This window comes from Ranitomeya imitator, chromosome 3, assembly GCF_032444005.1.
Source record: "Ranitomeya imitator isolate aRanImi1 chromosome 3, aRanImi1.pri, whole genome shotgun sequence".
In the NCBI taxonomy this organism is placed as follows: domain Eukaryota; kingdom Metazoa; phylum Chordata; class Amphibia; order Anura; family Dendrobatidae; genus Ranitomeya; species Ranitomeya imitator.
The window spans coordinates 787,613,732-787,902,089 of NC_091284.1; the positions used below are offsets into that span (position 1 = coordinate 787,613,732).

The following is a 288,358-nucleotide window of genomic DNA, read 5'->3' on the forward strand; positions in this document are numbered from 1 at the left end:
ATATCAAGGGGAGCGCTGCTTCAGACATTTTGAAAGGACCAATAATCTCATCACTAAGGATGCAGATGACTAAAATATCACATTGATTTACAAAAAAGTGAAAGCCATAAAGTAAAAAAAAAATAGAAACCTTTTTTACTCTTTGTAGGCTTCTCTTATTAAAAAGTAAAGACACACAAAAAAAGGCACACAGAACATGCTTAAAAAGTTGTGCTGGCATTATCTGAGCCAAATGTATCATCAAGCTGCTACACTTCATAAATGTGGAGTGGCGGAGTCGAAGTGAGTACAATAAACACTTGTCGAAAATTTTTCATAAATTTGGGCTCAAGTTCTTTGAATTGTAGTTGAGTTTAAGCCGTCAGTTCTTCTTTTCTAGGACCGTGCTCAGTGTGAGGATTAGTACCCACTGCTGCCACTAGGTGGCACACAAGAGACATGGCAGAGCTCGCCCATCTCTCCATGCAGGTACAAGTAAGGCCTGATTCTCATTTTCTGTTGCACCATGTGATACCATATACACTGATCAAGACAAATAAAGGGAACACTAAAATCCCACATCCTAGATATCACTGAATGAAATAATCCAGTTAACAGTCTTTATTCACTACTGTACATGCATGGAATGCATTGCTAGTGTGACGCCCAAGAGACCGGGATCCCCAGCACCGGACCAATGAGGTCTGTCTCTAAAGGGGGATGTCACGGGTGGCTTGACCCGGTGCTGTGGCCTCAGGCAATGCACAGTGTAAGGGGTATCGTGAGGGGACAGGCACTTACTTGATCAGCAGCAGTTTCTCCCAGCGGTGACGATCCCGATCCTGGATAGATGGCTATTGTCCAAATGAAAGACTGAGGCACTGAAATGTTTAACCAGTTTACTTCAACATAAAGGGATTTACAACCAGTCCTGTCACCGGAGTCTGTATGGGAACTCTGAGTTACTTTGACCCTGCCGGGGTCTTCGCCTCTTATTGTACGCAATATCTGTGTGGCCCTGCTGCTGTATGTGAACTGGCTGCCGGCCCAATCTGTCCCCTCCGGGTCCTGGTTCGGCGGGCAACCCGAGTCCTTTTATCGGCTTACCCCCTCCAGGAGTACCGCTGAACTCTGTGTCTGTTGCTGCGTCCGACCCTAGTGAAGCTGATATCACCTCACGTTTTTCCGGTTGCTGTATTATATATAATGAATACAGCCACGGATCCGGTATCCGTCTTTGCGCCTGTTCTGGGTAGTGATTAATGCTACCCGGTTCTCACAATGTCCTTTTTCTCTGTCCCTCTTCTCCTCAGGCCGGTGATTTAGGCCTGGTAACAGTCACAGGGCTGTTAGATATTCAACTGTATGACCTCTCACTTTCAGCTCCTTAGCCTAACTGCCATTTCTTCTCTCAGACCAGAATGGATCAAGGGGAGTCTCTGGAGCTCCCCCTTCTGGCCGGAGGTGGTAGTGCAGTCTTGCTATTTTAGTATTTGTATTTACTGTCAGTAACTATTTTTGTGGCAAATACCCCTAGGGGTGCCACATTCCCCCTTAGTTAAGAACAGTACTCCGGGACTGTGGGACGATAACATTTTGAAATAACAATTAATAGGTACAGAGTCTTAAAAATGAAAAGTTACAAAAACCACTCAAGGAAACAAAAATAGAGTTCTGTAAAAAGTCACTTCAAATAGCGTCCATTAATACAGTTCTATCCTTGAAGGTATTAGGAAAGGCACTGTACTTAGTGTCCAGGAATTTAGTTCCATTTTTCCAACGGAGTTATCAATATAAAGTCTAAAGAAAGTTCAAAAAGAGCAAAAAGCAAAGTTCAAAAAGCAGTCTTTCCGGAGCTTTGATTTAGTGCCTCCGGGCTGATAAAAAGTTCAAGAATATGCAAGAAGCTCATACAGACAAGTCTCTGTAGGCACTGGGCTTAAACGTTGCAGACTGATAACAATGACTATACTACATTTTCTGTTTAACTATATACGGCATAACATATATACAATTCACATTATGAGCTTTATAGTTGGTAATCTGCATACCTGGCCGGTAATTGACCCTGGGTACTACGCTGTGATCTACGTAATAGCGGTGTCTCTTCATGTGGTGTACTACTGTCTACTGCGGATGTAGTATCTGCCCGCTCTGCTAAAGATAATTCCACGACTATGGAGTTGGCAAGTCCACCGTGAATGGGATTACTCTGATCAGGAATCTGTTCTTCCTGGCCTGGAATCTCCTGTAGTACGGGGTCAGCCTCTTCCTGTCTCGGGACTTCTGGTATTGGGTTCGGTGTTGGGTAAAAGGCCACCATGGGAACCACTACTGCACCATGGTATGTTAGTAGGGTTTTGGGAAAGTCTCCTATACAGGTGTGATACACTTCCTCTTCTTTTTCCTTTACTGGTTGAACCTGTATGGGTTGAATAACTTCTGGTTCTGGCTGGACAACGTCTGGCTCTTTCAATGCTTCCGGACATAATTTAAGATTGTCTCTTGACACTAGTACAGATGTTAAGCCTCCGTTTTTGCTAATGAGACACATTTTAGGATTATCCACTCTTGTTGGTAAAACTGTGTAGGGTACGGCTTCCCGCTGATTGTCCAGTTTATTGGTTCGACGATTTCTCTTGAGCACTTGGTCACCCGGTCTTAATGGGGTCGCTAGAGCATTCTGGTTGAAAGTTCGCTCTTGTCTTTCTCTAGTTTGCTGAAGGCTTCTTTCCACACTCTCTTGCACTTGGCGATACTGCTTTTGCCGTATGATATCCCAATTGGAGTCTTAAACTTCTGCGTCTGGTTTCAGAATTCCCATTTCTAGATCGATTGGTAATTGGCCGGGTCTTGCACGCATAAGGTAAGCTGGGGTGCAGTTGGGGGAGCTCACCGGGACATGATTATACAGATCCACCAAGTCAGGCAATTTCTCTGGCCATTGATTCCTTTCTGTCTCAGGTAAAGTCTTTAGTAGTTCTATTACAATATGGTTCATCTTCTCGCATAAGCCGTTTGTTTGTGGATGATAGGCCGTCGTCCGGATCTTTTTGCAACCATACATATTACAGAATTCTCTGAAGATCTCTGATTCAAAGGCTGTACCTTGGTCGGTGAGAACCTGTTCCGGATATCCATGGGGTCTACAAAAGTACGTTTGGAACGCTTTGGCTGCTGTTTTTGCTGTCAGATCTTTTACGGGTACTACTACCAAGAAGCGTGAATAATGGTCCACGATGGTCAAGGCATAGACATAGCCGGACCGGCTTGGTATTAACTTCACGTGGTCTATGGCTACAAGTTCAAGTGGTTGTTTGGTGATTATGGGCTGCAGTGGTGCTCTTTGGTTCTTTTGATCGTTTCTTCTGAGGTTGCACGGGCCACAATTTCTGCACCACTGTTCGATTGATTTTCTCATCCCGACCCAATAAAATCTTTCTCTTAGAAGTACTTCTAACTTTTTCCAACCAAAGTGACCAGCACCATTATGGTAAGCTTCGAGGACCATCTTGACATCTTGTTTAGGCACGATAAGACATCTTGTTTAGGCACGATAATCTGCCAAACCAATTCATGTGTTTTCGGATTGGTGTACCTTCTACAGAGCTTCTCTTGATACAGGAACATTTTGCCTCTCTCTTTCCATAGTTGATGCGTCTCTTCTGGGGCATCCTCATCGGGATATGCACTTTGGTCAGTTAACAGTTCCTTCACCAACTTCACAGCCGGATTGCTGTCTTGGGTGTCAGCCCATCTATGGTGTGCTAACAGATTAAAATTCACCTCTTGTTGTTTCTGATAGGTACTTGACTGATGATGTTTTGCCTTGGGATGATGGAAGGCTGGTTGTTCAATTTCTTCAAGCTCCTCCGTTTCTTCTTCTACATCTCTCAAGTGTGGCATCCGGGATAGGGCATCAGCATTTCCATTCTTGCGACCTGCTCGATACTTGATCTTGAAGTTGTAATTAGATAACCGGGCTATCCATCGCTGTTCTAACGCACCTAATTTGGCTGTGTCCAGGTGGGTCAACGGATTGTTGTCAGTATAGACAATAAATTCTGCAGCAGCCAGATAGTGTTTGAAACGTTCAGTCACAGCCCAAACTACTGCCAGTAGTTCCAATTTGAAGGAGCTATAATTTTCTGGATTTCTTTCAGTAGGCCGGAGCTTTCTACTTGCAAAGGCGATGACTTTCTCCTGACCTTCTTGCTTTTGTGACAGCACCGCTTCTAGTCCCACATTACTGGCATCGGTGTAGAGGATGAAAGGTTGATGGTAATCTGGGTATGCCAGAACCTCTTCTCCGGTTAGTGCCTTCTTTAGTTGTTCAAAGGAGTCTTCCCTTTCGTCGTTCCACTGGAAAGGAGGGTTTCGGTTTGAAGGTTTCTTCGTCTGCCCTACCAAGGCGTCTTGCAAGGGTGCTGCCAACTTGGTAAATCCTTTTATAAATCTGCGATAGTAACCCACCAATCCCAGGAATTGCCTCACTTCTTTTGCGCTGGTAGGTCTTGGCCAATCCCTTATGGCGCTTATTTTCTCGGGATCCGGTGCTACTCCCTCCGAACTCACGATGTGTCCCAGGTACTGTACCTTTGGCTTGAGAAGGTGACATTTGGATGGCTTGACTTTCATGCCATACCTGGATAAGGCTTCGAACACTTCTGCCAGGTCTATTAAGTGTTGTTCGTAAGTCTTTGAGTAGACAATCACATCATCTAGGTACAGGAGGACGGTCTCGAAGTTCTTGTGTCCGAGGCAGCATTCCATCAGCCGCTGGAAGGTACCGGATGCATTGCAGAGTCCGAACGGCATGCGATTAAATTCACTTAGACCCATTGGTGTGGTGAATGCCGTCTTTTCCTTATCTCTCTCAGCCACAGGGACTTGCCAATACCCGCTTGTTAAGTCTAAGGTGGAAAAATAATTAGCAGATTTCAAAGCAGTCAAGGACTCTTCTATCCTAGGCAAGGGGTAGGCGTCTTTATGGGTGATGTTATTAATCTGCCGGTAGTCTACGCACATTCTCATGGTTCCGTCTTTTTTTTTGACAATCACTAGAGGGGCCGCCCAGGGGCTACAGCTGTCTCTTATTACCCCGGCCTGTTTCATCTCCCTCAGCATATCTTTTGCACATTGATAGTGAGCGGGCGGTATGGGTCTATATCTTTCTTTTATTGGGGGATGGTCACCGGTGGGGATTGTGTGTTCTACCCCTTCTATCCGTCCGAAGTCCAATGGGTGTTTACTGAAGACTTGTTCATATTCCATCACTAGCCTATACACCCCTTGTTTTTGATGGGTAGGTGTTGAATTTATGCCCACGTGTAGCTGTTGGCACCAATCCTCCATTTCTCCATCTGAGCCATTGCCTTCCACCTGACAGGTTGGTTCTAAGGGCTCAATGGTTGTGATGGCATTGTCGTCAACAGTATATAGCTTTGCCATTGTAGCATACCTTGGCAAAGTGACCTCTTCCTCTCCACAGTTCAAAAGTCGTACCGGCACTCGTCCCCGGTGTACCTCGACTATCCCTCGTGCTGTGAGTATAGTGGGCCTGCTGTCGGTGTACACTGGTTCTATTAAGGCTTGATAATCTCGTCCCTTAGTACCAATGGCTGCTCTACACCATACCAGCATTTCTGTTTTTGGTGGGATTACAATAGACGTTGGATCACTTACCCTCACACTGCCGATTTCTCCACCTGCAACTTCTACCTGTTGCCTTAACATCAATAAATTTATTTCCCTCCGGAGAACTCTCTGCTGGCAGGATTGGGCAGTTTCAGCAATTTGCTGTAAGACAGAAATGACTTCGGAAAAGCAGTTCTCTAACACATTCATTCCTATCAATACAGTTGGTTCACAGTTCCGCCGGTCAACATCAACAACAATTATACCCTGTTTCTTCAATTCTACTTTACCAATCTTTATGGTCATCTCCCTGAATCCTAGTTTCGGTACCAACTTACCATTACTGGCCCATATATCTAGTTCAACATCAGAGGGCCCTTTATCAATATCTGCATCAGCCCAGTACCTCTTATAAAGGATATACGGTATAGATGAAATCTGGGAACCTGTGTCCAGCAAAGCGTTGAGGGGCATTCCGTCCAGCACGATAGGGATAATGGGTCGTCCTCCAATGTACCTGTCGTGCCAGGGTGTTGGGCCTTGAAAGTTCATTCCTGCGAAGCGGCCCGCATTCCCAGGGGATTCCCGTTTAAATCACAATCTCGTGCAAAGTGGCCTGGCTGCTGGCAACGGCGGCAAATGGGCTGTCCATCCGGTTGGTAGCGGTCGCGGGGTCGTCCTCTCCATGTCGGATATCTCCGGGGTCTCATCCATGGAACACCTTCTCTACGGTTTGACAACTCCATCTTGGGTCCTCTCATCTCCTGCATGGTTTTAGCCATTGAAGCAACAACATCAGTTAAAGAGTCAAGCTTTTGTTGAAGAGCCTCATTAGTACTGGGCCCCAGGGGCTTAGCAATGGCCCCGGACATAGCTGATGTCACTGGTACTCCATGTTGTTGAGGAGCCTCTGCCATGAGTTGCGCAGGCTCCTGATCCCGAGGTGCCTCTGCCAGCTGGAGACGTATAGCGCTCTCCTTTAATTGGGCAAATGTCAATTCAGGGTTCTTAAAAACAAGCATGCTCACATGCCCCCGGTGAGAAGGGGTGTAGAGTCCCTCAATAAATTGATCTCTTAGCAGTTTATCCGCTCCGGTGTTAAAAATGGGTTCAGCCAGTGTAAGTGATTTAAGGGCTTCCTGCAGGTTTAAGGCAAAGTCTCTCACGCCCTCATTAACTTTTTGTTTGCAATTAAAGAATCGTACTTTAGCTTTGCTGCTGGCCGTGGTTTCAAATGTAGCTTTTAATCCAGCAAATATGCGTTCAACAGTGCCTTTTAGATCAGCTGCCCATGCTGTGACTTCTCGCTTAGCATGGCCACTTAACTGCATCATCAGGAGACTAACACGCTGAACTTCACTCACGGGGAACATGTCAAAATGGGCCAGCATCTTTTCTCTGAAATCGTCAAGGGTATTAGGCTCACCTTCATACATTGGAAGCCATGGGCCACCCGGGGTATATGGCATCAGCACCGACATGATGGGCGCCACTCCTTGCACCGCTGCGCTACCGGACTCTCTATCGACACTCTGTCTTTCAGCTGCATTAGCGTCGCCGGGTGCTGCGGCGTCTCCGTGCTGCGACATACTGTGCCCCCTTAGTTAATCCGGACCCTTCCGGTCCTCCGCTTCCGTCGGGATAGTGTAGATTCGTTCCGCTGTGCAGCAGGATTGGTTTCCCCTTGCTCTGACGTCAGAGCGCTCAGCTTGGTGCCACCCACAATGACACGCCCCCTGCTGCTCCCGCCCGCCGCGCGCTCCGTAATGGCGGATTCTGAAGTTTTTCAGTCAGACTGGGGCTCAGGTAATGGCGTAGCTCAATTAACAGTCTCGTGCCTAACGGTTATGAGGTGATGGCGGCCATCTTTACTCCATTATAACCAATGGGGAAAAGTCACTTTCAATAGTTTTTAATGGGAAATGGAATTTTCTTTAATAAAGTCAATTGTCAAGATTTTTCATCCAAGTTTTCACAATTTTGGACTCCAATCATGGCACACAATACCCGGTATACGGGCTGGCTGAATCCTGTTCGTGACGCCAATTGTGACGCCCAAGAGACCGGGATACCCAGCACCGGACCAATGAGGTCTGTCTCTAAAGGGGGATGTCACGGGTGGCTTGACCCGGTGCTGTGGCCTCAGGCAATGCACAGTGTAAGGGGTATCGTGAGGGGACAGGCACTTACTTGATCAGCATCAGGTTCTCCCAGCGGTGACGATCCCGATCCTGGATAGATGGCTATTGTCCAAATGAAAGACTGAGGCACTGAAATGTTTAACCAGTTTACTTCAACATAAAGGGATTTACAACCAGTCCTGTCACCGGAGTCTGTATGGGAACTCTGAGTTACTTTGACCCTGCCGGGGTCTTCGCCTCTTATTGTACGCAATTTCTGTGTGGCCCTGCTGCTGTATGTGAACTGGCTGCCGGCCCAATCTGTCCCCTCCGGGTCCTGGTTCGACGGGCAACCCGAGTCCTTTTATCGGCTTACCCCCTCCAGGAGTACCGCTGAACTCTGTGTCTGTTGGTGCGTCCGACCCTAGTGAAGCTGATATCACCTCACGTTTTTCCGGTTGCTGTATTATATATAATGAATACAGCCACGGATCCGGTATCCGTCTTTGCGCCTGTTCTGGGTAGTGATTAATGCTACCCGGTTCTCACAATGTCCTTTTTCTCTATCCCTCTTCTCCTCAGGCCGGTGATTTAGGCCTGGTAACAGTCACAGGGCTGTTAGATATTCAACTGTATGACCTCTCACTTTCAGCTCCTTAGCCCAACTGCCATTTCTTCTCTCAGACCAGAATGGATCAAGGGGAGTCTCTGGAGCTCCCCCTTCTGGCCGGAGGTGGTAGTGCAGTCTTGCTATTTTAGTATTTGTATTTACTGTCAGTAACTATTTTTGTGGCAAATACCCCTAGGGGTGCCACATTAGCAATAAGACATAAAAAGGATAAATGTAAATCAAAATCAATATCTCATGGAGGTCTGCATTTGGAATGATGCTCAAAATCAAAGTGCAAAATCAAATTACAGGTTAATCCAACTTGAGTGGAAATGCATCAAGACAAGGAAATGATGCTCAGTAGTGTGAGTGGCCTCCACGTGCCTTTATGACCTCCTTACAATGCCTGGGCATGCTCCTGATGAGGCTACAGACTTTTTTTCTGAGGGATCTTCTCCCAGACCTAGATTAACGCATCAGTCAACTCCTGGGCAGTATGTGGTGCTCTTGCCACAACTCTGTTGTCGGGTGTCCCAAGACCAGAGTCACCTTCCCTGTCCCTAATGCTAGGGGCACCCTAGCTCACCCTGTTTCCCGGATTACTTCTGATTGTGAAGATGCCGGGCCACATACCTTGCCATAGCTCCTGAATCCACCTTCAGTCTACCCTCCCCTCACCCAGAGAAGTGAGGAGCACTAGTATATACACCAACCAGACTAACAAGGTAATACAAACAGTGATAAAGGAAAATACCAGTCATACAAATATACTCAAACAACAGAGGTATGCAACTGGGAGTGGAGAATGGGGTTAAACCAAAGTATGAGACGGAGAGGTATTAGCACACACTCAAAACCTAGCAACAGTCTCCGATAAATCCACCAAACGCCTTCTCAAACAACCACCATCTATTAACCATGCTGCAGATCAGCTGCTCTGACAATGAGTGCTTGACAGGGCCCTGATTATATGGGACTGGCTAACAGTGAACAGCTGGGCCTTAATGCAGGAAAGCTTCCAGGAGCTTTCAACTGAGCAGATTAACCCATGCACTGCTAAAAGAAACCTGCAACATTTAGTATGAAGGTGAAGTGCTTCTAAACAGTGCAGGAGTAGGAGGAATGAGACATTGCAGTCTTCTGGCTCTGCTCTGTAGTAAACCCATGACGGTAACGTGGTATTGGTGGATGGAACAAGACATGATGTCCCAGATGTGCTCTATTGGATTCTGGTCTCAGGACTGGGCAAGCCAGTCCATAGCATCAATGCTTTCATCATGCAGGAACCGCCGACACACTTCAGCCACATGATGCCTAGCATTGTCATGCATCAGAAAGCACCCAGGGATCGGTGCACCTGCATATGGTCTGAGGACCTTATCTCGGTACATAATGGCAGTCAGGGTACCTCTGGCTAGCACATGGAGGGCTGTGTGACCCTCCAAATAAATGCCTCCCCACACAATTACTGACCCACTGCCAAACCAGTCATGCTGGAGGATGTTGCAGGCAGCAGAACGTTCTCCCTGGCATCTCCAGACTCTCACGTCTCGTGCTTGGTGTGAACTTGCTCTCATCCGTGAAGAGAACAGGGTGTCAATTTCGAATTTGCCAATCTTGATGTTCTCTGGCAAATGTCAATCACCCTGCATGGTGTTTGGCAGTAAGCGCAACAACCACTTGTGGACGTCAGCCCCTCATATCACCGTCATGGAGTCTGTTTCTGACAATTTGAGCAAACACATGGATGTTAGTGGCCTGCTGGAGGTCATTTTGCAGGGCTCTGGCACTGCTCCACCTGTTCTTCCTTGCACAAAGGAGGAGGTATCTGTCCTGCTGCTGAGTTGTTGCCTCCTGCGGCCCTCTCCAAATCTGGTGTACTGGCCTGTCTCCTAGTATCTGCTCCATGCTCTGGACACTTCGCTGACAGACACTGCTACCCTTCTTGCCACAGCTCACATTGATGTGCCATCCTGGATGATCTGCACTATCTGAGCAACGTCTGTGGGTTGTAGACACCGCCTCATGCTACTGTGCAGTACCTCTAGGGGTGAGAGTAATGACAAAATGCAAAAGTTACCAAAATAACAGCCAAAAAGGATGAGAACAGAAAAATGGTCTGTGGTCACCCCCTGCAGAATCACTCCTTTATAGTGGTTTGTCTTGCTAATTGCCGATCATTTCTACCTGTTGTCTGTTCCAATTGAAAAACAGCAGGAGAAATTGATTTACAATCAGTGTTTCTTCATAAATTGTCAGGTTAACTTCACAAATGTGTGATTATCTTGGAGTTACATTGTGTTGTTTAAGTGTGCCTTTTTTTTTTTGAGCAGTGTATATAATATATACTCTGAAAACTGCTAACATCAGGCAGTTCACTGCACCTCAGCCCCTTTAAATAGAACTTTTCACTGGATTTTTTTTAAAGTACCTCCTCCAATTGCTGTGGCTCCACTGATTCTGGAAGTTTTTCTTTTTCTTCTGTGCCCCTCCGTTCCAAAATTGTGCCCCCTTGTTAAGTAAGGTTCAAATTTATTTATTCAACCATATAGACGTGTACCATAAAACTCCTTGACTGTTTGCTGTTTGTTTTCTAACCCTGACCAATCAAAATATGGCCACACCCACAGAGAAGTTCTGTGGTACATGCCCAGTTGGTTGCGCTATTGTTTCCGAGGGGCATAACTTTGGAACAGAGATGCACAGACGAAAAATAAAAACTGTTACAGAAACACCTATTGTATGAGCTACTCTGCCTACATTTAAAAAAATCCAGTGAAAAGTCCTCTTTAAAGGGAATGTTTTAAATTTGGAACTCATACCCTATCCATTGGATACGGGATAACTTCCTTATCACTAGGGGTTCCGACTGATCCCAAGAAATGGTATTCTGAGGAGCAGTATGTGAATAAAGCGATGGTCGATCATGCGCACTGGCGCTCCGTTCATTGTTAATGGGAGTGCTGAAGGCCTGACGATCACAGCACCCCGCTATCATTCGGATCGGTTCTCAGGATGCCAGCAGTTAGACCCCCAGTGATCAGGAAGTTATATCACAGTTAGGGGATAACTTCCAAACTTGAGACACCCCTTATAAAGTAAGGCCAATACTACATAACATGAAGCTGGGAGTGCTCTGTACTGACTCCTGGTGGGCACAAGCAGTGTTGCATCCAATACAAATCATTTGCATCTTTTCATTAAAAGACAAATCACTATGCTGTATATAATCAGGTCACCTCACCATATACTGCACATTGGTGGTCAGTCACCATAATAGGATTAACCGCCTAGCTCTAAAAATGAGTTAATTTGTTCAATAACGCAAATTATATTTCAGAGCCAAAGGTTGTAGCCCTGGCTCTAATCCTGTAATAAGCCTGATTTTCTTGCCTTGGGATAAGTCTACTTAAAGCTGAAGAAAAAAAAACAAGACCTATAGGTTTAGCGCTTCAAGCAGCCAAAGGTGAATCACGTTTGGTCCAAGTAATCCTCTTACAGTATTGTGGTAGCGACTGGCTGTATGAAAGCTCCAGTGTTACACGACATGGCAGCGCACATAACCCATCTCCACTAAGAGGGAGGTTGGGGCCAAGTATGAACGTGATTTATCTGGTTAGTAGAGACTATTTTTTTCCTAATGCATGTAGTACCAGATCTACAGTGCCTTGCGAAAGTATTTGGCCTCCTGGAACTTTTCAACCTTTTCCCACATATCATGCTTCAAACATAAAGATACCAAATGTAAATTTTTGGTGAAGAATCAACAACAAGTGGAACGCAATTGTGAAGTTGAATGCAGTTTATTGGTTATTTTAAATTTTTGTTGAAATTCAAAAACTGAAAAGTGGGGCGTGCAATATTATTCGGCCCCTTTACTTTCAGTGCAGCAAATTCACTCCAGAAGTTGATTTCAGATCTCTGAATGATCCAATGTTGTCCTAAATGCCTAATGAAGATAAATATAATCCACCTGTGTGTAATCAAGTCTCTGTATAAATGCACCTGCTCTATGATAGTCTCAGGGTTCTGTTTGAAGCACAGAGAGCATCATGAAGACCAAGGAACACAACAGGCAGGTCCGTGATACTGTTGTGGAGACGTTTAAAGCCGGATATGGATACAACATGATTTCCAAAACTTTAAACATACCAAGAAGCATTGTGCAAGCGATCATATTCAAATGGAAGGAGCATCATACCACTGCAAATCTACCAAAATCCAGCCGTCCCTCTAAACTTTCATCTCAAACAAGGAGAAGACTGATGAGAGATACAGCCAAGAGGCCCATGATCACTCTGGATGAACTGCAGAGATCTACAGCTGAGGTGCGACAGTCTGTCCATAGGACAACAATCAGTCGTACACTGCACAAATCTGGCCTTTATGGAAGAGTGGCAAGAAGAAAGCCATTTCTCAAAAATATCCATTAAAAGTGTAGTTTAAAGTTTGCAACAAGCCACCTGGTAAACACCAAACATGTGGAAGAAGGTGCTCTGGTCAGAGGAAACCAAAATCGAGCTTTTTGTTAACAATGCCAAACGATATGTTTGGTGTAAAGGCAACACAGCTCATCACCCTGAGCACACCATCCCCACTGTCAAACATGGTGGCGGCAGCATCATGGTTTGGGCCTGCTTTTCTTCAGCAGGGAAAGGGAAGATGGTTAAAATTGATGGGAAGATGGATGAAGACAAATACAGGAACATTCTTGAAGAAAACCTGTTGGAGTCGGCAAAAGACCTGAGACTGGGACGGAGATTTGTCTTCCAACAAGACAATGATCCCAAACATAAAGCAAAATTTACAATGGAATGGTTCACAAATAAACGTATCCAGTTGTTAGAATGGCCAAGTCAGAGTCCAGACCTCAATCCAATCGAGAATCTGTGGAAAGAGCTGAAATCTGCTGTTCACAAACAATCTCCATCAAACCTCACTGAGCTCGAGCTGTTGCCAAGGCAGAATGGGCAAGAATTTCAGTCTCTCGATGTACAAAACTGATAGAGACATACCCCAAGCGACTTGCAGCTGTAATCTCACAAAAGGTGCAACAAAGTATTAACTTAAAGGGGCCGAATAATATTGCACGCCTCACTTTTCAGTTTTTGAATTTCCACAAAAATTTAAAATAACAAATTTCGTTCAACTTCACAATTGTGTTCCACTTGTTGATTCTTCACCAAAAATTTACATTTGGTATCTTTATGTTTGAAGCATGATATGTGGGAAAAGGTTGAAAAGTTCTAGGGGGCCGAATACTTTCGCAAGGCACTGTACAAATAAGGAACCTATGGGCAAAGAGTGCCACACACTTTCATTAATGCTGAGAACAGCGGCGAGCCTGCGAAAATTACGGTAGGTAACCTGTTGTGAATTCTGTGGCAGAGTTCACTCCTGTGGTCACAAGTGGTACTTCGGCTGATTCTCTCTGGGATCTTCCGTTTGTGGAGGAAAGTGGTACTGCAGCTTCTGAGTTTCCTCCCTCAGGTGATCTGGTGAGCTCGTTAGCTTCTTCTCTACTTAACTGCACCTGATGCTTTGATCCATGCTTCCTGTCAATGTTCCAGTGTAGGACTTGTTTTTTCCCTGGATCATTCCTGTGGCCTGCTGCTCTGCAAAGCTAAGTTTTGCTTATGTTATTTTGTTGCTATTTTTCAGTCCAGCTTGCTTTATTGGTTTTTCTCGCCTGCTGGAAGCTCTGAGACGCAGAGGGACCACCTCCGTACCGTTAGTCGGTGCGGAGGGTCTTTTTGTCCCCTCTGCGTGGTTATTTATAGGTTTTTGTGCTGACCGCAAAGTTATCTTCCCTATCCTCGTTCTGTTCAGCTAGTCGGGCCTCACTTTGCTAAATCTGTTTCATCTCTATGTTTGTGTTTTCATCTTACTCACAGTCATTATATGTGGGGGGCTGCCTTTTCCTTTGGGGAATTTCTCTGAGGCAAGGTAGGCTTAATTTTCTATCTTCAGGACTAGCTAGTTTCTCAGGCTGTGACGAGGCGCCTAGGTTCTGGTCAGGAGCGCTCCACGGCTACCTTTAGTGTGGTTTGATAGGATTAGGGTTTGCGGTCTGCAGAGTTCCCACGTCTCAGAGCTCGTTCTATTATTTTGGGTTATTGTCAGATCACTGTATGTGCTCTGACCTCCATGTCCATTGTGATTCTGAATTGCCTTTCATAACAGTAACCCCAAAAATAATCACAGCTTTGTCCCTCTGTGACCCAATTTTAGCTGTCTGGTTTTGCCTGATTTTGTTATACTCTTCCCTGTTAGTGTCCGTTCTACTTAACTTTGCATTGACTTCCCCAGTACTTACAGCAATGACTGCCTCAGTACTTACAGCAGTAACTGCCCCAGTACTTACAGCAGTTACTGCCCCAGTACTTACAGCATTGACAGTCTCAGTACTTACAGCAGTAACTGCCCCAGTAAAAATAAGAAAAAAAAGAAAACCCGTCGAAGCACACACTGTGCGAAACGGCCGTCGTCCACACTCCATTTCCGCACCCTCCTGCAGTCCTGATGTCCAAATGGATGTATTAACATTTTTTGTCCAATAAAGAGCACAGCTATGATAAGGGTGAGTGCCGCATTTATGCTTTTTCTTCTGCTTCGTTGAGTAACTCCCCCAGTACTTACAGCATTGACTGCCTTAGTACTTACAGCAATGACTGCCCCAGTACTTACAGCAATGACTGCCCCAGTACTTACAGCAATGACTGCCCCAGTACTTACAGCATTGACTGCCTCAGTACTTACAGCAATGACTGCCCCAGTACTTACAGCAATGACTGCCCCAGTACTTACAGCAATGACTGCCATAGTACTTACAGCAGTAACTGCCCCAGTATTCACTGCAGTAACTGCATCGGCACTTACAATATTGATTGCCCCAGTAGACACAGTTGTGATTGCCACAATGTTCGTAGCAGTGACTGCCCCAGTAGTTGCAGCTATAATTGCACCTTTATTCACAGCAGTGACTGCCCCAATAATTGCAGCAGTGACTGCCCCATTGTTCGCAGCACTGATTGCACCTTTATTCACAGCAGTGACTGCCCCAGTGATCACAGCAGTGACTTCTCTTTATTCACTTCAGGTGTGCGCCTCAGTAGTTATCGCAGTGACTGCCCTAGTAAATATATTGGTGACTGCCTCAGTAGTCACAGCAGAGCCTTTCCTCTGTAATGACGAGAATACTTTCCTCACCCAGAAATATCTAAGATAGAAGAAACAAAATGAACATCTACCCTGCTGGAAGTAAATAGGAATAGTAATAGTGCATATAAATAATATAGGGGACTAGTAAACACTGTTTTTGGTGGAAAAAAAAAAGCATAAAAGCCATCCCACCGCGACAAGGTGCACCCCAATCAGGACGGCCCCATCCTCTAGTATTAAAATCTCACATTGTGTCAGACGACCTCAATGTAGATGGGGCAGAGCAGGACTGGGGTCCGACTGCAGTCAGCTGTCCAGGGGAAGAGATATAGATAAAAAGCCTAGGTAAAAAGGACGCCACTCCCATGTTTGTACAAAGCACAAAAAACTGCAGCAAAACCAAAGAAATGAGCTGTAGAGGAGCAATCCTGCAGACACTTGTCTTCACGCCCGGCTGGTTTGAAGCTGTGATGCCTCTGATACACGGCAGCATTTCAGAGTAAAACTTTATGTTCTGAGGAAGTCTGGCGGTATTTGTTAGCGCTTGTAATTAGGGCAGCATGAATCAGGTCCCCTTGAACATAATACCATGCCTCTTCCTCTGTCTGACACCCTTTGAAGTCCCGTCAACCTCTGTCCATTTTTGTACCTTTAATTTATGAATTTCTTCCTTGAGCTTAAGACTATACCGATCTGAGACAGACTGGTTGCTAGGGACCTACTGCTTGACAACCACAATAAAACCGCAGTGGTAGTTTAGCAGTGTATCCCAAGCGACCACTGGTAAGCGGCTGCATTATTAACCCCTAAATATTCTTTAACATTTAGTCTGGGATTCTCTTTAATCTGTAGCTCCACTAGAAAAGACATGTCAGACACACGTTAGATCTCCGTTCTAGTTCATCCCAAAGGTTGATGGTTGGATTTGAGGTGCGGGCTCTGTGCGGCCGGTCCTGTACTAAACCCCATCCTCCTCGACCATGTCTGTATGGACCTTGTGCACTGGGTACAATCATGGGGAACAGAAAAGGACCTTCCCAAACTGTTCCCACAAAGTGGGAAGCAAATAATTATCCAAAATGTTCTATCCTGAAGCATTAAGATTTCTGTTCACTGTAACTAAGGGACCAAGACCGAATCCTGAAAAACAAGCCCATCACTATCCCTCATCCACCGAACTGTACAGCGGGCACAATGCAGTCAGGCGGGTAACGTTCTGGAGTCACCAAACGCAGACTCATCCATCAGACCCCAGATAGAGACATGTGATCCGTCACTGCACAGACCACGTGTCCTCCAGAGTCCACTGGTACACCACTCCATCTGACGCTCGGCATTGTGCTTGGTAGTGTACGGCGGAATGCAGCTGCTCGGCCATGAAGCGCCCGGCAGTGTTTGTGCAGATGTTAATACCAGGGAAGGTCTGGACTCTGCAGTTATGGAGTCAGGAGAGCGTTGATGACTTTTCTGCCCTCTGCTCCTCAGCACTCAGTGACCCCGATCTGTAACGTTACGGGGTCTCCACTTCTGGCTGAGTTGCTGCGGTTCCTTCCACTTCTTAATAATATCACTCACAGATGATGGGGAAGATCCAGGAGGAAGAAATATCATGACCTGACTTGTTACACTGGAGGCTCCTATACAGGACCGTTCTGGTATCAGTGAGCTCTTTACCAACTTGATAGTAATGGCAGACGGCATGGCGAAGGGGGCCGGAGGTTATACACGAGGGGTAGAGGGGCCGGATGTTATACACCAGGGGTACAGGGGCCGGATGTTATATACTGGGGCAATGGGGCAGGATGTTATACACGGGGGTTGAGGGGCCAGATGTTATATACTGGGGGCAATGGGGCAGGATATTATACACCGGGGGTTGAGGCGCCAGATGTTATATACTAGGGGCAAAGGGGCAGGATATTATACACCAGGGGTTGAGAGGCCAGATGTTATATACTAGGGGCAAAGGGGCAGGATATTATACACTGGGGGTTGAGAGGCCAGATGTTATATACTGGGCGTAATGGGGCAGGATATTATACACTGGGGGCAATGGTGCAGGATGTTATACACTGAGGGTTGAGGGGCCAGATGTTATATACTGGGGACAGTGGGGCAGTACGTCATACACCGGGGGTTGAGGGGCCAGATGTTATATACTGGGAGCAATGGAAAATGATGTTATACACCGGGGGCTGAGGGACCAGATGTTATATACTGGGGGCAATGGGGCAGGATATTATACACCGGGGGTTGAGGGGCCAGATGTTATATACTGGGGGCAATGGTGCAGGATTTTATACACTGGGCCAATGGGGCAGAATGTTATACACCGGGCCAATGGGGCAGAATGTTATACACCGGGGGTTGAGGGGCTAGATGTTATATACTGGGGGCAATGGGGCAGGTTGTTATACACCGGGGGTTGAGGGCCAGATGTAATATACTGGGGGCAAAGGGGCAGGATGTTATACACTGGGGGTAGAGGGGTCGGATGTTATATACTGGGGCCAAATGGAACCAAATTAATACACTGGGGCAACAGGGTCAGATCTTAAACACTTGGGGATACAGGGCCGGATCTTATACACTTGGGGCAACAGGGCCGGTTCTTATACTCTTGGGGCAACAGGTCCGGATCTTTTACACTGGAGGCAAAGGGGCCAGATCATATCCACTGGGGGCAATGGGGCCTGATATTATACACTGGGGCAATGGGATCGGATGTTATACACCAGTGATTAGGGACTGCATGTTATACACCAAGGGCAATGGGGACGGATGTTATACACTGGGAGAAAATGGAACCAGATCTTATACACTGGGGGCAATGGGCCTGGATATTATACACTGTGGGCAACGGGACCCGATCTTATATAGCGGTGATTAGGGACTGGATGATATGCACTGGGGAAATGGGTCTGGATGAATTCAGTGATTAAGGCCGGCTTCACACTCAGCGTATGAAAATACGGTCCGTATATCACGGCCGTAATACGCAAAATATTTTAACCCCTTCAGATGGATTTACATCATTGGACTTTACAGATCTGCGGAAGGTAAGGATATTGTTGGTTTATTATGGGTTTTTTTTACAGAACGAGGGTCTTCAGTGATTGGATTGGGCATTCAATAAAATATTAAAACAACCTTTGTTTTTATTTCATTAAAATAATTTTTAATAATGTGTATGTGTATTTTTTTAACCCTTTACTAGTATTGAATTAATAATGGATAGGTGTCATAATTGACGCCTCTCCATTATTAATTTGGCTTAATGTCACCTTACAATAGCAAGGTGGCATTAACCCTTCATTACCCCATATCCCACCGCTACACGGGAATGGGAAGAGAGTGGCCAAGTGCCAGAATAGGCGCATCTTCCAGATGTGCCTTTTCTGGGGTGGCTGGGGGCAGATGTTTTTAGCCAGGGGGGGGGCAATAACCATGGACCCTCTCCAGGCTATTAATATCTGCCCTCAGTCACTGGCTTTACTACTCTGGCGGAGAAAATTGTGCGGGAGCCCACGCCAATTTTTTCCGCCATTTAACCCCTTAATTTACTAGCTAGAACGGCCAAATTTTGCATAGACACACTACTGACATTAGTAGTGTGGAATATGCAAAAAAAATGGTGACATGAGATGGTTTACTGTATGTAAACCATGTCTCAAATCATGTCGGGTTTAGGAAGGAGAAAGCAAAAGCCGGCAATTGAATTACCGGCTTTAAAGCTGTCTAGCGCTGGAAGAAATATTAATATATATATATATGTGTCTCACTGACATATATATATATATATATATATACCTATACTATGTGTAGACATTTATTCTACCTATTCTATTGTAAGCTGTCAGTGTGATTTTACTGTACACCGCACTGAATTGCCGGCTTTTCTCTCTAACACCGCTGCGTATTTCTCGCAAGTCACACTGCTGGTCCGTGTGTAATCCGTATTTTTGGGGCTTCCATAGACTTTCATTGACGTTTTATTTGCGCAATACGGTGACAAACGCAGCATGCTGCGATTTTCTACGGCCGTAGAAAGCCGTATAATACTGATCAGTTTATTACGGCAGATAGGAGCAGGGGCATAGAGAATAATTGTGCCGTATGTTTTGCGAGTTTTACGGACGTAGTTTCTGCGCTCTTACGTCCGTAAAACTCGCAAGTGTGAAGCCGGCCTAAGACGCGTGCCCCAATGTTTGTGTCTGTGTAGTGTGTATATAACGTGTATAAAATAATTCAGTATAACATTGATAAACTGCCGTACTGTGCATAGGACTGTAAGCCTGGCACAGGAGAGGCTGAGGTATGTCTGGCAGCCGGGTAGCTGATGGCATGTCACAGCACGGTCGCCTCTTTTGAAATTTAAAGCAATCAGCGATTTCCAGGCCTTGTGTAGTGAAAACTAAGCAAGTCTGGGCAATGGCTGCATATTTCCCAAAGAGAGAGATCATTCACACTGCGCTCAGACAGCCCTGCACACTACACCAGCCTTCTGCTCAGCATCCACGTTTTTCCAGACGACAACTAATAAGGTAAAACAAAAACTTTAATACTACGTGAATTTTACTCCAGGGCAGTGACTGCTCATTACCGGTGTCTATGGCTGCAAAGTTTATTGGTTTCTGCTTATTCTCTGCGCAAACTGAAAACTTTACAGGCTTTAAACTTTATGTAATGCTCAGCACACATCAATGTTCTAGAATTAGGATTGTTAAATAAGCCTCATTAATGTAACCTTCATTGCATTTATATCGATTTAAATCTACCAATAGTCAAAACATTAAAACTAATAGCTGCAAAGCTCCATACATATCAAGTAGCTATGCTCTGTGTGTGCTGACACCTTGCTATCATAGCTGTAATGCTCTGTGTGTCCTGACACCTCGCTATCATAGTTGCGATGCTCTGTGTATCCAGATACTTTGCTATTATAGCTGTAAAGCTCTGTGTGTCCTGATGCCTTGCTATCTTAGCTGTAATGCTCTGTGTGTCCTGATGCCTTGCTATCTTAGCTTTAATGCTCTGTGTGTCCTGATGCCTTGCTATCTTAGCTGTTATGCTCTGTGTGTTCTGACACCTTGCTATCTTAGCTGTGATATTCTGTATCTCATGGCATCATCATAGTTGCGATGTTCTGTGTGTCCTGATACTTTGCTATCATACCTGTAATACTCTGTGTATCCTGATACTTTGCTATCATAGCTGCAATGTTCTGTGTGTCCTAACACTTTGCTATCATAGCTGCGATGTTCTGTGTGTTCTGACACCTTGCTATCATAGCTGTGATGTTCTGTGTGTTCTGACACCTTGCTATCTTAGCTGTAATGCTCTGTGTGTCCTCACACCTCACAATCATAGTTGTGATGCTCTGTGTGTCCAGATACTTTGCTATCATAGCTGTAATGCTCTGTGTGTCCTGATGTCTTGCTATCTTAGCTGTGATACTCTGTGTATCCTAACACTTTGCTATCATAGCTGCGATGTTCTGTGTGTTCTGACATCTTGCTATCTTAGCTGTAATGCTCTGTGTGTCCTAACACTTTGCTATCATAGCTGTGATGTTCTGTGTGTCCTGACACCTCACAATCATAGTTGTGATGCTCTGTGTGTCCAGATACTTTGCTATCATAGCTGTAATGCTCTGTGTGTCCTGATGTCTTGCTATCTTAGCTGCGATGTTCTGTGTGTTCTGACACCTTGCTATCATAGCTGTGATGTTCTGTGTGTTCTGACACCTTGCTATCTTAGCTGTAATGCTCTGTGTGTTCTGACACCTTGCTATCATAGCTGTAATGCTCTGTGTGTCCTGACACCTCACAATCATAGTTGTGATGCTCTGTGTGTCCAGATACTTTGCTATCATAGCTGTAATGCTCTGTGTGTCCTGATGTCTTGCTATCTTAGCTGTGATACTCTGTGTATCCTAACACTTTGCTATCATAGCTGCGATGTTCTGTGTGTTCTGACATCTTGCTATCTTAGCTGTAATGCTCTGTGTGTCCTAACACTTTGCTATCATAGCTGTGATGTTCTGTGTGTCCTAACACTTTGCTATCATATTTGCAATGTTCTGTGTGTCCTGACACCTTGCTATCTTAGCTGTAATGCTCTGTGTATTCTGACGCCTTGCTATCATACCTGTGATACTCTGTGTCCGAACACCTAAAGAAAAACCCAAATAATGGTTCAAGTGCAAGTTGACCCTAAACCATCCGCATGTGCTATGATACGTATAAGTAACACCTAGTGCTAGTGTGTGTCCCCGTGCCCCGAAGCTTCGTCAGGGGTTGAAGCTGGATGAACCGCACATTGGGCACAGAGAACCACTATATTATGCAAGTAGTTACCAATTTAGTCGTAACGTTAACTCTTTAAGTACTTTCCCTTTTCAGTACTTCATAGTGATAAGTGAACGTGCTGGGATAAGGTGTTATCCGCCATGCTCGGGTGCTAACCGGGTGTCTTCGGCGTGCTCGAAAAATATGTTTGCGTCCCCGTGGCTGAATGTCTCGCGGCTGTTTGACAGCACCACACATGGAGGGATTTCCTATTTGTTAGACAATCTTTTTAATTATTATTATTTATTATTATAGCGCCATTTATTCCATGGCGCTTTACATGTGAGGAGGGGTATACATAATAAAACAGGTACAATAATCTTGAACAATACAAGTCACAACTGGTACAGGAGGAGAGAGGACCCTGCCCGCGAGGGCTCACAATCTACAATCTCTGCATGTGTAGCGGCTGTCGAACAGCGGTGAGAGATTCAGCCACGGGGATTGGAACATATTATTCGAGCACGCCAAAGACACCCGGTTAGCACCTGAGCATGGCGGATAACACCTTATCTGAGCATGCTCGCTTATCACTAGTACTTAACCCTTTAGCTACATTTGCCCACATGGACAAATGCTTAGAGATTGCAGTCCACGTTAGTATGTGTTACTGACTTCTGCACATAGAGATGGTTTATGGTCATTGGACAGGGTCCTTTTGATAGGAGTTGCGGACAGCTCACCATGCTGACTCGCCCACCTTGCTTTGGCCAACACAGATTTAAGCCATTTTTAATAGTTTAGGAGGCAGGTTGATGAGAAGAAGTGGCTATTAAGTGGGAAAAGAAACACATTTATCAGATAGGACATGTGACATTTCTTATATTCACTTGGGCTACTGATTTGTGCAAAGTTTGTAGAAACGACAGGGACCATTAAAGTAAAAAGTCTGGTGGACCCGAGCTCTGATATAGGACCGCGCACCAATGGCCCAGCAGAAGACAACCCCGTTTGGAGGTGAAACAATCACAACGATTACACTGCTTTTCTCGTACCTCATTACAAAACTTTGAGCCTGAAGGACAGAATTCTTTCCTGTGTTCAGTGACTCATTATAGAGAAACTGGTCTGACAAAGCCGTAAATCAGAACAGATTTCCCATATACACAACATAACAGCATTAAAAACATTCTGTGACCAGAGTGACTATATATATATTTATTACGGAATGCCTGTATTTGGAGCAAAAAATTATTTTTGCAATTGGGTTTCATTAATTATGCAGAATATGGCACGTTCAACTTTGATGTGTTCTGTGGTTATAAATCTGCAGAAAACCGGTCAGAAAAAAGACAAGGGAAAAAACTTACTAACTCTTCCATCAGAATGGGCTCACTGAAGGATTCCAAGTTAACTCATTCTGCAGCAAACATTGGGCAGTGTAACACGAAGAATATAGAAGGCAAATAGTGAAAACTATTTAGTGAAAACAGCTGCAAAAATGATTTTTAGCCGAAGACACGTGTATGCACAACAGAGCGCACTGTGACTCCACCTGCATCATTATAGACAATTGCCCTGTCAGCACTTATGAACAGAATTCTACTTTCCTAGGATTTGGACGTAAGCCCGATGGAACCACTGAGCGTTGTGGCAAGCGCTATGTGAATTCAGCCATGCACTTTTCAGATAAGGATCCTTTGGTGGGAGGCGCAGCACAGCTGAGTTTAGCTGTGTCACATTACAAACCCTTATAGAGATTGGGCATTGGTGGGTGGGAAACTTGGCAATTGACCTAAGCCAAAGTTCTAGGTTGTCCTCAAAGATGTAACGCCAAGCCGCTACCGGACAGTGGAGAGGAAAAATATTCTTCTTACTGCTCCAGATAGCCAAAAGTTTAACCAGAAATATTGTCATTCATCCAAGAGAACTGAAGATTTAAACACTAATCCCCTACTTTGGATCCTAGTAGAACGTTAGGGGATTTTAACCATTTCTTTGCCCTATACCATGAGAAGTGTAAACATTAGCTCTCCACCACCCAGAGGAATAGATATGTAACCATTACTTTTCTTCACTGCTATAGAAAACAGGGATGTCTCTATTAACCAATTCACTGCTCCAGGTCTCCCGTGATCTGTGTGGGATCTGTGTGATGTTCATACCCAGTATTACATTGCAATGGATGGTGGAATTACTTGGACATTAAATGACATCATTGTTTGTGCACATTCTGGCACTGTTATTGTTGGCACTGTACCTGGGTATTATATGGTACTACATTGTATTATGTATTAGATGAACAGTATTTGGTAATATTATTTAAGCATTTAAAGCGGCATATCTCTTGGACACTGAATTACATGACTACAGACCAATAGGTTGGGTGCTGCTTCTCTGTTGTAGGATTTATTATTCCTGTTATCCGTGTATGAGTGAGTTACATGCATAACATAGGTATGGAATAGATGAAATATAAAAGATAGGTGCAGCACTAGCAAAGACAAAAATGCAAAGTTGGGTGCAAAAAGCCTCAGGCGAAATCAAACAAAAGAATATCCAAAAAAGATAATGCCTTGCCACAATGGGTCAATAAACTATTGAAAATTGGATTATGGAGTGCTGCCTTCATCTTTTTTGGATAGATAGATAGATAGATAGATAGATAGATAGATAGATAGATAGATAGATAGATAGATAGATAGATAGATATGAGATAGATAGATAGATAGATAGATAGATAGATAGATAGATAGATAGATAGATAGATAGATAGATAGATAGATAGATAGATAGTGACTTGGATATAAGAAATGTGTTTCTATAGAATAATTCCCTTTTTCCCATTCCCCCATTATTGTGTGCTGCATCCCTATTGATCGGGTGCATTTTCATTTATTAGGTCCTCACCTTGCGTCAGGCATTAAACTAAAATATTAGGTAATTTAAGAACAATAAATATTTTACGGCAGTAGTCACACTCTATATAACACGCTCACTCCCATGCGGTTGGCAAAGGTTATTCTTTATCGCTTGGTGAATGTGGCCCATAATTCACATTGTTTTATAGTAATTGCAGCTTCTGTGAGAAGAGATCCCACATAGGAATGATTTACTCTGCACTTTAAAGTGTTGTTTTTTTGTAATTTGTGTAATTGCTGTGTGAGGGGCCCTACATATGTCTGAGGGATCCTACATATGTCTGAGGAGCCCTACATATGTATGAGGGGCCCTACATATGTCTGAGGAACCCTACGTATGTCTGAGGAGCCCTACATATGTCTGAGGGGCCCTACATATGACTGAGGAGCCCTACATATGTCTGAGGGGCCCTACATATGTCTGAGGGACCCTACATATGTCTGTGGGGCCCTACATATGCCTGAGGGACCCTACATATGTCTGAGGAGCCCTACATATGTCTGAGGGGCCCTACATATGTCTGAGGGGCCCTACATATGTCTGATGGATCCTACATATGTCTGAGGTACCCTACATATGTCTGAGGTACTCTACGTATGTCTGAGGAGCCCTACGTATGTCTGAGGGACCCTACATATGACTGAGGAGCCCTAAATATGTCTATGGGGCCCTACATATGTCTGAGGAGCCCTACATATGTCTGAGGAGCCCTACATATGTCTGAGGAGCCCTACATATGTCGGAGGGGCCCTACATATGTCTGAGGGACCCTACATATTTCTGAGGGACCCTATATATGTCTGAGGAGCCCTACATATGTCTGAGGGGCCCTACATATGTCTGAGGGGCCCTACATATGTCTGAAGGGCCCTACATATGTCTGAGGAGCCCTACATATGTCTGAGGGGCCCTACATATGTCTGAGGGACCCTACATATGTCTGAGGGATCCTACATATGTCTGAGGGATCCTACATATGTCTGAGGGACCCTACATATGTCTGAGGGGCCCTACATATGTCTGAGGGGCCCTACATATGCCTGAGGGATCCTACATATGTCTGAGGGACCCTACATATGTCTGAGGGGCCCTACATATGTCCGAGGGATCCTACATATGTCTGAGGTACTCTACGTATATCTGAGAGACCCTACATATGACTGAGGAGCCCTAAATATGTCTGAGGGGCCCTACATATGTCTGAGGAGCCCTACATGTCTGAGGAGCCCTACATATGTCTGAGGGACCCTACATATGTCTGAGGAGCCCTACATATGTCTGTGTAATTGCTGTGTGAGGGGCCCTACATATGTCTGAGGGATCCTACATATGTCTGAGGGACCCTACATATGTCTGAGGAGCCCTACATATGTCTGAGGGGCCCTACATATGTCTGAGGGGCCCTACATATATCTGAGGGATCCTACATATGTCTGAGGTACCCTACATATGTCTGAGGTACTCTACGTATGTCTGAGGAGCCCTACGTATGTCTGAGGGACCCTACATATGACTGAGGAGCCCTAAATATGTCTGAGGGGCCCTACATATGTCTGAGGAGCCCTACATATATCTGAGGGGCCCTACATATGTCTGAGGAGCCCTACATATGTCTGAGGGGCCCTACATATGTCTGAGGGACCCTACATATGTCTGAGGGACCCTACATATTTCTGAGGGACCCTATATATGTCTGAGGAGCCCTACATATGTCTGAGAGGCCCTACATATGTCTGAGGGGCCCTACATATGTCTGAAGGGCCCTACATATGTCTGAGGAGCCCTACATATGTCTGAGGGGCCCTACATATGTCTGAGGGACCCTACATATGTCTGAGGGATCCTACATATGTCTGAGGGACCCTACATATGTCTGAGGGACCCTACATATGTCTGAGGGGCCCTACATATGTCTGAGGGATCCTACATATGTCTGAGGGACCCTACATATGTCTGAGGGGCCCTACATATGTCTGAGGGATCCTACATATGTCTGAGGGACCCTACATATTTCAGTCGGCACTGGGAAATGAAGAATCGGGAATGGGCCACAATGTGGATCTAAACTGGGTTGGATCGTTCCATTAATTATCACTTATTTGGGGAAATACTTTTGTTTTATATTTTTAGTACAGTGTTTAGGACTGAACTCCTGTTTTCCCACCGCCCCACCTACATTTCTTTTTTTTCTCTTTTTGATAAATGTAATAACTCAGTGTCACAACTTGAAATTTCTGGACCACAATGGAAAAATATGCAATAGGCACTAATGTATCACACGTTATCATAGCTGCCAACCAAATTCAGCAATTTCCTGGATCGAATAGGGGCAAGTTTATGAAATCCCTGCCCAAAAGTGTCCTCCAAGGTGGAACTAATGGCTTTAAAAATCCCAATATGATTAGTTTGCTCAGTTGAATCATTTCTTCTCTTAAAGTCCTGCATGAATCCATGTTATTTTCTTTGTGAAGCTAGATACTTTTAATAAAAATTACATTTAAGAAAAAAAAATTATATGTTGATAATTTTCGGTGTTATTGATACTATTGGTATCATTCTTGACCACTCTCCTGAAAAGTCCAAAGAGTTGGAAGAGTTGGCAAATCTTCCAGTTCTGGCTGCAACTTCCTAGAAACAAGCAATTCTGCAAGGATTCCTCATTCAGGGAAGCAAGGAACTGGGTGAGATGGGTCAGGAAATGGACGCAGAGGGGCATGGCCTAAGGTTTGGCGTGGCTTCAGTTAAAAATTTTCACCACAAATGTTTAGGCTCCTAAATAAGAATCTCAAAATGTTGCCAGAGTCTGCGTGTGACCACATCCTCTGAGCTCCATGTGAATTTTGGCATTGACCTTGGACTATGTTTTTTTTGCTTCATCTCAGCCTGTCTATATAACTTAGGCCACCACCACAGAGAGTTTCCACAAGTTTCGGGTTCTAGGATTTGGCATAGGAGTAACAAAATCAGGCGAATAAGTCATTACAGTTTCAAGCAAGTAGTTGACCTCCGTGATCTTAAGGATGATGATTGTTTTAATGCTCAAGGCAAAGGTTAAGAAGAAGTTATAATGTGGGCCTGGGTCAAGCGGAAACTCATTAATCAGGTGTAAGTAATGACTTGCTCACTTCTTGTACTACGTTCTCTGTACACATTCCTGTAGATTAACATTTTCTATGCTGCATCTACCATCCCAAAAATGCCAATCCCAATGGCTCGGGTGCAAAATAGGTTGCCATGTATGATAATATGTGCCTTCATGATCAGATGTTTTAGGTTCCGTCAGGCATTAGGGCCCAAGTGTGACTGTTGTCTCTATACTTTCTATAACTACACCCTTGTTTCTAAATCTTCTCACAAAAAGGACTCCAAAATGCTACAAATAATTATCACCCAAGTCTACTGGAGCTTAGGAAAATGTACAGAAGTAAAGCAGGCCCTGTACTGAAAAAAGGTTCTGTGCTTTGGACAACTCCTGCTTGTAAGAAGCAGATTACCATGGGTAGTCGTGCTGATCAGCTGTGGAGAAAACTGTCAGTAAGAGTTCAATTTTTCTGCAGTGCCACTCCAGGAAAAATGAAGTATTACACATTCTCCATTGACATCAGTGGGTTATGTGTGCAAATCAGAACATGACAGGTCCTCCAGAGCAGAAGGTGTTTTTGTAATTGATCCTACCCTGGCCAAGAGATTGAGAATCCGGAACCGAGGACCCCCTTTCTATTAACTCTTGATTCCCAAATAAGTGCATGAATATGGATTTTATAAACTGGACGACAACACCTTTAATATATAGTAGTGCATCTGAAGTGTTTACATAGGCCTATTTGGAAGAATACATTCTTAACTGTTAATTATAGAAGATAGACCAATTCACTCTGAAAATTCAGTTACATGGACCTTATAATCTGCTCACCCAATACTTAAAGACTAAAGTGCCCCATCAGCTTTGCCAAATCAAAGAGAAGGTAAATTGTTTGGGTTGCAGACTTCTCTTCTTATAACTATAGTATAAACTCAAGAGTCCAAAGAGCATGAGAGATGACAAATGGAAAGCAGAAATTACAACCATGAATCCAACTCTAGAAGGCCAAGATCAGGACCAGATATCAACATTATGGAGAGGACGCACAAAGAAGCTGAAACCAAGAGTGTCTCAGCTAAGAAAGATTAGATGAGGGTGTTTGAATCATAGAGAAGGATTGTGATGCTGCTGTGTGGCCTTTGGTTAGAGACAGACCAGCTTAGGTTGATGAAGACCTATATTCATACAGAATCCATACAGCCCAACCCAAGGCTCATGGAAAGTTGAAGACAAGAAAGCAGGGTGATGGTCTCTAAATGGACTGTGATGGTTGTCACCCAGCATATATTATCTGTGCAGAAGACAAAGATAAACCTAACACCCAAGGTCACACCTTATTCAGGTGGGGAGGCTTTTTGAAATTAATGTGTTGTAGACTATCGCTAATCCTGTTTTCCAGATGTTTCCTATGTCACCTTATTCACCCATACACTTCTGACAGTCTCACATTACACAAGCGGTAATGGTGGACGCCCTCAATTAGCGCCTGGGCACAGGAAGAGACATGTTCACGTCCTAAGCTTTTGGTGCTGTTAAGTATAGTCAGATAAACATCAAGAGTGGAACGCGTGGCTCTGTGTAACGTTTTCCATAAAGCATTCCAGTCTCCGTAATGTAAATCCTGGCTCTGTGCAAAACTGAAATTGTGCAAACATAGCTTCATGCCAAAATACATCTTACAATGATTTGTGGGACAGCAAAGACTAGATTCTGGTATTTCATTACCTAGAAAATCTTATATTCCAGAGTGTCCAAATCTTGACATTTCAAGTCAAAACCAACAGGGTTTTTACACTCATTGGTGAAAATTCAAGTTTCTGGGCCCCAATGCAAAATCTTCATCAGGGCCCTCAACTATCACGGTTCTTTAAAATTATTGGTCTGCTGATGTGGGTCAAAGGGACATTTTGTGCCCTGTTAAGCTCCAGTACATGTGTGTGACTGCAACCCCTGTACGCATCCCTGTTCCCTCTGTACCGAATACTAGAATATGGTATCACTGTCGGATTATATGGGTCCAAGCACTGGTGTCCTTACTAATCCCTACAACCAATGTAGATGCAATACTTGTCAGCATGAATATACATACAGTGCCTTGAAAAAATATTCATGCCCCATGAAGTTTTTCAAATTTTTTCACGTTACACCCACAAACTTAAATGTATTTTATTGGGATTTTGTAACACCCAGTATTACAACACAAGTATTTGTAAAGTTTAAAGGAAATTATATATGGTTTTCTAAATATTTGAAAAATATATATCTGAAAATTGGGATGTGCATTTGTTTTCAGCTCCCAGTAGTCTTATACCCTTAAATAAAATCCTTAGTGACCAATTGCCTCCAGAAGTCACATAATTAGTACATTTGCAGTGATGGGGTCCTGGGTTCAAATTCCACCAAAGACAAGATCTATAAGAATCTTGTATGTTCTCCCCGTGTTTGTGTGGGTTTCCTCTGGGTGTTCTAGTTTCCTTCCACACTCCAAAGTGATACTGTTAGGGAATTTAGGTTGTGAGCACCAATAGGGACAGTGATGATGATGTATGTGAAGTGCTGTGCAATATGATGGTGCTATGTCAGCAAATCATAATAAATAAATAATATATAAATTGAGTCCACCTGTGAATAATTTCTTCTCGTTCTCGGTATAACTACAGTTGTACTGTTACAGCCTCAGAGGTTTGATTCAGAACATTAGGGATTAAACAGCATCATGAAAACCAAGGAACACACCAAACAGGTCAGGGATAAAGTTGTGGAGAAGAGTAAAGCATGGTTAGGCTATAAAAAAAATAGCCCACGCTCTGAACATCTCACGGAGCACTGATCAATCAATAATCCAAAAATGGAAGGAGAATGGCACAACTGGAAACCTACCAAGACATGGCCGTCCACCTAAACTGACATCCCAAGCAAGGAAGGCACAATTTGGAGAAGCAGCCAAGAGGGCCATGGACACTCCGGAGGAGCTGAAGATCCACAGCTCAGTTGGAAGAATCTGCTCAGAGTGTAACGGTTAGGGCGCCTACTCACTTGCGCGAGACTCGGATGAGTCTCGCACGGCAATACCCGGCACTGCACCCCGCACTCAGGAGTAGAGCATGCGGCTGCATGTATTCCTATGCGGCCGCACGCTCCGATCTGAGTGCCAGTAGCAGCGCCGGGTATTAACATGCGAGACTCATCCAAGTCTCGCGCAAGTGAGTATGAGCCCTTAGTGATATACTCCACAAATCAGGTTTTTTTTTAAGAATGGCAAGAAGAAAACAAGCCATAAGATGTTCATTTTGAAAAAAGCCATGTAGGGGACACAGCTAGCACGTGGAAGAAGGTCCTCTGGTCAGATGAGACCAAAGTATTACTTTTTTGGCTAAATGCAAAACGTTCTGTGTGGCAGAAAACTAACACTGCACATCACCCTGAAACTCCATCCCAGCTGTCAAACATGGTGGTGATGTCATCATGCTTTGGGGATGCCTTTCTTCAGCAGGGATATGGAAGCTGGTCAGCGTTGATGGGAAGATGGATGGAGCTAAATACATGGCAATCCTGACGGAAAACCTGTTAGAGGCTGCAAAAGACTTGAGACTCGGGTGTAGGTTCAACTTCGAGTAGGACAACGACTCTAAACATACTGCCAGAGCTACAAAGGAATGGTTAAGAGCAAAGCATGATCATGTGTGTGAATGGTCCAGTCACAGGCCAGACCTAAATCCCATTGAGAATCTGTGGCAAGACTTGAAAATTGCTGTTCACGGACGCCTCCATCCAATGTCACTGAGCGAGAGGGTGTGTGCAAAGAAGAAAGGACAAAAATTTCACCTCTAGATTTACAAAGATGGTAGAGACAGACCCCAAAAGACTTGTAGCAGTAATTGCAATGAAAGGTGGTCCTACACAGTATTGACTCAGGGGACTGAACACAAATACACATTACAATTTTCAGAATTATATTTTTAAGATAATTATAAAACCATATATCCTTTCTTTTACACTTCACAAATACTTACTACTTTGTGTTGGTATATCACATAAAATCCAAATAAAATACATGTAAGTTTGTGGTTGTAACCTGAACAAATGTGGGATAGTTCATGGGGTCTGAAAACTTTTTGAAGTCAGTGTAGTTGATGGGGCTTAGAGAATGGGGGTTCCCTTTGGTTCTACACTCGGTGACCAATAAATGATGGCAAATTCGAGACCTATGCTATGGCTGCATTAAGTTCGTAAAAACCCCTTTAAACTTGAGAGACAACCATGTGAATACTGACTCCTGGGACATAAAAACATAGCGGCCTGTCCCCACTTGGTCTCACAAAGGAGCTCTGCTCTGTAAAAATGGCTCCCATTCTGAGGTCCTTGAGTAGTCCTTGTACTACAAGGATGGCCATTCATCTGAATGGCCGCCATGCAATACTACATCTCCTGCAGGTAGAAATGCCTGTGTGGCTACTGTTTTACGCCGCAAAATTAGTTGTCCCAGATTGGGATGTGACAATTAGTTGAGATAACCCCTTTATTCCTGATGTATTGATGTAACGGAGTCGTAGCTTCACACAACCTGTGTCCGCATTATTAACGATGTGATCATACAGTATATGGAAGGTTTACAGCCATACGGTGCTCATAACTAACGTTACTATACATTAGACATAAATAATGCTGCCATACTATAGAAATAAAATAATGCCGCAACAACAATACAAAAAATATACAACTATTTCGGCACATGCAGAATAGGCAGCCTCTTTTTTGGATGCAGGTTTTCTATCTGCACAATTTTTTTTAGACTAATGAATGCTTTTCAGTCGGTGTTTGCATTAAGGATTGGAATGTGGCATGAAAGCATCACATTGTGTGCACAAAGCACAGAGACACGCGTTTTTGCTCCCTTTGTTTATCTGGCCCTGCCTAGCCAGCATTCAGAGCTAAGCTTACAGGGAGACATGCCCCTGCCTGTGCCCGGGTGCTAATGGAGGGTGTGCACGGTTTCCTGTTGTGCAATTTCATACTTTGAGAAGAATTCACAAGGATCGGGGGCTATACCTGTAGTGGATGAGTCTAACGTGTAACGTGCAGTGAAGTAAACCACTCTACCTTACGGTGTTCATTTTAGGACATGGTCACAAATCAAAGTCAAACATCAGAAATACTCTGATACCTCATTCTGATACTTGACTCTTAGGCCGGCGTCACACACAGCGTAAAACAATAGTCCCCAAAAAAATGGTCCGTTGCTCCTCCGTAGGCAGGCTGTGTCAGCGTTTTTTGCGCATGGCATCCTCCGTATGTAATCCGTATGGCATCCGTACTGCGTGGTTTTCTCGCAGACTTGCAAAACCAACATACCGCTATAGAAGTGATCCATGTGTCCCAAAAAGAAAAGAATATATATATATATATATATGTCAGTAGACACATATATGTATATATATTAATACTTATTCCAGCGCTATACAGCTTGAAAGCCGGTAATTCAATTACCGGCTTTTTCTTTCTCCTTCCTAAAACCCGACATGATTTGAGACATGGTTTACATACAGTAAACCATGTCTTCTCTCCATTTTTTTTGCAGATTCCACACTACTAATGTCAGTAGTGTGTATCTGCAAAATTTGGCCGTTCTAGCTCTTAAAATAAAGGGTTAACTGGCGGAAAAAATTGGCGTGGGCTCCCGCGCAATTTTCTCCGCCAGAGTAGTAAAGCCAGTGACTGAGGGCAGATATTAATAGCCTGGAGAGGGTCCACGGTTATTGGCCCCCCCCTGGCTAAAAATATCTGCCCCCAGCCACCCTAGAAAGCTCCCTGGCTCCCTGGCTTTCTAGGTAATTTCCCACGATCTATGAACAGCCAGCAGAGGGCGCCTCACCGCAAATGTAGCTAAATATAGATCATTGATCTATTTTTAGCCTCATTCCCTGGGGTTTTGCAGCAAGGAGCAGCCTGCATTAGCACAGCTCCTTGCTGCAAAATGTTTTAACCCCTTCAGAAGGATTTACATCGTTGGACGTTACAGATCTGCGGAGGGTAAGTATATTGTTGGTTTATTATGTTTCTTTACTCACAGAACGAGGGTCTTCAGTGACTGGATTGGGCGTTGAATAAAATACTACAACAACCATTGTTTTTATTTCATTAAAATAATTTTAAAGAATGTGTTTGTGTTTTATTTAACCCTTCACTACAATTGGATTAATAATGGATAGGTGTCATAATTGACGCCTCTCCATTATTAATTAGGCTTAATGTCACCTTACAATAGCAAGGTGGCATTAACCCTTCATTACCCCATATCCCACCGCTACACGGGAATGGGAAGAGAGTGGCCAAGTGCCAGAATAGGCGCATCTTCCAGATGTGCCTTTTCTGGGGTGGCTGGGGGCAGATATTTTTAGCCAGGGGGGGGCCAATAACCGTGGACCCTCTCCAGGCTATTAATATCTGCCCTCAGTCACTGGCTTTACTACTCTGGCGGAGAAAATTGCGCCGGAGCCCACGCCAATTTTTTCCGCCAGTTAACCCTTTATTTTAAGAGCTAGAACGGCCAAATTTTGCAGATACACACTACTGACATTAGTAGTGTGGAATCTGCAAAAAAAAATGGAGAGAAGACATGGTTTACTGTATGTAAACCATGTCTCAAATCATGTCGGGTTTTATGAAGGAGAAGGAAAAAGCCGGTAATTGAATTACCGGCTTTCAAGCTGTATAGCGCTGGAACAGGGCCGGCGTCAGCACCCGGCGCACCTGGGCAAATGCCGGGGCCCTGGGGAGAGAGGGGGGCCCACTCACTGTCAAAGATACAGCTGGGAGAGCAGAGCAGGAGATAACATGCTCTCTCCGCCCACAAAGTCACTGCTGGATGCGTTCTCTTAACCCCTATGTGCCAGCTCTGACACAAGCATCTTCTCACTCAGTCAGTGCAACCAGGCAGGCACACATAGGGGTTAAGAGAAGGCAGCCAGTGTGACATTGTTTGTGGGCGGAGAGAGCACGTTCTCTGCTCTGATCTCCTCCGCCCCTGGCTGGCTGCTGTGCTGCTGAAGTTATGAGGCAGGTTCCAGAGGAGCTCCTAGTCCTACCAGTGCCTGAGTGAGTGGCGCTGCTATATACTACGTGGGCTGCGCTGCTATAAACTACGTGGGCTGCGCTGCTATATACTACGTAGGCTGCGCTGCTATATACTATGTGGGCTGCGCTGCTATATACTACGTGGGCTGCGCTGCTATATACTACATGGGCAGTGTTATATACTACATGGCTGTGTTTATGTGCGATCATGAATCGGGGTATGTGTTAAAGGGGGGGCCCACTGAGACTTTCGCCCGGGGCCCTCAAAAACCTGGAGCCGGCCCTGCGCTGGAATAAATATTAATATATATACATATATGTGTCTCACTGACATATATATATATATATACCTATTCTATGTGTACACATTTATTATATCTATTGGACTGTAAGCTGTCAGTGTGATTTTACTGTACACCGCACTGAATTGCCGGCTTTTCTCTCTAACAGCGCTGCGTATTTCTCGCAAGTCACACTGCTTGTCCGTGTGTAATCCGTATTTTTCACGCTTCCATAGACTTTCATTGGCGTATTTCTTGCGCAGTACGGTGACAAACGCAGCATGCTGCGATTTTGTACGGCCGTAGAAAGCCGTATAATACTGATCAGTAAAATACGGCAAATAGGAGCAGGGGCATAGAGAATAATTGTGCCGTATTTTTTGCGAGTTTTACGGACGTAGATTCTGCGCTCTTACGTCCGTAAAACTCGCATGTGTGACGGCGGCCTTATACCTGACTTTCACACATGGTCACAAATCAAAGTCAAACATCAGAAATAACATCAGAAATGTTCTGTCTGATACCTCATTCTGATACTTGACTCTTATACCTGACTTTCACATATCAAAGTCACAAATCAAAGTCAAACATCAGAAATACTCTGTCTGATACCTCATTCTGATACCTGACTCTGATACTTGACTCTGATACTTGACTTTGATACCTGACTCTGATACTTGACTCTGATACTTGACTCTGATACTTGACTCTGATACTTGACTCTGATACTTGACTCTCATACTTGACTCCGATACCTGAGTCTGATACTTGATTCTGATACATGAAATTAGTAAAATTAGCTAAAATTAGTACCTGGGATCACTTGAGCTTGTGGTGCAATGGTAATGCCGACGGCTGTAGCCTCTAGACGCAGGATCCGTTTTTTTTCCGACGATCCTTTTTTTTCCCGCCGGATCGGTTTTATTTTTCTGCCAGATCCGTTTTTGTCGGCCGGATCCGTTTTTTTTTCCGGATCCGTTTTTGTCCGCCGGATCTGTTTTTGTCTGCCGACTCCGTTTTTTTTCTGCCTGATCCTTTTTTTACGCCGAATCCTTTTTTTTTTTTACGCCGGATCCGTTTTTTTTTACACTGGATCTGTTTTTTTTACACCGGATCTGTTTTTTTTCGCCAGATCCGTTTTTTTTTTCTGCCAGATCCGTTTTTTTTTTTGCCGGATCCGTTTTTTTTTTTACGCCATATCCGTTTTTTTTCTGCCGGATCCGTTTTTTTTGCCGGATCCATTTTTTTTTACGCCGGATCCGTTTTTTTTTACGGATCTGGTTTTTTACGCCGGATCCGTTTTTCTTCCGCCGGATCCGTTTTTTTCGCCGGATCCGTTTTTTTACGCCGAATCCAGGTTTTTTTGCCGGCTCCGGTTTTTTCTGCCGGCTCTGTTTTTTTTAACGCCATATCCATTTTTTTACGCCGGATCCGTTTTTTTTAACGCCGGATCCGTTTTTTTTACACCGGATCCGTTTTTTTTCGCCAGATCCGTTTTTTTTGCCGGATCCGTTTTTTCGCTGGATCCATTTTTTTTACGCCAAATCCTTTTTTTTTCGCTGGATCCGTTTTTTTACGCCGAATCCATTTTTTTCGCCGGATCCATTTTTTTCTTCCGGATCCGTTTTTTTTTTACGCCTGATCCGTTTGTTTTTACGCCGGATCCATTTTTTTACGCCGGATCCTTTTTTTTTACGCAGGATCCGTTTTTTTTACACTGGATCTGTTTTTTTTACACCGGATCCGTTTTTTTTCGCCAGATCCGTTTTTTTTTCTGCCAGATCCGTTTTGTTTTTTTTGCCGGATCCGTTTTTTTTCACCGGCTCCATTTTTTTTATGCCGGATCCGTTTTTTTTGACGGATCCGTTTTTTTTTTACGCCTGATCCGTTTGTTTTTACGCCGGATCCGTTTTTTTACGCCGGATCCTCTTTTTTTACGCCGGATCCGTTTTTTTTACGCCAAATCTGTTTTTTTTTCGCTGGATCCGTTTTTTTTACGCCGAATCCGTTTTTTTCGCCGGATCCATTTTTTTCTTCCGGATCCGTTTTTTTTTTACGCCTGATCCGTTTGTTTTTACGCCGGATCCGTTTTTTTACGCCGGAAATTTTTTTTTTACGCCGCATCCGTTTTTTTTTACACTGGATCTGTTTTTTTACACCGGATCTGTTTTTTTTTTGCCAGATCCGTTTTTTTTTGCCGGATCCGTTTTTTTACGCCGGATCCATTTTTTTTACGCCGGATCTGTTTTTTTTTACGGATCCGTTTTTTTACGCCAGATCCGTTTTTCTTCCGCCGGATCCGTTTTTTTACGCCGAATCCAGTTTTTTTTGCCGGATCCGTTTTTTTCCGCCGGCTGTTTTTTTTTAACGCCATATCCATTTTTTTTACGCCGGATCCGTTTTTTTTCGCCAGATCCGGGTTTTTTTGCCGGATCCGTTTTTTTCCGCCGGCTGTTTTTTTTTAACGCCATATCCATTTTTTTTATGCCAAATCCGTTTTTTTTCGCTGGATCCGTTTTTTTTTTACGCCGAATCCGTTTGTTTTTATGCCGGATCCGTTTTTTTACGCCGGATCCGTTTTTTTCCTCCGGATCTGTTTTTCTTCTGCCGGCGGAAAAAACGGATCCAGCGTAAAAAAAACATTTTTTACGCCGGATCCGTTTTTTTCCGTCGGCAGAAAAAAAACGGATCCGGCGTAAAAAAAAACGGATACGGCGCAAAAATAAACTGATCAGGCGTAAAAAAAAAACGGATTCGGCGTAAAAAAAAATGGATCAGGCAAAAAAAACGGATCCGGCGAAAAAAAAAAACCGGTGTAAAAAAAACGGATCCAGCGTAAAAAAAACCCGGATCCGGCGTAAAAAATGGATATGGCGTAAAAAAACAGATCCGGCAGAAAAAAAACGATCAGGCGAAAAAAACGGATCCAGCGAAAAAAAAAATCCGGTGTAAAAAAAATGGATCCGGCGTAAAAAAAAACGGATCCGGCGTAAAAAATGGATATGGCGTAAAAAAAATGCGGCGAAAAAAAACGGATCCGGCGAAAAAAAAAATCCGGTGTAAAAAAAACGGATCCGGCGTAAAAAAAAAAACAAATCCGGCGTAAAAAAATGGATATGGCGTAAAAAAACAGATTCGGCAGAAAAAAAACGGATCCGGCGGAAAAAAACGGATTCGGCGTTAAAAAAACGGATCCGGCGAAGAAAACGGATCCGGCGGAAGAAAAACAGATCAGGCGGAAAAAAAACGGATCAGGCTAAAAAAAACGGATCCGGCGTAAAAAAACGGGTCCGGCGAAAAAAAAACGGATCCGGAGTAAAAAAAACGGATCCAGTGTAAAAAAAACAGATCCGGCGTAAAAAAAAAAATGGATCCGGCGTAAAAAAACGGATCAGGCAGAAAAAAAACGGAGTCGGCAGACAAAAACGGATCCGGCAGACAAAAACGGATCCAGAAAAAAAAACGGATCCTGAGAAAAAAAAAAGGATCTGGCGGAAAAAAAACGGATCCGGCCGACAAAAACGGATCCGGCAGAAAAATAAAACCGATCCGGCGGAAAAAAAACGGATCCTGCGTCTAGACACTACAGCCGTCGACCTTACCATTGCACCACAAGCTCAAGTGATCCCAGGTACTAATTTTAGCTAATTTTACTAATTTCATGTATCAGAGTCAAGTATCAGAGTCAAGTTATCAGAGTCAAGTATCAGAGTCAGGTATCAGAGTCAGGTATCAGAGTCAGGTATCAGAGTCAGGTATCAGAGTCAGGTATCAGAGTCAAGTATCAGACTCAGGTATCAGACTCAGGTATCAGACTCATGTATCAGACTCAAGTATCAGAATGAGGTATCAGACAGAGTATTTCTGATGTTTGACTTTGATTTGTGACCATGTCCTAAAATGAACACCGTACTACCTTAACTACTACACTAACAGAAATCTCTTATTTAAAGGCTGTGTCCCATAAACTACATACATCACGGGGTCCTGATTTGTGGAACCCACCCAAACGAATGTGTGTCCCGTTGTCCCCTTTGTAAATGGAGTGGTAGAGCGCATGTGCGACCACCCCTCTATTCACTTCCTACAGGGGTAGTGGTCGCACATGCTCACTAGTACTACTGCTCCATTTGCACAGGAGCTTTGAGCCTGTTTTGGGGATCTATAGGGGTCTCGGCAATCTAGAACCTCAGCAATCGTGCATTTATCATCTACAGTGGCACCCCTGATCAAAATTACTGTTATTGTGAACAGTTAAGAAAGTTGGAGATGAAATGATCTCTAAAAGGCCTAAAGTGAAAGATGACACATTCATTACCTTTGTATTTTAGGCACAAAAATAAAAAATTGTCATATTTTTGTTACCAATTCCTAAGCACACGTCAAAATCCACAATATACTACCTCAAAAGGTGCAAGCTGAAGGTTTTATAATGGCCCTCACATGTTATGTAGGCAATCCAGTGACACAGTGTGCCAGCAATCAGAGCACATACAGTGATCTGACAATAACCCAAAAACAATAGAACGAGCTCTGAGACGTGGAATCTCTGTAGACCGCAATACCTGAACCTAACCTAAACACAACTAAAGGCAGCTGTGCATTGCGCCTGACACTACCTATGCAACTCGGCACAGCCTGAGGAGCTGACTAGCCTGAAGATAGAAAAACAAGCCTGACTTGCCTCAGAGAAATACCCCAAAGGAAAAGGCAGCCCCCCACATATAATGACTGTTAGCAAGATGAAAAGACAAAACGTAGGGATGAAATGGATTCAGCAAAGTGAGGCCCGATATTCTAGATAGAGCGAGGATAGCAAAGAGAACTTTGCAGTCTACAAAAAACCCTAAAGCAAAAAAACACGCAAAGGGGGCAAAAAGACCCACCATGCCGAACTAACGGCACGGCGGTACACCCTTTGCGTCTCAGAGCTTCCAGCAAAACGAAATGACAAGCTGGACAGAAAAAGTAGCAACAAAAGCAAAGAAGCACTTATCTAAGCAGAGCAGCAGGCCACAGGAAAGATCCAGAAGCTCAGATCCAACACTGGAACATTGACAAGGAGCAAGGAAGACAGAATCAGGTGGAGTTAAATAACAAAGCAGCCAACGAGCTCACCAGAACACCTGAGGGAGGAAGCTCAGAAGCTGCAGTACCACTTGTGACCACAGGAGTGAATTCAGCCACAGAATTCACAACAGTACCCCCCCCTTGAGGAGGGGTCACCGAACCCTCACCAGAGCCCCCAGGCCGACCAGGATGAGCCACATGAAAGGCACGAACAAGATCTGGAGCATGGACATCAGAGGCAAAAACCCAGGAATTATCTTCCTGAGCATAACCCTTCCATTTAACCAGATACTGGAGTTTCCGTCTAGAAACACGAGAATCCAAAATTTTCTCCACAATATACTCCAATTCCCCCTCCACCAAAACCGGGGCAGGAGGCTCAACAGATGGAACCATAGGTGCCACATATCTCCGCAACAACGACCTATGGAATACATTATGTATGGAAAAGGAGTCTGGGAGGGTCAGACGAAAAGACACAGGATTGAGAATCTCAGATATCCTATACGGACCAATAAAACGAGGTTTAAATTTAGGAGAGGAAACCTTCATAGGAATATGACGAGAAGATAACCAAACCAGATCCCCAACACGAAGTCAGGGACCCACACGGCATCTGCGATTAGCGAAAAGTTGAGCCTTCTCCTGGGACAAGGTCAAATTGTCCACTACCTGAGTCCAGATCTGCTGCAACCTGTCCACCACAGAATCCACACCAGGACAGTCCGAAGACTCAACCTGTCCTGAAGAGAAACGAGGATGGAACCCAGAATTGCAGAAAAATGGAGAGACCAAGGTAGCCGAGCTGGCCCGATTATTAAGGGCGAACTCAGCCAACAGCAAAAAGGACACCCAATCATCCTGGTCTGCAGAAACAAAACATCTCAGATATGTTTCCAAGGTCTGATTGGTTCGTTCGGTCTGGCCATTAGTCTGAGGATGGAAAGCCGAGGAAAAAGATAGGTCAATGCCCATCCTACCACAAAAGGCTCGCCAAAACCTTGAAACAAACTGGGAACCTCTGTCAGAAACAATATTCTCAGGAATGCCATGCAAACGAACCACATGCTGGAAGAACAAAGGCACCAAATCAGAGGAGGAAGGCAATTTAACCAGGGGCACCAGATGGACCATTTTAGAAAAGCGATCACAGACCACCCAAATGACTGACATCTTTTGAGAAACGGGAAGGTCAGAAATGAAATCCATCGAAATATGTGTCCAAGGCCTCTTTGGGACCGGCAAGGGCAAAAGCAACCCACTGGCACGAGAACAGCAGGGCTTAGCCCTAGCACAAATCCCACAGGACTGCACAAAAGTACGTACATCCCGTGACAGAGATGGCCACCAGAAGGATCTAGCCACTAACTCTCTGGTACCAAAGATTCCAGGATGACCAGCCAACACCGAACAATGAAGTTCAGAGATAACTTTACTAGTCCACCTATCAGGGACGAACAGTTTCTCCGCCGGACAATGATCAGGTTTATTCGCCTGAAATTTTTCCAACACTCGCCGCAAATCAGGGGAGATGGCAGACACAATGACTCCTTCCTTGAGGATACTCGCCGGCTCAGATGAACCCGGAGAGTCGGGCACAAAACTCCTAGACAGAGCATCCGCCTTCACATTTTTAGAGCCCGGAAGGTACGAAATCACAAAATCGAAGCGGGCAAAAAATAACGACCAACGGGCCTGTCTAGGATTCAAGCGCTTGGCAGACTCAAGATAAGTAAGGTTCTTATGATCAGTCAATACCACCACGCGATGCTTAGCTCCTTCAAGCCAATGACGCCATTCCTCGAATGCCCACTTCATGGCCAGCAACTCTCGGTTGCCCACATCATAATTACGCTCAGCAGCCGAAAACTTCCTGGAAAAGAAAGCACATGGTTTCAACACTGAGCAACCAGAACCTCTCTGTGACAAAACCGCCCCTGCTCCAATCTCAGAAGCATCAACCTCGACCTGGAACGGAAGAGAAACATCTGGTTGACACAACACAGGGGCAGAACAAAAACGATGCTTCAACTCCTGAAAAGCTTCCACAGCAGCAGAAGACCAATTAACCAAATCAGCATCCTTCTTGGTCAAATCGGTCAATGGTTTGGCAATGCTAGAAAAATTACAGATGAAGCGACGATAAAAATTAGCAAAGCCCAGGAATTTTTGCAGACTTTTCAGAGATGTCGGCTGAGTCCAATCCTGGATGGCTTGGACCTTAACCGGATCCATCTCGATAGTAGAAGGGGAAAAGATGAACCCCAAAAATTAAACTTTCTGCACACCGAAGAGACACTTTGATCCCTTCACAAACAAAGAATTAGCATGCAGGACCTGGAAAACCATTCTGACCTGCTTCACATGAGAGTCCCAATCATCTGAGAAGATCAAAATGTCATCCAAGTATACAATCAGGAATTTATCCAGATACTCACGGAAGATGTCATGCATAAAAGACTGAAACACAGATGGAGCATTGGCAAGTCCGAACGCCATCACTAGATACTCAAAATGACCCTCGGGCGTATTAAATGCAGTTTTCCATTCATCTCCTTGCCTGGTTCTCACCAGATTATACGCACCACGAAGATCTATCTTAGTGAACCAACTAGCCCCCTTAATCCGAGCAAACAAGTCAGATAACAATGGCAAGGGATACTGAAATTTAACAGTGATCTTATTAAGAAGGCGGTAATCAATACACGGTCTCAGCGAACCATCCTTCTTGGCTACAAAAAAGAACCCTGCTCCCAGTGGTGATGACGATGGGCGAATATGCCCCTTCTCCAGGGATTCCTTCACATAACTGCGCATAGCGGCGTGTTCAGGCACGGATAAATTAAATAATCGACCTTTAGGGAATTTACTACCAGGAATCAAATTGATAGCACAATCACAATCCCTATGCGGAGGTAGAGCATCGGACTTGGGCTCTTCAAATACATCCTGATAATCAGACAAGAACTCTGGGACCTCAGAAGGAGTGGATGACGAAATAGACAAAAATGGAACATCACCATGTACCCCCTGACAACCCCAGCTGGATACCGACATGGAATTCCAATCCAATACTGGATTATGGGTTTGCAGCCATGGCAACCCCAACACGACCACATCATGCAGATTATGTAGCACCAGAAAGCGAATAACTTCCTGATGTGCAGGAGCCATGCACATGGTCAGCTGGGTCCAGTACTAAGGTTTATTCTTTGCCAAAGGTGTAGCATCAATTCCTCTCAACGGAATAGGACACCGCAAAGGCTCCAAGAAAAACCCACAACGTTTAGCATAATCCAAATCCATCAGATTCAGGGCAGCGCCTGAATCCACAAACGCCATGACAGAATACGATGGCAAAGAGCATATCAAGGTAATGGACAGAAGGAATTTGGATTGTACAGTACCAATGACGGCAGACCTATCGAACCGCTTAGTGCGCTTAGGACAATCAGAAATAGCATGAGTGGAATCACCACAGTAGAAACACAGACCATTCAGACGTCTGTGTTCTTGCCGTTCAACTCTGGTCATAGTCCTATCGCACTGCATAGGCTCAGGTTTAATCTTAGACAATACCGCCAAATGGTGCACAGATTTACGCTCGCGCAAGCGTCGACCAATCTGAATGGCCAAAGACATAGACTCATTCAAACCAGCAGGCATAGGAAAACCCACCATGACATCCTTAAGAGCCTCAGCGCAGATTCATTCCACAGAGTGAGTACTGACCACTTCCTAAATTTCTGACAATATACTTCTATATCATCCTGACCCTGGCAGAAAGCCAGCAAATTTTTCTCAGCCTGATCCACTGAATTAGGCTCATCGTAAAGTAATCCGAGCGCCAGGAAAAACGCATTGACATTACTCAATGCAGGGTCTCCTGGCGCAAGAGAAAATGCCCAGTCCTGAGGGTCGCCGCGCAAAAAAGAAATAATAATCAAAACCTGTTGAATAGGATTACCAGAAGAATGAGGTTTCAAGGCCAGAAATAGCTTACAATTATTTTTGAAATTAAGAAACTTAGTTCTATCACCAAAAAACAAATCAGGAATAGGAATTCTTGGTTCTAACATAGATTTCTGATCAATAGTATCTTGAATCCTTTGTACATGTGTAACGAGATTATCCATTGAAGAGCACAGACCCTGAATATCCATGTCCACACCTGTGTCCTGAAACACCCAAATGTCTAGGGGAAAAAAAAGACTGAACACAGAGCTGAGAAAAAAAAATTATGTCAGAACTTCTTTTTTCCCTCTATTGAGAATCATTAGGTTGGCTCCTTGTACTGTTATGTAGGCAATCCAGTGACACAGTGTGCCAGCAATCAGAGCACATACAGTGATCTGACAATAACCCAAAAACAATAGAACGAGCTCTGAGACGTGGAATCTCTGTAGACCGCAATACCTGAACCTAACCTAAACACAACTAAAGGCAGCTGTGGATTGCGCCTGACACTACCTATGCAACTCGGCACAGCCTGAGGAGCTGACTAGCCTGAAGATAGAAAAACAAGCCTGACTTGCCTCAGAGAAATACCCCAAAGGAAAAGGCAGCCCCCCACATATAATGACTGTTAGCAAGATGAAAAGACAAAACGTAGGGATGAAATAGATTCAGCAAAGTGAGGCCCGATATTCTAGATAGAGCGAGGATAGCAAAGAGAACTTTGCAGTCTACAAAAAACCCTAAAGCAAAAAACCACGCAAAGGGGGCAAAAAGACCCACCGTGCCGAACTAACGGCACGGCGGTACACCCTTTGCGTCTCAGAGCTTCCAGCAAAACGAAATGACAAGCTGGACAGAAAAAGTAGCAACAAAAGCAAAGAAGCACTTATCTAAGCAGAGCAGCAGGCCACAGGAAAGATCCAGAAGCTCAGATCCAACACTGGAACATTGACAAGGAGCAAGGAAGACAGAATCAGGTGGAGTTAAATAACAAAGCAGCCAACGAGCTCACCAGAACACCTGAGGGAGGAAGCTCAGAAGCTGCAGTACCACTTGTGACCACAGGAGTGAATTCAGCCACAGAATTCACAACACTCACAGTCCTATGATCGGAACATTATTGAAAATCTGCGGTTAGACCTCAAAATAGCAGTGCATGCAAGACGACCCAGGAATCTCACAGAACTGGAAGAATTTTCCAAGGAAGAATGGATGAAAATCCTTCAAACAAGAATTGAAAGACTCTTGTCGGGCTACAAAAAGCGTGCTACTAGGGGGTGCTACTAGGTACTAACAATGCAGGGTGCCCAAACTTTTTCATCGGCCCATTTTCCTTTTTGCAATTTTTAAAATGTAAAAGATTTAAAAAAATGTTTTACCTAAAATACAAAAGAAATGTGTAATCTTTAACTTCAGGCCTTTTAGGAATAATTTCATCTTCAACTTGCTTAACCCCATTTCTGACATCAGGCGTACTATCCCGTCGAGGTGGTATGACCACCGACGGGATAGTACGTCTGACGCGATTAGACGCGCTCACGGGGGGAGTGCGGCCGATCGATCCCGGGTGTCAGCTGACATCCGGCACTATGTGCCAGGAGCCGTCACGGACCACTCCTGGCACATTAACCCCCGGAACACTGCGATCAAAGATGATCACAGCGTTCCGGCGGCATGGGAAAGCATGGCGCAGGGAGTTGGCTCCCTGCGTGCTTCCCTGAGATCCTACCTCCTCTTCCCTGCAGGCCCGGATCCAAAATTGCTGCGGGAGGCATTCCGGGTCCAGTGCCTGTCAGGTCAGATCAGATCAGCGGTCTGTCACTATAATGCGATGTCCCCCCCCGGGGCAATTAAAAAAAGTTAAAAAAAATAATGTTTACATGTGTAAAAAAAATGTATATATTGTTCCAATAAATACATTTCTTTATCTAAAGAAAAAACAAAAGTACACATATTTAGTATCGCCGCGTCCATAATGACCCGACCTATAAAACTGTCCCACTAGTTAACCCCTTCAGTGAACACCGTAAAAAAAACGCACAAAGCAAAAAACGATGCTTTATTATCATATCGCCAAACAAAAAGTGGAATAACATGCGATCAAAAGACGGATATAAATAAACATGGTTACGCTGAAAATGTCATCTTGTACTGCAAAAAATGAGCCGCCATGCAGGATCATCAGCGAAAAAATAAAAAAGTTATAGTCATCAGAATAAAGCGATGCAAAAATAATTATTTTTTATATAAAATAGTTTTTATCATATAAAAGCGCCAAAGCATAAAAAAATTATATAAATGAGGTGACGCTGTAATTGTACTGACCCGAAGAATAAAACTGCTTTATCAATTTTACCAAACGTGGAACAGTATAAGCATCCCCCAAAATAAATTCATGAATAGCTGGTTTTTGTTCATTCTACCTCACAAAAATCGTACTAAAAAGCGATAAAAAAAGTCACGTGCCCGAAAATGGTACCAATGAAAACGTCAACTCGTCCTGCAAAAAACAAGACCTCACATGACTCTGTGGACCAGAATATGGAAAAATTATAGCTCTCAAAATGTGGAGACGCAAAAACTATTTTTTGCAATAAAAAGCGTCTTTTAGTGTGTGACGGCTGCCAATCATAAAAATCAGCCAAAAAAAAACACTATAAAACAATGACAATTTCTCCTGTTACCCTTGGGAAAATACAAAACTGGGGGCTAAAAAATAATTTCAGGACAAATTGGACAACAACTTTTGGGGTCCAATTTCTCCTGTTACCTTTGGGAAAATGCAAAACCGGGGGCTAAAATATAATTTTTGTGGAAAAAAAAAGATTTTTTTATTTTCACGGCTCTGCGTTACAAACTGTAGTGAAACACATGGGGGTGCAAAGTTCTCACAACACATCTAGATAAGTTCCTTGGGGGGTCTAGTTTCCAATATGGGGTCACTTTTGGGTGGTTTCTACTGTTTAGGTACATCAGGGGCTCTGCAAATGCAACATGATGCCTGCAGACCAATCCATCTAAGTCTGCATTCCAAATGGCGCTCCTTCCCTTCCGAGCCCTCCCATGCGCCCAAACGGTGGCTCCCCCCACATATGGGGCATCAGCGTACTCAGGACAAATTGGACAACAATTTGTGGGGTCCAATTCCTCCTGTTACCCTTGTGAAAATACAAAACTGGGGGTTAAAAAATAATTTTTGTGTAAAAAAAAAAATTATTTTCATGGCTCTGCGTTAGAACCTCCAAGTGTTTCACTACAGTTTATAAGTTCTCACAACACATCTAGATAAGTTCCTTAGGGGGTCTTCTTTCCAAAATGGTGTCACTTGTGGCGGTTTCAATGTTTAGGCACATCAGGGGCTCTCCAAACGCGACATGGCGTCGCATCTCAATTCCAGACAATTTTGCATTGAAAAGTCAAATGGCGCTCCTTCCCTTCCAAGCTCTGCCGTGCGCCCAAACAGTGGTTTACCCCCCACATATGGGGTATCAGTATACTCAGGACAAATTTCATAACAACTTTTGGGGTCCAATGTCTCCTGTTACCCTTGGTAAAATAAAACAAATTGGAGCTGAAGTAAATTTTTTGTGAAAAAAAAGTTAAATGTTCATTTTTTTATTAAACATTCCAAAAATTCCTGTGAAACAAAATGTTGTTTTGAGAACCTTGAGGGGTGCAGTTTTTAGAATGGTGTCACACTTGGGTATTTTCTATCATATAGACCCCCTCAAAGTGACTTCAAATGTGATGTGGTCCCTAAAAAAAATGGTGTTGTAAAAATGAGAAATTGCTGGTCAACTTTTAACCCTTATAACTGGTTCCAAAATTGTGCTGATGTAAAGTAGACATATGGAAAATGTTACTTATTAAGTATTTTTTGTGATATATCTCTCTGATTTAAGGGCATAAAAATTCAAAGTTGGAAAATTGCGAAATTTTCAAAATTTTCTCCAAATTCTCGTTTTTTCACATATAAACACAGGTAATATCAAATAAATTTTACCACTATCATGAAGTACAATATGTCACGAGAAAACAGGGTCAGAAACATCAGGATCCGTTGAAGCATTCTAGAGTTATAACCTCATAAAGGGACAGTGGTCAGAATTGTAAAAACTGGCCCGGTCATTAACGTGCAAACCACCCTTGGGGGTAAATGGGTAAATTTTTCACAATAACAGTATTTTTGACCAGGGGTGCCCAAACTTTTACATGCTTTCCCTGTATATTGTGAAGGTATATTTTAATTATGAAACAACCCATTTCAGGTTATTGTTGGGAACAATGGGGTCACTGGGAGAAACTATAGAAGTTCACCTGAATCTTAGGGGAGATCCCCCTTCAAGTCGCGGCCCTTTTTCATTTTTGCGTTTTCGTTTTTCGCTCCCCTCCTTCCCTGAGCCATAACTTTTTTATTTTTCCGTCAATATGGTCATGTGAGGGCTTATTTTTTGCGGGACAAGTTGTACTTTTGAAAGACACCATTGGTTTTACCATGTCTTTTACTAGAAAACAGGAAAAAAATTCCAAGTGCGGTGAAATTGCAAAAAAAGTGCAATCCCACACTTGTTTTTTGTTTGGCTTTTTTGCTAGGTTCACTAAATGCTAAAACTAACCTGCCATTATGATTATCTAGGTCATTACGAGTTCATAGACACCTAACATGTCTAGGTTATTTTTTATCTAAGTGGTGAAAAAAAATTCCAAACTTTGCTAAAAAAAAAAGAAAAAAAAAAAAAAGCCATTTTCCGATACCCGTAGCGTCTCCATTTTTCGTAATCTGGGGTCGGGTGAGAGCTTATTTTTTGCGTGCCGAGCTGATGTTTTTAATGATACCATTTTTGCACAGATACGTTCTTTTGCTCGCCCGTTATTGCATTTTAATGCAATGTCGCGGCGACCAAAAAACGTAATTCTGGCGTTTCGGATTTTTTTCTCGCTACGCCGTTTAGCGATCAGGTTAATGCTTTTTTTTAATTGATAGATCGGGCGATTCTGAACACGGCGATACCAAATACGTGTAGGTTTTTTTTTTTTTTTAATTGTTTTGTTTAGGATGGGGCGAAAGGGGGGTGATTTAAACTTTTATATTTTTTATATTTTTTTCATATTTTTAAAAACATTTTTTTTTTACTTGTGCCATGCTTCAATAGCCTCCATGGGAGGCTAGAAGCTGGCATAGCCTGATCGGCTCTGCTACATAGCAGCGATCATCAGATCGCTGCTATGTAGCAGAAATGCAGGTGTGCTGTGAGCGCCGACCACAGGGGGGCGCTCACAGCAGACCTGCATCAGTAACCATAGAGGTCTCAAGGACCTCTATGGTTACCTTCCTGATGCATCGCCGACCCCCGATCATGTGACGGGGGTCGGTGATGACGTCATATCCGGCCGCCCGGCCGGATGCGGTAGTTAAATGCCGCTGTCTGTGTTTGACAGCGGCATTTAACAGGTTAATAGCGGCGGGTGAATAGCGATTTCACCCGCCGCTATTGCGCGCACATGTCAGCTGTACAAAACAGCTGACATGTCGCGACTTTGATGTGGGCTCACCGCTGGAGCCCACATCAAAGGGGGAGACACGATATGAGCAGTACATGTACTGCTCATGTCATGAAGGGGTTAATGTACATGATGTATGATAGTTAAAAGACTTTTTAGAAGCTGAACCTTGGTCCTGGACCCTAATGCAAAATCTAAAGCAGACCACTTGGAGGCTCAGGGACTTGGATGAGACTGCTATTGCTTTTCTCCCAAATCTTTGTAGATTTTACACTGGAGCCCAAGGACATTATATTACATCTCTGACTGGGCTGCCAACAGGAATTTTAGGGCCCCATACTGGCAAAGCTTTCAGGCACCCTTGAGACTCTACCCAGGCTCCACCACCAGCCCTGCCTCCATCTCTTGAACCTTCCACAGTCCCACTGCCCACTCTTGGAAAAACTCCACTTCTGCACCACGTCCTCACCAATCACACATTAACAGTTCCCATCACCAGATCACAAATTTAGCCAGCAGCCTTTGTTTTGTAAAAAAATATTTTTTTTAAGCCGCCACAAGTGGACTCTTTTAGCCGGGCCCTACTCTACTGTAACTTATTAAACATTTGTTAAAATCTCCAATACTCTTTAGGTATAGTTTTATTTATTTTTCAATTTTTAAAATTACCAATAATATCACATACAAGGAACATATACCACAACAACATGAGCATGCTACATATTACCTCCACATAGTGACCAAATAATAGCATATACAAGTTACACATACCGCCACACCATGACCAGACCACATATTACCACCACAGTGATGGAATAATACCACATACAAGGAACAAATACCACCACACCATGACCAGACCACATATTACCACCATGTAGTGACCGAATACTACAATACTGATCATTAATTAAAAAAAACAAAATACTAATATTACCGTGGAGAAACAGTTCCACTTTCGAAGGTTTCAGAGGCATCTCCGCCTTGAGGTTATCTTCTGGGAAGTTTGACGGCTGCTGGAGTTTTTTGCTGCCTTGAGACCTCCTGGCTGCATTTCTTCCTCCACTTGTGTTCCATTCTGCCCCACTGCGGAGGACGAAGCCATAGAAGCCATAGAACCGGCCATCATATTTGATTGGGAAGCCACACTTCATTGCACCCTTACCATGGCCAAACAATTCAGTGCACCTTCTCACCTACTTGTTTTGCATCTATCTCTGCCAGCGAATGTAGGAAATAGATAGAAAACTAATCATTGGGACATGAGCAAAAGTCAATAAAATATGAATGACAAGGCAGCTACATACCATAGGAAGATCATTAAATGGCTGAGAGATCCATGATAAGAAGGTTGGGACATTTCCTTTTTACGTATGGGCTGTATCAATCCTAAGACACAGGTGGGTGTCTTACTAAGCCTTAAATAGGTCTAGGGCAGTGTTTCTCAATGCAAGTCCTCAAGACCCCACAACAGGTCACGTTTTCAGGATTTCCTTAGTATTGCACAGGTGATAATTTCATCACCTGCTCAAGCATTAATTCCATCGCCTATGCAATGCTAAGGAAAACCTGAAAACATGACCTGTTGTGGGGTCTTGAGGACTGGAGTTGAGAAACACTGGTCTAGGGAGATGAGGTCATTGAGCCACATCAGACCACTTACAAATCACAGAGTGGAGAACAACAGAGGGACCTAGAAAAAGAGGAAGGAAGTGGAACCCGGGATACCTTAGGACAAGTGTGTAACACAGTCTTTTTTTCCAGAAATTGATTGAAAAGTTATGTGAAAGACTGAGATCATGCTCTCCACCTGAGTGTGCTAAAAATGTGACTAATGGCGCCACTAAAAAGTATACTAGGATTGGGCCTCTTGTAGCCCTGTCAAGCAGGAGAAAGGCCCCCAATAACCATTTCCTATCCCTCTGAGCCAGAACACCACAGCGAGGGTCAAGGGCAAATAGCTTCCACTAGCCGAAGCCAGGGTAGATCAAATTTTGCTCCTAGCATCTGTCTGGGCTGCCACACATGCAAGAACTAGGATCCGCCAGGGAAGGGAGGTCGAAGGAGGGGCGGGATAGAACCTGCTGGCTACACACTTCCCCACTAGAACAATCAGGAGGGAACCAGTAAGGGAACTGCACCCTCAAAAGGTCTAGTGACTGACACACCACAGTGACAGGGTGACACACAAGTGAAAACAATCAAAATAAATAGTGAAGGTTGCCCGGTGTAATACCGGTGTAACAGGCCATATTAACCTCCCCACCCAGAATTTACCCGGGGTTAAAGTGGCCACATTATACCCCGGGTATATTCTGGCCTAGGCCAAACTATACCCCAGGGTATAAATTGGACTAGGTCAGTTTATACCCCTCTGGGCCAGAATATACCCCAGCTGCTGTAGATCAGATTTTTCAGGCTTTTGAGAACCATTGAGTGATATACTTAATAACGGGGCCCCAGTCAGTGCACAGGGGCCCCAGGCAGCACACAGGACTGAGTGATACTCAAGAACGGGGCCCCAGGCAGCGTACAGGGGGAGCAGAGATAGTGAACGAACGGGGTCCCAGGCAGCACACTGGCCCCAGACAGCACACGGGGCAGAGACACCGAACGGGGTCCCAGGCAGCACACGGGGCCCCAGGCAGCACACGGGGGGCAGAGACAGCAAACACGGTCTCAGGCAGAATACAGAGGCCCTTGGCAGTGCACGGGGCCCCAGGCAGCACACGGGGTCCCAGGCAGCACACAGGGGCCCCAGGCAACACACTGGAGACAGAGAGTGAACTGGGCCCCAAGCAGCGCACGGGGCCCCAGACATCACACAGGGGCCCCAGACATCACACAGGGGCCCCAGACATCGCACAGGATTGAGTGATATACTTAAGAACTGGGCCCCAGACATCGCACAGGATTGAGTGATATACTTAAGAACTGGGCCCCAGACATCGCACAGGGGGTCCCACACAGCTTACAGGGGGTCCTATACAGCACACGGGGGGTCCCAGACAGCGCACAGGGGCCCTGCGTGCTGTCTCTTCCCCCCTTGAATGCTGTCTCTCCCCCCCTTCTGCGCTCTCTCTGCCCCCCTGTGCGCTGTCTGAGGTTCCATGCGCTGTCTCTGCCCCTCTGTGCACTGCCTGGGGCCCCTGTATGCTGTCTGGAGCCCATGTGTGCTTCCTGGGGCCCTGTGCACTGCCTGGGGTCCCGGTGTGCTGCCTCGGGCCCCATGTGCTCCGAGGGGCCCATGTATGCTGTCTCTGGCCCCTGTGCACTGCCTGAGGCCCCTGTGTACTGCCTGGGGTCCTGTGCACTGCTTGGAGCCCCCGTGCGCTGCCTGGGGCCCCTGTGTACTGCCTGGGGTCCCAGTGCACTGCCTGGAGCCCACTGTGTGCTGCCTGGGGCCCTGTGCGCTGCCTGGAGTGCCGTGTGCTGTCTGGGGCCCCCGTGCACTGCCAGGGGCCACTGTATGCTGCCTGGGACCACTGTGCACTGCCTGTCACCCTGTGCGCTGCCTGGGGCCCTGTGTGCTGCCTGGAACCCCCGTGAGCTGCCTGGAGCCCCCGTGTGCTGCCTGGGACTCCGTTCACTGTCTCCCCCCCATGTGCTGCCTGGGCCAACTGTGTGCTGCCTGAGGTCAGGTGCACTGCCTGGGGCCCCCTTATGCTGCCTCGAGCTCCATGGGCTGCCTGGGGCCCCGTATGCTGCCTGGGACCTCGTTCCCTGTCTCTGCCCCCGCATGCGCTACCTAGGGCCCCATGTTCTGCCTGGGACCCCGTGTGCTGCCTGGGGCCCCGTTATTGAGTATATCACTCAATGGTTCTCAAAAGCCTGAAAAATCTGATCTACAGCAGCTGGGGTATATTCTGACCTGGAGGGGTATAATCTGGCCAAATTCAATTTATTCCCCGGGTATATTCTGGGCTGGGGGTTAATCTGGCCTGTTACACCAGTCAGACCTTTAATCGGGAATTAGAAAATTTCCCATCCTAGCTAAAAGGGTGTGTTCCTAAATAATTATGAAAATGTAAAGTAATAGTGCAAAAATTGCTGAAATAAATGCCGTGACATCTGAAATATACAGTACAGACCAAAAGTTTGGACACACCTTCTCATTTAAATATTTTTCTGTATTTTCATGACTATGAAAATTGTACATTCACACTGAAGGCATCAAAACTATGAATCAACACATGTGGAATTATATACTTAACAAAAAAGTGGGAAACAACTGAAATTATGTCTTATATTCTAGGTTCTTCAAAGTAGCCACCTTTTGCTTTGATGACTACTTTTCACACTCTTGGCATTCTCTTGATGAGCTTCAAGAGGTAGTCACCAGGAATGGTTTTCACTTCACAGGTGTGCCCTGTCAGATTTAATAAGTGGGATTTCTTGCCTTATACAGTAAATGGGGTTGGGACCATCAGTTGTGTTGTGCAGAAGTCTGGTGGATACACAGCTGATAGTCCTACTGAATACACTGTTAGAATTTGTATTATGGCAAGAATAACGCAGTTAAGGCTACTTTCACACTAGCGTCGGAATTCGGCCTGTCGCATTGCGTCGGGCCGAGATTCCGACGCTAGCAGGGTGCAGCGGATGCATTCTCCGGCCCATCCGCTGCCCCATTGTGAGGTGCGGGGAGGTGGGGACGGAGTTCCGGCCGCGCATGCGCGGTCGGAAAAAGCGGTCCGTCAGGAGCAAAAAACGTTACATTTAACGTTTTTTGCTCCCGGCGGTCCGCCACAACACGGCGCAACCGTCGCACAACGGTTGCGACGTGTGGCAAAGCGTCGCAATGCGTCGCTAATGTTAATCTATGGGGCAAAAACGCATCCTGCAAACAACTTTGCAGGATGCGTTTTTTGCCATAAACGACGCATTGTGACGTCTGGCAAAAAACGCCAGTGTGAAAGTAGCCTAAGTAAAGAAAAACGAGTGGCTATCATTACTTTAAGAAATGAAGGACAGCCAGTCTGAAAACTTGGGAAAGCTTTGAAAGTTTCCCCAAGTGCAGTTGCAAAAACCATCAAGTGCTACAAAGAAACTGGCTCACATGAGGACCGCCCCAGGAAAGGAAGACCAAGAGTCACCTCTGCTTCTGAGGATAAGTTTATCCGAGTCACCAGCCTCAGAAATCGCAGGTTAACAGCAGCTCAGATTAGAGACCAGGTCAATGCCATGCAGAGTTCTAGCAGCAGACACATCTCTACAACAACTGTTAAGAGGAGACTTTGTGCAGCAGGCCTTCATGTTAAAATAGCTGCTAGGAAACCACTGCAAAGGACAGGCAACAAGCAGAAGAGACTTGTTTGGGCTAAAGAACACAAGGAATGGACATTAGACCAGTGAAAATCTGTGATTTGGTCTGATGAGTCCAAATTTGAGATCTTTGGTTCCAACCACCGTGTCTTTGTGAAACGCAGAAAAGGTGAACGGATGGACTCTACATGCCTGGTTCCCACCGTGAAGCATGGAGGAGGAGGTGTGATGGTGTGGGGGGGCTTTGCTGGTGACACTGTTGGGGATTTATTCAAAATTGAAGGCATACTGAACCAGCATGGCTTCCACAGCATCTTGCAGCGGCATGCTATTCCATCCGGTTTGCGTTTAGTTGGACCATCATTTATTTTTCAACAGGACAATGACCCCAAACACACCTCCAGGCTGTGTAAGGGCTATTTGACCAAGAAGGAGAGTGATGGGGTGCTACGCCAGATGACCTGACCTCCACAGTCACCAGACCTGAACCCAATCGAGATGGTTTAGGGTGAGCTGGGCCACAGAGTGAAGGCAAAAGGGCCAACAAGTGCTAAGCATGTCTGGGAACTCCTTCAAGATTGTTAGAAAAACATTCCCGGTGACTACCTCTTGAAGCTCATCAAGAGAATGCCAAGAGTGTGCAAAGCAGTCATCAAAGCAAAAGGTGGCTACTTTGAAGAACCTGGAATATAAGACATATTTTCCATTGTTTTACACTTTTTTGCTCAGTATATAATTCCACATGTGTTAATTCATAGTTTTGATGCCTTCAGTGTGAATGTACAATTTTCATAGTCATGAAAATACTGAAAAATCTTTAAATGAGAAGGTGTGTCCAAGCTTTTGGTCTGTACTGTATATAACTTATTATTATTATTACGGTATTTATTATTATAGCGCCATTTATTCCATGGCGCTTTGCATGTGAGGAGGGGTATACATAATAAAAACAAGTACAATAATCTTAAACGATACAAGTCACAACTGGGACAGGAGGAGAGAGGACCCTGCCCGCGAGGGCTCACAATCTACAAGGGATGGGTGAGGATACAGTAGGCGAGGTTAGAGCGGGTCGTGCAGTGGTTTGGTCGAGCGGTGGTTACTGCAGGTTGTCGGCTTGTCGGAAGAGGTGGGTCTTCAGGCTCTTTTTGAAGCTTTCGATGGTAGGCGAGAGTCTGATATGTTGTGGTAGAGAGTTCCAGAGTAGGGGTGATACGTGAGAGAAATCTTGTATACGATTGTGGGAAGAGGAGATAAGAGGGGAGTAGAGAAGGAGATCTTGTGAGGATCGGGGGTTGCGTGCAGGAAAGTACCGGGAGACGAGGTCACAGATGTATGGAGGAGACAGGTTGTGGATGGCTTTGTACGTCATGGTTAGGCTGCCGTCACACTAACTGTATTTGGTCTGTATTTCACCTCAGTATTTGTAAACCAAAACCAGAAGTGGAACAAAATAGAGGAAAAGTATAATAGAAACACGTCACCACTTCTGTATTTATCACCCATTCCTGGTTTTGCTTACAAATACTGATGTAAAATACTGACCGAATACTGATAGTGTGACGGCAGCCTAAGGGTTTTGTACTGGAGTCTCCGGGTAATGGGGAGCCAGTGAAGGGATTGACAGAGGGGAGAGGCCGGGGAATAGCGGGGGGACAGGTGGATTAGTCGGGCAGCTGAGTTTCACATAACTCTTGCCATTGGGCAAATTATATGGAGGAACTCAAATAAATAAACTTTTACAAATTTATTTCAAAATTGCAAAGTAAGATAAGAAAAATGCATAACAATGTAATTTTAATTGTTTGCAAAAAGTAAGGGTTATGCATTCTAGGGTTATGTGGGATTGAAAAGTGATGGGGGAGATAAAGAAACATCGGTGTCTTCTCTATCAGCATAGACAGGATGATGGCATGAAGCACCAGGATCAGGAGGGGTTTTTTGACTGTAGACACCTATCCTCTATGTATGGCTAGGCTCGTTTTTTATTTATTTATTTATTTTACATTTCCACCTTTTTTTGTTTTATTTTCCACACCAATTGTACATTTTATTAAAAAAATGCAAAATATAATTTAAAAAGAACTGACATCGTCTCACGATTTTAGGTGACAAAATCATATGATATGTCTTAGGAATATGATCATTTTATTACAGCAGGAGACAAAGACCTGGAGGTAAAGGGACCAATCAAATATTAACATGGGCACCACCACCATAGTTGTAAGCCCCTCTCATTATCACTGTAATACATCTCCGCTCATATTCCACAATGTTCCTGGGCTCTGTTCTAGAAATGAAAGGAGCCCTTTGTTAGGGCGGACATGACCTCCGACTGGTTGACTTTTTGACCTCTCTTAAGGAGGTCACACACTCAAGTGGCTTCCTGAGCAATTAGAGGCAGGTAATTAAGCTATGGAGGTTGACCTGGACAAAGCAGAACATCCTCCTAGCACCCGACATACAAAAATATACCTTTTTTTGCAGACGCAATTGAGGAATGGATTGTGCATTGTTTAATTTGTGGTTACTCGCCATGATTAGTATCAGGAGGGGGCAGGGAGCTGTGGTTTCCAGTTGGTATTAGGCTATGGCTGCTGATGTGGCCTCAAAAGGACAATGGAGCATTATATTGTTGGAACCCGTATAGTTTTGTATATTTACAAACAGCAGTAATGCAATCAGAAGTATTGCCAGACGGGTTTTGGACGCCTGTTGGCACAAGGATCTGGGTATGAGTGTTGCCTGTACACATGCTTACCCTATACTTACAGCTGAAGAAGTAATAAACCCAATTTGTTACTCCTTGATAGTTCCTCCTCTATTAATGCCATACATTATAATAAGACACCATCAGTCTTTTTGAGATAACTCCTTTAAAAGTGGGTTTCTGCTTTAGACTTGTTAGAAGGATTTCTTGTCTGGCAATAAATTGATCACAAACTGTTCTAGTGCTGGGACCCTCCAGCGATCAGCTGTGATTGGTAGGGAATACGGAGAATGTGTTCAAAATTCCCTGCAGCGCCTCGACAGGGCAAATAAAGCCTTACAGGAGTGACCATACAAGCCAATGGGTTGTCTGTGTAATGTAGGAGAGGTCAGGTCCTCCAGAGCAAGAGCTAAGTCTGGCCAAGAGATGGGGATTATTAATTCTGAATTAGTTTATGGGGTATATAGAAAAAGAAAGGACAACTACTTTAAAAGGAATGAGTCTTCACATAAAAAAAACACTGTTTAAAGCTAATTTTATGCTAAATGCATTTAAAAAAATAGTAATGATTTTTTTTTTTTTTTCACATAACAATCTGTATTACAATAAAAGTTTTAGAAGTCTTGCAATTTCCACACTTCCATAGGGCTATCCTGGTCTCCTACTTCCTATTCTTTCAGCAAATCCATGTGATCTCGAGCAACCATATTGTGACTCTGACCCTGTGTTGTGTATTGAAGTGAGCGAAGGAAGGGGGAGGAGGGGAGCTGTGACATCACCTATTGTGATTGGTGGATATTGTGATACCAGCTGAATACTGAGGTTTAAGCTGTCATTGTAATCCGGCTTCTGATGATAATGAGGTTTCTGAAAAGTCTTCTGTAAATATCAAGAAGCATGAGGTTAAAATAACACCAGTGATTAGTGTAAAAATTGCAAGATTTAATCTTTTTAATGCAGATTGAAAAACACAAAAGGTGATAAATAAAAAAAAAAAAAACATCTAATACAAAAACTTAATTTATGCAATAAGTCTTTTTGTGATGACACAAGTATATAATCCAGCTAATCTAAGGTTTGTCATTCACATTGCACCTATTTCCAATGTTATTGCACTGCTTATTAATACTTGAAGGGGGTCGTAACATTATTTTAGGGAATTAAAGGGTTTGTACCAAGATTGGGGGGGCGATTGCCGAAACCCCCAAAGATCCAGAGATCGGGAATAGAGTAGATCCCGAGTATGCGCACCTCCGCTGCATTCATTCCCAATGGGAGTTCCATAAACAAGATTGTCTGTCTCTGCCAGTCCCATTGAGAATCGATGCCTCTGCTCCATGGAGGTTTGAAAGCCCTCTTCTCAGGATCTGTGAGGGTCCCAGTGGTTGGACTTCTAACAATCGGTCCATACCATTTAATATTTAAGCATTGTCCGTAAATATTAAAGAGTATTAGACATTCAATACATTATCCTGAATTTCTAGCAAAGCCCTTTAGAGATTGCAATTCACTTAAAACCAACTGGGTGGCCGCACGTAGACATATATAATATAAACATCACCCAACAGAGTATCATAAAAAAAATTAAAGCTGGTCATCATATGCCACTCATCTCGGGATATGTCAAGCCAAGAATAAAGGCAAGGAAGGAGATTAGTAATGGTATAATATGTTCTCCAAAATAAATTAAGCTGCATTTTAGAAACCAAGGGTGGTTAGACCATTCTGAAAATTCTGCCTAGAGTACTAGGAGAGCTTGTACCACGTCTGGTTGTCATTATAAGTTTGTGCTGGCCTTTACCTAACTATAGAGGACACTTAGATTGCAAGACAGCAGATATGATGCAACTGAAATTCTTGGTGCCCAATGAGTTAATGTAATATCTTTGATTTCCTTAGGTGCCATCACACCAACTGATTTTTTGTGGGACCATGGATGAGAGATGGCTGCAGGATGACATGGGCAGAATACAGCCCATTGTTCATCGCATGGGATCAAGACGAGGTATGGATTTAGTTGAGATATTATACCGAAGTGCAAATAATTTTTAAAGACGTAAAAGAAAGCCTTGTCATATCCATCATAGGTACATTCTAGAAGATCATTACAATGTGTTTGATGGTCACTCCAGAGACCTCAAACTTCGGTAAATACTGAATGTGAGAAATAACCATTAATTCTTAACGTAGATTTTAACTTTAAGTGTCTTGTAGCCCATGACCACCAAGAACGTTCTGCTGGGCCAGTCTAACTTTAGTCCAAGTAATTATCTTTCTCTCCCTGAATGCTGTAACTAAAAGAGCATTTGGCACATACTTAACACCATCAGACTGAAATGATCTAATGTTGGTTTCATTGAATTTTAAAGATCTGTTGGAATCTCCATAAGAGTGTGAGACTTTGGTGAAGTATCTACAAGAGTGTAAAAATCTGATGGTGTTTCCACAACAGTGTAAATATACCGTAGCTTGTTGTCTCCGAGAATACAAAAAATTGGTGGCTCTATGAGAGTGTAAAGATCTGATGGTACCTTCACAACGTCATGAAGATCTGGGGATACCTCAGTAAGAGTGTCAAGATCTAAAGGTGTTTATAAAAGATTGTGAAGATTTGGTTGAGTTTCTATAGGAGTGTGATCTAGTGGTGTTCCTCTATGATTGGGAAAATCTGGTAGTGATTCAATAAGAAGTGTGAAGATCTGGTGGTGTCTTAACAAGTGGGTAAAGATCTGATGGCATCTCTACAAGAGTGTGAATATCTGGTGATGTTAGCCCATGAATGTAAAGATCTCATGATGTCTCCACAATGCTATGAATATCTGGTGATGCCTCAATAAGAGAGTCAAGATCAGAAGAGTGTCAAGATCTGGTGTGGGTCTCCATAAAAGGGTAATCTGATGGTGTGTCCATAAGAATGAGAACATGTTATGGTGGCTCCATGACAGTGTAAACATCCGTTAGTATCTCCAAAAGAGTATGATGATCTGGTGATGCATCCATAATAGTGTAACAATCTGATGGTGTTATCATAAAAGTATAAATATAGATTGTTGTTTCCAAGAATGGTGCCTCCAGGAAGATGTGAAGATCTGGAGGTGTTTGCACAACAGGTTAAAGTTCTGATGGTGTCTATATATGACCATGCAGATCTGGTGTTTTCTGCACAAGAGCATAAAGATCGGTTGGTGTCTGCACAAGAGGGTCAAAATCTGAAAGTGTCTTCTCTGAAGGTGTGAAGATTTTGTGAGGATTCTAGAGTCTAAATATCTGGTAGGGTTTTCATAAGAGCGTTATTTGGTGGTGTCTATTCAATGAAGTGAAAATCTGGTGGTGGTTCCATAGAAATGGGAAGATCTGGTGGTGTCGCCATGAAAGTGTAAGGATGTTCTGGTTTCTCTATGAGAGTGCAAAGATCTGTTGAGGTCTTTAAGGCCTGCTCCAGACAGCTGTAATGAGGCCTGAAACCAGTCAAATGTATATAATTTGCTTTATTTCCTTAGATGAAGAACATTTTTTTGGAATTGTTCTATTGCATGGCTAGACTGCCGATACAGGATGCTTCAAACTTCCCTATCTAATAAGCTGTAATAAACCTGAAATGGTTGTGGTGTGTTTGACTTTGCTGGAGGGTGTGAGCTATAAGTCTGAGGTTTCTATTCACAAACTGTAGCTAGACATAGCCTCTGGGCTTCCCTCCGGTGCTTCCTTTCACATCAATCACTGCTAATATAAACTGAGGTAATGCCAACTTCCCATACTTACTACAACAAGAAAAATTAAGAAGACATAAATAGAGCTTATATATTGCAATACTATCACCAATATGCTGGGTTATCTGTACAACAGAAAATATAGTAGAAAGTGTGCACTTTGCATAGTCACTGTGCATTGAATTACCTTATCTGCTTCTGATTCAATCAAAGCTGTGATGAATTGTAAGGTAAAAGGAGGAAGGTGGAGGTGGAAGCCTGACAGCTCTTAATAAGGCTTCCATGATCAGCTTGGCTGAAGAGACTCTGCTTAGCAGGTCCCAGAGGAACCCTGGCCTTCACCCTTTAACCTTTATGTAGAGATCTGGACTTATGCAGGGCCCCCTGGGTTACAGCCACAGAGTGGCTGCTGGCCGGTGGAGTGAACTGGCAGATGATATTTGATATGTCGGGTCAGAACCAGAGGGGGCTAAGTCAGCACAAAATCTGAAGTCAGGAATATGGTCAAGAAGAAGCTGAGATACATGCCAAGAAGACCGGGTCAGAGTCAGACTCATAAGGCAGACAGGACATCTAACCAGTCCAAAGTTAGTAACCAGAAGCAACGGTAGACCGAAACAGCAGACCACGGTCAGAATAGTCTTATCCCTGGCAGCTAGCAGCATACTCCATAGGGTTTAGACAGGATGTGGACCACACTTGTGTCGAACAGTTTATCAGCAGTCCAAGTGTGGCGTCGTCCACTGAGAAAGGCCGAGGCAGAGTTCAGACCCGGATGTAACAAAAATATACAAAGGAGTCTTCTCTATTTGTGCCATGATATCAGTAACATCCCCTCTCCTCGTTCTTTCGCACCTCGCTGTGGCTGTAAGGCAACTGGCCATAGCAGGAGTCCTCTCCACCGCTCTCCATGCAATAAGAGATACGAGATAATGGCTGCATACTAAGTTAAAGTGTATCAGTCATGAGCTAGAGCTTTAAGATCCCCCACTAAAATTGGGCTGGGGAGTGCTATGCACCTGCTAAAGAGACACCTGGCCTTTAAAAGCAAAATCAGTGTGGTAGAATAGACAGTATTTTTATCTTTTCATGCCTCTCAGCTTTTGTCTGTAAGTGATACTGGGGACTCTGGGTGCCTTTCATTGGGTATAGCAGCAATTACTACATTTTCTTATTTTCATTACCCTGCGTTAATATAACATTGTCGCAGGTCCACACATTTAAATACATGTAATTCTACTTTTCTCCTATAGTGGCCACTGTAGGGTAAATTAGTAAAATTAGTTGTTTGCAGGAGTATAAGAGGGTCTTGCTATTTAGGACCCCAATCTATTAGCCACAGTGGAGGACCCTTGTGATAGAGCAAGTATCACTGTGGCAGATCCAGGCTGTCCGCGTATTGCATAGCCAGATATTTGTTTTAATAGCTAGCTTGTAATGCTTAATTTGCCCTCTAGTGGCCACTGCTTAGAGAAACAACCCTTATCAGCTCATTTTTTTTTCTGCAGTGGCCACTACAGGTGAAATGTAGAATTACATGTACTTGTTTATAAAAATGAACTGACTTGATATGCCACAGGAGGACTAGAAGAAAGGAACCTCAACTTATGGCCTATATCTTAGAGGTATAAGTTGGTTGTCTCAAATTTTTTTTTTTTTACCACCACCAACTATTGTGCCCCAATTGAAATAAACAGTATTTGCAACATCTGGCAACATCCACCTCCAACCACCCATGATATGTGGGCAGAAGTTAGGTACACACAACTGTTCAAACAGAAATTCTCAGTCACAGGACGATGAGTTCACACCCTGATGCCTCAGGCAAAGGAAAAACGAAATAATCTTTTCACACTTGAAGAAAGTTTAAACTAGAAAATAGTGGCTGTGAATACAAAATCCCTGATGGCTCTGTGCAACGTCTTGTATGATTCACAGAGCTATTTCGAAAGACCAAAGAAATCTAAACCACCGTGCACCATATCCGTACATATAATGGGGTCTTCTCAAATTCAAGCCTTCCACGCTATGGCGACTGGTTACCCCTTAATGATACCAGCTGATCACTGGGGATCGCTGGTCATCTCTGTGACAGATCATGCACTTTTTCTGCAGTGGCCACTAGAGCATAAATGAAGTATTACATAGCCAGCTATTAAAATAAATACTTGGTCATGCAATACACGGACATCCCCGATCTTCCGGTGATTCATGCCCCTTTCATACTCAACAGAATGACCCAGAATACTAATTGGCAATTCAAAACATGTTAATCGACATATGGGAAACTCAGTGCGAATTAACCCCTGAGCCCCCTGGGTATCATAAAATATCTTAGTTTATTACCAAAAATTAAAAAAAGAACAGGTATGGTACATACAATACAAAGAATACCCAGGGGAACATGAATATATGCCACAAAACACAGCAGAAGAGGAGAGTCTATTGCTTATTAGGGTTAGCAAATGCTAAGAGCCACTCAAACACTACCAGATCTGCCAAATACATGAGGTAAGAATTGATCATTCATCAGTGCCCTGACTGGGCATAAATCGTAAATCATACTCATATGCAGGCACAGATCCTAGAGCGTATATTACCTCGCAGCTGTAACACGTGGATTTGTTAGGGCAGTAAATCAGATGGTATCGGGTGATTCTGTGCTCCCCTGTCGCCCCGACGCGCGTTTCGCCCTTGGCTTCTTCCAGGGACATGCCCAAGGGATGAAAGATGCGGTCTTTTAAATGCGAGGACAGGGAAGGCCTGTATCATAGATTGTTTCCTATTGGACGTGCTGTGCCCTAGTTACCAGTGGGGGGAAATGACGTCAATGACCAGCAAATGAAGCGCACGCTTTCTACACCCACCGTACTTAGACTGCGCATAAAGGGCTTGTCTGTGTCGGCATACCACGAGCAGAGTCTACGGTGCATGCGGTCATCGTCATCATCCATTAAAAAGCTTTTCCAGACCAGCGCTCCCTGGACCGCGCACAATAGTGTGCGCAGGCCCAGTATGGAGCTCCTTAGGAAATGCATAGTGACCCGATAATCTGCGCATGCGCTCTTTCTCTCGGGTGCCTGATAGAGACGAGTGCTGGGAGGGAGTTACTGGAATACTGAAAAGTGAAAAAGCAAAATATCTTTAACTGTGAGAGATATTGCAGTGAAAAATGCAAAATATTAGGTGCGAACGGAGGAGAGCGTACAGGACAAGAGAAAGTGCTCTGGTATAAATACAATGATTTCTTAATTAATTAAATAATAATAAAAGTGTGCACTTAATAAAATTACAATATTACTTCTGGGATATACTAATCCCCTATAGAGCCTAGGCCAGAGGTGTCAAACTGCATTCCTCGAGGGCCACAAACAGGTCATGTTTTCAGGATTTCCTTGTATTGCACAGGTGATAATTTAATCACCTGCACAGAATGATTCCAGCACCTTGTGCAATACAAGGAAATCCTGAAAACATGACCTGATTGCGGCCCTCGAGGAATGCAGTTTGACACCTCTGGCCTAGGCTGAGTGAAATAAGTGATATCCTAAAAAGGGGAGTGCATCCTGAATATATATATTATCTAGAGCAGTGGTCCCCAACTCCAGACCTCGAGGGCCGCCAACAGTGCAGGTTTTCAAGATTTCCTTAGCATTGCACAGGGGTTGGAATCATCACCTGTGCAGATGATCACATTACCACCGATGCAATACTAAAGAAATCCTGAAAACCTGCACTGTTGGCGGCCCTCGAGGCCTGGAGTTGGGGACCCCTGATCTAGAGAAACAATAATCTAGACAATAGAAGTGAGCGATATGCAAAACCGCATGATAAAAACATGTATTAAATATAATAAATACAGTTCAACATATATTAAAATGACAATTGTGTCTGAAATTTGTAAAAAGAAAAATTTACCTGTGTCGCCATTTTCTGAGACCTGTGATTGTTTTTATTTTTTTCTGTCAATTGAGCTCTGTGAGGGCTTGAATTTTGCGCGGCACGTTGATGTTTTTATTGGTACCATTTTACGGCACATAGCATGTTCTAATCGCTATTTTTTTCCAGCGACTTTTCCATTTTTTTTTTCACTTTACGGCTTGCACTCTACTGGATGAATAATCTAATATATAAAGCTGAATGTATGTGTATGTGTGTATGTGTGTATGTCCGGGATTGGCATCTGCACCGTCGCAGCTACAGCCACAAAATTTTGCACAGTCACACGTCTGGACCCCGAGAGCATCATAGGCTATGTTGTGAGGTGAAATTTTAACCCTGCGCTTTCCAATTCACCAAACAATTTTGCCCCTATCTACATAATGGGGAAAAAAGTGAAAGGAAAAGTGTTGGAGGCAAATTGACAGCGGCCAGATGTGAACAAGGGGGACTTAAAGAGTGAGATCGATGGCGCCAAAGAGTATATACCGTACAGTTGCTAAGGTGGGGCCCCGACATGTGATACTCACCACACACGGGGATATGAACACACACAAAATGCGCCACACACTACCACGTGCTTGAACACATATCACCCTCAGCACACATTTCACCACACATACACCAACCTCGCCACATAAAAGTCAAAACACAAAAGTCGCCGCTCAAAACTCACCACATGCAAAACTAGGCTCACGCAAAATTCGCCACACGTGCAAAACTCACCTCATAGGAAAACTCGCCACACGCAAAACTTGCACTCGCGGAAAAATTGCCACATGCACAAAAGTTGCAACACATGCAAAAGTTGCCTCACACAAAACTTGCACATACTCAAAAGGCACCACACATAAAACTCGCCACGCGCAAAACTCGCCATGCGCAAAACTTGCTGCACACAACTTGCTACACTAACCTGTGACATGCAACTCGACACACAAAAAGTTGCTACACGCATGTCGCCACACAAAACTCATCTCACAAAACTCGCTACATGCATGTCGCCACACGCAACTCAACACACACAACTTGACACACGAAACTCGCCCTATAACACACACAAGTCTGGTATTATCCTTCAAAAATAAAAATCTGATTAATAAGCAGACAAACTACAACAAATGTACCATATAGGAAATCCGGCAGCTGTCAGTCACATGACCTGTCTATTATGTGTATGTGTGAGCTAATATATGCTGCCAAGGGGGAGGGCTTCCTGTTGGCTGGGGATTTATCAGGCTGCCAATTTAGCTTACAAATACTGAGGTAAAAATACTGACCAAATAACGTGTGAACGAGGTCTAATACAGGAGGAAATGACATACAGATCTATACTATGTACAGGGGAGATAACACACGGGTATATACTATATACAGGAGAGATGACACAGGTATATACTATATAGAGGAGGAGATGACATACAGGAACATACTATATACAGGAGGAGATGACATACAGGTATATACTATATACAGGAGGAGATGACCTACAGGTATATACTATATACAGGAGGAGATGACATACAGGTATATGCTATATATAGGAGGAGATGACATACAGGTATATACTATATACAGGGGAGATGACATACAGGTATATACTATATGCAGGAGATGACATACAGGTGTATACTATATATAAGGGTGATGACAAACAGGTGTATACTATATATAAGGGTGATGACAAACATGTATATACTGAGGTGAAAATGAGAGGTGTGAGGTGAAAATGAAAAGGTGTGAGTGCAAAATGAGAGGAGTGAGGGAAAATAGTGGAGTGATCGGAAAATAACAGATGTGAGGTCGAAATTACAAGTGTTAGGGGGGAATGAGAGGAGTGAGAAAATGAAAGATGTGATGGGGAAAATGAGAGGCGTGATGGGAAAATAAGAGAAGTGAGGTGCTATAACTAACCACAGATATTTACTATGCCCAGGCAACGCTGGGCTCTTCAGCTAGTTTTCTATAAAATAGATTGGACTTTTGTGATTTTTTTAAAATGTCTTCGTTTTTTAAAGGAACGAGAGGTTGGGGTTGATTTGAATTTTAATGTTTTATTATTATTTATTTTTAATGTTTTGGAAAATTGTTCTTTATAACTTTTCACTACTGTTTTTAGTCTCTGTAGGGTCTTTTAAATACTTGTTCTTTATACTGAAATACCACAGTATTTCAGAAAATTACAAATTCCTAATACTATAAAGGAAAAATTATAGTCTCCATTGTAGTCTAGCATATGCACCCCATGGCAACGTGATTGAGTGGTTCGATGGGTGCTCGAATGGATGTCTGTGCAGGACCGCATGCCTTTAAGGGTTTATCCAGGACTTTTTTTCCCTATGGGCCTAAAAACTAACAGGCAAGTAGTTGCTAACACCATGCATGCTCTATCTGAGCGATCACTGACCACTCGTGCAGGCGATTCAGCTGCTCAACGTCAACAGAGAAGCTTTTCGTCTTTAAGGCTACTCTATTGACGGGTGTGTCTAGCGACGTCATGCTGATTGGCAGCCATCTTCCTGCAGCTAGGTGACAGGGAGCCGGCTATCAATCAACATGACAGTCACGTCCCTTCAATGGAGCAGAGCGGAAGAGAAGCAGGTCCTCTGTCAACGTGACATCAGCGAAAGCCGTTGTATTGCCAGCAAGAGCTGTCTGTGCTGGCAGACATTGTAAATCAGCATGACATCAGGAGTCAAGCCACATTAACCCAACGGAAGAGAAGCCCCTCTATCACCAGCAGGAGCGGTCTGTGCCGTTTGAGATCGGCGGTGGTCACAACAGGTGGGTAGGTAGCAAATACCTGCATGTTGGTTATAGGTCCATAGTAAAAAAAAATAGTTCTGAATTAACCACTGAAATATCACTATCAGTGATTAACAGCAGCATGGAGCTAACACTAATATTTGCTGTTAGAAGTAGTTGCCGGCTGTATGACGCAGCTGCCACCTGCCATATTGGGGAGAGGAGTCAGCTCCTGAGCCCGCACAATATGCCTACACCTTACATGATGTCCTGCTTAAACTTGAAAGGGTTAATGCTGGTCCAGCTCCACAGAGACTGCCCTTCACTTACCCAACTTCAATGCAATGTCAGACCCGACACACACCCACGGAAGAATTTACTGCAGTTTTTTGGACTTCTTCATTAATCCACTTTCATAGGTCGATTTTTTTTATCTATACAGTGAAGGAAATAAGTATTTGATCCCTTGCTGATTTTGTAAGTTTACCCACTGACAAAGACATGAACAATCTATACAGTAATTTTAAGAGCAGGTTAATTTTAACATTGAGAGATAGAATATCAAAAATAAAATCCAGAAAAATCTCATTGTATAAATTATATACATTTATTTGCATTTTGCAGTGAGAAATAAGTATTTGATCCACTACTAACCCAGTAAGAGTTCTGGCTCCTACAGACCAGTTAGACGCTCCTAATCAACTGGTTACCTGCATTAAAGACAGCCATCTATATATATAATTGTCTAAGGGTTTTTCCGTCTGTCTGTCTGTCTGTCTGTCCTGGAAATCCCGGCTCTCTGATTGGTCGAGGCCGCCAGGCCTCGACCAATCAGAGACCGGCACAGCATCGACGTAGAAATCCCGCGTCTCTGATTGGTCGAGGCCGCCAGGCCTCGACCAATCAGCAACGGGCACAGCGACGATGATGTCATAAAGGACGTAGACATCCCGCGTCTCTGATTGGTCGAGGCCGCCAGGCCTCGACCAATCAGCGACGGGCACAGTATCGACGTAGATGTCATAATGGTTGCCATGGCGACGATGATGGCATAAAGGTTGCCTCGACCAATCAGCGACGGGCACAGTCTGCCGCGAATTCTGGAATCATCATTGTCCATATACTACGGGGACATGCATATTCTAGAATACCCGATGCGTTAGAATCGGGCCACAATCTAGTCTTACATAGTCACCTTTATAAAAGACTCCTGTCCACAGACTCAATTAATCAGTCAGACTGTAACCTCTACAACATGGGCAAGACCAAAGAGCTTTATAAGGATGTCAGGGACAAGATCATAGACCTGCACAAAGCTGGAATGGACTAGAAAACCATAAGTAAGACGCTGAGTGAGAAAGAGACAACTGTTGGTGCAATAGTAAGACAATGTAAGAAATACAAAATGACTGTCAATCGACATCGATTTGGGGCACCATGCAAAATCTCACCTTGGGAGGTATCCTTGATCATGAGGAAGGTGAGAGATCAGCCTAAAACTACACAGGGAGACCTTGTTAATGATCTCAAGGCAGCTGGGGCCACAGTCACCAAGAAAACCATTGGTAACACATTACGCCGAAAAGGTTTAAAATCCTGCAGTGCCCGCAAGGTCCCTCTGCCCAAGAAGGCACATGTGCAGGCCAGTCTGAAGTTTGCAATGAACACCTGGATGATTCTGTGAGTGATTGGGAGAAGGTGCTGTGGTCAGATGACACAAAAATTGAGGTCTTTGGCATTAACTCAACTCACCGTGTTTGAAGGAAGAGAAATGCTGCCTATGACCCAAAGAACACTGTCCCCACTGTCAAGCATGGAGGTGGAAACATTATGTTTTGGGGGTGTTTCTCTGCTAAGGGCACAGGACTACTTCACCGCATCAATGGGAGAATGGATGGTGCCATGTATCGTAAAATCTTGAGTGACAACCTCCTTCCCTCCGACAGGATATTAAAAATGGGTCATGGCTGGGTCTTCTAGCAAGGCAATGACCGAAAACATGCAGCCAAAGCAACAAAGGAGTGGCTCAAAAAGAAACACATTAAGGTCATGGAGTGGCCTAGCCAGTCTCCAAACCTTAATCCCATAGAAAACATATGGAGGGAGTTGAAGCTCCAAGTTGCCAAGCGACAGACTCAAAATCTTAATGATTTAGAGATGATCTGCAAAGAGGAGTGGACCAAAATTCCTCCTGACATGTGCGCAAACCTCATCATCAACTACAAAATACATCAGACTGCCGTGCTTGCCTACAAGGGTTTTGCCACCAAGTGTTAAGTCTTGTTTGCCAGAGGGATCAAATACTTATTTCTCACTGCAAAATGCAAATCAATTTATATAATTTAGACAATGTGATTTTCTGGATTTTATTTTTGATATTCTTGATATTTTTGATATTCTATCTCTCAATAATAAAATTAACCTACCCTTAAAATTACAGACTGTTCATGTCTTTGTCAGTGGGCAAACTTACAAAATCAGCAAGGGATCAAATACTTATTTCCTTCACTGTAGATATCAGACCGTATGAAGACTAAACAAAGTATTTTTCTGGCGACATTTCTTTCATGTTTTAATAATTTAGAATGATAAAAGAAAGAATGTGGAGATATTGCTGGATTTATCAGCCGTGGCTGTTGCTTAGCAACTAGTGGGAAAAGTAAAAAAAATGGTGCAAACATGTCTAACATTCATCTTTCCTTACTGACATGTGTGGGCAGACGGTTGCAAACTTAAAGGGATAAGTCATGAACCGGATTTTTTTGGAGATATTGAATATAAAATATTACATTGGTGATGTATTATAGTTTTCTTTGCCTTATCCTAAAGGGGTTGTCCTAAAACTATCAAGTATTACTGATAAATAGACGATTGCTGGGGGGCTGACTTTTGGGTCCTACACCCTGCACGTAAACAATGGGACCCCCAAAGCAGCCCCAGATCAAGGTTTATGACACAGTGCCAATGGGTCCTTCTTCATTTTTTATTTTCCCTCCTCGCACAAACTATGATTCTGTCATGTCAATTATTTTCAACGTTTTATTTTATTAGCTTGGCCAGTTACACAAGCGATGACAGTTTTTTTGTTTTTTTTTACGTTTTTTTTTATTTTAATTATTTATGTGAAGGCAAAAGGGGATATGAACTTTTATATATATTTTTTAATATTTAATTTTTATTCATTTTTTATTGGTCTCCCTAGGAGACTTGAACATGTGATCATTTGTATAAAACACTGCATTAGGCCGAGGTCAGACATAATGTATAAAAATATGGTACGTTTTTCACGGCCGAGATTGCAGAAAAGTTCCTGAACAGTGATCCGTATTCAATGCGAGGATGCGATTTTTTTCTAAAAAAATATCTGTGTGTCATCCGTATGGCATCCGTACGGCGAGATTTTCTCACCAGCTTGCAAAATAGACATAGAATGGATCCATGGGCTTAAATATTCTTGAAACCATATATACAGTCTATATATATATAGAATGTGCCATATTTTGTTGTGCCACATTTTGCTGCAATTACAGCTGCAAGTTGCTTGGGGTATGTCTCTATCAGTTTTGTACATGGAGAGACTGAATTTCTTTCCCGTTCTTCCTTGGCAAACAGCTTGAGCTCAGTGAGGTTTGATGGAGATCGTTTGTGAACAGCAGTTTTCAGCTCTTTCCACAGCTTCTCGATTGGATTGAGGTCTGGGCTTTGACTTGGCCATTCTAACACCTGGATACGTTTATTTGTGAACCATTCCATTGTAGATTTTGGTTTATGTTTGGGGTCATTATCTTGTTGGAAGACAAATCTCCGTCCCAGTCTCAGGTCTTTTGCCGACTCCAACAGGTTTTCTTCAAGAATGCTCCTGTATTTGGCTCCATCCATCTTCCCATCAATTTTAACCATCCTTCCTGTCCCTGCTGAAGAAAAGCAGGCCCAAACCATGATGCTGCCACCACCATGTTTGACAGTGGGGATGGTGTGTTCAGGGTGATGAGCTGTGTTGCCTTTACCCCAAACATATCGTTTGGCACTGTTGCCAAAAAGTTCGGTTTTGGTTTCATCTGACCAGAGCACCTTCTTCCACATGTTTGGTGTGTCTCCCAGGTGGTTTGTTGCAAACTTTAAATTACACTTTTTATGGATATCTTTTGGAAATGGCTTTCTTCTTGCCACTCTTCCATAAAGGCTAGATTTGTGCAGTGTACGACTGATTGTGGTCCTATGGACAGACTGTCCCACCTCAGCTGTAGATCTCTGCAGTTCATCCAGAGTGACCATGGGCCTCTTGGTTACATCTCTGATCAGTCTTCTCCTTGTTTGAGATGAAAGTTTAGAGGGACGGCCGGGTCTTGGTAGATTTGCAGTGGTATTATACTCCTTCCATTTCAATATGATGGCTTGCACAGTTCTCCTTGGGATGTTTAAACTTTTGGAAATAATTTTGTATCCAAATCCGGCTTTAAACTTCTCCACAACAGTATTACAGACCTGCCTGTTGAGTTCCTTGGTCTTCATGATGCTCTCTGTGCTTCAAAAAGAACCCTGAGACTATCATAGAGCAGGTGCAATTATACCGAGACTTGATTACACACAGGTGGATTATATTTATCATCATTACTCATTTAGGACAACATTGGATCATTCAGAGATCCACAATGAACTTCTGGAGTGAGTTTGCTGCACTGAAAGTAAAGGGGCCGAATAATATTGCACGCCCCACTTTCCAGTTTTTGAATTTCCACAAAAATTTAAAATAACCAGTAAATTTATTTCAACTTCATAATTGTGTTCCACTTGTTGATTCTTCACCAAAAATTTACATTTGGTATCTTTATGTTTGAAGCATGATACGTGGGAAAAGGTTGAAAAGTTCAAGGGAGCCGAATACTTTCGCAAGGCACTGTATATATATGTCAGTGAGACACATATATATATATATATATATATATATATATATATATTTATATTTCATACAGAGCTAGATAGCATAAAAGCCAGTAATTCAATTGCCGGCTTTTGCTAATTCCTTATCAAAGCCGACAGGATATGAGACATGGTTTACATAATAATGTTAGTAGTTTGTGTGTGCAAAATTTTGGAGCTCTAGGTGTTAAAATAAAGGGTTAAATCACAGAAAAAACTGGCATGGGCTCCCGCGCAATTTTCTCCGCCAGAGTGGGAAGGCCAGTGACTGAGGGCAGATATTAATAGCCTAGAGAGGGACCATGGTTATTCCCCTCCGGCTAAAATCACCTGACAACAGCCACCCCAGAAAAGGCGCATCTGTAAGATGCGCCTATTCTGGCACTTAGCCTCTCTCTTCCCATTACATGGGGTAATAAGGGGTTAATGTCACCTTGCTATTGTAAGGTGAAATTGAGCCTGGTTAATAATGGAGAGATGTCAATAAGACACGTATCCATTACTAATCCAATATTAGAAAAGGGTTAATAATACACACACATTAAGAATGAAGTATTTTAAAGAAATAAATAAACACATTGGGTTTTATTATCTTTATTGTATGCTCAATCCAACTGATGACCCTCGTTCTCCTGTAAAAAAAAGGAAAATAAAAAAGCATCAATATCCCATACCTGTCCGCCGTACAGTCATGTCCCACGCTGTAAATCCATCTGAAGGGGTTAAATACATTTACAACCAGAAGCGGTGCTAATGCGACCGCTCCTGGCTGTAAAAGACTGGGGAATGAATGAAATGATGGTAACGTAGCTCCAGGGACGTGCGGTGCCGTCATCAGTAATGTCTCTACGATAGGCAGTTTGAGCCTGTTTATAGGATCTCTTAGATGACCTGGCTCTTAAGGTCACTGCTTCACCTCAGACTTGTTACAGGCAATTGACATGTAGTACTATGCCCTCCGGTTCTGTCACGCGTCCTGGAGAACAACACGACCTCAGGCTCCCGGTACCTGGCTTCTGTGCTCTGGTTCTGAGGGTGTCCTTCCGCTGTTCCACTCCTGAGCCCTTTCCTCCACTGTGCTTCTTCCCTCTCAGCTCCTTCACAATTCAACTCTCCTTCTAATTCTTGCTCTTTCCAGGGGTAGCAGCTCCCTCATGGCTGCTTGGCCCCTATATCTGCTCCAGACGTTCTTCTACTCTCTTCTCTCAGTCTGACTAGCTCCTCCTCCAGACCAGGATAAAGTGTAAGGAAGCTCCCCTGAATCTGGGTCCTGAGCTCCCCCTCCTGGCCTAGATTCAGATGTGTTGAATGCGAGTGCCTTAAATGATAGAGAGAATCTCCCTTGCCTCCTAGCGTGATATCACCCTCCCGGAAAGGAAGGCAACATCACTGCAACAGCCGGTTACCTAGGGTGTTGCCCTAACATACTTGCACAAGGGTTTTCAAGGGTATTCTAACCATCCATTAGCCTTCTTCCACGGTTAGCAAACGCAAAGTACCATAAGAACACTGGAGTGATGGTTGTTGGAAATGGGCCTCTATACACCTATGAAGATATTGCATTACAAACCAGACGTTTGCAGCTAGAATAGTCATTTACCACATTAACAATGTATAGAGTGTATTTCTGAATCATTTAATGTTAGCTTTAAAACTGTGCTTTTCTTTCAAAAATAAGGAAATTTCTAAGTGACCCTAAACTTTTGAAAGGTAGTGTATATATATATATATATATATATATATATACCATCAAAATTGGAACAGCACAATGCTCACCGGTGGGTGCCTGGCCTCCTGGGCAGAATGGTCCACTCATCTGCCCACATATATACAAAAATCAGCAAACGAAGGCAGCACTCCAAGTCCTTTTGAAGGTGAAAAAATTTGACTTTTATTGAACCCACATCTCTGTGCGACGTTTCGGCTCACACTGAGCCTTTTTTCAAGCTTGAAAAAGGCTCAGTGTGAGCCGAAACATTGCACAGAGATGTGGGTTCAATAAAAGTCACAATTTATATTGTACATATATACAGTACAGACCAAAAGTTTGGACACACCTTAAAGATTTTTCTGTATTTTCATGACTATGAAAATTGTAAATTCACACTGAAGGCATCAAAACTATGAATTAACACATGTGGAATTATATACTTAACAAAAAAGTGTGAAACAACTGAAAATCTGTCTTAGGCTATGTGCACACGTTGCGGATTAGGCTTAGGAATTTCTGGTGCGGATTCTGCCTCTCCTGGCAGAAAACGCACCTGCTGATTTGTCGCGTTTTTTTGTGCGGTTCCGCAGAATTTTGTGTGCGTTTTTGCTGCAGTTTTCCTGCGGATTTGCTGCGATTTTTACCCCTGCGGTTTTCTATAATGGAATGGGTACAAAAACGCTGCAGATTCACAAAAAAAAAGTGACATGCTACTTTTTTTAAACCGCAGCGTTTCTGCAGAGTGTGCACAGCATTTTTTTTCTCATTGATTTACATTGTACTGTAAATCAATTGCGGATCTGCAGCGTTTCTGCACCTCAAAAAACGCTGCGGATCCGCAGAGAATCCGCAACGTGTGCACATACCCTTATATTCTAGGTTCTTCAAAGTAGCCACCTTTTGCTTTGATGACTGCTTTGCACACTCTTGGCATTCTCTTGATGAGCTTCAAGAGGTAGTCACCAGGAATGGTCTTCCAACAGCACTTAGCACTTGTTGGCCCTTTTGCCTTCACTCTGCGGTCCAGCTCAACCCAAACCATATCGATTGGGTTCAGGTCTGGTGACTGTGGAGGCCATGTCATCTGGCGTAGCCCCCCATCACTCTCCTTCTTGGTCAAATAGCCCTTACACAGCCTGGAGGTGTGTTTGGGGTTATTGTCCTGTTGAAAATAAATGATGGTTCAACTAAACGCAAACCGGATGGAATAGCATGCCGCTGCAAGATGTGTTGTGAATTTGCTTTTTGGCTCCCTCTAGTGGTTACTAGTTTTTTGACTCTGGTTTTTCTGTCTTTCCTTTTATCCGCACCTGGGTCGTTAGTTAGGGGCGTTGCTTTATAAGCTCCCTGGACACTCAGTTCTATGCCTGGCAACGTAGTTATCAGAGCTAATCTGCTGTGCTTTTGTCTACTGATCCTGGTCCGGTTATTCAGCTAAGTCATTTACTTTGCTTTTTGCTATTTGTTTTTGGTTTTGTATTTTTGTCCAGCTTGTTCCTAATCTGTATCCTGACTTTTGCTGGAAGCTCTAGGGCGCTGGTGTTCTCCCCCCGGACCGTTAGACGGTTCGGGGGTTCTTGAATTTCCAGTGTGGATTTTTGATAGGGATTTTTGTATCTTGCAGACTTCCACGTTCCTCTGAGACCCTCGCCATTGGGGTCATAACAGTTTGCCAGGCCAATATTAAATGTTTAATGCATTGCAAAAGAGGGATTATAAGAAAGAAGATTCTGAGTTTTTTTTTCTCCTCTCTCATTTTTTTTTTTTTTTTTTTTTTTTTCTTCATCCCCTTTACCTCAGAGTGGCTTATGCTTGCTGCAGACATGAATGTCCAGACCTTGATTACAAGTGTGGACCAGCTGGCTACTCGTGTGCAGGGCATACAAGATTATGTTATCAGAAGTCCTGGGTCAGAACCTAAGATACCGATTCCTGAACTGTTTTCCGGAGACAGGTTTAAGTTTAGGAATTTCAAGAATAATTGTAAATTGTTTTTGTCCCTGAGACCCTGTTCATCTGGAGACTCCGCTCAGCAAGTAAAAATTGTTATTTCGTTCTTACGGGGTGACCCTCAAGATTGGGCTTTTTCGCTGGCGCCAGGAGATCCGGCATTGGCTGATATTGATGCGTTTTTTCTGGCGCTCGGTTTACTTTATGAGGAACCCAATCTTGAGATTCAGGCAGAAAAGGCCCTGCTGGCTATGTCTCAGGGGCAGGACGAGGCTGAAGTGTATTGCCAAAAATTTCGGAAATGGTCCGTGCTGACACATTGGAACGAGTGTGCACTGGCCGCTAATTTTAGAAATGGTCTTTCTGATGCCATTAAAGATGTTATGGTGGGTTTTCCCATTCCCACAGGTCTGAATGATGCTATGGCACTGGCTATTCAAATTGACCGGCGATTGCGGGAGCGCAAGACCGCAAATTCCCTCATGGTGTTGTCTGAACAAACACCTGATTTAATGCAATGTGATAGAATCCTGACCAGAAATGAGCGGAAAATTCATAGACGCCGGAATGGCTTGTGCTACTACTGTGGTGATTCTTCACATGTTATCTCAGCATGCTCTAAACGTATAGCTAAGGTTGTTGGTCCGGTCACCGCTGGAAATTTGCAACCTAAATTTATTCTGTCTGTAACTTTGATTTGCTCACTGTCGTCTTATCCTGTCATGGCGTTTGTAGATTCAGGTGCTGCCCTGAGTCTTATGGATCTGTCATTTGCTAAGCGCTGTGGTTTTACTCTTGAACCATTAGAAAATCCTATTCCTCTTAGGGGTATTGATGCTACGCCATTGGCAGCAAATAAACCGCAGTATTGGACACAGGTTACCATGTGCATGACTCCTGAACACCGCGAGGTGATACGTTTTCTTGTTTTACATAAAATGCATGATTTGGTTGTTTTAGGGCTGCCATGGTTACAGACCCATAATCCCGTCCTGGACTGGAAGGCTATGTCAGTTTCTAGTTGGGGCTGTCGTGGTATTCATGGGGATATCCTGCCTGTGTCTATTGCTTCTTCTACGCCTTCGGAAGTTCCGGAGTATTTGTCTGATTATCAGGATGTCTTTAGCGAGTCCAGGTCCAGTGCATTGCCTCCTCATAGGGACTGTGACTGTGCTATAGATTTGATTCCAGGCAGTAAATTTCCTAAGGGAAGACTCTTTAATCTGTCGGTACCTGAACATACCGCTATGCGTTCGTATATCAAGGAGTCTTTGGAGAAAGGACATATTCGTCCGTCTTCTTCCCCTCTTGGTGCAGGATTCTTTTTTGTGGCTAAAAAGGACGGATCTTTGAGGCCTTGTATTGATTATCGGCTTTTAAATAAGATCACTGTCAAATTTCAGTATCCTCTGCCGCTGTTGTCTGACTTGTTTGCCCGAATTAAAGGTGCCAAGTGGTTCACCAAGATAGACCTTCGTGGTGCGTACAACCTTGTGCGCATTAAGCAAGGTGATGAATGGAAAACCGCATTCAATACGCCCGAAGGTCATTTTGAGTACTTGGTGATGCCTTTTGGGCTCTCCAATGCGCCTTCAGTTTTTCAGTCCTTTATGCATGACATTTTCCGGAAGTATCTGGATAAATTTTTGATCGTTTATCTGGATGATATTTTGGTTTTTTCTGATGATTGGGACTCGCATGTGGAGCAGGTCAGGTTGGTCTTTAAAATTTTGCGTGAAAATTCTTTGTTTGTCAAAGGCTCAAAGTGTCTCTTTGGTGTACAGAAGGTTCCCTTTTTGGGGTTTATTTTTTCCCCTTCTGCTGTGGAGATGGACCCGGTCAAGGTCCGAGCTATTCTTGATTGGACTCAGCCCTCGTCAGTTAAGAGTCTTCAGAAGTTCTTGGGTTTCGCTAACTTCTACCGTCGTTTTATCGCTAATTTTTCTAGCGTTGTGAAACCTTTGACGGATATGACCAAGAAGGGCTCCGATGTAGCTAACTGGGCTCCTGCTGCCGTGGAGGCTTTCCAGGAGTTGAAACGCCGGTTTACTTCGGCGCCTGTTTTGTGCCAGCCCGATGTCTCACTTCCCTTTCAGGTTGAGGTGGATGCTTCGGAGATTGGAGCAGGGGCCGTTTTGTCGCAGAGAGGTCCTGGTTGCTCTGTTATGAAACCTTGTGCCTTTTTCTCTAGGAAGTTTTCGCCTGCCGAGCGAAATTATGATGTGGGCAATCGGGAGTTGTTGGCCATGAAGTGGGCATTTGAGGAGTGGCGTCATTGGCTCGAGGGTGCTAAGCATCGTGTGGTGGTCTTGACTGATCACAAAAATCTGATGTATCTCGAGTCTGCTAAACGCCTTAATCCGAGACAGGCCCGCTGGTCATTGTTTTTCTCCCGCTTTGATTTTGTTGTCTCGTATTTACCAGGTTCAAAGAATGTGAAGGCCGATGCTCTTTCTAGGAGCTTTGTGCCTGATGCTCCTGGAGTCGCTGATCCTGTTGGTATTCTTAAGGATGGAGTTATCTTATCAGCTATTTCTCCGGATCTGCGACGTGTGTTGCAGAGATTTCAAGCTGATAGGCCTGAGTCTTGTCCACCTGACAGACTGTTTGTTCCGGATAAGTGGACCAGCAGAGTCATTTCCGAGGTTCATTCCTCGGTGTTGGCAGGTCACCCGGGAATTTTTGGCACCAGAGATCTGGTGGCCAGGTCCTTTTGGTGGCCTTCTTTGTCAAGGGATGTGCGGTCATTTGTGCAGTCCTGTGGGACTTGTGCTAGAGCTAAGCCTTGCTGTTCTCGTGCCAGCGGGTTGCTCTTGCCCTTGCCTGTCCCGAAGAGACCTTGGACACATATCTCCATGGATTTCATTTCTGATCTTCCGCTATCTCAGGGCATGTCTGTTATCTGGGTGATATGTGATCGCTTCTCCAAGATGGTCCATTTGGTTCCTTTGCCTAAGCTGCCTTCCTCTTCCGATCTGGTTCCTGTGTTTTTCCAGAACGTGGTTCGTTTGCACGGCATCCCTGAGAATATTGTGTCAGATAGAGGATCCCAGTTCGTTTCCAGGTTCTGGCGATCCTTTTGTAGTAGGATGGGCATTGATTTGTCGTTTTCCTCTGCTTTCCATCCTCAGACTAATGGACAGACGGAGCGAACCAATCAGACTTTGGAGGCTTATTTGAGGTGTTTTGTCTCTGCTGATCAGGACGATTGGGTGACATTCTTGCCGTTGGCTGAGTTTGCCCTTAATAATCGGGCTAGTTCCGCCACCTTGGTTTCGCCTTTTTTCTGCAACTCTGGTTTCCATCCTCGCTTTTCTTCAGGTCATGTGGAGTCTTCTGACTGTCCTGGGGTGGATTCTGTGGTGGATAGGTTGCAGCGGATCTGGAATCATGTGGTGGACAACTTGAAGTTGTCACAGGAGAGGGCTCAGCGCTTTGCCAACCGCCGCCGCGGTGTGGGTCCCCGACTACGCGTTGGGGATTTGGTATGGCTTTCTTCCCGCTTTGTTCCTATGAAGGTCTCCTCTCCCAAATTTAAACCTCGTTTTATTGGTCCTTACAAGATATTGGAAATCCTTAATCCTGTATCTTTTCGTCTGGATCTTCCTGTGTCGTTTGCTATTCACAATGTATTTCATAGGTCCTTGTTGCGGCGGTACGTTGTGCCTGTAGTTCCTTCTGCTGAGCCTCCTGCTCCGGTGTTGGTTGAGGGCGAGTTGGAGTACGTGGTGGAGAAGATCTTGGATTCTCGCCTCTCCAGGCGAAGACTTCAGTACCTGGTCAAGTGGAAGGGCTATGGTCAGGAGGATAATTCCTGGGTGGTCGCCTCTGATGTTCATGCGGCCGATTTAGTTCGTGCCTTTCATGCCGCTCATCCTGATCGCCCTGGTGGTCGTGGTGAGGGTTCGGTGACCCCTCACTAAGGGGGGGGTACTGTTGTGAATTTGCTTTTTGGCTCCCTCTAGTGGTTACTAGTTTTTTGACTCTGGTTTTTCTGTCTTTCCTTTTATCCGCACCTGGGTCGTTAGTTAGGGGCGTTGCTTTATAAGCTCCCTGGACACTCAGTTCTATGCCTGGCAACGTAGTTATCAGAGCTAATCTGCTGTGCTTTTGTCTACTGATCCTGGTCCGGTTATTCAGCTAAGTCATTTACTTTGCTTTTTGCTATTTGTTTTTGGTTTTGTATTTTTGTCCAGCTTGTTCCTAATCTGTATCCTGACTTTTGCTGGAAGCTCTAGGGCGCTGGTGTTCTCCCCCCGGACCGTTAGACGGTTCGGGGGTTCTTGAATTTCCAGTGTGGATTTTTGATAGGGATTTTTGTATCTTGCAGACTTCCACGTTCCTCTGAGACCCTCGCCATTGGGGTCATAACAAAGATGCTGTGGTAGCCATGCTGGTTCAGTATGCCTTTAATTTTGAATAAATCCCCATCACTGTCACCAGCAAAGCACCCCCACACCATCACACCTCCTCCTCCATGCTTCACGGTGGGAACCAGGCATGTAGAGTCCATCCGTTCACCTTTTCTGCGTCGAACAAAGACACGGTGGTTGGAACCAAAGATCTCAAATTTGGACTCATCAGACCAAAGCACAGATTTCCACTGGTCTAATGTCCATTCCTTGTGTTCTTTAGCCCAAACAAGTCTCTTCTGCTTGTTGCCTGTCCTTAGCAGTGGTTTCCTAGCAGCTATTTTACCATGAAGGCCTGCTGCGCAAAGTCTCCTCTTAACAGTTGTTGTAGGGATTTGTCTGCTGCTAGAACTCTGTGTGGCATTGACCTGGTCTCTAATCTGAGCTGCTGTTAACCTGCGATTTCTGAGGATGGTGACTCGGATAAACTTATCCTCAGAAGCAGAGGTGACTCTTGGTCTTCCTTTCCTGGGGCGGTCCTCATGTGAGCCAGTTTCTTTGTAGCGCTTGATGGTTTTTGCAACTGTACTTGGGGACACGTTCAAAGTTTTCCCAATTTTTCGGACTGACTGACTGATCTTCATTTCTTAAAGTAATGATGGCCACTCGTTTTTCTTTACTTAGCTGCTTTTTTCTTGCCATAATACAAATTCTAACAGTCTATTCAGTAGGACTATCAGCTGTGTATCCACCAGACTTCTGATCAACACAACTGATGGTCCAAACCCCATTTATATGGCAAGAAATCCCACTTATTAAACCTGACAGGGCACACCTGTGAAGTGAAAACCATTCCCGGTGACTACCCCTTGAAGCTCATCAAGAGAATGCCAAGAGTGTGCAAAGCAGTCATCAAAGCAAAAGGTGGCTACTTTGAAGAACCTAGAATATAAGATATATTTTCAGTTGTTTCACACCTTTTTGTTAAGTATATAATTCCACATGTGTTAATTCATAGTTTTGATGCCTTCAGTGTGAATTTACAATTTTCATAGTCATGAAAATACAGAAAAATCTTTAAATGAGGTGTGTCCAAACTTTTCGCCTGTACTGTATGCAGTATATATACCTATTCTATGTGTACACATTTATTCTACCTATTCTTTTCTAACCTTTCAGTGTGATTTTACTGTACACCGCACTGAATTGCCGGCTTTTCTATAGAACACCGCTGCGTATTTCTCGCAAGTCACACATGTGGCCCGTGTGTAATCTGTATTTTTCTCGCCCCCATAGACTTGCATTGATGTATTTTTCTCAGAATACGCTCACAATCGTAGCATGCTGCGTTTTTCTCAGCCCGTAAAATACGGCCGAGAAATATACAGCTGATGGAAGCTGCCCCATAGAGAAACATTGGTCCTTGTGCAATGCGTTGTTTTTGCGCCTCTCCCTTGTCCGTATTTCTCTCTAGTGTGACGCCGGCCTAACCGTCATATTAACATGTATTGTAAAACTCCCCACAGGTTAGGCTTCACAGGTACACAAAGGTCTTAAGTGGGGCCCGCTGTTGCAATTACAGTTCTATTGGCACCCCACAATCATGTTGTGGAAGGGTTGTGTGGCGGCAGAGGAGCCTTTCCCTCATTTTCAAAATTCCTCAAAAGCACTGCGATTGAGCTCTAATTTAGCCGGACCCCTGCAATCATACATTTATTATCTATCCTCTGGATGTTATAGTTATGGAGCAAGTCCTTCAAGGTGGAAATACATAAGAAAATATAATGTCTCATTTCTCAGGTACGGTCTTGATTTTAGGACATGGATACTAAGGGGATAAGATCTCATCTAAATGTGTGCAAAATTGGCCCAACCTGTATGAGGCTCAAATTCATACAAATTGTTTACATTTTAAAGGGAACCTGTCAGCAGGATTGTGCACAGTGACCTACAGACAGGGTCAGGTCGGTGCCGTTATACTGATTACAGTGATACCTGGTGATGAAATCCGTCTTGTGGTTGTTGTTTAATCTTTATTTGTAGTTTTCAGTTAATGTTATGCCCGCGCTGCCACTTTTTCCTTCCATCTTCTCTCTATACCACTACTTATCCAAGCTCTGTATTTTATCATTTATATTCCTTTTTCATTGTTTTTTTTAGGAAGTAGCAATTCCAACACATTGGCCCCTGAGTACTGGTCAGATCAGCCAGGTAAGGCGATTTTATATTTTTTTTGAATTACTCGTCCCTTTGGACTAGTATCATATTCTCCAATCATACAGATTATCTTCAAATATACCCTGTTTGGTATCCTATAGTATCAACATGGCCATAAATTAATGGGTGTTAGTAAATGACAAAAATGTCTATGGAAGAAAGTCATGACTCCATTCATTTCAGTGGGGAAAAAATTATTGAAATCATATCCTCATTCTTCCTAAAGGAGATTGCGATAACTCTTCAACTCTTACATATCACTGGGATTGTTGGGAGCCCAACTGCTGGTTCCTACGATGAAGTGGCCATTTCTTCTTTGACTTTTGATCTGCTCAACACCGCCAGTAAAAAAAAGGGAATTTCTTATGAATCGTTGACCATGATCCTAATAATTTACCATGATGGTAAAACCCCTCTATTGCTTTTTCAGATGTCTAAGAGCATTCTGCCCCCTAAACTACAAGATGGGTCCATCAGAATTCCCAGCACTGGTGGATTGCAGGTGTCCTCCGAATATATGTTTATTTTGATGCAAACTTGACTTATTAATAACCCGTTAGCACTAGTGGATGAGACAAGGACTGCTCCTATAAATTTCCTTTTAGGTAGAGGTGTAGGGGTACTGCTACTCCTTGGGGAGACTCCGAGCTGGCATAGAAAGACTTCTAGATCACAGTACGGCAATTAGCTCACCTCAAAGATAGAAGAAAGCCGGCTCTCTAGTGTCACCTATTGGAGGTAGCTACCCTACGAGTCAATGTCTGAACCTTTAACGAGCCTTGCCATATGTCTAAAAGCCCCTTTACACATTAGACAATGGTCATTAAAACCCACAGGTTTTGGTGGGATCAGCCGACCAACTAATGTGAATGGAGACCTCCTGACTCTTCCCCGACAGATTTTGTCGAGGAACATAAGGATCGACAATTTGGAATTTAGTCGCCTGATCCTGTTGTGCGGCACAGAAATATGATTTTGGAAGCAGCTGTGTCATAGAGAACACAGGAATGCTCAGCTGAGCTTTTGTGGGAGATGGTAGAGCCAAGTGTCGAATGGACTATAGATCAGCAATCTCATATGGATTGTCTGTTTTCAGAGAACCCCTGTCCACCTGTGCTTTAGTCACCAGCCCCGGGTACAATACTGAGTCTCCCCTGCTGCTCCCAGTGTCTGCAGCCAATCATTCAGTTCTGCAGTTTTGATCGGCTTGTGCCATCATCTTAGGCAAAGCCGTTGAGCTAAGTGTTTGGCTGCAGTGCTATAGACGATAGGAAGAAAGAAGACCCCTTTAAGGACATTTAACTAAACTACCCTCAGTTCCAAAGACAATAGATGGAGCATTTCCAGTCAGTCTCTTCAAGGAGAAACAGTACCCCCATAGACCTCAGTAAAAAAACAAAAGCCTCTCAGCAGCACTGTAATGATGAGGGGTAAAAGCCCTGGAACAGCTGTCTGTAGATGAGTTTCTTTGACCTTTTGGAGACGAATCATACTGCAAGACTCATTAGTGTGGATGACACTACAGATCCAGCTTTCTTCCACCTGGAGAGGAGCTCATTTGCATACAATTAGACATAACGATCTTTCAGTATCTTTTGCTTTTTATTTTAGTACTGTCACACTGCGCTGATCATACTCCATACTTGTTAGTGAAGCTCCTGACAGCGCCAAGTCTGTCTCTTAAGTCGTTTCTGACCTTGAAAACCAAAATATAATTTGCAGAAAGCCCTTCATCCCGGCGGCCTCCATCATCCCGTGTAGAAACCATGAAAGTTTTAATCCATTTTGTAGCAGACCTGTCACCCCTTTGAACAATCATTCTTTCCCTTAATAATAATTTGCAGGCATTTTTGTTACAGATTGTGTCTGGAGCTTTGTATTCTCGACCTGCAGCATAATTCCTAATGCATTGTGTGTTCCCTCTTGACTGTTCATATATAAAGTATAATGTGACTTAAGGTACCTTCACACTGAACGATATCGCTAGCGATCCGTGACGTTGCAGCGTCCTGGATAGCGATATCGTTGTGTTTGACACGCAGCAGCGATCAGGATCCTGCTGTGACATCGTTGGTCGGAGCAGAAAGGCCAGAACTTTATTTCGTTGCTGGACCTCCCGCAGACATCGCTGAATGTGTGACGCCGATTCAGCAATGTCTTCACTGGTAACCAGGGTAAACATCGGGTTACTAAGCGCAGGGCTTAGTAACCCGATGTTTACCCTGGTTACCAGTGTAAATGTAAAAAAAAACCAAACACTACATACTTTACATTCCGGTGTCTGTCGCGTCCCTGCACTGACTGTGAGCGCCGGCTGGCCGTAAAGCAGAGCACAGCGGTGACGTCACTGCTCTGCTTTACGGCTGGCGCTTACACAGTGCAGGGAAGCAGAACGCCGGGGGACGCGACAGACACCGGAATGTAAGTATGTAGAGTTTTTTTTACATTTACACTGGTAACCAGGGTAAACATCGGGTTACTAAACACGGCCCTGCGCTTAGTAACCCGATGTTTACCCTGGTTACCCGGGGACTTCGGCATCGTTGGTCGCTGGAGAGCTGTCTGTGTGACAGCTCTCCAGCGACCACACAGCGACGCTGCAGCAATCGGCATCGTTGTCTAGATCGCTGCAGCGTCGCTAAATGTGACGGTACCTTTAGGAACATTGAAAGATTGATTTAAGGGAACCCTACAGGGAAAACTGATGCGCTGTGTCATGCCAAGTGCAGGCTCTGCAGAGGTGGAGCATGGCCTCATGGATCATCCTTGAGGCCCCCATACAAATTAGACCATGGTCTTCCTAACCTCCCAATATCGACAGAATTGGCAGACTGTCTAATGCATATGGGACCTCCTGACTATCCCCTGACAAATGATTTGGGGGAAGATAAAGGATCCATCCTGTTCAATTTCATTTATCAATCCTCTTGTTCTTCTTGGAGATAAGCCGCTGCTAGAGAGTCTGGCTTTCTGGAAAAGAACACAAGAGCGTTCATCTGAGCTGAGTATTCCCGTGTATCGACAATCATTCCGTCGACAGCTAACAAATGTGAATGGAAGTCTTTTAGTCTTTGAAGAAAACCCTTCATCTCATCATATCATATAATATTGAAACCACTTGCCTAACCATCAAAACAACTCTGAAGGTGTCCAATGATATCTGGCACCAAGATATTAGCAATGGATCCTGTCATTTGTGGTGTTCTGCCTTCATAGATTGGATTAACGTTTCCAGCACATCCCACAGATGATCGATCAGATTTAGCTCTGGGGAAATAAAGGGGTGTTCTCAAATTCTTAAATTGCTTTAATTAGTTAGACAACATGAACATATGCAAGTTTGCAGTTAACTTTTTTTTACCTGTTTTTTACTATTGCCTGAGGAGGTGGTGATGGCGAACTCATGTCTTTTTTCGGCCTTACTATGTTACTATGTTACCTGCTGTCATTCTCCTGCATTGACAGCTTTTATCTTTTATAGTGTACAGCTCGTTTCCATGGAGCCTGGCCCTAGAGCCTGGCTGAGTGTGCCTGGAGAGAGGGTTAACTCCTAACATACCAGCCACCTCTCTCCATCCCATTGATTATTATGCAGCAGCTATCTTCTCACCTCTCTCACCATCCCTCTCCCTTTCTTGCAACATCACCAGCCCCACAGCTTTCTGAGCAGGGTCCTAATCTTGGCTTTCTGCTCTCCCTGTCCGGAATCGTGAACTTGTTGAAATGTCCCCGTGGTGGACACAGACAGAAGAGGGACCCTGTTCAACAACAGCATAGGGCTGTTCACAGTCCAATAGCTCAGCATAATGCAAAATTGCACCTGCTTTGGATGTGTAAATAGGACCCCTTCTCTTTTGGGCCCCTGTGGAACTGCACAGGTTGCACTCATGATATGTCCGCCCTTAAAATGCCCTGTTGCCATCTCTATGTGAAACCATAGTGATGGCAATGTAGACTCACAACAAACCACTGATTGTTGAATGTGTTCTAGCAGAACTTGTGCTGAACTTTATAGTTTTACCAATACTACAGTTCTATTCACCAGAGCTGTCCCTAAAGGAAGAGGAGGAGAGTTCGTCCTGCTAGAAACCAGGAAGTGAGGAGACTGCAAAGTGCTGAGCTGCTCAAGGGACAACTTGAGAATATTCCTTTAAAGATAATTCATCACCTTGAACTCTTTGCCATGTTCTTCAAACCATTCTACATAATCCTGCTGAAATAGGCACTGACATTAGGGAATACCACTGCCAGAGATGGGAGGTACGTTTCATCTACAATTTTAGGTAGGTGTCACGTGTCACATCAACATGATGCCAGGACTCAAGGTTTCCCTGCAGAATATTGCCACATCATTCTGCCTTCGACAGCTTGTACTCTTCTTATAGGTATCCTTCCCCAAGGATGCATTCAGAGCCATTGGTGCCATCTCTTCCCCAATGATGCGTTCGGTGCCATCGGTGCCATCTCTTCTCCAAAGGATCCATTTGACTCATCATAACAGGCCATCTTCTTCCATTGTTCCATAGTCCAGTTCTAAAGCTCGCGTGCCCATTGAGGGAAATTTTAGGGAACACAGAGGGGCACTCTGATTGCAGGAGGTAAAAAAAATACAATTTTAATGGACTGGATGTCACCTTTCAAACCAATTAATATATGGAAAAGCCGAGCAGAACATTACAGTTGGTGCAAGTCGATTCGCAGGACCATCAGCAACGTTGGTAATCTGTGGCTGCTGGATGAGGGCAATGAGAACCACCTCTTAGGTGATGGAATCCATGACTCACCTTTTGATTATCCGGCCTGGTTTGTGCATTATGCCGGAACGATGACATGACACCAGACCGGCTAATCAAAAGAAGAGCCACGGATACTGTCGGGTAAGGGGGTCTCATTCAGCGGCCACAGATTACTGACGTGGCCAATGTACCGGGTATGGCCAATCTATTTGCACCAACTCTACTGAACACATACTACCATAAATCCTTACCTTACTGCCGCCTATGGGTAAGATTATTGACCTAAAGAAGGAGTGTAATTTAACTACAAAGTAGAATAATGGTCCATGTCCATCTTGGACACGAAGAGGTCGCTCCTTATGTCCAGTTCACATGAGTTTGAGCATAACGGGGCAGCGAGAAGATCAATCCCGGATTACCAGGGCTCTTTAAGTATTTTACCTCTAATGCTTATTTGCTCTCCATCTGCCAAGCTGGGCTTTAAGACGATCTAATCCAGCAAGTGACATAAAACGCGGTTGGATCCGCCACGCTCTCCGTGGTAATACACGGACAGCTGTTTTTCTCTCTTGTAAACTAATCTTTAGCTGGAAAAGCACCAGAGAGCCAATAATTGTACAGTATACAGTCATCGCTCTATGGAGAACAGAGCGCTCACATTATTACAAGACAACCAACTTTCTGGAAGCCAGATATCAAAAACAGATGTGTTAAGACGACGCCGAGACTTTTTTTTCCACATACTGTCTTTTTTTCTTTTTTACTTTACTCACTGGCAGAGGTATTTATACACTTGTCTCTATGGAAAACTGTGAACTGGATGCATACTTCATAGCTATAAAATCCTGGACTTCTCCAGTGACGGGAAATCTCATCTGATTCATAGATGAACTACTAGTATTGGGCCGAGTCCCACAATACATAGAAAATGGGAAATGCTTAGAATTCAACAGTTGCCGGATCCTCACCCCTGCTGGAAGGATGGCTATGTGTCAGATACTTTGGGCTAGTTTTATTGGATATTTTGGGGAAGAACTATAGGAATGGACACCTTAAAAGCCTAACAATTTTCCTTATATATTAGGAACTGGGATATCGCATAACGGCACTTCAAGTTCTAATCATGAATAAAGATGTGAGTAGATAAAAAATGTAAAAAAAATTTTTTCTACTTTTACATCCAAAGCTAAATTCAGAAGTCTTCTGGTTGACAGTTTATATGAGAACACTGCATCGCGGCGGCGGTTCAAAGAGCAGCTTTTTCTTTTTTTTTTAGGAAACAGCGCTACCTCTGTCACATGGTTTGTAGCTGATTTTGCAGCTCATCCAAGTTCTATTGAGTAGGGATGCAAAACTGAAATAACTAGAGACGAGCAAATCGATTCTCAGGATCCTGATCCAGAAGCCACGTCAATATTTCGTGGCTGTTGAACTAGAGCCTCATGAACCACCTCCTACCTGCTCTTCTTTTTTGCACGATATCGTATGTGCATTACGCTGCAACGATGGCGTCATGCCAGGCTGGTCAAAAGAGGAGCAGCGGATGCGTACAGGAAGGGTCTCTAGGGCCCCCATTCAGCCACAGGACACTGACCAGGCAGGTTTTTGGAAAGAGTAGATTAGTGATGAGCGAGCGTGCTGGGTAAGGTGTTGTCCGCCATGCTCGGGTGCTAACCAAGTGTCTTCAGCGTGCTCGAAAAATATATTCGAGTCTCCGCGGCTACATGTCTCGCGGCTGTTCGACAGCTACAACGCATGCAGGGATTGTATGTTTGATAGGCAATCTCTGCATGTGTTCTAGCTGTCGAACAGCTGCGAGACATGTAGCCGCGAGGACTCAGACATATTTTTCGATTACGCCGAAATCACTCCGCCAACACACAACCATGCCCGGATAACGCCTTATCTGAGCACGTTCACTAGAACAGATTTCCTTTTCTAATCTTAGGAACCACTTTTAACTGTAAAAGTGGAGATAAATGCAGTCTGTCTACAGCAGAATTGTGAATACAGCTCTGGATGAATGTAATGATTTGTATATATTCAGACCCCAAACCTCAATGTGATGTCTGAACTAATGATAAGAAAACTAATAATTATAGACAGCTGTTGATTGATGGTGATCTGGACCCCGTGCATTGGAGATCATAGGACCCAAAATAACCACTAAATTATACACTTAGGATCATGAAATGCATAATAGGAGCAATTATAACTTGTACTTAATATAGGGCGTTCTGCCTTACCAAAGGACCGTGGCTCCCTCTGGCCATGGGCCCCCAGGTTTTGCCCAATACCCAAATGGCCAGTCCAAATTCGTGAGTATGTATACAAACCTAGGCCCTCTCCATCCTCTGAGACAAAGGATAGCAGCACACGAGATGCTGGCTCATCCCGAGGAACAGTCCTTGGTTGATACGACATCTGTCTCCATTTTCTCGCCTGTGCAGAACTTGCTGAGAGCGACATATAGTCCCGGCATAATGAGGACATTTACAGGCTCAGCATAATCGCAATGTGACCTCGTATGAAGATGAGAACATTTCAGGCAGCGACTCTAAAAAGAAAAAGTGATTTCTGTGCGCGTATGGTGCTGCCGAATGTACTGAGCCAAACATATAGCGATTTGTCCTTAGCTTTGGGTCTTTTTAAGTTACTTATCTTTTTTGTCTTTTCTTGTTCGTTGGTGTTTTTTGAGCCAAATTCTTCAACATTGCGCACACGGTTCATGAATCTGCTCATAATTTTTTTAATTTCTTGAGACATTACTTTCTTGCGCAAAAAAAAAATTCACGGGTTCTGCTAAAATATTGCAAAAATTGTAGACGCAAATGAAATCACTTTGTGGGTGGGTGCACAAAAAAAATTGCGACATTTTAAAAAGTTGCAATTGATAAATCAGCTGAAAAAGTCTTAAAACCCCATACATTTCCCACAGTGACGAACAAACCGGCGAATGCATAGAAAATAGACTGTAAAAAATGGAGCAAATTAAAAGAAGAATACGGCTCGAATGAGAAACACCAAAAACTGGACAAAACAAGCGCAAATGCAAAAAATGAGTTGGGCCCACGGTGTATATTATGAGCCTGCAACTAAAGGCTTGTGACCACCAGGAATTTAAAGTACGGTAGTTGTGTTATCTGGATATTGTATAATAGTATTATGCCCTTAGTACTTTCTTACTTTGTGCATGGAGCTGTTTGGTCACTGTAGGTAGCTAGAGGTCTATGGACTTCTCACATTTCCAGCACCATCCCCATCTACTCCCAACATGCTCAAACTCCTCATCCTGCTGATGTAAGGGTCAGGGCTGGCTTTAGGGGCTGGCAGACCAGGCAGCTGCCTCCAGGGGTCCCCAGCCAGTGTCGTGCTGCTAATAGTGGCACACCACACGGCCGCTATGGGGCCTGTGAGTAAAAGGGGACCGGCGCTGCCCCCTCCCCCATTCAACTTATCGGCATCATAGATCAAACCAGGGATTCAAGCTTGAGGAGGCTAATTTGCATATTCCAGGTGCCTTCTGGGAAAAGCGAAGAGTCTCCCTAAGCTAGAAGATCGTTGGGTACAGCCGGGACCAGCTGCTTGGAAAGCATCACCAAACCAGGGATTCAAGCTTGAGGAGGCTAATTTGCATATTTCAGGTGCCTTCTGGGAAAAGCGAAGAGTCTCCCTAAGCTAGAAGATCGTTGGGTACAGCCGGGACCAGCTGCTTGGAAAGCATCACCAAACCGCGCGCCTTACGGCGCGCAAATTTTTGCCTGTAGGACATTATTGCAAGAGAGCTTGGCTGAGTAGATTACACAAGAAGGAAAACACACAGCAAGTCAGCAGGATCTAGGAGCAACATGGCAGATGTGACAACCTACATGGTGAGCTGCAGCATGTGCTACATGTTCACAGATCAACCAGAAGAAGAATCAAATTTCACCTGTCAGAAGTGTAGACTAGTGGCCCTTTTAGAAGAAAAGGTACGGGGTCTGGAAGAAAGAATAGCAACTTTGAAACTCATCAAAGAGAATGAAGACTTTCTAGACAGAACAGAAGAATCTCTACTGGTCACAGAAGGTGAAAAAAGTGTCAGAGAACCTCCAAAAGCAGATGAGTGGAAGCATGTGACCAAAAGAAGCAAGAAGACCATGGAGAAATCACCATCAACCACACAACTGAAGAACCGATATCAAATCTTTGTAGAGGATGAAGATGGCACACCTAAGGATGAAGCAATACCAGCAAGCAAAAAAGAAAAGGGCACACAGCAACAAGTGACAGCAAAAAGTACAGCCAAGAAGCAACGAAGAGTGGTGGTGGTGGGAGACTCACTACTGAGAGGCACAGAAGCAGCCATCTGCAGACCGGACATAACTGCAAGAGAAGTATGCTGCCTTCCAGGTGCGATGATCAAGGATATGACCGATAGGATACCAAAGCTCTTCAGCTCCAAGGACGTCCACCCATTTCTTCTGATACATGTTGGCACCAATGACACGGCAAGGAAGGACCTACCGACAATCTGCAAAGACTTTGAAGAGTTGGGGAAGAAAGTAAAGGAACTGGATGCACAGGTAGTTTTTTCTTCTATCCTTCCAGTAGACGGGCATGGCACCAGGAGATGGAACAGGATCCTTGATGCAAACAACTGGCTAAGACGATGGTGCAGACAACAAGGATTCGGATTCCTGGACCACGGTGTGAATTACTTGTACGATGGACTCCTCGCCAGAGACGGACTACACCTCAACAAACCTGGGAAACACACATTCGCCAGAAGACTCGCTACACTCATCAGGAGGGCGTTAAACTAGAAGAAGAGGGGACGGGAAGAAAAACATTAGACTTGAACAAAGAAGATCCAGGAAAACATACTCAGAAGGGAGGTAAGAACATTTCTAAAACAATCCACAGCGAGGAGATTGGAACAAAACAAAATCCTCTAAACTGCATGCTCGCAAACGCCAGAAGCCTGACAAACAAGATGGAAGAACTAGAAGCAGAAATATCTACAGGTAACTTTGACATAGTGGGAATAACCGAGACATGGTTAGATGAAAGCTATGACTGGGCAGTTAACTTACAGGGTTACAGTCTGTTTAGAAAGGATCGTAAAAATCGGAGAGGAGGAGGGGTTTGTCTCTATGTAAAGTCTTGTCTAAAGTCCACTTTAAGGGAGGATATTAGCGAAGGGAATGAGGATGTCGAGTCCATATGGGTCAAAATTCATGGAGGGAAAAATGGTAACAAAATTCTCATTGGGGTCTGTTACAAACCCCCAAATATAACAGAAACCATGGAAAGTCTACTTCTAAAGCAGATAGATGAAGCTGCAACCCATAATGAGGTCCTGGTTTTGGGGGACTTTAACTACCCGGATATTAACTGGGAAACAGAAACCTGTGAAACCCATAAAGGCAACAGGTTTCTGCTAATAACCAAGAAAAATTATCTTTCACAATTGGTGCAGAATCCAACCAGAGGAGCAGCACTTTTAGACTTAATACTATCTAATAGACCTGACAGAATAACAAATCTGCAGGTGGTCGGGCATCTAGGAAATAGCGACCACAATATTGTACAGTTTCACCTGTCTTTCACTAGGGGGACTTGTCAGGGAGTCACAAAAACACTGAACTTTAGGAAGGCAAAGTTTGACCAGCTTAGAGATGCCCTCAATCTGGTAGACTGGGACAATATCCTCAGAAATAAGAATACAGATAATAAATGGGAAATGTTTAAGAACATCCTAAATAGGCAGTGTAAGCAGTTTATACCTTGTGGGAATAAAAGGACTAGAAATAGGAAAAACCCAATGTGGCTAAACAAAGAAGTAAGACAGGCAATTAACAGTAAAAAGAAAGCATTTGCACTACTAAAGCAGGATGGCACCATTGAAGCTCTAAAAAACTATAGGGAGAAAAATACTTTATCTAAAAAGCTAATTAAAGCTGCCAAAAAGGAAACAGAGAAGCACATTGCTAAGGAGAGTAAAACTAATCCCAAACTGTTCTTCAACTATATCAATAGTAAAAGAATAAAAACTGAAAATGTAGGCCCCTTAAAAAATAGTGAGGAAAGAATGGTTGTAGATGACGAGGAAAAAGCTAACATATTAAACACCTTCTTCTCCACGGTATTCACGGTGGAAAATGAAATGCTAGGTGAAATCCCAAGAAACAATGAAAACCCTATATTAAGGGTCACCAATCTAACCCAAGAAGAGGTGCGAAACCGGCTAAATAAGATTAAAATAGATAAATCTCCGGGTCCGGATGGCATACACCCACGAGTACTAAGAGAACTAAGTAATGTAATAGATAAACCATTATTTCTTATTTTTAGGGACTCTATAGCGACAGGGTCTGTTCCGCAGGACTGGCGCATAGCAAATGTGGTGCCAATATTCAAAAAGGGCTCTAAAAGTGAACCTGGAAATTATAGGCCAGTAAGTCTAACCTCTATTGTTGGTAAAATATTTGAAGGGTTTCTGAGGGATGTTATTCTGGATTTATCTCAATGAGAATAACTGTTTAACTCCATATCAGCATGGGTTTATGAGAAATCGCTCCTGTCAAACCAATCTAATCAGTTTTTATGAAGAGGTAAGCTATAGGCTGGACCACGGTGAGTCATTGGACGTGGTATATCTCGATTTTTCCAAAGCGTTTGATACCGTGCCGCACAAGAGGTTGGTACACAAAATGAGAATGCTTGGTCTGGGGGAAAATGTGTGTAAATGGGTTAGTAACTGGCTTAGTGATAGAAAGCAGAGGGTGGTTATAAATGGTATAGTCTCTAACTGGGTCGCTGTGACCAGTGGGGTACCGCAGGGGTCAGTATTGGGACCTGTTCTCTTCAACATATTCATTAATGATCTGGTAGAAGGTTTACACAGTAAAATATCGATATTTGCAGATGATACAAAACTATGTAAAGCAGTTAATACAAGAGAAGATAGTATTCTGCTACAGATGGATCTGGATAAGTTGGAAACTTGGGCTGAAAGGTGGCAGATGAGGTTTAACAATGATAAATGTAAGGTTATACACATGGGAAGAAGGAATCAATATCACCATTACACACTGAATGGGAAACCACTGGGTAAATCTGACAGGGAGAAGGACTTGGGGATCCTAGTTAATGATAAACTTACCTGGAGCAGCCAGTGCCAGGCAGCAGCTGCCAAGGCAAACAGGATCATGGGGTGCATTAAAAGAGGTCTGGATACATATGATGAGAGCATTATACTGCCTCTGTACAAATCCCTAGTTAGACCGCACATGGAGTACTGTGTCCAGTTTTGGGCACCTGTGCTCAGGAAGGATATAATGGAACTAGAGAGAGTACAAAGGAGGGCAACAAAATTAATAAAGGGGATGGGAGAACTACAATACCCAGATAGATTAGCGAAATTAGGATTATTTAGTCTAGAAAAAAGACGACTGAGGGGCGATCTAATAACCATGTATAAGTATATAAGGGGACAATACAAATATCTCGCTGAGGATCTGTTTATACAAAGGAAGGTGACGGGCACAAGGGGGCATTCTTTGCGTCTGGAGGAGAGAAGGTTTTTCCACCAACATAGAAGAGGATTCTTTACTGTTAGGGCAGTGAGAATCTGGAATTGCTTGCCTGAGGAGGTGGTGATAACGAACTCAGTCGAGGGGTTCAAGAGAGGCCTGGATGTCTTCCTGGAGCAGAACAATATTGTATCATACAATTAGGTTCTGTAGAAGGACGTAGATCTGGGGATTTATTATGATGGAATATAGGCTGAACTGGATGGACAAATGTCTTTTTTCGGCCTTACTAACTATCTTATGTTAGATCATACATCATAGATCATAGATGCCAATACAGTTGAAAGCAGTGATGGAGGTGATGTGTCACATGACACTCCTTCTCCCATCATTCCCCCTCTGCCTGTGACTCAGCGTGTGCCAGCAGGGGAGCGGAGACACTCTGCAGAGGGCAGAAGCAAGAGCAGTGGGGAACGAGGAGAGGTAAGCATTTTGTTTGTGTTTTTGCTGCACTATACTGTGTGTGTGTTTGAATGCATTCTAGTGTGTGTATATGCATTATAGTGTGTGTGTCTGCTGCACTATGCTGTGTGTGTGTGGGAGGACTGCATTATACTGTGTATGTGTTTGCTGCACTATACTGTGCGTGTGTGAATGCATTCTAATGTGTGTATATGCATTATAGTGTGTGTGTGTCTGCTGCACTATACTGTGTTTGGGAGGACTGCATTATACTGTGTGTGTATTTGTAAGGGGGTTGAATTATACTGTGGGGGCTGCATTATACTGTATGTTTGTGGTGGGCTGCATTATACTGTGTGTGGGGCTGCATTATACTTTGAGGGGGCTTCATTATACTCTGAGGGGGCTGCATTATACTGTGTGTGTGGGGCTACATTATACTATGTGTGTGTGGGGTCCAATATACTCTGAGGGGGCTGCACTACACTGTGTGTGTGGGGGGTGCATTATACTCTGAGGGGGCTGCATTATACTCTGAGGGGGCTGTATTATACTCTGAGGGGGCTGAATTATACTGTGTGTGGGGGGCTGCACTATACTCTGAGCGGGATGCATTATACTGTGTGTGGGGGCTGAATTATACTCTGAGGGGGCTGCATTATACTCTATGATGGGATTACATTATACTCTATGAAGTGACTACACTATACTCTCAGGAGGCTGCAATATACGTTGAGGGGGGCTGCATTATGCTCTGAGGGGACTACATTATACTCTGAGGTGGCTGCATTATGCTATGCGAGGGGGGCTGCGTTATAGTCTAGGAGGGGTGCTGCATTATACTATATGTACTACCGTATATGGGACCTGCATTATACTGTATCAAGGACTATCTGTCCCCATTATTCTTCCTCAGCTGGTGTAAAGATGCTGGGAAACAAGCGTCGAACGACTTCAATATTGTCGGTCTTGCTCGTTTAGCGGCCTGAACTCTGCGCATGTAAATACAACGGAAATGTTTCTGTGTGATGGTGTGATATGTGAGCATTTGGGGCCCCACTTTAAACTTTTGCCCAAGGCCACACTTTGTCTAAAACTGGCCCTGGTAAGGATGGTGGACTGTGCTGCCCCTGCAGACACCAATCGGGTTATGTGTATTATGTCATGCATCTTTGCATATATTGTGTCATGTGAATTGCATTGCATTGTGGTGTTTGCCTGTGTAATGTATAGAATGAGATAAGTATTGTTGTATACATTATATGCATAGTATGTGGCAGTGTTATAGGGAATGTAGAGTATAAAATAAGTAATGTAATGCATAGTGTGTAGTTTAAGGAAGTTCTGCCCAGCAATAGACAGCAGGGTCAGAAGTAGATAAGTGTTGGGACTAGCCCACAGGTTGAGGGCTTAGTGATAGGGACAGGACTGTGCGTCCTGGATAGAGTGAGATAGTAACAAGTCTGCAGTGCTGTGAAGGGGTGATCCACAGCTATAAGAGACTGAAGAGAGGAATAGCAAGATTCTAAAGAGAGTTACTGACGAGACTGAGAAACCTTCCAGAAGGCATTATCGGATAAGGCGCCGAGTTACGATAAACCTGAGAGATAGCTAGTGATGAAGGTAATGGACATAAAGAGGACTGAGAGCGTGGGACTGGTGGTTGGTCCCAAGCAGTAGATCCAGGGTGTCCATAGTGATAGGACGGGGAGCCGCTGAGCGAGTAGAGAGAAACTCGGTGATCAGGACTGTGGCCTAGAAGCTAGGTTGTGGTAATGTAGAGATGTAGCAGCTAAGCTGCAGAGCCCTGGTGGAGTAGCGTACAGAGGAAGGATACAGTGGGAATGAAAAAGCTTCTTACTGTGAAAGAAACATGCTTAACACTGCGTACCCACTAACCCTTGTACATAACCCTCATCAAGTTCAGTAAAGTCCCCATGTTTGAACGGAAGTCTTAATTTGTATAATGGCCCCCACATTAGCTCCCACACTGTATAATGGCCTCCACACTTTATGGAAGCCGCACACTCTATAAGGGCTCCCCACAGTAGTCCCTGCAATGTATGAGGGGCACCCTCATATTAGCCCCCACACTGTGTGAGGGTCCCCCATACGTCATGTTGCCCCCACAATCACAGGATTCTGATGAGTCCACCGACAAAGTACAGGTGAATCAACGTGCTGTGATTGCACCGGTTCACGCACAGGACGTCAGATTCCTGGCGCAGCGCAATGATCTTACCTCGACTGGAATCCGACATCCTATATGTTGGCCCAGTCCTTGGCCAATGCATCATCCTGCAGTTCTGTAGACCGAAGGCTTAAAGCAACCTGCAGTCTACATGTCTCCCTGCTCTACCGCAGAGCTTATCGATATCCGCAAACGCAGCCGCCTTCCCGATAGCTACGATACTGCTCCTCTCACAACCACCAGCTTGTTCTTTGGACGCCTGGACCATTGTGGCTCTGTTAACATCTGTAAAGTTATATGTCCCTTATCCCTCAATAAATAAAATAACACAAATATGTATTTATAGACCACACAGTAATAGAGTCAGCAAATAATACCGCTATACAAGTAATTACCACCATACTGTTACTTAACAAAACCCATGTGAAAGAAAGAAGGAAGTGTAACCTTGTGTGATGTTAGCAGCGTGTGACTCCAAAGGCCGAACGCTTGTAATTAATTTAGAAAATCACAGAGGAGCAGCCAGATATCCTCTCTCTCTCTCTGTGAAGAAACACAGAATTTGGTAAATGTGCGGCTGTGATCTATTAATTATGAAAATTACTTTAACGACTGTCTGTGAAATCTACTACATAGGGAAGAAGAGAAAAAATAAGAAAAGATAGATGATACAAATAAATGAGATGCAGAGGCAGACATACAATTGATGGAACCTTCTCTGCCACACAGGGGTCCAAGAGGTAAGATGGCCCACTATCACCTCCAAAGCAGCAAACTGCTTCTGTCACAGGCACATTGTTGGCCTGCGAAGAAAGCATATACTGTTCTTACACTGGGGCTCGCTTCTGTCAGTGTTCTCCAATGATGAGACGGTTGGTTGGATGAAGAGGTTCCGAGCAGTCCAGAAATGCAGTAGGTGCTTCACCACTGCTACAACAGAGTGTATGAGAAACTCAAAAGGCGCCAACAACCTCAACAATATATTTTACACCATGGCCAAAATGTCTCCTGAGAAAACAAGAGGGCAAGAGGCAAAAGAAAAGATCATCATCATTTTTTTGTGATTTTGAAAAGCCATATGGAGAACAGCCTCAAACAAAAAATACAGAGACCCCAACCACCCAGGTCCGAAGGCAATACAAAACCATCCTCCAAAGCAAAGTCACATCTCCACCAAATTCAACCAACTCAAATATGCCTTCCAAGACAACTCCTTTTGGGAATTATGAAACCACATGGGCACAAACTGTAATAAAAGCAACATCCATATCCAAAACACCTGATTAAAGTAATTCAAGGACTAAAGTAATTCAAGGACTTCTGCAAAGACATCCCAAAGAAAAGACTAAGCCAAGAACCAAAAAAACAATTACAAAACTAAAGACAATGGAGCAAAAACACATAGGTTTCCTAAATCCTTTGGCTTCACCAAGCACACTGCAGGAAATAGCATAAAGGACCTGGATGCAAGCCCACCAGAAATGCTGAAAAGTTCACCAAAATTACAGACCACAATGGCTAAACTGATAAACATTGTGCTGAGTTCTGGCTACTTCTCAAATATCAGGAACCTAAACCTCATCATCACACCCATCTACAAGGTCAGGAAGCGGTACAACCCCACCAACTACAGAGGCATATGTGTAAGCAGCAACCTAGGAAAACAGGTCAACAGCATCCTGAACAAGAGGATCCTGTTTTCTCATAGAGCACAACATCCTCAGCAAAAGCCAACTAGGGTTCATGGCAAACCCCCAACCACATTTACACCCTGCACAGCCTCTTCCAGAGCCACGTCCACAACATGAAGCATGGAAAGATATACACCTGTTATGTGGACTTTATAAAGGCCATCAACTCAGTTTGGAATCTGAACCTAATCTTAAAATTATTGAACAGCGAAATATGAGGAAAGACCTATGACATCATCAAAAAATTTCTACACCAAGAACCGCTGCAGCATGAGAGTAAATGGGAGAAAATCGTCTATTTTCCAGTAGAGCCACGGAGTCAGACAGGGCGGCATCATAGTCCGACATTCATCAAAATCTACATCAATGAGTGGCCACCGTTCTGAAATCCTCACCCTCCACGATACCGACATGAAATTTCTTCTATATGCGAATGACTTATTGATACTATCGCCACCTGAGAAAAGCCTCCAAGGCAAATGCAAATCCTGGAGAAATTCAGCTCCATATGGGCACTACCCATTAATCCAAAGAAAACCAATATCATGACATTCCAAGGACAAAATTGGACCAACACCCTTAATTTGTGCAACACAACTGCCCACTTAGAAGAGTGGTCAAACACACCTACTAGGGCCTGGGAATCCATGAGTAAGGGAACTTCAAACAAGCCATAGAGATCCTAAAAAATAAGGCCTGCAGAACCTTGTTATGCCATCCAAAGGAAAATCTACCATCTGAAGCCACCAGTTAGGAACTGGCTAAAGACCTTTGATTGTATCATAGCTCCAATCCTCCTGTATTGCAGTGAAGTCGGAGAGGCCCTCACACATACCCAGACTGCTTAAGGTGGGATTCCTGTTGTGAATTCTGTGGCTGAATTCACTCCTGTGGTCACAAGTGGTACTGCAGCTTCTGAGCTTCCTCCCTCAGGTGTTCTGGTGAGCTCGTTGGCTGCTTTGTTATTTAACTCCACCTGATTCTGTCTTCCTTGCTCCTTGTCAATGTTCCAGTGTTGGATCTGAGCTTCTGGATCTTTCCTGTGGCCTGCTGCTCTGCTTAGATAAGTGCTTCTTTGCTTTTGTTGCTACTTTTTCTGTCCAGCTTGTCTATTCGTTTTTGCTGGAAGCTCTGAGACGCAAAGGGTGCACCGCCGTGCCGTTAGTTCGGCACGGTGGGTCTTTTTGCCCCCTTTGCGTGGTTTTTTGCTTTAGGGTTTTTTGTAGACTGCAAAGTTCTCTTTGCTATCCTCGCTCTATCTAGAATATCGGGCCTCACTTTGCTGAATCTATTTCATCCCTACGTTTGTCTTTTCATCTTGCTAACAGTCATTATATGTGGGGGGCTGCCTTTTCCTTTGGGGTATTTCTCTGAGGCAAGTCAGGCTTGTTTTTCTATCTTCAGGCTAGTCAGCTCCTCAGGCTGTGCCGAGTTGCATAGGTAGTGACAGGCGCAATCCACAGCTGCCTTTAGTTGTGTTTAGGATTGGTTCAGGTATTGCGGTCTACAGAGATTCCACGTCTCAGAGCTCGTTCTATTGTTTTTGGGTTATTGTCAGATCACTGTATGTGCTCTGATTGCTGGCACACTGTGTCACTGGATTGCCTACATAACAGTACAAGGAGCCTACCTAATGATTCTCAATAGAGGGAAAAAAGAAGTTCTGACATCATTTTTTTTTCTCAGCTCTGTGTTCAGTCTTTTTTCCCCCTAGACATTTGGGTGTTTCAGGACACAGGTGTGGACATGGATATTCAGGGTCTGTGCTCTTCAATGAATAATCTCGTTACAAATGTACAAAGGATTCAAGATACTCTTGATCAGAAATCTATGTTAGAACCAATAATTCCTATTCCTGATTTGTTTTTTGGTGATAGAACTAAGTTTCTTAATTTCAAAAATAATTGTAAGCTATTTCTGGCCTTGAAACCTCATTCTTCTGGTAATCCTATTCAACAGGTTTTGATTATTATTTCTTTTTTGCGCGGCGACCCTCAGGACTGGGCATTTTCTCTTGCGCCAGGAGACCCTGCATTGAGTAATGTCCATGCGTTTTTCCTGGCGCTCGGATTGCTTTACGATGAGCCTAATTCAGTGGATCAGGCTGAGAAAAATTTGCTGGCTTTGTGCCAGGGTCAGGATGATATAGAAGTGTATTGTCAGAAATTTAGGAAGTGGTCAGTACTTACTCTGTGGAATGAATCTGCGCTGGCAGCTTTGTTCAGAAAGGGTCTCCCTGAGGCTCTTAAGGATGTCATGGTGGGTTTTCCTATGCCTGCTGGTTTGAATGAGTCTATGTCTTTGGCCATTCAGATCGGTCGACGCTTGCGCGAGCGTAAATCTGTGCACCATTTGGCGGTATTGTCTAAGATTAAACCTGAGCCTATGCAGTGCGATAGGACTATGACCAGAGTTGAACGGCAAGAACACAGACGTCTGAATGGTCTGTGTTTCTACTGTGGTGATTCCACTCATGCTATTTCTGATTGTCCTAAGCGCACTAAGCGGTTCGATAGGTTTGCCGTCATTGGTACTGTACAATCCAAATTCCTTCTGTCCATTACCTTGATATGCTCTTTGTCATCGTATTCTGTCATGGCGTTTGTGGATTCAGGCGCTGCCCTGAATCTGATGGATTTGGATTATGCTAAACGTTGTGGGTTTTTCTTGGCGCCTTTGCGGTGTCCTATTCCGTTGAGAGGAATTGATGCTACACCTTTGGCCAAGAATAAACCTCAGTACTGGACCCAGCTGACCATGTGCATGGCTCCTGCACATCAGGAAGTTATTCGCTTTCTGGTGCTACATAATCTGCATGATGTGGTCGTGTTGGGGTTGCCATGGCTGCAAACCCATAATCCAGTATTGGATTGGAACTCTATGTCGGTATCCAGCTGGGGTTGTCAGGGGGTACATGGTGATGTTCCATTTTTGTCTATTTCGTCATCCACTCCTTCTGAGGTCCCAGAGTTCTTGTCTGATTATCAGGATGTATTTGAAGAGCCCAAGTCCGATGCCCTACCTCCGCATAGGGATTGTGATTGTGCTATCAATTTGATTCCTGGTAGTAAATTCCCTAAAGGTCGATTATTTAATTTATCCGTGCCTGAACACGCCGCTATGCGCAGTTATGTGAAGGAATCCCTGGAGAAGGGACATATTCGCCCATCGTCATCACCACTGGGAGCAGGGTTCTTTTTTGTAGCCAAGAAGGATGGTTCGTTGAGACCATGTATTGATTACCGCCTTCTTAATAAGATCACTGTTAAATTTCAGTATCCCTTGCCATTGTTATCTGACTTGTTTGCTCGGATTAAGGGGGCTAGTTGGTTCACTAAGATAGATCTTCGTGGTGCGTATAATCTGGTGAGAATCAGGCAAGGAGATGAATGGAAAACTGCATTTAATACGCCCGAGGGTCATTTTGAGTATCTAGTGATGCCGTTCGGACTTGCCAATGCTCCATCTGTGTTTCAGTCTTTTATGCATGACATCTTCCGTGAGTATCTGGATAAATTCTTGATTGTTTACTTGGATGACATTTTGATCTTCTCAGATGATTGGGACTCTCATGTGAAGCAGGTCAGAATGGTTTTCCAGGTCCTGCGTGCTAATTCTTTGTTTGTGAAGGGATCAAAGTGTCTCTTCGGTGTGCAGAAAGTTTCATTTTTGGGGTTCATCTTTTCCCCTTCTACTATCGAGATGGATCCGGTTAAGGTCCAAGCCATCCAGGATTGGACTCAGCCGACATCTCTGAAAAGTCTGCAAAAATTCCTTGGCTTTGCTAATTTTTATCGTCGCTTCATCTGTAATTTTTCTAGCATTGCCAAACCATTGACCGATTTGACCAAGAAGGGTGCTGATTTGGTTAATTGGTCTTCTACTGCTGTGGAAGCTTTTCAGGAGTTGAAGCATCGTTTTTGTTCTGCCCCTGTGTTGTGTCAACCAGATGTTTCTCTTCCGTTCCAGGTCGAGGTTGATGCTTCTGAAATTGGAGCAGGAGCGGTTTTGTCACAGAGAGGTTCTGGTTGCTCAGTGTTGAAACCATGTGCTTTCTTTTCCAGGAAGTTTTCGGCTGCTGAGCGTAATTATGATGTGGGCAACCGAGAGTTGCTGGCCATGAAGTGGGCATTCGGGGAATGGCGTCATTGGCTTGAAGGAGCTAAGCATCGCGTGGTGGTATTGACTGATCATAAGAACCTTACTTTTCTTGAGTCTGCCAAGCGCTTGAATCCTAGACAGGCCCGTTGGTCGTTATTTTTTGCCCGCTTCGATTTTGTGATTTCGTACCTTCCGGGCTCTAAAAATGTGAAGGCGGATGCTCTGTCTAGGAGTTTTGTGCCCGACTCTCCGGGTTCATCTGAGCCGGCGAGTATCCTCATGGAAGGAGTCATTGTGTCTGCCATCTCCCCTGATTTGCGGCGAGTGTTGCAAAAATTTCAGGCGAATAAACCTGATCGTTGTCCGGTGGAAAAACTGTTTGTCCCTGATAGGTGGACCACTAAAGTTATCTCTGAACTTCATTGTTCGGTGTTGGCTGGTCATCCTGGAATATTTGGTACCAGAGAGTTAGTGGCTAGATCCTTCTGGTGGCCATCTCTGTCACGGGATGTACGTACTTTTGTGCAGTCCTGTGGGATTTGTGCTAGGGCTAAGCCCTGCTGTTCACGTGCCAGTGGGTTGCTTTTGCCCTTGCCGGTCCCAAAGAGGCCTTGGACACATATTTCGATGGATTTCATTTTTGACCTTCCCGTTTCTCAAAAGATGTCAGTCATTTGGGTGGTCTGTGATCGCTTTTCTAAAATGGTCCATCTGGTGCCCTTGGTTAAATTGCCTTCCTCCTCTGATTTGGTGCCTTTGTTCTTCCAGCATGTGGTTCGTTTGCATGGCATTCCTGAGAATATTGTTTCTGACAGAGGTTCCCAGTTTGTTTCGAGGTTTTGGCGAGCCTTTTGTGGTAGGATGGGTATTGACCTGTCTTTTTCCTCGGCTTTCCATCCTCAGACTAATGGCCAGACCGAACGAACCAATCAGACCTTGGAGACATATCTGAGATGTTTTGTTTCTGCAGACCAGGATGATTGGGTGTCCTTTTTGCCGTTGGCTGAGTTCGCCCTTAATAATCGGGCCAGCTCGGCTACCTTGGTCTCTCCATTTTTCTGCAATTCTGGGTTCCATCCTCGTTTCTCTTCAGGACAGGTTGAGTCTTCGGACTGTTCTGGTGTGGATTCTGTGGTGGACAGGTTGCAGCAGATCTGGACTCAGGTAGTGGACAATTTGACCTTGTCCCAGGAGAAGGCTCAACTTTTCGCTAATCGCAGACGCCGTGTGGGTCCCCGACTTCATGTTGGGGATCTGGTTTGGTTATCTTCTCGTCATATTCCTATGAAGGTTTCCTCTCCTAAATTTAAACCTCGTTTTATTGGTCCGTATAGGATTTCTGAGATTCTCAATCCAGTGTCTTTTCATCTGACTCTCCCAGACTCCTTTTCCATACATAATGTATTCCATAGGTCGTTGTTGCGGAGATACGTGGCACCTATGGTTCCATCTGTTGAGCCTCCTGCCCCGGTTTTGGTGGAGGGGGAATTGGAGTATATTGTGGAGAAAATTTTGGATTCTCGTGTTTCTAGACGGAAACTCCAGTATCTGGTTAAATGGAAGGGTTATGCTCAGGAAGATAATTCCTGGGTTTTTGCCTCTGATGTCCATGCTCCAGATCTTGTTCGTGCCTTTCATGTGGCTCATCCTGGTCGGCCTGGGGGCTCTGGTGAGGGTTCGGTGACCCCTCCTCAAGGGGGGGTACTGTTGTGAATTCTGTGGCTGGATTCACTCCTGTGGTCACAAGTGGTACTGCAGCTTCTGAGCTTCCTCCCTCAGGTGTTCTGGTGAGCTCGTTGGCTGCTTTGTTATTTAACTCCACCTGATTCTGTCTTCCTTGCTCCTTGTCAATGTTCCAGTGTTGGATCTGAGCTTCTGGATCTTTCCTGTGGCCTGCTGCTCTGCTTAGATAAGTGCTTCTTTGCTTTTGTTGCTACTTTTTCTGTCCAGCTTGTCTATTCGTTTTTGCTGGAAGCTCTGAGACGCAAAGGGTGCACCGCCGTGCCGTTAGTTCGGCACGGTGGGTCTTTTTGCCCCCTTTGCGTGGTTTTTTGCTTTAGGGTTTTTTGTAGACTGCAAAGTTCTCTTTGCTATCCTCGCTCTATCTAGAATATCGGGCCTCACTTTGCTGAATCTATTTCATCCCTACGTTTGTCTTTTCATCTTGCTAACAGTCATTATATGTGGGGGGCTGCCTTTTCCATTGGGGTATTTCTCTGAGGCAAGTCAGGCTTGTTTTTCTATCTTCAGGCTAGTCAGCTCCTCAGGCTGTGCCGAGTTGCATAGGTAGTGACAGGCGCAATCCACAGCTGCCTTTAGTTGTGTTTAGGATAGGTTCAGGTATTGCGGTCAACAGAGATTCCACGTCTCAGAGCTCGTTCTATTGTTTTTGGGTTATTGTCAGATCACTGTATGTGCTCTGATTGCTGGCACACTGTGTCACTGGATTGCCTACATAACAGATTCCTGCCCAATAGAAATATTCCACTTGGAATTCTGCACTACCTTCTGCCCGCTGTGCTGAGCTGGGCAGATTCCCTCTACACCTAGCAGTTCTGAAGAGGGTGCTATCATTTCATGCTCACCCATATAGTTGTGTCAAGAATAACAGCCGGGGAGGGGGGTCACGCATATCCCACCATTGTTACCACTTTGTCACGGCCAGCGTTTGAAGCACTTGCTGATCTCTCGTTGGAGTAAAAGTGACTTCCTGTCACTGTGCTTTGGAACACAAGTGTGGAAAGCATGTCGCTCCTGGTGCGCAGGATCGGAAGTCGCTGAGAGCCGCGAACAGCGCATGCATACATACGCGATGTACATAAAGGGTGGGACTTAGTTTATGATGTAATGACCTACGTATGTCCAATGGAACCAACAAATGAATGAATGAAATGGTGAAATATTCACGGTGAGAGAAGGGGGATGTAAATTAGATTATGAAGTTAAGAGTTGGACTTGTGGTGGAGTGGGACACATGTCGAGGCATTTCCCCAACCGTGGTAGCCAGCAATGGGGGTGGCCATCAAACTAAAGCATCCTGTGGTAAAGGAGCAAACTGCGAAGCTAGGTACCGTTGTAAGGGAGACTGAAGGCTCTGAAGATGTTGTTTCCAAGAGTCCCACTACATAGTACAGGATTTGTTGCCTAATGGATACAGGGTCCCAGGTGACTACAATGATGAACGTTGCCCAGTAAAGAGGGGGCCCAACCATTCGACTGATGGCTGCCAATCAGTTACCTATCCCAGTGGCGGGGGTGGCAATGATGGAGATACGTGTTTGCGAATGGAATATAGGAAAGAAGGGTATTGTGCTAGTTATTGTCCTCATCGGGATGGACCAATCGTCACATTGAGTGTGGCGAATGAAGCAGGACATTACCTGGCAGACAGCTGGGGAGGAAGCAATTGGAGGTGTTTGAAGCGGCATCATCCTAGTAGAAGAATATTCCAGCAGCTAATCCGGGCCAGTCAAACACAGTGATCGCCAGTCGCCTCCCAGGTCCTGGGAAAAGTGGTCGTACCCTCTACTACCACCTTGACTTTGCCACAAGGACAGACAGTCACTATGCTTGTTTGGGCCTGGACATTCTTGGAAGGAGTGGAACTGCAGTTTGAACCCCAGGGGACGGGAGAGGTGATGTCATGGCTGCACGTAGGCCACAGTCTGATGACAGTGCATCAGGGACATGTGCTGGTAAGATGTCTTAACTTCAGAGAAACAAGCCTGCGGATGACTTCCAAGAAGGAAGTGGCACGAGTCTATGTGATGCACAAAATCATGTGAGACCGGATGCTGTGAACTTGACCCCTGTGGATAGGGACCCGTGAACATTATTGGTGTCCATAGACCAGAAGATGAGGAGTTACAAGGCAAGAGACGGCAGTGATATATTGGAACAAATGGAAGCGAACCTATCTGAGTTCTCCCCCAGAAAAGTGGAAGGCCTGTTGGGACAATATTGGGAAGTGTTCGCCTGACACGATGATGATTTTGGATGTACATAGGCCATTCAACATAAGATCCCTATGGGAAACACAGCACCCATATGAAAAATATAATGCTAGACTGTTGATATCGTCAGACGGATGAACACCTATACAGTTCGAGATTCATACCCTTTGCTGAAGATAGAATAATCCCTCTTGGCACAGGGAGACTTTAATGGGCTGGGTGGTGGAACCACTGTGCCGTGACCAAGGAAAGGGATGTAACTAGGTGCCACACCAAGTCTGACTTTGAATACATAGCGACTGATGATACCGTGATCCGAGGAGAGATGAAGGAGGTGGGACTAGGTGCTACACCAGGACTGACCTCGGGTGGATGTCAGCTGAACCCCAAGGGTCAGGGATGGTGTATTGGACAAGTACTGACAGGCACGGCTGGTACAGTGGCTGCCAAGACAGACACACAGGCTGGTATTGGGGACACAACAGATATTCTGGTAAGTGCAGCCACCGACCCGGAAGGAGGAGACAGTGCAAGACGGGGGCTGAAGAAAGGCAGAAATGTTGGTGCTACAGATTGCTAGATACTTTTCCTCTCTCGATTTGGCCAGTGATTACTGGCAAGTCCCTATGGCCTAGCGTGATCGGCCGAACACAGCTATCATTCTCCCTATGTGACTGTTCAAGTTCATTCGGATGCTATTCGGGCTAACTAATGCCCCGGGGACATTTCAGCAGTTGATGGAAAAGTGTCTTGGAGACTTGAACTTTGAGGCCACACTGTATATAACATTATAATATACTCCTGAAGCGCCCTCAAGGGCAGTGGGGTACTTGGTACCGGGTCCTTCGGTTTTCAGGGGGGATGTCACGGTGGCTGACCCAGTCCGTGGCCCTCGGGACGTCCGTTGTTATGAACAGGTAATTCAGAACCACAATGGACCTTGAAGTTCAGAGCACACAAAGTGACCTGACAATTACCAAAAACATAGGACGAGCTCTGAGACGTGGGAACTCTGCTGACCGCAATCCCTAATCCTATCAAACCACACTAGAGGTAGCCGTGGAGCGCTCCTGACCAGTCCTATGCGCCTCGAGCACAGCCTGAGAAACTAGCTAGCCCTAAGAAAGAAAAATAAGCCTAGCTTGCCTCAGAGAAATACCCCAAAGGAAAAGGCAGCCCCCCACATATAATGACTGTGAGTTGAGATGAAAATACAAACGCAGAGATGAAATAGATTTAGCAAAGTGAGGCCCAACTTACTGAATAGACCGAGGATAGGAAAGATTGCTTTGCGGTCAACACAAAACCCTACAAACAACCACGCAGAGGGGGCAAAAAGACCCTCCGCACCGACTAACGGTACAGAGGTGCTCCCCCTGCGTCCCAGAGCTTCCAGCAAGCAAGAAAAACCAATATAGCAAGCTGGACAGAAAAAATAGCAAACAAAAATAACACAAGCAAAACTTAGCTTATGCAGGATAGACAGGCCACAGGAACGATCCAGGAGAAAGCAAGACCAATACTAGAACATTGACTGGAGGCCAGGATCAAAGCACTAGGTGGAGTTAAATAGAGCAGCACCTAACGACTTAACCTCATCACCTGAGGAAGGAAACTCAGAAGCCGCAGTACCACTCTCATCCACCAAAGGAAGCTCATAGACCGAACCAGCCGAAGTACCACTCACGACCACAGGAGGGAGCTTGGCCACAGAATTCACAACAGTACCCCCCCCTTGAGGAGGGGTCACCGAAGCCTCACCAGAGCCCCCAGGCCGACCATGATGAGCCACATGAAAGGCACGAACCAGATCGGCAGCATGGACATCAGAGGCAAAGACCCAGGAATTATCTTCCTGACCATAACCTTTCCACTTAACCAGATACTGGAGTTTCCGTCTCGAAACACAAGAATCCAAAATCTTCTCCACTATATACTCCAACTCCCCTTCAACCAAAACCGGAGCAGGAGGATCAATAGATGGAACCACAGGTGCCACGTATCTCCGCAACAATGACCTATGGAACACGTTATGGATGGAAAAAGAAGCTGGAAGAGTCAAACGAAAAGACACAGGATTAAGAACCTCAGAAATCCTATATGGACCAATGAAACGAGGCTTAAACTTAGGAGAGGAAACCTTCATAGGAATATAGCGAGATGACAACCAAACCAAATCCCCAACACGAAGTCGGGGACCCACACAGCGCCTGCGGTTAGCGAAACGTTGAGCCTTCTCTTGGGACAAAGTCAAATTGTCCACTACATGAGTCCAAATCTGCTGCAACCTATCCACCACAGTATCCACACCAGGACAGTCCGAAGACTCAACCTGCCCTGAAGAGAAACGAGGGTGGAACCCAGAATTGCAGAAAAACGGCGAAACCAAAGTAGCCGAGCTGGCCCGATTATTAAGGGCGAACTCAGCCAAAGGCAAAAAGGACACCCAATCATCCTGATCAGCAGAAACAAAACATCTCAGATATGTTTCCAAGGTCTGATTGGTTCGTTCAGTCTGGCCATTTGTCTGAGGATGGAAAGCCGAGGAAAAAGACAAATCAATGCCCATCCTAGCACAAAAGGCTCGCCAAAACCTCGAAACAAACTGGGAACCTCTGTCAGAAACGATGTTCTCTGGAATGCCATGTAAACGAACCACATGCTGGAAAAACAATGGCACCAAATCAGAGGAGGAAGGCAATTTAGACAAGGGCACCAAATGGACCATCTTAGAGAAGCGATCACAAACCACCCAAATGACCGACATTCTTTGAGAGACGGGGAGATCCGAAATAAAATCCATAGAGATATGTGTCCAAGGCCTCTTCGGGATCGGCAAGGGCAAAAGCAACCCACTGGCATGAGAACAGCAGGGCTTAGCCCGAGCACAAATTCCACAGGACTGCACGAAAGAACGCACATCCCGCGACAGAGACGGCCACCAAAAGGATCTAGCCACCAAATTTCTGGTACCAAACATTCCAGGATGACCAGCCAACACCGAACAATGAACCTCAGAGATAACTTTATTCGTCCACCTATCAGGGACAAACAGTTTCTCCGCTGGGCAACGGTAAGGTCTATTAGCCTGAAATTTTTGCAGCACCCGCCGCAAATCAGGGGAGATGGCCTCCAGTACTGTTATGAACAGGTAATTCAGAACCACAATGGACCTTGAAGTTCAGAGCACATAAAGTGACCTGACAATTACCAAAAACATAGGACGAGCTCTGAGACGTGGGAACTCTGCTGACCGCAATCCCTAATCCTATCAAACCACACTAGAGGTAGCCGTGGAGCGCTCCTGACCAGTCCTATGCGCCTCGAGCACAGCCTGAGAAACTAGCTAGCCCTAAGAAAGAAAAATAAGCCTAGCTTGCCTCAGAGAAATACCCCAAAGGAAAAGGCAGCCCCCCACATATAATGACTGTGAGTTGAGATGAAAATACAAACGCAGAGATGAAATAGATTTAGCAAAGTGAGGCCCAACTTACTGAATAGACCGAGGATAGGAAAGATTGCTTTGCGGTCAACACAAAACCCTACAAACAACCACGCAGAGGGGGCAAAAAGACCCTCCGCACCGACTAACGGTACGGAGGTGCTCCCCCTGCGTCCCAGAGCTTCCAGCAAGCAAGAAAAACTAATATAGCAAGCTGGACAGAAAAAATAGCAAACAAAAATAACACAAGCAAAACTTAGCTTATGCAGGATAGACAGGCCACAGGAACGATCCAGGAGAAAGCAAGACCAATACTAGAACATTGACTGGAGGCCAGGATCAAAGCACTAGGTGGAGTTAAATAGAGCAGCACCTAACGACTTAACCTCATCACCTGAGGAAGGAAACTCAGAAGCCGCAGTACCACTCTCATCCACCAAAGGAAGCTCATAGACCGAACCAGCCGAAGTACCACTCACGACCACAGGAGGGAGCTTGGCCACAGAATTCACAACAGTCCGTGTAAAAGGGAAAGGTCTTTAAAGGGATATGTTGGTGACGCCACCTGTGGTATTCGGTCAGGGTGACCGACGCTGCTAAGGGGTCCGCTGGGGTGATGTTATGGCAGCTAGAGGGTATACCTTCCCACAGGTGAAGTATGTCCCCAGGGCTTCCCAGTGTGTAGATGGTGGATGGTGTGAGGCGCAGTGAAGAACGAGGACACAAGGTTGCAGTCTCTTTACCTTTTTACTGTAGACTATAGCATCCACAGTCCAGAGCACAGATCACAGGGCAGGCAGGGTCCGGCCGGTTTGGAGGCAAATCCATAGTCCCCTTATCCAGGTGGAACCTTACTGCTGAGCCTCTCATAAGGTCCTCACAACTGTTGTAGATGTTCTAGAAGTTATGTCTCTCTCTGTCCCCCTATGGATAGGACAAACCCGTATGACTGGTGGCTTGAGGCTGTTTGTAGGGACTCTAGCACGCCCCGGCCTCTGAGGGTTGCCACTGTGCCTCCTTGATGTAGGTGCGGACAGGTAACTTGCAATTAGCTGTCCTGCCAGTCTCTGAAGTAAAGCGTAGAGATCCTTACTCCCTTTGTATTCTGGCTGCCGGATTTCTGTGCCTCAGAAGGAGGCAGCCTGCTCTGAGCGGATCTCCCTCTGATATCCTCTCCTTTGCTTTGCTTTCCTTCATGCTTGCTGCAATATGTTCTGCTTTCTATCCGTCTGTTTCCTAGGAGCTGCAGCACTTCAGGCCACAGGCTCCTCTGTTTCCTTTCCCCTGTCTTCCTGACAGGAACTGAACCCTTTCCCTCCAGATCAGGATGTTCTTATAGGGGAGTTCACCTTAAACTGGTTTAGATCTCCCCCTTCTGGTCTGGAGTGTGAACGTGTTGCATACATTGTGTTACCCGATAAAGAGTTCTCCTTCATTGCCTTCAAACGTAACATCACTTTCCCCTAGAGGAGAATGACATTACTGCAACGACCAGGACCCTGGGGTGCTGCACTCCACCATGTTTGAGGAGCATTTTGCTAGACTAAGGCACGTGCTAGAGTGACTTCAGAAACATGGACTGAAGATAAAACTTTGAAAGTGCCACCTGTTCCAGCGGGAAATAGAATACCTAGGGCATATGGTCTCTAGTGAAGGTATGTACCCAACAAAGGAAAAGGTGACTGCCATGCAGAAGTGGCAAACACCCGTGACATTGAGAGAGTTAAGAGAATTTCTGGATCTGCTGGGGTATTATTGAAGATTCATCAAGGATTTTGTGAATACTATGGCACCACTGCATGATCTGCTCAGGAGGTCCCAAAAGTCGGCTGTTCCAGTGGGGGCCAAGAAAAAAAGAGTCCTTCCAGGCACTAAAACTTGGCTTAGACAGATTTATCTCAACTATTTGTGTTATACACGGACGGAAGCCTCTACTGTCTGGGAGCTGTGCTTTCCCAGGTCCAGGAAGGGCAAGAACGAGTGATTGCCTACGCCAGTCAAATCCTACGGGATACAGAGATAAATGCAGAAAATTACAGCTCATTCAAACTGGAATCGTTAGCCCTGGTATGGGCCATGACTGAGACGTTTGCAGAGTATATATCGGGGTCTGAAGCTAATGTGCAGACTGACAACAACCCACTTGCCCATTTAGGAAACACAAAACTGTGAGCATTGGAACAACGGTGTGTGACGAGGATGTCCAAGTGCCAGTATAAGATAGTCTATTGGACGAATGCTGAAAATACCCATGCAGATGCTCTATCCAGAGAGACTCATGAATGACCAGTACATGATGTGGATGAAGATCTGGAGGGGGATGAAACCCCAGATTTCAGATGCTTTGAAACAGCTTTAATGGCATTTCAAAAATCATCAGGTTGAAACCAGCCAAATCAAGTGCTGTGAGGCCCAAGAAACAAATGGGTACAACTTCAACAGTCTGACATAGAACTATCAAAGCTACAGATGTGAGTGACCCTAGGCCAGAAGCCCAGCAGTAAAAAAGGGCAGCCTTGTCAATCAGTGCCTTACAGACACTGGGACAATGGGAGCGTCTCTGTATGAAAAGTGGTCTGCTATACAGATGAATACAGATACCGACAGAATTCGGGACTACGTGGCAAGTGGTAACATAGTAACATAGTATTTAAGCTTGAAGGAAGAATTTAGGTCCATCTAGTTCAACCCATAGCCTAACCTGTTGATCCAGAGGAAGGCAAAAAAGAAAAAACCCCGTGCGGCAAACACTAAGCTCCACATTGGGGAAAAAAATTATTTCCCGACTCCACATACGACAATCAGACTAGTTCCCTGGATCAACGCAAGGAATCTAGTATATATAACCTGTAACATTAAACTTTTCAAGAAAGGTATCCAGTCCACTCTTAAATGTTAGTAGGGAATCACTCATTACAGCATCATACGGCAGAGAGTTGCATAGTCTCACTGCTCTTACAGTAAAGAATCCGCGTCTGTTATTATGCTTAAACCTTCTTTCCTCTAGACGTAGAGGATGCCTCTTGTCCCCATCTCAGGTCTGAGAGTGAAAAGATCATTAGACAGGTCTTTGTACGGTCCCCTCATATACTGTATTTATACATTATTCCAGAAAGGATGGCACCTATTGTGGCGAAGGAAGCCCAAGAGAGGGGTGCACATCTCAGAACAGAAAGGACCTTCCAATACTTGCAACGGTTTGTGTATTGGCCTCCATTAAGTCAAGTGGTAGAAGAAGTTTGTCGGAAGTGCCATCAGTGTGAATTGGCTAAGCCTCCAGAACAGAGGGCACCCACTCAGGTGATAAGGACGTATGAGCAGATGGAAGTGTTGATAGTGGAATACCTCATGATCGGCCTGTCCCATAATGGTTGTGAATATGGCTTGGTGCTGACGGACCATTTAACGATGTTTGTAGTGGTGCCTCCTACCAGGCGTCAGACGGCAAAGTCAGCGGCCCGAGCCATCTGTCACGACTTCATCCAGTAATATGCCTGAAGAGGATTCACTCTAACCAAGAAGTGTGTTTCCAAGACCCTTTGCACCCTTTGCACCGACTCTCTGTCATTGAAACGTCCAATTCAAAGCCTCAGGGAATGGGCCTGTGAACATTTCAACAGAACGTTCATACAGATGCTGAGGATATTGGAAGATGATGGAAAAATGACGTGTCCTGAATTTGTTCCGGAGTTACAACAGAGCTCACGCCACAACTGGGTACATGCCTTACACGTTACTATTTGGCTCAGGGGGAGCTTCTGCTCCTATCTATTAGGTCACTCCCATATATATATATATATATATAACTGGTAGTCTGTAGGGAAAGTTAGTGAGTTCCAGACAGAAGTCTGTTCCTGGCAGAGCTCCAGACAGGAGTTCAGTTAGAACGTTCCAGACCAGATTCTGAGGAGGATGGAAGGTTAAAGGAGCTGTGCATGCCAGGGGGGTGGTCTGGAGTGTGAACTGTGTTGCATGTTTGTGATACCTGGATGCAGTTATCCTTCTTTGCCTCCAAACGTAACATCACTCTCCCCGAGAGGAAAGCAATACCACTGCAACGACCAGGACCCTGGGGTGCCGCAGTACCAAAAGGCCGGAGTGCTTCAGATAAGATAAGCCAGGAGGGGCCTCACAAAACTGAGTGTTCCAATGCTGGTGTCCCACCCACAAAGTACAAGGAGGATGACTTAATTTGGAAGTACATAATGCAAGAGACACAAGAATATGCTCAGAATCAAGCAATGCTCAGACCGCCTCTGAAGAGCATCTAGAGATAATATGATCTTTCTCGCCAGAGAACTGGCAAATTTAAAGAAGAGAGGAATGTAAGGAGATGAACAAATGAGAGATTTCACAGTTTGAGGCCTAATAAAGAGTGATGAGCGAGTATACTTGTTACTTGAGATTTCCCGAGCACGCTTGGGTGGTCTCTGAGCATTTTGGCATGCTTGAAGATTTCATTTTTGTTGACGCAGCTGCATGATTTGCAACTGCTAGATAGCTTAAATACATGTGGGGATTGCCTAAGAAACAGGCAACCCCCACATGTATTCAAGCTGTTTAGCAGCCGCAAATCATGCAGCTGCATCGACAAAAACTAAATCTTCGAGCATGCCAAAATGCTCGGGAAATCTCGAGTAACGAGTATACTCGCTCCTCACTACTAATAGAGCGTCGGCAAGCAGGCACCGCCATTTGCTGGTGAAATGTTGTGGGACAAGAGAAAGTAGCAAGAACTTCATCAGCAGGACTTGTAAGAAGAAATACTTGGTTCCTCAGGGGAAGAGGTTGGAGGAGACACCAGGTCAGGTGACAGCTGTGGCACAGTTATTAATTATGAAAGGTCCAGTAGGGCAGAGTAGGGGAGCAGTTGGCACCTGGACCTGTGGAAGGACGGACATGTGGTGCAGCTGAGTTGGCTTATAGACGCCAAAACGAGTAACCAGATCTGAGTGGAGAACTGAGTAGCCAGATCTGAGTGGAGAAACGAGTAACAAAAATGGAGTGACAAGAACCAAATAAACTAATCCAAGCGAGGAAGCGAGTGACCAGAACCAAGTAACCAGATCCATAGTGGAGTGACCAGAACCGCAGATGAGAGACCAGAGCTAGGAGACCCGAGCCGAGTGTGCAGAGCCAGGGCAGAGGGACAGAGGCTGCAGAAGAGGGATGCTCGTGTGAGCTGTAACTTCCGCTTTTCCTATCTGTAATATAAAAAATGTAAACAATAAAAATACTGTACTTTGTATTGCGGAGTATAAATATCTAAAATAATAAAATATCACATTTTCTATTTCACATGGCATAAAACAAATGGTCAGTAAAAATGTAAGGCCCCTATTTATAAAGACTGGTGTTTTGTCCGCTGGGGTAAGATTTGCTAAATTGACTAGGTAATATTCCCCTCTTTATGAATTTGTGGCGTACCAGCACAAGAAGTGTTGCTTCAGCCAGGCGCTGCCGCATGTCACTGTTGAAATTCACGCTATGCAAATAACGATGAATTTGTGGGGGGTGCTTGGCCACACCCCTTCTGGCCAGCTCCGCCTATTTTCAAAAAGGAAAAGTCACAAAATCAATCAATTGTGGCATAAACTGTTTGATGAACCGTCCCCTGTGGATCTTTATTCTGGAAAAATAATAAAACACAAAAAAAGCTACCGGTATATAAATTTGGTATTCCCGGAGTCACACTGTCCATCAATAAAGCACGGTGAACGCTGTTAGTTAAAAATATCCAGAATTGTTGATTTTTGATCCTGATTTCTGTAAGAATAGGATAAAAAAAGTGATCGAAAAGTCAATCTTTTCTTTAGCAAAAGTGACACAACATAAAACCTTTGCATATTCAGTATTACCTGGAGGGGTTGTCCAGGCTTGCGGTCATGTGCCGACTAGACGTGCGTGGCCTCGCTCTATACAAGTGTATTGGACAAGGCTGGACACGTCTAGTCGGAATGTGACCAGGAGTATGCAAATCACATATTTGTGGTCACATGACCGCCCGCTCACTGTGTGGATTCATAAGAGGGCAGTCACAATTTGGTTCACACTGTGCTGGTGGAGGAGGATCCTCCATGGCAGCCGGTCTTCACTTCTGTGCCCCGCCATGGCACCACGACATCATGGCATTAATAGTCATTAATAGTAGAGAGCTCGACCCTGTCGGTAGTCTGTGGGCACCGAGCCTTGTGGACGACCTCCGACCTCTCAGCATCCCTGGCGCATCTTCTGATGTGACGCCTTTGTTGTGGCATCACGCCGACCCAACAAATCACAGGAGGCGCCGGCAGGTAGGAGGCCGTCCTCAGGGGTCCCGTCTGGTGCCCACGGACTACTGACGGGGCCGCTGCACCAGGGTCCTCTATATCAATTGGCTCATCTCTAAATTATTACTGCCCAGTAAGATACATGTACTCCAAAATTGTGCTCCATGTTGGTGCAACATAAAGTAATCTACATCAAGGGGAAAATGGTTTTCTGGAATGATGAGATGAAATAGGAAAAAGTCTAGGACCCTGCTCAGCATCAGACACACACAACTCGCCGGCACTAGGACCCGGGGCGCCAGGCGGCCACAGCAGCGGTCGGCTCTAGGACCCAGCGCCGCTCGCACATTCCTCTCATTCCAGTGAACGGGGCTGATTGTTGGTGCAGAGCGCTGAGCGCAGCCCTCACTGCCCGCTGGACGGCACCATGCTGAGCCCCCGGCCGCGCACCCAGGCTGCACCCAAACTTTCTGCAGGACACTCGTGTGACAGGTAAAGGGGGAGGCTGTCTGTGCCCAGCTCATTCCGCAGAGCCGGGGAAAGTAGGGTAGTGTGCGGGCACAGGGATGTGCCAGTCTGCGTGCAGCTCCGGAGCACGGGGGGCACAGGACACGCTGGCATCATCCTGTCAGTGCCACCTCTGCCCTGCTGCCAGACACCGAGCACACAGGCACTGAGAGGGGAGACTGGCACCTCTGACACATGTGCCCGGGCAGGGAAACAGCTGGAGCTGCTGCTATCACCTGCACTGCACTTATGGGCGGCAATATAGCTAATATTATATGTACTAATTATACCTAGTATTATATGTACTAATTATACCTAGTATTATATGTACTAATTATACCTAGTATTATATGTACTAATTATACCTAGTATTATATGTACTAATTATACCTAGTATTATATGTACTAATTATACCTAGTATTATATGTACTAATTATACCTAGTATTATATGTACTAATTATACCTAGTATTATATGTACTAATTATACCTAGTATTATATGTACTAATTATACCTAGTATTATATGTAGTATTATATGTGCTACACTTATATCTAGTATTATATGTACTAATTATACCTAGTATTATATGTACTAATTATACCTAGTATTATATGTACTAATTATACCTAGTATTATATGTACTAATTATACCTAGTATTATATGTACTAATTATACCTAGTATTATATGTACTAATTATACCTAGTATTATATGTACTAATTATACCTAGTATTATATGTACTAATTATACCTAGTATTATATGTAGTATTATATGTGCTACACTTATATCTAGTATTATATGTACTAATTATACCTAGTATTATATGTACTAATTATACCTAGTATTATATGTACTAATTATACCTAGTATTATATGTACTAATTATACCTAGTATTATATGTACTAATTATACCTAGTATTATATGTACTAATTATACCTAGTATTATATGTACTAATTATACCTAGTATTATATGTACTAATTATACCTAGTATTATATGTACTAATTATACCTAGTATTATATGTAGTATTATATGTGCTACACTTATATCTAGTATTATATGTAGTATTATATGTGCTACACTTATATCTAGTATTATATGTACTAATTATACCTAGTATTATATGTAGTATTATATGTGCTACACTTATATCTAGTATTATATGTAGTATTATATGTGCTACACTTATACCTAGTATTATATGTACTAATTATACCTAGTATTATATGTAGTATTATATGTGCTACACTTATATCTAGTATTATATGTACTAATTATACCTAGTATTATATGTAGTATTATATGTGCTACACTTATATCTAGTATTATATGTGCGACACTTATATATAGTATGCTATGTACTAATTATATGTAGTATTATATGTGCGACACTTATATGTAGTGTTATATGTACTAATTATACCTAGTATATGTACTAATTATATGTAGTGTTATATGTGCGACACTTATATGTAGTGTTATATGTGCTGCACTTATATCTAGTATTATATGTACTAATTATATGTAGTGTTATATGTGCTACACTTATATATAATATGCTATGTACTAATTATATCTAGTATTATGTGTGACACTTATAGCTAGTATTATATGTGCTACACTTATATATAGTATTATATGTACTAATTATATCTAGTATTATATGTACTAATTATACCTAGTATTATATGTACTAATTATACCTAGTATTATATGTACTAATTATACCTAGTATTATATGTACTAATTATACCTAGTATTATATGTACTAATTATACCTAGTATTATATGTAGTATTATATGTGCTACACTTATATCTAGTATTATATGTAGTATTATATGTGCTACACTTATAGCTAGTATTATATGTACTAATTATACCTAGTATTATATGTAGTATTATATGTGCTACACTTATATCTAGTATTATATGTAGTATTATATGTGCTACACTTATACCTAGTATTATATGTACTAATTATACCTAGTATTATATGTAGTATTATATGTGCTACACTTATATCTAGTATTATATGTACTAATTATACCTAGTATTATATGTAGTATTATATGTGCTACACTTATATCTAGTATTATATGTGCGACACTTATATATAGTATGCTATGTACTAATTATATGTAGTATTATATGTGCGACACTTATATGTAGTGTTATATGTACTAATTATACCTAGTATATGTACTAATTATATGTAGTGTTATATGTGCGACACTTATATGTAGTGTTATATGTGCTGCACTTATATCTAGTATTATATGTACTAATTATATGTAGTGTTATATGTGCTACACTTATATATAATATGCTATGTACTAATTATATCTAGTATTATGTGTGACACTTATAGCTAGTATTATATGTGCTACACTTATATATAGTATTATATGTACTAATTATATCTAGTATTATATGTGCGACACTTATATATAGTATATGTACTAATTATATGTAGTATTATATGTGCTACACTTATATATAATATGCTATGTACTAATTATATCTAGTATTATATGTGCTACACTTATATATAGTATTATATGTACTAATTATATCTAGTATTATATGTGCTACACTTATATATAGTATTATATGTACTAATTATATCTAGTATTATATGTAGTATTATATGTGCTACACTTATTATAGCTAGTATTATATGTTGTAGTATTATATGTACTATACTTATTATATGTAGTAATCTTATATGTAGTATTAAATGCAGTGTTGCTATCTGTGCTACATATCTAGTATATGTAGTATTACTACCTTTCCTACACGTATTATATATAGTGTTATATGTACTATACTTGTATGTACTATTATATGTAGTATTACTATGTGTACTACACTTATTATATGTAGTATTACTACCTCTACTATACTTATTACACGTATATAATATTACATATTATATGTACTATATATATATATATATATATATATATATATATATATATAGTATTATATGTAATATTACTACCTGTACTACACTTATTATATGTAGTATTATATGTACTACTAATTGCAATTGCACATCCAATTGGAAAGGTGTTTCAAGTGGGGTATCCTTATTATATGTAGTATTACTACCTGCACTACACTTATATGTAGTATTATATGTAGCATTCCTACCTCAACTATACTTATTACAGATAATACTAGATATAGTAAATATAGTACATGTAGTAATACTATACAGCGGGTATAATATACAGTGGGTGAAATATTATTGAACACGTCAACAATTTTTTAAGTAAATCTATTTCTATAGGTGCTGTTGCATGAAGTTGTCACCAGATGTTGGTAACAACCCATCCAATCCACACAGGCAAAGAAATCAAACCACAGATGTCCATAAATTAAGTTATGTGTAATAATGAGGGAAAAGTATTCAACACATGATGATAGAGAGGTGCAAAAATCCATGGAAAGTCCTGACACCAGCTGAAATCTTTCAGTAATTAGAAAGCAATCCTGCCACTTAGTGGAAACCAATATCAGCTGGTTCAACTGATGGCCTATAAAGAAATGTCTAATTACCAATGTGCAACACATGAAATCTCTCATGATGGCTAAAACCAGTGAGCTGTCTCAAGACCTTTGCAACCTTATTGTTGCAAATCATACTGATGGCATTCGATACAGTAGAATTTCTAAACTACAGAAGGTTCCAGTGAGCACTGTTCGGGACATAATAATGAAATGAAAAGAACATGGTATCACCATAAACCGGCCACGACCAGTTGCTTCCCACAAGATTTCACACAGAAGAGTGAGTTATCCAAGGACCACCCGTGGAGAGCTCCAGAAAAACCTGGAATCAGCAGGTATAATTGTTTCAAAGAAAACTATTAAGCCTCCATGGCCTGTATGCACGCTCACCACGCTAGACCCCATTGCTGAACAAAACACGTTCAAGCACGTTTAAAGTTTGCTCAGCACCATTTAGACAAGCCTGTGAAATACTGGGAGAACATAGTCTGGTCAGATGAGGCCAAAATTGAACTCTTTGGATTCCATAGTACACATCATGTTTGGAGGCCAAAAGGCACTGCATATGACCCCAAAACACCATACTAACAGTGAAGTTTGAAGGTGGGAACATCAAGGTGTGGGGCTGTTTTTCAGCATACGGCACTGGCACTCTTCATAATTGAAGGATGGATGAATGGACAAATGTACCAAAACATTCTTGATAAAAATCTGCTGTCATCTACCAGGATGATGAGTGAGACAATGATCCCAAACACACAGTCAAGGAAACTCTCAATTGGTTTCAGAGAAAGAAAGTAAAGCTTTAGGCCTTTAGGATGTGAAGAGTGTTTGTGTGAAAGAATGAGACAAAATCACACCTGAGCAATGCATGCGACTAGTTTCTCCATACAGGAGGCGTCTTGAAGCTGTCACCACTAACAAAGGCTTTTGTACGAAATATCAAATAAATTTCAGTAAGATTGTTCAATACTTTTTCCCTGTGTCATTTCTCATTATAACACATAACTTAATTTATGGACATCTATGGGTTGATTTCTTTGCCTGTGTGGATTGGATGGATTGTTACCGACATCTGGTAAGAATTCCATGTTAATAGCACCTTTAGAAATATATTTATTTAAAATTGGCGACTATATATTCTTTACTGTAAAAGCAGTGAGACTATGGATTCTTTACTGTAAAAGCAGTGAGACTATAGATTCTTTACTGTAAGAGCAGTGAGACTATAGATTCTTTACTGTAAGAGCAGTGAGACTATAGATTCTTTACTGTAAGAGCAGTGAGACTATAGATTCTTTACTGTAAGAGCAGTGAGACTATAGATTCTCTACTGTAAGAGCAGTGAGACTATAGATTCTCTGCTATAAGATCAGCGAGACTATAGATTATTTACTGTAAGAGCAGTGAGACTGGATTATTTTCTGTAAGAGCAGTGAGGCTATATATTCTTTTCTGTAAGAGCAGTGAGACTATAGATTATTTACTGTAAGAGCAGTGAGACTGTGGATTCTTTTCTGTAAGAGCAGTGAGACTATAGATTATTTACTGTAAGAGCAGTGAGACTATAGATTCTTTACTGTATGAGCAGTGAGACTATAGATTCTTTACTGTAAGAGCAGTGAGACTATAGATTCTTTACTGTAAGAGCAGTGAGACTATAGATTCTCTACTGTAAGAGCAGTGAGACTATATATTCTCTGCTATAAGATCAGTGAGAGTATAGATTCTCTGCTATAAGATCAGTGAGACTGTATATTATTTACTGTAAGAGCAGTGAGACTATAGATTCTTTACTGTAAGAGTAGTGAGACTATAGATTATTTACTGTAAGAGCAGTGAGACTGTGGATTCGTTACTGTAAGAGCAGTGAGACTATAGATTATTTACTGTAAGAGCAGTGAGACTATGGATTATTTACTGTAAGAGCAGTGAGACTATAGACTTTTTACTGTAAGAGCAGTGAGACTATAGATTATTTACTGTAAGAGCAATGAGACTGTGGATTCTTTTCTATAAGAGCAGTGAGGCTATAGATTATTTACTGTAAGAGCAGTGAGACTATGGATTATTTACTGTAAGAGCAGTGAGACTATAGATTCTTTACTGTAAGAACAGTGAGACTATAGATTCTTTACTCTAAGAGCAGAGAGACTATGGATTATTTACTGTAAGAACATTGAGACTATAGATTATTTACTGTAAGAGCAGTGAGACTGGATTCTTTCCTGTAAGAGCAGTGAGACTATAAATTCTTTACTGTAAGAGCAGTGAGACTGTGGATTCTTTACTGTAAGAGCAGTGGGACCATAGATTATTTACTGTAAGAGCAGTGAGACTATAGATTATTTACTGTAAGAGCAGTGAGACTAGATTATTTACTGTAAGAGCAGTGAGACTATAGATTTTTTACTGTGAGAGCAGTGAGACTATAGATTATTTACTGTAAGAGCAGTGAGACTAGATTATTTACTGTAAGAGCAGTGAGACTATAGATTTTTTTACTGTGAGAGCAGTGAGACTATAGATTTACTGTAAGAGCAGTGAGACTATAGATTATTTACTGTAAGAGCAGTGAGACTAGATTATTTACTGTAAGAGCAGTGAGACTATAGATTATTTACTGTGAGAGCAGTGAGACTATAGATTATTTACTGTAAGAGCAGTGAGACTAGATTATTTACTGTAAGAGCAGTTAGACTATAGATTTTTTACTGTGAGAGCAGTGAGACTATAGATTATTTACTGTAAGAGCAGTGAGACTAGATTGTTTACTGTAAGAGCAGTGAGACTATAGATTTTTTACTGTGAGAGCAGTGAGACTATAGATTATTTACTGTAAGAGCAGTGAGACTATAGATTATTTACTGTAAGAGCAGTGAGACTATAGATTTTTTACTGTGAGAGCAGTGAGACTATAGATTATTTACTGTAAGAGCAGTGAGACTAGATTATTTACTGTAAGAGCAGTGAGACTATAGATTTTTTACTGTGAGAGCAGTGAGACTATAGATTATTTACTGTAAGAGCAGTGAGACTATAGATTATTTACTGTAAAAGCAGTGAGACTATAGATTTTTTTACTGTGAGAGCAGTGAGACTGTGGAACTCTCTGCTACACAATGTTGTAATGAATAATGCACTACAAAAGTCCAAATATTACAGGTTAAGGCTACTAGGGACGTTGATCCAGGGAGCCAGTTTGATTGTCGTATGTGGAGTGGAGAAGGAATTTTTCCTCTAATATGGGACTATTAGCATCGCCCCATGGGGCTTTAGTCTCCTTCTGAATGAACATGTTGGGGTATGGGTAGAACTCAATGCCTACCTTCAACCTTAAAAACTATGAAACTATGTTTGACTCCTACTTTAATACACCCATGAGAACAGTTTAAGAATAACAGGGAAACGGCAATATTTGGCTCACGCCATTGCTTGACTGGCCTGTGCCGCTGCAGATGATTGCACCTTGTCAGCCTGGTGTTAGGTTCAGGTGGGGGCTTACAGTCTGCAGATGGCGTCCAGTAGGAATCATATGTGTAGACTTTCACGCTTCAGAGCTGCTGTTCTTCACCATGACTTTCATTACATGAAGTTGCATAGAAATCTTCACCCAATAGAAGTCAGTGTGGGAGAAGCCTCTGGTATGGGATGAAGATGAGTTTCACACCTTTGTAACAATCACTGCTGGTCTCCCTGCTGTAAAGTCCAGCATCCTACCAGGCGCCAATTGCTCATTGCAATGTCATTGCTTCAATAAATGAAAGTGTGAAGGAACTTTGCAAACAGTTTTGCTTAAGAACCTCCTACTGTTTTGTATCTACAGCATTTAAGCATACCTACAGTAGGGAAAATAAGTATTTCATACACTGCTGGTTTTGCAAATCTTCCCACCTACAAAGAATGAAGAGGTCTGTACTTTTTATCATAGATTCTGTCTCTCACAGGTGAAGTGTACCTAACAATAAAAAAAACAGAAAATCACATTGTATGATTTTTACATAATAAAGAGGAAGGTCATGTGGTCAGATGAGACCAAGATAGAACTTTTTGGTATCAACCCCACTCGCTATGTTTGGAGGAAGAAGTAGGATGAGTGCAACCTGAGGAACACTGTCCCAACAGTGAAGCATGGTGGGGGAAACATCATACTTTGGGAGTGCTTTTCAGCAATGCGGACAGGACGACTGCACCGTATTGAAGGGAGGATGGGGTCATGTATTTCGAGATTTCTCCCTCAGTGAGAGCATTGAAGATGGGTCATGTGTCCGAGTCTTCCAGCACGACAATGACCAGAAACACACAGCCAGGGCAACTAAGGAGTGGCTCCATAAGAAGCATTTCAAGGTCCTGGAGTGGCCTAGCCCGTCTCCAGGCCTGAACCCAATAGAAAATCTTTGGAGGAACCTGAAACTCAATGTTGCCCAGCGACAGCACCGAAACCTGAAAGATCTGGAGGAGGGGGCCAAAATCCCTGCTGCAGTTTGTGCAAACTTGGTCAAGAACTACAGGAAACGTCTGACCTTTTTGCAAACAAAGGTTTCTGTACCAAATATTAAGTTCTGTTTTTCTATTGTATCAAATACTTATTTCATGCAATAAAATGCAAATTCATTACGTAAAAATCATACAAAGGGATTTTCTGGATTTTTTTTAACCCCTTTCTAACATTGGAAGTACTATTCCGTCCATGTGGGGTGGGCCTTACTTCCCAAGGACGGAATAGTACATCCAGCGTGATCAGCCGCGCTCAAGGGGGGTGCGCGGCCGAGTGTCCAAAATGATCCGCGGGGCTGCATCCGGGTCCTGCAGGGAGGTGACTTCACAGCGCCTGATCAGAGCAGGCGCCGGGAAGCCTCCAGGAGTGCACGTCAGATCGCCCCCGGGGCAAAGTAAAAAAAATATTTACGTGTGTAAAAAAAAAAAAATCCTAAATAAATAATAAAAAAAAAATATTGTTCCAATAAATACATTCCTTTATCTAAATAAAAAGAAAACAATAAAAGCACACATATTTAGTATTGCCGCGTCCATAACGACCCGACCTATAAAACTGTCACACTAGTTCACTAGTTAACCCCTTCAGTGAACACCGGGTTGGGGCTAAAGTTAGGGTTTGGATTACGTTTATGGTTGGGAATAGGGTTGGGATTAGGGTTAGGGGTGTGTCAGGGTTAGAGGTTCAGTTATAATTGGGGGGTTTCCACTGTTTAGACACATCAGGGGCTCTCCAAACGCGACATGGCGTCCGATCTCAATTCCAGCCAATTCTGCGTTGAAAAAGCAAAACAGTGCTCCTTCCCTTCCGAGCTCTCCCGTGCGCCCAAACAGGGGTTTACCCCAACATATGGGGTATCAGCGTACTCAGGACACATTGGACAACAACTTTTGGGGTCCAATTTATCCTGTTACCCTTGGGAAAATACAAAACTGGGGCTAAAACATAATTTTTGTGGAAAAATTTTTTTTTTTTAATTTTCACGGCTCTGCGTTATAAACTGTAGTGAAACACTTGGGTTCAACACATCTAGATGAGTTCCTTGGGGGGTCTAGTTTCCAATATGGGGTCACTTGTGGGGGTTTCTACTGTTTAGTTACATCAGGGGCACTGCAAATGCAATGTGACGCCTGCATACCATTCCATCTAAGTCTGCATTCCAAATGGCGCTCCTTCCCTTCCGAGTTCTCCCATGCGCCCAAACGGTGGTTCCCCCACATATGGGGTATCAGCGTACTCAGGACAAATTGGACAACAACTTTTGGGGTCCAATTTCTCATGTTACCCTTGGGAAAATACAAAACTAGGGGCTAAAAAATAATTTTTGTGGAAAAAAAAAGGATTTTTTTATTTTTACGGCTCTGCATTATAAACTTCTGTGAAGCACTTGGTGGGTCAAAGTGCTCACCACATATCTAAATAAGTTCCTTAGGGGGTCTACTTTCCAAAATGGTGTCACTTGTGGGGGGTTTCAATGTTTAGGCACATCAGTGGCTCTGCAAACGCAACATGGCGTCCCATCTCAATTTCAGTCAATTTTGCATTGAAAAGTCAAACGGCGCTCCTTCCCTTCCGAGCTCTGCCATGCGCCCAAACAGTGGTTTACCCCCACATATGAGGTATCGGCCTACTCAGGACAAATTGTACAACAACGTTTGGGGTCCAATTTCTTCTCTTACCCTTGGGAAAATAAAAAATTGGGGGCGAAAAGATCATTTTTGTGAAAAAATATGATTTTTTTATTTTTACGGATCTGCATTATAAACTTCTGTGAAGCACTTAATGGGTCAAAGTGCTCACCACACATCTAGATAAGTTCCTGAGGGGGGTCTACTTTCCAAAATGATGTCACTTGTGGGGGGTTTCAATGTTTAGGCACATGAGGGGCTCTCCTAACGCAACATGGCATCCCATCTCAATTCCAGTCAATTTTGCATTGAAAAGTCAAATGGCGCTCCTTCGCTTCCGAGCTCTGCCATGCGCCCAAACAGTGGTTTAATCCCACATATGTGGTATTGGCGTACTCAGGACAAATTGTACAACAACTTTTGGGGTCCATTTTCTCCTGTTACCCTTGGTAAAATAAAACAAATTGGAGCTGAAGTAAATTTTTTGTGAAAAAAAGTTAAATGTTAATTTTTATTTAAACATTGCAAAAATTCCTGTGAAACACCTGAAGCGTTAATAAACTTCTTGAATGTGGTTTTGAGCACCTTGAGGGGTGCAGTTTTTAGAATGGTGTCACACTTGGTTATTTTCTATCATATAGACCCCTCAAAATGACTTCAAATGAGATGTGGTCCCTAAAAAAAAATGGTGCTGTAAAAATGAGAAATTGCTGGTCAACTTTTAACCCTTATAACTCCCTAAAAAATTTGGTTCCAAAATGGTGCTGATGTAAAGTAGACATGTGGGAAATGTTACTTATTAAGTATTTTGTGTGATGTATTTCTGTGATTTAATTGCATAAAAATTCAAAGTTGAAAAATTGCGAAATTTTCAAAATTTTTGCCAAATTTCCATTTTTTTTCACAAATAAACGCTGGTAATATCAAATTTTTTTTAACACTATCATGAAGTACAATATGTCACAAGAAAACAATGTCAGAATCACCGGGATCCGTTGAAGCGTTCCAGAGTTATAACCTCATAAAGGGACAGTGGTCAGAATTGAAAAAATTGGCCTGGTCATTAACGTGCAAACCACCCTCGGGGGTAAAGGGGTTAAGATTCTATCTTTCACATGTGAAGTGTTCCTACAATAAAAATTACAGCCCTCTCCATTCTGTGCAAAATCATCAGTGTATTAAATACTTATTTTCCCCATTGTAATTGTCTTCAGGTTTTCAGACTACAAACAACCCGCAGCCACATTCCGTAACCTATCTGTCCACTATATATTGTATATCGGTTGCAAAAGTAGACATGGGCTGTCAGTCAGCTGAGAAATGTCATTGTATAATGAGAAACTAATGCAGATTAGGGTGGTCAGCATCGTCCGTTCACTGTGTAGTGGCTGCTGCCGGGTACTGCAGGTCAGCTCCTTAGGCCTCTTTCACACTTCAGTTGTTTGGCGTCAGTCACTACCGACATAGTGACGGATTGACGGATCAATTGTTGAGAAAACGGTTCTAACGGATCCTTTTTTTTGACGGATTCCGTTACTTGGGGGTTGTCTGGGAAAAGTAGATACTTTTCGGAGCATGCGCAATTGAAAAAACGGATTGGGGCGACGGATCCGCCGAAAAAACGGTTGCGGCGGATCCGTCGCCCATAGGCGGCCATTCTATGGAATGGCGGACGCGACGGATCCGTCGCGATCCGCCATTTCGGCGTTGACAAAAAATGTTTCAATGTCCGTCTATTTTCAGAAAACGTCCGCCAAATTTCGACGGATCCGTCGCATGGCGGATGGAACGGACGACCATCCGTCACAATCCGTCGCTAATGCAAGTCTATGGGAAAATAACGGATCCGTCAAAAAAAATGACGGATCCGTTATTTGAGGAAAATGGCGGTTTTAGACTGACGCCAAACAACTGAAGTGTGAAAGAGGCCTTAGAGCGACCGCTACACGATGAACGGAAGGTGCAGTTCTTCATTCAGTGTTCACATCAGCTGCTCGCTTTGGCGTACCGGATGTCGCACTTCCACAGATCTTATATTTATGACCCATCCTGAGTTCCTACACAGATGTCCTGGGACGTAGACATTATGATCATGAACTTGCTCATAGATGCAGGCGCCTCCATTTCTGAACAATGGGATGTGTCAGATCTGATTTTTCATTTACTCCGTGCCCGTTGGCAGTCACTGCCAATAAGTAGATGGTGGGCACTAGGCATGTAGCAATACTGAACTAGACTACAATAAATGGATCTGTGTTGTAATGCTTGTAAATGGCATGTCTGATGTATGAACTGTCCTACATAATGCAGAGCGGACGATTATAACATGACCGCCAGGCTCCAGATCTATGACTGTGGGCAGATTATCACAGCAAAAGTTTTACAGGATATTGTATCTGCAATAAGCTTGGAGCCACCAAAAGTATAGAACATTGGGAACAATTTGCGTACTAGTGCTTTTTGATTTTTTACTTGGCCACAAACTTTAGGAACCCACAAGTTTTTGGATTATCTGATAATCAAAATTTTTGGATGTTGCGTGATATGACTTTGCAAGCTCTTCATGGCGTTGCCTTCGCGAACGAAAAAAGGGCCCGTAACAGAAATCACACTGGGCTTTCAGTTATGGTTACAAGCTTGAACAGAAAAGTTTTTTTTTTTTTTCTCCTTTCCATTTCCTATACCCTTGGTTAAATTTAACATCCCTTTTTTCTTTGCTGACATGCACTTCCTCTGGACTGATGATGACCCCTCCACAAGTTCTCACACCCCTGATATCCAAATAGGGTAGGACCAATCAAAACTTATCTCCTTTTTTCCAAGGGTCCCATAACAACTGCATGGGCTCGATCCCATCCTAGCTCCTCCAGAATATTTTTTTCGAATTAAACAGAGTGTGCCGAGCCTCATTATCGGCATTGGTGGAACCCAGTGATCAATTAGATATGACCCATCCTTTAAATCTGGTGGCCATACACATATGTTGGCTGAACTAGTCTATTCCAGTAGGAACCGATGAACATCTAATGTGTGTGATGACTTCCCGACCCTTCCTTTACCGTAGAAATAATGGAAGAGTAGGATCAAGCAGTTGGAATTTATCAAGCCTAATCCTATATTTCTATGAGAGATAGGTTATCGCCAGACATGAGAAGTTGAGTGAAGCCTTCAGATTTGAGGAGCTTCAGAAAGATAGCTGTCAGCCTAACGAGTGATCAGACAACGGCTATCATTTCTGTATAACCAACCGTAAGGCCCCATACACAGTATTCTAATGTCACGGTATCTGGTATCAGTAGGGTTGGCCAACTCAAGCCGGACAGATGTTGATGGAGATAGGGATCTGGCATGTCCAATTTCTGGCTCTAGTTCTCTGATAGATAAGCGGAGGACTCAGAGAACACGTGAGAACTCGGGAGAGAGACAGGCAAGATAGCTGCTAGTCGAATAACCATCTGAACCTTGACTTGGCTTATAGCTATCTATTATGTTTCTGACTCCTAACATTGAGCCATTTACATAGTTTACTTGGGCTATGTTGACCCAAACTAGAACCCTTCATATATGTACAGAAGTTGACAATGTAGCCTTGCGTGGACATTTACATTGACTTCCCCCACCCTTGTACAGGACATGCTAGGACTTGCAGTTTCCAAAAATTCAAAAGGACAGAGAAGACGGGCAGGGTCCACGCTTACTACGCTTTGGAATTATACTTCGTTCTTATGTTATGTTATGTTTAGGCTGGATACATACCCAGACTCTTTATAGTTTTTTTTTGTGCGAGATGTCATTGCATTTTTTATTTTTTTTTTTGGGGGGGGGGGGGAGGGGCGATTTCACTTTTATGAAATTTTACAGAGGAGTATGTAACTTACTACATACTAAGGTCTCTGTTTTTGGAGTTAAAGCAAAATTTTTGCACCAAATTCATTATGGCTTTCGCACTATTTTTACAATACTTGTCATTTTATAGGTTTGCTTGACAATGTATTTTTTTATTATCCAGATGTGATTGCATAATTCATCATTTGCCACTTTTCCCAAATGTCTCAAGATGTATACCGTATATAGAAGTACTCCGGCACCCTAATCAAGCACAAAATCTGTCTACTTTTGTGTTCTGGACGGTTGAAGATGGAGCAGCACATGACAGGATGGGGACGCAACATTACATGCAACATTATAAGCTTATTAAAAGGATCATGTGACTTTTTACTCTGCAGGCTGTGTTCGGACAGTACGTTTTTGACACTGCGTATATTTTCTGCATAAAAGATGAAGCGCCAGTAAAGTGGATGGGATTTATAGAAATGCCGCAATATGTTAAATGCTGTTGCGGGTACTCGAGTTTTATGTCTATATTTTCCCCATAGAATCGTATTAGATGCGGAAAATCTGCCGGTAAAAAACGCACGGGCAGCTGAAAGCGCTAAAACGTATAGAATCTGCACATGACGTTTTGTCAAAGCCAAATACCTGGAAGTATCAGAAACAAAGCAGCATTATGTATAACATGATATACCAAAAAGAGACATCGACCATAGTGTCAAAAACACAATAAAAAGACATCTATATATATAATTGCCTAAGGGTTTTTCCGTCTGTCTGTCTGTCTGTCCTGGAAATCCCGCGTCTCACAGCGACGATGATGTCATAAAAGACGTAGAAATCCCACGTTTCTGATTCAGCGACGGGGACAGTATTGACGTAGATGTCATAATGGTTGCCATGGCGACGATGATGTCATAAAGGTTGCCTCGACCAATCAGCTACGGGCACAGTCTGTCGCGAATTCTGGAATCATCATTTTCCATATACTACGGGGACATGCATATTCTAGAATACCCGATGCGTTAGAATCGGGCCACAATCTAGTCTATATATATAATTGCCTAAGGGTTTTTCCGTCTGTCTGTCTGTCTGTCCTGGAAATCCCAGGTCTCTGATTGGTCGAGGCCGCCAGGCCTCGACCAATCAGCGACGGGCACAGCGACGATGATGTCATAATGGTTGCCATGGCGACAATGATGTCATAAAGGTTGCCTCGACCAATCAGCGACGGGCACAGCGACGATGATGTCATAATGGTTGCCATGGCGACGATGATGTCATAAAGGTTGCCTCGACCAATCAGCAACGTGCACAGTGACGATGATGTCATAATGGTTGCCATGGCGATGATGATGTCATAAAGGTTGCCTCGACCAATCAGCGACGGGCACAGTCTGCCGCGAATTCTGGAATCATCATTGTCCATATACTACTGGGACATGCATATTCTAGAATACCCGATGCGTTAGAATCGGGCCACAATCTAGTATATATATATATATATATATATATATATATATATATATATATATATATATATAATGTCTTTTTATTGTGTTTTTGACACTATGGTCGATGTCTCTTTTTGGTATATCATGTTTTATACATATATATATACTAGCTATTGAACCCGTTCTACGTCCGGGTGGCGAGCATTTATATTGGTACTAGATGGCAGCCCGATTCTAAAGAATCGGGAGTCTAGAATCCATATATACTTGAAATTCGGCAGGAGCTTGAAGAGCAACGTCACTGGGCCCGCCTCCACGCAGTAGAAACTTGCTGTGAGGTAAAAATTCAAAAATCACACCAAAATTGGCGGGCGGAGTGTGTCACAGTACAGCACGTTTCTGATTGGTCGCTCGCAGCAGGCGGCAACCAATCAGACACTGGACACTGTTGACGTCACTTATCTCCGGACATTAGCTCCGGACATTAGCTCCGGACATTAGCTCCGGACATTAGCAGGAAGTAGTATTCTAGGCAATTATATATTAGATATGGTCTCCATCCTGTCATGTGCTGCTCCATCCTGCGTCCCCATCCTGTCATGTGCTGCTCCATCCTGCGTCCCCATCCTGTCATGTGCTGCTCCATTCTGCGCCCCCATTCTGTCATGTGCTGCTCCATCCTGCATCCCCATCCTGTCATGTGCTGCTCCCATCCTGCGCCCCCGTTCTATCATGTGCTGCTCCCATCCTGCGCCCCCGTTCTGTCATGTGCTGCTCCCATCCTGCTCCCCTGTTCTGTCGTGTGCTGCTCCCATCCTGCGCCCCCGTTCTGTCATGTGCTGCGGCCATCCTGCGCCCGTTCTGTCATGTGCTGCTGCCATCCTGCGCCCGTTCTGTCATGTGCTGCTCCCATCCTGCGCCTCCATTCTGTCATTTGCTGCTCCCATCCTGTCATGTGCTGCACCCATCCTGCGCCCCCGTTCTGTCATGTGCTGCTCCCATCCTGCGCCCCCGTTCTGTCATGTGCTGCTCCCATCCTGCGCCCCCGTTCTATCATGTGCTGCTCCCATCCTACTCCCCTGTTCTGTCATGTGCTGCTCCCATCCTGCGCCCGTTCTGTCATGTGCTGCTCCCATCCTGCGCCCGTTCTGTCATGTGCTGCTGCCATCCTGCGCCCGTTCTGTCATGTGCTGCTGCCATCCTGCGCCCGTTCTGTCATGTGCTGCTCCCATCCTGCGCCCGTTCTGTCATGTGCTGCTGCCATCCTGCGCCCGTTCTGACATGTGCTGCTGCCATCCTGCGCCCGTTCTGTCATGTGCTGCTCCCATCCTGCTCCCCTGTTCTGTCATGTGCTGCTGCCATCCTGCGCCCGTTCTGTCATGTGCTGCTGCCATCCTGCGCCCGTTCTGTCATGTGCTGCTGCCATCCTCCGCCACCATTGTATTATATGCCCCCCATAAGACGCTCCAGTGTGTATGCCCCCGTATGCTGCTGCCATATAAAAAAAAAAAATACCATACTCACCTATCGTCCGGCTCCACTGCAGGTGTGTCTTCAAGAAAATGGCGCCGGAAGGCGCGGACTGCGCAGGCGCCGATTCCGGCAGCAGGAATCGGCGCCTGCGCAGTCCGCGCTTTCCAGCGCCATTTTCTTGAAGACACACTCCAGCTCCTCTGCCTGTGACTGGTAAGTCAGAGGGCGGCGCCGGCGCGCATTAAGCGCGTCATCGCGCCCTCTGAACTGTCACAGCAGAGGAGCCGGGAGACGGAGCCGCACGCAGCGCTGGAACGGGGAAAGGTGAATATACTTACCCTCCTGGCGGTCCCTGACTCTCCGGTGGAGATCGCGGTATGCGTTCAGTGCTTACGCATACCGCGATCTCCTGGGAGCGTCACTCTGTGGGGGCCAGACTGCGCCGGCGCTTGCGCCTGCGCAGTCTATAAAGGCTTCGGACAGAGTGACGCTCCCAGCGTTATATTATATATATATATATATATATCTATATATAACAACTGAAAAGACACAAAAAAAGATGCTTCAAGACAAAAGACAGCAGCATGTCTTGGAGCAGAAATGCCACCAAACAATGGCAGGCCATCACTTTAACCTGTATGAGTCTAGAATAAAACTCTTTGTGATGGAGGATTGAAGATCATGTGACTGCATGAAAAAAAAGCTGCGTGTAGAAAAAACTGCAAGTGTAGATTGCATCTGCTGCACAAGAAAACTGTAGACTGCAGACATGGGCTGAGAGTCTCTCCTCAAGCCTCTGACCATAATTAGTCAGTCCTGGAGCTGCATCCTGAGGTCCCTCTGTCCACAGTAGGTCGTCTAGTGCTTCAGTGAGGGCTTTCTATCTGTGTCCTGGAGATAGACGGAAGGAAGAGAGAGGCAGGAGGGGTACAGAGAAGGAGGACAGGATATGGGAAGCAGGCGGCACCTAATAAAGCGCTGAACTTGGGGTTTTATCGACATCTATCGCTCAGGATTTATCATCGAGGAAACATTCGACAGCTGTGAGTAGAATATCACAGGTCTAGAACGTTTTTGTGCGATTTGTTGGGTTCTAGTTCCGTCTTCACATGTGTTCTATTGTTACCAGGGTTCATTTTTACAGAAAACATCTGGACGGTCTTTAGCAGCAGAAAGAGGCAATGTTCAAGATTTAACCCTCCATATTACGGACAAAGACTTTCAGAGTGCGCTTCCCCTCTCCAAACATAATAACGCACAGTCCAGACCTAACCGTGTGTTCTGCAAAAATGAGTGGGCAAAAGACTGGTATCATATCGCAGAAAGCTGATGGGGCAACTAGTCCAGGCAACTTTGCCTGAATTTTTTTTTCTCATCTTAGGAAATATATATTTTTTAGAACTTGTTTTAAATGCGTTTGCGGCATAAGGGGTAAAAAAAAGTGATCGAGAGGGACAAGTTCAAATGGGTAGTATCAATTTTGCACCGGGTGCCTTTACCAGCTGATAACTCTAGATTTCCATACTCATGGTTGAGGTGTGAGGCATTTGAAGCCAAGCTAGTGATCGGAAGGGCAGAGATTTTTTTGTCTTCCTAGATGAGCGTATAATCTGTCCGTCAGCAAAACAGGTAGGGTACGAAGAGCGCTGTGACCATTTCACGTCAATGTGGTAGTTCTCGGAAATGTTTTTTATACACAAATCAATGGGCCGCGTGAAAAAAAGAAATCGCAGCATGCTCTACTTTGATCCGTATTTTGGATCAATATAAGTCAATGGGTGCACAGAAAACGGATCACATCCATTTTTACGGATCCAGTTACATAGAAAAACTGTACTTTGCTTTTATTATTATTTATCAAAATGTCGATGTAAAAACCAGATGCCATGGTGGATGGCATGCGGGTGTAAAAAATGGACATACAGATGAAGAATTGTGCATTCTTTTTTGGATGAAAAACTGACAATTTTGTTTGAACCTGGCATAACCGCTCATTCAGAAGTCAGTTTTCCCACCATAAAACCAGATTATAGTATATATATATATATATATATATATATATATATATATATATATATACAGTGGGGCAAAAAAGTATTTAGTCAGTCAGCAATAGTGCAAGTTCCACCACTTAAAAAGATGAGAGGCGTCTGTAATTTACATCATAGGTAGACCTCAACTATGGGAGACAAATTGAGAAAAAAAAATCCAGAAAATCACATTGTCTGTTTTTTTAACATTTTATTTGCATATTATGGTGGAAAATAAGTATTTGGTCAGAAACAAAATTTAATCTCAATACTTTGTAATATATCCTTTGTTGGCAATGACAGAGGTCAAACGTTTTCTGTAAGTCTTCACAAGGTTGCCACACACTGTTGTTGGTATGTTGGCCCATTCCTCCATGCAGATCTCCTCTAGAGCAGTGATGTTTTTGGCTTTTCGCTTGGCAACACGGACTTTCAACTCCCTCCAAAGGATTTCTATAGGGTTGAGATCTGGAGACTGGCTAGGCCACTCCAGGACCTTGAAATGCTTCTTACGAAGCCACTCCTTCGTTGCCCTGGCGGTGTGCTTTGGATCATTGTCATGTTGAAAGACCCAGCCATGTTTCATCTTCAATGCCCTTGCTGATGGAAGGAGGTTTGCACTCAAAATCTCACGATACATGGCCCCATTCATTCTTTCATGTACCCGGATCAGTCGTCCTGGCCCCTTTGCAGAGAAACAGCCCCAAAGCATGATGTTTCCACCACCATGCTTTACAGTAGGTATGGTGTTTGATGGATGCAACTCAGTATTCTTTTTCCTCCAAACACGACAAGTTGTGTTTCTACCAAACAGTTCCAGTTTGGTTTCATCAGACCATAGGACATTCTCCCAAAACTCCTCTGGATCATCCAAATGCTCTCTAGCAAACTTCAGACGGGCCCGGACATGTACTGGCTTAAGCAGTGGGACACGTCTGGCACTCCAGGATCTGAGTCCATGGTGGCGTAGTGTGTTACTTATGGTAGGCCTTGTTACATTGGTCCCAGCTCTCTGCAGTTCATTCACTAGGTCCCCCCGCGTGGTTCTGGGATTTTTGCTCACCGTTCTTGTGATCATTCTGACCCCACGGGGTGGGATTTTGCGTGGAGCCCCAGATCGAGGGAGATTATCAGTGGTCTTGTATGTCTTCCATTTTCTAATTATTGCTCCCACTGTTGATTTCTTCACTCCTAGCTGGTTGGCTATTGCAGATTCAGTCTTCCCAGCCTGGTGCAGGGCTACAATTTTGTTTCTGGTGTCCGTTGACAGCTCTTTGGTCTTCACCATAGTGGAGTTTGGAGTCAGACTGTTTGAGGGTGTGCACAGGTGTCTTTTTATACTGATAACAAGTTTAAACAGGTGCCATTACTACAGGTAATGAGTGGAGGAAAGAGGAGACTCTTAAAGAAGAAGTTACAGGTCTGTGAGAGCCAGAAATCTTGATTGTTTGTTTCTGACCAAATACTTATTTTCCACCATAATATGCAAATAAATTGTTAAAAAAACAGACAATGTGATTTTCTGGATTATTTTTTCTCAGTTTGTCTCCCATAGTTGAGGTCTACCTATGATGTAAATTACAGACGCCTCTCATATTTTTAAGTGGTGGAACTTGCACTATTGCTGACTGACTAAATACTTTTTTGCCCCACTGTATATATATACCAGTAGTTCTATTTGCATCCAGAAAAAAAACAATTTTAACTCATATTCCATCTATATACCAGACGTTTGTGGGCTGTATCTCTATTTTTACTTCCGTATGGCATCCACTTTTATGCATCAACACAAACATTTTTACAAAATTGAATACAGTTTCCTATGTCAATAGTGGCAATGTATAAGTAGAAAAAAAAAACAGATCTACGCACCTGTAGACTTGGATAGGTCTGTTTTTTAACGTTTTTTATAGGTACGAGAAGCTTTGAAAACCAGATGCTACATGGACTGAACTGATGAAAAATAGTACATATGCAGCAAAATAACCCAACACCTAGATGTCTAAATGAAGCCTCAAGAACGCTAATGTGGCCATATGTGAAGACCTACAGTAGGCAAATATGTTCCTAAGGGATTAAAATGCATTATACACAGCAATAAAAATAATTGCAAGGCCTTGTGTCAGAACAAGAGAAAATTTGGCCTTTTTCCATAGCAACCATTTTACTGGTGCTGGTGTGAAAGTGAAAGCTGAACTATTCTGGGTTGTTATGGGCAATATGGATATTTTTTTTTCCTCAGAAACTGAGGGAATGAAGACAATAATGTCTAGAGTTTTGCTCCCGAGTGTATGAAGGTGTCCTGGGCGATGAGAGGAACAAATATTTAGAGGATGAGAAGTTCCTTTAATAGTTTTGTGGTTTGGATTTCCTGTCTACAGCACATTTGGTTGGTTTTGTGGCTTGATTTATGATGGCGCGTAATTTTTTTTTCCTGTCGTACGTTTTTTGAGATTCAGTAAACATCTTTGTTCTTTTAAGGCCGGATTCACAAATTCACGTGTCCATGAAAGAAAGGCCAATACCCGGCCCAACCATTGATTCTCCTGACTGGAGCGAACTGCTTCATAAATGTTCCTGAGGTAGTTGGGTCAGATTAGGATTCCCGGCGGTCGGTGGGGTTTTTCGATATGAGCATGGTCCGTGTTTCACGGACGTGTAACAGCGGCCTAATTGATCTCTTTGTCTTGTTAGGTCATAATAATTATCCTAGGTACTTGCTGTATCGCCATAAGTGGCCATTCACCAGACCTAAACCAAAAGTGTGTTCTTTCAGCCTTCGTGTGGCTAATATTCACCAGCAAACCCATTGTTTTAAGTGTATAGGAAGCCACCGCAGACCGGTTTCTTTAGGCTATGTGCACACGTAGAATGGTCCACTGCGGATTTTTCCGCAGCGGATTTGATAAATCTGCAGGGCAAAAACGCTGCGTTTTTGCTGCAGATTTATCACGGATTTACAGCGGTTTTTCTGCGAATTTCACTGCGGTTTTACAACTGCAGTTTTTTATTGGAGCAGCTGTACAACCGCTGCGGAATCCGCAGAAAGAAGTGACATGCTGCGGAATGTAAACCGCTGCGTTTCCGTGCGTTTTTTTCTGCAGCATGCGCACAGCGTTTTTTGTTTCCCATAGGTTTACATTGTACTGTAAACTCATGGAAACTGCTGCGGACCCGCAGCTGCGGAAACGCTGCGGATTCGCAGCGTTTTCCGCATTGTGTGCACATACCCTTACAGTGGGCTTCTATGATAAATGGATGCCTCTTTATCCATTTTGAATGAGGCCACCATCAGGGGCTTTCGTCCTGAGCATATGCACCCGACAGTGGGCACAGACTAAGTCTAAACCGAGTCATACATTGTCAAGATTCTGCCCTAAACCCAAATTCAATCTGCAGCTGAAGATGTTCAGCCCCCAATTTCAAAAGCAGTTTGTTGGAAAAATGCAGCGCATAATGACCTAAGACCGGGTTTCTGCAGAGTATACGAGCTAAAAACGCATATGCTTTTTTACCTGAGGATTTTTCCTCATCTAATTCAAGTCTATGGGGAAAATCTACAGATAAAACACATATTTACTCCAAAGCGGTTGACATGTTTCGGAGTTCAAAACGCACCACAGGTCAGGTTACGCAGCTTAAAAAAAAAAATTCAGAATGAACATGATGCACAGCAATGTATGACTTTCTGGGCACATGTTCTGTTTTTTTTTTTTTGTCACTTCTTTTAACCACTTCAAAAGCAGGGAAGTGGTTAAAAGAATTAGCATGTCCATTCTTTGGGCGGCTTGCTCCTTACTATTAAGGCTGCCGTCACACTAGCAGCATTTGGTCAGTATTTTACCTCAGTATTTGTAAGCCAAAACCAGGAGTGGAACAGTCAAAGGAAAAGTATAAGGCCATGTTCACACAGTGCGTTTTTTACCGCGGAACCGCGGCGGTTTTGCCGCTGCGGTTCCGCGGCTGTTTTCCATGCAGGGTACAGTACACTGTACCCTATGGAAAACAGGACACACTGTGCACATGGTCCGGAAATTGTAAAAAAAAAGACGCGCTGAATAGCTCCCGGAAAAAAGAAGGAGCATGTCAATTCTTTTTCCGGAGCCGCAGCGGTTCTGCACCCATAGACCTCCATTGTGAGGTCCAAACCGCAGTAAAACCCGCAGATCAAAAATATATCTGCGGGTTTTACTGCGGTTTGATGTGCAGAACCGCTGCAGCAGGAAGTGCGGGGAGCGGGCGGAAGTGCGTGGGCGGAGTGTGGCTGCCCCCCCCGTGCTCCGATCCCGCCCCCCCCGTGCTCCGATGCCCCCCCCCAGTGCTCCGATGCCCCCCCCCAGTGCTCTGATGCCCCCCCCCGTGCCCTAATCTCCCCCCCTTATACTCACCCGGCGTCCCGGTGTCCGTCCGGCCGTCTTCTCCCTGGGCGCCGCCATCTTGCAAAATGGCGGGCGCATGCGCAGTGCGCCCGCCGAATCTGCCGGCCGGCAGATATGGCGGGCGCATGCGCAGTGCGCCCGCCGAATCTGCCGGCCGGCAGATTCGTTCCAAAGTGCATTTTGATCACTGAGATATAACCTATCTCAGTGATCAAAATAAAAAAATAGTAAATGACACCCCCCCCCCTTTGTCACCCCCATAGGTAGGGACAATAAAAAAAATAAAGAATTTTTTTTTTTTTTTTTTTTCACTAAGGTTAGAATAGGGGTAGGGGTAGGGTTAGGGGTAGGGTTAGGGGTAGGGTTAGGGGTAGGGTTAGGGGTAGGGTTAGGGTTAGGGGTAGGGTTAGGGGTAGGGTTAGTGGTAGGGTTAGGGTTAGGGGTAGGGTTAGGGGTAGGGTTAGGGTTAGGGGTAGGGTTAGGGTTAGGGGTAGGGTTAGGGTATTTTCAGCCATTTTAACCCTAAAAAAATTCCTAGAAAACACACAGACTCTGGCTAGAAAACTGCATCAAAAAAACGCATCAAAAAACGCATCAAAAAACGCATCAAAAACGGACCAAAAAAGGACCAAAAAAAGGACCTGCGTTTTCTGCCAAGAGCTGCAGTTTTTTAAAAAACAGTCAGGAAAAAAAAAGGATGGAAATCCTGAACGTGTGAACATACCCTTATAGAAACATACGCATCACTTCTGCATTTATCACCCACTCCTGGTTTTGGCTTACAAATACTGATGTAAAATACCGACCAAATACTGCTAGTGTGACGGCAGCCTAAGGCTATGTGCACACGTTCAGGAATTCATGCAGAAAATTCCTGTGGAAATCCGGACATTTCTGCCAGATTTCCGCATGAAATTTGCATGCGTTTTTTTGCACGTTTTTTGCACGGTTTTGATGCGTTTTTTGCGCGTTTTTTCCCGGACATTTCCCAATGCATTAGACAGTGGGAAATCCGCGAAAAAAAACGCAAAATTAATGAACAGGTTCATTATTTTTCCGCAATGCGTTTTTCATGCGGAAAAACGCACATCATGTGCACAGAAATTGCGGATTCCATTATAAATGATGGGATGCTTAATGTATGCAGATTATTTGCAGTTTTATAGCCGTTTTATAGCGCAAAAACGCTAAAAAACCGCAAATAATCTGCAACGTGTGCACATAACCTAAAAGTTTAAATTAAAAAAAAAGATGCCGGCAGCCCACAAAATCAACTGAAAAGATGCTGATGAAGATGCTTCATGAAAAAAGCAACCAGCATTTTCCTAAAGGTTCTTCGAAAACTTGATGGGTATAAAAACAAGATCTGTGCACATTTCCTTAAGGGTAGCTTCACTCAGAAATGTATTTATTTTGTAGCTAACTCTGCTTCAAAATCCACATGAAAAACAATGGCTGATATAATGGGATCCTGTGTTGGCTATACAGTATATCCAGGGGCATATAGACAAGAGCTATCAAACATGGGTGACACCAATACTGGAGCTGCTTCAAGGTCCAGAAGTAGCATGCAAATGATTAACCTCTTGTCAGGCGTCGATCATTTGTTTGCTGCTCCTTTCATAACCCTCTAACAAGCAGATGATCGAAATCTTACAGGATGCCGATCGTGCAATCTGCATCTGAAAAGTGCTAAACTTCACAATAGGACACATCATAGATAATTAAGTGATCCTAGTGATCAAGCAGTTTTTGGAAAAACCTCTTTAAAAAAATACTCCTGCAGAACATAGTCTGGGTCCATGTGCCCACATTGTGTTCTAGATGCTTCTTTTCGTGCAGCAATTTTCAGAAAATGCAGTAAAATAGCTTCGTCTTGCAGCTTTTTTTTTAGAAAATCACATTACAAAAAACATCATGAAGGCATTGTGGGAACACTGCCTAGGGTTATGTTTACACAGGGTATTCTACATCGATTTTGTAGCTAACTCTGCTTCAAACTACGCATGAAAAATCTGGCATATACTCTTTGAATAAGCTTCCTGTTGTTTAAAAAAGGGAAAACACTCCCAGTGCATATGGTGATTTTTTTTCTATAGTGAATAAGGGAGCAAAATGACAACACTTGAGGTATTTCTGCTTTAAACAAAACAGCACCCAACCAATGCACAAAAAGCACGGAATAAATGCACACTAAAATATGAGTGGAAAAACTAAGTTTTTTTTAAGCAAAAAAAAATGGTAAAAACTGCGTAAACATGCCTTAACTGAAGTAGCGAATATTGGATCTTTAAGTGCAAAATAAGCAATATTTTAGATATTTTGGGGCAATAGGAGTCTTTTATCATGTATTTTAAGCTTTTGAAATGAGAATCAGATACCTCCCAATGCAGATACTCAATTTAAAATACAAAGAAATACCCTGGGGGAACATTTACTTTCTATTTACAGGGATGTTTATTACCGTATATCTTCATTTGTGGCTTAGAAATGGATATTGGACAATGATTAGAATACTGTTAAAGTGACAGACGTGCAGTCTCCTCTGATTCCACCTTAAAAATGGCCAGACACGTTCAGCCTAAAGTCGATCAAAATGGATGCTTTCTATCCAAGATTTTAATACAATCATTTAACGACTGACGACAGTCCATCATCAGCTGAATAGCAGTAGTCCACTTTTAAAATTTTAGTCCAAAAACTTTTCCGTGAAGGCATGTTCCTATGCCACCATTTGTACAGTGACACCTAAAGACCACCTTGGATATCTGCCACCCAAATGTTTCCCAGGCTGGCAGATATCTTGTTCAACTCCACAATACACATGTACGCTCGGTTGTGCCAATCATACATGTCTTCGGTATGGGCAGAGTGGAGTAAGCTGCTGTCAGATGGAAAACAAAAAGATTGGGCATTTTAATTCAAGATGTCCAATCCTTCTGCCCCCTGACATCTCCTGCGGTGGAAAGTTGTGAGGCCCTTGTATAATTTAAGTGAATGGAGAGTTTGTATTTCCATTGTTTTTCTTAAGAGGACATGTACCCTTATTTTTTTAGACTTCTGCACTTTGCCATTGGGTTTCAGATCTGGTGAGTTACCGTCCATGGACCCAAAATGTAAATTTTTTCTCCAACGAGTCACTAAGTTATCAATTTTGCCTTGTGACACAGTCTCCATCATGCGGTAAAAATTATCGTTCATCAACAAATTACTCGTGGATGGTTGGGACAAGTTTCTCTTGGAGGATGTTTAGAGCTCATTCTTTATTCTTGGCAATAATCTTAGGCAAAATTGTGAGTGAGCCCCCTCCATGAATAAAAAGCCCGTGGCATGACACAAAATGATAACGCTCACCTTTTCTTCCCTTGCTGCCAGTCTAGCCTCCCCCTCACTGTCCAGGCACATGTACTGATATCTGACTGCTGTCTTTCCTGAGCAAGCTCTGCACAGGTGTTGATCCGATCATGTAGCTGAATCCTCTGTAAGGCCAGTCTCACACGTCCAGATAATTCCGGTACCGGAAAAATCAGTACTGGAATTATCCGTGTCCGTGAGCTCACTTAGGCCATCTGTGTGTCACACGTGCGGCAGCCATGTGCCGCCCGTGTGCCGACTGGGTACCACACGGAGCGTGCAGTAGACAGCGCTAGAGATAAGCGCTGTCCCCTGCATCTGGTGCTGAAGCCGCCATTCATATCTTCTCTGCAGCAGAGAAGATATGAATGGCGGCTTCAGCACCAGGCTGGGGGGACAGCGCTTACTGTAGCGCTGTCTCCTGCACGGCACACGGACTGCACACGGACAGTGTCCGTGTGCGGTACGTGTTTTACATGGACCCATTGACTTTAATAGGTCCGTGTAATCCGTGCGCTCCCACGAACACTGACATGTCTCCGTGTTTTGCACACGGACACACGGTCCGTGAAAACACGCTGACATGTGCAGAGACACATTGATTTCAATGTGTCTACGTGAGTCAGTGGCTCCGGTACGTGAGGAAACTGTCACCTCACGTACCGGAGCCACTGACGTGTGAAACCGGCCTAAGAGATGGTCCTGGCACTTGCTGGACTTTGTTGAGTTCCCTAAATCTTTCTTCACAGAAATTGAACCTCTCTCTTTGAAGTCCTTGATGATTCAATGACTTGGGGGCAATCTTACAAGCAGCAATGTCCTTGCCAATAAAGCCCTTTTGATGCAAAGCAGTGATGACTGCACATGTGTCCTTGGGGATATCCATGATTTACAAAAGAAGACAACACTTTCAAAAACCAGTCTTCTTTAAAGAAACCAGTCTGCTCTTATAATTCAATCAGAACGACAGAGTGACAGCTGCCTTGTCCTCGAGCTATCGAGATGATCAGTGAAATTATGTACGCAGGTCATTTTGTGGCAGGGCTGAAATCCTGTGAAAATTAAGTTTTTGTGAGTTACGTTGAGATTCATGGGAAGGAATGACTTCCCTTTCAAAACTATCTAGAGTTACTACAGATTATCCCTATAAAAACTGAATCAGCAAATTATGTGATAATCAAAATGTATTTCAGTCTCAAAACTTTTGGCCGTTACTGTTCACAGTCAGCAATTTGAAAGGATATGCCTTCTTTGACAAATATAAGGTCAACCAATTTTCCATATATCCCAGGAGGAATAAGTGAGGAACGGCGTACTGGAGAGAAGTTTTTTTTTTCTTTATAAGATATAGATTGGTTACCGAGCTCCGTATCCTAGATTTAGAACATTTGATTCATGTGCTGCGTACTGACAAGTCCGCAGACGTATAACTGGCTTCCAGCCCAGACATATTTCATTTATATTAGGTCAGAACCTCACTAGATACATTTTCTGGTTGATGACTTTGAACAGAACTTACAGGAGTATTCCCATCTTGTGAATTGATGGCATAACGGTAGCATATCATGCCATCAGTTTATAATCGTCAGGGGTCTTACCTCTGAGACCACCACCAATCATGAGAACGATGGGGCTGCGGCACTAATTCTGTATTGCGACCCCTTCTTGTTTTTTCTCACAAAATTCTATAGAAAACTACAAGCAGCTGCAATCACTTAAATGGTGCGGCGCTGCGATCTTCCTGCACAGTCGGGATAGGGAAAGACCGTAAAAGGGCCAAAACACTAAATAATCCTTCATTCCCAAGATCAGAGGTTGGATCCCCACTGATCATAAAGAAATATCCTATTTATGAGCTTTAAATGTTATAAAATATATGTGCAAACACTTAGGTAGGAAAAAAGGATCATCCCCGCACTGCCACAAGAATAATTCCAAAAATTGTACAGGTTTCGACGTGGTTTATTCTACGCGTTTCAGGGTTCAGGTGACCCCTTCATCAGGACATACCACAAATATTGTACAACAGTCATAGGTATACAGGGTTTAAATACACGTCAGCATGAATAAACCACATTGAAACCTCTACAATTTTTGGAATTCTTCTTGCGGCAGCGCGGGGATTATCCTTTTTTCCTACCTAAGTGTGTGTTTCAATCAGGTCCTGCACTGACCTGTGGATCTGCAGCAGCCGCCATTAATATATGTCCTTCCTTCAATCTCACCAGGTGAATAGTTCTCTTGGTGGGCAACTTTGTGTAACGTTTCATAAGACCCTATTTGCGCTTTTGTGTCTCCCTCTTTTCTCTAAATAAAATGTATGTGGAAATATGACTTTATAACAACCCTATGAAGTGCTTACAGAGGATTTACAAGAATGTAATATCGTTAGGGTAGGTTACCGGTATTTGATCTGTTGGTGTATGCCCCCCATGTTAATACGGGGCTACAGTATTCAGCATGGAGTTGCCTTCTTCGATGCTCATGGACTGTCCTATGTCGGTTACTGGTTACTACCATAAAGGTGCTGCAGTGCTCAATAACGCTGGGGCTACATAGTGACCTGTGGACATGTGTCACACAACAGCAATTCTCAGACAAGCCACCAAAATGATCTGTGCACATGGCTGCAACTTGTTGTTGCATGACTGTTTTAGAAGTGCAATTTTTGTATGGACGTTTGACAAATAAGTCACTTATGACCAGCGGCCAAAATTCAAACATATTTGGAAATATTTTCCACTTATGTCCCCGTGTAGCCATATCCTAATCCTGAACATGGGGTCCTCACAAGTTGGAGACTCTACTGACCACACCGTTATAGCTTCTAACGTTGACGGTGTATCGACAGGTTCAAATGACAGATTACTGTGTATGGGGGCATCCGGAAGATGATTGTTGGGAGAGATAAGGAAATAGCATGTCCAATTTCAGACTGCTGATCGTTTTGTTCTTTAAAGATAAGCCACCTCCAGATATGTCTGGTGGCGGCTCTGTCATAGAGAACATGGGAGCGCACGACCGAGCTCAGCTGTCAGCTAACTAAAATATATGGGAGGCTTTAGATTTCAACCTGCCTAACCTTCTGCTCCTTTGGGAGATCTGCGCTGCCATTGTGAGTTTTTTTTTTCTATAGGAATAAACAAGAATGCTGAGCCGATATGTGCGTTGCGTGTTTACGGGCAGTTTTCACCGATGGCTGTCGATAGCTGTCTTGTGTCCATGGCCAACAAAAGGACTACACATTAGATAGCTGTCTGCCAAATGATTGTTCATTTGTCTTCCACCTCTCCTGGCTACCCGAACTGTGTGACTGAATATTACTTTCTTCTCAAAAGGGAGTTTGTTGAAAGTCGCTGTTGGACACTTCTGGTGGTGGCCTATCTCCTAGAGAACAAGAAGGATCTGCAACTGCAATTCATACCGCCCGAACCTTGTCTGTCGGGAGAAGCTCTATACACATGATTAGACAGTGTCGGTGGGTTAGGCCATCTTTGTTCTAATGTGTATGTAGGCGTTTTAGGATCTTTCTTTTTCCCAATTTTATTGCTCCCATGCACTAGCACCGGAAGGGAAGAGAAAGGTCGTAAGTGGGATTGAATTTTGGGATATATTAACAATATATTGTCACTTGAAATTCTGTCAAGGTGTTTAGTACTTTTGATGGCAAGTGCAGAATTCTGTCAATGCTTTTCACAGAACCTTCTTCTAAGTCTGGGGAGAACCACATCTGGAACGCATCACGTGAACGTGGATATACGACGATGTTCCAACATAGTGTAAACTGTGTTTTTTTCCCATTAGATTTTATTTTTTCCTACAGAAAATTTGCTGATTAACAGTTCAAGCAAAGTGGATGTGAATTCATGAAAACCCATTCTGACTTTGCACTAAAGACTCTATTCTGCATTTGTTAATGCTTTTTTTATAGGCTTCTGTGAAGAGCCTGGAAAAAAAGACTTAAAATATGCAGTTGTGTTTTTAACTGAAGAATCCCAGCATTTCTACACTTAAAAAAAATACACGTAAAAAAAATGCATCAAATCTAAGATGCAGAAAATAAACCAAAAACAAACTTTGCTATTAAATTTTAGCATTCAGACACCATATTTCCCTAGGTGGGAACATGGCCTTAACGTGGAATATACTTTACATAGCTATTGACCAAGTATTCATCATTTTCCACTGGGGAGAGGGGAGTAAGCCTCTGGTAGCGGCGTATCTTAGAGAACCCAAGGATCGGGTGTTGAAGTTTAGCAAATCTGATCCGTCTTTAGATGTTCGGATCTGAGACAATTCCCGTCTTCATCTCATCGCAAGATATCGCATGATTTTTTTCACTGCACTTTCCAAAAACCAAAATTGAGAACCATTTTAGGAAGATACTTTATCACCCCAAATACCAGCAGACGCTTTTTTTTCTATGACTAATTTTGTGCTACTGGCGAGACTTTTTCTTAGACATTTTGGGTCTATGACCCTAAGGAGATCTCTGCAGATCATGAGAAAATATTTAGCCGGGTTTATTTTTAGTATCCTGGGAGTTGCTGGAAAGAAAACTTTCAGGCATTCGCGGCAGGGTAACGTCCTCCCTCCCCTGGCGCAAGGGTCCCCCCGGTTTAATACTTGGCGCTGGATGTTATCACGGCTCAGCAGAAGTGATACCTGCAGGAAACAGGAGATGAATGGAACATGTTTATGTTTAGTCCGGTGAAATGTTCAGGGCTCAGATTACATTCTGCCCGAGAAGTCACACAGCACAGGAAGTCTCTGTGGAAATACAGTATGTTGTTCCAACCAGAAAGGCCCAGCGATAATGTAACACAGCACTGATTCAATCTGCTAGCTGGGCCTCTCCATGCGCTGCCTCTTGTAGAAAGTGTGAATGGATTGCAACTTGAAATTTAAAGGGACAAAAACCTTAAAACGTACCAAAACAAATCCCATATTAGTCTACTAAATTTTTAAAATAAACAGTATGTCACAATATGACCATAGCTCCCAATCGGAGTTAGCAAGACTGTCCCGATTAGAAAGGTTAGTCCCGCTGTTACGGCACGTCAAGGCTTTGCCGGATTTCCAATACTACTTCTCTTTGACGTCTTCATCCCTCTGAGTCTCCTCAGGGGAAGAGCTGGCATCTTTCTGTACATACTACATTAAATAAACAATTCTCTTCTTGTGATCTGGTCTCCTTGGGAATAGAACCCACAACCTGTATCTTTGCAGGCATTAGCTAAAGCAATGCACTGATAGAGATAGGAGTATATTGTGTATTTGAAGCTTCCTTGGAGACAGTGAAATCACAGGCAGAAGATAGTGGTACATAGAGATACATCTGTATGTAGTAGTGTATTTCTATGTCCCTGTATTCTAGAGGTGAAGAAAAAGTCAGATTTTCTTATTCCTATAAAACTGCCTAAAAAATAATTAAAATCAATTACAAAAATACAATTTTATCTTTTTTTTGTGCGTTTTCCTGGGAAGTGAACACACAACCTACATCATTGCAGGTAGTAGCTAAAGCTACTTGCAGGCTCTGAATCTACAGGTAGAATATACAGGTACATAGAGATACATTTGTACACATCAGTGTATTTCTATGTCCCTGTATTCTAGGGGGAAAATAAATGAAACATTGTTTTCTTCCTATAAAATTACTAAAACAAAATGAAAAACAATTACAATAATGTAATTTTTAATGCACTTAAAAAAACAAAAACTCAAGTCTGCAAAAAGCCAACTTATTTGGTGCCCCTGCAATCGTAACAACCTACACAACGCGGCGATTGGATTATATATTGTGATCAGCAAAGGGTGTAAAAAATGTTGTGATTTTTTTTTCTCTATAAAATCAACAAGAAAAAATAATGATAATGTAACACTAAGTCAATGTTTACACATAGCATATATGATTTTTTTTATACTGCTGTTTTTTGCAATTTTTCTGCAGGTGTCCGCACCACGCAACGCAATAACAATCTGCGTTTTTGGTGCAGATGTGAAGCCACTTTTTTAATGCTTTTTTATTAGTACCATACGTAAAAGCTTTGATCCTGCACTTAAAAATACAATAGCGATTTTTTTTTTTTGGGGGGGGGGGGAATGCGTTTTTTTCAAGCTCCACCGAAGACTCTAGAGAAAAAAAGCAGTGAAACCGCAGAGATCAGTAGCATCTTCAGATGAACCGAGCTCAGGAGATTTAATGAAATCACATTACTTTGCTTTTTTATCCACTTTGCTTGCATATTTAGGCCATGTAAATGCTGTTTTCTTTCCGCTGTTTTTGCACAAAAATTCTGCTGTGTTTAACTGTCCAAACACAGATCAGAAAATCAAGTGGGAATGTAAATTTTTATCTTGCATTTAAAGCTGCTATCACAGACCTGGCACCAAACAGTCTGGCAGGCAGTACCAAAAAGTCCTTGAGATTCACAGAAAATACAAAAATTGTTGTGCTCTGAAAACACTGAGTGCGTATGGGAGGAAGCTGAACTATAATTGGCGTTAATTATAATAACAAACAGTGTACGATAATCTCGCAGCTATGAAACATGGAGAGCTGAGGGAGAAGTTTGTAAAACGATCACCTGCTTCTCCCTTTTTTTTCAAAATTGTAATCGGAGTAAAATTTCTAATATTCTGTACTGCCGTAGCCAAAAGTTTTGAGACTGATGCAAGTTTTGTTTTTAACAAATTTTCGCTGCTTCAAAATTTTTAGATCTTGTAGTCGGTTGTTCCTTCCGGAATGGAAGAACAATTATAAACATTTAATAGGTTTTTTGCAATCTTCTTGACAAATGCATCATCAAAGGGACTTTATCAGAGAAAATAATGTTACCCTAGTCTTCTGCAGCTCAATCTATGTACTTACAAGTTATTTTCTCTGATGAAGCCCCCTTCAGACTTTTTGGGACCTCTGGAAGAATGATTATCCGGAGAGGTGAGCTCTGCCATCATTTCAACCCGAAAGTGTCTTGAGACCATATATATGAGAGGATGTTGCATCCATTGAGAGGGCTCACTGACAATTTTGCCTAAGAACATGGTATTGACTAAGGATTTGGATCCCAACTTTTCCCAACCATCCAGGAGCAATTTGGTGATGATGTTTTTTGCAGCATGATGGAGACCACGAAACAAGACAAAAGTGATAACTAAGCGGCTCGGTAAAAAAAACATTGACATTTTTGGATCCATGGCCAGGAAACTCCCCAAAACTGAATCTTATTGAGAACCTATACTCAGTTTTCAAAAAGTGTATAGACAAACACAACCAAAGAAATTGTGATAAATTCCAAACACTGATTAGACAGGTATGGGTGGTCATCAGTCAGGATTTGGTATCCAACTGCCGGGAAGAAGGGCAGATGTCTTGAAAAATAAAGGTCGACTTTTTAAATATTGAGTTTTTACATAAACTTGATGTATTTGTCAAGAAAAGTTGAAAAGCGTATGAAATGCTGATTGTTCTCCAGTAACAATATAAGCATCCAACTAAAAGATCTAAATATTCTGAAGCATCAAACTGAAAATCAAAACCTGTGTCAGTCTCAAAATTTTTGGTCACTCACGACTATTGTGAAGCCTCTTGACGATCACTCTCGCATAGACTAGATTTTTGGTGACAGATTAATAATGATTAATCCCTTAGTCTATGTGGTCAAAAAGCCAGAGGCAATAATATTTTGGAATATTAAATATCCCAAAGGATTGTATTAGAGATCAAATGATTATAGCTTGAAAAAAATAATGAAACGGGAATACAATTCGAATAAGATAAAGGGCTGTCCACCTAAAACAAAAAGTAAAATAGTTACCGTAAGTTTAAACATTTTTTTATCACAATTATTTCGACCTCTGCAAAAAGATAACGTTCTTTATACCACATGGCATAGAAAACAAATGACTCATTTGCTCCCCTTTGCTTGTTATGCTCTTCATACAAAATTAATTAAGCTGAATCTTTAAATTTTACGTGACATGGTATAAAAATAATACTGACCATTCAGCAAAAACTAAGCCCCAGTAGAATATTTTTTAAATGCAGCATTGTGAACGCCTCCTCAATCACACCGGTGGTGGAGGTCCTATGGAAACTGAAGCATTCGTCCTTCTTAAATTTTTGACCTGCTAGGCTCCTGTGAGTTGAGCATTATGTTTATACCCCAGTAAGTTGATATGTCTTGTACATGATCAGATGTGGTAGAGATTTGTCCATGCACATGCATGTATTACATGTAACACGAGATATCTAACATGTAGGACATGGTGCCCCATATTTTTATACGTGAAGCTCACTGCTCAAATTTAAACTTTTTACCATGCCATTCCCCTTTCCTGCCTTCCGTGCCTCCTTTTATCGCCATAATCAATGATGATGTATATCTGCGTCAAGCATAAAAAACTTTCCGAAAGTGCAGCTTCGCAGGTTTCTACAATGACCAGAAAGTCTCCCATTTTTCCTGGATCATCCTGGACCTTTTTGGAGACTTAATAAGTATCCTTAAAGTTTTGGGGGGCAGATTATTAGTCCACGCTTTAAATTGGTGAAAAATCTGCTCTCTATGAATGTGACCTTCATAGGGCATTTAACGGATGCTAGAAGAAGAGGACAACCGGCGCTCTTGTGCCCAGTAGCGTTTAGATAATTGACCAAACAGAGCTGCGTGGTTGCATCCATAAAACTAAATAGTTAATTTACCGTTGGTGATGAGCGGACCCGTTGATGTCCAGGTTCGTCAAGTTGGAAAGAACTTTAGTCAAAAGTTCAGTTCAGGCACCAGAACTATAAATGAACTTGAACCTGAACCCCAAAGAAGTTATTAGGGACCCGAACCTGAAGAAGAAAGATCTTTTTCTCTCCTCAGCACTAATAAGGACTTCCAGGAGAAGTCCACGTTCGGAGTTCAGAACGTACACTTTACAGTTCTGGTTTGCTCATCTCTATTTACCACCTTTAGGCTTATTTTTCCTAGGGTATCTGTATTTATAGGAATATCTCCTTGTAAGCAGTAGTTAAACTAGCTTTTAATAAAATATTTCTCCCATTATGCCTAGGCCGGTTTGAAATTTAATAACTTCAGAGAGAAGCTTTGAAGAAATTGCTGATGCATCTCGCTGTTAATTCACAGTGAATTGGAGATGTGGTATATCAGGCAGGCAGTAAGTGTAGTCGTAGGCTGCCTGGTGTCTAATCATGGTGATGAAGTGCAGAGGATTATACAAGTTCTATACTTCTCATATGATAATAAACTTCCCATCTTTCATTTATATAGCATGGCTACTCAGATAGTCGGCCATTCCACGTGTCCATACATTATATGTAAGGTCCTTGCAATGACAAGGGAACTAAAATAATGGCTGGCCTGCCATGACCTCCACATAGAATTGGAAAACGTTGACGATTACATATTCTTGAGCAGTATTGTGCCTGTCCACATTAGCATAGCATCTTAGCATGGGGATGGTTTCACCGATGTCAAATTCTATGTGCAAAATTCCTTCCCTCCTTGGACCAGCGCTGAGAAATCTCCAATGCGCCGAGCGTCACATTGACGCAGTGAGTGCCCGAGCTGAATGAGGAAAGCAGCCAGTAGCCGCTTTGTCATCTCGGTAGCCGTTGACAGATCTTATGCAGAGTGCAGCAGCCGAGATGACGTTGTCATTAGCTGCTGCGCTCTTTAAAAGCAGTGGCCAAGATCACAAAGCTCTCAGTATAAGAAATAAGGAAGTGAGCTTTGTCATCTCAGTTGCTGTCTTTGCTGAGCACACCAGCCGATGACAAACTGCACTTTGCATCGCCAGCGACTGAGATGATAGAGGCTGAGCAGATGCTGAATTAAGACAGTATTGAATCATGTGCACTGCAAATTGCTGCACTGTGGTGTCCCACAACGCTTTACATCTCTACTCACTTGTAATTTTGTGATAAGAGAGATCAACATCTGTTGGGATACTAGTCCAAAATTTGAAAAAGTGTTCCCTATAAAAAAAACACATAAAGTAATAAAAATAAAGGGACGGGACTCTAACTTCCGGTACTAAAAATCCTTGGGCTAGGGGGCACAAAATGCTTGACTTTTGCCCCTGGTGATGGCAACTCATGCTAACCACTGTATGGGGTGGATTTGAGGATCTTCTAGACTTTTACTTGCATTTACTTGTATTTGCTAGCACTCAATCAAGTCATCTCTGGTACAGCTCTGATCTCTGTAGGGGGAACCTAAGGAGCTGAGACCCATGATCTTTCCAATGCATAACCTCTATGTATCCTTCACTGAATGAGGGTCTCAGGTGCACAGTCAGTAGAAGGCTGGTTGCATTTAAAGGGACTTCCAAGGACAGGCTTTGCGCTAGCCACTCCAAGGAGCCGATACCAGGAGAACTCTGTATTTCACAAATTAACAAATATACAGAGATATAGAAATATGCAGAGGCCCCTAGGTTGAGTCAACGGAGTGGCTGCTGGCTGGTGAAAAGGACTGTCCTGGAATGGGAAGATTGACAGTCAGCACCTTGAGGTCAGGACCAGGAACCAAATTGTCAGGCAGTAGAATAATCAAAACACAACGATGGTCCATAGGATAGACCATATAATGTCAATAAAAGTGGATCCCACCTCTGGGATCTCAAGAATGAGGCCAGGGCATGTGCTGTCAGGAATGGTGGGTGGTTGGGCGCATGCACGTGTCTCTCCATTCGTTGCTTATGGAAGCTCTGAAATTGCAGTACAAGTGCTCCAATTTTCCAAAGGAGATGGATGGAGAGAGATGCATCCTTTGTAAGTGGCTAACAATGGGGACCTGTAGGGTTTTTTCCCAGTCATTGGCCCATGTAAAGATATAAAAACAATGTCTGTTGGGCAGTTGGTTTGATCATTCAGGTGGCCATTATATCATTAATACCTTGTAAATGGGATATGCTGCTGACAAAATGAATGCTGGGTGGGGACAAATCAATTGAAATATAGTCTGTCCCCCACAGTCAGTTTTGAACTGTGTGAATGGGCCTTTGAATGAGCACCGATATTAAGTTTTGCATAAAATGTTAGTCTTTTTGGCGTAGACTGCTGCTGTTTCTCTCACCCATGTTTAACACTGAAGTTATTCACTTCTAACCTTACGAACTCATAGCCTACATCATGCTGTCAGAATATCCTATAGATCTTTAATACTTGACTTTAGTATTCTAGGTAGTTCCCATCTCATCGGTGCCTCACAGCCTCAGAGAGTAATTATTTGTGCCGTCTATTACTGATCTCTTGTAATCTGCTTGGCAGTCAGGATCACGCATCGGAGTATTAATCCTCTCCAGAGGGATTTCTTTGCTAGAATCAAACATGAAGCTTTCGATATGCTGCATCTGTATAAGAGCAGGAAAAGACTATACATGTTTTATAAGGCTTTGATTGAAGGTAGACGTAAGGTGGGTTTCTATCAGGAAAAACTCAGTGTGAATGAGAGACAAACTTTTGAAAGGTCATGTCTAGAAGAAGCCAGACTGCTGAGGCTCTCAAGATATTGGTGGTTAAGTACAAGATGTTATTCCAATATGAGCAAATCATTATGTTAGAAATCTTGAAAGGTTAGTCCTTTTCTGAAAGTAAACCCTCAACTTGGCTTCTGGCAGCAAGTGATCTGTTCCATCCTCTGGTCATTTGGGCCAGTAATGATCTCCTGTGGAACCCGGTGTTGTTTGGTTGTTCTGATGTCTATTGAGTCCTGGTGTCAGTAAAAAATACATCTACGGTATATGTTTTTTCCTGAGGAAGAAGTGTATTGTACTTCGAAACGCGTTGGATAAAACCATATAGTTAATTCATCTTCTGAATTTGACGTCTGTAATGATCAGCAGTGCGAACAAGTCCACAAAATCGCTTCTGGTTTCTATTGTTTTCATGGTGCAATTTCAGCATGTAACACATGACTCTGCCCAGCCTTGCGCAATTTTCCCAAATTGTTGAGTTTGTATTACACCTATTAAACCTTTGCGATTTCTCTGGAATCCAGCAGAATTCAGTTGAATGGGTTGTAGGTATTACAACCAAAATATAGACCATAAATGTTGCCTAAAAGTCGTTTCAATGGGTCTTGGGTGGTATTTACATTTAACGATGACGCCACCGATAATAATTCTCTATTGTCTTGTTCTAGGTGCTTCTACAGGATACTACAATCTCTGTGTCCCTATACCCTGTGATGATAATGCCTGTCTTTATCAGGACTGTCGTCTGTACACTACCAGCAATGAGCAATCATCCGTAGTTGCCGAATCACCAGGCATCCTGAAAGAACAGGCAGGTGGTAAGTTATTGTCTATATCAAAACATTGTCAGGGACCACTTGGGTGAAGGGTTTGTTCAAACCTATTTCTTGGGATTTTTCAGCAGTATTTAACTGTTTTGGTAAAAAAATTTTCCTTGGTTTCCATTTATGTGATGGACAACATTGATTTATAACTGGGACTATTGGGTTTTGTCATGGTGTCTGCAATACAGCCCAAAAAATGGCTAATATTTCTGTCAGATGTGACAAATTTCCAACTTTATTTTATGTTTTTGCTAATTTTCTGTTTCCTTTTTTTTCATAGAATTTTTCAAAGAAGAACAAAGGTCCAACTTCATACCTCAAGACTTCCACCGGATACCGGAGGTGGAAATGCGAGGTTCTGAAGATGCTTCAACAGGAACCGTTCTTAAGCGATTACTCCAAGAGAAGCTGAGATATGGCAATCCAAACGATAATATGAACTTTCTGGCCATACAACAAGCAACAGGAACTAATATCCCTGCAAATTCTGTTTCATCTACTGAAAACCTCACCCAAGAAGACCCACAAATGGTCGGCCAGTCAGCGAGGCAAGAACCACAGGGGCAAGAACATCAGGTGGACAACACTGTGATGGAGAAAACCTTGAGGACAGCCCAGCCCCAACAAAATAACGAGGAATTGCCAACCTACGAGGAAGCCAAGGCTCAGTCCCAATTTTTTAGAGCTCAGCCACCTGGACCTATGGTCCCGGGTTTTTATGTTGCCGGCATTGTGGCCAATCATAAATCCAAAACTGAAGGAAGGCCTGCTGTCAGTCGGGCCAACAGTGGACAGGCTCACCAGGATGAGGCACTTAAAGAACTCAAACAGGGTCATGTTCGCTCGATGAGTGAAAGGATAATGTTGTCACTCGAGAGGAACGTACTTAAACAACACTCCTCGGGCAGCATTAAAGGACTTAAACATGGGGCTCCATCTCCAGCTCCAAGTTTTGGCAAAGGTGGGGAGCAAAGAGGACCTCCACCAGACTATCCCTACAAGGTGAAACAGGCCCCAACTCCTGTGAATAAAATTCAGGAACAAGGACACTTTTACAATGACCAGCAGCGCCTGATGGTACATGAAATGATAAATCCCTATCCCACCTCACAACCGTCTCGGACGGAGGTGTCTGTCCTCCGGTACCAGCCTCCTCCAGATTACAATGTCACCAGGTAATGTGCCATTCTTCTTTGGACAGTGTTACAAATTTGGCATTACACCAAATGCTCAGAAAAAAAACGTATTTGTCTTCTTTGCAACCATATTTTTAACGCCCCAATGTGTCTAAAATTAAATTTCACATTTTTGATTAGAACAGCGATCACATTCAAAGGGCATATTACTAAAAGTCTCTATTTGGTCATAGTGGCAAGTATTCTACAGCAACTCTTGAGAGTCAGAAATCACAGGGAACTTTCAGGAATAGAATGACTTAAGGCCGGGTTCACATTAGCGTTTCTGTGCGCAGCGTATGATCCGCATACAACCGCATGCATCATGCGTACATATCTTTAACATGGTGTACGCAGCGACATGCTTTTACATGCGTTCGCATGCGTATGCATCTTTTCGCGGTGTGCGGCGGTTTCCGGCGAACACAACATGTTGCATTTTTGAGGCGTCAAATATTGCGCAATCGTCTGCATGCGGACGATTGCAGATGATTGGCGACCTCATTGGTATGCAAGGACATGCGAACGCATGCGTTCGATACGCATGTGTACTTTAGACTGTGCATGTCCAGAAAATGATATCACAGCCTCCACCATGCGCATAAAAAACCCAAATGCATGCCAAAACGCATTTAAACGCATGCCACGCAGTGTTTTTGTTTTTGTCATGCGCTAGATGATGTGCAGGCGTGCCTTTGCATGCGTTTTGGCATGCGTTTGCGCTTGCAGATGATACGCTGCGCACAGAAACGCTAATGTGAACCTAGCCTTACTGCTTCAGTGTTTAAGGAAAAAGTCGCAATTTTTGCAGCATGTATTCATTCTTGTAATTATCACTAATTTTCCCCCATAGAGAAGCCGTGTGGTTGTGATTGCCTAGCCCAAGGATTATATATTTTTTTATTTCAGGCAGGCAAAAGCAACAGGGTTTTCAAGTGGAAACTGCATCTGGAAATGTCAGCATTTTTTTAAATTCCTCAGTGCTTTTGTAAATGTTTTTTTTTTAACGTTTCCTGAAGCGTGTTAAAATTTTTGTTGGCATTTTCGTTAAATATCTTTTGGCCATTCTTTTTATTTTAGCTTTTCTTTTATGGTATTTTACATCCATTAAGCAATGAAGAAAACACATTTTTCAGCTATATTTCGGAGTGAAACCTTTAAAAATGCTGTGTGAACATACCCTTAAAGTAGACCTCAATATGGAATCTCTTTTTATTGCTTTTATAATGCTGTCCCATTCATGGTCACACTGGTTCTGCCAGATGACAACTTTCTCATAAAAGTGAAAAATTATCCTTCCCCTTTCTCATGCTCTATGGCACAGCACATAAATGTAATGTTATAAAAAGTCATTAAAAATATTCATACCTTCATGTGGGATTAGCCAGGACGTGGGAGCTACTGTATATCACTGGGATTAATAATTGAATATGCTCTGGAAAGGAATGGCGATACTAAATATGAGCAGGTAAAGAAATTGAACATTATTATTTGCTTGTTAAAGGGAACCTGTCACGTTGTTCATGCAGTCCTATCCGTGGGCAGTATGCAATCGAACAGGAGGAAGCGAGCAGATACAGTGCCTACAAGTAGTATTCAACCCCCTGCAGGTTTAATAAGATGCAAATAAGTTAGAGCCTTCAAACTTCAAACAAGAGCAGGATTTATTAACAGATGCATAAATCTTACAAACCAAAAAGTTTTGTTGCTCAGTTAAATTTTTATAAATTTTAAACATAAAAGTGTGGGTCAATTATTATTCAACCCCTAGGTTTAATATTTTGTGGAATAACCTTTGTTTGCAATTACAGCTAATAATCGTCTTTTATAAGACCTGATCAGGCCGGCACAGGTCTCTGGAGTTATCTTGGCCCACTCCTCCATGCAGATCTTCTCCAAGTTATCTAGGTTCTTTGGGTGTCTCATGTGGACTTTAATTTTGAGCTCCTTCCAACAAGTTTTCAATTGGGTTAAGGTCAGGAGACTGACTAGGCCACTGCAACACCTTGATTTTTTGCCTCTTGAACCAGGCCTTGGTTTTCTTGGCTGTCTGCTTTGGGTCATTGTCTTGTTGGAAGATGAAATGACGACCCATCTTAAGATCCTTGACGGAGGAGCGGAGGTTCTTGGCCAAAATCTCCAGGTAGGCCGTGCTATCCATCTTCCCATGGATGCGGACCAGATGGCCAGGCCCCTTGGCTGAGAAACAGCCCCACAGCATGATGCTGCCACCACCATGCTTGACTGTAGGGATGGTATTCTTGGGGTTGTATACAGTGCCATCCAGTCTCCAAACGTCACTTGTGTGGTTGGCACCAAAGATCTCGATCTTGGTCTCATCAGACCAGGGAACCTTGAACCAATCAGTCTCAGAGTCCTCCAAGTGATCATGAGCAAACTGTAGACGAGCCTTGACATGACGCTTTGAAAGTAAAGGTACCTTACGGGCTCATCTGGAACGGAGACCATTGCGGTGGAGTACGTACTTATGGTATTGACTGAAACCAATGTCCCCACTGCCATGAGATCTTCCCGGAGCTCCTTCCTTGTTGTCCTTGGGTTAGCCTTGACTCTTCAGACAAGCCTGGCCTCGGCACGGGAGGAAACTTTCAAAGGCTGTCCAGGCCGTGGAAGGCTAACAGTAGTTCCATAAGCCTTCCACTTCCGGATGATGCTCCCAACAGTGGAGCCCAACTCCTTGGAAAGGGTTTTGTACCCCTTGCCAGCCTTGTGACCCTCCACGATCTTGTCTCTGATGGCCTTGGAATGCTCCTTTGTCTTTCCCATGTTGACCATGTATGAGTGCTGTTCACAAGTTTGGGGAGGGTCTTAAATAGTCAGAAAAGACTGGAAAAAGAGATAATTAATCCAAACATGTGAAGCTCATTGTTCTTTGTGCCTGAACTACTTCTTAATACTTTAGGGGAACCAAACAGAATTCTGGTGGGTTGAGGGGTTGAATAATAAATGACCCTCTGAAAAGACTTTTCACAACTTAAAAAAAAAATAAACAAAGAAATAACATTCTTTTTTGCTGCAGTGCATTTCACACTTCCAGGCTGATCTACAGTCCAAATGTCACAATGCCAAGTTAATTCCAAATGTGTAAACCTGCTAAATCTGCAGGGGGTTGAATACTACTTGTAGGCACTGTAGATATATAGATTTGTGGGAAAGTATTCAGTATAACCTGACTTTTATCCATGTAAATCTGTATTCTGAGATGATAAGAGAAAGGAAGGGGAAGAATGCCCGGATGACTAGATGGTTTCTAAGGCTCCAGGACTTCAACTTTCATGTGGAGCACAGGCTGGGGCAACTGCATGGTAACGCAGATGCCCTCGTCTAGACTTCCCTGTCTAGTGACTGAAGGTGCCAAAACACCCCCTGGCTTTGGGCAGAGGAGGGGGGATATGTAACAAAGTCACTGGCAAAGTACTGGAAGGGAGATATGATATATATATATATATATATATATATATAATTATATGAGATTACATGACATATAATTGAGAGTATTAGCTTCAATGATATGAACCTAGAGAAATACTCTAGCACACTAAGTGCTGAGCAGAGTTAATCAGCCATGTTTAGGGCTAGGTTTATTGAACACCTGAGGTGTGGGAGTATGGTCACCATATCTCCACCCCTAGGGTGAAGTCCAGAGGTTAAATACACAGCCTTCTTGCTCATTCTGTGTTGGGTGTGCCTGGAGATGGGAGCTCCAGAGCTGTGTTTGAGAATAAGGAAAATTTAACCTTTTTTATGTTTGTTTTTTGAGCGGGCGAATCCCCGTTGTTTTCCCATTTGGCCAGAAAGGCCATGTTTATGTTGCTATCCCTGCCCTGGTTTATGCTGTACCTCAATAAACCAGTGGAAAATTTAAAGAGACAGCTACCTCTGTGTGCATCCTAGTGAGCCTAGCTACCATTCTATATATATGAATATTCTCATTTTCTACTGCTCTATCACATGCTGATGGCAGATCACTGTGATCATAGTCACAATATGTTTTTAAGGAACAGGCTTCAAGGCTTTAATACATGTTATGCCAATAGCACAATGCGATTGTATGTTTTTTTTTTACAGTATTTCAATGAAAAGACACATATACAGCATGAAGACATGAAACTTAGCACAGTGAATGTGCGACCACCACTCCTATGGACAGTAATGAGAGTGGTGGTTGCACATGCTCAGCAGCACGCCATTCACTAAGAAGATTTGCATTTTTCATGCAATTTCACTTAGTCTGCAATTTAAACAATTGGAAAGCCGTGGTGTCTGATCGGTGGCCTTGGCCAATATTACAGTTTTTTATACCTGTGGTATACAGTAAACATCGTACGGCCACCTAAAGCCTCACACATGGCGGGAGCGATGTAAAAGACTAATATCTTATATTGGCATTTATTTTGCAGCCGGCAGCATCCTCCGATGCTGTTCACCTCTGTCCCATTTCAGCAACACAGTCCTATGTCATCACAAGTGTCCTCAGTCAGCGGCTCCCTGCACTCAACAATGACTATGGCATCACATCTCGCTCCATCCCAATCTCCGTCTCTGGGCCCGCAGCTTCCACCTGAAGCCCTTGTGGAACGAGCGCATCAAATGGTGGAGATGGTTACCAAGGAGAACAGCAGCCTGAGGCAGCACCTAGAAATCTGCTATGAGAAAACAGATAAACTCCAAAAGGTATGTTGTATATCAGCTAGAATGTGATATCCAAAAATGTAAGAGTTTATTCCCATGTTATCGAATAGAGCTTGTAAATGCAAGCAATTTTGCAATTTACTGCTTATTAAAATTGTGATCCGTTCCTGAGATATTAACACTTTTCCTTTGTTTACTCGTTGCCTTGGAGACCGACCACTACTGCTAGACAGTAGTTCATGCGCACTACTTTCAAGCCCTTTCCTATTGAGCCTGTAAGCGTTATTTTGAAGTTGGCTAGGATCACTGGAGCGCACAATTACCTCCTAATCCAAGCAAAATACAACGCAGTGTTTACAAGCTAGACAGCAGCGGTGGTCGGTTTCCCAGGCAACAAGCTGTAAACAAAAGAAAAGTGTTAATATCTCAAGAATGGCATCACATTTTAATTAGCAGTAAATTGGAAAAATGCTTGTTTTTACAAACACTATACAATAACTGTTACAGTTTTTCTGTGTGGTGCACTTTGTAGTGAAAATATAAAATTTTTTAGAAAGGTAAAGTAAATTTAGCGCTAGCAAATTATACTAGAGTCACAAAATAAAGGTTATAATCTGAGTGAACAAAAACTAATAAGTCAATTGCATTACTATGAGTAAACCTTATATAAAAGGTATATTGTAGCACACAGTTGGATATTTTGTGTCCCCATTTTGTGACTTTTTTTACTCTCGAATACTGTCGTAGAGTGAATAGAGTACTTACAGGTACTATACATAGATTTTTTTGTTGTCGTCCTTTTTGACAACCGCTTTAGCCACCATTACTTGCACTAATAAAGACTTTTCCTAATGTATAACAGCTCAGATTTATCAGATCCCGTCTCTTGGCTTCGGTCACTTAAAAGCTTAGAGAAGTGTCGAAATCCCCGAAAAGTGTTTACTACTTGGAGAAAGCTTCCAAACTCTAGTTTATTTTTCTGCATGTAGTAACAGCTGGAACTTGCTGCACATATGGCTGCAGCGTCTTCACTGCGTGTAGGGAGCCCAGTTCCCGCACTCAGCGCTGTGCACCCTGCACAGTGACCCCCTTTTCACCCCAAAGCTGGGTAGAGAATATAAATTGTGTGCACGCCGCGCCATTCCAGAGTCTCCCCCATCTCAACTGATATATCTCCGAAAATATAACTTACCCCAATCCATCAAAAAACAAACATCGTCACCCCATGAGCACAGCTAATTAGCTTCCTTAAAATACCAGTTTGGCCCCTGATACTGACAGACTTGGTACCGCCGGTTTCATTCCCAGCAACCTGGTGTTAAATCCTAGAACTGTTGGGTAGGGTATACTTAGTACCCAGATTGTCTAAAATGACTTGGCTCAAATCTGGATTACCACTTTGATGATAACGGGGAAGGCACTTATTTGTTCGTTACACATATCGTACCACAAAATGTAAAATAAGAGTATATGGTATTATGTGATACATTAGGGGTGTAGAAAGTCCTAATTGGGACACTCACCAAAAAATATTTGGCGGGGTCACAGACGAGCATATCAAACAACTTTGCAGCTCTTAGGCTACGTTCTCTGTGCCCTGACGCGTGCGCCAAAAAAGACGCATGCGCCACAAAACGCAATGCAACGCATGTCCATGCGCCCCCATGTTAAATATAGGGGAGCATGACGCATGCGTCGCCGCGGCTGCGCCCGACGCAGCCCCGCAAAACGCTAATGTGAACGTAGCCTTATAAAGTAATTTGGCTCCTTTTGAAGCCCTTAGTGTTTCCACGCATTAAGATACTCTTTTCATGGCCCCCATCAAGTATGATTCCTACAAAAGTGCACTCTAAACACAGTAAGATACCCCAACAGTGAATACCCTCCACACGCACAGTATGATAACTCAGTATGCCCACCCCGCAAGGTAATAAGGTAATATTCCCCCACAGTGACCCCAACACTGTATCATGCCTACACAATGACACCAACACAGTATAATGGCCCCACAATCCTCAAAACACAGTATGATGGCCCCCACACAACCCTCCACATAATATGATAGCCCCCATACAACCCTCCACATAATATGATAGCCCCCATACAATCCTCCACATAATATGATGGCCCCCACACAACCCTCCACATAATATGGTGGCCCCCACACAACCCTCCACATAATATGATGGCGCCCACACAACCCTCCACATAATATGATGGCCCCCACACAACCCTCCACATAATATGATGGCCCCCACACAACCCTCCACATAATATGATGGCCCCCACACAACCCTCCACATAATATGATGGCCCCCACGCAACCCTCCACATAATATGATGGCCCCCACACAACCCTCCACATAATATTGAAAAGATAGGAGGACTAGAGTTTTCATATATTAAAAAATTCTATTATTTATTTATGTCAAAAAGTTTTTTTTATAGTACACATAATACAAAGATTCTTTAAATAAATAAATCCAATGTTTAATTAAATATCATATTCATAGAGATTGATCCTAAAAGGTGACAGCATAGAGCAGCCGCCAACCAGGACATATGTAACACAGTGCACGCCCCCTTGATGAAGCGACAATCACGCTTGCAAAATGCGCGTCGGGGTGAGTGGTCACCCCCGGGACTGGATTCAAACAGAGACACCGTCATGGGCAATTAACCCCTTATCTAGTTTATGTTTGTGTGTCTCTCTGAAACAGCGCTGCACTACGAGAACCGAATTGTGTCTTTTTGGCTTGGAACTAATTGTATGGCTTAACTAGCACCTTGCTATTACTTTTTTCCTATTGTATTAGGATTGTGAGCCTATGATTTGACACATTGTTCATGTAGACATAGTTTTCAGCACTGTGTTACATTTGTCCTGGCTGGCGGCTGCTCTATGTTGTCACCTTTTAGGATCAATCTCTATGCATATGATATTTAATTAAACATTGGATTTATTTATTTATATAATCTTTGTATTATGTTTACTATAAAAAAAACTTTTTTGACATAAATAAATAATAGAATTTTTTAATATATGAAAACTCTAGTCCTCCTATCTTTTCAATATTTATTTTGAGTTAATATATTGGTGATCTTTGTATTTAAATGTGGCTGGTTCTATACATTATACCTCCACATAACATGATGGCCCCCACACAACCCTCCACATAATATGATAGCCCCCACACAACCCTCCACATAATATGATAGCCCCCACACGACCCTCCACATAATATGATGGCCCCCACACAACCCTCCACATAATATGATGGCCCCCACACAACCCTCCACTTAATATGATGGCCCCCACACAACCCTCCACTTAATATGATGGCCCCCACACAACCCTCCACATAATATTATGGCCCCCACACAACCCTCCACATAATATGATGGCCTCCACACAACCCTCCACATAATATGATGGCCCCCACACAACCCTCCACATAATATGATAGCCCCCACACAACCCTCCACATAATATGATGGCCCCCACATAATATGATGGCCCCCACACAATCCTCCACATAATATGATGGCCCCCACACAACCCTCCACATAATATGATGACCCCCACACAACCCTCCACATAATATGATGGCCCCCACACAACCCTCCACATAATATGATGGCCCCCACACAACCCTCCACATAATATGATAGCCCCCACACAACCCTCCACATAATATGATAGCCCCCACACAACCCTCCACATAATATGATGGCCCCCACACAACCCTTCACATAATATGATGGCCCCCACACAACCCTCCACATAATATGATAGCCCCCACACAACCCTCCACATAATATGATAGCCCCCACACAACCCTCCACATAATATAATGGCCCCCACACAACCCTCCACATAATATGATGGCCCCCACACAACCCTCCACATAATATGATGGCCCCCACACAACCCTCCACATAATATGATGGCCCCCACACAACCCTCCACATAATATGATGGCCCCCACACAACCCTTCACATAATATGATGGCCCCCACACAACCCTCCACATAATATGATGGCCCCCACACAACCCTTGGGCACAATGTAGTGACGTCATCGCGCCCGCTGCGCTGAGACGTCAGCGCTCAGACTCAGCTGGAGAATGATGGAAGAAGGAGCTGAAGACTCCTTGTTCCATCATTGCTTTCAACTGTATCTGTATCCAGGATGCAGATACATAATAAAGTATGATGCCAGGGCAGGTGAGCCAGGTGCTGGGACGAGGCCCTCGTGACTCACAGGCCCCATAGAAGTGATGCAGAATACAATCTTTTTGTTTCAAGCAATACTGTAAAACCTCTCATAAAGACCACCTCTAGATCTCCAAACAGAAACAGCTCCATAGACATTTATGGGTCCATGTTCTGTGATGTCTAAATGAGGCCTAGCAGATGCCATACAGCCTCACATGTGGAGTCAGCTGGTAAGGTGTGAACACTTGGCAGACTAGGTTTATAGGAGCGCAGCTGTTTGCCTGCACTTGAGGGAAAGTTGGTCATGGTTGCCTCGGGGTGGAGGTAGGGCGCTGGTCCCTTCTAGAGGGGATTGAGAGTTGATTTTGATGTTTGCTTTCTGTAGATTGCAACTATATAATAAATTAATCTCATAATTATTAGACAGCATGGTTAAATCCTCTAAAACAAAAGTTACACTAATACACAAGCAGGTCATGGTCTCCAATGCAAAATCTGTAATAAGGTCCACCACCTATCGTGTGTCATTTGTATATTGGGGTCTTCTCATGTGGCAGTGGGACTTTCACCAGGATTCTGGCGCGACTGCTATCAGTGCCCCGTTTGACTAACCATAATTTGTATTTATCATTTTTTTTGTTTCCTGGTGTAAATGCCGCTCTTCTCCTGAATCCGGCATTGTTTTTCTTTTGTTCCTGCGCCTCTCCATTCCTAAGATGTGGCCCCTTTTCACTATATGTAAGTCTGATCTTGTTAGCCAAGTGGGCGTGGTCATCTGCTCTTCTCTGGGGGGCGTATTTTTGAGAACTATGCCCAGTTGGCTAAAAAGACTAGATTTATAATACAGAGGATAAGAGGCCATATCTCAGGAATGGAGAGGCGTAGAAACAAAAGAAAAACATTGCCGGATTCAGGGGAACAGGAATTACATATTTATGGCAAGTGACAGGTCCTTTTTAAGGGCACCGCTATCTTGTATCTCTGATTGACGTTCATCCATGTGATTATTGATCGCTATGGCCAAATTCACTGTGTAAGTGGTGAGAAGAGTCTCGGCCTCAGGCTCCATCAGTGAACAGAGGGAGATTAAAAGGACATTGCCGAACCTCAGAGAAGCATGATGTTCATGCCATGTCCGCCCTCCCTTCACATGTCACAGCGGACAAAAGCCGCCCTCACAGATATTGTGGTTGCGCTCATGTGCCGGGATGTTGATAACCCAGACATGAAAGGCTGGCTCTGTGCTGGAGCAGAGTGATGTTATGGGGCCGACATATTTACCTTTGCAGGATTGAGGAAACCACAGGAATTCGGCATAAAGCCAATCTTATTATATCCTGTTGCCATGGTTATCACAAGCTAACTGTTCCACTGCCGGAGAAAAGTTTAGTTGTGGTGATACACTATGACTAATCCCTTTAAATTCTTTAAAAAAAAAATTATGAAAGTCATAATTCTTGCTGCTTTTATTGCTTACGTTTTCTGTATGTATACAACTGTTCTATAGCTTCATAGTTCATTGCTCCTTTTTTTATGCCAAGGGAGGAGAGAGACTATTTTCTGACCCTTCCAACTATAATATTACATCACTGGGGTATATTTGCACCTAAAGACCTCTCAAGATGCAACTGTGACGCGGAGTCACTTCTCACGGACAATCCGTGAGTTGGGATAGTCAAGAATTCCGAGGTCAAAAGCCAGGAGGGTACGTCATAAACAGAGGGAAGAGACAAAGGCCTAGTCAGGTAACGGTCTGCGGTACCAGGAGGATGGCGGATCAGAGCAAAGGGGTTCAACAGACGGATGGTCAGAATGAGGTTCAAGGTCAGACAGCGAAAGATCATCAAGCAAATACGGTACTAGGCACAGAGAAAACCAACCACACATAGCTGAAGCTACATCCGACAGGGATGTGGGACTGACAGCCCATCTAAGTAGCTGGACAAAGAACATCTGAAGACGACTCAGCACCTCCGAATCAGATTGGACGGCCGAGGTGTCAATCAAACTGCCAGCAGCTCAGCACGCCCCTGCACCAGACTGGACGATTGAGCTGTCAATCAAAGGACTAACAACTTCAGCACGCCCGATTGGACGGCTGAGACGTCAGTAACTGGGTCCAGACACACTGAGGGGTGGAATCGTGACAGCCGCAACAACACCGAAAGTCAATAGGAGAATAGCTATGGGCAAATAAACGCTGAAGTCACTGGACAAGGTCTTCAAAACGAGGAACATTTCACTGGTGACGTAGATACGGCAAGTACATAGTTTGGTCTTTTCAGTGGTAACATATGGATGCAAAACCTGGACGAAAAAGAAACAAGACAGAAGAAGAATCAACATTGAAATGTGGTGCTGGAGAAGAAGAAGAACAAATAAATTAAGCCAGACATGTCACTCGAGTCAAGGATCACCAAGCTACGACTTGACTACTTTTAACACATCATACGAAGAGAGCAATCACTGGAGAAGGACATCATGGTTGGAAGAATAGAAGGAACAAAGCGAAGAGGAAGACCAGCAACCTGATGGCTTGATGCAATCAAGATGATGGCGGAGAAGACCCTGGTAGACCTATCTAGGCTTAAGATAGATCTTCCTACAGATCTTTCATCCATCATTTCGCCAAGCAGTGACATATTTGATATTGATTTTAGTGTCAGATCAAAGTTGACACTGAAAGTCTAGGATCCAAATGAAAAAAATCAGACAGCACTGGGATACCATCCATGTTCTGTCCTCTTTTCATTGACTGATAGATTTGAGAAGTTGGAGAAACTTTTTTTGTCTCATCAGTGAACAAAAATGCCCAACCTCTGAAATTCAGTCCGTTTTTCTCGTGTGCTCTCAGAAAACTTACATCTGATGGAAGCCTAAGTGAGTCACAGGAGCTGAGCTGACCTATCACTTCCATCAGCTGTACTCCAAGTGCGTATGTTCTGATATCAATGCAGCTGAAGGCAGCAAACAGGCTGGGGAAAAGCAAAGTTCAGGAGCAACTTACATGTTATTTGTTTACAGAAATGAAGACCAATCCCCTAGTAAAGTGACTTGTGAAGTTTCATAATTTTCCACACTGGACTAAATAATTTAACCCTGCTGTTGTCTTCGGTCAAAAACGACCGACCTTGAACTTCAATATTCTTTAAAATATTCAAGATGCGGCTCTGAAACCCGTGGCCGACCGACCCATCCTCATTTAAGTCAATCAACCACAAGTTTCAGAACCGCATCTTGAACACCCCCAAAAATACCAAAGTTCAAAATCGGTCTCCCCAGACCAAAGACAACAGCAGGGTTAATAAAAATGATTTAGTTGCTGTGTAAAGAGGTTGTTTTGGACTGTGAAATTTCAGATCAGTGTGGGCCTGACATCCCACACCCCACAATCAGCTGTCATCACATCCAGCGGTGGCCGAATGTAAACAGCGCCACAAACTAAATAGCGACTATTCTCAGGTACTGCATGTCAGCTCCAATGGAAGTGGACTAATCGTCTTCAGGAAATCAGGAATAAAAATGGAGAATTGTTCTATTTTTATCCAATTTGTGGATATAACTCGCTTGTTCACTTGAATAGGTCCGTGACAAAAAATCAAAATGGTAATACCTTGTTGGGTAGGAGAGGTTTGGAGAAAAAAATTAAATATATCTATATTATTTATTTCATTTTTTTGGTAGCCTCGGATGATGCCCTATTTTCTGAATAGTTGTTAGGGAAGCTTTAGAAATTTTCACATAAGCCCCATTCTGCTTGCCACCATAATTGGAGTGTCCGCAGAAAAAGCACTAGGATGACCCCCAACATAGTGCTCATTCCCACCTATTACCACCACGCGTGTGAGCAAAACCAATCTGTCCTTGCAGATTCCACCAACAGCTGCAAAAGTGCTGGTACAGAGCTACCCGGCGACACCAATGTGCCACTGCAAATGTCACCAATGTGAACAGCCCCCAAAATATAGCTAATAGGGCTCCATTAATAGTGCCAAAATGGTGTCATTGTATAAATGAGACCTGCAGAATCACATAATATTAGTGCGCCCTTGAAAACACTACCAGATTGCCCCATGGATGCTGCTATGATCTCCCCACCAGCTGGATGCTATCCTCACAGACAGGGCACAGTGCTTCTGTAACCAGCACTAGTAAATGTTGCACCTAGGGGCCCAGAAAGGTGTGCATTACTAATTTCCACCAGAGTGCCCATAAAATCTGCCCCAGGATCAGCCAAAAATAGTCTAAGGGTGCTAAGCAACAATAATGTGCCCGTGTAAATGTCACCAGAGTGTGAACAACGGCAACGAGCCCTAAAATAAGCATCAGTAAATAAGACTAAAACAATGGTAAAGTGTTTCCAATAAAAGTCAGGATGAGCTCCTAAACAATGCCGTAATAATCACTAGTGTTCCCTAATAATTACCACCTTGGTGACGCTTGTGGGCCCCAAATGCAAAATCTCCTACATGGCCCCCAACACTGTCACTTGGTTGCGATCTGCGCACTTTATTATTATTATTATTATTTATTTATATAGTGCCATTAATTCCATGGTGCTGTACATGTGAAAAGGGGTTACATACAGAGTTATAGATATCATTAATAGTAAACAAATTTACAGTGACAGACTGGTACAGAGGGGAGAGGACCCTGTCCTTGCAGACTTACATTTTTCAGGATAATGGGGAAGAGACAGGAGGTGGGTGTGCTGCAGCACTGGTGGTGGTGAGGCGGCAGCTCGGGTGGTGGTGAGGCGGCAGCTCTGCTGGTGGTGAGGCGGCAGCTCAGGTGGTTGGTGAGGCGGCAGCTCTGGTGGTGGTGGTGAGGCGGCAGCTCTGGTGGTGGTGAGGCGGCAGCTCAGGTGGTTGGTGAGGCGGCAGCTCTGGTGGTGGTGAGGCGGCAGCTCTGGTGGTGGTGAGGCGGCAGCTCAGGTGGTTGGTGAGGCGGCAGCTCTGGTGGTGGTGAGGCGGCAGCTTGGGTGGTGGGGCGGCAGCTCGGGTGGTTGGTGAGGCGGCAGCTCGGGTGGTTGGTGAGTACTTCCGGCCACATTCCAACTAGACTTGTCCGACCTCGCTTAATTCACTTGCATTGAATGACGCTGCACACGTCTAGTCTGCACGTGACCACATGCATGCAAATCATATACTTACCGTCATATGCTCGGCACTCGCACCGGCACTGAAAAATCCTGATGGCGTGCACACTGCGCGCTGTGAGGATTCACAAGTCTTCAGTCATATTGAGCGACTGCAGACATGTACCCCAAAGATGGACAACCCATTTCATCCATTTCCAACATAGAAGGAGAAGGCTGGTGTTGGCTAAGATTACTGCTGTTTAACCACTTAGTTGGCAACCTCTGACATGTGGGACCCATTCAGACTCCCATTACCCTTTCTTCCCCAACCCCCACCCCCATGACTTACATAATTCGCATTTTACCAGTCATCCTCAAATAAAAAAAGGAAGAAGAGGCAACTAAAACAGTGTTTGTACCCCAAAATGGTACAAAAAAACCCCTATAGCTTACTATTCAAAACAAGCCCTCTCGAAAAAGGCTGCGGGTCTCAGAAAATGTCAGAACTCTTTTTCTTTACAAAGTTTTTAATTTTTTAAACCACAAAAATATAAACAAAATTTTACAAGTTTTTTCTCTCCATAAGCGACCTGCCCTGGAGAAAAAAAAGTTATCAGGTCATTTCACTCCACTTGGAATTCATTTGTTCACATTTTTCAGCATATCGAATGGTGTCAACCAAACCTACAACCCGTCTTGCAAAAAAAACAAAAACAACAAGCCCTCCTGTGGCTATATCAATAGAAAACTAGAAAAAATAAGTTATGGCTCATGGAAGAAGGGGAGGAAAAGACAAAATAGTACACCGCGTGGAGTTGTTTTCTTTCATGTAACTAAACAATTCTCTATTTCAGTAGCTCATATGCCATATGGTGTGTTTGTATGAACCTGTTGATATGATTGTTTTGTTCTGTATTATAAAAACAATAAAAAAAATTTGAATGAGAAAAAACAAAATACCCACTATGCTTTAGGACCTGAGCGTGACTGCAACCTTTGCACTTACTATAATTATGATCCAGTGGTGCCCGTGTGAACAGTGCCATAGTGCCCCAATAACAGTGTAATAGTGCCCCAATAACAATTGCAGTGTCCCAAGAACAGTGCCATAGTGACCCAAATAACAATTCCACAGTGCCCCAATAACAGTGTCATAGTGCCCCAATAACAGTGTCATAGTGCCCCAATAACAGTGCCATAGTGCCCCAATAACAGTGTCATAGTGCCCCAATAACAGTGTTATAGTGCCCCAATAACAGTGCCATAGTGCCCCAATAACAGTGCCATAGTGCCCCAATAACAGTGTCATAGTGCCCCAATAACAGTGTCATAGTGCCCCAAGAACAGTGCCACAGTGCTCCAATAACAATGTAATATTGCCCCAATAACAATTGCACAGTGTCCCAAGAACAGTGCCATAGTGCCCCAATAAGTGTCATAGTGCCCCAATAACAGTGTCATAATTTCCCAATAACAGTACCATAGTGCCCCAATAACAATGTAATAGTGCCCCAATAACAGTGTCATAATTTCCCAATAACAGTGCCATAGTGCCCCAATAACAGTGTCATAGTTCCCCAAGAACAGTGCCACAGTGCTCCAATAACAATGTAATAGTGCCTCAATAACAATTGCACAATGTCCCAAGAACAGTGCCATAGTGCCCCAATAAGTGTCATAGTGCCCCAATAACAGTGCTATAGTACCCCAATAAGTGTCATAGTGCCCCAATAACAGTGCTATAGTGCCCCAATAAGTGTCATAGTGCCCCAGTGTCATAATTTCCCAATAACACTACCATAGTGCCCCAGTAACAGTGTCATAGTGCCCCAATAACAGTGCCATAGTACCCCAATAACAGTGCCATAGTGCCCCAATAACAGTGTCATAGTGCCCCAAGAGCAATGCCATAGTGCCCCAATAACAGTGTAAGAGTGCCCCAATAACAATTGCACAGTGTCCCAATAACAGTGCCATAGTGCCCCAATAACAATGCCATAGTACCCCAATAACAGTGTCATAGTGCCCCAATAACAGTGTCATAGTGTCACAATAACTGTGTCATAGTGTCACAATAACAGTGTCATAATTTCCTAATAACAATGCCATAGTGCCCCAATAACAGTGTCATAATTGCCCAAGAACAGTGCCACAGTGCCCCAATAACAGTGTAAGAGTGCCCCAATAACAATTGCACAGTGTCCCAATAACAGTGCCATAGTGCCCCAATAACAATGCCATAGTACCCCAATAACAGTGTCATAGTGCCCCAATAACAGTGTCATAGTGTCACAATAACTGTGTCATAGTGTCACAATAACAGTGTCATAATTTCCTAATAACAATGCCATAGTGCCCCAATAACAGTGTCATAGTGCCCCAATAACCGTGCCATAGATTCCCAATAACAGTGTCATAGTGCCCCAATAACAATGCCATAGTGCCCCAATAACAGTGCCATAGTGCCCCAATAACAGTATCATAATTTCCTAATAACAGTGCCATAGTGCCCCAATAACAGTGCCATAGTGCCCCAATAACAGTGTCACAGTTCCCTAAAAACAGTGCCACAGTGCCCCAATAACAATGCCATAGTGCCCCAATAACAGTGCCATAGTGCCCAAAGGGCAATGCCATAGTGCCCCAATCACAGTGCCATAGTGCTCCAATAACCATGCCATAGGGCCCCAATAACAGTGCCATAGTTCCCCAATAACAGTGCCATAGTGCCCCAATAACAGTGCCATAGTGCCCCGATAAGTGTCATAGTGGCCCAATAGCAGTGTCATAGTGCCCCAATAACAATGCCATAGGGCCCCAATAACAGTGCCATAGTGCCCCAAAAACAATGCCATAGTGCTCCAATAACAGTGCCATAGTTCCCCAATAACAGTACCATAGCGCCCCAATAACAGTGCCATAGTGTCCCAATAACAGTACTATAGTGCCCCGATAACAGTGCCATAGTGCCCCAATAACAATGCCATAGTGCCCCGATAACAGTGCCATAGTGCCCCAATAACAATGCCATAGTGCTCCAATAACAGTGTCATAGTGGCCCAATAGCAGTGTCATAGTGCCCCAATAACAGTGCCATAGTGCTCCAATAACAGTGTCATAGTGCCCCAATAACAGTGTCATAGTGGCCCCAATAACAATGCCATAGGGCCCCAACAACAGTGCCATAGTGCCCCAATAACAATGCCATAGTGCCCCAATAACAGTACTATAGTGCCCCAATAACAGCGCCGTAGTGCCCCGATAAGTGTCATAGTGCCCTAATAACAGTGTCATTGTGTCCCAATAACAATGCCATAGTGCCCCAATAACAGTGCCATAGTGCCCCAATAACAATGCCATAGTGCCCCAATAACAGTGTCATAGTGCCACAATAACAATGCCATAGTGCTCCAATAACAGTGTCATAGTGCCCCAATAACAATGCCATAGTGCCCCAATAACAGTGTCATAGTGCCACAATAACAATGCCATAGTGCCCCAATAACAGTGTCAAAGTGCCACAATAACAATGCCATAGTGCCCCAATAACAGTGTCATAGTGCCACAATAACAATGCCATAGTGCCCCAATAACAATGCCACAGTGCCCCAATAACAGTACTATAGTGCCCCAATAACAATGCCATAGTGCCCCAATAACAGTGTCATAGTGCCACAATAACAATGCCATAGTGCCCCAATAACAGTGCCATAGTGCCCCAATAACAGTGTCATAGTGCCACAATAACAATGCCATAGTGCCCCAATAACAATGCCATAGTGCCCCAATAACAGTACTATAGTGCCCCAATAACAATGCCATAGTGCCCCAATAACAGTGCCATAGTGCCCCAATAACAATGCCATAGTGCTCCAATAACAGTGTCATAGTGCCCCAATAACAGTGTCATAGTGGCCCCAATAACAATGCCATAGGGCCCCAACAACAGTGCCATAGTGCCCCAATAACAATGCCATAGTGCCCCAATAACAGTGTCATAGTGCCCCAATAACAATGCCATAGGGCCCCAATAACAGTGTCATAGTGGCCCCAATAACAATGCCATAGTGCCCCAATAACAGTGCCATAGTGCCCCAATAACAGTGTCATAGTGGCCCCAATAACAATGCCATAGGGCCCCAATAACAATGCCATAGTGCCCCAATAACAGTGTCATAGTGCCCCAATAACAATGCCACAGTGCCCCAATAACAGTGTCATAGTGGCCCCAATAACAGTGTCATAGGGCCCCAACAACAATGCCATAGTGCCCCAATAACAGTACTATAGTGCCCCAATAACAATGCCATAGGGCCCCAATTACAGTGTCATAGTGGCCCCAATAACAATGCCATAGGGCCCCAATAACAATGCCATAGGGCCCCAACAACAATGCCATAGTGCCCCAATAACAGTACTATAGTGCCCCAATAACAGCGCCGTAGTGCCCCGATAAGTGTCATAGTGCCCTAATAACAGTGTCATTGTGTCCCAATAACAGTGTCATAGTGGCCCCAATAACAGTATCATAATTTCCTAATAACAGTCCCATAGTGCCCTAATAACAGTGTCATAGTGGCCCCAATAACAGTATCATAATTTCCTAATAACAGTCCCATAGGGCCCCAATAACAATGCCATAGGGCCCCAACAACAATGCCATAGTGCCCCAATAACAGTACTATAGTGCCCCAATAACAGCGCCGTAGTGCCCCGATAAGTGTCATAGTGCCCTAATAACAGTGTCATTGTGTCCCAATAACAGTGTCATAGTGGCCCCAATAACAGTATCATAATTTCCTAATAACAGTCCCATAGTGCCCTAATAACAGTGTCATCCTGCCGCCAGATGCCGTTTTTGCATTTTTCCACAGCTGATAGTTTTCCTGTAGTAGCAGGAGATGGCGGCTTTCTGGGTAGTGAGTACAGTGAGGGGTTAACGTCTTTCCTTGGCAGCCTGTTCCTTTATAGACTTTCTCCGCTCCTGTTGTTTCTATGATTGCTGCGCCTGTCACTTATGGCTGACACTTGGCTTCTGCTGGTTTTTTACCGCACTCATCTGCGCCTGTAATGTACGGCGCACTTCTAGCGACATAGAGTTGTAGACTGTGAAGATGTTATCTGCGGGGCCGCCATTGTAACTTTCCAGCAGGGTCCATGACAGCTGTAGGCGTGTAATGTCATCCTTGCCTCGGCAGCGTTATTACTTATAGACATACGGTATATAAAGTTTATATCACATCTGCATTGTGCTGCGTAGGAAAAGTGCTACAGAACTGAGGTGGTGAAAAAAGGACTTTTGTAGCTAAAAAGTATATAGACATTAATGTGGATGGTGGTTTGGATTTACACAATATGGAATTTCTCCTCTTTCCCACTGAGAACCCATAGCCCAAGGTCCCCTGTGTGATTGAAGCCTTACTGAGCATGTGTGACCGCTGCTACATTACCTCTCTAGCCCCTATAGACAGCGGACAGTTCATGAATCTGGGGTCACACATCCTCAGCAGCACTTCTCAGTGATAGCACCTCAGAGATCATACTTGTATCACCTATATTAATAGATGGTTATATTGAAAGGAAACCTCTATACACAGTAGATAGCACAGGATCCACCACTCACAATAGGTGATGGCACAGCTCACCTCCTCCTCCTGTACAATGACTGATGACACCTCTATATACAGTAGATAACACAGGATCCACCATTCACAATAGGTGATGGCACAGCTCACCTCCTCCTCCTGTACAATGACTGATGACACCTCTATATACAGTAGATAACACAGGATCCACCATTCACAATAGGTGATGGCACAGCTCACCTCCTCCTCCTGTACAATGACTGATGACACCTCTATATACAGTAGATAACACAGGATCCACCATTCACAATAGGTGATGGCACAGCTCACCTCCTCCTCCTGTACAATGACTGATGACACCTCTATATACAGTAGATAACACAGGATCCACCATTCACAATAGGTGATGGCACAGCTCACCTCCTCCTCCTGTACAATGACTGATGACACCTCTATATACAGTAGATAACACAGGATCCACCATTCACAATAGGTGATGGCACAGCTCACCTCCTCCTCCTGTACAATGACTGATGACACCTCTATATACAGTAGATAACACAGGATCCACCATTCACAATAGGTGATGGCACAGCTCACCTCCTCCTCCTGTACAATGACTGATGACACCTCTATATACAGTAGATAACACAGGATCCACCATTCACAATAGGTGATGGCACAGCTCACCTCCTCCTCCTGTACAATGACTGATGACACCTCTATATACAGTAGATAACACAGGATCCACCATTCACAATAGGTGATGGCACAGCTCATAATGCATTATCAGCTGTGACCAACACCCCGCCTCACCAACACCGGAGCTACCGCCTCACCAACACCGGAGCTCCTGCAACCCTCAACCTACTGTCTCCTTCCCCATAATCCTGTAGAATGTAAGCCCGCAAGGGCAGGGTCCTCGCCCCTCTGTATCAGTCTGTCATTGTTAGTTTGTTTACTGTATGTGATATTTGTAACTTGTATGTAACCCCTTCTCATGTACAGCACCATGGAATCAATGGTGCTATATAAATAAATAATAATAATAATAATTATGTGTGCATTGGTGCTGTAAGCACAAAACAATAGGCTCTTGTTGATTAAAGGGGTATTCCTATCTCCAAGATCTTATCCCAATATGTAGTAGGTGTAGTAATAATATCAGCAATTAGAAATGTAGTACAGTTCTTCTGATTTGCTATGTCGCTTACCCCATGTGCAGGGCATTGCAGTAGCTTAGGTATCCATGGTTACCACCACTAATAGGTATCTAACTGTCACTGTATGAGTGGTTGTAACTATGGATACTACTGCAATGTCACTGCAATGCCCTGTTCATGGGGTGAGATAGCTAATCAGAAGAACTATACTACATTTCTAATTGCAGGTATTTGCAAATATTATTATTATTACACCTACTACATATTGGGGTAAGATCTTGGGGATGTGAATCCCTATTTAAGAGTGTTTGCAAAGTTGCCACATAAATCTGTTTAGTGGATATTACCATGATCTTTTAGATGTTTCCATGACTGTGCAGCGTCATCTCATCACCTCACGGACATCTTCATTTTTCTCATTTCCTTATTTCCTTTTTTACCTAGTTTGAATCCGAAATCCAGAAGATTTCAGAAGCTTACGAGAGTCTGGTGAAATCCTCTTCGAAGAGGGAGGCGCTAGATAAAGCCATGAAAAATAAGCTGGAGGGTGAAATCCGGAGGTTGCACGACTTCAACCGTGACCTGAGAGGTAATGGGGTCCTGATCTGCCGCTCCATCGTGATGTCATAACAGTCAGAACGCCCACGTTCGGCGTTATTTTATCATTACCCCGTGTTTTGCTATTCTTCTGCGTGACGACGTTGTTCCAGATCTTTACTTCTTGGTTCTGACCTGGCAATCCAATCAGTTCCTGCCAGTCTGCTTCACCGGCCAGCAGTCACTCCATGGACTCAACCCAAGGTCCCCGCATAAGTCCAAAGTCCAAGAATGAAGGCCAGGTGGCTAGCACAAAGCTTGTCCTTTGAAGCCCTGTTTATTGGCACAGAACAGGTTCATAGACCTTGTGTCCACTAATCACCAGCTACAAGAAGCCAGCATGCTTTTGGTGCAGCTTCCTGACACCCACCAAATGCTGGTGCTGCACAATACTCTTAGATCCCATCTGCTCTCCCTCGAAGGTTGTGGCCTCCTAATTCCATTACTTAGTTTAAAGGGTACGGTCTTTTTTTTAAAAAAATATTTCCATAGCCAATAGCAGAGGCTGCAATGGAGCGAAGAGTATGCTGTGCAGAAAAATAAAAATAAAGGGGAATTTCAATGAGGATTACAGCAGCCAAGGTCTTTTTAGTCAGATCCTTCCAAACGTTCCTCCTCATATTCAAGGATGGACGGAGCTTGATGACCAATAGATTTTACCACAGTCTGTCGGGAGATGTTTGTGCCGTATGGTTCTGATGGAAATTGCATTGTGTTTAAAGGTTGTGAGGCTATTATGGATTTTTAAAATGAGAAATTGGGGTCCCCAAAGGGAACTTGTCAGTCGATTCATGCTGTCTAAACTATGGAGAGCACGAATCGAAGCTTGACTGCACAGTTATGTAGTTTGGAGAACTGGGGACTGGTGATGAGGGAACGTGCTGGGATAAGGTGTTATCTGAGCATGCTCTGATGCTAACAGAGTGACTTCGGCGTGATCGAAAAATACATTCGAGTCCTCGCAGTACCATGTCTCACCGCAACACTGCCTGTTTATTAGGCTCTCCCTGCAGGTTTAATGGCTATTCGGAGTTCCTGTTTGTTGGACAATCCCTGCATGTGCAGCGGCTGTCGAACGGGGACTCAAACATATTATTCGAGCACGCCGACTTGGTAAGCACCCGAGCATGCTCAGATAACACCTTGTCCAAGCACGTTCGCTCATCACTACCGGGTCTATAGGCAGAGGTGATACTAGTTTGACGCCGCCCCAACCAGCTTTTCTCTCCATTGTGTGTCCTTAGAGACCTGTCAATCAACTACAACAGCGCAAAGAAGCTAAAAAGTGCACTGAGAAAATAGTAAACTCCCTTTAAACCAGCCCCCCTACCCCACACGTATGTTCCATCCTCCATAACAAGGTCAGCGCGGAGCGGAGGTCCTCTCGTTAGTCCGTCGGGTCAGGGAATACTCTTTCCAGCTCCCAATCTTTCATCCTCGTTTCCTGTCTTTGTGCAGATCGGCTAGAGACGGCGAACAGGCAGCTGGCCAGCCGAGAGTATAATGGACACGAGGACGCATCGGAAGAGGGGCACTACGCCTTGAAAAGTGAGTGCTGGAGTCTCAGAGGTTCCCATAAGCAGCCGAAAGGCGACTTTCTCCTAAACCCGCTGTGACTGCAGAGGAAGCCGCACAATGCATCGGAAAATTGATGACTCCTCTTAGTTCTTTTATTGTTTTTCCTAAAGTGCTGGCCTTGCAGGGCAGGCAGGAGCGTAGCCGGTGGGGGTGCAGAGGTCGCCATCACACCCCGGTATGGTGCCAGAGAGCACCCAAAGACCCTTCTGAGTCCACAAACCTGCCCTGAAATTTGCTCCATAGATGTCAACATTCATTTGTAACTTTAAAGGGGTTTTCTCATCAGAAACCCTTGACACAAGGGCCGACACGGCCATTCAGAAGATTACTAAGACACGGATAGATCAGCCGCTTCTTCTCAGCAGCTCTTATCTCTGCCTCCATAAAGGAACACTCCTTTTTTGTTGCCCTTTCAGAAAAGCTTTTTCCCTGGTAGGAGTTAAGTTCCTTGTAAATAACAAAACAAACCGTGCCTTACTTCCCCTCCCCAGGTCAAGTGCTGAGTCTCTGGTGCTGTTCCCGGTGTCTGCTATTGGCTGCAGTGCTGATGTCACATCCACAGCGGAGCAGCCAATCAGTGATCGCAGCGGCTCTTAGGGGGCATTCGCTGATTGGCTGGTGACATCAGAGCTACAGCCAATAACAGACACCAGGAGGAGCGGCGGAGACTCAATGCTGGACCAGGTGACAGTGAGTAAAGAACAGGTTGTTGTTTTTGTTTTTTTTATAAGAAACTGTAGCTGGAGATGAAGATTCTCTGATAGGGGACAACCCCTTTAATAAGGCTTAAGGACAGGACTTTGGTTGGATTTTTGTGTTTTGGACAAAAATTCGGTACTGATTAATATCTAGTGTACCCACCTCGTGGCCGGGGCTTTGATTTTCTAACATGCAGCTCCAAATTTCCTAAATTGGTGATAAAGGTTATTATTTTTTAATGCCTGCAGTCACCACTAGAGGGAGCTTAGGAGCTTACTGCATACATTAGCCTCTAAGGGCCCCCTAGTGGTCACTGCAGGAATACAGAATTTGGAGCTCTGTATCCGAAAAATGCAGCTACTTTTTTTGAATCCCTTTCACTACAATAAAACATCTTGTTACATTCAGTACATCCTGCAGTCGGAGTGTCACAATGAACTCTCATATAAAGCCATTTATTTCACACCATGCAACACGAATCTCCACTTGTTCCCAGGCGCGTCTTATCTTCAAAAGCATTCCCTGCTAGGCATGCTGTGATTATCTGAAGCCCGAAATGGAGTTGAATATTAATCCTGAGCTCTTGTACAGAAATCCACTGTACTGCGGAGACCTGCCGCTCTCAATCACGGCGCGGCAGGATCAGTCATCTGATAGTCACCATTGGGAGTAGTCGCTACGCTAAACGTTTCGAAGAAACCGCGCGGGGAAATAAGACAAATAAAAGCGACGGAGGAGATATGTAGGATAAGTATTTCATAATGACATTGACAAGACGCTACCGAATGTGACGTTATAAGATGACAACCTTATTACCCGTCCATCCACAATCTTATCACATGCAGTTCACCTATCTTCCCGTTTCGTACCTGCCACCAACTGTCCAAAATTTACTGGGACTCTCCAGAGTTTTTAGTTTCGTACCGGACAAAATTGGGTTGTCCCAGCTCTGAAAGGGGGCAGACTTTGTGTAAACCCCACTTAAAAACGGGAGTACCAGGCTGTTCCTTGGGTGTTACAGAGAGGTTCGGGGCATTCTGTATCTGGTTGGTGGACAGGACTTAAATATCCCTAATTCCCACAAACTTTACATAAATCAGTAGGAAAAGATGAGAAATCTGCTTCTGTGTCCACTATTGAGCTACTTCTTCCACTCCTCCCTCCTGAACTCACCATCCTCTCTGAAAAACTGAAAAAAACCATCTCACATTTAGGCAAAGCAAGATGGACTGCCAGCTCACTGAGGGATCAGGTTACACCTCTTATTATATGAGGGTAGATAGACAAGGATGATCATGCTCCAGCTTGAAGCAATTGTGTAAGCTCACTCCAGAGCTGGATTCACAGCCACGCAGCTCAATACCAGTGTATATTATACTCCATCTTGCTGCTGCTAACATCTCATGTTCTACATTGAAAGAAGAGCAGGAATCCCTCATGTCTGTATCTGCTGTATTTTGAAGACATCATAGCAGATAGTTTCCATCCACAAGCTCGGAGGCAATGAAAAATGAGTGATAAAGGCTGCGGAGGGGAAAAACTGGTCATGCAATGGCCAGAAATAGTGTTATTCCTCCTGTAACACTCACAGGACAACAGGGGAAGTACGAAGTAAAATGTCCTCTGCCTCCCTAACATGCTCTTTTTATATAGTCATGTGCCTTAGCTAAAATGTGACCCTGCAGCTATTTTTCATCAGTACCATTTACATTTTCAGATTTTTGTTAACTCTGTCCCACCTTTTTTTTAAGCCGTGTCGCTGGCATCAATTTCTATTTTTTTCTAATGAAATGGAAAAAACGTTCAACGTTCACCTTCCGATCTGTGATTTTTTTTTAGTAAATAAAATATGGCGTGAACAGATTTCCAAATCATTACATTATTCTTTTCTTTTCACTTTCCACAGCGTCCCAACTTTTTTTTGGAATTGGGGTTGCAATATGTGATTGCGCGTTGTCTTCCAGAACCCAATGGTCACTTTTTATCAGCTCTCTGGTCTGGTCTGAGCATACAGAGTAAAGTTCTGTAGAAAATGGTGAACTCTAATAGCAGACATCCAGTTCACACTTTCCCGGAATTCAATCCTATTCAGCCGAGACAATTTATACTTTCCAACAAAATGAATTGGCGTAATGAATATTCTGTGGATGAATGTAGGTCACACGATCCAGAGAGCGAATGGAGTCATGAAGGACATGCGACTGCTCAGCTGATGAACAAGCTCTGTGTTGTTCCTCTGTAGGAAGAGGCCCATCTGACTCGGGTTTCTGAAGAGCAGAATCTTTTGACAACAATTAACACGGAAACAGCTGGAAGAAATGGCTGTGACGAAGTCAGAGGGAAGGCTTCACACCTAGGGATGAGTGAACCTGAACTTGGAAGTTAAGGGTTCGTAGTGGACACCTAGCAATCTGAGCCCCAAGTCATGCAGCAGTCTCTTCTGAGTTTCGATGACTCCTTTTACTTGGGTTCCGCGGCCCATCCACCTGGCCCTGCCCCAGACTCAGAAGAGACTGCATGCATAGTAACATAGTAACATAGTTAGTAAGGCCGAAAAAAGACATTTGTCCATCCAGTTCAGCCTATATTCCATCATAATAAATCCCCAGATCTACGTCCTTCTACAGAACCTAATAATTGTATGATACAATATTGTTCTGCTCCAGGAAGACATCCAGGCCTCTCTTGAACCCCTCGACTGAGTTCGCCATCACCACCTCCTCAGGCAAGCAATTCCAGATTCTCACTGCCCTAACAGTAAAGAATCCTCTTCTATGTTGGTGGAAAAACCTTCTCTCCTCCAGACGCAAAGAATGCCCCCTTGTGCCCGTCACCTTCCTTGGTATAAACAGATCCTCAGCGAGATATTTGTATTGTCCCCTTATATACTTATACATGGTTATTAGATCGCCCCTCAGTCGTCTTTTTTCTAGACTAAATAATCCTAATTTCGCTAATCTATCTGGGTATTGTAGTTCTCCCATCCCCTTTATTAATTTTGTTGCCCTCCTTATATCCTCTAGTTCCATTATATCCAACCACTTGTTAGGATGGATGATGAGTACGTGGGAGGGCTAGTGCACACAGTCAGTGGACCACCGCAACACAGGTCAGATGATGACGTAACTCGGTTGCCAACTGCGACGTCTTTATGCAGTGTCAGACTGGCAAGGAGGGCAGGGTTGGGGATTCGTTGGAAGATGATGCCGGGAATGAAGAGGTCCTAGACCCAATATGCGCGGTTCGGAGGAAGAGGAGGTGGCCACACTGCCACAAGAGCATGGCAAAAGAGGGGGCAAGGTGCAAAGACACAGCGGGCAGCCCCTTGCCAGTACATCGACTGCTACTGTTCACCGTGCCACTGATGTAAGAATACCAAAGGCAACTCAAAAGAGCTCCCTGTTGTGGCATATCATCAGGAAATGTGCTGCCGACAAGCGACAGGTGGTTTGCACTCTGACCCTGAAGCGAGGCATAAATGTTCTGAACCGGAGCTTCACCTGCATGACGAAGCATCTGAATTTCAAGCACGAGGTGCAGTGGAGTACACACCTTAAAAGCTTGACATATCTGAGCCTCCTCCTGCTCCCTTTTTTGCTGCTGTCTCAGTCTTTTCACCTCGCTCACAATCAACCTCCTCCCCGCAATGAGAGGATGTGACGGCATCACCACCACCACTACCAGTGTCACCGAGCATCTTCACACCATCCTATGGAAGTGTTCCATTCCCCAAATCCTTGAATGAAAGAGGAGATACCAACCAAGCCACCCACAAGCCATGGTCCTGAATGATAGCATTTCAAAATTACTACTGAAATGCTGCCATTCCGGCTGCTGGAGACGGACAGTTTTCAAAAAAACTGATGTCGGTGGCTGTCCCTCTGTACGTTGTTCCCAGTCGCCTCTACTTTTCCAGCCAGGCCATCCCTGCCCTGCACAAACATGCTGCGGACCAAATCAGGTGTGTACTACGCAACACCATCAGTGTCAAAGTCAACATAACCACCGATACGTGGACCAGTAAGCACTGGCAGGGACCTCACATCTCCCTAACTGCCTACAAGGTAAATGTGGCGGCTGGGGCAGAGGCGGGAGGCGTTCTACCTCATGTCCTACCACCACCTAGTATTGCTGGACGTTTATCTGTCCTGGTGCCTCCTCCTACTACTTCTTCTTCCAAGGCCTCCTACTCATTTGGTCACAGGACTACTTGCTCCACCAACTTGAGCACAACCAGTGGGAAACAACAGCAGGCTGCTCTTAAACTCCTCTGTTTGGGGGACAAATCCCACAACGCGCAGGGGCTGTGGACTGGGATCAAACGTTGGGGTACTCTGCCCCATGCTCTGTGGGTGAAATTTGTAAGCTGCTAATGTTGGGGTACTCTACCCCATGCTCTGTGGGTGAAATTTGTAAGCTGCTAATGTTGGGGTACTCTACCCCATGCTCTGTGGGTGAAATTTGTAAGCTGCTAATGTTGGGGTACTCTGCCCCATGCTCTGTGGGTGAAATTTGTAAGCTGCTAATGTTGGGGTACTCTGCCCCATGCTCTGTGGGTGAAATTTGTAAGCTGCTAATGTTGGGGTACTCTACCCCATGCTCTGTGGGTGAAATTTGTAAGCTGCTTATGTTGGGGTACTCTGCCCCATGCTCTGTGGGTGAAATTTGTAAGCTGCTAATGTTGGGGTACTCTGCCCCATCCTCTGTGGGTGAAATTTGTAAGCTGCCAATGTTGGGGTACTCTGCCCCATGCTCTGTGGGTGAAATCTGTAAGCTGCTAATGTTGGGGTACTCTGCCCATACTCTGTGGGTGAAATTTGTAAGCTGCTAATGTTGGGGTACTCTGCCCCATGCTCTGTGGGTGAAATTTGTAAGCTGCTAATGTTGGGGTACTCTGCCCCATCCTCTGTGGGTGAAATTTGTAAGCTGCTAATGTTGGGGTACTCTGCCCCATGCTCTGTGGGTGAAATTGGTAAACTGCTAATGTTGGGGTACTCTGCCCCATGCTCTGTGGGTGAAATATATAAGCTGCTAATGTTGGGGCACTCTACCCCATGCTCTGTGGGTGAAATTTGTAAGCTGCTAATGTTGGGGTACTCTGCCCATACTCTGTGGGTGAAATTTGTAAGCTGCTAATGTTGGGGTACTCTGCCCCATGCTCTGTGGGTGAAATTTGTAAGCTGCTAATGTTGGGGTACTCTGCCCATACTCTGTGGGTGAAATTTGTAAGCTGCCAATGTTGGGGTACTCTGCCCATACTCTGTGGGTGAAATTTGTAAGCTGCCAATGTTGGGGTACTCTGCCCCATGCTCTGTGGGTGAAATTTGTAAGCTGCCAATGTTGGGGTACTCTGCCCATACTCTGTGGGTGAAATTTGTAAGCTGCTAATGTTGGGGTACTCTGCCCCATGCTCTGTGGGTGAAATTTGTAAGCTGCTAATGTTGGGGTACTCTGCCCCATGCTCTGTGGGTGAAATTTGTAAGCTGCTAATGTTGGGGTACTCTGCCCCATGCTCTGTGGGTGAAATTGGTAAACTGCCAATGTTGGGGTACTCTGCCCCATGCTCTGTGGGTGAAATATATAAGCTGCTAATGTTGGGGCACTCTACCCCATGCTCTGTGGGTGAAATTTGTAAGCTGCTAATGTTGGGGTACTCTGCCCATACTCTGTGGGTGAAATTTGTAAGCTGCTAATGTTGGGGTACTCTGCCCCATGCTCTGTGGGTGAAATTTGTAAGCTGCTAATGTTGGGGTACTCTGCCCATACTCTGTGGGTGAAATTTGTAAGCTGCCAATGTTGGGGTACTCTGCCCATACTCTGTGGGTGAAATTTGTAAGCTGCCAATGTTGGGGTACTCTGCCCCATGCTCTGTGGGTGAAATTTGTAAGCTGCCAATGTTGGGGTACTCTGCCCATACTCTGTGGGTGAAATTTGTAAGCTGCTAATGTTGGGGTACTCTGCCCCATGCTCTGTGGGTGAAATTTGTAAGCTGCTAATGTTGGGGTACTCTGCCCCATGCTCTGTGGGTGAAATTTGTAAGCTGCTAATGTTGGGGTACTCTGCCCCATGCTCTGTGGGTGAAATTGGTAAACTGCCAATGTTGGGGTACTCTGCCCCATGCTCTGTGGGTGAAATATATAAGCTGCTAATGTTGGGGCACTCTACCCCATGCTCTGTGGGTGAAATTTGTAAGCTGCTAATGTTGGGGTACTCTGCCCATACTCTGTGGGTGAATTTTTTAACTGGGCTGGAAGTACCAAGCCTCAGTCTCTGTAAGGGCAATGTTAGGCTACTTTCACACATCAGGTTTTCAGTGTCAGGCTAAATCCGGCGAGTGTTGGAAAAACTGGATCCGGCGCAGATTGTGAAAAACTGATGCAACAGATCAGTTTTTTTTTTACGGATCCGGCTAGCATATCTAGATTATTGGATAAAAAAAAAATTTGGAGCATGCTCAGTTTAAAAAAACGGATCAGGCCGCCGGATCCGCCTTTTTCCGGCTCCGGCTCCGGCTCCCATAGGCTTCCATTCTAGCAAACAGCCAGAAGTGCCGGATCCGGCGCTTCAGGCTTTTTCGCCGGAGACAAAAAAACGTTGCTATGGATGTTTTTTCAAGAAACCGGAAGAGGCAGATTTACCGGATCTGGCAAAAACCGGACGAAACGCCTGATCCGGTTTTTTTAAAATGAGCCGGATTTAGCCTGACACTGAAAACCTGATGTGTGAAAGTAGCCTTAAAAATGTTTATGTTCTTCATTTACTTCCTATTTTACCATGATTGCTATGGTGACAGAACCTGTTTAAGTAATTTCCCTATTCACATTTTTTGCAGGGTAATTGTCCTGCTCTTACCCCCATTTAGCTTCCTTTTGCAGCCCACTAGCCCTCACCATGACCGTTTTACAGCCACTATAAAGCCCCAACGTTGGGTCCCCAGTGACATCTATTGGGTTCGGGTCCAGGGTCAAGTTCAGACCCAAACCAAACTGTTTACTGTATGTCCGTCGAACCCGGTGAATCTGAACATCCACGGATTCGCTCATCTCTATTCACAACTACTAAATACCTAAACTTTCATTCAAAGGGTTTATTTTCCAATCCAAATGTATCACTTTCTGGCGGAAACGTAATGGGAATCTGTCATCAGGTACTACATAATCTGATAGCAGCATGATGTAGGGGCTGAGACTCTGATTCCAGCGATGTGTCACTTACTTGGCTGCTTGTTGTAGCTTCAATAAAATCAGGGTTTTAACAGTAGGAGATTATGACTAGAGGACTGACTAGCTGTCTCGTGCCACGTAGTTCTCCTGCTAGGTGTGTAACCCCGCCCCTAGAACTGATTACTAGCTTTCTGCCTATGCAGAGTGTACACAGAAAGTTGCCAATCAGGGCGGGGTTATACAGAGCTCAGCATTCAGAGAACTGGCAGCTCTGTAGAGGATAATCTCATGCTGCTCTCAGATTACACAGGAAAACCTGGTGACAGATTCCATTTAGGGCCCTATATTATCTGATAAACAGCTGAAACCTCCAATTTTAGCAGGACCAGTTGGCCATCTGAGGTGATCGCTTGTGGGAGTTGGGAGAGATGGCTGCCGGCCAAGTAAACCTTCTTCCAACCTCTATCTTCTGTGTATGTGTATGGCCAGCTTTAATGATAAGATCTGTTGTATCATAAGCAGCGCCATTAGCATCCTTAGGCCGTGTAAGGTACTGCATCTCCGCCTGAGTCACTTCCATGAGGCTAGGCTGCAGTCACGGTACTGGCCGCGACCCATGGACATGATAGGGAACTCAGCCCAGGGTCTATTGACGGAACATTGATATTGATTACTTTTAAAGGCATATGGTATAGGAATACCATCAATAAATAAATGTGTGGTCATATTTGTCAACTGTCCTGAAACTTATGGGAAGGCTCCCAGAAAAATGAGAGACCTTGACTCCTAAAATCCCCTGATAACGCTGAAAACTCCCGAAACATCCCAAAAATACAGAACTTCCTGAAGGTTTGTCGAGGGAGCGTGAAAAACATGTAGGGGGAATTATGTTTAAAGGGAATCAGTCAGCTCGTTTTTGCTATGTGATCCGAGAGCAGCATAATGTAGGAACAGAGACCCTGAAACCAGCAGTGTATCACTCACTAGGTTGCTGTCTCAGTGTTTGATCAGCAGGAGATTATCACTACAGGACTAGGTGTCTCGTGCCTCCTGGTCCTCCTGCTCTGTGAGTCCCCGCCCCCCATATCTGATTGACAGCTTTCTGTCAGTGGATGGTGTACACAGAAAGCTGCCAATCAGTGGTGTGGGCGGGGCTACACAGAGCTCAGCATTCAGAGCACTGCTAGATCTGCAGCAGAGAAAACTGTGATTGTATCAAAAGGACAGCAAGCAGCCCAGTAAGTGACACATCGCTGGAATCAGGGTCTCCGCCTCTACATCATGCTGCTCTCAGATTACATAGCAATAACCCGGTGACCGATTCCCTTTCAAAAAATGTATACATCACTTATTATAAGGATTTAAGGTGCCTATAAGTCACTGTTGACTTTCTCAAACGACTCTTGAAACAGATGAATGAGCATCCATGAGTTCTCTTTAGGGATGGCGGCCTACTTACCCGGAGGAAAAAGTATCAGACGGTCGTCCGGTCCCACCAAAATTGTTGGGTTTGGCCTTTAGGTGATGATGTCCCGATCTACTCATCCAATCTGAAGCTAATTTATCCCCTTTCCCTAAATGTGGACCCATATCATCCCCATGGCTAGACCCCCGGGGCACAGCGCTGCCTTACAATCCTACGTATGTGTACATGTGTATTTTTTTTCCCTTCATTTATGTGCCATCGGTAAGAAGAATGAATGGTCCTGAAGAGCTTTTCATTATGGCCTTTATTAAGTTCTCGTCCCGTCACAATGGAGCCGCCTCCAGCGCAGTTAATTACTTCACATTTCACAGTGTTGACCGGACAGAACAGACCGGGAAACAATAAGAAATGTCAGCACGTAATTAAACCTGACAAAACAGAGCTCGGGCAATAGAAGCGGCTTCTCTAATGTGCGGCCAAAAATACTTCTGCCTTGTTTGCTTCATTTGAATATAGAGATCAAAGGCCCCGGCGGCCATTGTACTGCAGGGGTGTGCGGACTGCTATACGGTCTGCGTCATGGGTATCGGGTGATCTTACCTCCAAATTGCACAGACTGGAGGAGAAATATCGCACCTCTCCTTTTAATGGCTCCAAATTGGTAATTTTACAGGTTGTCGCTAAACCCAAGAGTCTGAACACGATGCATAAAGAGAGTTCACCGCTGATACCAATTGTGACAAAATAATTCTAAATTAAGTAAACTCCAATTAAACGTGTGTAATTGGTTACTGAATACTATTTGTTTGTATTCCTTTACGGTTTCTGCATCGTAGCCCCTTATGCAATATACATCATACAAAGAAGTTCCTCGGTGGTGAAAAAAAATTGTGAAACGAGTTATCTGTGAACCAGTTGGTTGAGACTATCTGAAATTATACCTTCCACATGCACAGAGAATGAGAGGTTCCTGCTTTCCTGTCTCTATGTATTATATATTCAGAAGCAGCAGCATGGAGAACATTAGTCAGCAGTACTGAGCAGTGTAGCTGTGAATCCAGTTCCAGTTTTGCTTGTTCTCTCACTGTGCTGAGTGCTGTTCGCTCCTCCTCCCTTTAGACTCTAATAGCTGTAATCTGACACTTCAGTGAGCTGGCAGTCTGTCTTATTTGATGAAGATGAAGCGATTATCCAAGACTAATTATTATTTTTTTTACTACTGGCCTAAGGACAGGCAAATAGTTGATAACTATCTGCCTTCTTGTGCCGGCCATTCAGCAGCTTTTGCTGACGTCACGTCGACAGCAGTGGGTTCTCTTCTCTGTTCTATTAACAGGACGTGACTGCCGACGTCATGCTGATTGACAGCCTGCTCCAGGCTGCCCAACTGCAGGGAGTCGGCTGTCAATCAGCATGACGTCACATCCTGACAACAGAGCAGCCTGGAAGAAGAAGAGCTGCTCTGTTGACATGGAGCAGCTGAATCGCTGGTAGGAGCTGCTGGGTAGATCAGGAAGGTAGTTGCCTCTGTGAGCAAACTACCTGCACGTTAGTTTTTAGGCCCATAGTTAAAAAAAAAAAATAAAATAGTCCTGGACAACCCCTTTCAGAGTCAATAGTGAGTTCACGAGGGAAGAGAAGAAGTGGATAAGTGGAGAAAGTTTTTTATTATTCTGATAAGATATATTATAAAGTTTTGGCAATTCACCTGTGCAATTGATTTATGCAAAGTTTGTTGAAACAACCATTTAAAAAAAAGAATATACACTTTAAGTATAATTTTTAATTATGATCATTATTGGTGTCCTAAGGTGGTCATCACCATAACAGTAAATGGGTGCTCTGGTTTGGACAATCTATTTTTGTTAAAAGAGTTCCTCGATGATAATGGTGTCCAGTCCTACATCGGGAACTCCAGCAATCAACCTTAAACTGCGGAGGAACCTTGGTAAACCTTACAGTGCCAAAATAGTGGAAATAATAAAGCATTACACAGGCCTGCATGTGTAAAAAGTGGGCAATCCAGAGAGATCTGCTCCCTGCAGCTTTCATATGCTTTGGCAAATTGATAAGGGCTGTGATCCCATTTGGAAAAGGATCCCATATTGGGTAGACCTATGCCACGCGTGGAGCATTACATTACCTATTTGTGCTGCCATATACCATGGGCCAATATCCAGTTTCTCATCCAAGTGGATGAGATGTTAAGATTCAGTTTTAGTTTGTCACCTAGTTACGACTTTTCAATAACTTCTGACAACTGCATGGAGCCACATAGACGTCTGGCCGAGGGCAGGTTATTACTGATGTTCACCAGACAACGGGTAGAAGAACACAGAGAGCCCTGTAGTCACCTACACATCTGACGCTTTCCATGTTTTTATTTTTTCTCCCGTATTCCGGTGCCAGAGGTAAGCTGGCATCCGGCCCAGATTCCATGAAGGATTCTGATAGAAACCGATCTGTTTCATCCATTCCCCAGACAAAGAACACTTGAAGGAGATGGAAGGGCTGCAGAGGGAGCTGGCAGCACTGCGCACTACCAACGAAGAGCAGAGGAGGCATATTGAAATCCTAGACCAAGCGTTGAATAATGCCCAAGCCAAAGTGGTCAAATTCGAAGAAGAGGTGAGATTGGGGCTGACAAGTCTCTTATTTTTAGTGTCACATGTCATGGTCAGACTTCGAGAAAGGAAGGTTGACATCACAGTGTTACTAGTGGCTGGAGCTTAGCTGGTGGATGGAATCAGGACTTTGCATTCTTCACCTTACAACGCCCCACACACCGGAGCAGGAAACCCCAAGGTTGCATTCGCCGACTAGTCTCCAACAGCAACCGCCAATGGACTTGGCTCGGCAAGGCTCGTTAAAGGGCCGATATTGACTTAAGATTTCTACTTCTAATAGGTGGCACTAGAGTTTAAGTTCTCTTCCTCTTTGTAGAGGAAATTTGCATCTTTAATTTCCCAGTGGAACATTGCATAGCCTATAAGTCTCCTTACACCGGCATATCACTCTCTACCAGGACAGACGTTATCTCTTGGGCATCTTTAGATTTTTTTTTCTATCATTACACCACCTCTTGGTTGGCTTACTCTAGACCATTTTTTTGTGCCCAAATTTTGTCACATTGTGAAATCATTTAAGACAGCCTCTTTCCTCTAAGACACACACTTAATTTTAAACCACTCCCTTACCACTAAGACACACCCCTTCAATTTAAGCCACTCCTTCTTGACTAACGAGGTACAAAAAGTGACTAAAACAGAGAATAAGCATGGCACAAGTCATGTACACCAGTCAGGCCGACTTTTGACGTAGCCAAAGTTTAGAAAATCTGACCTGGCCCAGAAATCCTGCCGTACTACCAGGAGCTAACCGTTTACAGAAAGTTTCCGTACAGTTGACATTGTTGTGAATGATCAGATGAACACTTTTCTTCTATTTCTTAGCTGCGTAAGAAGCAGATCTATGTTGAGGAGGTGGAGAAGCTACAGCAGTCTTTGACCCAGCTCCAGGCAGCGGGAGAGAAGAGAGAACAGCTGGAGCGGCGGCTGCGGAACCGACTAGAGAAAGAGCTGGAGTGCCTGAGGATGCAGCAGGTAACCGCTGTCTCTGCGGAGTGTCACCTCCCGGTGACATTGCAGCAGAACGGAAGATTATTATCTCAAAAAAGACAAAGCTGCTTGTATCAAGCAGTGGCGAAGAAAGCGCCATACTAATGAGTATGCAAATCAGCCGTCAGTGCGGGAAAAGAAAGGTTAACCCTTAGCGCGCAGACACTGTGACAAGTGTATTAGAGGACCGCATTACTAATCATCCTCAAACAATAGTATTATTATTGAAATTGCTGCATTTATAAGCAGGAGCGGTCTCATAACAACAGCAGAGAATTTTCAGACTGCACAGCGGGAGGCGTCAGTGCTGGTTATGGAAGCCTGCATTCTGAGAATACACAGCTGCCAGATGGTGTCACAAAGCACCGCGACATAACGTGCTCTCTGCAGACACTGAACCAGCAGGGAGTGCAAAGTTTTCAATATTAGGAGATTAAATGCCATAACTACATGTTGAAAGTTGATATTCTGCGATTTCACATTTACAGTAAGTGACCATCTTTCTGGTACGAAGCTGCATATATTGGAAAATTTTTACTCCAGTCTCAAACTGAAATGAGTTAGAAAATGTATTCCGTAGCGCTTTCCAGACATAATCACTGTCCACATTGGGGCTCACAATGTAGATTCCCTATCAGTATTTCTTTTGAATGTGGGAGGAAAACCATGCAAACACGGTGGAGAACATGCAGACTCCTTGTAGATTTTGTCCTTGGTGGGATTTGAACCCAGGACTACAGCGCTGCAAGGCTTTCCTTTAAGGCTACTTTCACACTAGCGTTAACTGCAATCCGTCACAATGCGTCGATTTGCAGAAAAAACGCATCCTGCAAAAGTGCTTGCAGGATGCGTTTTTCCCCATAGACTTGTATTGACGACGCATTGCGACAGATTGCCACACGTCGCATCCGTCGTGCGACGGATGCGTCGTGCTTTGGCGGACCGTCGGGAGCAAAAAATGCTACATGTAACGTTTTTTGCTCCTGACGGACCGCTTTTTCCGACCGCGCATGCGCGGCTGGAACTCCGCCCCCACCTCCCCGCACCTCACAATGGGGCAGCGGATGCGCCAGAGAAATGCATCCGCTGCCTCCGTTGTGCAGTGAGTTAAACGCTAGCGTCGGAATCTCTGCCTGACGCATTGCGACGGGGAGATTCCGACGCTAGTGTGAAAGAAGCCTAAGAGGAATGGAGCACCAAACAGGGCGGGGAAGGCAAAAAGAAGGCGACAGGTCGGGTGACTATACATGAGAAATGTAATTACTCATCAGTCTCAGCGTAAACACGTTCCACTTTCTGAGTTTAGAAATTGTAAGTATCTCGGCAAACTTGGTACCTTTTTTTTTTTTTTTATAAATGGTGAGTGGAAAAAAAAAGTCTAAAATTTTAGTGTCAATATGGTGTTTGTGAATTTTGTACCCTATGATATGGGTGGAAAACACTTGATAAAGTCACCCTATAAAAAAGGGATTGTACTAAGTTTGAAACATACCTCGTGCTCTTAGGGTCAGTGATAACCTTCCCCAAATATAGCTGAGCACTCTACTCACTGTCCCAAAGACCATGAATGGAACAGAGATGCACATGCTCGACTGCCGCTCCATTCAGACGGGGCACTGCAGAGTCTTGTGTACAGGATCAGAGGGGTCCCAGTATTGGGGTCTCCATCATTCGGACATTTATCGCCCATCCTAGCTATACTATAAAGCACTGACCAGGACCTGTGACCCCTCAGATCCTTGGGTTTACTAGTCGCACAACAGGCTTTCCTGGTGTTTCCGCTCGGGGGCTGCTGTCGGGTTGGAGACAACAGATGATCCCTATTATAAATGTATCCCCCCGAGGGCCGACAGCAGCGGGTCTGTGCAGTAAATGGAAGTCATGTGGAATCGTTATTTAATTTGCATAGATGAAGCGCCCACAAGGCTTCTCTCGGTTAGTCAGAAATTAGGCTAATTAGTATAAATGTGACAGTATAATTTGCTCTCGCACTTTGAAAAACTTCTGAAATGAGACGATTCATGCGAAATGCGATCCAATCATAGAGAAAGAATTTGGGGGAAGGAGTCCTGCGCGCCATCTTGATCTAAAATAATTTAATTGAATCTGTCTTCTCTGCATAAAATTACATTAGTTTTTTTTTTATAAGTAGCCATCTGACATTTTTTTTAAGTAAAAGTGAGGAAATTAGATTTTACAAGGTTTTTCAGGATTATCCAGGATTATAAGTCAATAGCCTATTTTTAGAATAGCCAATCATTGGATGATCGGTGGGATTTCAATCCCAGGAAGTGATCCCAACGATTGCGAGCCCAAGCACAGCTGTCATTGCGTCAGGGGTTGCCACATAGGTATATTGATGCTTTACCTTGTTTCTCTAGGTTTTGACCCCCACAATCATACATTGATGGCCTAGCCAATGGATAGGTCATCGATGGAACATCCTGGAATAGTCTTATATTTTTTTAGATATTCGACATTTTGACTTTAACAGTACATGGCGGTCTTTAGAGATCATGACAGTTGAGTGATGTGATTGATTAATTGTAGCTGTGTAGATGTCCACATGGCGTACCTTCTTGTAATGACTTAATGGCTCCGGGTCTAGTGATTTTTATCATACATTTTAACATTTTTTTTCACCTTTTATAAGAATATTTAAAAGGAACACTCCAAGGAAAAAAAATGTAGTGTAACGCATAGTGCAAATCCTCAGGGGATGGAGCAAGATCACATCATGCTCCTCCCCCACAGACCCTGGCATAACACACTTTTATCTGGACAGTATGGATTTACGTGATCGAAAACCAATTCCACTCACAGGTAATATTTTTTTTTCTTCCTATAGAGACAAGCAAACCATCAGGCATCTAATAATTCAGATTACAGTGCTCCTGCACTCATGGACTTGTTAAGGAAGAAGGAAGAGACCATTTTGGCTCTGGAAGCAGATACGACCAAATGGGAACAGAAATACCTAGAGGAAAGTGCAAAAAGGCATTTTACCATGGATGCCACCACTACTGCCATAGCCCAAGCGTAAGTGCTCAACTTCTTTGTTCAGTCTCATTTTTTTTTTTAAAATAGGTTTCCCAGGAACAGAAAAATTAATATATAAATGAAAGAAAGGTCTTCATGAATAAATTAACAAATGTATTTAATTAATAATTGATACTTATGTTGTCTATGAAGTTAATCTCTGTGGTACACTGACAGAATCCTGTCCTAGAATGTTAATAGTACAAGTGCATGTGAGCATGTGCAGTAATAAACTCCGCTGCTGTTACCTGGTGATAACCTATACCACATACTCTCAAGCAACTCCAGGTCACAGCAGCTGCTCCTTATTCAGAAAGACGTGGTGGACCGCAATGTGAGCATCATCTTCTTACCTCAGCAGCTCTGATATCTCCAGTATTAGATCAGATAGACAGGGTGGACAGCAGTGTGAGCAGCCTCTTCTTACCTCCTCACCCCTGGTATCTCCAGTAATAGATTAGATAGACAAGGTGGACAGCAGTGTGAACAGCCTCTTCTTACCTCATCACCCCTGGTACCTCCAGTATTATATCAGATAAATGAGATGGACAGCAGTGTGAGTAGCTTCTTCTTACCTCATCACCCCTGGTATCTCCAGAAGTAGATTAGATACACAAGGTGTACAGCAGTGTGAGCAGTCTCTTCTTACTTCATCACCCCTGGTATCTCCAGTAATAAATTAGATAGACAGGGTGGACAGCAGTGTGAGCAGCCTCTTCTTACCTCATCACCCCTGGTATCTCCAGTAATAGATTAGATAGACAAGGTGGACAGCAGTGTGAACAGCCTCTTCTTACCTCATCACCCCTGGTACCTCCAGTATTATATCAGATAAACGAGATGGACAGCAGTGTGAGAAGCTTCTTACCCCATCACCCCTGGTATCTCCAGAAGTAGATTAGATACACAAGGTGGACAGCAGTGTGAGTATTCTCTTCTTACCCCATCACCCCTGGTATCTCCAGAAGTAGATTAGATACACAAGGGGGACAGCAGTGAGAGCAGTCTCTTCTTACCTCATCACCCCTGGTATCTCCAGTAATAAGTTAGATAGACAGGGTGGACAGCAGTGTGAACAGCCTCTTCTTACCTCAACCCTCCTGGTATCTCCAGTAATAGATTAGATAGACAAGGTGGACAGCAGTGTGAGAAGCCTCTTCTTACCTCATCACCCCTGGTACCTCCAATAATAGATTAGATAGACAGGGTGGACAGCAGTGTGAGAAGCCTCTTCTTACCTCATCACCCCTGGTACCTCCAGTATTATATCAGATAAACGAGATGGACAGCAGTGTGAGTAGCTTCTTCTTACCTCATCACCCCTGGTATCTCCAGAAGTAGATTAGATACACAAGGTGTACAGCAGTGTGAGCAGTCTCTTCTTACTTCATCACCCCTGGTATCTCCAGTAATAAATTAGATAGACAGGGTGGACAGCAGTGTGAGCAGCCTCTTCTTACCTCATCACCCCTGGTATCTCCAGTAATAGATTAGATAGACAGGGTGGACAGCAGTGTGAGCAGCCTCTTCTTACCTCAGCACCCCTGGTATCTCCAGTATTATATCAGATAGATGGGGTGGGCAGCAGTGTGACTGACCTCTTCTTACCTCAGCACCCCTGGTATCTCCAGTATTATATCAGATAGATGGGGTGGGCAGCAGTGTGACTGACCTCTTCTTACCTCAGCACCCCTGGTATCTCCAATATTGGATCAAATACACAGGGTAGACAGGAGTGTAAGCAGCCTCTTCTTACCTCAGCACCATGGGTATCTCTAGTATTAGATCAGAAAGACAGGGTGCACAGCAGTGTGAGCAGCCTCTTCTTACCTCAGCACCCCAGGTATCTCTAGTATTATTTCAGATAGACATGATGTACAGCATTGTGAGCCGCCTCTTCAGTCTTCAGGAGCGCACCGCCATCCAGCAAACAGGAAGCAATGGGCTGGCAGCAGTGCGCTCCAGAAGATACAGCTTGAGAAAAGTTGTACTGCCAGGAAATGTTCCATGTAGTGCTGCTCCTGATGGTGAATTGGAAACTTCTGTCACTTAAATGAGTTTTATCCTTTAGTTGTAAGGTATGATCTATTCACAGAAGAGGTGATAACTTGCTGATTTCCAGGAGTGTCCTGTATAAATGGGATGTATACTGCATCTGATGTACACTGGTTTTTGTCATGATAGAGAATTGACAATCATGAATCATTCGCGGAATGGAAGCCACACGGATAACTCATTGGATCTACGAATGTGGCCTGAAGAGGAAGAGATTGTACAGGCAAACCGAAAATTCCAGGACATGGAACATACGTAAGTTTTATTACATCTTAATGAGGTCATCCACTTTAGTTTACATTCCTAAAAAGTGTGCTGCTCTTTAATAACAAATGTGTTTCTAAGATTATTATTATTATTATCATTATTTGTTACATCAGAATAAAGAATCTTCATGCCAAAATCATAGAGCAAGATGCCATGATAAAGGTTCTCCATCAACGTTCTCGAAAAGATCAGAGCAAGAATGACAACTCCAGCTTACGCCCTGCACTCTCTGTGCCATCTATAGCAGCGGTGGCAGCTGTTACCTCTGGGTCTCACTCACGGCAGACGTCTCTGACCACTAATCAGGTGGCAGAGGAGAAGAAGGATGAAAAGATTCGTAAAGGAAGTTTAGGTGAGAATTTTTTTTTACTTTATTTTTTTAATTTTGAAAATCTTGTAAAAATGTGGATTTTTGGGTCATTGGGAGTGGTGGTTAGTACTGAGGATCCATTTTTATTGAGAGCGGAAATAAATAATTACCTGGGATTGTTTTGGAAACACCTATGAGAATATAGTAATAGTCATGGGCAGGAAGGCCTATGCTAAAAAATAATACATATATACTACTGGGAGTAACCTTATAAGCTGTAATGTTTTAGGCAATTTTCACATTTGCTTCATGGCTTTCATTCACAACAGAAGCCACAGCATTTGAGTCGGATCCATAGGATGACTGATCAAAATGTCGCCTAATGGATCCCACTGAATTATCACGGGGTCTCCTGAAGTTTCCTTTGAGGTTCATTCGTTTAATAGATCTTGAAATAATAAAATAATAATAAGTTCCACAATTGGATGTGTTAAAAAAAGTGTCTGTGCTGAGATAATCTTACAAATGTGCCCCTGCTATGTACTGTGTAATGGCTGTGTCCGACCATGGAGAGCTGCTCCAGTTCATGGTTGGCACACACCAAAGCCCCTGGCCGGTGAGGAAGCATAATTAAGTCACTTATAATAATTGAGTACACAGACATAGCAGGGGCTAACACATTATCCTCCCTGTTTTATCACAGGAATGAGTGTTTTTGCCACGTCACTAGTGCTGTGAGCTCATCATAAATCAAGTCTGTGACATACAAGCTAAGCAGCCACCAGAACTCTTACTTCACTGATGTGATTTATTATGAGCTCACAGGGCTGGAGATGTGGCAGAAACACTCCTGTGATTAAACAGACAGGGAAATGTGTTTCCTCAGAAAGCAGCAGCTAGGAGTTCCTGCTGGAACTGAACTGGAGCAGCTTTGCATGGTAGTACACAGCAAGTACCGTAAGATAGTGTATAGCAGGGTCACATTTATAAGATTTTTTTTTTGTACATTCATGTGCGTAACTAATTATTATTGTAAGATCTTTTAGTTAAAATGTACTTTGTTCATGAAACAACCCTTTAAAGGTTTTGTGTTCTTTCCAGGACTTCTTCAAAATAAAGACGGCAAAGACAATCATGAAAGTCCTTCACCTTCCTTAGCACTTCCACCACCTTCATTTATGTTGCCACCACCACCTCTTTCAAGTCAACCTACCGTCACTGTGTCACATGCCAAATCCGGGAGTAAAGATAACAGCACCCAGACAGACAAAAGCCATGACCTTTTCTGGCCAAGCTGCTCTTCATTACCAGGTCGTGGACGGATAAATTTAACCCCATCCAGTAGTCCTCTTCTACGTCACCCCAACACCAACAAGGAGAAGTCAGGTATGTACATGGTCTTCTCCATTTTCATGGTTGATGTTAAAAATTCTACACACCATACCACTAATTACCGTCAATTTTAACGGTTTTCTTGTCTTACAGAACATTCCCCTGTCCTTGGCAAGACTCTAGAACCGAAACTTAGAGCTAGTACTCCAAACCACAAGAACGACCTTTCGGAGCCCGACAACACAATGGAAGTGCTTATTTGAAGACTTGTTTAGACTTGGAATCGCTTCTCGTGGCTTCTTAGCCAGACAGACTGAAAACACTTTAAGACATTGCTAAGAATATTTTAGACAACTGAGAAAAAGAAATCAACACCTGTGACTCCTCCGGATTATTTTTCCAGCTGGATAACTTTGGATAACTGTAAATTTTTCTTGCTACTCTCTGACTGAGTACACAGTGACTCTCCCACCATGTAGATAGTCGTATGGTATTTTATACTCTTCCCTAACACCAAGTGGAACATTTTCAGTTTCCAATAAGTTGCCATAATCTGGAATTCTTAAAGTTTGTGGCTATGATGCAATTTTTCCATGTGTTTCATGGTAGGTCACATTATTTATAATATGCACATATTGTACTTTTTTCTATTCCTAATTTATATTGTATAGACGGATGCAATAATAGTAGAAAAGCAAAACATACAATAAAGACTGAAACATGGTGCACAATGAAATCCACTAGAAAACAGCACAATTACAGAACCATGCTGATTCTGGCAATGGGGGATGTGGCGTTTCTTTTGTTATGATGTTGCTACTAAGAAGGTAATAGGGCAGCTCTACATGCATGCATTCAAAATGAATTTCTAGTAATAATATCTGTCAGCAGGGTTTTGCTATGTAATCTGGCAGCAGCATGATGTGAGGGCAGAATAGTGAACGCAGCTCTGGAGTATAGTATGAGATGTAACTCATGATCAGTAATGTAATGTATGTACGCAGTGACTCCACCAGCAGAATAGTGAGTGCAGCTCTGGGGTATAATACAGGATGTAACTCAGGATCAGTAATGTAATGTATGTACACAGTGACTGCACCAGCAGAATAGTGAGTGCAGCTCTGGAGTATAATACAGGATGTAACTTAGGATCAGTACAAGATCAGTAATGTAAAGTATGTACGCAGTGACTGCACCAGCAGAATAGTGAGTGCAGCTCTGGGGTATAATACAGGATGTAACTCGGGATCAGTAATATAATGTATGTACACAGTGACTGCACCAGCAGAATAATGAGTGCAGCTCTGGGGTATAATACAGGAGGTAACTCAGGATCAGTAATGTAATGTATGTACACAGTGACTGCACCAGCAGAATAGTGAGTGCAGCGCTGTAGTGTAATGCAGGATGTAACTCAGGATCAGTAATGTATGTACGCAGTGACTGCGCCAGCAGAATAGTGAGTGCAGCTCTGGAGTATAATACAGGATGTAACTCAGGATCAGTAATGTAATGTAATGTATGTACACAGTGACTGCACCAGCAGAATAGTGAGTGCAGCTCTGGAGTATAATACAGGATGTAACTCAGGATCAGTAATGTAATGTATGTACATAGTGACTGCACCAGCAGAATAGTGAGTGCAGCGCTGTAGTGTAATGCAGGATGTAACTCAGGATCAGTACAGGATAAGTAATGTAATGTACAGTATGTACACAGTGACTGCACCAGCAGAATAGTGATCGCAGCTCTGGACTATAGTAATGGAGGTAACTAAGGCTAAGTAATGTAATGTACAGTATATACACATTGACTCCATCAGTAGAATAGTGAGTGCAGCTCTGGAGTATAATACAGGATGTAACTCAGGATCAGTAATGTAATGTATGTACACAGTGACTGCACCAGCAGAATAGTGAGTGCAGCTCTGGGGGTATAATACAGGATGTAACTCAGGATCAGTAATGTAATGTATGTACACAGTGACTGCACCAGCAGAACAGTGAGCGCAGCTCTGGAGTATAATACAGGATATATCAGGTTGTGCTACTGTGTAAAATGTAAAGAAAACAAGAATGCAATGATCTGTAAAGCTCTCACCATATTGTGTTCACAACAGAACATAGATCACAGATCAGAGGGTGAACGTCGGACTTTTCTACATTTCATTTGAAAGATTTGACTCTTTTAGAAATTGATGGCAGCATCAAATCTCAAATAAGTTGTTTCCCCGGGCAGTGTCCTCCATTGTGGAGCAGCACCTCTTACTTTTAGAGTAGTATGAAATCATCGGGGAGGTGAGGAGACAATTGCTGGAGTTTTAGGAAAGGAACATTATCCCTTTCTTGTCTAATGTTGGATTCTCGCTGCTCCAAAGTTCAAGGTCTTTGCCGTATTTTTTGTTTCATAACGTGCAAAATGTTTTCTATTAGTGAAAGGTCCGGACTGCAGGCGGCCGTTCATCACCCGAACTCTTCTTCTGCGGAGCCATCATGCTGTGATGGATGAAGAGTGTGGTTTACCAGTGTCCTGCTGAAATATACAAGGTCTTCCCGGGAATAGGCGATGTCTGGATGGAGCGGATGTTCTAATGTTCTCTTATGTATAATCTGCCCATATCATTGGCACTAATGCAGCCCCATAACTTCTGAGATGGAGGAACTGTGCGCAGATAACAAGCTGGATGGTCCCTCTCCTCATGAGTCCTCAGGACATATGTCTTTGGTTTCCATAATTTCACATTTTGATTTGTCCAACCACAGAACAGTTTTCCATTTTGCCTCAGTCCTTTATAAATGAGCATTGGCCCAGAGAAGATGGCAGCATTTCTGGATTGTGATGATGTACACCTTTTTTTGCACGATGGAGCTTTAACTTATTTTTTTGTTCTTTTGTGGATTGTGTGCCAACCTGTGTTCACGAACACTGACTTCTGGAAGTATTCCTGAGTCCATGCTGTGATTTGAACGATCGAATCATCCCTATTTCTAATGCGGTGCCACCTTAGGGTTCATAGATCAAGAGCCTCCGTCTGTCTTGTCCCTTGTGCGCATGGATTTCTTCAGAATCTCTGAATCTTTGGATGATATTATGTACTATAGATGGTGAGATATTCCAAGTCTTTACAATTTTACGGTGGCTAACATTTTTCTGAAATTGTTTCACAATTTTTCAACGCCGATGTTCACAGATTGTTGAACCTCTGACCATCTTTGCTTCTGAGAGACTCTGCCTCTCTAAGATACAGTCATGCGACTTACTTTTCCAGCCTTTTGTTAGTGCTGTCCCAACTATTGAGATGTGTTGCTGCCATCAATTTCTCAATTAGTAAATGGTTTTCAAATAAAAAGTTAAATTGTTCAATGTTCACCTTCTGATCTGTGATCTATGTTCTGTTGTGAATAAAATATGGCTATCAGAGATTTCCAAATCATTGCATCCTTGTTTCTTGTTCCTTTACATTCTCAGTGTCCAAACTTTTTTGGAAATAGGGTTGTATAGTATATACACAGTGATTTATGTAAAAACTGCTGATGAAAGGTGGACATACCTGTATTATGAGATTATTGCATCAAGCTACCCCTACACTGACACATTTTAGATCTTTTGGTTTTCCTCCATCATGGAATACGGGGACTTTATTTTCTCAGAAATGACTGAGTACTAAGAACTGAAGCCCCGAAAATCAAAATGGGACTTTGGTAAATCCTAAAAGAAAAAAAACGAGAACATGTGAATTTCATCTGTGGGTATTCAGTATTGTTCAGAAAATGGCCATTGTTGTGCGATCTGTGATGAAGGCCGGGACCTCACAGCAGTTTTTCATCATCGTGAAAATGCGGGTTTGTTGTGACCTCCGTGTTTTTCTGCATGTCACGGTCGTAGAAAGATTTCGGCAAATATTTCAATCATGTGACAGTCACAGTAACCCATAGTGTTATCATGATAAGTACCCTAGCATAGGGGGCGAGCAAGTGTCCTTTCATACTTGGGGTTAAACAACGATTTACCACACTTTTGTGCCCGCCACTGCCTGAACAGTAACTCTGCCCACCTCATTATACCCGACAGGTGTTCTATCCAAATCCCATTTTTAAGCGCCTTAGATGGAAGCCTCAATGGAGTCTCAAATGTGTGGCAGGAATGTGATATGAGCCCGGCCTACCTGACACATCTTTCAGAACTACCTGACACATCTTTCAGCACTACCGGACACATCTTTCAACACTACCTGACGCATGTTTCGGCACTACCTGACGCATGCTTTGGCACTACCTGATGCATGTTTCGGAACTACCTGACACATGCTTTGGCACTACCTGATGCATGTTTCAGCACTACCTGACGCGTCTTTCAGCACTACCCGACGCATGTTTCAGCACTACTTGACGCATCTTCCAGCACTCTCTGACACGTCTTTCAGCACTACCTGACGCACGTTTCATCGCTACCTGACGCATGTTTCATCACTACCTGATGCATGTTTCGGGACTACCTGACACATGCTTTGGCACTACCTGATGCATGTTTCAGCACTACCTGACGCATGTTTCAGCACTACCTGATGCATCTTCCAGCACTCTCTGACACGTCTTTCAGCACTACCTGACGCATGTTTCAGCACTACCTGATACATGTGCCATCACTACCCAGGGGAAGAAAGTGGAGCAGAGTTTATTAGAATGTGTTTTTGCTCTACTGAAACTTTGTCATACAGATTAGAAAACAGATGTGTAAAATCTATAATGGCTGCCTGTTACTAGGCAACGGTAAGGACTCAAAATTACATGACAGTGGCAAAAGCCAAGAACAACAACAAAACTTTATTGTACAAGACTAATAAAGAACAAACCTTTATTGTCATACAGGGCAGCTGATTCCCACATTCGGACTTGAACATAAGTGTTAATATATGGAAATCTCATATTTGTGTATATATCTTTATCAGGTTCCAGGACACCGGCATTGTGGGCTCTTTGCTTGTTGTATAAGATCTTTGAAGCCATCTTGAATCTTGGGTGTCAGAAGATCCTTGTGCGCAATATATATTTTATATACGGTATATATTATCCAGTACTGATGGCAATATCATTTTGATAATAAATTCTTTAGGTATTTAAAGTACTAAGGGAGTTATTTCTAAGTAATAAACTAATTGTAGTGTGTAAACAGCTGTGGGAGTATGAATCCCACCATCCCACGGTGAATACTTTCATTCAGACTCGGTATACACCAATATGCACAGCGGTTGTTTTAGATCGGCTTATCAGGCATTGATTGTAAAGACTGTAATGGACAAGTGGGTGGGGCTCTGTAGATGTAGCCAATAACTACAAAGCTGTGATTGGGGGTGTGGTTTTGACAACCACTGCTGCGACATCAAAACCTTGCAGCGGTGGTTGTCTCCCCTTGTAGGATTTGTGTACTTACTAATATAAGTAAAGAGTCGTTGAAAACTGATTTGTAGAACCCGGTCCATCAACCACATCAGCAATCTGTGCTCTTTAATAGGGTTGAGCGAAACGGATCAGACAAATTCAAAAATCGCCGACTTTCGGCAAAGTCAGGTTTCATGAAACCCGAACCCGATCCTAGTGTGCGATCAGCCATGAGGTCGGCGATCTGCGCGCAAAAGTCGCGTTTCATATGACGCTTTCAGCGCCATTTTTCAGCCAATGAAGGCGGATGCAGAGTGCGGGCATCGTGATGACATAGGTCTCGGTCCCCGTCATCTTAGAGAAGGGCATGACAGTGATTGGCTTGCTTTCTACGGCGTCACATGGGGCTATAAAGGGGCGTGCACGCCGGCCGCCATCTTACTTCTGCCGATCTTAGCATAGGGAGAGGTTGCTGCAGCTTCGTCAGAAGAAGGGATATAGTTAGGGAGGGAAGATTAACCCCCCAAACTGCTTGTGCTGTTGTGATTTCCACTGTCCAACACCACCATTTTTTTGCAGGGACAGTGAAGGCTATATTTTTGTGCATCATCTCGGTAGCTTATTAGGCTGCCTTATAAGGCTCCCTGATAGCTGCATTGCTGTTTGTACGCTGCTGTGCAAACCAACTGCTTTTTTAAAAGCAAAAATCCTGTTGCTCCTTTCTGCACAGTTCTCTTGTTTATTTGTCCACACTTTTGTGTGCAGCAGTCCTTTTTATTGCTGCCATACTTTTCCTGAGATCATTGTAGGGAGATTGAAATTGTACTACAGTCCTTGTATTTTTTCATATATCTTCCAGCCACTTTCTGCCACTTACATTGTGTTGTTTTATACACTGGGCCTGAGTTTTGGTTCAGTCTCCCCCCAAAAATAAGGGAGATTCAAATTCTCACAAAGTGGATATACTTCAGTCCTGTTAGTTTGTCGTATGTCAGCCAGCCACTTTCTGCCACTTGCATTGTGTTGTTTTATGCACAGGGCCTGAGTTTTGGTTCAGTCCCCCCCCCCCCCAAAAAAAAAAAGGGAGATTTAAATTCTCAACAAGTTTATATACACCTACCTTGTTTTACAGTACCATATAACGGTTTTTATTTTGGTTAGATTTTCCAAAAAATGAGGAAGTCTGGTGGAAGAGCCCTTGGGCGGTGGTTGCCAGCTGATACTGATGGTGGTGGTGCATCTGGTGGTAGTGGCAAAAGCATAATAGTACCTAAGGCTGGAGGTGTTGAGCCAGCGTCATTGTCTGGCTACACGAGGCATCGAAGGCTCCCTTATCTGGGAGTAGGAAAACAGCTTTTAAAGCCAGCGCAGCAGCAAAAAGTTTTGGCTTTCCTTGCTGACTCAGCCTCTAGCTCTTTCCCCTCCCCTTCAGAAAGTTCCAAATATAAAAGCAGCGAGTTGTCAGTGGATGCTCCCGGTCAGGAACAAGACGTTTCCTTGTGTCCTTCACCCAAACCAATTCCTCCATTTGCAGCTGCTGAATGTCCACCATAGGCCATTTTTATACCTCCCTAAATGGGCTGACTCCCCCCACAGGGCCGTGGTCACCACCTGGCATAAGCACCCGTGCGAGTGCCGTTTGCCTGGACAGGTGGGTGGGCCCACTCTTGGGCGACGGCACTGGCACAGGGTCCCTCATAGTACAATGAAGTGTCTCTGACGGTGGTGGTGCACAACCAACGTCAGACACACCGTCATAATATGAGGGGCCCTGTGCCAGTACCGCCGCCCACGAGAGAGGGTTCCCCCCCAGCTCGAACAGTGCTCTACCACTTGCAATACTTACCTCTCCCTGCTCCACCACTGTGCAGTCTGTGCTGTTAAATCCTTCAATGGCACTGCCAATACAAATTTGTTGAAATGATAGATGATAGTTAAAATATACAGGGGCCCTGGCCTCCATTTAGACCAGTTAATACTTTGAGCCTACTACCACTGTCTGCAACTCAGCAGAGGAGCCCACCCCTGTACCTAGCTATGGAACCTGTTAATTTATGAACAATTTTTTGGCAGACATTTAGCCCACTTTATTATTTGGGCCTACTAACTTAGTCTGCTACTCATTACAATTTTCCGACACTGAGCAAAGCAATGTCGCCTGTTTATTTATGAACAATTTTTTGGCAGACATTTAGCCCACTTTAATATTTGGGCCTGCTAACTGTGTCTGCCACTCATTACAGTTTTCCTCCACTGAACAAAGCAATGCCGCCTGTTTAGTCCTGTTACCAATTTTGAACTGCATTTAGCCTACTTTATTATTTGGGCCTACTGTGTTTCCTCCTCATCCTGCCCATTGCCCAGCCATTGCTAGATGAGTCTGCTGGTACATTGACCCAGACCGCTACATTCCCCTTGCACTCTACACAGCCAGAATCTGACCCTGCTGAAAGTCAGGTTCCCCTTCCCGCATACTATACCACCTTACACGGGGACAAAGAGGAAGGTGCAGATGAAAGTGCAGGTTCCTTCATCAGGTGGGGGGGGCATACTCGTTGGCGACGACACTGGCACAGGGCCCCTCATAGTACGCAAAAGTGTCTCTGCCAGTGGGAGGCGCCACCCGCCGTCAAACACACCGCCGTACTATGAGGGGCCCTGTGCCAGTGCCAACGAGTGGGCCCCCCTGCTTGCTCAGGATCACAGCACTTGCAAAGTTGAAATACTTACCTCTCCCTGCTCCACCGCCGTGACGTATTCCGCGTTTCCTGGGTCCACGAAAATCTTGAGCCAGCCCTATCCCCCCACAACTTTAGCCAAATGACCCCCAGTTTTCAATGCCTAACTATTGTTATAAAGTAAATTAAGATTTACAAGCTTAAGTAATAAGAATTGATGTTTTTGGCATTAAAATGGGCACTGTAGGTGTTTTCCTGTCCTCCACTCACTGCCGACTTTGATTCCCCATTGACTTGCAGTGGGTTTTTCAGTCGGCCCCCGACTTTTCACAATAATCAGCCGATTTCACCCAACCTGACTTTTAACAAAGTCGGGTTTCGCGAAACCCGACTCGATCCGAAAAAAGTAAAAGTCGCTCAACTCTACTCTTTAACATGATGACATCCACGGCTCTTCTTTTGATTAGCTGGCCTGACGTGATGTTGCATGTATGGCACACTGCAATTAGAAGGTTGCTACCAGCTGGCTAATCAAAAGAAGAGCCATGAATGCTGTCAGGTAAGAGGCAATTCGAAGAGACCCCATCCAGCGACTAGAGATCATTGATGTGGCTGATGGTCAGAGTCCTTCAGATCAATTAGCACTGACTCTACATTTGACTGAGGTTTCCCCGAAATGTATTTAACTGCCTTCAGCTCGATCTTGAGCCATGGCGACTTTATAGTTGATCGATCTGTACGAAGATTGATCTTGTGCAAGCCTAGATAGATCCACCAGGGCCTTCTCGCCATTATGTTGATATTATCAAGCCATTAGGTTGCTGGACTTCTTCGCCTTGTTTCTTTTATTCTTCTGACCCTGATATTCCTTCTCCGGTGATTATTCTCTTTGTTAGATGTGTCCAAAGGAAGGAAGTCTTAGATCGGTGATCCTTGCGTCACGTGGCATGTCTAGCTTGATTTGTTCCAAGATTGATTTGTTTGTTCTTCCTGCCATCCATGGTATTGATAACATCCTTCTCTGGCACCACATTTTGACGGCTTTGATTCTTCTTCTGTCCCAAAATTAGAAGTTATAATTTACTGATTGCTGGGACACCAAGCAATCTTAGGAACCGACCCTTCTGAATGGAGCAGAGGTCGCGCATGCTCAGCTCATTTCAAATCATTGTTTATGAGACTCCATTCAGGCAGGGCTTTGTAGCCCTTTTCTCGGGTTTGCTAGTGGTTAGTAAAGCTAGCCTTTACTATGAAATAGCTATCAGCTGCACATTTGACAGACAGATGTCTCTCTTAGCTCCAACTTGGCCGTGCGTTTATGTGATTTCAACGAGTAGAGAGGTGAAAGCTGACGCCAGAATTCTCTGGCGGTGTCTTATCTCCTCTGAAAACAAAAGGATCAACCATTGAAATTCCATCTGCCCGTTCCTTTTCTCCGTAATAGATGATGTTGGTGAGAAGGAGGCCCCCACACACATCAGATGGTTGGTGGATTCAGATGACCTTAATTTTCCAGCAGACCAGCTTAAAAAAAAATGTTGTACATTAAAAAAAAGGCATTTCTGAAAGATCTGTATATTATATTGCTGATTGTTTCCACTTTCTACTGTTAGTGGGAGGGGATATTGCTTTTTTTTTAAAGCCACATTTACAATTAGAAAATATAGTGAGTATGAGGTGCTATAAGGGTATGAGATTTAGCTGTGGGCCCTAAAAATGCTCAAAAAATACTTGTAATACTTTTTTTATTTCTAGTGTTAAGCCACTTTGCTGGTTATATATTTAGTGTTTTGCTTGGCTTTCTTCAACTTCAGGCTTTGGTTATGCGCACACGGGTTTTTTTTTTAGAGGTTTTTGGAGCAAAAACTGAGCAAAAACACTCCAAATTCTCCTCAAAAATCCAAAATTCTTGAGGTTCTGTTCAGTTTTTCCTCCGAATGCTCTGCAAAAATACTTCATGTGTACATAGCCTTTGGGGGTTAAGAGAGCATGTCACTTCTTTGAAGCGTCTCCTGATGCAAAGTGCTCCGAACTAAGCAATGTCCAATCAGAAGGCTGTAAAGAAATGCTTCAGCAAAACAACTCTTCCAAAACTGCTTAAAAAAGCTCAAAACTCCTCCCAAAACTTCAGAAAAAAGGAGCGTTCCCGGGCCGTAGCAGTTTCCAATAGAAAATTTAATTATTTTCATCTCAAGAAAACTCTGTGTCCTCATACTTTTATAGGGTGTGTTCACGCTGTGAGTTTTTTTTTTTTTTTTTTGCTGTGTTTTCAGAACAGAAACTAGAACTTTTGGAGGAGTTTTGAGGATTTTGGGAGTCTCTGATCAGTTTTTGCTCCAAAAACTCCTAAAAAAAACCCCTCAGTGTGAACATACTCTTATTGTATGTGCACACGATGTCTTTTTCTGGCGGATTCCACCCGCAATCCTATAAAAGTAAAGACGCTCCATAAAATAAACATAGAGCACAGCAATGTCAAAATGACATTTTGGTGCACATGTTCCACCCTACATCACTCTTTAACCATTTGGAAACCCTGCAGTGGATAAATAAGTGACAAGCTCGTTTTTGGGGCGGTTTCTGCTCTCTATACTTCACGACCGAAGGTTTAGGTGGGGAAAACTCTGCTGCTCCACCAGTGTCTAAAAAGTTTTTTAAGGAGTTTTTGGAGCCAGAACTGAGCAGAAACTCTTCACATTCTCCTCCAAATCTCAAAAATATAGAGGTGCTGCTCAGTTTCTGCTCCAAAAATTCCTGAAACAATTCACTCGTCTCACTTTTTAACTGCTAAGACTTTTGATAGTTGATCCTACAAGCGTGCAGCGCTGCTTACCTGTGCAGTAGGGGAAGGGTCAAATTTGTCGCTTTCGTCCTCTGATGTCAAATGTATGACTGAACTGTGTACTAGGTATATGCCATTGTTTTTCTGCAAAGTGTTTGGTGCGAATTCTCCTTGTGATATGCAATCATTTCCCGCTGCCGGTAGTTGTGGGGTGATCTCAGTGCTACGGTGAGCAGTGTTTGCTTCTGTATGAACCTTACTCGGCTGCTTTGAGCTTCCACGAAACTATTGTGCACATTCTCTTCCCCGAACATTTTTGGAATATATTTTTTATAATGAAAGCTTTTTCTTTTGTAAAAAAACAAAAAAAAAATTGAAATAAAAAATAATTTCTTTTTTTAAAAAGCAAATATTCCTGTTCATTTGTTCAAAATGATTTTCTTTGCACCTGTTTATTAAAAAAAAACAACTAATAATGCTAATAATGAGGAAGCAGCTCTCTCTGCCTCTCTCGCAGCGGGAAGTCCTGGCACTGCCCATCAACAACATTTTGTCTGTCATTGTGTACTGGTGGTGGTGAAGTTTCCAGACTGAGCAAATCTCTGTGGTTGGCTGTGTTTCGTTGGCTCTGTTTCCTTGCACCACTGAGGTCCTGGATTTTAAAGGGTCATGTTTGCATCGAATTTGCATATTCTCTTATAGTTTTATCCAACATTTCTAAAAACTACAAGTACAGATGTAGTGATATTGTACAGCTACTCCAATGTAAAGGAAATGCGCGTTTGTAGCACGCATGCGCTACAAGATGTGCGCTACAATAACGGCATTGCGTGCCATGCATGTTCTTTCAATGGTTATTATGTCTACTAGATGGTGGCCCGATTCTAACGCATCGGGTATTCTAGAATATGCATGTCCACGTAGTATATTGCCCAGTCACGTAGTATATTGCCCAGTCACTTAGTATATTGCACAGCCACGTAGTATATTGCCCAGCCACATAGTATATTGCCCAGCTACGTAGTATATTGCCCAGTCACGTAGTATATTGCCCAGCCACGTAGTATATTGCCCAGACACGTAGTATATTGCCCAGTCACGAAGTATATTGCCCAGCCACGTAGTATACTGCCCAGCCACGTAGTATATTGCCCAGTTACGTAGTATATTGCCTAGTGACGTAGTATATTGCGCAGCCACGTAGTATATTGCCCAGTTACGTAGTATGTTGCCTAGTGACGTATACAGCACAGAGCCACGTAGTATATTGCCCAGTGACGTAGTATACAGCACAGAGCCATGTAATATATTGCCCAGCCACGTAGTATATTGCACAGCGACGTAGTATACAGCACAGAGCCACGTAGTATATTGGCCAGTCACGTAGTATATTGCCCAGCCATGTAGTATATTGCCCAGCCAGATTTGTCACAGGTTAAAAAATAAAAAATAAACATATACTCACCTTTCCGAGGGCCCCTTGTAGTCTACGGCAGCTTCCGGTCTCAGGGTTGGTATGAGCGCAGGACCTGTGATGACGTCGCGGTCACATGACCGTGACGTCATGGCAGGTCCTTCTCGCGCAGGCGAGACGGTCATGGCAGGTCCTTCTCCCATACCATCTTTGCCACCGGAACCTGCAACGGAAGATGGCGGCCGGTGCGAGCGACTACGGAGGGTGAGTATAGCAGGTTTTTTTTTAATTCTTATTTTTAACATTACATTTTTCACTATTGATGCCGCATAGGCAGCGTCAATAGTAAAAAGTTGGGGACACACAGGGTTAATAGTGGCGGTAACGGAGTGCGTTACCCGCGGCATTAACCCTGTGTTAGCGGTGACCAGAGGGGAGTATGCGGGCGACAGGCACTGACTGCGGGGAGTAAGGAGCGGCCATTTTCTTCCGGACTGTGCCCGTCGCTGATTGGTCGTGGCAGCCATGACAGGCAGCTGGCAAGACCAATCAGCGAATGAATAACCGTGACAGAAGGACAGACAGAAAGACGGAAGTGACCCTTAGACAATTATATAGTAAACTAGATGGTGGCCCGATTCTAACGCATCGGGTATTCTAGAATATGCATGTCCATGTAGAATATTGCCCAGCCACGTAGTATATTGCCCAGCCACGTAGTATATTGCCCAGTTACGTAGTATATTGCCCAGCCATGTAGTATATTGCCCAGCCACGTAGTATATTGCCCAGCCACGTAGTATATTGCCCAGCGACGTAGTATATTGGCCAGCCACGTAGTATATTGCCCAGTTACTTAGTATATTGCCCAGCCACGTAGTATATTGCCCAGCCACGTAGTATATTGCCCAGCCACGTGGTATATTGCCCAGCCACGTAGTATATAGCACAGCCCACGTAGTATATTGCCCAGCGACGTAGTATATTGGCCAGCCACGTAGTAAAAATAGCGTTTAATAGGGGCAGAGCTGTGCTTTACATTAGTGTATTTTTTGGGCCTTTATTCCCCACCTATGCTGCCGAAATACCTTTGTAAAGTTGCCGTTTTGGGCTGTCACTCACGCTGGTCTGGTCATATGGGCGTGGTGACATCGCTGTTTCTCCCCCAGATCTTGCTCATTTTTCCATTGGTGGCGTAGTGGTTTGCGCATGCCCAACAGCCGAATCCACTGTGCAGCTGAAGAAAAAGAGCGCGATCTGCGCTATTCCACGGATTATCGCTGGCGGCGGCCATCTTCCGGAGGTCGCGCAGATGGTAGTGCTCGGCTTCCCGGGGCTTCAGGAAAATGTCCGTGGGATGCAGCGCGTGCGCAGATGGAGATCGCGGCGGCCATTTTCCTGAAGCCGAGTTCCATTGCAAGTCCCAGGGCTGGTGTGAGCAGGACCTATGATGACGTCGCGGTCACATGACCGTGATGTCATGGCAGGTCCTTGCCGCACACCAGCCCTGGGACGGGACCGGAAGCTGCCGCTTGCAATGGAGCGGTCCCGGGAGCGTGGCGAGGAGCGAGAAAGGCGGCGGAGGGTGAGTATAGCAGGTTTTTTTTTATTATTTTTAACATGCATATTTTTACTATTGATGCTGCATAGGCAGCATCAATAGTAAATAGTTGGGGACACACAGGGTTAATAGCAGCGGTAACGGAGTCCATTACACCGCGGGCCGTTACCGCTGCCATTAACCCTGTGTGAGTGGAGGGGAGGGGATTACGGAGTGGGCGCCAGGCAGTGAGTGCAGGGGAGTAGGGGAGGGACTAATCGGGCTGTGGCCGTCGCTGATTGGTTGCGGCAGCCATGACAGGCAGCTGCCGAGACCAATCAGCGAACAAATAACTGTGACAGAAGGACAGACAGACGGAAGTACCCCTTAGACAATTATGTATATAGATTATGTACACATATGGACAAAATTGTTGGTCTCCTTCTGTTAGGCCGGGGTCACACTAGCGAGTTTTACGGATGTATGAGAGGTGCAGAAAATACGGATTGCACACGGTACAATGATTCTCTATGGCCCAGCTCCTATCTGCCGTTTTTTACGGATCCGTATTATACGGTCTTGTACGGCCGTAGAAAATCGCAGCATGCTGCGTTTGTCAACATATTGCGCAAAAAATACGCCAATGAAAGTCAATGGGGGCGAGAAAAATACGGATTACACACGGACCAACAGTGTGACTTGCGAGAAATACACCAGACATCTCCAGGTGCAAGGAAATGTGCCAAGCCCTCAATCAGGAAACTCAGACATGCTAATTAGCTGAGAAAGCCAGACAGACATCCCGGAAGTCTGGCGCTCGCCTCCACGGAGTTTCAAGCAGCATGGCAAGCATAATAAATGTACATATGCTCCTCATCCTGGTCCAGGAAAGGCCCGAAATTTGGGACCAACGGGATGCCAATTATGCCAACAGGGCTCGGAAAGAGGCTGCTTGGAGGAGCATTTGTGGCATCCTTTTCCCAGAATATGACCAGCGGCCACGTGAGGTCCAGAATCAAATGAGTAAGTACACTCATGTTTATCTATTAATTAATATGTGAAAATGCCTTATCTACATAATTTCCTACCTATTGTATTTTACATTAAAATTCTTAGCATTTATTTATCTAGCACCATTAATTACATGGTGCTGGACATGAGAAAGGGGTTACATTCAGATTTTTGAAAATGTCGGTTACATTATAAAAATTCACAATTACATACTGCTACAGAGAAATCGATGTGAATATTTTTCTGCCCAATGATAACAGAAGTATTCTAGGAGTGATACCTTTATTGGCTAACCAGAAAAGAATATGTTTGCAGCGTTCAGAGCACAGAGGCTCCTTCTTCAGGCACGATTACAAATAGATTAATAAGAAACAAGCACAACATTTAAAGGGACACTGTCACCTGAATTTGGAGGGAACAATCTTCAGCCATGGAGGCGGGGTTTTGGGGTTTTTGATTCACCCTTTCCTTACCCGCTGGCTGCATGCTGGCTGCAATATTGGATTGAAGTTCATTCTCTGTCCTCCGTAGTACATGCCTGCACAAGGCAATCTTGCACAGTGCAGGCGTGTACTATGGAGGACAGAGAAGGAACTTCAATCCAATATTGCAGCCAGCATGCAGCCAGCGGGTAAGGAAAGGGTGAATCAAAAACCCCGCCTCCATGGCTGAAAATTGTTCTCTCCAAATTCAGGTGACAGTGTCCCTTTAAAGAATACTACAGTAGGACATTTGTTAGGGGGTGGGAATTGTGATGAGTCCATAGATAAGCCAAGGTAATAAAATTAGGCATTTTTGTACAAATGGAGAGGCAGTGGGAATAATGTTCTTAGTTAGGCCGGTTTCACACGTCAGTGTCTCTGGTACGTGAGGTGACAGTTTCCTCACATGCCGGAGCCACTGACACACGTAGACACATAAAAATCAATGCATCTGTTCAGATGTCATAGATTTTTTACGGACCGTGTCTCCGTGTGCCAAACACGGAGACATGTCAGTGTTCGTGGGAGTGCACGTATTACACGGACCCATTAAAGTCAATGGGTCTGTGTAAAACACGTACCGCACACGGACGTTGTCCGTGTGCAGTCCGTGTGCCGTGCAGGAGACAGCGCTACATTAAGCGCTGTCCCCCCCACTGGTGCTGAAGCCGCGATTCATATCTTCCCTGCAGCAACGTTTGCTGTAGAGAAGATATGAATAATTGTGTTTAAAATAAAGATCTATGCGCCCACTGTGTGCGCCCCCCCCCCCACCCCCCCCCCGCTGTTCTGAAAATACTCACCCGGCTCCCTCGCTGGAGCTGCTTCCTGTTCTGGCGCATCTTCTACTGTATCAGCGGTCACGTGGGGCCGCCGATTACAGTCATGAATATGCGGCTCCACCTCCCATAGGGGTGGAGCCGCATATTCATTACTGTAAATGAGCGGCCCCACGTGACCGCATACAGGAGAAGATGCGGGCGGCCAGAACAGGAAGCAGCGCCGGCGAGGGAGCGAGCCGGGTGAGTATTTTCAGAACAGCGGGGGGGGGGGTGGAGGGGGGGCGGCGCACAGGAGGTGGGAGGGCGGGGGGCACATAGATCTTTATTTTAAACACAATTATTCATATCTTCTCTACAGCAAACACTGCTGCAGGGAAGATATGAATGGGGGTTCAGCACCAGATGCTGGTACGTGTGGTACCCAGCACAGTGCGTGTGGTACCCAGTGGGCACACGGGCGGCACACGTGTGCCGCCCGTGTGCCACACTGATGTGCCACAGAAACGTAGGGGCACACGGACACGGATAATTCCGGTACCGATTTTTTCCGGTACCGGAATTATCTGGACGTGTGAGACTGGCCTTATCTGTAGTCTGTCTGGTGGAGGTGTGAATTGTATCCATGTAGTGACTCATAAATCCAGGTGTTAAATTGAGTCCTAGTGTGAACGAATTAAACATATTCATGAGTTTGAGTGAAGAGTACCCTGTCCTTATGTCCAGAAATTCTTGTTCTTTTGCATTACATCATATTGTGCTGTTTGTGTTGACAATATTTATATTGATGATTTTTTTTTGGAAATGCAGGTTGCTAGGCCACATTAAAATCTTAAAAATCACTGTCGCCTTGTGTTATCACTGTGCACAATGACCTTATCCATTATTTTTTGATGTTTCATTGCAGTGGAAGATGTTATAAGATGATGGCGCAGCATACACGACCAGTATAGGAGAGAAAGACAGCAGAGGGCCAGGAGTGGGTCCGCAGCACCTGCCGAAAAGCGGAAATATATGTATTACGACCGACTCTCCTTTTTGGATCCCAGTATGGATCTGAGAGCATAAGTAAAAACATCAAAACACATTACACATATATTTTTTTACGGTCAACGTAAACAAATTACTTATTCTCATACTTTACTAACAGAACACAGTCCAACCTCACTGAGAGGGAGACCGGCTCGGACTCGGAGGCCATCATAGATCCGGTTGGGGAAGCGGAAGAGGTGGCTGGTCTATCTTCACATCCTTCCAGTGTCCTCCCTCCTGCAACATCTTCAGTTCCAAGACAAGATCCGGCATCAAGTGGACAAGAAACTGCAGAACCACCCACAGCAGCACCACATCCAGGAAGCCAGGAAACAGTAGCAGCCCTACAGTTCCTCTGGAGACATCACCCTAGCCTGCTGTCATTTCCCGCCATGGCCGCAGGAGGAGAGAGCTGCAAGAAAGTCGCAGGAATGTTGACACTGGGGTCCTAAATTATTTGACCAGGGCTGCACAGGATGAAGGTGAGGAGGCCTTTGCGAGGAGCCTGGCCCGGTACCTCCGCCCCATACCCCGTGAGGCAAGGCTACGTGTGAGAGGGTGTATTCAAATACTTATTGATTCATGCACCACCCCGAATTCCCCACATGAATTGTTTGAGATCATTGAGAGGTGGAAGCTCTCATCACGTAACCTCCTGCGAATTCCATCATCTCAGCAGGTGCATGATCAACAAGTATTTGAAGCACCCCCTCCACATGAGCCTACACCTCTTCCCCTTCCCACCCAAAACCAACCAAGGCCATCATATTACAATCCAACATTCAAGCAACCTTCCCAATATGGCCACTTGTCCAGACTCAGTGCTGGAGGCTGGTCCCAACCTGGTTTTGGACGACATGGCCATATTGGGTGGGGTTATGAGCCAAGGCCTCTTTTGCAACCTCGTGAGGGCCAGACTCAAAGCACGTATCTTTCTAGCCAATACCCAACTGGCCAATATGATCAAGGGCATCATTTTGAGCATGGTCAAACATCCAACACACAGGATGATGTACAATTGGCCCAACAAAGGCAACATGACCAGAACCCAGAGCTTCCACCATCTCCTCCACCGACGTACAGAAATCTGTGATTTTTTTATTTTTAAATTTTGCTAATTTTTTATAGTTAATTTTCTTAAAATTTTATGTTTTAATCTGCTTTGATAGCACTTGGTTATATTTTGTTTGTTTTGTTATTTCTTTTCATTACTTTTATAAAAAAAACATATGATAATAATATGGCGTTTAAACACAAAAAGTGGCTTGGGCTCAAAATAAAAAATAGAGTCCAAAATCATTTTCAGTTTGTTTGACAAATGATTCAAACATCAGACACAATTCTCAGTTGTTGAACATCTGCTACATTAGTCAAAGAAGCACACATAGTTATTTTTTAAAAATTTTAACTTGCAAAAACATATATAGATATATATTTCAACATTACAACATAGAAACAGCATTATCTTGCCAGGGAATAGCTTCATGAGTTGACACAAAATAATTTGTCAATATATCCCTAACTTTTAGGACAGATAGGGGACGCCGCGGAGAAAGGACTTGTGTTGTAGGCCTACCCACATTAGGCGACATGCCTTCACCACTGTCAGTTGAGGAGCACTCATGAATTCTTGTGAAGTTGTGTAGAACAACACAAGCTTTTATTACTTCATTAACATTTGCCTCACTCAGCTCAATGGCAGACTGGAGAACACGCCATTTTGCTGCCATAATGCCAAAGGCGCACTCCACCAGTCACCTTGCCCGTGAAACTCTGACATTAAATACACGCCGCCGGTGGTCTAGGTTACGCCGGGGATAAGGCCTCATGACATGACTGGTCAATTTGAAGGCCTCATCTGCCACAAGAACATATGGCAGTGCTTCAGAATTGGAGCCTGGGAGTTGTTGTGGTGGTGGGAGGTCCAACAGGTTTTCACGTAGCTGCCGACCCATAATGGACGCATTGAAGACTCTAGAGTCTCCAGTTCGCCCATAGGCCCCAATATCTATAATTATAAACCTGTGGTTACTGTCAACTACAGCTAACAGAACTACAGAGAAAAACTGCTTATAATTATAGAATTGGGTGCCCGAGTTCGGTGGCTTACGCACCCTGATATGTTTCCCATCCAGGGCTCCAATACAGTGCGGAAATTGACAAGATTGAGGATAATCACGGGCTATTTTGAGCCAATCATCCATTTTCGGCTCCGAAATCACAAGTCCATGCAGTCTGCTCCAGATTTCCATACATGTGTTACGTGCAATGCCTGAAATTGTTGACCGCCCTATGAGAAATTCTAGATGCAATCCTGCATAAGATAAGCTAGTTGACAGGAATCTGAAAGCACAAGACAAAAAATATATACGTTACAATGCTTAGACTAAACCATAGTTTAAAAAAAAAAAGCAGGAGAACAGTTTACCTTCATAAATTTACCCTGGATAACAACATTTAACCTTTAAGACATATTTGTCTAGGATTGATAAAACATTTTGTAAGATAATTAACAAAATAGGCTAGGTTGTTAACATGACCAAAAAAATATCATCAACATACAGTATGTGAGGATAGTGATTACATACTATAAGGTAAGGAGAAGACGCTCCTCTGCGGATATGCATTTCCGCATCCTGGTGTCCTGATACGTGATTCCACGTGATTCCTGGACGTACGATCTCCAACAACATATCAAAGGTGGATATTGTCATCCGACAGTAGTTGTAGAATTTCCCAGGATGTGTCCGCAGAGCTGAATATAGCCTGTGAAAATGCCCTTTAGTGGTGCGTTGCTGCAAAAGTGGATGCACCCACATTCTTCGCGGATCAACTATCACAGGGTATGGGTGGCCAAAGCGGCGTGACAAGACCCAATTAAATAACACCCGCTGAGTTGGTGTGAATTGCAGGAGGTCAGACATGTTGCACAAGTAACACCACAACACCTACCCAAGCACAGCAACAAAATGGCCATATGGGAGGGTTTCATCTGTTGTTGAGGCCTTAAATAGGATTATGCTGATGATTTAAATTATTTTCAGGCCTCAAAACCGTTAACATGTCCAATTTGTGAGTTTGCGTAAAAAAAACGCATTACGGATGCCATACGGATTACATACGGAGGTAAACATGCGTAAAATACGCTGCCACACCCTGCCTACGAATGACATACGGATCACTATTTTTGGAACATTTCTGCGTATTACGGCTGTAAAAAACGGACCGTATTTTCATACGCCGAGTGTGACCCCGGCCTTAGAGTAAGAAAAACCCACAATTGTCACAGAAATAACTTTAAACGGACAAAAGTAATTTTTGATTTAAATTTACCAAATATCAACTAATGGAAATCAGACATCGCTTTTGAATTGTGGTTCAATTGAAAAATAAAATAAAAAAAACAACTGATGAAAATGGCCTAGACAAAGATGATGATACCCCTGCACATGTTAAACTAAGGTGTGTCTTGTAATTTACATCATATGTGTCTACAAACTTGTAATCAGTCTTGTGCCTATTTATAGGGTGAAAAGTAGTCACTGTGCTGTTTGGTATCATGGTGTCTACACACTGAACATGGAGCAATGAAAGCTGTGGAGAGCCTTGTGTCAGGAGATTAGAAAGAAAAATCATAGATAAACATGTTAAGGGTAATATAAGCCAATCTCAATGCACAGCTCGATGTTCCTGTTACTACAGTTATACATATTATTCAGAAGATTAAGGGACCGTAGCTGACCTCCTGGATGTGGCCACAAGTCAAAAATTGATGACAAGTTGAATAGATGGATAATACGAATTTTCATAGAGGTTAGAGGTAAACTTCAAGGTGAAGGTACATCAGATCTGACCATCTGTCACTTTGTTGGTCAAAGTGGACTTCATTAAAGACTACGGAGGAGGAAACTGCTGCTGAAAGCAAATCATAAAACACTGGAATTTGCCAAAATGAATATTGACAAGCCGCAAAGCTTCTGGGAGAATGCCAGATGAGACATAACTAAGGCTTTTTAGCAAGTCACATCAGCTTTATGTTCACAGACGCAAGAATGAGGAATACAAATAAAAGAACATTATACCTACTGTGACACATGGAGGAGGCTCGGTTATGTTCTGGGGCTGCTTTGCTGCATTTGGCACAGGGGGGCTTGGATCTGTGTAGGGTACAATGAGATCTCAAGAATATCAAGACATTCCGAAGCAAAATGTACTGCCCAGTGACAGAAAGCTTGGTCTGACTCTAAGGTCATGGGTCCTCCAATGGGATAATGCCATAAAACACAGCTAAAAAAGTCCAAGAATGGCTAAGAGCAAAGCATTGGACTCTTCTGAAGTGGCTTTCTATGAGCCCTGATCTAAATCCTACTGAACATCTGTGGAAGGAGCTGAGACCTGCAGTCTGGAGAAGGTGCCTTCACTCCTGACGCAATCTGATCATGAGGAGGAGGCGAAAATGCCTGTGGACAGGTTCAAACGTCTCATTGAAAGTCACAGAAATCATTTGTTTGCAGCGATGGCCTCTAAAGGTAAATAACAAACAAAATAAACAAAATATTGAGATATGGGAACCATCATTTTTGTCCAAGCCATTTTCATTAATTTGCCTTTTTTTACTTTTATTCTGTTGAAGTCAAAGGCAAAAAGGCAATGTCTGATTTCCATTAGTTGATATTCAGTAAATTTACATAGAATATTACTTTTGTCCATTTCGAGTTATTTCAATGACTATCGTGGGTTTTCCTTACATTAACAGAGGGTTAATTTAGGGTTGGGGTACAGGGTGCAATTGGGCAATTTCTGTACATCGCTGCATTAGTACAGTGCTACATTAGTAACGGATCAAATGGAACTAGAGAGAGTACAAAGGAGGGCAACAAAATTAATAAAGGGGATGGGAGAACTACAATACCCAGATAGATTAGCGAAATTAGGATTATTTAGTCTAGAAAAAAGACGACTGAGGGGCGATCTAATAACCATGTATAAGTATATAAGGGGACAATACAAATATCTCGCTGAGGATCTGTTTATACCAAGGAAGGTGACGGGCACAAGGGGGCATTCTTTGCGTCTGGAGGAGAGAAGGTTTTTCCACCAACATAGAAGAGGATTCTTTACTGTTAGGGCAGTGAGAATCTGGAATTGCTTGCCTGAGGAGGTGGTGATGGCGAACTCAGTCGAGGGGTTCAAGAGAGGCCTGGATGTCTTCCTGGAGCAGAACAATATTGTATCATACAATTATTAGGTTCTGTAGAAGGACGTAGATCTGGGTATTTATTATGATGGAATATAGGCTGAACTGGATGGACAAATGTCTTTTTTCGGCCTTACTAACTATGTTACTATGTTAAATAAACTCTCAGCAATAGTTTTTGATCATACAGAAAATCCTTGGGATACCCGCACTTGTGAAGATGTTTCTTTTTTTATATTTATTTTATTTTAAGGGCGATTAATATGCAAGAAAAGGACAGGAGAAAAGGTAAATAGAAAAAATTGGAGTCCGGCTCAACAGGACTGGATTTTCTTTTTCAAAAGAAAATATGGTGCATACAAAAGAAAAATTTAGGCTACGTTCACATTTGCGTTGTTGTGTGCTGCGTCGGCGACGCAGCGCACAATGCACGCAAAAACACATGCAAAACGCTGCGTTTTGTGACGCATGTGTTCATTTTTATAGCGCAAAAAAAATGCAACAAGCAGCGTCCTCTGCGCCCTGATGCTTGCGCCCAAAAAACGCATGCGTCACAAAACGCAACAAAACGCATGTCCATGCGCCCCCCATGTTAAATATAGGGGCGCATGGCGCATGCGTCGCCGCGATTGCGCCCGACGCACCGCAAATGTGAACGTAGCCTTACATGGTCGTCATGACCCAGTTGACGCGTTTCGACTGCACTAGGCAGTCTTTCTCATGACTGGTCGGGGTGCCAATTATCGGACTCTGTCTGATCTGGTAATGATTAGCAACCCTAAAGATAGGTTATCAATATCTAAGTAGTAGGCAACCCCTTTAATGGTAAAAAGTGATTTTGTTTGTCTTTTCAGGCAGATTTTTATATCCATGGAGATGCCCGAGACTTACTAGCTACGAACGAGAGTTGGCAGACCTGAATGCCCGTGGTGTCAGGGAAGGCATGAGGATTAGGACATCTGTCAGTGTGAAAGATAAGAGGAAGTGTACACTACAACACAAGCGAAGTATAGAATTTCCGAGAGGCGGCCAGTTGGCACAGCTGCACCTGGGATGACTAAATTCTGGTTTTCCCCCAGGTAAAAAGAAATGTATGAATGAACAGAACACAGGATTAGCTGAGGGGGTGAAGGGGTTAAGTATTCGGAATCCATATTGCTTTTTATTTTTTTTAAATGTTGCATTCCTGTTAGGAGACATAAGATGAGAGAAGAGGTTGGAGGTCACAAGACCAATTTAGGTTTGAAACAAAGTCCGACAACCCCATAAATGTAGCAGAGGATTCTTTGGAGGGATGTCCATGTGTCCCAAAGGTCCAGTAGAAGACAACCCAATCTGGAGCTGTCTTTGGAGAAAACACTTGTCACTAGATCTCATTCAAAAGCTTATCTTGGCTTTTGAAGTAAAGGTACCTTCACACTGAACAACTTAACAACGATATCGCTAGCGATCCATGACGTTGCAGCGTCCTGGCTACCGATATCGTTGTGTTTGACACGCAGCAGCGATCTGGATCCTGCTGTGACATCGTTGGTCGGAGCAGAAAGGCCAGAACTTTATTTCGTCGCTGGATCTCCCGCAGACATCGCTGAATCGGCGTGTGTGACGCCGATTCAGCGATGTCTTCACTGGTAACCAGGGTAAACATCGGGTTACTAAGCGCAGGGCCGCACTTAGTAACCCGATGTTTACCCTGGCTACCAGTGTAAATGTAAAAAAAACCAAACACTACATACTTACATTCCGGTGTCTGTCCCCCGGCGCTGTGCTTTCCTGCACTGACTGTGAGCGCCGGCTGGCCGTAAAGCACAGCGGTGACGTCACCGCTCTGCTTTACGGCTGGCGCTTACACAGTGCAGGGAAGCAGAACGCCGGGGGACGCGACAGACACCGGAATGTAAGTATGTAGTGTTTGGTTTTTTTTACATTTACACTGGTAACCACGGTAAACATCGGGTTACTAAGCGCGGCCCTGCGCTTAGTAACCCGATGTTTACCCTGGTTACCCGGGGACTTCGGCATCGTTGGTCGCTGGAGAGCTGTCTGTGTGACAGCTCTCCAGCGACCACACAGCGACTGCAGCGATCGGCATCGTTGTCTAGATCGCTGCAGCGTCGCTAAATGTGACGGTACCTTAAGGTCCGAATGGCCAACAGAGCAGACAAGGCTTTTCCGATGGGAGGTCCATGTGTTTCACCCCCTGTCAACACCCCCTGGAGGTGACTTTTGGAGCAATCACTTGTTATTAGTGCCTGGTCACAAGACTAACTAGGGTTTCAACGTAAGGTCCAACTTGCCACCAGAGTAGACAAAAATTCTCTCATGCGAGGTCCATGTCCCCCAAACCTCTAGTAGAAAACCACCCAACTAGGAGGTGACTTTTGGAGCAATCACTTGTTATTAGTACCCGGTCACAAGACTAGGGTTTCAAAGAAAGGGGCAATTTGCCACCAGAGTAGACAAAGATTCTCTGATGGGAAGTCCATGTTTCCCAAATCTTTTGCAGAAAACCACCCAACTTGGAGGTGACTTTGGAGCAATCATTTGTCACTATGGGATGATCATAAATATAATACATTTTACTGATGATCCGACAGTATGTGTGTGCATTGATAGCAGAACATTAAGAAATAAAATGTGGATGTCTCATGTTCGTAGATGTAGTTAAGCTCCGAACATTTAGGCAGCTCCATTGTTTTGTTGGCAGAGGATTATCAGGATTAAAGCGGGCACCATCAGGTATCATCATAACTAATAACAAAAGGTTTATTCATAATGAAAGATTACTCAGAACTACTGTGCGAAAACAGAAAAAGTTTCACTTAAGTCACAAAACAATTTGAAGTTACCCTGCAAGAAAATGATGGCAAAAAGGAAAGACCCTGGCTGTCTAGAAACAATGAGGTTAAAACAATGGCTTCAAACAGTATGGATAAAGGTGTTCTCAACATACGTGTTGTCACAAATTGTGGGACCAGAGGCTCCTTCTCTGTCCGTACAGCTAGGGCCGCCTTAGCTTGCCCTGTTCCCCAGATTACTTCTGATGGTGAAGACACCGGGGCCACGTACTTTGCCTTAGTTCCTGAATCTACCCTCAGTCTGTACCCTTCCCCCACCCTGGGAAGAAGTAGTGTACTATAATACACCAACCAGACTAACAAGGTAATACAAACAGGGATAAAGGAAAATACCAATCATACAAATATAATCACACAAAACACCGGAGAGTGGAGGATGGAGAAAAATCAAAGTAGGAGAAGGGGATTAGCAGACAACCAAAACCTTGAAACAGTCTTAGCTAAATCCAACCACACCCATCTCCTAAACCATGCAGCAGGAAGCTAGCTCTGGCAATGAGTGCCAGCTAGTGATGAGTGAGTATACTCGTTACTTGAGATTTCCCGAGCATGCTCAGGTGATCGCCGAGTATTTGGGCGTGCTGCATGTATTCAGGCTGTCTAGCAGCCGCAAATCATGCAGCTGCGGCGACGCAAACTAAATCTCCGAGCACACTTAAATACTCGGAGACCACCAGAGCATGCTCAGGAAATCTCGAGTAATGAGTATACTCACTCCTCACTAGTGCTAGCCAAAGCCAAGAGTACATAGGAGAGGGGCTAACCGTGAACAACTGAGAGCCTTAATGCAGGAAAGCCTCCAGGAGCTCTCAACAGCGCAGATTAACCCCTGCACTGCTAAAAGAAATCTGCACCGTTTAATATGAAGGTGAAGTGCTTCTAATCAGTGCAGGAGTAGGAGAAATTAGACGCTGAGGTCTTTTGGCTCCTGTCGTGGTAAACCTGTGACACGTGCTGGTTTATAAGGCAAAAGGGGGTAATAAAGTGAGATTTGTATTTTTTCTTTTTACGACAAGTCAGCCTTGAGAAATCAAAGACAGACTGGTTGATATATACATGGGGCCAGATTTATTATTACATCTTGCTTTTTTTTGCCTACTTTTTGATGGTATTCACCTGTTTTTCATTTGTGCTTTATTTTTCTTTTAATTTGCACCTTTTTAAGTATATTTTATGTGTTCGCATCTTTTTGTTTTGGTCAATTTTTGCAATATTTTAGTGGAACATGCAACTTTTTGCGCTAAATAAAGGTAAAAATAAATAGCATTTTTTATTTTTTTGGAAAATTAATTAACTAAGAGTCGCCATATTGAAGAATTGTGTGCAATACTACTGATCAAAAGAACAAAAGTGGCTTAAAAAACCTGCAAATGATTAACTCAGGCCATACTACTAAAAACCCCTATAACACAGCTGTACATATAAATCCTAGCGCCCTATAACAACACGATCACCTACTAAGAGTGGAGCCAAATCTATTATTTTTCAATCAATGCCTACCATACTTTTATAAAATATCTATGTTGGATATATGGGCTGCACTTATGAGATACAAAGCTGCAAATTTCCTGGTTCTAACGCCTAGATATAAAGGACAAATTTCAGTCCACCTGCAGCCACCACTAGGGGGAGCTCACTGCATAAAGTTTTCTACAGCTGTACTATTTTACAGCTCCCTCTAGTGGGAGAATTTAAAATTAAAAAAATTTAGTGTGTGTTTTCTGGTTGCATGTGTTTGTGCTGGAAATATGTGATTACTAAAATATTTTAATAGGATAAATCTTTTTACATCATTAATAAAATTTATATTCTAAGGAAAGACAACATATCATATATCTACTACAAAACTGAGATAACAGTGAATGAGTTTATTAAAAACAAATTCCTGGCTCAGCTTTTAAGTGGGATCAGAAATGCCAGTTATGAAGACAATGAGGCTGACCTCAGACAGCACTTGCCCCCTATCACAAAAATGTCATTAGCATATATCGGGTGACACAGCGCGGAGGTCCTGCAGCGCGGGTATGCCGCCATACGCTGCTTTAAATAGTCCGGGGAAGGAAAAACATTTGCCTGAGACATTTGGACTAGAGGAACCTGGTGCATAATTACACTTACACTCTTCAACATTGAAATTGTAACACCAAGATGGAAAAGTCGCGCAATTATGGAAGTCACAGATATGTTAATGGATTAAAAAAATGGAAACAAAATGTTATAAACATCTCGATTTATTCATTATGGAGTATGAGCGCAACGTGCGGAAATCCCCATATTTACAGCCTTGGCTGCCATCAGTGAAGTTATTCATGGTCGTCTGAGGAAGGTTCTGAATTCACTTGGGAAAATCATCAAGTTCCGCTGCTGGCAGCTTCCGTTGCAGATGTGCTCGATGGAAGACAAGTCCGGGACGCCGCAGGTCATGGTAGCACATTTAGGCCAGAGTAGAACGAGCAATGTGTGGCCTGGCATTGCCTTTTAGAAAAAAATCAAAATGCCAGGTGAATGGCAGGGAACAGGGCATTAATGGCATCTTGCTGCAAGGCACAATTAATGGCTGAAATCTTACTGAGGAAAAAAAAGTGCATTCGCCCCATTGTGAGCAGGCTGCCAAAGTGATGGCCCCTTTGTTTCTTGACAAGCCCTTGATGTTAAAGTATTAGCTCTTTTCTATTCATCCTCCTATAGAGAATAAACTATTGTTTAAATCAGGTTTTGTGTTACGTGCAGTTTTTTCTTATTTTGGGTTTGTTTGTTTTTTGCATATTACAATAAATATAAAAAAATAAAAATGTTGCAATTCTCACACCGGCCAGTAGGGCTTTATGAGAATCTAACTTGCTGTTGTTTCGAGAAATGTTCATGTACATTAGCCACAATGGTCAGATCCCGACCCTATCTTTTATATTGAAGCATCTAATGAGCGTGTGCAGAGGTAATTGTGAAGGAAGGGGAAGCAGGGGAGCTGTGACATCATCTATTGTGATTGGTGGATCCTGTGTTATCAGCTGTGTATGGAGGTGTGACCTGTCTTTGTAATCCTCCCTCTGATGGTGAGGAAACTGCTGTAAACTCTTCCTGAAAGGACAGGCAGTATGAGTCTAAGACAGCCCCAGTGTGAAAATTGCCTGTTTACTTTTTTTTCCATAAACATTGGCAAAAATAAAAAAATGCATGTAATACAAAAACCTGATTTAAACAATAAGTTATTTTCTGTCTGTAGATTCCCTTTAGTTCCCTATTAAAACGTACTTGTCCTTTCACATAAATCCTGTAGAAAAGCATCGTTTTGCTTCCCTCGTTACCTTCAAAATCTGGAGTCCATACTAGTCTAAAATTTCCAGGAACTGCCCCAATTCTCATCCTGTACAACTTGCCAGCCATATTTTTTTTAGTCACAGGTTTGCACTATAGGTGTGGGACCTACCTTTCCCTCACTTCCCAGAATGCCCTGCTCTTGTCCAACGGCTCACCTGCCCTGGACTGAAAGCACGCCTCTCTGTTGTGCATGTATGCAGCCTGACACACAAAACAGCAGGAACAGAATCACAAAAACCTGCTCCCTCTTCCTGTAGATTGATGATGACCCGCCCCCACTTCCTGTAGCGCAATAAAACCCCGCCCCACTTCCTGTACAGAAATAAAGTCCTGCACTCACTTCCTGAAGAGCGATAAAGACCCGGCCCCACTTACCGTACAGAAATAAAGACCCTCCCCCACTTACCGTACAGAAATAAAGACCCGTCCCCACTTACCGTACAGAAATAGACCCTCCCCCACTTACCGTACAGAAATAAAGACCCTCCCCCACTTACCGTACAGAAATAAAGACCCTCCCCCACTTACCGTACAGAAATAAAGACCCGTCCCCACTTACCGTACAGAAATAAAGACCAGCCCCACTTACTGTACAGAAATAAAGACCCACCCCCACTTACTGTACAGAAATACAGACCCGCCCCACTTACTGTACAGAAATAAAGACCCACCCCCACTTACTGTACAGAAATACAGACCCGCCCCACTTACTGTACAGAAATAAAGACCCGCCCCCACTTACTGTACAGAAATAAAGACCAGCCCCCACGTACTGCACAGAAATAAAGACCCGCCCCCACTTACTGTACAGAAATAAAGACCCGCCCCCACTTACTGTACAGAAATAAAGACCAGCCCCACGTACTGCACAGAAATAAAGACCCGCCCCCACTTACTGTACAGAAATAAAGATCCGCCCCACTTACTGTACAGAAATAAAGACCAGCCCCACGTACTGCACAGAAATAAAGACCCGCCCCCACTTACTGTACAGAAATAAAGACCCGCCCCACTTACTGTACAGAAATAAAGACCCGCCCCCACTTACTGTACAGAAATAAAGACCAGCCCCCACGTACTGCACAGAAATAAAGACCCGCCCCCACTTACTGTACAGAAATAAAGACCCGCCCCACTTACTGTACAGAAATAAAGACCCTCCCCCACTTACTGTACAGAAATAAAGACCCGCCCCACTTACTGTACAGAAATAAAGACCCGCCCCCACTTACTGTACAGAAATACAGAACCGCCCCACTTACTGTACAGAAATAAAGACCCGCCCCCACTTACTGTACAAAAATAAAGACCCGCCCCCACTTACTGTACAGAAATAAAGCCCTGCACTCACTTCCTGAAGAGTGATAAAGACCAGCCCCACTTACTGTACAGAAATAAAGACCCGCCCCACTTACCGTACAGAAATAAAGACCTGCCCCCACTTACCGTACAGAAATAAAGACCCGCCCCCACTTACCGTACAGGAATAAAGACCCTCCCCCACTTACCGTACAGAAATAAAGACCCTCCCCCATTTACCGTACAGAAATACAGACCCGCCCCCACTTACCGTACAGAAATACAGACCCGCCCCACTTACTGTACAGAAATAAAGACCCGGCCCCACTTACTGTACAGAAATAAAGACCCACCCCCACTTACTGTACAGAAATACAGACCCGCCCCACTTACTGTACAGAAATAAAGACCAGCCCCCACTTACTGTACAGAAATAAAGACCCACCCCCACTTACTGTACAGAAATACAGACCCGCCCCACTTACTGTACAGAAATAAAGACCCGCCCCCACTTACTGTACAGAAATAAAGACCAGCCCCCACGTACTGCACAGAAATAAAGACCCGCCCCCACTTACTGTACAGAAATAAAGACCCGCCCCCACTTACTGTACAGAAATAAAGACCAGCCCCACGTACTGCACAGAAATAAAGACCCGCCCCCACTTACTGTACAGAAATAAAGACCCGCCCCACTTACTGTACAGAAATAAAGACCAGCCCCCACGTACTGCACAGAAATAAAGACCCGCCCCCACTTACTGTACAGAAATAAAGACCCGCCCCCACTTACTGTACAGAAATAAAGACCAGCCCCCACGTACTGCACAGAAATAAAGACCCGCCCCCACTTACTGTACAGAAATAAAGACCCGCCCCACTTACTGTACAGAAATAAAGACCCTCCCCCACTTACTGTACAGAAATAAAGACCCGCCCCACTTACTGTACAGAAATAAAGACCCGCCCCCACTTACCGTACAGAAATAAAGACCCTCCCCCATTTACCGTACAGAAATACAGACCCGCCCCCACTTACCGTACAGAAATACAGACCCGCCCCACTTACCGTACAGAAATAAAGACCCAGCCCCACTTACTGTACAGAAATACAGACCCGCCCCACTTACTGTACAGAAATAAAGACCTGCCCCACTTACTGTACAGAAATAATAAAGACCCGCCCCCACTTACTGTACAGAAATAATAAAGACCCTCCCCCCACTTACTGTACAGAAATAAAGACCCGCCCCCACTTACTGTACAGAAATAATAAAGACCCGCCCCCACTTACTGTACAGAAATAAAGACCCGCCCCCACTTACTGTACAGAAATAATAAAGACCCGCCCCCACTTACTGTACAGAAATAATAAAGACCCGCCCCCACTTACTGTACAGAAATAAAGACCCGCCCCACTTACTGTACAGAAATGAAGACCCGCCCCCACTTACTGTACAGAAATAATAAAGACCCGCCCCCACTTACTGTACAGAAATAATAAAGACCCGCCCCCACTTACTGTACAGAAATAATAAAGACCCGCCCCCACTTACTGTACAGAAATAAAGACCCGCCCCCACTTACTGTACAGAAATAATAAAGACCCGCCCCCACTTACTGTACAGAAATAATAAAGACCCGCCCCCACTTACTGTACAGAAATAATAAAGACCCGGCCCCACTTACTGTACAGAAATAATAAAGACCCACCCCCACTTACTGTACAGAAATAATAAAGACCTGCCCCACTTACTGTACAGAAATAATAAAGACCCGCCCCCACTTACTGTACAGAAATAATAAAGACCCGCCCCCACTTACTGTACAGAAATAATAAAGACCTGCCCCACTTACTGTACAGAAATAATAAAGACCCACCCCCACTTACTGTACAGAAATAATAAAGACCCTCCCCCCACTTACTGTACAGAAATAATAAAGACCCGCCCCCACTTACTGTACAGAAATAATAAAGACCCGCCCCACTTACTGTACAGAAATAATAAAGACCCGCCCCCACTTACTGTACAGAAATAATAAAGACCCGCCCCACTTACTGTACAGAAATAATAAAGACCCTCCCCCCACTTACTGTACAGAAATAATAAAGACCCGCCCCCACTTACTGTACAGAAATAATAAAGACCCGCCCCCACTTACTGTACAGAAATAATAAAGACCCTCCCCCCACTTACTGTACAGAAATAATAAAGACCCGCCCCCACTTACTGTACAGAAATAATAAAGACCCTCCCCCCACTTACTGTACAGAAATAATAAAGACCCGCCCCCACTTACTGTACAGAAATAATAAAGACCCTCCCCCCACTTACTGTACAGAAATAATAAAGACCCGCCCACACTTACTGTACAGAAATAATAAAGACCCGCCCCACTTACTGTACAGAAATAATAAAGACCTGCCCCCACTTACTGTACAGAAATAATAAAGACCCGCCCACACTTACTGTACAGAAATAATAAAGACCCTCCCCCCACTTACTGTACAGAAATAATAAAGACCCGCCCACACTTACTGTACAGAAATAATAAAGACCCGCCCACACTTACTGTACAGAAATAATAAAGACCCGCCCCCACTTACTGTACAGAAATAATAAAGACCCTCCCCCCACTTACTGTACAGAAATAATAAAGACCTGCCCCCACTTACTGTACAGAATAAGGACCTGTCCCCCCATTTCCTGTAGAGTGATAAAGACCCTCTAATCCATCTCTGCTGCTACAGATAGATTACATTTTACAAACGGCAGGTTAGACAGAAGGGAGACATATTCGGCACTGCGGGTTGTTTTTGAGGTGTAAGACAATAGAATTTGTAAATAACATGATTTTCAGATGTCGCCAATTTATCGCATTATCTATCAAATAAGATCAAGTTGTCCGAAAGTGGAAACTACGGAATCATATTGTGACCGGCATATATCACTGAGGCAGCCCACCTAACTCTTAGGCCGGGGTCACACTGGCGAGTGCAATGTGAGTCTCTCGCCTCAATACCCGGCACTGCCAGAGACTTGCAATTATTTACTGGGCCGAACAATTAACAATTGTTAATGTATCCCTACATAGGCAGGATATAGGAGGAACAAACTCCCTCTACGTTGGGCTGTATATTATGGATCATGTTTTTGTTTATTTTTACTGCCAGCAGTGTTCAAAAGAAACTTGCAGAATTATGATTGCAGCTCCGGCTATATCTATGTATATCTATACAAAAATAAGAGCTGTAATAAAGACGCCTCACAGGTTTGTATGGTCATTTCTGGTTTATTTCTTTCACATGAAACGTTTAACTTCTCATCAAATTCTTGATTTTCACATTAGCCTAAGGCTTTGTTCACATGTTGCATTTTTGCTGTGTTTTTTTTTTCTGCAGGCAAATCCTGAAAGAAGTTTGTTTTGCTTCGTTTTTATGGTCTCTTGTGCGTGCTGATGAAATTTAGTGCCCGCCCAAAAAATCATGATGCAGCTTCCCTAAGGTTTTTGCACCAAAAACGCCGCAAAACCTGATACCTGTGTTTTTGCTCTTACTCATCGATTACTATGGGTGAAAAAAAACAAAACGCAAAAACAACGAAAGAAATGACACGCTGCGGTTTTCCAAATCAGACAGGAGAAACCCAATGTGTGTGCGTGAGAATTCTGAAATCTCATAGGTTTCAATTAGACTGTAAAACGCAGGTTAAAATTTGCATTAAAAAAAGCATCAAAAATGCAACGTGTGAACATAGCCTTATTCTCAAAAGCGCCCTAGTGGGGGGCACGGGTACTACCAATGTACTGAACCCATTATTTACTCTCATGGGGGATTCAAAAGAAGCACAATATCTATGCTATACGTTCTTGAAAAGAAGCACAATATCTATGCTATACGTTCTTGAATCATTGATTATTTTATATAGATATCACAGATAATAGGACGTGCATGTGTTAAGGCTCCTTAGAGAGCAAATATGTATATCATGTATATATTGATATATGTATATATATTCACAGTGTGTCCAGTTTTGCACCACACAATGTACATTACCATTACATTTTTTGTCGCAAAAAAGTGATTTAATATTAGAAAATCTGAAAAGCAATTCTACCACTCACCTGCAGGTGTCACTGTTTCCACTGCAATATTTACTGACCTATAGACAGCAGTGACTCCTAATGGCCAGATAGCGGTACTACACCGTTTCACATTAGCATTACTAGAATAACGGCTCGAGCGTTTGATGTAGAAGCACGTCACTTAGAATACGGAGCCAAAGCGTGATTTCTCATCTAATTAAGAGCAATTATATCATATGATGTACGCGCTAATATTACAGCATGCAGCAAAGCAACTCACAGTGACTGGTTGGCTGGAATGAATCGCTAGCATGTGGCCATATGGGTTCATTGTAAAGCAGATTATACCCTCAAGCGTCGGTCGCTCTTCATTAACTTTCCTTACAAGCTATTAAGATGGAGCCATCACCGAAGCCTCGGGGAACATTCAGACACAACCACGTTCCCTCCGGACTAAGCGGATGTCCAGGAGTGCCATGAAGGGCCGAAAAGCCAATACGCTCCTTCCCACGTAGCGCGGTGCGGCCAGCGGAAGACCCTCCGGGAATTCACAGCTTCTGGGGCGACAGGTGGAAGGCCAAGAAATCCAGAAACCACAGGAGGAGCAGGCTGTGACTCTTCACCCCCAGAGAGTGGGCTTGGGCGACTTGCTGCACGAAGGACATATACACACAAAAGGGTTGGAATGAATCAGAATTGTAAAAAAAAAATCTACCGTATAATATCAGTACTTTTCTTGGGGTTTTTTTTTGTATTTTTTTTGTATTTTTTAGAATTTTTTTTGTATTTTTTTTTTTCATTTTTAGAATTTTTTTGTATTTTTTTTTTCTTTTTTTAGAATTTTTTTTGTATTTTTTTCTCTTCTTCTTAAGTCCTATAGTAAAGCCAGAAAAAAAAGAATTTTTTTATACCTTTTTTTTATTATTATTTTGTAACCGGTCTCTTTCTTGTTTTCTTTTAAAGTCCTATAGTAAAGCCTTGAGGGGAAAAAAAAGCCAGAAAAGACACTGCATCTATCAGTATTTTTTTCCGAAGGTTTTCAGGTTTTTATATATATTTAACACCAATTTATTTTTATAACCCGTTTCTTATTTTCTTTTAAAGTCCTATAGTAAAGCCTTAAGAAAAAAAAAAACACAGAAAATACTCTAACAGTATTTTTTTGTTTTGCAGGTTTTTTTCACTATATTAAAACACAGAAAATACACTCTAACAGTATTTTTTTTTTTTGCAGGTTTTTTTTCACTATATTATTTTTTAGCACCAATTTTTCACTAAGTTTTTTTTTTTCTCTTTAAGTCCTATAGTAAAGCCTTGAGGGAAAAAAAAATCCCCAAAATACACTATATTCAGATCAGCATCTATCAGTAACTTTTTCCACGTTTTCTTTTTCACTTTTTTTACAATTTTTTTTTTTTTTTTACTTTTAGGACCAATTTTTTTTTATTGTATTCGTTTTTTTGTTTTTTTTCCATTTTTTATTTTACTTTCAATGCCTATAGTAAATTTTGAGTAAGAAAAAAAGCCAGAAAAAAAACCCCACAACAAACAAAAGAGTGTTGTCTTTTAAAATCTCACGATTGACTCTTGCCCCGTGGCTATGCTGCCATACATTGCTTGTGGTTTTCAATTTATTTTTTTTCCTTCCCCTCTTCCAAGGGCTGTCATTTTTTTAGTAAAAAGGTTTTTTTTTTTATTTTGCAGTATGAGTTGTTTGTTTTGGTTGGTGGTTTGTTTTTTTATGCGCTAGTGACTTTGTTCTATGGGTCAATTATGGCGATACCAAATTTATGTTTTTTCTTATGTAATTTTACAACTTTTTCACTGTTTTTCTTGGTTTAAAATACAAAGAAACTTGCAAAAAATATATATATTAATAAGGGCCAAAATGTATTGATTTTTAGGAAGGCTTTTTTTTATTTATTTTTTTATTTGCAGGGCAAGCTGTAGTTACTATTGGTTCCACTTTCTGATAAACACGAGTTTTGAACTTCTTTTATTCCTTTTTTTTTTGGAGGAGACCTGATCCAAAATAAAGCAGAAATTCAGTTTTGTTCTTTTTTCTCTCCAACTCAGCATTCACCATATGGGATAAACATTCTTATATTTTATTAGTTCAGACAAAAATGCAGAGATACCAAATAAGTATTTTTTTATTTTGTGCTATAGGAAAAGGGAAGGGGGGAACTTGAGCTTCCAGATTATTTTTGGATATACCGTATTCTTTTACAATTTTAATGAGCCTGTACGGTACCCTGCACTACTGTAGTATTGCGGTGGATTGAATCATTAGCGGTTTCCTAGGAGGTTGTGCTTTATATCTGTACGAACACGTCAGACACTTAGGACCCGATTCATCATTTGATGATTTTTTTTTTTTTATTTTTTTTTAAGCCACTTTCCATTTTTTGTTTTTGCCATCCAAGTCATCAAAATGACTCACGCGTGATGTGAGTTTGGTGCAAAGCAAAAAAAAAAAAAAAGGGGTCAGGGTTCTTCCGGCCTTGAACTGTTTCTTTTGCCCTTGAACTGTTTCTTTTTGTTGCAACTTAAAAAATTGTGCCAAAATGTTGGCATAATCAAAAAAAAACACACCAGAGAGGACTGGAGGTGAAGTTGCGCTAAATTTTGGGACGTCGCAATTAATGAATAAGATGAAATCATCTCGAATGGCTAAACTGCGCAAAACGGAAAAAAAAACAGGCGAGAGCACAGGAAATAGTCTAAAAAAACAGAATAATGAATTGGGTGCAAACAAAAATCCAGCGCAAAACTAAACAAAAAACAGGAGTAAAGAGAAATGATGAATTGGGGGCCTGAGACCCTCAGGAGGGTCCTGGCTGCCATGATAAACCAGTCTCCCCGCGGTAGTTTCGCGGGGAGAGACCAGTCTATTGTGACAGTGGCATCACAGAGGTTAAGCTGCTGGGATCATAGGAGCTGGAGAAAAACTTACACTCATGGTTACTCTTATGCATTCAGATAAATTATCTGAGCCCAGAACTATATGCGAGATTCCAGCCTCACATCCCGTATGCCTTTGAGGCTGCCCGGATGGGGTCAGAGCTGCGGCGGCCCAAACTCGTACACTGTGAATTTGACATTAGGGGGTGTACGCAAAAAAAAACTTTCAGTGCCCATATTATAGCGGACCTAACCAGGAGTCAAGTGCCCGGATCATAAACCCTTATAATGCTATGAGTTTGGATCATCTTACCCACCACTGGGCAGGATAAACCGATGCCGTCTGATGGAGGCCAGACAAGACTGGCGCACAACTAGAGCGAAATCAGCCTGACCGCGGTCTCCTTGTAAACCTGCACGGATGGGGTGGCTGAACATGCATTTTTACAGCCTTTAGAAACTGGGAGAAACATCATAGTGATGAGCGAGAATTTTGTCGTGCTCGAGATGTCGCGCGGCAGTTCGACAGCTGCTACATATCGCATGCTGACGCTTTCAGACACCTGTAGAGCGCTGTAGAGCTTTCAGAATACCATTTTCTTGACTTCAATCTATTCGCAGTGAGCTCCGTATCTCCCCCTAGTGGTGTCTGCAGGCGACTTTGAAAAATTATTCCCTATAATGCACAGCAGAAATTACAGCCAATCAGGAGGAACTATCACAGCCTGTATAAAAGCAGAGGCAGGGAATGCAGCCGCCATACTATTGTGAAATTGCACAGCACAGCACAGCACAGCTCAGCAATAGAGATGGGAAGAGAAAACCATAAAACATCAGAGCAAAATCAGTGCTAAAAGCCATCACCTATCCAAATTTTCCTGAATGTCACCAGGTTTATACTGGACGGGATCGGCAACTCATGAGTATTGAAAATTACAGAGCGGGCACACTTTTCATGGACCCCCATGATAGAGTTAGTCCTACTCTGTTCCCTTCCCCCTGGAGAGGTGAGAGGGGCCGGTGACGTTATATCTACCTGCCAATCTTACCTGCATCCCAGTAGGTAGCAGTAACCGGGATGGTGGAAATGGGCGGCACATGACAAGCCCTTTACGCATGTAGCAAACTTTCCTAAATTTTGGAAATCTTTATTTACTACATGGATTAGTAAAATGACCCTGAGCAGAGCCCTTTAATCTTACGTTTGATATTCCAGAATTTCCGATTTTAGAGAAATGTCACTGTATACACATACGCACTGTTATAATACTATTTTTTTTAACAAGACCTGTCACAATCCTCCCATAATAGAGGCCAAAGATGCAGGATCACAGCTCTCCTGCTCTGTGCATGGCAACTAGACCCATCACACAGAGGGCACTGATGGGGCAGCACGGGGCTGGCACGTATCATAGACACTAAACAACGACAGTAGCATTGGTTTAATATAACACATCCAGGGTATGGGAGATCCACAGAGAAGAATTAAAGAAAAAAAACAACAAGCCTTTTATTCACATAGAACATGCAGGTACAAGACGGGGCGACACACGACGAGTTCCCCCAAACGTTCCCATCACAAGATACTGGCGATGTGAAGAATAAGTGACGTCCGTATTCGCCGGCATAGAAGGAAACCTCCTGGTCGTCTGCTGGAGCACATAAAACTGTACTACTTTATATACTTCTCCATGAATTTCTTGTGGAACTCGGAGCGCAGTGTGTCATTGACGAATCTCTTCTCCTTCTTCATCTCGTCCACTCCTTTGGCGCAGTTTTTGAACACAACATCGTCGTCCCACCTGAGAGGAAAGACACAAGTCCGGTCAGTCCAAAATAAGTCAATATTATAGAAGGATTCTGTCATCTTTAGCCCAACTATAGAGAATACATGCCAGTCCTGCCCAGCAATAGCAACATCTTCCAAGCCCTGCTTCCTCCACATACTTAAGAGGAAAAGCTTTTGAAGTCCATTTTTCCCCATTAGGGGATGCAAAACTCACAGGCACTTTCTATAAGTGGGCAGGGAAAAAGGAAGAGTCAGGGGTTTACTGTTTGAGGAGGAGCAGGAAAAAGGACTCACAGGTGTCCTCTCCGAGTGGGCAGGGAAAAGAATGACTCATAGGTGTCCTCTCCGAGTGGGCAGGAAAAAGAAGGACTCACAGGTGTCCTCTCCGAGTGGGCAGGAAAAAGAAGGACTCACAGGTGTCCTCTCCGAGTGGGCAGGAAAAAGAAGGACTCAAAGACTCTTTCTCTAAGAAATGATAGATTCACAGACTCCAGCTCTGAGTGAACAGAGAAAAGAAGGACTCACAGGTTCCCTCTGAGGGGGCAGGGTAAAGAAGGACACAGGCTCCCTCTGAGGGACAGCGTAAAGAAGGACACACAAGTTCCCTCTGAGGGGGCGGGGTAAAGAAGGACACAGGCTCCCTCTGAGGGACAGCGTAAAGAAGGACACACAAGTTCCCTCTGAGGGGGCAGGGTAAAGAAGGACACACAGGCTCCCTTTTAGGGGGCAGGGTAAAGAAGGACACACAGGCTCCCTCTGAGGGGGCGGGGTAAAGAAGGACACACAGGCTCCCTCTGAGGGGGCGGGGTAAAGAAGGACACACAGGCTCCCTCTGAGGGGGCGGGGTAAAGAAGGACACACAGGCTCCCTCTGAGGGGGCAGGGTAAAGGAGGACACAGGCTCCCTTTTAGGGGCAGGGTAAAATAGGACACACAGGCTCCCTCTGAGGGGGCGGGGTAAAGAAGGACACACAGGCTCCCTCTGAGGGGGCGGGGTAAAGAAGGACACAGGCTCCCTCTGAGGGGGCAGGGTAAAGAAGGACACACAGGCTCCCTCTGAGGGGGCGGGGTAAAGAAGGACACAGGCTCCCTCTGAGGGACAGCGTAAAGAAGGACACACAAGTTCCCTCTGAGGGGGCAGGGTAAAGAAGGACACACAGGCTCCCTTTTAGGGGGCAGGGTAAAGAAGGACACACAGGCTCCCTCTGAGGGGGCGGGGTAAAGAAGGACACACAGGCTCCCTCTGAGGGGGCGGGGTAAAGAAGGACACACAGGCTCCCTCTGAGGGGGCGGGGTAAAGAAGGACACACAGGCTCCCTCTGAGGGGGCAGGGTAAAGGAGGACACACAGGCTCCCTTCTAGGGGCAGGGTAAAATAGGACACACAGGTTCCCTCTGAGGGGGCGGGGTAAAGAAGGACACACAGGCTCCCTCTGAGGGGGCGGGGTAAAGAAGGACACACAGGCTCCCTCTGAGAAACATGGAAAAGAAGGACACACAGGTTCCCTCTGAGGGACGTGGAAAAGAAGGACACAGGCTCCCTCTGAGGGGGCAGGGTAAAGAAGGACACACAGGCTCCCTCTGAGAGACATGGAACAGAAGGACACACAGGCTCCCTCTGAGGGGGCAGGGTAAAGAAGGACACACAGGCTCCCTCTGAAGGACGTGGAAAAGAAGGACACACAGGCTCCCTCTGAGGGGGCAGGGTAAAGGAGGACACACAGGCTCCCTCTGAGGGGGCGGGGTAAAGGAGGACACACAGGCTCCCTCTGAGGGGCAGGGTAAAGAAGGACACACAGGCTCCCTCTGAGGGGGCGGGGTAAAGAAGGACACACAGGCTCCCTCTGAGAGACATGGAAAAGAAGGACACAGGCTCCCTCTGAGGGACGGGGAAAAGAAAAACACAGGCTCCCTCTGAGCGGGAAAGGGAGAAGGACACACAGGCTCCCTCTAAGGGGGTGGGGTAAAGAAAAACACACAGGCTCCTGAGGAGGCAGGCAAAAGAAGGACAGGCACACATTACCTGCCTCTGAAGGGGGTGGGGGAAAGACGGACTCACAGGCGCCTTCTCTAAGTGAGCAGGGAAATGATGGACTCACGGACTCCCTTTGAGTGAGCTGGGAAAAAGAAGGACACATAGGCTTCCTTTTGAGAAAGCAGGTAAAAAGGACTCAAAGGCTCTGTCTGAATGGATGGGAAAAGGACTCACAGGCTGCCTCTCCGTAAGTGAGCAGGGAAATGATGGACTCTGATGCTCCCACTCTGAGTGGGTGGACAAAAGAAGGACTCATATGCGTCTCTGTTCTTAACCATAGCTAGCATTTGTATAAGAAAACACAAAGAAAATTATATATGCCAAAATAGTGTTTCCCCATTTATCATATACTGCCCGTATATACACGAGTCCTGAAAACAGGCTTTAAAAGGTAACCCATCATATAATTTTGGCTCCATAAACAACCCATAGTAAATTATTTAGAAGTATTTCTTAAGTTTCAGTGTAACGCTAATTTCCTACTTCCATTCAAGGGCTACATTCAGGAAGAGTCAAGGATCAGGGCCTCTAATCACACCCATAGGGTTTGATCAATGGGGTGAACCGTGTCCAAATGTCACCTGCAGGGCACAGGCGCAGTTTAACGATACACTAGCATGTAGGAACTACATGCAAAGTGTACTGGGATGGTTCAGGGTGACAATTATGTAATGTGTTCCCTTCTACAAAAAGAATACGACAACTAATTAAAAGACAATGATTGGAAACAATACACGCTTAGCAGTCCTGGACCTCCATTCACAGACATAAATCCTGAAGAACAGCACTCTCCATCATAAAAACCCTACACCATGCAGCCAAATCATGGAGCGGTCACTAGTGCTCAGGCTACAGCAGAAACCGGTGTACTTACTTTGGTTCTTTAAAGGGTAAAACCCATATAAAAAGTCTGTTCACAGAACAGGAAAAAAGATTATTGATCCTAAGTCAGGTGGACCAAAAACAACCCCTGTTTAAATGGAGCATGTGACCACCGTCAATAAAAGTGTTGGTCGCACATGCTCACTACTATTCTCAGCATCAGTGAGGGGTCTCCGTAGCTAGACCCCCCATCAATGATCACGCATTTTTCTATTCAGGGGATAAGTGATAGTTCTGGGATAATTTAAGATCATATTTTGTGAATCCTGATTATAAAACTTACCTCCGTTTCACCTTAAAACTTGCTAGAGACACAGCGGGAGCCGCGAGGTTCAGCAGGGGGTTGCCGCTTAAAATGTTCTCCATTCGGATTCGCTCCTCTTCCGCTTTCTGCTCTAGTTCCTTTTATTAAACATATATGTATTAGGGTTCACCTTCAGGTTGTAAAGATTGGATTATACAGATTAGAGAATATCCGGACTGGATCTATTTTATCTGCTATTTTAACGCGCCACACTGAGGTTACAATTAATACAAATTGGCATTTAACTTCAGAAGCCAGACTATTAACTTACTGAAAAAAAAAAAAGTTAAAATAAAACAAAATATATATATTCCATATTCACAAGCGTGTCCTACACAACCAGCACTATGGCGTGTCTATGACTACGGCGTACGTCCTACACAACCAGCACTATGGCGGGTCTATGACTATGGCGTACGTCCTACACAACCAGCACTATGGCGTGTCTATGACTACGGCGTGCGACAACCAGCACTATGGCGGGTCTATGACTATGGCGTGCGACAACCAGCACTATGGCGGGTCTATGACTATGGCGTGCGACAACCAGCACTATGGCGGGTCTATGACTATAGCGTGTGTCCTACACAACCAGCACTATGGCGGGTCTATGACTACGGCGTACGTCCTACACAACCAGCACTATGGCGTGTCTATGACTACGGCGTACGTCCTACACAACCAGCACTATGGCGTGTCTATGACTACGGCGTACGTCCTACACAACCAGCACTATGGCGTGTCTATGACTACGGCGTACGTCCTACACAACCAGCACTATGGCAGGTCTATGACTATAGCGTACGTCCTACACAACCAGCACTATGGCGTGTCTATGACTACGGCGTGCGACAACCAGCACTATGGCGGGTCTATGACTATGGCGTGCGACAACCAGCACTATGGCGGGTCTATGACTATGGCGTGCGACAACCAGCACTATGGCGGGTCTATGACTACGGCGTACGTCCTACACAACCAGCACTATGGCGTGTCTATGACTATAGCGTACGTCCTACACAACCAGCACTATGGCGTGTCTATGACTACGGCGTGCGACAACCAGCACTATGGCGGGTCTATGACTATGGCGTGCGACAACCAGCACTATGGCGGGTCTATGACTACGGCGTACGTCCTACACAACCAGCACTATGGCGTGTCTATGACTATAGCGTACGTCCTACACAACCAGCACTATGGCAGGTCTATGACTATAGCGTACGTCCTACACAACCAGCACTATGGCGTGTCTATGACTATGGCGTGCGACAACCAGCACTATGGCGGGTCTATGACTACGGCGTACGTCCTACACAACCAGCACTATGGCGTGTCTATGACTATAGCGTACGTCCTACACAACCAGCACTATGGCAGGTCTATGACTATAGCGTACGTCCTACACAACCAGCACTATGGCGTGTCTATGACTACGGCGTGCGACAACCAGCACTATGGCGGGTCTATGACTATGGCGTGCGACAACCAGCACTATGGCGGGTCTATGACTATGGCGTGCGACAACCAGCACTATGGCGGGTCTATGACTACGGCGTACGTCCTACACAACCAGCACTATGGCGTGTCTATGACTACGGCGTACGTCCTACACAACCAGCACTATGGCGTGTCTATGACTACGGCGTACGTTCTACACAACCAGCACTATGGCGTGTCTATGACTATAGCGTACGTCCTACACAACCAGCACTATGGCAGGTCTATGACTATAGCGTACGTCCTACACAACCAGCACTATGGCGGGTCTATGACTATGGCGCACGTCCTACACAACCAGCACTATGGCGTGTCTATGACTATAGCGTACGTCCTACACAACCAGCACTATGGCGGGTCTATGACTATAGCGTACGTCCTACACAACCAGCACTATGGCGGGTCTATGACTATGGCGTGCGTCCTACACAACCAGCACTATGGCGGGCGTCCTACACAACCAGCACTATGGCGGGTCTATGACTATGGCGTGCGTCCTACACAACCAGCACTATGGCGGGTCTATGACTATAGCGTACGTCCTACACAACCAGCACAATGGCGTGTCTATGACTATAGCGTGTGTCCTACACAACCAGCACAATGGCGGGTCTATGACTATGGTGTGCATCTGACACAACTAACACTACGACATGTCTGACTATGGCGAGCATCTTACACAAACAGCACTATGGCCTACAGCAGGGGTGGGGAATCCTTTTTTCTGCCAAAGGCCATTTGGATATTTATACCATCCTTCGGGGGCCGCACAAGCTCCGCCCGCAAAGTACATCCTGACTCTAGCACTGGTGTCAGGACGTAATCTTTCATTGCATGCCCTTCAGTGTTCAGTAATGAACACTGTGTGTGTGTGCTAACAGACCAAGAAGAAACTAATGAGCTGGTTGTAATCAAAATACAGCTTCCTGCCCAAGAATGAGGTCCCTGAGAATCTGCTCGGGGGCCTGATAAAAGGTCGTCGAGGGCCGTAAATTGCCGTGGGGCCTGAGGTTCCCCACCCCTGGCTTACAGGATTTGTGACCAATAAAATTTTTGGCACCATGTGAACATGGCCTAAAAATCATTCACATACAAGCACCACATTTATAGTGTAGATAAAACGTACAAAAAAAAAAAAAAAAAACGTTCAGTAACTTTGTAAATAAATTATATACTTGAACCTGTGTTGTACTCCAGAGCTGAATTCATAATTCTACTGGTTGTCATCGTAACCAGTCGATAGTCTGGTTGAAGGGGCACACACCTAATAGTTTCGATGAACTCATGAATGGGAAATTTGATGCAGATATTTTTGATAGTTCTGTCATCTCAAATTTCTGTACCAAATCGGGTGCTTTTGAATGTGCCCTAAGGTTGTGTTCACACGATGCTCTTTTGATGCATTGTTTTCATCAATTTTACCATTTTCAAAAATATTTTTCCACATTTTCATAAAGTCGCAACAAAAACAAACTGGGACTGCATCATTTGAATACGGCTCAGGGTTAATGTTCTCGTGTAGCTTTTTTCTGCATGAAATATGGAGGCTTTTTTCTGCTTTTTTTTTTGGTGCCAACTGAGTTTGATCTATCTCGGGAAATGCTGCAGTAAAAACACTGATAGAACTACCATGCTGTGACGTTTAGAAATGCACCACAGGTATAGATATAATAATCTTAATAATCTTTATTTTTATATAGCGCTAACATATTCCGCAGCGCTTTACACACATTATCATCACTGTCCCCAATGGGGCTCACAATCTAGAATCCCTATCAGTATGTCTTTGGAATGTGGGAGGAAACCGGAGAACCCGGAGGAAACCCACGCAAACACGGAGAGAACATACAAACTCTTTGCAGATGTTGTCCTGGGTGGGATTGGAACCCAGGACCCCAGCGCTGCAAGGCTGCTGTGCTAACCACTGCGCCACCGTGCTGCCCATTATATATATAAAATAAAATGCAGTGTGTGAATGAGATGTCATTCATTTTGTTGCTACTGTAAAACTGCATTTAACTTTCTGCATGGAAAAAAGAAAAAGCCTAAAAAATGCAGCATGTGAGCAAGCTGTGAGGTTGTGGTCATGTGTGACAGAATTACTGTGGATTTTCCACGTGCAATTGTGACCTTAAAAATCCACTGCGTAAAACAGGAGCAGCAAACAGGAACCGAGCGCTGCAGAGAACATTTCGCAACGGAAACCGATCTGCAAACATTTCCTAAGGCTGAATTCAGATGATGCAAATTTTCTGCAACAAATTACAGAAGATTCTATGTAGGTCGAGGGGGTATCCAAAACACAAGAAGGAACATGTACACATGGTGGATTTCTATCCCATGGATTTTACCCACAATCTCCTGGAAGAGCTGCAGGTACTAGTGGTGTGTATGGTGCTGCGACTGTGTAAAGAAGAAAAGAGAGGCTGTGCCGGCAGGAGGACTGATCAGCTGCGATCCAGGAGGACGAGCCACACCGATCAAACATTCTCCTCTCACTAAATGGCTGCAGACAGGTCTTTTAGGAGTAGAGCGGTAAAAAGCTTCAAGGACATATGTGATGGTTGTGAGCGGTAGACAATGTCAGGCCAAAAAGGAGGCTTCATTTTCCATTACGGAACGGTCAGTGATGGGGAATCGATTTGTCGCCTTTGGTTGTGGCTCCGTACATGACCACACAAGGACCAGGCCCCATTGTTGGAGACGCTTTCTTCAGGCTTGATGCAAAATCTGTGCTCCCGTGAAGGAAACATGGCGGCGGAGATCTCATTACAACTCAATGACTGCATAAAGGCAAGCCGAGCAATGTATTAATGGCGGCAAGACACCGAAATCACGTCCTCCCAAGAAGCAGAGCCCTGTTTGTCGTTCGGGACCACTCATGAGGCGTTTTCAGCGGCTTTTCCATAGTCTTGGCCGATAGGGGCTTCTACAATTACTATAGCTGGTCTGTGCTCTTTTTCCCCCAGAAACAGCGCCACTATTGTCCATTGGCTGTGTCTGGTATTACAGCGCAGCCACCTTTACTCAACTCCTTAATGATAAAGTAAAATTTTCATTTGTGGCGCTTCCGTTTTTTCCTCGCCTTCTTCCAAGAGGCATAACCATTTTACTTTTCCGTCCACATAGCCGTACGAGGGCTTGTTGTTTGCAGGTCTGCAGCATCCATTTTTCAGTTCTTTACAGCACTTATATGGGTTAAAAAAATGTATATTCTGATAGATCAGGTTTTGACGCGGTGATGAAGACTATCACTTTTGGATGGGACCGGATGATTAAAATGTAATGATTTTTTTTTCCTTTACTTTTCACTTGATCTCTTTCCTTTTTCACAGACTTGAGCCCGCAGTGCTTTGATTGCTTGTACTATATTTTACAATACCTCATTATTGAACCATATAGAAATCATGGTCTCCTATAAAGCCGGGCCTTTCACTGGGCCTTATAGCAGCACTAATACGGCATGAAACACATCGGCTCCCTGCGATCACATTGCCAGGAGGCATGAGACGCACCCGAACTAACACCCCTGCAGGGCCGAGCCACTAAAATACCGCCGTGAGCTGCATTTAAACACGTTAAACAGCAGCAATCAGAGCTCTGGTCGCTGCTGCTGGAGGCAGGTGCCGGCTGTATAACACAGCCAGCACCTCCCCTGTGTGGAGCAGACGCAACACCTTCACCTGTACTATGATGCACCATTACATCCTAGGGAGGGAAGGTGCTAACGAGCATGCCTCATAACGACAACCCCTGTCCTTATGCCTTTTTGGGGCATACAGAGGTCATGGCTGGGGGTCCTCACATAATACAGCTCATCTCCAGCAGTGGCAATGAGCAGTCACACAGAGCTTCCCCCAGTGACACTAGATCATGGTCCTTAGCCTCAACCCCCACAAGCGAAGCAGTCTGTCCTCATACAAAAGGAAGACAATCCCTTTAAATGGAAAATCAGCGGCAACAACAGACACAGGGGGAGCAGCGTCAAGGTGGGACACTACAGATTCCTGTCGAGATCATGGATCCCTGCAGATGTCAAGCCATCGACAACTTCAGGCACAGCAGCGCTGATTCAGCAGTGCAGTGCGGTGGTCCCATTAGAGCAAATGGGTGAAAGTTGCAGTTGTCTGCCCAGCCACTAGGAGCACTGTGCAGGAAGAAAACAGTACAGAGACTGCTGCGCTGAACTGATGCAACTGCCCTTTATGTCGAGAATTGAGGAGGGTCCCAGAGGCCGATTACTCGCAATACGCTACTTTACTAGACAAGACTAATCCTTCAAGATAATCATCTACATATCAACGACACCTAAAATTTGTACGCAGCCACAGCCCTGCAAGGTTACACCGGAGACCCTGAACATTAGCAGCGATTACTTGGGTGGCCGATCCAATTATGTGCCGCTGCCGTGCCATCCACTTGTGTCCCATCCGTAATGTGCAGACTATGACGCTGGGAGATTAGATTACCTGCGAATGAGAAAGTGCTTCCATCTGCTGCTGTCAGGCGACAGGAATGTTAATCAGTCTTCAGGCTGCTGGAGGACACGCGGACGACAACCAGGCAGGCGGACGACAAGGGGGCGGGCGGAGGACACACTGATGACAAGCGGGCGGCCGGAGGACACGCGGACAACAAGCGGGCGGAGGACACGCGGACGACAAGCGGGCGGAGGACACGCGGACGACAAGCGGGCGGAGGACACGCGGACGACAAGCGGGCGGAGGACACACTGACGACAAGCGGGCGGCCAGATGACACGCGGACGACAAGTGGGCGGCCACAGGACACGCGGATGACAAGCGGGCGGAGGACACGCGGACAACAAGCGGGCGGAGGACACACTGACGACAAGCGGGCGGCCAGATGACACGCGGACGACAAGTGGGCGGCCACAGGACACGCGGACGACAAGCGGGCGGCCACAGGACACGCGGACGACAAGCGGGCGGCCACAGGACACGCGGACGACAAGCGGACGGAGGACACACTGACGACAAGCGGGCGGCCACAGGACACGCGGACAACAAGCGGACGGAGGACACACTGACGACAAGCGGGCGGCCACAGGACACGCGGACGACAAGCGGGCGGCCACAGGACACGCGGACGACAAGCGGGCGGCCACAGGACACGCGGACGACAAGCGGGCGGCCACAGGACACGCGGACGACAAGCGGGCGGCCACAGGACACGCGGACGACAAGCGGGCGGCCACAGGACACGCGGACGACAAGCGGGCGGCCACAGGACACGCGGACGACAAGCGGACGGAGGACACACTGACGACAAGCGGGCGGCCACAGGACACGCGGACAACAAGCGGACGGAGGACACACTGACGACAAGCGGGCGGCCACAGGACACGCGGACGACAAGCGGGCGGCCACAGGACACGCGGACGACAAGCGGGCGGCCACAGGACACGCGGACGACAAGCGGGCGGCCACAGGACACGCGGACGACAAGCGGGCGGCCACAGGACACGCGGACGACAAGCGGGCGGCCACAGGACACGCGGACGACAAGCGGCCGGAGGACATGCAGACGACAAGCGGGCAGCCGGAGGACAAGCGGATGACACGCGGGCGGCCGGAGGACACGCGGACGACAAGCGGGCGGAGGACACGCGGACAATAAGCGGGCGGCCGGAGGACAAGCGGATGACACGCAGGCGGCCGGAGGACACGTGGACAACAAGCGGGCGGCCGGAGGACACGCGGACGACAAGCGGGCGGCCAGAGGACACGCGGACGACAAGCGGGCGGCCAGAGGACACGCGGACGACAAGCGGGCGGCCAGAGGACACGCGGACGACAAGCGGGCGGCCAGAGGACACGCGGACGACAAGCGGCCGGAGGACACGCGGACGACAAGCGGGCGGCCAGAGGACAAGCAGATGACACGGGGGCGGCCGGAGGACACGTGGACGACAAGCGGGCGGCCGGAGGACATGCGGACGACAAGCGGGCGGAAGACACGCAGACGACAAGCGGGCGGAAGACACGCGGACGACAAGCGGGCAGCCGGAGGACACGCGGACGACAAGCGGGCAGCCGGAGGACACGCGGACGACAAGCGGGCGGCCAGAGGACACGCGGACGACAAGCGGGCGGCCAGAGGACATGCAAACGACAAGCGGCCGGAGGACATGCGGATGACAAGCGGGTGGCCAGAGGACAAGCGGATGACACGGGGGCGGCTGGAGGACATGTGGACGACAAGCGGGCGGCCGGAGGACACGCGAACATGGCTTGTTCAAATGCCCTGTTATCTCTATGTGCATACACAGTGATAGAAGTGCTAGACAGAACAAACGACTGATTGCCAAATGTGTTATAGCAGAACTTGTGCTGAGCCTTAGGCTATGTTCACACCTTGCGTCGGGTCCCTGCGGGTTCTCCCGCAGCGGATTTGATAAATCTGCAGAGCAAAACAACTGCGGTTCTCCCTGCAGATTTATCGCGGTTTGTTCCGCGTTTTCCGCTGCGGGTTTCCGCCTATACTATTGATGCTGCATATGCAGCAATATTGGAAACAGGAACACATGGGCTACCTGCACAGTGAACAAGTCTGTATGATCATGTTCACACACCACCAAGAAACCTGAAGACACAAAAGAGAATAGTAAAACCAAAAACACTCAGTTTGAAAAAATGTTGCAGTAATCCGCAAGTGCTAGTAAAAGATGTAAAAAACAGGGTATTTGGTTGATACGTTTTTTGCAAAAAATGTATACTAAGCTGCTCTACCAATCTTCACGGTATACCCTTATCAGAGCAGTCCTAACTAATGTATGCAATCCCTATCTGATGTATTTAAAAACCTGATCATCTGTATATAACCTGTGTGAACAGGGTTCAGAGAGGAAAAATCCATGTGTGCATACAGGGTAGAACAGCTTTTGTGCAGATAGCCCAAGAGGAGTGGTGGAACTCCCCAGTCTTGTAGACACAAGAGAACAATTATGGAAACAGGAACACATGGGCTACTTGCACAGTGAACAAGTCTGTAAGAACATGTTCACACACCACCAAGAAACCTGAAGACACAAAAGAGAATAGTAAAACCAAGGTTTTACTATTCTCTTTTGTGTCTTCATATGCAGCAATATGCAGCATCAATAGTAATGTTAAAAATAATAAAAATTGGTTATACTCACCCTCTGATGTCCGGATCTCCTGGGCGCTGCACCCGGTGGTCCGGTTCCAAAGATGCTGTGCGAGAAGGACCCTTCGTGACGTCACGGTCATGTGACCGCGACGTCACCGCAGGTCCTGGTCGCACAGCAACTCTGACCGGACGGCCGCGTGCAGCGCCCAGGAGCTCCGGACATCAGAGGGTGAGTATAACCAGATTTTTTATTTTTTAACCCCAAATATGGTTCCCAGGGCCTGGAGGAGAGTCTCCTCTCCTCCACCCCGGGTACCACCCGCACATTATCCGCTTACTTCCCGCAACGTGGGCACAGCCCCATGCGGGAAGTAAGCGGTTCAATGTATTCCTATGGGTGCAGAATCGCAGCGATTCTGCACAAAAGTGACATGCTGCGGGTTGTAAACCGCTGCGTTCCCGCGCGGTTTTTCCCGCAGCATGTGCACAGCGGTTTGCGGTTTCCATAGGGTTTACATAGTAACATAGTAACATAGTTAGTAAGGCCGAAAAAAGACATTTGTCCATCCAGTTCAGCCTATATTCCATCATAATAAATCCCCAGATCTACGTCCTTCTACAGAACCTAATAATTGTATGATACAATATTGTTCTGCTCCAGGAAGACATCCAGGCCTCTCTTGAACCCCTCGACTGAGTTCGCCATCACCACCTCCTCAGGCAAGCAATTCCAGATTCTCACTGCCCTAACAGTAAAGAATCCTCTTCTATGTTGGTGGAAAAACCTTCTCTCCTCCAGACGCAAAGAATGCCCCCTTGTGCCCGTCACCTTCCTTGGTATAAACAGATCCTCAGCGAGATATTTGTATTGTCCCCTTATATACTTATACATGGTTATTAGATCGCCCCTCAGTCGTCTTTTTTCTAGACTAAATAATCCTAATTTCGCTAATCTATCTGGGTATTGTAGTTCTCCCATCCCCTTTATTAATTTTGTTGCTCTCCTTTGTACTCTCTCTAGTTCCATTATATCCTTCCTGAGCACCGGTGCCCAAAACTGGACACAGTACTCCATGTGCGGTCTAACTAGGGATTTGTACAGAGGCAGTATAATGCTCTCATCATGTGTATCCAGACCTCTTTTAATGCACCCCATGATCCTGTTTGCCTTGGCAGCTGCTGCCTGGCACTGGCTGCTCCAGGTAAGTTTATCATTAACTAGGATCCCCAAGTCCTTCTCCCTGTCAGATTTACCCAGTGGTTTCCCGTTCAGTGTGTAATGGTGATATTGATTCCTTCTTCCCATGTGTATAACCTTACATTTATCATTGTTAAACCTCATCTGCCACCTTTCAGCCCAAGTTTCCAACTTATCCAGATCCATCTGTAGCAGAATACTATCTTCTCTTGTATTAACTGCTTTACATAGTTTTGTATCATCTGCAAATATCGATATTTTACTGTGTAAACCTTCTACTAGATCATTAATGAATATGTTGAAGAGAACAGGTCCCAATACTGACCCCTGCGGTACCCCACTGGTCACAGCGACCCAGTTAGAGACTATACCATTTATAACCACCCTCTGCTTTCTATCACTTAGCCAGTTACTAACCCATTTACACACATTTTCCCCCAGACCAAGCATTCTCATTTTGTGTACCAACCTCTTGTGCGGCACGGTATCAAACGCTTTGGAAAAATCGAGATATACCACGTCCAATGACTCACCGTGGTCCAGTCTATAGCTTACCTCTTCATAAAAACTGATTAGATTGGTTTGACAGGAGCGATTTCTCATAAACCCATGCTGATATGGAGTTAAACAGTTATTCTCATTGAGATAATCCAGAATAACATCCCTCAGAAACCCTTCAAATATTTTACCAACAATAGAGGTTAGACTTACTGGCCTATAATTTCCAGGTTCACTTTTAGAGCCCTTTTTGAATATTGGCACCACATTTGCTATGCGTCAATCCTGCGGAACAGACCCTGTCGCTATAGAGTCCCTAAAAATAAGAAATAATGGTTTATCTATTACATTACTTAGTTGTCTTAGTACTCGTGGGTGTATGCCATCCGGACCCGGAGATTTATCTATTTTAATCTTATTTAGCCGGTTTCGCACCTCTTCTTGGGTTAGATTGGTGACCCTTAATATAGGGTTTTCATTGTTTCTTGGGATTTCACCTAGCATTTCATTTTCCACCGTGAATACCGTGGAGAAGAAGGTGTTTAATATGTTAGCTTTTTCCTCGTCATCTACAACCATGTTACATGTTACTGTAAACGCTATGGAAACTGCTGCGGACCCGCAGCATCAAAATCGCGGCGGTTCCGCGGTAAAAACCGCTAAGTGTGAATATAGCCTTATAGTTCTACGAATTCTACAGCTCACTAGAACGGTCACTCAAAGAGGAGCAATGTCTGCACCCCCAGAAACCAGGAAGTGGGGAGACTGCAGAGCTGTGAGCTGCTCAAGAGACTACTTGAGAATAACCCTTAAACTCCTGAGTGAGTATACTCAGCCTTTGTTTTTTCCTTGTCTTTCATTAGTGATATACTTTAGATTAAACACTGCACTCTGGTGGGAAAAAAACAGCAGAAAAAAAAGCTATTTTAATTAAAAACTGCGTGCTTACACCTTTAGTGGAGAAGAGAAATAACGCTGTAACCCAAGCCTGTGCCAAAAGGACGCTGCCGACACCTAGTAAAATCTATGGATGCATTTGGCATATACATGAAAAGCGCTTCCCTATGTGCACACAGTACGTGATTGCACATGTGGCGCAGACTGCCTACAGTCGTCTTATCTGCATCTTACATCATTTCCATATTACACTTTAATTAAATAGAGACAAAGCCTGAAGTTCATTATTAGACCATCCGGGTGAAGGACATGCATGCACCACATATGACGGATACTTGCAGCTTTAAAGTTAAATTTGCAAGGTGTTTGTATAAAAGACACTTAGCAATTCGTTAGTAAAAATCCTCTCCGTTCTCGAAAATGGAGGCATTTTTAATTTTACTCTTCATTGTCTTGGTTACCGGCCACTTCTGCAGTCTCTCAGCAGTGGCTTCTAGGCAAGGAGAGCAGCACTTCTTTGCTATGAAGCTGGCTGGTCTGTGCACAGTGTTATTATTTGGGCCTCCAGCCGTTCAATAAACCCGTCATCTGTTATTAAATACCTTGGCCTCTAATGATCATTAGATTACTCTGCTGACTCTGTCACAGTCTACACAGTAACGCTGATGATCTGCGGTAAACAGTAAAGCCATGAAGGGCTTTAGTAAACATTGAAATATTCACTTAAAATCATCAATGTCTCATTTTAGCTGATCTACCCGTAATACATGATACTAAACATAATGACCTGACTCAAAAAGGTGCCCAGTTCCAAGCTAACCAAGCTTGTAAGCACATAAATGGCAAATATTGCTATTTTATTACAATCTATACAATAAATGATTTTTTTTAATTTTTTTTACATTAAGTGAGCAAAATCACAAAGTGCAAATTTACTTGTTATGAAAAAAAAATTCCTCTCTATTCTCAAGCATGAAGATATTTTTTTTATTTTATGATTTACGGCTCATTGCCAAGAGAGGTGGCCGGTCTTTTCACCGAGCAGTGCAGCACTTACAAGCTCTTTTTTCTGCTCTGGAGCTGGTCGGATTGCTGAATTTCTCAGATGCAACAGAGGAAAAAAACTGCCCCAAAAGCGCACAGATTGGGTCAGGGCGCAACCATAACAAATGTCCAAACTGCCAATCTGAAGCGTGCAGCCCTTAGCAAGCAAGAAGCGGGTGCGCTCCTGACAACAAATGATGAGGCCGCCTCTTTAATCTGATTTTCTAGTCAATAATGTTTCTTCCTTTTTACAAGTGAATGAGACCAACTATCGCAGCGGCAAATGACTACTAACGCCATCACAGGGCTATGGAAATCACACTATTGAGATCTCTTACAAACACAAGAACGATTGGAAAGGGAGCAGAATGTGTTTCTTAATACCGCTCACCTTCCGGGCCTGCTCCTCGGCCCGCTCCTTCTTAATCTTCTCCAATTCTGCCAGGAGGGCTGCGGTGTCATCATCACTGTCTTCATCTGAGTCGTCATCGTCTTCATCTTCCTAAAGAGAAAAAAAAGAAACAACAAAAGAATGAATCCTCCAAGATCATCTCCATTCATTGAGTCTTCCAGGAGCCATAGCGCGTGTCCTGTGGGCCTCCCCGTCTCCCACCCCAGTGCCTGCAGGACCCCCCTAGTCCGTGTAATAAATCTGCAGGGACATAAGGAATCACAACAATTGCTGATTAATCCAAAGTCACCAGGATTTCATCCCACCCCTCACTTCTATATAATCTGTTCATAAAAATTCATCTTTACGCACGTAGCTATCAAGCAATACTGGAGACCCAGCAGCAGGGGGCGGGGGCACCAATATTATCTCCTTCCCAACTAAGAAATTTTTAGTTTCTCCAAGTTTTTTTCTTCCCCCTAACAGACATCTTTTTTTTTTTTTCTTTTTTCCATCAACACGGCCATATTGGGGTTTATTTGAAGGACGAGATGCAGTTCTGAACGACAACATTCATTTTACTGTATAATGTACTGAAAAACTGGATGAAAATTCCATGTGGGAGGGTGAAATGTAAAAAAACAAAACAAAAAAAAAACAAAAAAAACACAACACAATGTCATTAATTAACATCTTGGGGTGCTTATGTTCTTATTGTTTTGTTGAGGGATGTAGAGAAACCAAATAAAAGCTATTCAGTTCTTCTTCTCGTTACGCCATTTACCAGACTCGTTAATTACTTTCATATTACCTTTTACAGAGGATACCAAATATGATTTTTTTCTAATTTTATTCTAATTTTATTATTTCTTTATCAACTGTGAAAAGAGAAATGATTACTATAGTTTTTAAATTATTTTATTTTGTTTTCTTATTATTAATCTTTTAGTGGAGTTGGACAGCATGGATCCGCATATTTGTTCTTCATTACTCTAGTGTATAGAAGAAATGTCTAATGGCTGTGACGTGTGGCTCCATCTTCCATTGCAGCTCCGGGATGATGTGACGCACAATATCGGCACACCGGAACCATTGCGGGACACAATGGCTCCACTGAAATGCCGCTCGGCAGAAGAACAGCGATTAAAGGGTTAAACAGCAGCGATCGGAGCTGGCTCCAGTCACTGCTGCCGGATTTTTTTTTTTTTTAATCACCGGTCAATGATTGAATGGTGCCCGACAGCGGTGTTACACTTTGTACACGTGGGTGCCGGGTGTTGGACCCCCACTGATCTGATATTGGCGACTCATCATGTGGATGGATCCTATATGGGCGCCGCTTCAACCTCTTTCTCTCTGAAGAGACGCCGTAGGGACACAATGAGGTCCGCTAATGGCTCCGGAAATCCATGATTCTTCCTTGATCGGTCAATCACTAAAAGTAAAGAGTGGAAAACAGACATACGTACATCAGTCAGCGGATCATCTGCGTCTAGATTGGCTGCTGGGATCTGATCTAGACGAGGCTTCTTGGATACAGATGACGTGTGCTCTAAAAGGAGAGAAAAAAAGGGATAAGATTAAAATACATGACAGAAACAATGAAGAATTACAAGATTATTAAAGGGATCATTCTAGAAATTAATGTTACATTTCTCGGTTATCTCAGGCGCTTGTGATGGCCCCTCCTGCTGTTTAGATCATTCTCAGAACGTCCACCTGACGTGTTCAGTGCTGGTGGTCGCACATGCTCAGTGGATCCATCCTATCACACTCATCCTCTTGTACCCAGATAGGTGAAGTAATTCTGCAGGCAGCCAATAGCGATCAGAGAACTAGAAGTGACGTCTTAGCACCAGCACTGGCTACTTGAGGTGGACGATCATGGAAAAACTCAAAAGAACAGCAGGGGGCGCCACAAGTGTGCAGCATCAATATCACAACAGTAATTATCAGAAGGGATTCCATTTGTTTTATTTGATATTTTACCAGTGGGACAATCCCTTTAATTTTAACCCATGCATGCACATTACAGTTTTTTTCCTTCTAAAATAAGTTTTAAATTTCTGTCTGATCCGGTTATTCAATAAACTTGCCTCCTTTTTTTTAGCGACATGCGCTAATTTTTTTTTTTATTTTAAGCGTATTACAAAATGAATGTTTTTTTTTCCAGTTTGGAAGATTTTTGTTTGTGGTCAGTGAATCAAAACCCTGTTTACTAAACCCCAGTGGATGAAAACCTTGGTCAAGTGCCGATCACACAGAAATCCGAACGTATTGCCAGGAGCCCGGCACCATTACATGACCGTACTGTACACTATTCAATGCCACCAAGCGGAGCTCCTGTGTGATAATTACACAACACAAGGTTTCAACATGAAGATCGTCCACAAATAATGAGCTTTATTTATTTGTACTCGCTACTGTTAATAGTAATGCAAATACTGCACCCCCACCGGGATTCATGAGGCATGTAGGTGCATACGTGTCTGACATACCGCTCAAGGGGAACCTGGTCTAGAAGACAAGAGATGGCGACTGTGCCGTCCCCCAAAAGGATCATTGCTCAGTGACGCAGGATCACAAGGGTCATTAGGAAGTTGTGACTTGTCCTAAAAGATTATTCCCAACAATGAAAGGTATCACCTTCCTATAAGGCTACGCCGCAGCACCGCTCCACTCATTCTTTACAGCTGCAGCACCGCTCCACTCATTCCTTACAGCCGCAGCACCGCTCCACTCATTCCTTACAGCCGCAGCACCGCTCCACTCATTCCTTACAGCCGCAGCACCGCTCCACTCATTCCTTACAGCCGCAGCACCGCTCCACTCATTCCTTACAGCCGCAGCACCGCTCCACTCATTCCTTACAGCCGCAGCACCGCTCCACTCATTCCTTACAGCCGCAGCACCGCTCCACTCATTCCTTACAGCCGCAGCACCGCTCCACTCATTCCTTACAGCCGCAGCACCGCTCCACTCATTCCTTACAGCCGCAGCACCGCTCCACTCATTCCTTACAGCCGCAGCACCGCTCCACTCATTCCTTACAGCAGCAGCACCGCTCCACTCATTCCTTACGGCCGCAGCACCGCTCCACTCATTCCTTACGGCCGCAGCACCGCTCCACTCGTTCCTTACGGCCGCAGCACCGCTCCACTCGTTCCTTACGGCCGCAGCACCGCTCCACTCGTTCCTTACGGCCGCAGCACCGCTCCACTCGTTCCTTACGGCCGCAGCACCGCTCCACTCGTTCCTTACGGCCGCAGCACCGCTCCACTCGTTCCTTACGGCCGCAGCACCGCTCCACTCGTTCCTTACGGCCGCAGCACCGCTCCACTCGTTCCTTACGGCCGCAGCACCGCTCCACTCGTTCCTTACGGCCGCAGCACCGCTCCACTCGTTCCTTACGGCCGCAGCACAGCTCCACTCGTTCCTTACGGCCGCAGCACAGCTCCACTCATTCCTTACGGCCGCAGCACCGCTCTACTCATTCCTTACGGCCGCAGCACAGCTCCACTCATTCCTTACGGCCGCAGCACCGCTCCATTCATTCCTTACGGCCGCAGCACCGCTCCACTCATTCCTTACGGCCGCAGCACCGCTCCACTCATTCCTTACGGCCGCAGCACCGCTCCACTCGTTCCTTACAGCCGCAGCACCGCTCCACTCGTTCCTTACAGCCGCAGCACCGCTCCACTCGTTCCTTACGGCCGCAGCACCGCTCCACTCGTTCCTTACGGCCGCAGCACCGCTCCACTCATTCCTTACGGCCGCAGCACAGCTCCACTCGTTCCTTACGGCCGCAGAACCGCTCCACTCATTCCTTACGGCCGCAGCACCGCTCCACTCATTCCTTACGGCCGCAGCACCGCTCCACTCATTCCTTACGGCCGCAGCACCGCTCCACTCATTCCTTACGGCCGCAGCACCGCTCCACTCATTCCTTACGGCCGCAGCACCGCTCCACTCATTCCTTACGGCCGCAGCACCGCTCCACTCATTCCTTACGGCCGCAGCACCGCTCCACTCATTCCTTACGGCCGCAGCACCGCTCCACTCATTCCTTACGGCCGCAGCACCGCTCCACTCATTCCTTACGGCCGCAGCACCGCTCCACTCATTCCTTACGGCCGCAGCACCGCTCCACTCATTCCTTACGGCCGCAGCACCGCTCCACTCATTCCTTACGGCCGCAGCACCGCTCCACTCATTCCTTACGGCCGCAGCACCGCTCCACTCATTCCTTACGGCCGCAGCACCGCTCCACTCATTCCTTACGGCCGCAGCACCGCTCCACTCATTCCTTACGGCCGCAGCACCGCTCCACTCATTCCTTAGGGCCGCAGCACCGCTCCACTCATTCCTTATGGCCACACCACCGCTCCATTCCTTCCTTCTAGAGCTGCATGACATGGTGGATCGCATGACTTTCTCTGGCAGTCCCCTAGCTACTGAATAGAGCGCCGACTTCTGTCACTGTCACCATTTCTAGGATGGTGTTTTAAGTTATTCCTCTATCCTGCGGACAGACAATAACTTTCAAAGTTGGGAATAACCCTTTAATCTGAAGGAAAAAAAGAAGAAATATCCATATAATAATTCAGTGCTCTACCTCTGGGCGGTCGGTCTCTATTCTTCTCTCTCACAACAACGCGTTCCCTTTCTTCCAGTTCCCTCCTGAAGTCACGGCTTCTCACCTCCTCGGGGGCATCCTGGGTGGTCTGTCTACGAACACAGGCAGAATTACAGATCCACACTGTTGTCTAATGCCGATAATTGTCTCTCTGGATCTCACTTGATCACATCTTTAGCCCCTCAGGTGGATGTACAAAGTCATCCAAAGTGCAGTGTAGTTACGGAATATGGATGAAGCGGTGCAGGACGGATCTGTGACTGCACGGTCAGCAGCCAGTGGCAGCTGGAATACACAGCCACCACCCCGCCTACTGTAGTTATAATTACATGTTTAAAGGGGTGTTTCCACTACTGAACAACACTGAACAAGAATAACTCCAGGTGTGCCATAAATATAAAGTACAGAAATTACATCATGCATGGTGTACAAGAAAATCTGTGGACATATGGTATATTTTCCATCCCCTTTAGATGTATATATAATATAAAAGCACATGATAAATTATAAATATCTGATAACTTCCAATGTATATCCGTACAGAATAAGTAAAGAGTGACTAAACATTTCTACTGTGCTTACATAATTAATTTTCCTTGTAATTATAAGCAGATCAGTGCGGTTTTTGGGTCCCGAGACCCCTCATTGATCACCCAAACATCCCCTTCGCCTCCCAAGAGGGGCAGAGCTCAGCAAACTGGAGTTTCTGGCTGAGCGCACACAGAGCAGGGTTGGGATTCAACAGAAAGCTATGAAGCCTGCGTTTTGTCCCTACCCCGCTATGTGTGCGCTCAGCCAGAAGCTCCAGTTTGCCGAGCTGTGTACCTTTTGGGAAGGGAGCATTGGCAATATTAGTGGGGGTTGCAGAACCTGGACCCCCCAATGAATCTTTATAATTGTAAGGGCACTGAAATATGGAAAAACAAAACATATAAATGGTCATCTATTCTTTAGCGTATTTTGGATCTATGGCACAAAAAAACCCAACACAAAATAAGTTTTTTTGAAACAGCCATTAATTTCCATTCACTGACAGCCAGCAGGAATCTGGAAAGTCATAATGAATCATTTCCTTTGCATAACGCCGATATACATAGTGCAGTACCTGTATTTGATCTTGGTGTGTGACGGAAGGTCTCGGCTGGAATACTGTTTGGACAGCTGACTGAGATCTCCTTCCCCTTTTCCTCTGCCTCCTCTGGCCGGCTCAAACGTTGGCCTGGCTGCGGTCGTCATCCTCTAAGCGGCTATTTCATAAAAAGATGAAAGGTGCGGCCATTAAATAATGTCTGACAACCCATAATGAACAGTTGGAAATCCAAAATCTGGGATCCCCATCACTCCATAGAGCCATGGAAAGGAAAGGGGCACATCGCTCAGAGCACCACCTCTCTGCTTATAGAAATCTGTGGGGATCTGTCAGTCCGAGACGCCACCAAGATAATCATCACATTTTCACTGCCAACATTCATGTTGCAGCATCCACTTCGCTTCAGTGATGTCGTCATGTACATCCAAGTAACCACTGCAGCCAATCACTGCCCCGAGCGGAGTGGTGTCATTTGTACAGGCATCAGCGGTGGTTGGTGGAGACCAATGATTGGATGCAGCGGTCACATGAATGCACATGAGGTCACTGCTGCTGCAGGAAATCACGGACCGGCAGGAACTATATGCACTGCAGTGAATTGAGCGGGTGTTCCTTAAAGGGGTTGTCCAGACTTGGGGCTCAAACCTAAAGTCACTATGTGACTGCAGACTTGGTAATCCTCACAGTCAGGATTCTGGTCATGTGACCACAAGCATTCAATTTGCATACTTCTGGCCACAATCCGACTAGACATGTCCGGTCTAAACCAGTTCACTTGTATTGATTGAGACCGCACAAGTTTAGTCGGCACGTGACCACATGTATGCAAATCATATGCATTTGGTCATAGGCCGCTGCTCTCGGCACAACACCGGAGAATGCGGACAGCGAGCACCGTGCCTTCTGTCAGGATTCACAGATCTGGAGACTGGAACCTCAACACTGGACAACCCCTTTAACTTAAAGGGGTGGGTGGCCATTTATAACACATTATGAATGGGTCCAGAGTGTTGCAAAACAGTAAACCCCTTTAAAGGTTACAAGGTCTAGGGAGGAAGTAGCTCACTGCTTGGATTTCCATAGACTATAGTGCGAGTAACAGGAGGGTGTACTTACTTAAGAGGGGTTACTATAGACCACCCTAACTGAAGTGGCCCACCCTGGAGACCAGACACCACCATTTGGGAAGTTATCACCCACCGCTGCAGACTAATGTCTACAAGAAGCCAAAGATGTCAGCACAAGTTCCTCGTGGACACGGCAGGACCTATCTGCACTGAGTGTAGCTGGCACACAGACACGACACATCTGCTGTACACATACCCCGCAGGCTCCCGTCCCTCCAGCTCGGACACTGCGCCGATAAAAAGCCGGAATAAGACTGGTGACGTCAATACAAAGCGACGCAGAAGAGTCTCTGCTAACACATCCGGCGCCGGGTGACAACGTCACCGGAAACTGTTATTCCGCCATCTTTGATAGGGGCAGTTCTCCCTCAGTGTACAAGCGCAGTAAAAATATATTTATTCCATACAAAATATAATGTGATTATAACTGGAAATTAATATAGTGATTACAGGCTCGTGTTTATTTCTGCTTGTGACTTCTAACCGTGGATCCTGCAGTCCTGCTGCTCCACTTCAGTCATTGCTCTGATCCAAAAACACAAATTTGCCAACTTTTTAAAAGGAACATCAGGGAGATTCTGGAAAGTGGAGGGTGAAGTTGAGTAGGAGTAAAATATTGGGTTCTGCTCCACCCATTGGTATAAGACGTCCCCCACCACCACATTTGAGTCCTTGGCCTCATCGTTGCCTGTATTTTGTCTACTTTTGTGTGTTTTGCGTCTTTTTTAGTTTGCACCTAATTGATTATTCTGTTTGTGCCTTTTTATAGTCTATTATAAATGTGCTCGCCTGTTTTTCTTTGTTTTCTGCTTTGTGGGCGAAGTTCAGCGATCACAGATCATGTTTTCAGAGGATTTACGCAACTTTTCTCCAGTCACCCCAGTGTCGTTTTGAGTACGCCAAAAATTTGGTGCAATTTTTTGTGCCAAAAGTAAAAAAAAAACAGTTCAAGACAGGAAGAAAGCCAATTTTTTACTTACTATAAAATTCATGAATTGCGTGCGCCATTTTGATGTATTGGTTGGGAAGATGACAACTAATGCCACAAGACGCAGAAGGAAAGTGACTTAAAAAAAACGGCAAATGATGAATCGTGGCCATAATGTACACGACCCCCTTCATTCATCCGGATATCATGGCACCAGGAAAAACGGGTTCTCCGGTGAAAGCAAGTTATCACCAATCCACAGGAAAGATTAAAACAGTGGGGTCCGACCTCTGGGACCTGCACCGATCAGCAGCACGGGTCATTTTTATCCGCATTAGAATTTAGCAACCACTGCTCCATTCATTCCCCCTGGGGTTGCTGATCGCTCCATCCGGCTTTTTCCAGTAGCCCCATAGAGCAGACCTGGGCAAACTGAAGACAGCCGAGGTGCTGAGACAGTGGCCCACGGACCAGGTCATGCCCTCCCCCGCCCACTGTCCATATGACACCACTGTCAGCTGCCGCCATCTGCATCCTCGAGATGCAGATACCGATAAATACATTGATGGAGGACGGAGCTGCCAGCTCTATCTTCCACCATTCAAAGTATGAGACAGCTGACGCAATAACGCCATTTCATCACGCTGCTGCTGGAACTCAGTGCACAGGAGACAGGAGCAGAGCGCCGGGGGAACAGGAGCGAGATAAGTATGTGGTGTTTTTCATATATATGGGATATTTGTATATACAGTATATAGAAGGCTATGTGAGGCTCACACTATAGGAGGCCATGTGGGGGCTCATACTGTATATAGGAGCCTATGTGGTGCCTCATGCCGTGTATAGGCTATGTGGGGCTCACACTATATATATGGAGGCTATGTGGGGCTCACACTATATATATATATATATATATATATATATATATATATATATATATATATATATGGAGGCTATGTGGGTCTCACACTATATATATGGAGGCTATGTGGGGCTCACACTATATATATATATATATATATATATATATATATGGAGGCTATGTGGGGCTCACACTATATATATGGAGGCTATGTGGGGGCTCACACTATATAGGAGGCTATGTGAGGTCTCATACTGTATATAGGAACCTATGTAGTGGCTCATGCTGTGTATAGGAGGCTATGTGGGGCTCACACTATATATATGGAGGCTATGTGGGGCTCACAGTGTATATATGGAGGATATGTGAGGGGTCATACTGTATATAGGAGGCTAGGTGGGGGCTCAAACTGTATATATGGAGGCTATGTGGGGCTCACAGTGTATACATGGAGGATATGTGAGGGCTCATACTGTGTGCAGAAGGCTATGTGGGGGGCTCAACCTGTATATTGGAGGCGGTGTGGGGGGTTCAAACTGTATGTAGTGAGGCTATGTGGGGCATATACTTTTTATAGAAGGCTATATGGGGGCTCATACTGAATATAGCAGGCTATGAGAGTGCTCATATTATACAGAAGCTATGTGGGGGCTCATGCTGTATATACGGGGCTATGTTGGGGCTCATATTATACAGAAGCTATGTGGGGGCTCATGCTGTATATACGGGGCTATGTTGGGGCTCATATTGTATATATGAGGCTATGTGGGAACTCATACTGTGTATAGGGGCTATGTGGGCTCTTACGGTATATAGGGGATGTCAACATACTTAATTCTGCTCAATATTAATTGATACAATTAAAAATTATAATTGATATGTTAATATTAATATTGAGCAGAATTAATTTCTACCTATTGGTTCGGCCCTCCACAACAGTCACGGTCTGTCATGTGGCCCCTCGGGGAAAATTAATTGCCCACCTCTGCCATAGAGAATGAATGGAGTCGGACAGACGTGCAACCTGAGTGTTGTGAAGCGGCACACACCCCAACTCAGCGGTACACCACTGACTCTAAAGATTGCAAGCTCGATTGAAAGCTCTGAGCTCCTGCATGAGTGCCCACACAGCAGTGTATGAGCTCATTCGTGGAGTTCATTGCTTCTACCTACTGAGCCCCCACTCATGTTCCACCCAGGAACAACCCAAAGAAGGTTAACAAATAAAAAGAAAATTTTATTGCAAATTTGCCTGGTTTCTACATCACAATCACAGCACCTACAGTTGACCAGGACATCTCCAACGGGGATGAATTTTGACAATTTGACCAGTTGTAAATGTACTTTGTCATGATGAACAAAGATGGCTATTGAGATTGCAAGGCTGCATGTTTAATTTTCTGTAATGGATGTGGATAAAATGTTTGCCCCAAATAATTAGGATCGGAACAGAAACTTTTGGTGACATATAAACATAGCCATGCAGAAGCTGTGGACACCAGTGGGCAGTAGAGCACTGATAATACAGCAAGCAATAGCAGACTAGATATCTACTGCACATTGGCTATGTTTCCTCAGAGAAATTTCAGGTTGTGTAATCTCTACATATTTTTTGGGATCTGGACCTAGTAAATTATCCATGATTGTTTCAGAAAACATTGGGACAGTCACGGCAAATATTAGAAAACTTCGCACTTTTGTCTAAAATATTATTGTCAGCAGCAGACGACACATTGGCAGCAATATGCAAACTGTATGCATTGTACATAATGTGTGAGTGAGCTCTGCTGTCCTGCTTCATACATGATGGGTGCAGCATGTGTGAGTGAGCTCTGCTGTCCTGCTTCATACATGATGGGTGCTGCATGTGTGAGTGAGCTCTGCTGTCCTGCTTCATACATGATGGGTGCTGCATGTGTGAGTGAGCTCTGCTGTCCTGCACCATACATGATGGATGCTGCATGTGTGTGAGTGAGCTCTGATGCCCTGCTCCATACATGATGGATGCTGCATGTGTGTGAGTGAGCTCTGATGCCCTGCTCCATACATGATGGGTGCTGCATGTGTGAGTGAGCTCTGCTGTCCTGCTCCATACATGATGGGTGCTGCATGTGTGAGTGAGCTCTGCTGTCCTGCTTCATACATGATGGGTGCAGCATGTGTGAGTGAGCTCTGCTGTCCTGCTCCATACATGATGGGTGCAGCATGTGTGAGTGAGCTCTGCTGTCCTGCTCCATACATGATGGGTGCTGCATGTGTGAGTGAGCGCTGCTGCCCTGCTCCATACATGATGGGTGCAGCATGTGTGAGTGAGCTCTGCTGTCCTGCTTCATACATGATGGGTGCTGCATGTGTGAGTGAGCTCTGCTGTCCTGCTTCATACATGATGGGTGCAGCATGTGTGAGTGAGCTCTGCTGTCCTGCTCCATACATGATGGGTGCAGCATGTGTGAGTGAGCTCTGCTGTCCTGCTCCATACATGATGGGTGCTGCATGTGTGAGTGAGCGCTGCTGCCCTGCTCCATACATGATGGGTGCTGCATGTGTGAGTGAGCGCTGCTGCTCTGCTCCATACATGATGGGTGCTGCATGTGTGAGTGAGCTCTGCTGTCCTGCTCCATACATGATGGGTGCTGCATGTGTGAGTGAGCTCTGCTGTCCTGCTCCATACATGATGGGTGCTGCATGTGTGAGTGAGCTCTGCTGTCCTGCTCCATACATGATGGGTGCTGCATGTGTGAGTGAGCTCTGTTGTCCTGCTCCATACATGATGGGTGCTGCATGTGTGAGTGAGCTCTGCTGTCCTGCTCCATACATGATGGGTGCTGCATGTGTGAGTGAGCTCTGCTGCCCTGCTCCATACATGATGGGTGCTGCATGTGTGAGTGAGCTCTGCTGTCCTGCACCATACATGATGGATGCTGCATGTGTGTGAGTGAGCTCTGATGCCCTGCTCCATACATGATGGATGCTGCATGTGTGTGAGTGAGCTCTGATGCCCTGCTCCATACATGATGGGTGCTGCATGTGTGAGTGAGCTCTGCTGTCCTGCTCCATACATGATGGGTGCAGCATGTGTGAGTGAGCTCTGCTGTCCTGCTCCATACATGATGGGTGCTGCATGTGTGAGTGAGCTCTGCTGTCCTGCTTCATACATGATGGGTGCAGCATGTGTGAGTGAGCTCTGCTGTCCTGCTCCATACATGACGGGTGCTGCATGTGTGAGTGAGCTCTGCTGTCCTGCTCCATACATGACGGGTGCTGCATGTGTGAGTGAGCTCTGCTGTCCTGCACCATACATGATGGATGCTGCATGTGTGTGAGTGAGCTCTGATGCCCTGCTCCATACATGATGGATGCTGCATGTGTGTGAGTGAGCTCTGATGCCCTGCTCCATACATGATGGGTGCTGCATGTGTGAGTGAGCTCTGCTGTCCTGCTCCATACATGATGGGTGCTGCATGTGTGAGTGAGCTCTGCTGTCCTGCTTCATACATGATGGGTGCAGCATGTGTGAGTGAGCTCTGCTGTCCTGCTTCATACATGATGGGTGCTGCATGTGTGAGTGAGCTCTGCTGTCCTGCTTCATACATGATGGGTGCAGCATGTGTGAGTGAGCTCTGCTGTCCTGCTCCATACATGATGGGTGCAGCATGTGTGAGTGAGCTCTGCTGTCCTGCTCCATACATGATGGGTGCTGGATGTGTGAGTGAGCGCTGCTGCCCTGCTCCATACATGATGGGTGCAGCATGTGTGAGTGAGCTCTGCTGTCCTGCTTCATACATGATGGGTGCTGCATGTGTGAGTGAGCTCTGCTGTCCTGCTTCATACATGATGGGTGCAGCATGTGTGAGTGAGCTCTGCTGTCCTGCTCCATACATGATGGGTGCTGCATGTGTGAGTGAGCTCTGCTGTCCTGCTCCATACATGATGGGTGCTGCATGTGTGAGTGAGCTCTGCTGTCCTGCTCCATACATGATGGGTGCTGCATGTGTGAGTGAGCTCTGCTGTCCTGCTCCATACATGATGGGTGCTGCATGTGTGAGTGAGCGCTGCTGCCCTGCTCCATACATGATGGGTGCTGCATGTGTGAGTGAGCGCTGCTGCCCTGCTCTATACATGATGGGTGCTGCATGTGTGAGTGAGCTCTGCTGTCCTGCTCCATACATGATGGGTGCTGCATGTGTGAGTGAGCTCTGCTGTCCTGCTCCATACATGATGGGTGCTGCATGTGTGAGTGAGCTCTGCTGTCCTGCTTCATACATGATGGGTGCTGCATGTGTGAGTGAGCTCTGCTGCCCTGCTCCATGCATGATGGGTGCTGCATGTGTGAGTGAGCTCTGCTGCCCTGCTCCATACATGATGGGTGCTGCATGTGTGAGTGAGCTCTGCTGTCCTGCTTCATACATGATGGGTGCTGCATGTGTGAGTGAGCTCTGCTTCCCTGCTCCATACATGATGGGTGCTGCATGTGTGAGTGAGCTCTGCTGTCCTGCTCCATACATGACGGGTGCTGCATGTGTGAGTTAGCTCTGCTGTCCTGCTGCATACATTACGGGTGCTGCATGTGTGAGTGAGCTCTGCTGTCCTGCTCCATACATGACGGGTGCTGCATGTGTGAGTGAGCTCTGCTGTCCTGCTTCATACATGATGGGTGCTGCATGTGTGAGTGAGCTCTGCTGCCCTGCTCCATACATGATGGGTGCTGCATGTGTGAGTGAGCTCTGCTGTCCTGCTCCATACATGACGGGTGCTGCATGTGTGAGTGAGCTCTGCTGTCCTGCTTCATACATGATGGGTGCTGCATGTGTGAGTGAGCTCTGCTGTCCTGCTCCATACATGATGGGTGCAGCATGTGTGAGTGAGCGCTGCTGTCCTGCTCCATACATGACGGGTGCAGCATGTGTGAGTGAGCTCTGCTGTCCTGCTCCATACATGATGGGTGCAGCATGTGTGAGTGAGCTCTTCTGTCCTGCTCCATACATGATGGGTGCTGCATGTGTGAGTGAGCTCTGCTGTCCTGCTCCATACATGATGGGTGCAGCATGTGTGAGTGAGCTCTTCTGTCCTGCTCCATACATGATGGGTGCTGCATGTGTGAGTGAGCTCTTCTGTCCTGCTCCATACATGATGGGTGCTGCATGTGTGAGTGAGCGCTGCTGTCCTGCTCCATACATGATGGGTGCAGCATGTGTGAGTGAGCTCTTCTGTCCTGCTCCATACATGATGGGTGCTGCATGTGTGAGTGAGCTCTTCTGTCCTGCTCCATACATGATGGGTGCTGCATGTGTGAGTGAGCGCTGCTGTCCTGCTTCATACATGATGGGTGCTGCATGTGTGAGTGAGCTCTGCTGTCCTGCTCCATACATGATGGGTGCAGCATGTGTGAGTAAGCTCTGCTGTCCTGCTCCATACATGATGGGTGCAGCATGTGTGAGTGAGCTCTGCTGTCCTGCTCCATACATGATGGGTGCAGCATGTGTGAGTGAGCTCTGCTGTCCTGCTCCATACATGATGGGTGCAGCATGTGTGAGTGAGCTCTGCTGCCCTGCTCCATACATGACGGGTGCTGACACCCACCTGTAACTGACACTCAGAGCTTGATATTACAGTCACGGGTCAGGTACAGAAGAGCAAGTTCCATCCAAACCACAAGTCCAGGGATCCAGATTGACAGTGTCATAATATTCAGGCATCTAAATACTTCTGAAACTGGCTGCAAACTCATAAATGGCCAGTGCTGGCCTCAGCTTAGGAGTGGATACAATGGTATATCCAGACTGCACCATGCTCTGTGAGCTAAACACATAAGCAGGCTGCACAAATGTCTTTTTTCAGTTTGCTACATTGTATCAGTCTGTAGTCGTCATGGCTATTTAGCTCACAGAGCATTGAATGGACCGAACCGACGATGCAAATGCATTTATCCACTTCTCAGATGGGAGCTACGTGTTGTATGCGTTTGTGGTTTTAAAAAGTCTCTACAATTTTTGTGCAAATTTACTCCAGTCCCTGCTTATTTTATGCATGCATTACATTTTTTAGCACATTTTGCAACACTTTAGGGGAACGTGCAACCTATGCATTAGTCACAAAAAGAGTCAAAGTAAAGTAAAAATAAAAGAGCATTTTATTTTTTGCGCAAAATTCATAAACCAAATTTTGAAGAATTTGTTGCAAAAAGCATCCACAAATTACACAAAACAAAAAAAAAGTGACTTAGAAAAAATGTAAATGATTCATTGTGCTTCAAGTACATTAGAAAGGTCTATAACTTTTTCATTTATACACTGATTACGCTTTATCTTTAGAAAACTGGAAAACATGAGGTTGTCCTCTGTACCCCATTGGTGCATATGGCATTATTGTGCTACAACGTGGGCTTATTGAAGGATCCTCTCGCCCCCTGATGGGCCATTCTTCTGACCATAAATAGAAGTCTCCGCATTATATGACACCAAAGTTCAAAAAGATTTAAATGATCCAGACGGCTACAGGGACAAAATTTACACAAATATACATCATCTGTATGTATCTGTGCATTAAGCTTTAGACTCGCTGCCTCTGCTCATTGTCTCCTATGACAGTGTTTGGGATTAGGGTTCTGAGACTTAAGACATTCATTACAGGTAATGCTATTCCAAGATATGTTCCTGCAGGGAACCGTTATGCAAGTGGTTGTGAAACCACTTTGCCATAGTCTGGGGAGAGCCTGGAAGGGAGTAAGTAAGTGACCACCTGGTTCTTCACTAGAGCCCCTGATGGTGAGGTTAAAGATGGACCCAGGTGGATGCCAGGTGCCACTTCGTGACAGACCCTGAAGCTGCAGTAGCTGACCCCCAAACAGGCAGGGAAGCAGGACCGGCCAGGAACTAGTAAACATGAGGACATGTGGCTGGTTAGACAGAACAGGTTCAGGATCCAGACTGCACAGCAGGTAGTCCAAGTTCAGGATCTGGTCTACACGGCTGGTAGTCAAACATGTTCTGGCTCAGCAACGGACAGGATAGGTTCAGGAACACAGTGTGACTCGGGTGCAGGGTCATAGATGCAGGTTCAGATTGGACTGGTGAGGGTAGCGGTATAGGTGCGGACAAAGCAGATCAGGCTCAAGACTTGGTAGAGGCAGGACGGGCACAGGAACAGGTTACAGCGGAATGGGCAGGATCAAGATTAGTCAGGAAAGACAGAGTCAGGTATGTAGTACGAACAAGATCAAATTCAGGGAGCACAGGTACCGGAAACTTACAACTAGGTAGCAAGGTACACACGGATACTAATGTTGCTAAGGCATGTCCCAATAGGAGGGTGCATTAAATACCTGGTGTCTCCCAGCTATTGTCTGGGGATGTCTTCTGAAGCATCTGCTCGCGCCCTAAGCACACTTCCAGGAGACCTTCGCGCTGTGCGTAGGTCCAGGGAGGAAACAGATGCCGCGAGGACTGGAGCAGTGCGGGCTGGTAAGTGAACACGCCGGCATCCCTGCTGAGAGGAGAAAGGGGATTCGTGCAGGGATGCTGGCACTGTTCTAACAATACCCCACTTACATCCCCTCTTCATAAAGCCCATAAAGAATTCCTGTAGAAGAAATGGAGCATGAATATTTTCTTTAGGCTCCGAAGACATTTCTTCAGGGGCCGATGAATCGAGGACTCAGCTTGTAGGAAGGGATTTTGAGATGGATGTACTTAGAAGATAGCCACACCTTATCCCCTTGATGATAACAAGGTGAATCTTAAGGTACCTTCACACTAAACGATATCGCTAGCGATCCGTGACGTTGCAGCGTCCTCGCTAGCGATATCGTTCAGTTTGACACCCAGCAGCGATCAGAATCCTGCTGTGATGTCGTTGGTCGGGGCTAGAGGGCCAGCACTTTCTTTGGTCGCTGGCTCTCCCGCTGACATCGCTGAATCTGTGTGTGTGACACCGATTCAGCGATGTCTTCGCTGGTAACCAGGGTAAACATCGGGTTGCTAAGCGCAGGGCCACGCTTAGTAACCCGATGTTTACCCTGGTTACCATCCTAAAAGTAAAAAAACAAACACTACATACTTACCTTCAGCTGTCTGTCCCTTGGCGCTGTGCTTTCCTGCACTCACTGTGAGCACAGCGGCCGGAAAGCAGAGCGGTGACGTCACCGCTCTGCTTTCCGGCCGCTGTGCTCACAGCCAGTACAGAGAAGCAGAGCGCCGGGGACAGACAGCGGTAGGTAAGTATGTAGTGTTTGTTTTTTTTACTTTTAGGATGGTATCCAGGGTAAACATCGGGTTATTAAGCGCGGCCCTGCGCTTAGTAACCCGATGTTTACCCTGGTTACCGGCATCGTTGGTCGCTGGAGAACTGTCTGTGTGACAGCTCTCCAGCGACCAAACAGCGACGCTGCAGCGATCCGGATCGTTGTCGGTATCGCTGCAGCGTCGCTTAGTGTGAAGGTAGCTTTAGAGTCTCTTGTCCACATGGCTCTTTAAACGCTCAAAAGATTTTTCTAAAGTAGCTTTGTTGTTTCCCCATACACTTGTGCAGTGGCGGATTATAATGAGGTCAATCTGGGCGGTGGCCCAGGGCCCAGTGGTGTGGGGGGGCCCTGGGCAACCACTCAGATCGACCGCCACCATCAGGGCATTACTGCCCTGACTCGCGTATTGGCCCGGTGGGCAGAGGGGGCCCACATCGGCCCCGTCTCATCTGCTCACCGGGCCCCTACTGGCACTGCGGCAGTTTAACACTATTGGCGTGCGGGCGCGTGCCTGCACGTCAATATTTAACAGCCCCAGCCAATTGGATGTCATTGTCAATCGCCGGCGAGTGTGCGCTGCTGGAGGGAGCATCGCCGAAGGAGCGCAGACAGGTGAGGAGAACTCTGTTTTGTTTTTTTTATTGCGAACGGCCGAAAACATGACCTGTTGGGGTCCTTGAGAACTGGAGTTTGGGAAACAGTGCTCTAAACCATCTCAGACAGAAGTCTGTCCAGCCTTTGATTGAAGACTTCCATAGAAGGAGAACTCACCACTAGTGATGAGTGAATATACTTGTTACTCAAGATTTCCCGAGCACGCTCGGGTGTCCTCCGAGTATTTTTTTAGTGCTCGGAAATTTAGTTTTCATCACCGCAGCTGAATGATTTACATCTGTTAGCCAGCATAAATACATGTGGGTGTTGCCTGGTTGCTAGGGAATCCCCACATGTGCAGTGCCTTGCAAAAGTATTCGGCCCCCTGGAACTTTTCAACCTTTTCCCACATATCATGCTTCAAACATAAAGATACCAAATGTAAATTTTGGGCGAAGAATCAACAACAAGTGGAACACAATTGTGAAGTTGAATGAAATTTATTGGTTATGTTAAATTTTTGTGGAAAATCAAAAACTGAAAAGTGGGGCGTGCAATATTATTCGGCTCCTTTACTTTCAGTGCAGCAAACTCACTCCAGAAGTTTTTGCAAGCTAATCATTCCCAGATCCTTTAACCCCTTACCGGCATCGGACGTACTATACCGTCCGATGCCGGCTCCCCTGCTTTGATGCAGGGCTCCGCGGTGAGCCCGCACCAAAGCCGGGACATGTCAGCTGTTTTGAACAGCTGACATGTGCCCGTAATAGGCGCGGGCAGAATCGCGATCTGCCCGCACCTATTAACTAGTTAAATGCCGCTGTCAAACGCAGACAGCGGCATTTAACTACCGCTTCCGGCCGGGCGGCCGGAAATGACGTCATCGCCGACCCCCGTCACATGTCCGGGGGTCGGCGATGCGTCTCCATTGTAGCCATAGAGGTCCTTGAGACCTCTATGGTTACTGATTGCCCGTCGCTGTGAGCGCCACCCTGTGGTCGGCGCTCACAGCACACGTGCAATTCTGCTACATAGCAGCGATCAGCAGATCGCTGCTATGTAGCAGAGCCGATCGTGCTGTGCCTGCTTCTAGCCTCCCATGGAGGCTATTGAAGCATGGCAAAAGTTAAAAAAAAAAGTTTAAAAAAATGTGAAAAAAATAAAAAAAACATAAAAGTTTAAATCACCCCCCTTTCGCCCCAATCAAAATAAATCAATAAAAAAAATATCAAATCTACGCATATTTGGTATTGCCGCGCTCAGAATTGCCCGATCTATCAAATAAAAAAAAGTATTAACCTGATCGCTAAACAGTGTAGCGGGAAAAAAACTCGAAACGCCAGAATTACGTTTTTTTGGTCGCCGCGACATTGCATTAAAATGCAATAACGGGCGATCAAAAGAACGTATCTGCACCGAAATGCTATCATTAAAAACGTCATCTCGGCACGCAAAAAATAAGCCCTCAACCGACCCCAGATCACGAAAAATGGAGACGCTACGAGTATCGGAAAATGGCGCAATTTTTTTTTTTTTTTTTTAGCAAAGTTTGGAATTTTTTTTCACCACTTAGATAAAAAATAACCTAGTCATGATAGGTGTCTATGAACTCGTAATGACCTGGAGAATCATAATGGCAGGTCAGTTTTAGCATTTAGTGAACCTAGCAAAAAAGCCAAACAAAAAACCAATGTGGGATTGCACTTTTTTTGCAATTTCACCGCACTTGGAATTTTTTTCCCGTTTTCTAGTACACGACATGCTAAAACCAATGATGTCGTTCAAAAGTACAACTCGTCCCGCAAAAAATAAGCCCTCACATGGCCAAACTGATGGAAAAATAAAAAAGTTATGGCTCTGGGAAGGAGGGGAGCGAAAAACGAACACGGAAAAACGAAAAATCCCCTGGTCATGAAGGGGTTAATCATTCCTCATAGGACATACGTACTTTGCAGTCCACTCACCATCCTGGTAGCTCTTCTCTGAACTTGCTCCAGTTTTCAATGTATTTTTTCAAATGTTGTGCCCAGAACTGGATACAGTATCAATGGTGGAAAGGAATTATTATAGCTCAGGGTAGCCTCTCCTACCGGCCCTAAGCGTGGGAGTCTACCAACTTCATGGGACAAGTGCGAATGAGGTGTCCTGTGCCTCCACAATAGAAGCACAAGTGCTTGGCTTGGCGAGTCTCCTGTTGATGCTCAGCCAGGTCCACGCTGTCAACCTGCAGAGACTGAGGAATGAGTGGTCTTTGGAAGGATGGAGCCAGACGAAGCATTTTTCTCTCACGCGACATCTCCCGGGAGCACTCCTTGAACTGGAGGTCAGGGAAACTAGATCGTCCATTGTAGTGGGAATGTCTCAACCTGCTAGATAATCCTTGAGCACACTGGAGCATCCCTCCCAGAAGGTGGCTACCAGTGCCTTGCTGTTTCCTCTCTGTTCAGAAGCCAGGGTGTGGAACCGGACGGCATATTGGCCTACAGACAGACCAGCTTGACGTAGTCTGAGGAGGGATGAGACAACAGAGGTAACTCGGCCCGAAGCTTCAAATATCTTGTAGAAAGCCTCCAGGAATTTCTGCAGATCAGAAATTATAGCATATCCTCTTTCCCACAAGGGGTTGAGCCAAGCCAGGGCCTCTTCTCCCACATGGTACATTAGGAAGAGTACTTTCGCCAGATCTAAGAGGAAATGGTGGGCCAGTAGTTGAAAGTGCACCGAGCACTGTTTGATGAACTCTCAGCAATGCTTTGGATCCCTGTCAAAATGTGATGGTGCAGACAGATGGGGTCCAAGACCTGGAGCATGACTTGTGGAATGAATAGTCACTGCCGAGGGTGCCGCAGATTGAACCTGAGCAGTTGTGGCAGCTGATGTCAGAGCGTCCAGCTGGGTTTCACAGTCCATACATATGAAAACATCTTATCTTTCTGACGGGTCATCTCTTGGAACAGGTCAGAGATTGGACAGGTATAAAAGTCAGCAGGTTCCATGGCCTTAGCAAACTGTTGTGCATGTGTTTGTGGAACCACTGTGCCACGTTCCAGGGAGAGACAGGAGCGGCATATCAAAATGACCACCTGGTTCTTCACTAGAACTCCTGATGGTGTGGTTAGACTTGGACCTAGGTGGGACTCCACGATAGACCCAGAGGCACAGCAGCTGATCCACAAAAGGGCACAGTGGGGCAGGATCGGCAAGGAACTGGTAAACAGGAGGACGTGCGGCTAGACAGAACGGGTTCAGGATCAGGACTGCACGGCAGATAGATAGTACAGGATGAGGATCTGGACTGCACGGCTGGTAGACAGAACAGGTTTTGGATCAGAAACGGACAGGATAGGTTCAGGAACACAGGGCGACTCGGGTACAGGGTCATATGTGCAGGTTCAGATTGGACTGATGAGGGTAACGGTATAGGTACAGACAAAGTGGCTCAGGCTGAAGACTTGGTAGAGGCAGGATGGGCTCAGGAACAGGTTACAGCGGAACGGACAGGATCAAGATCAGCCAGGAGGGACAGAATCAGACTCAGGGAGCACAGGAACAGGGACCCTACAATTAGGTAGCAGAGTACACACTGATACTAATGTTGCTAAGACACGTCTCAATAGAGGAGGGTGCATTAAATACCTGATGTCTTCCAGCTATTGGCTGAGGATGTTTCAGAGGCAGGGAGCAGGCGCATCCTAAGCACCCTCCCAGGAGACCTGCGTGCTGTGTGCAGGTCCTGGGAGGAAACATGCTGAGGTGACCGGAGCAGCGCAGGCGGTTAAGTGAACACACCAGTATCTCTGCTCAGAGGAGGAAGTGGACACGCGCAGGGGCGCCAGTGCTGTTCTAATTTGAATTTTTAGTTTATTTTGTTTACTTCACAAAAAGTTATTCAAAAAGCTAAGCGTATTATTCAGTGAGGGGGCCTGAGGGGCATTATACTGTGTGGTGCACTGTGTAGGGCATCATTCTGTGTGGTACACTATGGGGGATTCACATTGAGTGGGGAGGGATTGTGGAATCACTATAATGCGGGACGTTTATAGGGACATTATACTTTGTTGGCGGCTGATGACCATCATACTGTGTCTGGAGTGCACTGGGAGTGGCATGATAATGTGAATGGGCTGTCTGGCTATGTGAACAGCCTCAATGTGCATCATACTGGATGTGGTGGGCGCTGTGGGGGCCCAATATCTCATCACCATTATTAAGGACATTGTCATGGCTCTGTTGTTGGGTGTCCCGAGAATAGGGGCTCCTTCCATGACCCTAATGCTAGGGGCACTCTAGCTCGCCCTGTTCCCCCAAATTACTTATGATGGTGAAGACGACAGGGTCAGGTACCTTGCTTTAACTTCTAAATCCGCCCTCAGTCGGTACTTTTCCCCCAGCCAGGGAAGAGGGGAGAAGTAGTGTAAAGTAATACACCAACCAGACTAACTAGGTAATACAAACAGGGATATAGGATAATACCAATCATACAAATATACTCACACAAACAACATAGATAAACACCAGGGAGTGGAGGATGAGGAAAAACAGAAGTAGAAGAAGTGAATTGGCACACACCCAAAACCTCACAACAATCTCAGATAAATCCACCAAACATCATCTCAAACAACAACCACAATCCACCATCTCCTAACCATGCAGCATAAGCTAACTCTGGCAATGAGTGTTAGCCAGGGCCCAAAATATATAGGAGAGGGGGGTGGCCAACAGTGAACAGCTGAGAGCTTTAATGCAGGAAAGCTTCCAAGAGCTGTCAACTGAGCAGAATAACCCATGCACTGCTAAAACTGTGTACTGTGTCCAGTTTTGGGCACCGGTGCTCAGGAAGGATATAATGGAACTAGAGAGAGTACAAAGGAGGGCAACAAAATTAATAAAGGGGATGGGAGAACTACAATACCCAGATAGATTAGCGAAATTAGGATTATTTAGTCTAGAAAAAAGACGACTGAGGGGCGATCTAATAACCATGTATAAGTATATAAGGGGACAATACAAATATCTCGCTGAGGATCTGTTTATACCAAGGAAGGTGACGGGCACAAGGGGGCATTCTTTGCGTCTGGAGGAGAGAAGGTTTTTCCACCAACATAGAAGAGGATTCTTTACTGTTAGGGCGGTGAGAATCTGGAATTGCTTGCCTGAGGAGGTGGTGATGGCGAACTCAGTCGAGGGGTTCAAGAGAGGCCTGGATGTCTTCCTGGAGCAGAACAATATTGTATCATACAATTATTAGGTTCTGTAGAAGGACATAGATCTGGGGATTTATTATGATGGAATATAGGCTGAACTGGATGGACAAATGTCTTTTTTCGGCCTTACTAACTATGTTACTATTGTCGGGGTCGTCACGACAATACCCTTCATCCACCAGTCATTCCAAATCAGATTAGGAGCATGTTGGTACCGGATAAGAATGAGTCAGACACAATGCTGGTTCAAACTCATTGCACGCTCGTGTGTAACGTCACAGCAACAACTGAACTTTATTTCCTAAAACACAATATTACATGATCTATTGGGGGAAGGTGTGCAGAGGGCGGGGTTAGGCGGGGGTTAAGCAATGTATCTAGTATTCAGTCCCTCTGGTTGGCCTGACCTCATATGATGAATCTTTCTTTGTCCACATCTTGTTAAGTTTCCATTTCTCCAGAAACGATACTTTAGCTTCAGAAACGAAAGTAGATTCTTGGCAAGTACAAAAACTAAGGCAAAAGTGAATACTGGCAGCCATCTTAAATACAATTAAATTTGCATTTGGCAAGCAAAGGGGAAAAACTTATTGTTTCACAGCATAAGAATATATAAAAGTACAAAAGGGTATAAAAACGTATATTTTTACCTTGACACTATGTTACTATGTAAAACAAATCTGCACTGTTTAATATGGAGGCGAAGTGCTTCAAACAGTGCAGGAGTAGGAGGAATCAGACACTATGGTCTTCTGGCTCCTCTCTGTCGCGGTAAACATGTGACAGACATACTGGAAGTTGTACATCCATTGGCTATGTTAATAAAGTATTGTGATATATGACAAGTTAAAAATTATTATATCTGTATTTATAAGTGAAAACAAAGATCCTTAGCACATTATTTCATGCTGCCCAGCAAAGATTGCGTTGTCGTGGCCGCTGGGCACGCATCAATTGGCCAAATTATGTGCTAAGTTTCTTTGTTTTTTTTCCTATTTTCTGTATTTCATATATTTCATGTTTACATGCTATAACATTACAGCTTTATTTGTTAGTTATGTATAGAGATGGCTACTCTTAGTATGCACCTGTGCACACCAGTTTTCTGTTTGGAATTGACGGTCAGTCTTTTGATATTTGTATGTATAGGCTTTCTGACTGAGTACTCCACCCATCAGCCTCTGGTGGTTTTAATTACAGCAGGATCCTACCTACCCATTTAAATGTAGGCTATTAGCCCTGGAGTGGATTCACATGAGGATAGGTTCCCAGCAAAGAAGATCGCCTTCACATGGCTGCTGGGCATACATGAATTTGCCAAATTATGTGCTAAAATAGCTTTGCTTTTTCCTATTTTCTACAGTAGCAATACAATTCAAGTTTCATATATTTCATGTTTACATGCTATAGCATTACAGATTGCAGCTTCCCTTTTCGACAACAGTCGTAAATGTATGCCGATGTCGGACACCCTTCCTTTGACTTTGATGTGGGCTCTGGGGGTGAGCCCACATCTTTCCTGGCACATGTCAGCTGTTCTGAACAACTGACATGTGCCCCTAACAGCCGCCGGAGGAATCTCGATCCTCTTGCCGCTGTTAACTTGTTAAATGCCATTGTCAAACTCTGACAGGAGCATTTAACAAGAGCTTCCGGCAAGCACGCCGGAAATGCGCCCATCAGTGACCCCCAATACATGATCATGGGTCACTGATGGGTTGGCATGACAACCAGTGGTCTTCTGCAGATGTCTATGGTTGTCACTGCTGGCTTGCTATGAGCGCCGCCTGGTGGTCAGCTCTCATTGCAAGTGAATAATTCTGCTACATAGAGGCAATCTGATCATCATCTGTATGTAGCAGTGCCGATCGGGTTCTGGAAGCTTCTAGTCTCCTGTGGAGACTATTGAAGTATGCCAAAAGTAAAAAAAAAAAGTTTTTAAAAATATTATTATTTTTTTTTAATATAAAAGTTCAAATCACCCCCCTTTTGCCTCATTCAAAATAAAACAATAAATCAAACATACACATATTTGGCATCACTGTGTTCAGAATCGCCCGATCTATCAACAAAAAAAGGATTAACCTGATCGCTAAACGGCATAGCGAGAAAAAAGTCTAAACACGCCAGAATTATGTTTTTTTTGGTCACCGTGACATTGCATTAAAATGCAATAACAGGCGATCAAAAGAACGTATCTGCATCAAAATGGTATAATTAAAAACGTCAGCCCAAGATTGTGAAAAATGGAGACGCTACGGATATTGGAAAATGGCGCAATTTTTTTATTTTTTAATTAACAAAAAAGTTTGGAATTTTTTTCATCACTTAAATGAAAAAAGAACCTAGACATGTTTGGTGTCTATAAACTCGTAATGACCTGGAGAAACATAAAGGCAGGTCAGTCTTATCATTTAGTGAACATGGTAAAAAAGCAAAACAAAAAAACAACTGTGGGATTGCACTTTTTTGCAATTTCACTGCACTTGGAATTTATTTCCATTTTCCAGTACACGATATGTTAAAAACAATGGTGTCGTTCAAAGGTATAACTCATCCCGCAAAAAACAAAGCCTCACATAGCCATATTGACGGAAAAATAAAAAAACGTATTATGGCTCTAGGAAGAAGGGGAGCGAAAAACAAAAACACAAAAACGAAAATATCTCTGGTCGTTAAGAGGTTATAGTGATGTATAGAGATGGCTATTCTTACGGTATGTGTCCACGTTCAGGATTGCATCAGGATTTGACACAGGTAAAATCTGCACCAAATCTGCACCTGAGGTCACTGGCAGGTCACCTGCGTTTTTCATGTGTTTTTTGACGCGTTTTTTTCATGCGGATTTGTGTGTGTATTTGTAAGCTCAATAAAGATATACAAAAAAAAAGTGATGTCATTTCTTGTCCAACCTCTTCATTTACATACTCCATTGAAGAATAATGTTTACACACAGACAGATAGATGGTAGATAACAGATAGATCTATCGTATCTATCGCATCTATCTATCGTATCTATTATCTATCTATAAATATATCTATCGATAGATATACAGTTAGGTCCATATATTTGGACAGAGACAACATTTTTCTAATTTTGGTTATAGACATTACCACAATGAATTTTATACAAAACCATTCAGATGCAGTTGAAGTTCAGACTTTCAGCTTTCATTTGAGGGCATCCACAATAAAATTGGATGAAGGGTTTAGGAGTTTCAGCTCCATAACATGTGCCGCCCTGTTTTTAAAGGGCTCAAAAGTAATTGGACAATTGACTCCAAGGCTATTTCATGGACAGGCGTGGGCAATCCCTTCGTTATGTCATTCTCAATTAAGCAGATAAAAGGCCTGGAGTTGATTTGAGGTGTGGTGCTGCATTTGGAAGGTTTTGCTGTGAAGTAAACATGTGGTCAAAGGATCTCTCCATGAAGGTGAAACAAGCCATCCTTAAGCTGCGAAAACAGCAACATGGCAGCAACAGCATTCTCGCTAGGTAACTCCCGGTCACGTGCACGGCAGTTCTCGCGATAACATAAGTTATCGCGAGAACTGCAATGGACGAGGGACTTCCGGCGGCGGGACAGGTGAGCCGGCAGACATGCGTAGTAAGCAGCATGTACGCAGTTTCTACGCATGTGACTAATCATTAGATGCGATTTTATCGCATCTAATGATAGTCTATGGTAAATTTACGGCGCGGCAACAGAGCGTCGCCGCTTTGTAAACAGACATGCTGCGTTCTGAACAGTCGCGCCGCATGTCCATTTACGCGGGTCTGCCGCCTGCGTGTTTTACCGCATAGTGGAGATGGGATTTCATGAAATCCCCTCCACTATGCTGTAACATCTGGACGATGCGTGTTTGATGCTGCGGCTCTACGCAGTGTCAAACACGCAGCGTTTCCTGAACGTGGAAACATACCCTTAGTTTGCACCTGTGCACACCAGTTTTCTGTTTGGAAGGGACTGTCAGTCTTTTGATATTTATCTCTGAATTTATGTTAGGAGCATTAACTATAACAATAAGCACTGTAGCATGCCAAATCTTAACAAAGTGTAATATACTCGCTGTCAGGATTGGATTCTTCTTGCCGATTCCTCATGTAACCACTCATAGCGATTTTTATTTCTTGCTAACCGGCTTCCCTTCTTAATTCTGTGATTGAAGAAGGGGCTATAGTTTTTCAACGAACATTTACAGAATCAGGAAGACCAGCTAGTCAGCATAAAGTATACAAACCACATATGGGAGGTCAGATGATGACTACTCAAACCACTTATGCTGTGTATAGGTGGGGGCACCTAACTGAATTTTTACCTCTGGTGCAGGAAAACCAAGAATCGCCTCTGCATATTTGAATGGGTTATCTATGTTCTACCAAGTATCAGAAACATACACTATCTTCATAACACTAAATTGTGATGAAAATATGGGGCTTGTTAATGAGTCTGCCCGGCTGGCCTCATGCCCAGAAAAGATTTCACCGCTTTCCTCATAGGCCTGTATGTAAATCATGAAGTGGTTTATCTTGCTCACAAGGTTGTGACATTACCAATGGTGGAACGTTACAGTTTCTTTAACCTTGTTCTAAGATTAATTAATTCACTTGCAATATCCATACTCTGCTTATAGAGATATTTCACAGGATCTAGTCATAATATCGTTCATCTTTATTCCAGTCTTCTCAAATGATATTTATTCAATTTTAGAAAGGACAGGGGCAAAGAATCAAAAATAACAAGAGATATAACTAAACAGTATAATATAAGTGGGTTGTACACTAGATCAATCCCATTTTGTTAGAAGGATGTCCCTGAATTAGGCTACTTTCACACTAGCGTCAGCCCGTCGCATCCTGTGACAACGCAGCACAACGGGGGCAGCAGATGCATTATTACAACGCACCCGCTGACCCATTGTGAGTTGCGGGTGTTAGGGGTCGAGTTTCCGCCTCTGCACAGGGGTAATCTCGGGCCATCTCCGCTGCGGTCTCCCATTCTTCTCCTGCCGCAGTGGAGCCTGCTCAGCGGAGACGTCGGTCCCAGCGTTTCGCTCAGTCTGACTCTGTACAAAGAGTTACTGCTGCCTTTTCCTGCTTCTGCCATTGGAGTCAGTGCTGGGCAGCGGCGAGCAGACGCTTCTGGGACTAAGTCCTGCTTTTCTCATTCTGAGCATGCCCAGAGTAAGATCTCTCAGTGGAGATCACATGTTCAGATACTGCAGCTAAAGCCATTGGTCCTTCAGGAAGGTCCTGTAGGTGCTCAGGCTCTATGGCAGCCTCTCATTGGTCCTTCTAGGAAGGTCCTGTACGTGCTGCAACTATTTAAGGCTCGCATGACCGCACGGCCATGCGCTAGTATCTTTCTATGTTATGTACTTTGCGCCAGTGTGGTCATGTAAGTTTGTGTTCAGGGACCCGGCAGAAATAAGCTCCTAGAATGCTGGCACTTCTGGCGAGGAGATTGTGTGTGTATGTATTCAGGGACCTGGCTGAAATAAGCTCCTAGAATGCTGGCACCTCCGGCGAGTTTTGTGTGCATGCATGACCACTGACTGCTCTCAGTTGGGCAATTAGCCTGTGCCTCTGTGAAGTCTAACAGGGCGCAGTGCTTTGCTTTCACGGCCTACTCTGTGAAATAACAGAGTTAGTTCATACCGCCATATAGTTCCGCTGTTTGCTAGCAGCAGGTTCTCCTGCACGGTGGACCCCGGGCTGCGAACGCATCAATTTCAATAAAACATCTATATTTACTCGGTGCGTTCTGCTAGCCCTAACAGCGGGGAGGAGGGGGCGGAGTTCCGGCCGCGCATGCGCGATCGGAAATGGCGGACACGACGTGCAAAAAAACGCTGCAAGCAACGTTTTTTTGTTCCGACGGTCAGCCATAACACGCACAATGGTTGTGATGTGTGGCAATGCGTCGCTAATGTTAGTCTATGGGGAAAACACCCATCCTGCAGACAACTTTGCAGGATGCGTTTTTTCACCAAAACGACGCATTGCGACGTGCGTCGTACGACGCTAGTGTGAAAGTAGCCTAAGGTAATCAAAAGGTATCCTGCTACTGGAACTGGCTGTGACCAGTAGGTGAACTCAAAAGCAGGCGTTAAATTTCTCTGCAGAACCTCCGCATATTACTGCAGTACTCAAGGTTCCTAAGAGCACACTGGCCTCCTATAATCCTTAAATGAAAGAAGTTTGGGACCACCAGAACTCTTCCTAGACCTGGCCGTCCAGCCAAACTGAGCAATCATGGGATAAGAGCCTTGGTGAGAGAGGTAAAGAAGGACCTCAAGATCACTGTGGCTGAGCTCCAGAGATGCAGAAGAGAGATGGGAGAAAGTTCCACAAAGTCAACTATCACTGCAGCCCTCCACCAGTCGGGCCTTTATGGCAGAGTGGCCCGACGGAAGCCTCTCCTCAGTGCAAGACATATGAAAGCCCGCATAGAGTTTGCTAAAAAACTCATGAAGGAATCCCAGACTATGAGAAATAAGATTCTCTGGTCGGATGAGACGAAGATAGACATTTCCCTGACCTAAACCCAATTGAGCATCTTTGGAGAGACTTGAAAATGGCTGTCCACCAACGTTCACCATCCAGCCTGACAGAACCGGAGAGGATCTGCAAGGAAAAATGGCAGAGGATCCCCAAATCCAGGTGTGAAAAACTTGTTGCATCATTCCCAAGAAGATTCATGGCTGTAGTAGCTCAAAAGCGTGCTTCTACTCAATACTGAGCAAAGGGTCTGAATACTTATGACCATGTGATACTTCAGTTTTTCTTTTTTAATAAATGTGCAAAAATTTCTACATTTCTTTTTTTTTTAGCCAAAATGGGGTGCAGAGTGTACATTAATGTGAAAAAAATGAATGTTTTTGAATTTATCAAATACAGTAGCTGCAATGAAGCAAAGAGTGAAAATTTTAAAGCGGTATGAATACTTTCCGCACCCACTGTACATAGATACCCGGTGAGCATACCTGCAGTCCATGAGTTTAGATGTCAGAGAGCAGTTGACATATCCGAGAGTTCGGCATCACCAACACTTAATCTCTGCGGCACGACTACACCTTGGAGTCGCTTTAGGGGAAACAGAACTTTTGTCACCCTCATTTCGGGCTTCCCCCTCATTACGGGCTCCATTCTGGTTAGTCCCAACAGTGGTTTGTGGACTTTTCCCATGCTCCAGTAAAAAGTTCTGAGTAGCTGTGTACCGCTCAATCCAACTTATCAGCTGGTCCAGAGTGCCCATGTCCCCTTGCCCCACCCAACGCTGCAGGGCGGCAGGCAGAGCCCTCACCAGTCCGTCGACCACCACCCTCTCTACCATTTGGGCTGGGGTCAAAGTCTCAGGCTGGAGCCATTCCTCCACCAACTGCAAATTCTGCAATAAGTCATATGCCTGAGACCTGCGGGACGAGTCTCTGAAAAGGACCACTAATACACCCTCTGATCACCTCTTACCTTAAAGGTCTCTTCTTAACACTGCTAATCGTCCCTCACCTTAGGAGTCTCCTCTTTATACCGCAGATCGCCCCTCACCTTAGGGGTCTCCTCTTTACACTGCTGTAACTGTAGATCCTGCTGCTGCAGCGCCTTTTGCTGCTGCCACTGGAACTGTAGCTCCTGCTGCTGCCACTGCAGCGCTTCTTGCTGCTGCTGAAACTGCAGCACCTCTTGCAAAAGCTCCTCCATTTTTCCAACAGACTTGCTCACCGACATGCAGCACTCTTTGGGATATGCCTCAGTTCACACTGCCCGCATTCTCCACCATATGTAGTGCAACGCTAGCACCGTATGCAGTGATGAGGCGGTGACCCAGCAAAGTTCAAAGCAAAACGTCTCTTTAATATTCAACTCAAAACACACAGCACACAATATCCTCCGGATCGCAGCCGGGAAGCATATCCTCTGGATTACAATCACTAAACTCACCAGTCCACCTCTGACCGGTTGCCGTGGATGACTGTACCTCCCTGTTAATGTTCTACCCACAGTATCACACAGTACACGATATCCTACGGATCGCAGCCGGGAACCATATCCTCTGGATTACAGTCACTAAAAATGCCAGTCCACCTCTTGGGACTAATTGCCGTGGGCGACTCCACCACAGTGTATGCTGTGTGTTGACTCGCACAGCATGGAGCTCTGCAGACCTGAGTGCTCTGTACTCCTCCAAACACCAGACTGACACTGACTCTGACCCTGATACACCCAAACCCTATACTGCAGGGTTTTTCACTAGAATCTGTGGCCTTTAGCCACATGAAAACATGGCCAGGATTGAAACGGATTGCACAACTACCATCCTTCAGTATGTTTCAAAACACAAAAGTCCAGAGCAGGTTTTCTTTAAATCTGTCTTGGACAACCAGCATGTCCAATACCTATACTCACTTTAGTCTACATTGCAACCACAGCTACGCCTGTGACTGCAATTCACTCTCATGGCCTCAATACGCCTCCGTGCGCATCATGGGGGGGGACATACACTCACATGTAACACCAGACACTGCCTCACATGAGGTATTACAAATTTCTCATCTAAACTATTGGTTATTTGAGTTATGCCTATAAGTCTAATGGACCATTTAGAGAGACTGATTTAGGCCACTAAACGACCTCCTGTCGGCTTTGTATAAGTGGTCATTTACAGGCTCTTTTTATTCTTTTGTCGAAATAACCATATAACGACTTTTTTTTTGCAGGATGTATTGAAATTTTCAACGGCACCATTAATTTTATTATACAATGTGCTGAAAATTAGGAAAAAAATCCAAGTGGGGTGGAATGGAAGAAATAAAAACAGTAATTTTGTGGTTGTGTTTTGTTTTTACAGGGTTCACTTTCTGGCAAAAAAAACCCCAACAAATTACCAGGTAACTTTTTTCTACCTGTTAGTACGGTTATGGTGATACCAAATTTATTTATTCATTTATTTTTGTTGTACTAGAAAAAAAAAGTAAAGTAAAGAAAAATTTAGCTGAGGTCACCATATTCTGAGAAATATGAGGGCTTTTTTTGTGGGATGAGTTGTAGTTTTTATACAACTTTCTGATCTTTTTATATTCTATTTTTTCATTCCAAAAGACAGTTATTCTGCAACTAATTTATTTTTCCATTAATATTTTGATATTTTATTAATTTGGATAATTATGCATGTGGTGATGTCAAATATCTTATTTATTATTATTTATTATATCTTGCTATGTACATTTCAGGAGAAGTGGCTGATTTAAACTTATATATGTTTATTTTTTTCACATTACTTTAAAAAAAAAAATTTTTTTCTACTGAACCAGCAATCATTTAATTGCTCATACAATACACTGCAAAACTGTATTTGTGCATTGCATTGCTTAATTAGCAATCTCCTATGAACGCCTGACAAAAGCATACATCAATTACTCTCGGGTACCAGTTGTATAAAAATGCAGCCAACACCCGCTTCTGACTATACGGCAAAGCGCTCACATCCGTCACACATGTATAGTGGATCTCTCCAAAGGGTTAAAAGCAGATTTACATTGGCGTATACAAACTAAATGCAGAATAAAAAAAAAAAAACATTAAAACGATCGTTTATTCAGAATAAAAAAAACAAAACGATCATTTATTCCCTATAGCTGGAGGTCAGTATTTTTAGCATCGGTTTTAAAAAATTGACAAAATGATTTACATTGACATTATTGGGGGATTTAAATGGAAGTGATCATCAGAAAATGACCTATTGTTTAAATCAGGTTTGTTTGTTTTAGACTTATACCTCTTGTACCTTCAGGAAGAGTTTTCAGCAGTCTCATTATCATCAGAGACACGATTACAATGACAGGTGACACCTCTATACACAGCTGATAACACACAATTCACAATAGGCGATGTCACATCTGACCCTACTTCCCTTGACTTCACAATCACCTTTGCATGAGCTCATTGGACACTTCAATACAAAAGATAGAGTTGGGGTCTGCCCATTGTGGCTATGTACATGTGTTGTTTCCTGAAACAACAGGAAGTTATAGTATAAAAAAGCTTCAGTAGCCAGTGTGAAAATTGCAAAATTTCTATTTTTTTCTACATATCATCAGCAACTTTCCTTGGGGATATATCACATTATGCTCATTGTTTTAGGAGTGACTTTTGTTTTTTTTTATCCTAGATGAGGGTGTTTTCACTTTTCCTCAATACAAATTCATATAAATGTCAGTAATGAGTCATCTAATTCAGTATTCCTGCCAAATATCAAAAGGAAGGAAACATAAAGGTAGACTTCTTTGTGGTACATCAAAGTCGTCTTGTAAAGCTTATATGTGCCCAATTTTCAGGGAAGATCAAGGCTTGAAAGACATGTCCCAGGAAATTAGTGTCCCTTATAATAATTTTTTTTTAAGTTAATTTTTAATTCTTATTTCTGATCATGTTTATATGTTGCGGCTCTAATACATGAAGCCATTTCATTGCAAAATTTCCACCTCTGAATACCTATGTGTCTCTGTTGTAACAGACTACAATCCAACCATCGTTTATCCAGTTCTAAAGTCATACTCTTTTAGGGATTCACTCTCAGATAGGCATTGTGTAGCGTTCACACAGGCAAGGCGGTTTGGTCCAATCAAGTGCAGTTTTATTGCTTTCATAGAACTCGAAGGGATTCAAAACCAAAACCAGCCTCTTCAAGGTGCAGACACAGTATGAGGAGCGAGGGGAAAATTTATGCAGACACAGTACGGGGAGCGAGGGTGATGAGATGG

At 44.2% G+C, this 288,358-nt stretch overlaps 2 protein-coding genes across 5 annotated transcripts; one reads left to right on the forward strand and one right to left on the reverse strand.

Moving 5' to 3' along the window:
- The first annotated feature begins 19,986 nt into the window (after nt 1-19,986).
- On the forward strand, nt 19,987-203,937 carry AMOTL1 (angiomotin like 1). 4 transcript variants are annotated; one of them, XM_069759173.1, is made up of 15 exons: nt 19,987-20,051; nt 59,560-59,665; nt 83,148-83,198; nt 156,398-156,547; nt 156,834-157,728; nt 162,150-162,423; nt 178,872-179,016; nt 180,483-180,572; nt 192,373-192,518; nt 193,343-193,492; nt 196,356-196,546; nt 198,731-198,856; nt 198,982-199,220; nt 200,280-200,564; nt 200,664-201,233. In XM_069759173.1, exons 2-15 carry the CDS (start codon nt 59,593-59,595, stop codon nt 200,771-200,773), a joined length of 2,925 nt encoding a protein of 974 aa, XP_069615274.1. In that variant the 5' UTR covers nt 19,987-20,051; nt 59,560-59,592; the 3' UTR covers nt 200,774-201,233. The 4 variants fall into 4 exon arrangements, 3 of the variants coding, with proteins under 3 accessions (XP_069615274.1, XP_069615272.1, XP_069615273.1); XR_011319439.1 differs by lacking the exons at nt 19,987-20,051; nt 59,560-59,665; nt 83,148-83,198 and adding exons at nt 117,918-118,058; nt 202,943-203,937 and having other exon boundaries at nt 200,664-201,115; XM_069759171.1 differs by lacking the exons at nt 19,987-20,051; nt 59,560-59,665; nt 83,148-83,198 and adding an exon at nt 117,918-118,058.
- A 34,816-nt stretch (nt 203,938-238,753) lies between these two features.
- Nucleotides 238,754-262,055, reverse strand: CWC15 (CWC15 spliceosome associated protein homolog). The gene is made up of 7 exons (XM_069759174.1): nt 261,967-262,055; nt 260,659-260,800; nt 259,533-259,645; nt 256,387-256,469; nt 254,918-255,028; nt 242,256-242,374; nt 238,754-239,070 (listed from the first exon to the last, which is right to left on the reverse strand). The coding sequence occupies exons 2-7, from the start codon at nt 260,787-260,789 to the stop codon at nt 238,941-238,943; spliced, it is 687 nt and encodes a 228-aa protein (XP_069615275.1). The 5' UTR covers nt 260,790-260,800; nt 261,967-262,055; the 3' UTR covers nt 238,754-238,940.
- Nucleotides 262,056-288,358: the final 26,303 nt, after the last annotated feature.

Bases quoted from the DNA above. Each gene is read 5' to 3' on its own strand.
- AMOTL1 (XM_069759173.1), top strand. From the start codon at position 59,593: ATGGATGAGAGATGGCTGCAGGATGACATGGGCAGAATACAGCCCATT. The intron at 193,493-196,355 runs GTAACCGCTGTC...TTCTTCCTATAG, and splicing joins AGTGCCTGAGGATGCAGCAG to AGACAAGCAAACCATCAGGC. The intron at 198,857-198,981 runs GTAAGTTTTATT...TTGTTACATCAG, and splicing joins TTCCAGGACATGGAACATAC to AATAAAGAATCTTCATGCCA.
- CWC15 (XM_069759174.1), bottom strand. From the start codon at position 260,789: ATGACGACCGCAGCCAGGCCAACGTTTGAGCCGGCCAGAGGAGGCAGA. The intron at 259,646-260,658 runs GTACTGCACTAT...CTGTGTTCGTAG, and splicing joins CACACCAAGATCAAATACAG to ACAGACCACCCAGGATGCCC. The intron at 239,071-242,255 runs GTAAGTTTTATA...CTTTCCTCTCAG, and splicing joins AGTTTTAAGGTGAAACGGAG to GTGGGACGACGATGTTGTGT.